The sequence below is a fragment of the Spermophilus citellus genome, assembly GCF_964194105.1.
Source record: "Spermophilus citellus genome assembly, chromosome: 18".
NCBI classification, from domain to species: Eukaryota; Metazoa; Chordata; class Mammalia; order Rodentia; family Sciuridae; genus Spermophilus; species Spermophilus citellus.
The window spans coordinates 20,528,291-20,816,648 of record NC_138200.1 but is presented as its reverse complement, the minus strand read 5'-3'; the positions used below and the strand labels follow the sequence as shown (position 1 = coordinate 20,816,648).

The window sequence follows — 288,358 nt, the reverse complement described above, 5'->3', positions numbered from 1 at the left end:
ACTTGTCAAGCACAAACGAACTTTATTTTTAGAACACACGCCACACCACACCAGCTCTTCAGGAATTCCCTCAGAGCCCAACTGCCACCACCGGCTTCCAGCAAGCCTCTCAACCCCCACTCCTCCCTCTCTTGAGACCAATTGGCTGGGTCTTGTGGGCGGAGCCAAAAGAGTCCCCCAATGAGCAGCTCCATGGTCTGAAAGGGCAGGGAAACAGCCCAATGAGCATCACCGCAGAGGAGCTGCCAGCTGGGGCCACGGTGAGCCAATCAGCTGGAAGTTTTGGGCTGTGGCTCTCAACAAGCCCTTATGCTGGCCCAATGGCCCAAAATTGCTAATCTGCTTACCCATGGTCCCTGTTTACCTGTCCATCTTTAAAAATAAAACAACAAGAGTAGTGACAGTTATGGTGGCTACTACTTGGCCATGACCCTATCATACATATTCCACTGGGAATTTACCATTTTCTCCCTCTCACAGCCCAATGATGCTGATAATTTTTAAAGGAAAGTGAGGAACCAGGAGACAGGTGAGCGAGAAATGAAAGACAGAGACCAGGCAAAGATACACACAAGAGTTTATTTGTCAGAACTGATAAGTAAAGGCACATCTCTCTATAGACGGAGAGAGGCCAAACAGGCTTGGGGATCAGGACTTTTATGGGGTAGGCTCAAGGATTGCAGCTGGGCAGGTCCTAATGCAGGTGGTTAAGGGTGGGGTTGATATGAGGGAGGGGGGAGCCTTTCTCAGACACGCCCTGGGGGGGAAAAGTGAAATTTTTCTTAAAATGGCCGTCCAGATGCTAAGCAAGGAACTTACAATTTTATGATGCTCATTCCACAAGTCTCAGGGAGGAAGAGGAGGCTGGTTGAGGTCACACTGACAGTCAGGACTCCAGGAAGTCATCCTCCCAGAGATCTTCCCCAAAGGAGGTTTAAGTGACTCACACAACACTCCAGATATACCACTCATCGTGGATAATATGTTGTGGTTTGGAGTTTGCTTATGCCTCTCCCTCCATGGGTCACCTTGGAGACAGGTAAAGCATCGGATTCCTTGTTGTGCCCCCAGAAGCCAGTATATGACATGTGGTTGTTTTGGGGGGACTCATGTTGGACTTAAGCCACCAGCCTCCATTAGTTTAAATGGGTTCTGGGATGTCTCTCCTGGCTCCCTGAGGGGTTGAACTGAATCCCATAATCAGAAAGGAATGTTCCCAAACGACATGGAAAGTCCTCCCTCTACCCACTCCTTCCTCCTTCATAAGATTTTCCTTATGCACACCATCAGGGTGCATGCTAGAGATCAATTGTAACCACTGGGTTTCCTTCAAACGCCTTCAGTCTAAGAATAAAGTTTAAAAAAACTGAGTTCACAGAGGTACAACCTGAGTTGGGCTCCCAGGAGTAGCTGCTACAGCAAACAATAAGTATTTTATTCTTATATGTGGAGGGGAGCAGGAGAACCCCATAATATCAAGAAAAGTGAGCAGACAGACCCAGAGCTGAAACAGGACTGATCATAATCAATACCATCCAAGCTAATTCAATTCATTTGCTTTGTATTGAGTATGATCTTAATATACTAGGAGACATCAACTGTTATTAGGGTCTAGGAAATCATCTTTGAAAAGAAGCAAAATGGTATCAAATTCGTAATTTGAAAACATTGTTTTCAACATCTTTCCACTTCATTTAGCATTTTGAGGAATTGAGGCTATATCTTGTAGCTATCAAACTGAATTAATCACCTTCAGACCTGATGGAAGATAACTGGAACTCTAATTTAGGACTGCTTTTATTCTTGGAAGATGGTCTTTTCAGATGGAATATGGGTATTAGTTAGAATTCCTTCCACTATTCATAAACTATTATACTACCAATTTTTAATGGATTAGATCAGTATCATTGAATGTATTAACCACTATCTATGGGTATTGACCACCTGGGATGTGGCTCAATTCAGATTGAGATAAAATTCAAATGGATTTCAAAGATTTAGTTCAAAAAAAAAATGTAGAACACTTCAATAGTTTGGATATTAACGATGTGTTGAGATGACAAAAATTTATATGGGAGAGTAAAAATAAAATACGTGATTCAAATGAATTTCACCTGTTTTATTTTTACTTGTTTACTGAAGCTCCTAGAAAATTTAGAATCCTATATTGACTCTCATTATTTTCCTGTTGAACAATACCAGTCTACCCAATTAAACACTAAGGAGTAATTGAATGATGTTTGCCCAGAGTTTTAAAATGACTCAAAGAATATGAAATGTAATTTTAAGTTTAAAAAATGGGTAAAAATGCATATAGAGGATAATTAAAACCATGTAAACACACCTATGTGTTTTCATGTATACAAACAGAATGAAAGGAAGAGAAGGAACTTAGCTGTGGAAGGAAGTTTATCTCGGACTGTAATATGATTATGATAGTCTCCCTCATCCATTTCTAACTGTTCCTCAAAGAGCATTTGATCAAGTTTATTATTAAATAAAAATAAATGTTATTTTGAAAGGAAATTATTTCCCATAAAAATTAGGATTGTTACATGCAGCTAGCTGTTCTGCTCAGCACCGGCTAAAATAAATAATTTACAAGCACACTTCATCCTTAGTTCCCAGTAACATCTCATCATGGAATAAACTGTTTTCATGAGGAAATCAATCTCATGAAAGTACAGTTTTTAGTTAGATCACACACAAAAGAATTCTTCAAATAAGCATCTATTTAACAACAAATGATGACCCGATTTAAGAAAAAATGGTGGTCACTATTGCAACATTACAGTGGGAAGAGAGAGTCCATTATCAAAGTTGGCTCAGCCAGAATTCATTTCTGGTTGTTAGAAGCAGAAAAGGAAGATGAAGATGAAGATGAAGAAGAAGGAGGAGGAGAAAGAGAAAGGAGAAACCAGGAGGAGGAGGAGGAATGGGAAAATACCTGTGAGCTCCTAATAGCTAGTCTTTTGGGTGGGCTTCTTTTGAATTAAGGATTCTTGAACCTAGAGAAGAGTTATTATCAGAATGGTTCTGGCCTAATTTTTTTGCCAATTTACTTGACTTTCTCAAGGAGCTTTGTTGCAATGGATGAAATTTACTTGGAAATCCTGAACTCCTTTTGGGTAGCACAGTCTTGTTCACCCACTTATCCATCCATACAACCTCCAACCATCCACCCACCAATCTACCCATCTCACCTAACCATCCATCATCCAACCATCACACCCATCCATCCCATACATTCACCTATCCATCCATACATACATTCACCAAATTTTTATAGAGAGTTGACTTTGGCTGTAGCTTCTGGGGACATAACAATGAACAAAACTCTGCTCCCAGGGAGCCTATATTCTAGGAGGAGAAGTCACACAATTTAACAAATTAAAATATCATCACCATGACTTCAGAAAATGACCAATGCTTTGAGGAAAATAAAATAGAATAATGGAAAATAACCAAGATGCACTACTTTGAATAATCTCCTCCATAGGTGAAACTGGAGCTCATGGATCAATGTAAGAAGATGGTTGATTAAATCCAAGGAAGCTATGACTAAACGTGGGGAGAGCATTTCAGGCACAGAGAAGGGCAAGTGCAAGTGTTCTGACGCAGGAAGCTCTTTGGTCTGTTTGAGGAACGAGGAGTCCAGTGTGGCTGGTGTGGGCAATAGATGAGGTTAGAGAAGTAGACAGGGTGACATTATTCTAATGTCAGTGGGAAGACAGGAGAGATTGGGGCATGGGCACTGATACCTAATTTCCATACCTAAAACCACTCTGACTGCTTGTTGTGTGAACAAGGAGTTGCCAAGGGTGAGAGGGAAGCAGGGGAGCCTAGTGGGGAGTCTTCTGCCGTCCTCCAGGTGAGAGACAAGGGAACCTGACGGCTCATCACTCCAAAACAGTCATTTTCCTGGGTTCCACTGGGAGCACACAGGCTTAATTAGGAATGACCTATAGAAAAGGAATGTCAGTTTATAGCTTCCATCCTTCTGAGGGGTGGTATAGGGAGAGCACCCTGCAATGTCAGATCATCTGATGGATTCCTTAAAACATTCAAATGTCCCAAATCACATTCTAAGCAAAAAAATAAAAAATAAAACAGTTCCCTTCCAAGTTCCCAAAGGTTAGATTCCACTCAGTTTCCCGGCTCTTCATTTACCTCAAATGCTTCCAGCTGGAGCAGGAAACAGACTCGTCAACACAGTTCCTGCCCACGAAGGCTTCCCAGCGACCAGGAAGCAGTCGTCAATTGTAATCTCCATAGAAAACCTGCTTCTGTCAGACGCTTGCAAACCCCACGTGGCTGGGCCATCTCTGGGAACTGGTTCCCACTGGCAGTCACAAACAGCAGAGTGCCCCCAGCAGGACGGTCCCCAGAGAGATGGCAAAGTGCCCCAAATTCCCTGGGGTCTCGGGGTGCACTTCCTGCCCTAGGAAACCACCCCTGGGCAGACCCGACCTTCTAGGACCCTCCCACGCAAGCGCCTTTTTGATTAGCTACTTTTCTGGTTTTATCAACTGCTGTGTCTTTTCTGGCTCCCACCCGGACCCATCTGGGTATAACATGGACCCAGTGATCCTGGCATCTGGAAGCATTTGTCTTAAAAGAGCCAATTCCCTCTTGATGCCGATTATCAGTTCAGCTTCCAGCCAACAGGCTGGATATTCCATCCCGTGGCCCAGACCTGCAGGACGCTGCCTGTGGTGTGTATGACACGTCCCTACCACGGGCCACTGTGCTCAGGGCATCCACAGACCTGCTCTTGCCCCTGGCCCTGCATGGGAAATGAGGGGATGCCAACACATCTAGATCATTTGCAACACACACACACACACACACACACACACACACATGCATTTATGGTACATTGGGTAGAATGTGTTGAAACTTGAGGAACAATGTGGGAAGGGGACGTACCAATGTCCTGAGGCCGGAAGCCTCAGTTAATTTAAAGAACTTGCCCTCTGGCAGGTGTGTGGCTGGATCAGAGAGTCTGTTCACTGAGAAGTTTCTATGAGCTCAGCGCAGCTCCGGGGTGCAGGAGTCGGGACACCCAGAAGTAAAGGAAGAATGTCGTGCTCAGCTACCCAGAGCTCAGTGTAGAGTTAGGGAAGCAGTGAGAGAGCACAGGGTCCACAGACCGTGAAAATGAAGTGATAAAGGATGCAATCGTGGGATTTTCCCTGGGTTCTGTCCCTTGATCCTGAACCAATACCTTCCTCTCCCTGAGCTCTGATTTTCCTGTTCTTAGGATGGAAGCCATGCTCAGAAGAGTTCTGGAGCTTCCTAGCTGCCAGTGAGATTGCCTCATGCACATCGAGGAACCAGACCCAGCACAGGGTCAGAGTCATGCTGACTCAGGATTGTCCCCCCCCACCCCCACCCCAGCCCGGGAAAACCACCCAAAGTGCCTGCTGCAGACCTGGTTCCCTGTCTTCAACTCTCTCTGCATAACGTCTTGTCTTGCGTGCAATTCAGAGAGGGCAGATTAGAGTGCATCTGAAACATGGGAATGCATCCTACTATTAAAATCATTCCTTTTTGCCAAACATGTATATTTAACTCACAAATACTCATGCATTGAATATGACCAACGCTATGACATTTCTACACGTCCACCAGGCTAAGCCCTAGAACCTGGTTTCGGAATGATTCAGCTGGAAATTCCCAACAGGAAGTTATTTTCTTGCAAACCCTTTGGAAACCATGAACAGCCATAAAAGTGTTGCTGCCAACCTGTTCACAGTAGCAAAGCCACAAACAAGCCACACACAGAGCCCCAGGATCCCCCACCTTGGCCGGATTCTCTATTTGCTAACCTGAGCATGCGATGGCTTGTTTTCATGAACTTTTCGGCCAGCCTTCTCTGGAAGGCCCTTCTCCAAGGTAGCTTGGGGGTGCAAAGCCCACTTTGGTGGTCCAGGTCACTTTCCCACATAACCCCCATTCCCTATCAGGGTTCCTTTCCCCCAAATCAGCTCCTGAGAGTGCAAGAGCTCTAGAAAGTTCCTCACTCTTACCAGATTTCCCCAAGGCCTTTTCAGCAGAGCTTTCTACTCCAGCCTACTCCCTTCCTGCTCTGGGGCATTCGGACCTGAGGGAATTTTCTAGAGCCCTGCAGAAGCATCCATGATGGGCTAGAGCCTGACCCATCAGGAGAAGCTTCCAGAGAGGGCAAAGTAGATTCAAATGACCTCCAGCTATGTTCTCAGCACAATCATTAGACACCCCTCCACCCCCACCACCACCACCACATGCAGGGTCTCCCCAGGGTGGGAGCAAGGTTTCAGGACCCGCGTCTCCCTCCCCTGCGTGGGCACGGTGACACCTTTGTCTTTGGCAGCCTTCCTGGTGGACTTGGCCTTGAAAGAGGCTCTACTTCCCCTGTGTGTCACTAGGGTGGGTGGAGGGGGCCTCACTCAGGCTACAGGGCCCTTCCCCCGCTGCGAAGGCTCTTAGAGCCCACCCTCCCTCCATAATGGCCTCCCTCTCCCTGCCAAAGCTGTAAAAGCATCTGGGCACAGGTGCGGGCGCTGCCAGCCTCCAGGGCCAATAAGCGGAAACTCGGTGGAGGAAAATGAGTCCGCACAGCCACAAGGCCATTATGATTTCCCAGAACATGCAATGCTCCCAAATAAATGTGTCTCCAACATTATAACACCACAATATTCATACGGCTCATTACGGGTTTTAATTTTGCCTGTTGCTTATTTACTGTCTCCTTCCCCACTTTATTGCCAGGGTGGAAGAGCCCAGAACGGAAGGGCCCTGAAACCCAGTCTCTCCAGAACTGCTGGCCGGGTGCTCTGAGCCCTGCAGGGCAGGGCAGGCTCGGGCCCAAACCCACCCAGCACCAGACGGGTCTCCACATGGCTGGCTCTGCCCTCCTCCACCTCTCTGCCCCATAACTGCTTTTCCTGCCCCATGGGCCCCTTCTCCCTTCTGTTTCCAAAAACTGTGGCCACCTTCTATGACTGACAAGTTGGAGGACATTGACAAAGTCCCTCCCCTAGACAGGCTACTGTCAGAGGTCAGTGGACGGCAGAGGGGCACCTCTGGGCTCAACAGGGAGGACCAGTCAGCCCTCTCCTCCTTGGAGGCCTCTGGGTCCCAGAGCAGAGCCTGTCAGAAGCTGAGGGACAGCAACGCCATCTCTGAACTGCATGGGGAAGTGGGTGTGGATTTTCATCCCTGAAAACACCTCGGAACAAGCAAAAATCCCTATAAACCTTGGAGGAAAAAGCAGGACGAAAAATGACTTCATTATACACTTAAAAAAAATAGAGTGAATTATTTTTAACTTAAATTTGGAAAGTCCAGAATGGAATAAGGAGGCAAATCACTAAACCTCTCTGCTCTTCAGGCACACTTTTAAAAAATAATAATTTGGGGGACTGGGGCTCTGGCTTGGTGGGAGAGCGCTCACCTGGCATGTATGGGGTACATGTATGGGGCACCACATAAAAATAAAATAAAGGTATTGTTTCCCACCTACAACTAAAAAAAAGCATATATATTAAAAAACACTTTTGATACTTTGTATTTTTTTATCTCTTTTATTTGTAAAAGGACATAGACTTCAGAGCCTGATTTTATCCTAGATTCTCCTTTATTAAATCCCTTTTCCAAAACCCCCAAATCACCCTGTGTTCTCTGTAACCAATGTTGAAAACCAGGCACACAAACAACAATAATCTATCCCATTCACTTCTCCACCATTCCACTCCCCCAACATAGTGAAAGCTAAAAGCACACACCTTCCCCTTCCATTCCCATAGGAGGGAAATCAAGGGGAGGAGGAGAAAGGGAGGGAGGAGAGAGAAGGAAGGGAGGTGAGCAGGCAGTAAGAAGGGAGGGAAGGGGCTGGGGATGTGGCTCAAGCGGTAGCCAGCTTGCCTGGAATGCGTGCAGCCCAGGTTCGATCCTCAGCACCACATACCAACAAAGATGTGTCGCTGAGAACTAAGAAATAAATATTAAAAATTCTCTCTCACTCTCTCTCCTCTCTCACTCTCTCTCCTCTCTCACTCTCTCTTTAAAAAAAAAAGGGAGGGAAGAAAGGAAGTTCTATTTAACTTTTGTTAAACAGAAAAGCAAAAGAACAAGGAGAGAAAAAGAAATATATTGCAAAATAGGCTTTTACTCTTATTCACATTTTCATTTCTCAATCTGATTTCTCCCTCCCCTCCCCCTCCCTCTCTCACCCCCTCTCTCTGTGGTTATCCCTCTAGGAAAACAAATACAGGATTCTCCACCCCACCCCCTCCCTCCTTCATCTTACTCTGTATTTCTAACACAATTCTTTCCATCATTCCTCTATTAATGGACATTCAGATTTTTTCTCCCTCTTTTCTTTGAAAACGTGGCTTTTATTTCCATAAGGCAAAGAACTAAAGTGGCATGGCTGGGTCCACAGACATGCACAGTTTTAACAGATACTCTGAGATTATTTTGCCAAAAAAGCTGAATCAAGTCACAAGTTCCCTATGAGGTACTTCCATCCATGCATCTTCACCAGCACTTAATACCATTATTCATACATTTTTGATGTCTGATGCATAACTCATAGTATTTCATTCTACTTCAACTTTTACTTTCCCAATTCCCAGAAATTGAGTATGATCTCGTAAGTTCATGGATCATTTGGATTTCCTCTTCTGCGAATTGTCTATTGATAACCTTTGCCGCAAAGTGTTTGTAACTGGGTCATGTCTTTTTTTTTTTTTTTTTTTTTAAATCAGGAGATACTCTTTGCATATTGCAGGATGATAGTGGTTAATGATAATGAGCTGTTATCTTTCAAAAAGCTAGAAAAAAGGAGTTTATGCTTTAACATAAAGAAATGATAAATGTTTGAAGAAGTAGAGACGTTTAACCCGATTTAAACATAACACAAGGGAGATATATACATATATATATATATATATATATATATAACACCACGAACATACAATTTTTAATGATTTTACATATCAGTTAAAATTTTTAGAATTATATTATATATAATACTTCTTATCAGCCAGGTGTTATATTTTCCTCAATCTGCTTATCATTATATCACACACAATGTCCCTCATCATTTAACCCTCTTTGTATAGATGCCTTTTGCCTGTTGTCTGGGAGTGAGGAGGTACTGACCAACCTCTCCTAACCATTGCTGATGCTCATGTGTTCATCTTGTCTATATTTTGTGGTATTTCTATGTGACAGTGTAGCACAGTTTGAAAATAAGAATTTGATTTTTAAAATAAAATTGTTAAATTGAAAATATGAACATTTTCAACACTGTTGAGATGCACTGTTAGACTGCCTTCTTAACAGAGCCATTTACTCTGTCCCCAAATTTTAATCCATTTTAGCTCACTTTGGAATATGATGCAAATATAACATTTATATGCAAATATAAAGAGACTTTCCGTCTCTTTAGCTGGTGCTGGGAACTGCAGTTCTTACAGATCTCTACCTTTGATGCTTTAATATGGCATCATAGTAAAGTTTAATTGTTATCCCTGCAACCTATTTGGAGATTAATAATCTTTACACTCAGTTGTCTATATTGACTCTTATGAGTCAATTTTTGCACATGTGGTCTTTCTTGTTTTCGTTTTTTTTCTTTTGAAAACTTGATTTATTTTGTGTATATGGATTCTTTATGTAGGTAGGACAAAAACCATTTATTTATTTGTAGAAATTATTTTACACTTATTGGTTCTCTTTATGACTTTATTGATAGACAAGATATTTAAATCTGAGACAGTCAAATCCATTCATTCGCTCTCATTTTCCCCCTTCATGTTTCGTCCTTTTCAAGACAAGAATTATTTCCATACACACCAATGTTCTCTTTCAGTTTCTTGTGATGGGATTTTTGTATTTGAGAGTTCACATTTTAATCCATTTTAGCTCACTTTGGAATATGATGCAAATATAACATCTGCTTCTTTAACCTCTGTTACCATTCCATCTACCCCAGTACCATTTAGAGGATACAGCTCAAATATTAAAGTCTTCTAATGAAGCAGTCTGGGTGCTCTCCAGTCTGATATTCAGATTTGTACACAATCATGCCTCAGTATCCAAGGGAGATCGGTTCCAGGAACCACCCAATACAAACTCCTTGGACGCTCAAATCCCTTATATAAAATGGCACTCTATTTGCATATAACCTACATATATCCTCCCATACGCTCTCATCTCCAGCTTACTTATAATAAATAATACAATGTAAATGCTATGTAAATGGATGTTATGCTGTATTGTTTAGGGAATAACCCAGAAAGAAAGAGTCTGTGCATGTTCGCTACAAACAGGTCATCCAAAGCTCAACTCTGTGCATACTACCCGTCAGCAGCAATGTCTCATTGTCTCCAAGATCTTCCATCCCCAGTCGATTGAATCACACATGCAGAACCCATGGATACAGACAACCAACTGTACTTATTTTAGTGCCAGAAGCACATTTAATAGTTTTTGCTTCCTAATACATTTTATCTAGTAGAACTAGTCCTTCTCCTCCAATTAATTTTTGGTTTCAATTTTTTAACTGGTGCTCACTCAAATAGTTTCTTCTAGGTACATTTTAGCAATATTTTCTGCATGCTCCACCCACTCAAAAAAATCCTTTCAACACTATGATTGGGATTAAAATGAACCCAAATCTAATTTTAAGAGAATTTAGACATTCAGTCTCCTCATTGGGTTGTATGTACAGATTTTCATTTGAAAGTGCTTTTTTTCCCCCTTATTATTACTTTTTAAATTCTATTTTCTTCAAGTAAATTCTATATCATTCTTCTTAAATTTTTTTTTTGGATGTTTATATTCTTGACTTTTTAATTGGCTTTTGCTGTTACCAATAAAAAGGGGATTTTTTTGCAAGTTCGTGAAGAATATAATTATCATCATAAATAATTATGATACTAATAATCATCTGGTAAGAGCAATAATAATATTGATTTCATTGGTATTGAAATAATAGTCAAATTAATAATAAAATTATCGATAATGTTATTAACAATTCAACTGTTACTGATTGCATCTGAAATTCTTCTAAAAACAGCATTCTGCATATTCTTCTAAGATGTCATAGACTTTTGTGGCTATGATTTAAATGGTCTTTTGGTTTCAGTGGCTGCATCTGTTCAGCTAACAAATAGCAGAAGCCTTTGCTAGGACTTTGAAATTAGGAACTACGTTTTGTCTGAGAGAGCAGAACTTTCTAGTAACTTTTAACCATCTCAGAGATTTCTGCACTCATCCCTGATGGAAGTTGCCACTTTGTTCATTTCATTGGTGTTTTGGGGGACAAATGCCACACTCTGCAATGATGGACCCATTCAGCAGAGGTGTTTGGGGACGGTGTGTGCAACAGTCAGGGAAGGCAGAGTGGGGTGGCTGCAGCCAGGCCACAGGTGAGTGGGCTTGGGGAAGAGGCTCTCTCAGCTGAGTCAGGGTGAGGGGTGGGGTTGGGGGGTGGAATAGAGGTCACAGTCAATATCCTTACACAACCAGTTGAGAACTTATGGTAACCAGGTTGTGAGCTAAGGACTTGGTGTGGATCACATCTAATCTCCCCCCCCCCCAGCCTTACTAAGGTATTGTTGGCCCAGCAGAAACTATGTATATTTAAGGTATACAACCTGATGTTTTATGAAAGTCCTCATTTTGAAATAACCCCCACTATCAGGATAATTAGCATATTCATCACCTCCCACAGTGCTTGTTGTTGTTGTTGTGTTGTTTCTTTATTTTTAGAGACAGAGTCTCACTGTGCAGCCCAGCCAGCCTTGAACTCCTGGGTTCAAGCAATTCTCCTGCCTCAGCCTCCTGAGTAGCTGGGAGGTCTCATGTCACCATTCCAGTTCTTCTTTCCTCTTTCCTTTTTTTGGACGGGGGACATCAGAGATTAAACTCAGGGGCACCTGACCACTGAGCCACATCCCCAGCCTTACTTTATATTTTATTTAGAGACAGGGTCTCACTGAGTTGCTTAGTGCCTCACTTTTGCTGAGGCTGGCTTTGAATTCAGGATCCGCCTGCCTCAGCCTCCTGAGCTGCTGGGATTATAGGTGTGAGCCACCACACCTGGCCTCTTTCTTTGTTTCTGTCTTTCTTTCCAAATGTCTTGCATGCCTATATAATTCACAGTAGCCAAATTGGAAATAACTAGATGTTCAAGGATGGCTTAATGAATAATAAATTAGAAATATTTATATATATACATAAATTATATATATATACTTATACACATGTGTGTATATGTATATATTAGCTTTAAAAAATAAAGTGATCCTTCCTTTGCAATAAAATGCATGAACATGCAGAACACTGTGCTGAGGGACGTATGTTAGTCTGAATACTCTGGATGTGTGTATGCAGTATGAATTCACCCACCTTCTGACTCGTTGCTTCTACTCTCCACAGACAGATTTTAACTTAATATAAGAGAAAGAGGGGAAAGTGGAGAATACAGTGCTATTTCAGCAAGTCTCCAAGCCCAGGTTGCAATTTATCTCATAAGGTGATCATTCTTCCACTGTTAACAAATCACGTTCTGCAAAATTTTGGTGAAGGTGTGTTTTTTCTTGATGTACACATTGGAAACTAATAAATAAAACTGCTTGCAGATGACATAATTTTCTAGATGAAAAAGCCTAAGGAGTCTAGACAAAAGCTATTAGAACTATTCAGTGAGTTTAACAGGGTCACAGGATATAATTTCAATAAAGAAACTACCAATTGTATTTATATATGGTAGTGATACATAATTGGAGTTGAAAATTAAACATACCATCTCTGATTGTATTAAAATATCAGATATATATATAGATATATATATATATATATACTCATTTAACAAAATATATACAAGAGCAATAATCAAAAAAAAAAAACTATAAAACATTGCTTAGAAAAATTGAACAAGACCTAACAGAAAGGAGAAATACACCATCTTCATGTCATCATTGATCATAGAATCCTAGTTAGTTCTCTGCTAATTTAATTACAAGTTCAATACAATCTCAACTAAATTCTAGTATACATTTTTAATTGATTGAAAGTGACAAAATGATTCTAAAAGTTAATTGCAAAATCAAAGGGCCTAAAGTCACTAAAACAACCTTATGAAGAAAAAGTTTGCAAGAATCAAAATATCTAATTTCCATCCCTAATGTAAAGTAACAGTGATCATGACAGCATTGCATGGACATAGGAATAAATATATAGACTGATAAAACTAAATCATATACCCATGCATATGTGGTCCAATGATTCTTAACTTTTTTTTTTTTTTTTTTTTTTTTTTGGTGGTGGTAGCTGGGGATTGAACCCAGGGCCTTGGGCATGCAAAGCAAGCACTCTACCAACTGAGCAAGATCCCCAGCCCAGTCCATTGATTCTTGACAAAGGGACAAAGATAATTCATTGAGCAAGAATAGTCCTTTAACAAATCAAAATAAAATAATTGAATATCCATATGGAAAAAGAAAATCATAATCCTTAAAAGAACTTGCAATGGATGTATACCCAATGTAAGAGCTAAAACTAATTCTGGGAACAACAACAACAATAACATCAAAACCAGCTGAAAACCACTGTGAATTTGAGTTAGGTCAAGAACTCTAGGATACAAAAATACAAATCAAAAGTAAATTTTGATAGAAAGCATTTCATCCAGAGTAAGACTTCTGCTTTTTAAAACATGCAGTTAAAAAAAAGTCACAAACAGGGAGAAAATATTTTCAGCATATACTAAAAGACTTATATCCTGAATATATAAAGAGCTCTTAGAACTCAATAAGAAGACAAATGGCACAATAGAAAACTAGGCAAAACATTTGAGCAGATATTTATCAAAAAAGATATGGAATGACTAAGAAGCACAGGGGGGAAACGCTCAGAGGCACTAGCTAACAGAGAAATTAAAACTAAAACCACAATGACTGATAACATCATACACATTAAAATGATTAAAATTTTAAAAGACTAAAGGCAAAAACAATGCACATACTGCACTTCAAAATTCTATGCATGAAAAGCCACAATTGAAGAGTAAAATAGCAATCTACAGAAGAAGAGAAAATATTTATACATCATGTAAGGACTTAGTACCCAGATTACATGGAGAACCCCTAATACTCCGGAAAAAAAAAAAAAAAGAAAGAAAGAAAAGAAAAGAAAAACTGATTCAAAAATAAGCAAAGGACCTGAAAAGACATTTCTCCAAAGATGATAAACAAAAGGTCAATAGACATATAAAAGATGCTCAACGTTGCTAATTATTAGAGAAATGTCAATCAAGACTCCACCTATTACTTACAGTGTCAAGGATGTGGAGAAACTGGAACCCTGTGAGCAGAAATGCAAAATGAACACAGCCCTGGTGGAAAACAGAACAGCAATTCCTCGAAACACTAGACAGAATCGCCACATGATCCAACAACTCCACTTCTAAATACAAAAGAAATAAAATCAATATCATGAATATTTGTACACGGGTTAACTTCAGCATTCTTCACAATATCTGAAATGTGGAAGCAACCCAAATGTCCATTGACAGATATCAGATAAATGGAGGCTGTAAGTAAATACAATAGATGATTGTTCGGCCTTATCAAGCAAGGAAATTCTGACCTATTACAACCTGGATGAACCCTGAAGACACTGGATCCTAAGTGAAATAAGCTGGCCACAAGTGGAAAAACTGCTTCTGATTTTGCTGTGTAAGGAAGAAGAGTCAAAACCATAGAGACAGGAAGTTAAATCGTGGGTACTGAGAACCGAGGGACAGGAAGTTACTGTTTAATACAGACTCGCAGTTTTGCAAAACCCAAAGAGTTCTGGAGATGGATGGCCTTGATGGTGACCCAGAAGCATGAATGTTGACAAGGAGACCAAGGTGATTTGTGGGGGAAGAACAAATGGTGAAGACACAAGTAGATACCAACATGGTTAGAAAATCACAACCCTCAATATCACTGAACCGCATAGCTTCATATCGCTGAACCGTACACTTATCAATGGTTAAGAAGGTGCATTTTTTGTTATATGTTCTTATCACAATAAAAAATGTTAGAAATAAAAAAAATGGGGGGGGGGGGGACAAAAATCCAGGAACAGAGACCAGAGTAAGAAGAGGAGTTTACTACAAATGGCATGAGGCGTTTCTTGCAGTGATGTAAATATTCTTAATTTGATTGTGGTGGTGGTTGCAATGCTTGTGTTGTGGTTTAGATATGAGGTGTAGCGCAAAAGCTCATGGGTGAGAAAATGCAAAAATGTTTAAAGGTAAAATGATTGGGTGATGAGATGTGAAACCTGGTCAATGGATTAATCCACTTGAATGAATGAACTGGTTGGTAACTCTAGGCAGGTTGGGTGTGGCTGGAGGAAGCAGGTCAGGGGGGGTGTGCCTTTGGGGTTATATCTTGTCCCTGGTACCTCACTTTCTCTGTTTTTTAGCCCACCACGAAGTTAGCAGCTTTCCTCAGCCACATTCTTCCTCCATGATGTTCTGCCTCATCCCAGGGTTCAGAGCTGTGGAGCTGGCCAACCATGGACCGAACCTCTGAGACCATGAGCAAAAATAAACTTTTCCTTCTCTAAATTGCTCCTGTCATGTCCTTTGGTCACAGTGACAAAAAGCTGACTAAAACACTGTGTTATAATGGTCAAAAGTCACAGAACTCTTCACCCCCCCCCCCAAAAAAAAGGTGAATTTTATTATACATGAACTACACACAAGAAACTTGAATTTTAAAGAGGAGTCTTAATACGTAAAGAAAACTCAAAGAATTGTTAAGGAAAAATGTAAACATTTGTGTTTCTGGATAGGAAAACAGAACATCTCAAAGCTACCAATTCTTCTCAAACTCATGTACTGGACACAGGCAGATCTGAACAAACTCTTAACATCTTTTGGGAAGGAGAGGTGAAACTTCACAAAATGATTTTTAAATTTAAATGGAAAAATTAACTACTAATAATGATGGAGAACAAAAAGAAAAACAAAGCAGTTAGGTAAACTGTTTGATTTCACACACACACACACACCCCAAGTAGTGATTTTCAAGCTGAAAGATGTGTGTGAGCTTTTGTGTACGTGAGCAGGTGGATCATGCACATTGTGGGCAACAGACGTGGTCTGAAGAAAAGAAAAGGATACTTTACAGAACATCTCAGAAAAGCGGATGCAGTTCAGGTAAAGAGTAATGCTGTCCTAGTCTTAATTTTTTAAAAAAATTATATATTTTAAAAATTACACAGTAAATGATTAAGAGGTTCTTTTATGTATCTGAGAAGAGAATAATGGTATTACATTAGGAAAGAAAATCCCTCCTCTCCCCAAAATAACTGGATTGTGTAATGTAATAAACGTAATTTTTAATTATATTTTTTAAATGTCAGGAAATAATGTAAATAATTACAGGGAATGATGGGAAAATACAATGCCTCTCACTTTTTTTCTTTTGGTTTCTCTGCACATAGCAATGTGCCATGCATTGTGCTCAATATAGGGGGGGGTCTACAATCAAAGAGGCTGTTGTTTAATATATTCCAACTTGCTTTCTATATAGAATAAAAAACATGCAAACTTACAAAGAAAAAAAGTAGGGTGATCTGAAGTCTCACAAGCTTGAAACAACATTCATAATACTTGCAATTAGCTTTTCATTTTATAGATTTTTCATTTTTTTTTAATTCTTTGGTGGACCAAGGATTGAACCTAGGGATACTTAACTATTGAGCCACAACCCCAGTCCTTTTTATTTTTCATTTTTAAAAAAGGTTTGCTAAGTTTCTGAGGCTGGCCTCAAACTTGTGATCCTCTTGCCTCAGTCTCCTGAGTTTCTGGGATTACAGGTGATCACCACAACACCTGATTTACTTATACATTTTCTTTACTCATGGACATGTACATATATATGTCCACACATATTGCATAAATGGAATATTCTCTCACTTGCCCTTCCCTTGAACATCCTTTGAAAAACCATACCCCATGCCTGCTTTGCTAAGAGGAACACATAAATAACGAACATGTTTCTCCACGCCATAGGATTCGATTCTATGTACATCATACATTGAATTCTTTACAATCCTATTTTATATGCATATGTGTGCATATAAAATGGAGTATTTTTTTGTTTGACTTTGCAAAAATGGAGCGTCATACACATTTCTGCATCTTATTTTTCTTCCTCTACAGTACCTCTTAGCAGCTTCTCCAAGTCACTAAATACGGCTTCTTTGTAGTGGCTGTATGATATTCCATGATGAAGTCATGGCTCATTTTCTTTAGCCATTCTGAGTGGCAAAATGTCACACTATTTTCAGTTTTAATAAACATCCTTATACGTTGTCCTTAGGTATTGGTCCTTTTTTTTTTTTTACTTTTTTTTTAATTGGTTGTTCACAACATTACAAAGCTCTTGACATATCATATTTCATACATTAGATTGAAGTGGGTTATGAACCCCCAATTTTACCCCAAATGCAGATTGCAGAATCACTTCGGTTACACATCCACAATTTTACATAATGCCCTATTAGTAATTGTTGTATTCTGCTACCTTTCCTATCCCCTACTATCCCCCCTCCCCTCCCCTCCCATCTTCTCTCTCTACCCCATCTACTGTAATTCATTTCTCTCCTTGTTTATTTTCCCATTCCCCTCACAACCTCTTATATGTAATTTTGTATAGCAATGAGGGTCTCCCTTCATTTCCATGCAATTTCCCCTTTCTCTCCCTTTCCCTCCCATCTCATGTCTCTGTTTAATGTTACTCTTTTCTTCCTACTCTTCCTCCCTGCTCTGTTCACAGTTGCTCTCATTATATCAAAGAAGACATTTGGTATTTGTTTTTTAGGGATTGGCTAGCTTCACTAAGCATAATCTGTTCTAGTGCCATCCATTTCCCTGCAAATTCTATGATTTTGTCATTTTTTAGTGCTGCATAGTACTCCATTGTGTATAGATGCCACATTTTTTTTATCCATTCATCTACTGAAGGGCATCTGGGTTGGTTCCACAGTCTAGCTATTGTGAATTGTGCTGCTATGAACATCAATGTGGCAGTATCCCTGTAGCATGCTCTTTTAAGGTCTTCAGGGAATAGTCTGAGAAGGGCAATAGCAGGGTCAAATGGTGGTTCCATTCCCAGCTTTCCCAGGAATCTCCAAACTGCTTTCCAAATTGGCCACACCAATTTGCAGTCCCACCAGCAATGTACAAGTGTACCCTTTTCTCCACATCCTCGCCAGCACTTGTTGTTGTTTGACTTCATAGTGGCTGCCAATCTTACTGGAGTGAGATGGTATCTTAGGGTGGTTTTGATTTGCATTTCTCTGACTGCTAGAGATGGTGAGCATTTTTTCATGTACTTGTTGATTGATTGTATATCCTCCTCTGAGAAGTGTCTGTTCAGGTCCTTGGCCCATTTGTTGATTGGGTTATTTGTTATCTTATTGTCTAATTTTTTGAGTTCTTTGTATACTCTGGATATTAGGGCTCTATCTGAAGTGTGAGGAGTAAAAATTTGTTCCCAGGATGTAGGCTCCCTATTTACCTCTCTTATTGTTTCTCTTGCTGAGAAAAAACTTTTAAGTTTAATTAAGTCCCATTTGTTGATTCTTGTTATTAACTCTTGTGCTCTGGGTGTCCTATTAAGGAATTTGGAGCCCGACCCCACAATATGTAGATCGGAGCCAGCTATTTCTTCTATCAGACACAGAGTCTCTGATTTGATATCAAGCTCCTTGATCCATTTTGAGTTAACTTTTGTGCATGGCGAGAGAAAGGGATTCAGTTTCATTTTGTTGCATATGGATTTCCAGTTTTCCCAACACCATTTGTTGAAGATGCTATCCTTCCTTCATTGCATGCTTTTAGCCCCTTTATCAAATATAAGATAGTTGTAACTTTGTGGATTAGTCTCTGTGTCCTCTATTCTATACCATTGGTCCACCCGCCTGTTTTGGTACCAGTACCATGCTGTTTTTGTCACTATTGCTCTGTAATATAGTTTGAAATCTGGTATCGCTATACCACCTGATTCACACTTCCTGCTTAGAATTGCTTTTGCTATTCTGGGTCTTTTATTTTTCCATATGAATTTCATGATTGCTTTATCTATTTCTACAAGAAATGCTGTTGGGATTTTGATTGGCATTGCATTAAACCTATAGAGAACTTGTGGTAATATCGCCATTTTGATGATGTTAGTTCTGCCTATCCATGAACAGGGTATATTTTTCCATCTTCTAAGATCTTCTTCTACTTCTCTCTTTAGGGTTCTGTAGTTTTCATTGTATAAATCTTTCACCTCTTTTGTTAGGTTGATTCCCAAGTATTTTTTTTTTTTTGAGGATATTGTGAATGGAGTGTTTTTCCTCATTTCCGTTTCAGAAGTTTTGTCGCTGATATACAGAAATGCCTTTGATTTATGCGTGTTGATTTTATATCCTGCCACTTTGCTGAATTCATTTATTAGTTCTAGTAGTTTCTTTGTAGACCCTTTTGGGTCTTCTAGTTATAGAATCATGTCATCTGCAAATAGTGATAATTTAAGTTCTTCTTTTCCAATTTTTATGCCTTTAATTTCTTTTGTCTGTCTAATTGCTCTGGCCAGTGTTTCGAGAACTATATTGAATAGAAGTGGTGATAGAGGGCATCCCTGTCTTGTTCCGGATTTTAGAGGGAATGCCTTCAACTTTTGTCCATTCAGAATGATGCTAGCCTGAGGCTTAGCATAGATAGCTTTTACAATGTCAAGGTAAGTTCCTGTTATCCCTAGTTTTTCTAATGTTTTGAACATAAAGCAATGCTGTACTTTGTCGAATGCTTTCTCTGCATCAATCGAGATGATCATATGGTTCTTATCTTTAAGTCTATTGATGTGGTGAATAACATTTATTGATTTTCACATATTGAACCATCCTTGCATCCCAGGGATGAATCCTACTTGATCATGGTACACAATTTTTTTGATGTGTTTTTGTATTCGATTTGCCAGAATTTTATTGAGGATTTTTGCATCTAGGTTCATTAGAGATATTGGTCTGTAGTTTTCTTTCTTTGAGGTGTCTTTGTCTGGTTTCGGAATCAGGGTGATGTTGGCCTCATAGAATGAATTTGGAAGAGCTCCCTCTTTTTCTATTTCCTGAAATAACTTGAAAAGTATTGGTATTAATTCTTCTTTAAAGGTTTTGTAAAACTCCGCTGTGTACCCATCCGGTCCTGGGATTTTCTTGGTTGGTAGTCTTTTGATGGCTTCTTCAATTTCATCCATTGATATTGGTCTGTTCAAATTGTGTGTATCCTCCTGACTCAGTCTGGGCAAATCATATGACTTAAGAAATTTATCGATGTCTTCACTATCTTCTATTTTATTGGAATATAGGTTTTCAAAATAATTTCTAATTGTCTTCTGTATTTCTGTAGCATCTGTTGTGATATTGCCTTTTTCATCCTGTATGTTAGTAATTTGAGTTCTCTCTCTTCTCTTCATTAGCATGGCTAAAGGTCTGTCGATCTTATTTATTTTTTCGAAGAACCAACTTTTAGTTGTTAATTTTTTCAATAGTTTCTTTTGTTTCAATTTCATTGATTTCCGCTCTGATTTTAATTATTTCTTGCCTTCTGCTACATTTGCTGTTGTTTTGCTCTTCCTTTTCTAGGGCTTTGAGATGAAGTGTGAGCTCATTTATTTGTTGGTTTTTTCTTTTTTTGAGGAATGACCACCAGGCGATGAATTTTCCTCTTAAAACTGCTTTCATTGTGTCCCATAGATTCCGATATGTTGTGTCTGTATTTTCATTTATCTCTAAGAATTTTTTGATTTCCTCCTTTATGTCTTCTGTAACCCATTGATCATTCAGTAACATATTGTTCATTTTCCATGTGATGTAGGATTTTTCCTTCCTTCTTTTGTCATTGATTTCCAGTTTCATTCCATTATGATCAGATAAAATGCATGGTATTATCTCCACCCCTTTATATTTACTGAGGGTTGCCCTATGGCATAATATATGGTCTATTTTTGAGAAGGATCCATGTGCTGCTGAGAAAAAAGTATATCCATTTGATGATGGTTGATATATTCTATATATGTCAGTTAAGTCTAGGTTATTGATTGTGATATTGAGTTCTATAGTTTCTTTATTCAACTTTTGTTTGGAGGATCTGTCCAATGGTGAGAGAGGTGTGTTGAAGTCACCCATAATTATTGTGTTGTGGTCTATTTGATTCTTGAACTTGAGGAGAATTTGTTTTATGAATGTCGCAGCACCATTATTTGGTGCATAAATATTGATAATTGTTATGTCTTGTTGGTGAATGGTTCCTTTTAACAGTATATAATGACCTTCTTTATCCCTTTTGGTTAACTTAGTCTTGAAGTCGATTTTATTCCATATGAGGATGGCCACCCCTGCTTGCTTACGAGGACCGTGTGCGTGGTATATTTTTTCCCATCCTTTCACCTTCAGCCTGTGTATGTCTTTTCCAATCAGATGTGTCTCCTGGAGGCAGCATATTGTTGGATTTGTTTTTTTAATCCATGATACCAGCCTATGTCGCTTTATTGGAGAGTTTAAGCCATTAAATTCAGAGTTACTATTGATATATGGTTTGTACTTCCATCCATGTTTGATTATTTATCCTTTTTTTAAAAAATTTAGTTTGTTTCTCCATGATTATCTTTCCCCTCGCCCTCTGTCTTTACTGAGGCACTTCCCACTGATGGTTTTGGTTATTGTTTTTCATTTCTTCCTCGTGTAGTGTTTTGCTCAAAATGCTTTGCAATGCTGGTTTTCTGGCTGCAAATTCTTTTAACTTTTGATAATCATGAAAGATTTTTATTTCGTTGTCATACCTGAAGCTTAATTTTGCTGGATACAGAATTCTTGGTTGGCATCCATTGTCTTTCAGTGTTTGAAATACATTGTTCCATGACCTTCTTGCTTTCAGTGTCTGTGATGAAAAATCTGTTGTTAACCTTATTGGTTTACCCCTGAATGTAATCTGTCTCCTTTCTCTTGTAGCTTTTAATATTTTCTCTTTCTTCTGTATATTGGATATCTTCATAACAATGTGTCTTGGCGTTGGTCTACTGTGATTTTGTGTGCTCGGTGTCCTGTATGCATCTTCAATTTGTATATCTGTTTCCTTTTTTATTTCTGGAAAGTTTTCTGTAATTATTTCATTCAGCAGGTTACTCATTCCCTTGGTTTGAATCTCTGTACCTTCTTCTATCCCGATGACTCATAAGTTTGGTTTTTTTATGTTATCCCATAACTCTTGGATGTTTTTCTCGTGATTTTTTACCAGCCTTTCTGAGTTGGCTAGACTCTTTTCAAGATGATATATTTTGTCTTCATTATCTGATGTTCTGGCTTCTACTTGCTCCACTCTGTTAGTGATACTCTCAATTGAGTTTTTAATTTGGTTTATCATTTCCTTCATTTCTAGAATTATTGTTTGATTATTTTTTATAATCTCTATCTCCTGATAAAGCTGCTTAACTTCTTCTTTTATCTGTTTATGTAATTCATTCTCAATGTGTTCTTTCGCTGCTTGAATTTGCTGTCTTGTATCCTCTTTAAGGTTCCATTCCATCTGTCTAAGGTGTTCCTTGAGTTCTTTATATGACCATTTTTCTGATGACTCTAGGTCCTCCTGAATATTTAGGCTGTCCTGCATTGTTTGTACTCCTTTTCTTCCTTGCTTTTTGAAGCTGCTCATGTTACTTCTTGTTCTGTTTGACTGCTGAGTTACTGTTTACTCCTATAAATTTATTAGATGCTTGGGAGGAAAGGTATTAGAAGGGAAGGGAAGAAGTCACTGTAGCCGCAGGTTTCAATGAAGTTATCTCCTCCGCCGCAGTCTGATGATGTCAGTTCTCTGCCATAGTGGTGTCTCTTGCAAATGGCAACAGTTTGATTCCCTTTGCCGGGCGACCAATGCAACAGGTGGGTCCTTACTGTCTCTCCCAAGCCCCGTTTCAAACCTGTGGCCACTACTTATGAAGGCTCGGTAGGCATTTACCTCCGTAGGATGAGAAGGGCTGACCAGTTGTTTCAGCCGGATGGATTAATGCTGAGTCACAGCTGTTTGTCTGCAGTGACTAAACAGGAGCTCATAAGGGTAAACATGGCGATCATATAATGGGATGTCATTTTTATTTCTCCAACAGTGCACATCCAGTCACTGCAGCCTATAGTTCTTCAGGTCACAGACAATCTTTGCAAATCAGAAATGGCCTTAAAACCCCTCTTTGCAATGTTCAAATTGCCTCCTGTGCCAGCCACAAGCTGTTTCCTAAGGAAGCCAAGTAACGGTGATCAACAATGTCTCCAAGGCGGTGTGTCAAGAGGAGATCCACCCGCGGCAAACTGGAGGAAAGCAGAGCAAAGTTTCCCCGCCCAGCACTCGGTGGCTGCGAACTCAGGCAGCTGCTGCGCTGGGGCGCAACTACGCCATCCTGACCCGCCAGGGACTTTCACCTCCTGCAGGGAGCTCCGAGAATTACGCAGGGAAAGTGGCTGGCACGAGAGCCACCGACTTCCCTCCCTCACTCTCTGAGAAGAGGAAAGTGCCGCTTGGCGTCCCCGAAACCCTCGATTACCGGTATTGGTCCTTTTGATTTTATCAGTTTCTCAGGAGGTTTGATGGCAGATATCTTTTAAAATAGTCAAACAATGTTTGTCAAACAGCCTTTTCATAAGATTGTAAAACTCTGCATTTTCACCAGCAAGAAATGAAGGTACTTTTTTTCAATCCTGCAGTATTAGTCAATAACATGTATATTTTTAATTGAATGTAAATACTCATCATTACGTTGCATTTCCTTAACTATTATTGAATTGTGTAAAGTAGCCAAAGAGCAAAATATTTCAATGATTCCAGAATTGCACAGAAATCTCCACTGTGACTATTACTACTCTACATTTTTCTTGAATATTCTAGCACATTATTCTCCACTAGAAATTTGTGCCATGATAGAAATTTTCTCTGTTCAGTGCCATTCAGGATGAGAGCCACTAGCCACTGGTGAATACTGAACATTTACGATGTGACCAGAGTTGAGAAAGGGTCTGAATTTTTATTTTATTTAATTTAAACTCAAGTGTTCAGAAGTGGCAGTGGGATAGTGCAGTTCTAGAAAATGTAAGACACCAAGTTAAAATGATTGCTTCAAATATTGGAAAACACACAATGTCTATTGTGCACTTAAAAAAATCCTCACAACTTTTTATTAAGAAGAAAACTATTAGAAATAATAAGAGACTTTTATCAGATCAGTATATGGACATTAAATATATAAAAATCAATAGCTACTTAGTACTAAGCAGTTGGAATAAAATTAGGTAGAAATCATTCCATTTACAACAGCTACAAAAATGACAAAATATAAAGAATAAATTTAACAGAAAAGCAGGGGTCATACACAACATGAATTTAAAATTGTAATAAAAGAAGTAAAACAAAAACAAATATCTAGAAATGTCTATCATGCTCTTGGATGAGATGATATTATCACATACTCACTTCTCTTCAAATTAATTTGTAATCAATTACCACTAAAATTCCAAAATATTAAAGTGATTCTGGAAAGAAATAAAATAAAATGTTCCTTAAATTTATATGGTTGACAATGAGTAAAACCCGCTCACAAAAAGAAAATGATTGGGGATATGTTTTATGACTCACCAGAATCTTCTCAAAACTGGTTATAATAAGGTCGCATGGTATGGACCTAGGAGTAGACAAACAGATCCATGGAAATGAATTGAGAATCCAGAAATGGTCAGCACAGTGGTGCACACCTGTAATCCCAGCCACTTGGGAGGCTGAGGCAGGAGGATCACAAATTCAAAATCCACCTCAGCAACTTAGCTAGGCCCTTAGCAATTTAGCAGGGTGAGGGGGAGGGAGGGAGAGGGAGAGAGAGAGAAAGGGGAGGGAGAAAATCCAAAATATTAGCTTGACTAATAAGCGAATCAATTTCTGGATTTTCAATCCATTTATTGATGTCAAGCTAATAGTGGGCAAATACCCTCACTCAGTTGTACAAAAAAAAAAAAAAAAAAAAAAAAAGGACCGCTCAATAAGTAATGCTGGCCAAACTGGTTATCCAAGCAAAATAAATTTTTAATATGGACTTTTAACATATAATTATAGGCAAAAATGTTTTAAAATAAATTTTTAATATAGACCTTTAACACATAATTATAGGCAAAAATAGGTTTTGAATAGATAAAGAGCTTAAATAAATGAATCTTATGAGAAAAATTGAAAACTACTCGTGCAATCTAGGGGTTAATGTAGCTTTCCTAAATTAGAATGGTTAACTCAGAATCTAAAAAAAAAAAAAAAGGAAAAGGAACTATATATGGCCCTATACAAATTTGAATCATTTATTTGGAAAATACATAGTAAACAAAGACAATGTACAAATGATATACCCAGAAAGTAATATTTGTAATAAGGTTAATTTTCATAGTGCCCAAAACTCCAGCAAACTAATTAGAAGAAGATAAACAAGACTTTATTTATTTATTTATTTATTTTATTTATTTTTTAAAAAGGAGGCTCATGAACCAAATATCATGGGTCTAACCAGAGCAGTAAGCAAACTCAGAGAAGATGCATGGGTCACCTGTGTGTGCTTGAAATCCTCTGCTCTGCTCCATATCCCCTTTTTTGGTGTCAATTTGCACAGAATCCTTGCCTGGGATGCTCACCCTCAGCACCCCTGACAGGTGCTCTCCCAACCTCCAGTGGGCAGTCAACCTCAATTAACACAAATCACTTTACCCAAAGAAGCTAATGTCTTTTTAATCTATGTATTTGCTTATTTTTATATTAATTGACAGATAAAATGTATACATACATTTAGAAAGTGCAGTGTGAGGTTTTGGCATATTTATATATTATGTATTGATCAACTCAAGATACTTAGTTATCCACTATTTATAGGTTATCTACTATTTCAAATATTTCATCCTTAGGATGAGAACATTCAAAGTCCTCTCTTGTAGCCATTTTGGATGCTAGGATATGCCATGGCTGTGATCACTTACCATTTTGATCTCCAGATGCTGTCCCTTTTGAGGGCTGAAGGATATCCTATTGTGTGTATTCTTCCTGCTCCAGCAGGAAGAAAGCCTGTCTCATTCTGAACCTGCTGTTTCTTTCCTCCAAGTTTTGCACAACAGAGACGGCTTATTCTGTTGGAGTCTTGGAGCTGTTCTGAGCAGTGAGATAAACCCAGCTTTAGCCTCCACCTTGGGCAGAAGGCAGCAACGAGTTTGGGAAGCATTCCAAGACCTCACCTGACCCCCATAAGTGGCCATTCTGGTGTCCCACTCACTCCAAGCAGAGGCTCCTGGACTTGCTAGGTGGCCACACTCATCTAAGATGAGTTAGAAAAATCAACTTCTCAGCCCCAAGCCAGATTCATATCATAGGAATGCCCCAGACTGGGTGCCCAAGCACCAGGGACTTCTGATCACCCCAGGGGATTCTGGCCCTCACCTGGCTTTGAGAAGCCCTAGTTCAGAAAAGCTCAGGCCTGGCATCTTCAGAAAGCTACAGACACACTTGGATTAGGATTGCCAGCTCCAGCCGCTCTCCACTGAGATCACCAAAGCAAACACCTCTGGGTTCTCATGGTTCTTCTTAGATAATAAAACACTTTCTCCATGTCCACATTTGAGCCTCTTTATGGTTCATTAAGGATGCATTTTACCTCCGAAGACAGGGAGTCAGAGTGAACTGAGTATGATACAGAGAAGATGAACTTCATTTGTTGGTAATTCAGTGAGCCTAAATTCTGAGTCAAGAATCAGTTTCAAAGTCAGCCCATCCAGGATTCCACCTCACCCACCCTCCCCAGTCATGGAGAGAGGCGGGGCAGTTTCCAGATGCAATTTTCTCTGTCCATGCACATCTTTGGAGTTTTTCTGTCCCTGGCAGGTGTTCTAGTCCCTTGAGCATCCTGGAGATGCATTCATCTCCCACCGGTTCCCGGCCCCATTCTTATTGCTATAGCACTCAGTGACATCCACTCCCTCACCAGGATCATGAGACCCTCAGGGATCATGAGACCCTGCCACCCACCCTCTGAGTCCTCGGGCCCTGGAGCAGGGCACCTTTGGGGAGGAGCGGCTGATTGCTGCTCCCCTCAGCTGAGGTCGCCTTCTCTTCCTAGACCACTCCACGGAGATCAGCCCAGGTCAGGGTGCGGGGTCCTTCTGGCCTCCCGCCATCCAGTTCCTGCTGGGGAAGGAGGATCCAGGGATCCTCCACTCTCACACCCCAAAATCTCCCTGTAGGAAGTTCTGCCACCTGCTTCCAGAGGTTCACCTCCTTTTTTTTTTTTTTTTGTTTTTAGGCCAAAACATTGGCCACCTGAAGCTTCAAGATTAACAACAACAACAACAATAACTACTTATTATTCTGTTTGAATTCTTGCTCTGGGTGTGTTCCTGGGGGCGAGGGGTAGGGAGTAAAACGAGATGGAAGAGATTTCTGGGACTAAAGATTAATTGAAAGGAAAAAAAAAATTGTTGATGCTTGGCTATAAGATCCCACCATGGAGAAATAACACGAGTTCCTAAGGTCTGAGGGTGAGCGAGTGGCAGAATGTGGACTAGATCTCAGGGATTCTGAGAAGGAGCCAGGAGTCTGCAGGCTGGGTCCTGTCTGCAGGCACTTACTCTGTCTCCAGTCACAGCCCCTCCCCAGAGGCTGCTCCCCCAGGGAGGGCATAGCTGACTTACTCTGTGCATTCAAAGCACCAAAGCATGGTGATCACAAATCTTGCAAGTGGGCAGACCAAGTGAATCCGGAGCAAAGCCACCCTCAAACAAAAGGTATTGCTCTCCTTGATAGCTCAAGCATATTGCAAGGGATTAGGACACCATGGGGTGTGGGGGCCTCCAATGGGGGCTGTTCCCAGCTCCTATGCACAGAGTTGTACTTGTCATCAAAGACTTTCCTCCTCCCCATCAGGGAGACTGACAAGCTTCCCAATACCTCGTGCTGGGCCAGGGGCAAAGGAGTGACAGCTCTGCTCTGAGAGACGATTAATTCTGCACAAGGAGGTGCATGCCCCTGGCTCTGCCACTCACCCGCCACCCAGCACCAGTGTTGACTGACAGCGCACGTTGTTCCTGACCTTACACATCATTGGGTATAATTGCCAGGGGCTTATTAATTATTATCATTACAGGCTCGTGCACGCACACGCGAGTGGCTTTCACACCAACTCACTCATCACAACAAAGGTGGCACCTGTGGGTAGCTACCCAAAGCCTATCCCCCTGGGCCTAGCAGGAATTTCTGAGGCCAGATTGTCAAAGGTCTGGGGCCACCTTTCATACCATGATTGTCTGCAGCGAGGGTACTGATACTTGGCAGGTTTGGGGTGCCCATTCTGCTCTTGAGAACTTAGGGCCTCTGGTTCTGGAGAGTCTGGCCTTTGTGAAAAAATCCCCTCTGCCACCCAGACCCTCCTTCCCATAAGCAGCCCAGATTGAAATGCCAGGTAGTGATAACTCAACCTCTTACATCCTTCAATGTGGACATTCAGGAAACTAAGGCTGGGAGCTACAGAGGCATCCCAGGTCCAAAGCTTTAATTTCTATATGAGGAGACGAAGGCCCAGAGAAGGTGCTGAACCAGCTCAAGGTCACTCAGTAACCAATTAGTGATGTCAGGAAGTCAAAATGGCTTCTTCTCTTCCTGAGCACTGAACTAGAATTTGAAAGTCCCCAGAAGTATTCAGTACACTCAATTTTAAGGTAATAATGGCATTTATTATTAATAATGACATTGAGTGCATGTTATGGGCCAAGAACTATCCTCTCTGATTTTTATTGTTTTCATTATTGTTTTTATTTTTGTTTTCCAAAAATGGCCCTCAAATATTTATTTGATTGTCATTATTGTTATTGCTTGTTAAAAGTGAACAGTTAGTTGCCAGACATGATTTTAAGCACTTTACTTTCTAAAAAAAAAAAAAAAAAAATTCATTACTCCTCCTGATAATGACAATTTCATAAGTTATATACCATTCCCACTCCCTACCATTTTTTTTCCCATGAAGAAATGGAGACACAAAAGTGATACATAACTCAGCCAGGGTTCGTGTGCATTTTCCAAGTTTGCATGCACAGAATGAAATGCAGGTAGCCTGGATACAGAGGCTGCCCTCTTACTGTCTACTCTCTGTGTTAGAACAAGAATTTTTATTAGCTTAATTAGTTAATCATGGTGTGCCTATGTACATTGTCCTCTGCATGTTGGTCGAGGTGTCAGAAACAGAGTGGAGAACAAGATAGACATAGTCTTTGCCCTCCCAGAGCTCAGATTCTGGCAAGAATAGTGAGCATAAAAAACTGAATAAAAATAAACAACTTCAAAGGGTGAAAGAAAATAATTACAGGGTGATATAATTCAGCATGAATTCCTTTAAACAGAGTGATTATGAAAGATGAAGCTGAAGACGTGAGGAGACGGAGACAGACACAGAGAAAGTGTAGAGTATGGCGCTATGGTTTAGACGTGGGGTTCCCCAAAAGCTCCTGTGTGAGACAATGCAAGGTTCGGAGGAGAAATAATTGGGTGATAGCTTTAACCTAATCAGTGAGTTAATCCCTCGTGGTAACTGGAGGCAGACGGGGTGTGGCTAGAGGAAGCGGCTCATTGGGGGCATAACTATGGGGCATATATTTGTATCTGAAGAGTGGAGGCTCTCTGCTCTCTGATCTTCTCGTGAGCTGCTTCCCTCCACCATACTCCTCTGCCCTGTTGTTCTGCTTCACCTCAAGCCCTGAGGAAGGGAGCCTGGTGTCCATGGACTTAACACCATGAGCCCCCCCAAATAAAATTTTCCTCCTCCACAATTGTGCGGCTTGGGTCTTTTAGCCACAGCAGTGAAAAAGCTGACTAAATCAATGATGCTTCTCTCCTGACTCTGAGCCCCACTCTGTTCCTCAGGTGCCCCCGTGTGGTAAGGCACCCTGTCATTGCCACGGACGCAGGGATGCAGTAGGGAGGCCAGGTCGTCCCCTTTCCCATGAGGTTACAACCTGTTGTCACCAGCACCTGCGTTCATGGGGAATCAGCAGCCAAGACAAACACAGGCTGTTCCCCATCTTCCTAATGCCCAGGGAGTGGGGAGGACACAAGAGCCTCTCAAGGAACAGGGGTGCCCCTGGTCCTCATGCTTAAGAGGTTTCCATGAACTTCTGGGGGGTGTCTTCTTATTGAAAGATGTCAGATCAGGTACTTAAAATTCCAAGGGCTTACCCCAGCTCTAACCTGATATCTTTACAGATCATCCCTGGGGAATCACTTAACTCCAGCTGCCAACTGTGCCTCCTGACACCAGCAGGTGGCCAGGCTCAGGTGAGGCACTGGCCACAGGATCCCTTAAGAGAACAAATGTGGGTTTGTCTTTGCTGTTGTAAATTCTTCCAGATTCAAACCGATCAAAAGAGCACTAAACCATTTTAGAAATTTATCTTAAGCCGTCGTGTGTGTGTGTGTGTGTGTGTGTGTGTGTGTGTTTTAGCAATGTTATTTTTAATTATATAGAAATAGGGAAAAAGATCTAAAAATAACAACAGCCTCAATATGTAATACTGAGCAATTGAATAAATTGATAATTTCAGATAATTAAATACTGCAAGATCATTTCAAATGACATATTAGAAAAATATTTGACTAAGGAAGAGGTATATCCATGATTTATTTTTCAATAAAAAAATACCAGATCATAAAATAATATATACAGTATAATCCTATTTTTTTTAAATATGCATCGACTACATAGCATCAAATAAATGCTGGACTGCTCTCCCTGTGGAGAGGGGTAAGAAGTGGTCATTTTCTTTTTCTTCTGGCTTTAAAACACATTTGCAAGGAGCTTATATCTCTCACGATACCGACAACAAGCAGAGTTTTGTTTTTGGTTTTTCGCTCGTTGTAAAAGAGCCCACATCACCCCATGAATTTGGGTGGAGTGTCGGGAATCAGACGTCCAGATGGCAAGAAGCAGCAACTCAGACACTCAGGGCTCCCTCCCAACAAGCTGAAGCTTCAGACCCAAGTCACTCTTCCAGCTCAATTGAGATTCTGCCACCACCCGAGAGGAAAGACTCTGCCCTTTAAGGAAAAAACTCAGGCCCAAAGTTGGAGAAGAATTTCCTAAGCAAGCAATATACTGGCACATTTTCTGATTCCTGCATTTCCCTGTTACGTAAAAAAAAAAAAAAAAAAAAAAAAAAAGTAACACTCACCCAGAGTTGCTGAAGTACGTCAGGAGTGAGGACATGCCCACTGCAGAATGGCAAGAGTCCAGTGTTCCTCTCTCCAACTCCAAGCCCTTTCCTATGGACCATGCTGCCTCTCTCATGGTAGGGGCAACATTATTGTTTAACCAAGAAAGCAGAGATTCCTAAAAATAATAAATAAAAAATTTTAAAAAATAAATGCAGAAGGTAGGAAGGTGGGGGGCATTTCCCCAAACCTCTGGATCAAAGTTCCAAACCATAGTCCTTCAGACAGAGTTGTGGTCAGAACAGACAGCAAGAGAAGAGCCCCAGATGGCCATGCCCAGGGTGGATGGGCTCTCTAGAACCATCCATTGACAGTGACCTGGATCCAATGGTTTCTGGTTTTTCTTTGTTGATTTCATTTTTCTTTTTTTCCAATGGTGAGGACAGTCCCTCACTCACTCCCTATGTCCCGGGGATACTCATAGGGGAACTGTTGGCCTCGGTTATTTATTATCTGCTCTGACCACACAGTCAGTCCTTGGAAGACCTATAAACCAGGTCCTAATGAAAAGAAATTTAACCCAAGATCCCAGTATATCTGAGAAGGAGAAGGGAGGCAGGCTTGACCCATCTGCACTGAACTCCAGCCCAGGTTCCCAAGAGCCAGGTTGCCTCAATCACTTGAGGATCTTGTAGAATCAGAATCTCCAGAGTTCAGAACTAGAAACTATAATTTTTAGGAAGTTCTCTGGGTGATTCTGATGGTTGACCCTGGGAGGAATCAGCTCAAATAATGCAAAGGTTCATGCTTGGGACCTTTAATCCAGATTCACTCAGGTGAAATTGTCCCGATATCATTTAATGCTAGAGTACTAAGGGGAAAAAAATAATAAAAACAACAAGCTGTTTTCAGTGCTTTACCATAGTGAGAGGTTTCAGAGGTCTTAGTCCATAGAAGGCCGGCTCCATTGATCAGGGCTTGAGGTGATGCAGGACACCATTGAAAAGATTGTGGCAGAGGGAAGCAGTCCACATGGTGATCAGAAAGCAGAGAGAGAGACTCTACTTTCCAGGTACAAATATATTCCCCATAGCCATGCCCCCAATGAACCACTTCCTTCAGCCACACCCCACCTACTCCAGTTACCACTCAGTTAATCCCACCAGGGATTAATTCACTGGTTAGGTTAAGGTATGACCCAATCATTTCTCCTCCAAAACGTGCACTGTCTCACATGTGAGCTTTGGGAGGACACCTCACATCCAAACCATCACAGCCATGAAGCATCAGTTAAGGAGATATTCATTGGGTACTTATGGGTCAGGCAGAGGTAGGATCCAAGCCTCTAAGCTCTTGTGCTCTGTGGCTAACAATGTCAGAGAAAAGATGAAGCCATTTTGAAAACCATCTATGCACACACACACACACCCTTCCTCAGGAAGGTGCTGAACTCTTGACATCTTTCTGTATTCAAGCAAGACTGAAGTACCTCCTGGAATCTACAGTGGCGGAGAGTAAATCTGGACATGACAAGGGAGGACGGCAAAGGGGAGAGATATGAGTGCAAAGACTGTACATTACAGAAATCTCTGGCAATTCCAGGATATTGACAAAGGTACATGCTGATAGCCACAGAGCATGTAAGGATTTTAATACCACATTTCCAGTTATGACTAGCGAAGTATAATTACCTACTAAATTATAATGTTAATATTCATTTGAACAAATAAGTACTTGTAGTAGTTATATCGGGGCCCTGTGCGGGCAGCCGAGGGGCTGATGAAATGGACAAACAGTTTCTTTGGAGGAGTTTGATGCTAGATTCGCTAAGGCTGGTTCTCTGAGTCTTCGGAGGTCAGGGCACACACTGTGAATGGTGTTATTCCCCCTATCATAGTTACATGCAAATGATTCAGAATTTAGCAAGTAAATATACAAGTAATTACAAATTGCAATTTGTAATACGTGCAAGAAAGTGGGGAAAAGAGGACCAAGAGGAGGCCTTCAAGAAGCAGATATGTAATGGGGGAGGAAGTCCTGAACTCAGCCCTGTAATTTTTCTAGCAAAAATAAAAGGGTCTTGCTGAGGTCTCGTATTATTGTGGACTTATCTATTTATACCTCCATTTCGTCCAAAAAAGAGTCTGAGGTGGGGCTTACCTGTCATCTGTAAGAAAATTAAAGTCATTTCCTAAAAGGGGCAAAAGGAAATTGAAGTAATGAGGAGGGAGAGAGAGAGACACACACACAAAATGAAAAGAAAGAGACAACATGCGTGCAGCCACACACGGCCACCTTCAGTTCCTTTCTGAAGTCCAAATCTTAAATAGAGCATAATTTTCCTTTTTTCTTTCTCATTTCCACAGGAATTGGTTGTCTTCCTACATACACTTTTTCTTTTGGGCTTCATACAAAGGTAAGGCTCCATATTGAGCCATGCTAATTAGCTGGGGCGATCTCGAGTTTGTAACAAAAGCAAATCTATCACCAGCTGTAGAAAAAAATAATAAAAAAAAGTCCTCAGCTACCCCAAACCCCAAAACACATAAGCTCAGCATTTTAACTGGCTGGGGTAAGAGCCATTATTTTCATTAATGGAGCTCATTTTTATTTTATTGGGCTTTTTTACTATCAGATTAAAAGCATGTTTTTATTGTAGTTTTTTCTAATGCAATCTTGGATGATGTGCTCAGAATGAATGGAATAGTTATTGTTTTAATTATTTTTTCATTTTGTGTTTTTATTTCATTTGTTCCTTTTATTTACTACTTTTAAGTTTGCCATAATAACACGGACTCAGGGAGTTTAGAGGCCTCCAGTCAGCACCTCTGCAGTGATTTGAATCTGCTAAAGACCAAGGAGTGGGAAAATCACTGGTTCCATGATGCTTTCAGAACCCTGTGACAGCCCATCCCGAAAGCCCAGGCTTATTGAAGAAGGCATGTGGAGCAGAGTTCCTAGGACTAAGGGTGGTGATGACGCTCCCATATGCATCAGACACATTTTCAGGCCAGTTCTGTTTCCGTTCCTGCTCCAAACTGTCCTGGCTCAGTAGGCAAGGAAGAGTTAGAAGGAACCTCAAGGTGGAGAAGCAACATGTTGCTTGCCTAAGCCACAACTCACTGATAACACAACCACATAGAGTGCCTATGGGAGCATACGGACTTTGTCATGCAGGTGGACCTGTTCCCTCCTCATGAAGGGGAGAGAAGAAACAGAGCTTCCCTGCAAATCCACATGTCTCAGCAACCCCATGGGCTAAGGAGACCCAGAAACAAGGTCAGGGCAGGATTTTCAGATACTTTGATTAGAGCAAGAATTTGATTGGGTGAGTTGTCTTCCCAGGGATAAGCTCAAAAATTACTGAACACTACAGGCTACTCAGAAGCCCAACCCTTAGGCCTGCCATTTGCAATTGTGTGGATGAACCCAAAAGACGTTATGCTAAATGACATAAACCAGACTTGGAAAGAAAAGTACTACGTGATCTCACTTCTATGTGGAATCTAAAAAATCAAAATGGCTATTACCTGGGGCCAGTCTCTCTAGGTCCAGAATTGCCTTCCAATGCCTTCCAATGGATGAATCAGGGATTTCAGGAGTGAAAATGAAACCCTGACTTGGGTATCTCCTTCCAGTCATCCTCAAACCCATAAAACATTCTTTGCAAAGACCACTGTATTTTGTTTCTTAGCAAAGATAAGGAATATGATACTTTAGAACCTCACAAAGCCCCTTCTGCTTGAGTGTTGAATCACTAGTGCCATTTATCACATTCTTTAATGCACAAGTCTCATTTCATAAGATATATTCTTTCTAAACCAGCATAAGAGTTGCAACAGAATACTGAGCCCAGTTTAACAAGACCCAAGCACTAATTTTTGGAAAAAGATTCTACTTATGGAAAAATGTTGTTCCCTTAAAGGAAGCAAACACTACATCTAAAGAACCATTTTTTTTTCCATAATGGTACTTTGGAAGGGGCTCACCTACCCTTGGAGATAATACCAGATTTAAGTTTCATAAACAAAAGGCATTCATTTATCATGATCCACACTCACAGCAATCAAGTGCCAGGGTTCTGTTGTCTCTGAGCATCCTGAGCATCAGAGATGAATTCACCCACAGCAGGGACTAGGATATCATCCTCACACAATGCACTAGTGAATTCTATAAAATTATATTGTCCCTCAGATTTTTGGAACAGTCTGTAACATTAAAAGTTCTTGATTTAAGTTAGGCAGGCTTTAGTTGGTTACTTTTGCCAAATATTGCTTCCTTTTACAAAGAGTTTCAGGGAATAAAGTTTGGACCATGCCTTTGTAAAAAGAAAACATTCAGCACTCATGCATATTCACGTGTCATTTGGCTGGCAGGATGTGGAATGCAAGTAGGGATCCTCAGTTTAATTCCTGGGTTTAACTGCATACAGGTTTGTGCATTAGTTCACCAGGAATAAAGGACTGCTTATAATTATTATTACATCTAAAATGCATATTATGAAATTGTATAGTTAAATGCTATATCAATATAACTGTAAAGATAATAATGGATAACACTTTCTAGGTGTTGCCTCATTTCCTCCCACAATAGGATGAGGCAGTACAATCATCCCTCCTGTTTCCAGATGAGGAAAATGGGAAAGAGAGAGGGGACTGCTCTTGTAAATGGGGACCAGGCAGGAAGGCAAATCAGTACAGGGAATGGTTGAGGTATAAAGCCACAGGGAAAGTGTTTGGCAAACCCCAGGATCAGCTCTGGCTGCTAGACCTAGATCTCCCAAGGTTTCAAGAAAAACTTACCCCAAATGTGCAAGTTTTAAAAATAAGGCATGCACAAGCAAAACACACCTGCAGATGACAACCACACCAACCCGGACCATTTGACGCTCTCCCGCATCCCCGTCCTGTCTTCTGTGCCACGTCCATGGTTTGTGTTTTGTCTTCCCAGCTAAACTATGCAGGTCTGAAAACCAGAACCCATATATTAGGAAGCTTTATTCTCCTTCCAGGCGATGGGAATACGTGCTGGTGCATGGAGGAGAGTTGGTTTCCCAAATGCTCAGGATTCAAATTCTATCAGGCTCTGTTTTCTCCAACACATAGTCTCACCTGGAGTCTCACCTTCTATTTCTCACTCCTATTCTAATGAAATCTAAGCTGAAGAAACGTATTTGGGTTACTCAATGGAATTAGGGCATGTGTGCCCCTGGGGGCTTAAGTTACAGGTTCAGCCTCAAGGGAAGGTTTGTCCCTGTTGGCCACACACTCAGACACCTACTTCTGAAGACCCTGTAGCAATTCTCCAGGCACCTCTGCAGTCAGATCCTCATTCACCTCACACATTTTTACAAACAGGGTCTCCTTGCTGTCAATCCCATGCCCTGTCCCAATTCGAAGAAAGGATGCAAAGGTGTGCTGGCTCCCATCTGAACACCCAGGACATGAGCATAGGTGTGTTGACATCCATGATGTTAAGTTAAGGTGTCAACTTGGCTGTGGTAAGGGACCCAGCTAGCTGGTAAAGCATTATTTCTGGGTGTGTCCGTGAGGGTGTTTCTGGAAAAGAATGACATTAGAATCCATGGACCAGGTAAAGAAGATCCATCCTCACCCAGTGTGGGCCAGCACCACCACCCTTTGGTTGAGGTCCCTGACAGAACACAAAGGCAGAGGAAAGTCAAAGTAATTTTCTATTTTGGAGCCAATCTAGCCATCTACTTCTGCCCTTGGGCACTGGAACTGCGGCTGTTCCTACCTTTGGACTGCAGAACTCAAAATAGAGTCCCCAGTCCCCAGGATTCTCAGACCTTAGTTATAGTATGAGTCACATACAGGCCCCCCTCATTCTCCAGTGTGACAACAGCAAATGGTGGGAGTTCTCAGTCTCCATGATCATGTTGTCAATTGCTATAATAAATCCCCCCATCTGTCAATCTTCTATCATCTGGTTATGGTCTGGATATGAGGTATCCCCCAATAGCTCCTCTGTTAATGCAGGAGGTGAATTGATCAGATTATGAGAGCTGTGATATAATCAGTCCATCCTAGTTTGAATAGACTAATTGGGTAGTGTAGGCAGGTGGGGCATGGTTAGAGGAGGTAGGTGACCTGTGGCATGCCCTGGAAGGGTTCAGCCTCCTCCCCCTGCCCTCTGTCTGCTTCCTGACCTTCACAAGTAAAATATCATCTTCTGCCAGGATGGTCTACCTCATGTTGGGCCCACAGCAATGGAGTCAGCCAACCATGGACTGAACCTCTGAAACCATGAGCCAAAACAAACGTTTCCTTCTCTAAGTTGCTCTCATTAGGTATTTTAGTCACAGTGATAAAAATCAACTAATGCTTTGTGGATTAGTCTCTGTGTCCTCTATTCTGTACCATTGGTCCACCCGCCTGTTCTGGTACCAGTACCATGCTGTTTTTATTACTATTGCTCTGTAATATAGTTTGAAATCTGGTATCGCTATACCACCTGATTCACACTTCCTGCTTAGAATTGTTTTTGCTATTCTGGGTCTTTTATTTTTCCATATGAATTTCACGATTGCTTTATCTATTTCTACAAGAAATGCCATTGGGATTTTGATTGGCATTGCATTAAACCTATAGAGAACTTTTGGTAATATCGCCATTTTGATGATGTTAGTTCTGCCTATCCATGAACAAGGTATATTTTTCCATCTTCTAAGATCCTCTTCTATTTCTTTCTTTAGGGTTCTGTAGTTTTCATTGTATAGGTCTTTCACCTCTTTTGTTAGGTTGATTCCCAAGTATTTTATTTTTTTTGAGGATATTGTGAATGGAGTGTTTTTCCTCATTTCCATTTCAGAAGTTTTGTCGCTGATATACAGAAATGCCTTTGATTTATGTGTGTTGATTTTATATCCTGCCACTTTGCTGAATTCATTTATTAGTTCTAGTAGTTTTTTTGTAGACCCTTTTGGGTCTTCTAGGTATAGAATCATGTCATCTGCAAATAGTGATAATTTAAGTTCTTCTTTTCCAAACATGCAATGGAGAAAGGATAGCATCTTCAACAAATGGTGTTGGGAAAACTGGAAATCCATATGCAACAAAATGAAACTGAATCCCCTCCTCTCGCCATGCACAAAAGTCAACTCAAAGTGGATAAAGGAGCTAGATATCAAATCAGAGACTCTCCGTCTGATAGAAGAAAAAGTTGGCTCCGATCTACAGATTGTGGGGATGGGCTCAAAATTCCTTAATAGGACACCCATAGCGCAAGAGTTAATAACAAGAATCAACAAATGGGACTTTCTTAAACTGAAAAGTTTTTTCTCAGCAAGAGAAACAATAAGAGAGGTAAATAGGGAGCCTACATCCTGGGAACAAATTTTTACTCCTCACACTTCAGATAGAGCCCTAATATCCAGAGTATACAAAGAACTCAAAAAATTAGACAATAAGAAAACAAACAACCCAATCAACAAATGGGCCAAGGACATGAACAAACACTTCACAGAGGAGGACATACAATCAATCAACAAGTACATGAAAAAATGCTCACCATCTCTAGCAGTCAAGGAAATGCAAATCAAAACCACCCCAAGATACCACCTCACCCCAGTAAGATTGGCAGCCATGATGAAGTCAAACAACAACAAATGCTGGAGAGGATGTGGGGAAAAGGGTACTCTTGTACACTGCTGGTGGGACTGCAAACGGGTGCAGCCAATTTGGAAAGCAGTATGGAGATTCCTGGGAAAGCTGGGAATGGATCCACCATTTGACCCAGCTATTGCCCTTCTCGGACTATCTCCTGAAAACCTTAAAAGAGCACACTACAGGGATACTGCCACATCGATGTTCATAGCAGCACAATTCACAATTGCTAGACTGTGGAATCAACCCAGATGCCCTTCAATAGATGAATGGATAAAAAAAATGTGGCATTTATACACCATGGAGTATTACGCAGCACTAAAAGATGACAAAATCATAGAATTTGCAGGGAAATGGATGGCACTAGAGCAGATTATGCTTAGTGAAGCTAGCCAATCCCTAAAAAACAAATACCAAATGTCTTCTTTGATATAATGAGAACAACTAAGAACAGAACAGGGAGGAAGAGCAGGAAGAAAAGATTAACATTAAACAGAGACATGAGGCGGGAGGGAAAGGGAGGAAAAAAGGGAAATCACATGGAAATGGAGGGAGACCCTCATTGTTATACAAAATTACATATAAGAGGTTATGAGGGGAATGGGATAACAAACATGGAGGGAAATGAATTACAGTTGATGGGGTAGAGAGAGAAGATGGGAGGGGAGGGGAGGGGGGATAGTAGAGGATAGGAAAGGTAGCAGAATACAACAGTCACTAATATGGCAGTATGTAAAAATGTGATGTGTAACCGATGTGATTCTGCAATCTGTATTTGGGGTAAAAATGGGAGTTCATAACCCACTTGATTCTAATGTATGAAATATGATTTGTCAAGAGCTTTGTAATGTTGTGAACATCCAATAAAAAAAAATCAACTAATGCACTATCTATGACCTATCTACCTACCTGCCTCCTATTGCTTATATTTCTCTGGAGATCACTTGTGCTTCAGAACACGTGTGCACGCCCAAAGCATCAGAACAAGTGTGTGCACACCCAGAATATCAGAATATGTGTGTGCAAACCCAGAACATTAGAACAAAAGTGGCCAGTGAACTCATCATACTTCAGAGATGTGTCTTTGAAGAGATTAAGGATTGCTAATTTCACTTTTTTTTCTAGCCCAGTCCCACGGGAAGGGGAAGAGTTATCAAGGGGGGGGGGGTCTCATCCTTTTGGGATAACTAAGAATATGCAGCCTCGACACATAATAAAAGATGACTTGGAAGAGGAGGAGGCTTTAGTGTGGAGAGGAGGTCAAGAAATGGAGTGTGGATGTCCAGGGCCTCCCTGGGCTGGGATTGCCATAAATGCTGGTACCCTGGAAGAGTGGGCTTCACTTGGAGGCTGGTATTTGGTCCTCAATGCTTTGTCCTCGACATTTCTTTATTCTGGCTGGATCTATCCAATCTGACCCATCAGGGGGAAAAAAAGGAGATAAAGACAGCATATTGAGCATCCTAAGTTGTGAGTATGTATCTCAGGCCCATCCAGGCTGCAAGACATCCACCTAGGGACAAGGGGTACCAATAAAAAAGAGCTTCCATTTTTGCCCTCAAGCCCTGAATCTCACATGCCTACTTCATGCACAACTGCCTATGTATCTACACACATATACACATATACTCACACAAGCTGTGAGGTGTCTCTAGCACAAGCCACTCCCCTATGCACACAGTAAGTCCAGGATTTAATGGCTGGGCTTATCTTGTGCAACATTCCCAAGGCTCCATTTTTCATTAGGCAATTTTTAAAGAGTTTTATGACCGCATGAACAATAATTTTTTTTAGTGAAAGCAGACTGAATTGTAAGTGGTGGTAATTACACCGAACTAATTGTAGGCAAAATTAGTAAGAGGTCAGATCCGTTTGGTCGCAAAAGAAAATATATGCTTGGATCACACCTTCAATGATCTCTAGGGAATTAATTCATCATCAGATAAAAGGAATCTTCCTAAATCAATGGGGACTCTGTCCTAAAACATTTGTAGAAAATAAGGTGTCCTCATGGGTTTGGGTTAGATACCAGATGCCATTCTGCACCAGGGCTTCAACAGAACCAAGGCCTGGGGAGTCTATTTCAGTGGAGGGAGGACCCTGCATGGACTTTGTGTTTGTTTGTTTGTTTGTTTGCATTTGTGTTTATTTTTTTTGAGACAGGATGACAAGTCTCACTATGTTGCCCAGGCTGCTCTTGAACTTCTCGGTTCAAGTGGTTCTCCCCATCAGCACACTGCCACACCTAGCTTTATGGACTTTTTTCCATGACAGGGATCCTAACCAAGTCACCTTCTCTAGTTCAGCTCACAGGATCCTTCAGGGCCTGGCTCTGCTCATTTCCTGCAACTTCATCCCCACCACACTCCAGCCACCTGCAATCATCTTTGTGTCTTTGACTTGAACATGAGGTTCCTTCTGGAACTCCCTCTCTGCAGCTTCTCCATTCACCAAAGCATTTTCTCTCATCCTTCCCAACAACTCAACTAATGCAGCCTGGGGGCATTGGAGGGGTTTCTTTTTTTTCCATGTCTCACATGAGCTGGATGTCCCTGCTCCACCCCTTTCAGGACAGAGCATTTGTTCTCAGGAACACTGTTTCACACTGCATTACATAGTGAGGCAGGAGGTCAGACAACAGGTTTCCAGACACACCGCTGTGGGGGTGAGGCTGAGGGTCTGGTCAGGAAGGAGGGGCAGTTGATAAATGTTTATTAAATGAATTAATGGGTTCTCTTACCTCTTAAGTCATACATTTGGCCGTCCTGGGTCATCTTTCTGTTCAAAGATAAGCACCGCTAATGGGAAGACACTACCTAGCATCTCCTCCCTTGTAGAACCTTCCACTCCAGGGTTGAAGCGTTTGATCCCCATTCCAAGCCAAAACATCAGGTCACTATCCAAATTCCAACATCAATGAGGACGAAGAGGGAGGGAAGAGAAGGAAGAGGGGTAAACAGCCAGATGGACACAGAAAGAAACTGACCCTTTTAGCTTAGTTTACCTGAGCTGCCCAGACAGGGAGGCCTGTAGACACCTGGCCACCAGGGAGAAAAGCTCCAACCAGGCCTCCAACCAGGACTTGGTGTAGAAAGGTTCCCAGGAAGAAAGCCCATTCTGGAGAGAGATAATATGGCTGAAAAGACACACTGAAATCTTCAGCTGTGGCTTCAGCCAAGTAGTTACAAGAAGGGCCCTCAGAGATACAAAATCTAAGAAAAATAGTCCTGGCATCTAATTACAACAGTGCAGTTTGCTGCTTTTATCTGTAATTGGACTGTATAGTCTTTCATTCTAATTTACTTTACATCTAAACTGTGATAATCAAGACAAGCAGAACAGAATGGTCTCTAACTGGCTATCTTACTGACACCCGTTAATGCCTAATTATAACAACTAAATTAAAGATGCGACTGTAAAGAGGTGGAATATCAGTTTGAAGCATTTAATTCTGTGGAAAGGAGTAGAGATTTTAAATCCTAAGTAAGAAAATCAATATTATGCCTCATTATATTGGTATTGCTGAACAGATTAATGAAATTAAGTATTTTGTTGTGTTGCTTTTCTGTTTCTCCAATGCTATCCTGATGCAATGATAGTTTGTAATGAAGGAGTACTGCAGGGAAGGAAGTCTAAATTGAGAGCCAATTTATACACCGAAATTGGGAGATAGCTAATCTTGTTGATAGAGCAAGGGCTTTCTTTTGATATGGTTGGATTTTTTAGATAGGTATCATGGATCTAGACTTTTTGCATTCTTGCAGAACAAAAATAAGTTCCACTCAAAGCTAAGGGAAAGTGTCATCTTTCTTCTTGTTCTTCTTTTTCTGTTTTTTTTTCCCCCCTTCTGGGGCTGGGGATCAAACTCAGGGCCTCACACAGGCTACCGCTGAGCCACCACTGAGCCGCCACCACCACCATCAGGCCTGTCTTTCCTCTTCTTATGGACTGATATGTCAACAGGAACTACATTGACAATGTCAGCCAACATCTGCCAACACTCTGGTTTGGGACAAACATCCTTGAAGTTTTCTGTGCCAGTGGCCTCCCGATTTATGCCAAGCTAAACATGGCTCCTATGAAAATGCCTAGGCTATCACAGGGCAGGCTTCTTTTGGGTCTGGAAACACAGAATGAGCTACACTGAGGTCCTGCCCTCCTGGAACTTATCATTTGTGAACAGCTGGGCTACCAAGGCCTCAGCAAGCTGAGGGCCCCATTCAAGGAGGAAAATACAGCTCCAGTGAACTTATCCCAAACTCCCTCATCATAAAAATCAAGAATGAAGACATTTTAATTTCAACTTACATTTAAGTTGTCATTGGGGGGAAAAAGAGAATTTTCTTTTGAATTTTGCCTGAATCATCATCTTTTCCGATTCCTGGGGCCTCTACCAAGCTCTTAAGCACAGGAACGGATACCAAGGCAGGGGCGAGGGTGCCCTGGAGGCAGTGCAGAGGGGCTGAGTGATCACCACAGGCCAGGGAGAGGTCAACAGCCCCCTCGGAAAGGGATCCTGAGGGGCCATACCGAACTCTAACGCCCTGGTTCTGCTGGCTTTTAGAAGGCAAATGCCGATACCTCCCACCAGATACCTCCCAGCTGCACAAACAAAGCCGAATAAAAACTGCTGGCAGCCGCTGGTCCCACTGTGGCAGATGTGACTCCTCTGCACCATCTTGTCTGTTCTTAAGGGTTTTTTTTTTTTTTTTTTTTTTTAATTGCAAACAGACAGATGTAGCTTGTCCCTTCCATTTTGTTTATGATGCTGCAAGAACACCTGTGGAAGAAAGGGTCCCTGCAGAAATCCTTGACTTCCCTTCAGATGGCTTGTGACTGAGCCAGCAAGCTCAGCAATCCTGTTTGCTAATAATTCTGGGTTCCTCTGCCTTGAAGAACCACCCACAGGGGAATCCCAGGCACTTGTGCATCCACATCTCATGTGCACATGATGTTGTAAGCATCTATTCAAACACGTGGAGGACCTACTGTGTAGGCACAGCTTGGCCTTGGTGTCTGTGGGCCGACTCCCCATTGCCCAGGCTGTTTCCCATTACTCACCTACTGACCACTTACTCAGAGGATCCACAGCATTGAGAACACAGCTCCGACCATCATTTTGTTGATTCTCCTGATTTCAGATGAAGTGGTATGAAAAACAGATGTAGAAATCGCTCAAGTGAAAGCTAGACCTGTGGACAGAGAGAAGAAGGGATGCTTGCAAGGTGGGCCCAGGCTTGGGGAATACAGCCTAACCCTGTGCACCTTTTTATAATGCACACCCAACCAGACCATTAGACACTGCTTATCTAGCTCTTACTTTATTTTGTTAGCACAGACAATGAGAGTAAATGACGCTGCTTACAACTTGGCATGCAAGTGTCTCCTTTTCTCAACCCTGGGTTTTATGCTGTGTAACACACAACCCTAAAACTTGGTGGCTTAAAAGTAGCCACTGATTAATAAGTTCAGGCTTCCGCTGGTGGGCCGAGTGATTCAGGCAGCAGGGTGATGGGTGTGTGTGTGTGTGTGTGTGTGTGTGTCCATTTTTACAATCAACCACAGACTTTTTTTCATTTCAAAATTCATTTCCTATGCTTCCCTATGAAATGTTTCAACCATTTATCTTCAGCATGTAGTGTTTATAAATGATACACCAGTTTAGTTTTTATTTCCATTAACACAGGTATATTTAGAAGAGTACTTTTAAATTGCAATTGGGTTAAATTTTTTTGCCTAAACTTTTCTTTCTTTATTCTTTTCTATATTGCAGTCAGATATTTGGCTTGAATTAGTTCTATTCTTTAAGGTTTTAAAATGTGGAGGTAAAAATGGGAGTTCATAACCCACTTGAATCAATCTGTGAAATATGGTATATTAAGAACTATGTAATGTTTTGAACAACCAACAATAAAATAAAAAAAAATAAAAAAAAATGTGGGGGTGTGTGTGCGTGCATGTATATAATTCTTAATATGCTGTGGATATTTAAAAAGTGTCTATTTTTATTGTTTGACACAAATATTATAGAGACAGACATATGCAGATTTAGATTTATATATAGAATTAGCCTTGTCTGTAATGGTTTTAAATTTTTCCTCTTGTTATTATCTGCTAAATCTGTTAATTTCTGAGAGGAGAACGCCATGTTATTGCTATAGATTTTTACTTGATTTATTTTGTGCCATAATCTGCAAAGAATTAAGAATGCATTGTTTATACTATTCTTATATACACATACTTAAAACAATTATAATAATTTTAAATGTTATTAATATTAGTTGAAAAAATAAGATGGAACTATAAATTTAGAGTCTCTGTGAGAAACAGTCTTCAAATAAAAAGACACAGGACATAATATGAATGAGAAAAATCACAAGCTATATTATAATCAGACAAAGAAAACTTCAAGACAAATGATGTTTGTAAAAATAGAGACATTTCTTACAGATAAAGGCCCAATTCATCAAGAACACATAACAATGCAAATGAATGTGCATATGACATAGGTCTTCAGTATACATTAAGAAAATATTTTTTCCACAAAGTTACAACTATCTTATATTTGATAAAGGGGCTAAAAGCATGCAATGGAGGAAGGATAGCATCTTCAACAAATGGTGCTGGGAAAATTGGAAATCCATATGCAACAAAATGAAACTGAATCCCTTTCTCTGGCCATGCACAAAAGTTAACTCAAAATGGATCAAGGAGCTAGATATCAAATCAGAGACACTGCGTCTGATAGAAGAAAAAGTTGGCTCAGATCTACATATTGTGGGGTCGGGCTCCAAATTCCTTAATAGGACGCCCATAGCCCAAGAGTTAATAACAAGAATAAACAAATGGGACTTACTTAAACTAAAAAGTTTTTTTCTCAGCAAGAGAAACAATAAAAGAGGTAAATAGAGAGCCTACATTCTGGGAACAAACTTTTACCCCTCACACCTCAGAGCCCTAATATCCAGAATATACAAAGAACTCAAAAAATTAAACAATAAGATAACAAATAACCCAATCAACAAATGGGCCAAGGACCTGAACAGACACTTCTCAGAGGAGACATACAATCAATCAACAAGTACATGAAAAAATGCTCACCATCTCTAGCAGTCAGAGAAATGCAAATCAAAACTACCCTAAGATACCATCTCACTCCTGAGAGATTGGCAGCCATTATGAAGTCAAACAACAATAAGTGTTGGCGAGGATGTGGGGAAAAGGGTACACTTGTACACTGCTGGTGGGACTGCAAACGGGTGCAGCCAATTTGGAAAGCAGTATGGAGATTCCTGGAAAAGCTGGGAATGGATCCACCATTTGACCCAGCTATCGCCCTTCTCGGACTATTCCCTGAGGACCTTAAAAGAGCGTACTATAGGGATACTGCCACATCAATGATTATAGCGGCACAATTCACAATAGCTAGACTGTGGAACCAACCTAGATGCCCTTCAATAGATGAATGGATTAAAAAATGTGGCATTTATACACAATGGAGTATTATGCAGCACTAAGAAATGACAAAATCATAGAATTTGCAGGGAAATGGATGGCATTAGAGCAGATTATGCTAAGTGAAGCTAGCCAATCCCTAAAAAACAAATGCCAAATGTCTTCTTTGATATAAAGAGAGCAACTAAGAACAGAACAGGAAGGAAGAGCATGAGGGAAAGACTAACAGTAAACAAAGATGAATGGGGAGAGAGAAAGGGAGAGAGAAGGGAAAGCATATGGAAATGGTAGGAGACCTTCAATGATACACAAAATTATAAGAGGTTGTGAGGGGCAAGGGGGAGGGAAAAAAATAAGGGGAGAGAATTGAACAACAGCAGAGGAGGTAGAGAGGGAAGATGGGAGGGGAGGGGAGGGGAGGGGGGATAGTAGGGAATAGGAATGGTAGCAGAATACAACAGTCACTAATATGCCATTTTGTAAAAATGTGAGTGTGTAACTGATGTGATTCTGCAATTTGTATTTGGGGTAAAAATGGGAGTTCAAAACCCAATTGAGTCAAATGTATGAAAGATGATATATCATGAGCTCTGTAATGTTTTGAACAATCAATAAAAAAAAAAAGAAAAAAGAAAATGTTTTTTTAAAAATTAGGGATAAATATGGGGCTGGGGTTATAGCTCAGTGGCAGAGTGCTTGCCTCTCACATGTGAGGTACTAGGTTTGATCCGCAGCACCACATTAAAATAAAGAAAATAAATAAAGTAAAGATATCGAAAAAAATTAGGGATAAATAGACAAATTTACAATTACACCTACAAACTACTCTCTCTCCAATAGATATCAGAACAAGAAGAAAAAAATTGCAATATTATCTGAATACTTGCAACCAATTTAATCTCACTGAGCTGAATAAAAGAAAACATTCAAAAGCTAAGTCCATATTTATTTCAAGTTCACATGAAACAATCACCAAGATAGACCATCTGTAGAGAGATGAAAGAAGACTCAGTAAAAATTATGCATTGAAATCATACAGAATGTTTTCCCTGACTCTTATAGAGTTACATCATTAGATCAATTAGAGAGTGAAAAATATAAAATATGTATTTTTAAACTCCACCACTTTTAGAAATTAAAAAAAATCTAAATATTCAGTTCCAAATAAGGAACCACAACATTAATTATAAAATATTTTGAATGAAATAATAATAAAAATGCAACATTCTAAAATCTAGGGGATATGGCCAAAATTGTCTAGAGGAAATTTTATAATTACCTCTTTTTTTTATTTCAAAATTCATTTTCTATGAATTTTTAAAATTCCATTAGAAAAGCAGAAAGGTTTAAAACTGAAGATATAAGTTTCCAACTCAAAGGGCTAAAAAATATAATTTTTTTAACAAAAAGAATAAATGAAACTAAAAATTAAGAGAAGAAAGTAGCAAATATATTAAAAGCAATCGATTAATAAAATAAAATTTTTTCTTTGAATTGATAAATAAATAAACTCCTAGTGAGACTGATCAAGGAAAAGAGGAAAACACAAATTACCAACATCAGAAATAGAAGTAGAGCTATTACTACAGGTCCTACAGACATTTAGAAGACTAGGTCAGAGATATCACACCAATATATTTGACAATTTTAAGAAAATCGAAAAGTATTTCTTTTAAATCCAGTTATTCAAGTACATCCAAGAAAAAGAAAACATACTTAGTCCTATATCTATTAAAGAAATTAAACTCACCATTAAAACCTTCCCACAAAGAGAAATCCATAACTAGATGGCTTTACTAGCAAGTTCTTTTAGATATTTATAGAATAAATAACAACAATCTTTTACAAACTCAGAAATTAAAGGAGAAAAAGACATTTTTCTGTATAATTTTGTAAAGCAGATATAATCCCTACACCAAAATTTTATGAGACTATACTTGAAAAGAACAGTATAGAATCTTTCATTAACTTCGATGCAAAACATCTATCAAGTACTCAAAAATTTAACCTACCAATGTACAAAAAGTTCAATACATCTCAAAGAATGAAATTATTCCCAAAGTACAGGTCTGAATTGACATTGAAAAACAACTGTAATTCACCACATCAAAAAATAAATCAGAAGTGCCGTATGATCATCTCTACCTCTAGAACAAAATCCTTTGATAAAATTCAACACCACCTTTCCTCAGTATAACAGAAATAGCAGGAAACTTGCTAAATCAGATAATGGTTTTCCATGGAAAACTTACAGATAACAAAATTACTTTATGTTAGACAATAATATCTAAGAGAAATTTGACAATGTTTAAGTAAATAAAAATCCATACCCACTCCATGGATTGAAATTCTTAAAACTTTTAAGATGTTTCTTCCCAAATTGATCTATTGATTTCCAATTAAAATCAGAAAGAGAGAAAGATGTTTGCTCTTATGGTACTGTAATTCCCAGTCATTGTTTATATATGGAGAAAATTATTTAAAAAATCACCAAAAAAGAAAAAAAAATCATACTACTTGAAGTAATAAGTGAATAATGTTACAATATACAAGTTGTATATGCAAAAATAAATCACATTTCCACATATTAGCAGCAAAATTTCAGATTATGCAATTTTAAAACAGTACTTAAAAAAACTTAGAAATAAAGTAAGCCAAAGATGTACAATAAATTCACACTAAAATTTTACATTTAATATCTAAGAGAAATTTGACAATGTTTAAGTAAATAAAAATCCATACCCACTCCATGGATTGTAATTCTTAAAACTTTTAAGATGTTTCTTCCCAAATTGATCTATTGATTCAATTTTATGCCAAATAAACTCAATAAGCCTTTTTTAAAAAAAAAGAAATTAAAAAGCTGAGTCTAAAATTTAAATAAACATACATCTAGTACATCCAATGCCATTTTGAAAAAGAAGGACAAAGTCTTTTGAGGTTTATTATAAAAAATAATAAAAAGATACTATTATTGTTTTGTATAGAAACAAAAAGATCAATGAAATAGAATAAAGAGTACAGAAATAGGTCCACATCTATAGAGTCAAGAGATGTTTGACCAAGACACTAAAGTGATATTGTTTTTAAATAATTGTTTCTAGAATATCTCAATCCATCTGGAAAATAATGGTCTTCAATGTCTCCTTCCCACCACAGACAATAATTCAAAGTATATGATAGACAGAAAACTTAAAGCAAAAACTACAAAGCTCCTAAAAGAAAACAAAGGAGATTATCTTTATGACCTCAAGACAAGAAAAGACTTTTTTGGAGAAAATCCAAAAGCATTATGTATATAAGAAAAATAAACTGAATTCCACCAAAACTGAAAACTTCTATTCATCAAAATATATTTGGGACTGAATTAGAGCAAATTCTATTCCAGGCTGTTATAAATATGTCAAGATGAATCCCAGTGTTATATATAAATGAAAAGAGCCAATAAAAAGATAAAAGAAAAAAAAGATATTGATAAGTTAATGGGAAACCTAAAGACTGGGGAAAATAGATCCAATGCCTTGCATTTAGAATATATAAAGTCCTTTCACTCATTAAGAATGCAGTAAGATCAAGCAAAATAATTTAACGTGAACTTCACAAAGGAAGATAGGCAGTATGCACATGCACACTGTTCAACATCATTATCAGAGACACTCTAAAACCCTGAAGTGAACTTCCACTTCAGACTTTAGAGTGGCTACAGTTAAACGGAATGGATATATTTGGGACTGAATTAGAGCAAATTCTATTCCAGGCTGTTATAAATATGTCAAGATGAATCCCAGTGTTATATATAAATGAAAAGAGCCAATAAAAAGATAAAAGAAAAAAAAGATATTGATAAGTTAATGGGAAACCTAAAGACTGGGGAAAATAGATCCAATGCCTTGCATTTAGAATATATAAAGTCCTTTCACTCATTAAGAATGCAGTAAGATCAAGCAAAATAATTTAACGTGAACTTCACAAAGGAAGATAGGCAGTATGCACATGCACACTGTTCAACATCATTATCAGAGACACTCTAAAACCCTGAAGTGAACTTCCACTTCAGACTTTAGAGTGGCTACAGTTAAACGGAATGGATACCTCAAATGCTGGTAAGGGTGTGGGGGCACCCAGAGAGTAAGATGGTACAGACATTTTGGAAACCAATTTGGTGATTTCTTATAAAATTATACATTGCTAACCCATGATCCAGTGTTTTACTCCTTGATATTTATCTAAGAGCAATTAAAACATATGTCCACAAACTTGCACAAGAATATAAGAACGCTAGTATAGCAACAACAAAATAAAAAAAGAAAGAAAAAAAAAAGAAAGAAACAAATCAGCTCTCCATCAACAATTGAATAGATAAATAAATTAAATAAATTATGGTATTTTCATACAATGGCATTCTATTCAGCAACAATAGAACAAACCGCTAATACATGCAGCAATATGGAAGAATCTGAAAAACATTATTCTCAACAAAAGAAGACAGACAAAAGAAGGGATACTGTATGATTCCATTTACATGAAGTCCCAAAACATGGTGATGTCTTGGCTGGGCACAGAATCACGAGCCACCACACAGCTTTGTAGATTCAAACAGCAATTCTTTATTCCGGAACTCACACCGGCCTCTACACACGTTCTGGGGAAATCCCAGTTCTGCTGCCGCCCAATTCACCTACTCCACGAGGCTTTTTTCCAATACTTTCTGAATCTCACGAGAACTCAGCGGGAACTCAGGCAGCAGGAACGCCCTATTCCCAGCAGCAATAATCTTCAACCTCGAACTTCCCTAAAACCCATATTGTCTTAAACCGGGAACGCCTTAAACCCAAGGAGCGGGATACTTCCTCAAACTGCAGGATACACCCTAATCCTGGATCCACCCTCGTCCTTGAGCAGGGTCACCTTTCTCAAACACACATGCAATGTCACAGCGAATTTCCAAGGCAAGTCCATTTAACATGGGGTACACTGGCAAGGAAATTTCGATGCGTCATTCCTACTTGGCAATGGCCCTCAGCAAAAACAGATAAAAACAAATCTATAGCAATAGAAATCAGAACTCATGGTTGCCTCTGGATGGAGCACAACAGGAAGTGTCTGGCAAGGCCCATGCAAAGATTTCTGGTTTGTGGAAATGCTTTGTATCTAATTCAGAACAAGTCGCTCGGTATATATGCATCCAACACTGATCTAACTGCACATTCAATTTAATATCTATGCACTTCACTATATGTTAATTATGCACCCATAAAAATTCTAAAAATCTCAAGTGATAATCCTATCTCTTTCTGGCAATCTTCTGCTCATTAGTGGAAGTCCTCAAAATGAACCCCCAGACCCCACACAACCACTTTGCACCTGCCAAGAGAATGTAATGGCAAACTCCCATCTGATCAAATTCCACAGGCTATTTTTTTTCTTCCAACTACATTTCCATGCACCTGCCACATTGTACCATATACACTGTAAAAAAAAAAATAGATAAGGAAACCAGATGGAATCTAATCCAAATTTATTACTGACAATCGTCACTGGGTAAATGGAAGTAACACCTCTCTTTTAGAGTTAGGCAGGTGAAAGAGTTAAAACATGTCCTCCTAAGTAGGTTAAATACTTCTCTTGTTCAGAAGTTTATTTATTAAGTTTTCCTTAAATTTTGATATTGCCTTGGCTGTAGGTACTAATTGATTCATGCACTTGAAATGGAATATGTTGACTTGAAATAGTAAAATCACTACATTTAAACAGCAAAGGTCCTTCCTGTTTTCCTCCTAAGCCCAGTCAAAAATCCTCTCTGGAGTCTCCAACTCCATGGCCCTGGGCAGAAAAATCTCAAAATATGAGAGTTCTAAATGCCTCAAGAAACTCATCACTGTTTCGCTGGCAGCAGGCTGCATCCTGCAAGTTCAAGTTCACAGCTTCTTTTCCCATCCCGATCACGAAACCTCAGGGACAATTCCTGGAGTGAAAGGAAGCTCAAAAATCCTATTTGGTTTGGATCACTGACATCAAGGTTTGAGTCTCCTTAAAATCAGTTTTCCATGCTAATTACTAACTTTGAAAGACCAGAAAAGTCAATTTCCAAATTGCAAAACAAGCCAGAAAAATAACATGTTTCGATGATGTTCTGCTTTTGTGTTGGATTTCAGTGAAAATTTCACCCCTTATTCTCAAAAGATGAATGTGTAGGTGGCACCTGTCAGTCTATCTTATTAGGCTCAGAAGTCCCATCACCATCAAACTCTAGCATTAAAGGAATGCAAATTATTAATTTATAGTAAAGGCAATGTGAAGAGATGGTGATAAGAAGAAATCATTATGCTATTTTAGATTAACCCTTTCCACTATTCTATGGTTTGGATAAAGCTTAAGTGTATCCCCTAAATGTTCATGTGTTGGAAGGTTGCCCCCTAGGCAGTGATATTAAGAGACGGTGGGACTTCAAAGAGGTGGGGCCTAGTGGGAGGTCATTACTGGTAACTCCCCTGAATCACTCTGGCTTCTTGTCTTACCTTATGATCTCTCACATGCATCCCACCCATGATGCCATGGACCATGAGGTGGTGCTCCAGGGGGTCCTGATCAGAGCCTATGCAATGCTGTTTGGAGTTTCAGCCTCCAAAACTTGGAGTTAAATAAACTTTTTTCCTTTATAAGTACCTCACCTCAGGTAGTCCATTATAGTAATGAAAAAATGGACTAATACGCATGCTTATAACCAATACCTATCTCTTAATAATTTGTTACTCATCAAGCCTTGCTGCTTTGAAATGAATCAGGATCCAATACTTCAGAGTTTGCCAAAGGGCAAACTCCTAAAGATTGGTAAGTATTTACCTAGCTTTTTCTTTCCCAAATCTCCCTGACCTCAATTCTCTGAGTGAGCTGAAGAAACTAGGTCCCATCAGACACACAATACCATGGTGTGATAAGGAGCCAAGACATCTGCCCACCTGTTCCAACTCTGCCTCTGTAGAACTCCAGGTAACTCTCTCACTTAGTCCTATGCATTTACCTTGTCTGACAATCCTCAGTTTGGTTCAGCTAAGAATTACAGGGGACACTTTGTATAAATATTTTTAAAAACATAATTGGACCACTGGGACCCACCTTAACATTCCACCTAATTGCTTCAACTATATTTGGGAACCCAGATTTCCATATCTTCTAGGATAATGGTTCTTAATCATGGCTGCATATTTGAATCACCTTCTGAGCTTGTAATTTTTAAATAATAAGATTAATGAAAGTGTCCCATGTCCCAGCCTCCTTCCAAACAAGAACTCTGGAGACTAGGAAGAGAGGCTGGCTTATCAACTTTTGTTAAAAGTTCTCTGGTTGTGAAAGCCCAACCAGAATTTAAAAACTGATCTAGAAAAGATCATGCAATCCATTATTGATTTTTTGGGTGCTGATTTCTGTCTGTCAATCATTTAGACACATTATCTCTGACTACAAAAATCCTTCCATAAATTCCCACACCTCTCTAGCTATCCTCCAACTCTCATTTCATAATATATTACCTTTTGGCTTGTTGACTTTGATTAGCTACAAAAAAAAAAAAGAAAGAAAGAAAAGAAAAAAGAAATTTTGCATCTAGTTCATAAGAAATATCAGACTGTAATTTTCTTATATTGTTTGATTTTTATATCAGGGCTATTCTGGTCTTAGTGGGTAAGCTGAGAAATATCCTCTCCTCTTCCAGTTTCTGTAGGAATTTAGCTGGGATTGGCATTATTTATTTCTTAGATGCCTGGTAGATCTCAGCAGTGGAGCTGGATGGATATGGAGTTTTCTTCTCACTTCCTCCAGTCTCCTCCTCGTGGGCCAACAGGAAGCCAGGGGTGGTGCTTAGGAACACAGAGCAGGTAGAGAAGGGAAAGCCCTCCGGGAGGCAGAGAGGTCCAGCATGGTTGATAGGAGTTGCTTACTTTTCCTGTTTCGGGATGCCTTTAATACCACTGGATACATTTTCAAAGTGTATCTTTAATGGTACTAAATCGCCTTGTGAGTAAACATCCAAACCTGCAGGACCACCTGGTCTGCCTCCCAGCCCTGTTCTCAGCCTGGGCAAGGGCCGCCTCCACTGCTGTCTCTTTATCACCATGAGCCACTCTGTGGTCCTGTGCATCCTCCACTCTTTCCTGCCCCCAGGGCCTCCTGCCATGCTGTTCCTTTGGCATGAAATACTTTCCTCTCTCTGTCTTTGCTCAGCCAACCCTTATTTAAGTCTTAGACTCCAGTTTAAATATCTCACTACTAAGAAGACTTCCCTGTTGCCCCAGATTCCTGTGCATCTGGTATACATGTGGACGACTCTCCTTGCTCATGGCACTGTCACAGCATATTTACGACATCACCAGCACTGGGACCATATGCCCAATAGCCATGATGTCTTTGGAGCCTGAAGAAATCCATACAGTGTAAGAAAGCTAGCATTATTCCTCAGGTAGCATCTGTCACCTCCATGAAGATTGACACCATATTCAAGCCTCACTCGGGGAAAATAATGAGGATTTTTGGAAGTCCCAGGATTAAAATATTTTGCCCCAGGTTTCTCACCTTATCATTGCAATTCAAAGGTGTTTTTTGTTTGTTTGTTTGTTTTGTCCCAGGGTCTTAGCTCCTCCTACAATCCATGCCTAACATAAGTGCAATGAACACAGCAAGGAGCTTAGAAAGTCTTACATTACTGAAGTGAAGGGGACTAGCAGAAAATGTGGGTCCCCATCAAAAAGGTGGAGCAGTAATATTTCTGGTGTTTGAGAAGGAATTAGTTAAATTGAAGAATAAACAGGAAAAAAAACCCTACAAAATCAAAAGTCATCATGTTCTGGAGGTCATGTGTGAGCACACAGGGGACAAGTTTGCCATCCTTAACCACAGTTCTGTTTGAGTAATATGTGTTACTAAGTTGATATTAAGTCTGAGCACCAGGCTTCTGCAACTTTAGCCAGTGAATATATTTAGCAGCTTGGAAACCAACTTCCCCCTAGATTTTTATCAGATTTACTTCTGCATCTTTAGATCCTAGCACAGTGCCAGAATCATAACTAGTAACTGATTGATTTACTGAAATACAGAATCTGAAGTTGGGCATCTACCCATGGAAAAATGTCCATAGAATGGAAGACGATCAAGGCAAAGAGATGAATACAACCTCAAGCCCAGGACAAATGGTGAGTCTGAGATCACAAGACAGCTTAAGCTAACTGGAGCGGAGGGAGTGGGGCGGGGGGCTAGGATAGAGAGGAGAACTGAGCCAGAGGCTCCTGAGTCCCCCACCCCAGTGTCTTTGGAGCCAAACTAGTTTGGGGGCTGAGGGGAGGTGGAGGGGCCTAAACTTGATGATGTCCTTTTGGGGTCTTCCAGGCTTCCTCCCCCCTCTGGCTCCCCCCCCATGCTGGGAACACACATGACTGGCATCAGGACGCTGATCCATAGGGGCGGGGGTAGCCACAAGAAGGAGCCACCAGCTTGTGAAATGGTGATTGTCTTCAAAAGCTTCAAGTGCAATCCCCATTCTTGACAGGCAATATAGAAAAGGACAAGGAAGAAAATGCTAGTTACCCACCACACTATACCTCCTAAGTGCTGCTAATACTGGGGGATTTTCTTCTCATATCCATCTTTGTTAAGAATGTGGAGTATTAAGTGTGTGCATGTGTGTGTGTGTGAAATACATGGAGTGTGTGCAATCTGTGTGCACATTACATGTACTCTGCTTTGTATCATGTGCTGTACATTGGTGCTGTAGTATGTAGTTTGGGGTTCTGCAGGGTGTTTAGGTGCACGTGGGTTAGGTATGAGACTGACTGTCTCATGGATATTCAATGTGAGTATGTGTGCATGGTGTGCATGTGGGTTGTGTCACGTGTGATGTGCTTTTCGTATCCTATGTTCTAAGTGTGAGTAGAGTACAGGTGTGTGCTGTGTGTTTGTGTCTTGCATTTATGCATCGTCTGTGTTGTGTATTGTTTGATGTTCGTACATAGTGTGTATTTTATCAGAGTGAATGAGTGGTGAGTATGTGCTATCTCTGGTCAATGTTTTCTACGTGTGAATGTGAGTTTGCGTGAAGCAGAGTAGACCGAGGCAAGTGACATCATTATCCAGCTCAGAATTATCCTCTCTTCATGGCAAATGATAGGGATTTCCAGGTAGTATATTGATTGAATCTTTCTTTTAAAGTGAAAATTTTAAAGGAAGTTCATTTAAATAAAATTCTCACTGGGCACGGTGGTGCACACCTCTAATTCTAGCAACTGGGGACAACAGTTGCTGAGGCAGGGGGATCATAAGTTCAAGGCCAGCCTCATCAACTTAGCAAGACCCTCAGCTACTTAGTGAGCCCCTGTCTTAAAATAAAAAATAAAAATAGACAGGGCTGAGGATGTAGTTCATTGGTAAATCACCCCGGGTTCATTCCCCAGGACCAATTAAAAATAATAACAACAAAAAACTCTACTGAAAAATTGGATACATTTTGTATGGAATATGGCAGAATTCTTTAGGAGAATGTTTGGGAAATGCTGCTAGAGGAATTTTGAATCCTTCCCCATGATCCAAGAACACAAATTCTGATTTTTTCTTTTGGAAAATTAAGATCTATGGCAGCAAATTGCTATAATAGAGGAAGAAAAGAAAAGAAAAGAGAGAAGAAAGGAAAGGAAGAAAGTAAAAACAAAAAAGGAAAAAAGAATCGGAGAAGCCAAGCTTCTTCCTGATCTGCGATGACAGGAGATGGCCCCACCTCCAGGCAGGGAGGAAGTCCTCATGGTCACACTGGGTACAAACCGGCCTCATGTCCGGGGAAACAGCTCACACCCTTGGTCCAGCTACTCTGCTCAATGGCATCCCTTGAGGGCTCCAGGGTCTGTCTTTCTTTGGGTGAGAGACAAAGACACTTGTCCCCTCTTTTGACCACTTCAAAATTTTTCCACCTCCAAATTCAGATTGAATCCAGATCCAGGGCAGTGAGCAAGAACCATCCCGAGTCTGCCCCCCAGTGAGTGCCTGAGGTGCCTCCCCTGTGATGGAGCATCCACTGTCCCTTAGGCTAGGCAACGGTCTCCTGCACTGCCCTTGGACTTTGGGGACTGTCATCTTTAAAACCCCACAACAGTCATTTTATATGGTTTCTGGCAGGTCACATGTTGCTTCTGTTTACATTCATGAATTCCCCCAAACAAACCTAAGCAGGTGATATTATGTTTTTCCCAAAACAGGGGCAAAGTGTGAACCTCGGGACAGTTAATATGGCAGATGCCAGTTCACCTTGAGTTTCTGGTACTTTCTTTAACCAGGTACGTCTCTCCACCAGCATCATATGGCAATTGATAAGCCAAATTGGCATTTAACCCAGGTACCCAGATCCCAAAACTCCCATAGCTTCTGCTGACCCGAGACTGTCCGGAGTGGCTGCATCTTCTGGATGTGGCCCCGGCTCCACCATCCCCACTGCCACCCAACCCTCATCCCCCACATATCCCTGCAGCTAAGAGACCCCCACTCCACACAAATCCCTTCTCCCAAGTGCTTCCTCTGAACCGCTGGGGCTGGCCTCCCCTCTTCAGGAACGGAGCAATTTCTCTCTGAGACAGACACAGAACATAATGAATGAACAAGACCTTAAGGAAAAAAGAGAGTAAACCATATTTTTCTTTTCTTTCCAGATAAAAATAATATGCCAGCACATCAGAATCTCCTGTGACAGAGCTAATGTCCAGGGGCAAAATAGGAAAAAAAAAAAAAAAAAAGCAACCTCTCTTGCTAATGCGAACCTAACAACAGGCCCCTCCAATGACCAGGGAGCCCCAGAAATCCCTCTCAAACGAGGGCACGCCAGGAGACCTATGAGAGTTCTAGAGGAAAAAAAATTCCCTTTGCTTCATTTTATCCCTCTTCATTAAGTATGGCTGGAAAATATCTGTAAAAATTAACCTAAAGCTTAATGGCTTATGTAAGAATGCCTTAATAAAAATATGTTGGCAAGCTTATTGGACTGTACCATTAGACCCCTCCCCCTCGATAGTCTTCAGTCTCATTTCTGTCTAAAGCTTATTCAGCAAACCAAAATGCCAATGCTCTCCTTCAATTTCCACTTCTTTGAACCTGCTAATTTACGAATGAGAAAGGATTTATTTGTGTTATTAGCTACACGTAACCTCTTGTTGAAAAACTAGTTTTAAATACTGAAATCTTGAGATGCTTCAAGATCCACCAGATACCTAAAGGATGACTTTGATTTTTTTTTTTCCCTCTCTGCAAGCTGTGTTTGATTTACATCAATTAGGTCCTCCCCATAAGGTATCATATCACGGGAAGGCTAATAACCCAGAAATAACCTCATTAAAAGAGACAGCATATCGGTCTAAACAGAATGAACTCTAAGCAGAAAAATTAGTGACCTGGAAAGTAGCAGGAAGAGGTAATGGCAGTATCAAGAAAAAATGCATTCCCGTTAGCGAGCCAAAGGAGAAATCACCAGCGATAAAGGAACAACACAATAGAAGCAGAAGCAGAACATTTTTTTAATGTTTTTAATCTGTTCAAATCCTGTAACATGCAATTTATTTTTCCCCAGTCAAAAATAGTCTCTGGAATCATGTATGTGTTTCCATAGACTCAAACACGTAAAGTGCTTCCAATACCAGTCTGGGTCCTATGTCAGTCATGCTGACTGTCTATCTCTAAGGATGGCAATTTCTGGGGCTCTGAATTTTTCCACCCTCATGAACAGTTTTCCAGTGTGTGAGTCTCTCTGACCATTGCCTGCCTGGTCCCAGCTGATACAAAGCCTTTCTTTTTCTCTTTGGCAAAAAGATACACGGTCTGCTCAATGGCATAAACCAACGAAGAAACCAAGTGCCCTTCTGCTACTTCATGTTGATACCTAGCACCCCCTTACCCCCCACCTGCCCACAGCCCCACCCATCCACTTGATTCCATTTTGCAAATGCAAAGTTTGCAGTGCAAAGTTGGCTTCCTTGAAGCCTCATGCATGCCAGTTTGGTTTAAAAAACAACAAAACAAAACAAAAAAAGCCCAAGGAAGAGATTACATCTGAGGGAAGCCATTTCTAACTGCAAAAGGAAACAGGAGGAGGAAATACCTGTAGTGCCCTTGAGCTCCTGCTACCAGGAGAGTCTGGCCTCCCATGGAGATGTCAGAAGTTTGCATCCAAAGGGCATCCAGTTGCTGAGTCAGAAAGAATGATGTTGAAATAAAAATAAATAAAAATAACTAAGCCTTAAATGCGTATAAATGGTTTTACATAGCACACATATAGCTCACATACTTAGGATTGGAATTGTAGTTACATTGGTGAGAACCTCCTAATTAGCTCTCACTGGAATTTTCCATTAACCATTCCTGGGCAGGTAAAGCCACAGATAAAAATCACCTCCCTAGGGTTTCTGGGTTTTAAGCAATTTCCCAGCAGCAGGAAACACAGGAGACTGAATCCTTACTGCACCCAAGAAGAGGGTGGGAAAGATCACCTGTGATCTTGTGAAACATATATATACAGTCTTCATCCCTGTTTTCTGGCATCTAATTCCTAAGATCCTTGGAATTTTCAAAGCAATGTCTTTCTATAGGTCAGTGAATTGACTGATGGCTGACAGCCCCCAGGTCACTTCGGGCTAGGGGCTGCTTTCCTGAAACACCAAGGCAGGATCAGAAGGTTAGGACTTTTGGCCCTGTCCCCCAAATACCAGAGAGGCTGAAAATGAAGTTGATCTTCAGTGGCCAATTATTTAATCATTCATGCCTAATTAATGAACTCTCCATTAAAAAAAAAAAAAAGACAGGGTTCAGAGAGTTTCCAGAAAACTGCACACATGGAAGCCCACCAGTATTGACCTACTCTTCTGGGCAGGACATGGAATTCTGCACCTTTTCCCCACTACCTTGCTGTATTATCTCTTCATCTCTATCTGTCCTTCAGAGTAAACCAGTAAACATATTTCCCTGAATTCTGAGAACCACTCCAACAGATGAATCAAACACAAGGAGAAGGTGGTGGGAACCCTGATTCAGAGCCAGGGTGTCAGAAGCACAGGCCACAAGTTGGGGCTTCCAACTGGCATCTGAAGTGGGGGGTGAGGACCGCTTTGGGGACGGAGCCCTCAACCTGTGGGATCGGATGCTGTCTCTAGGTAGGTAGTGTCAGGATTGAGTTGAATCAGACTGAAGTGAATTGCACTGAAGGACGGTCGGCTGGTGTCGCCTCAGAATCAACCGCCCGGGGTTGATGTGTAGGAAAAGACCTCCACACACTGGGTCCCCGAAGTCTTCTGTGAGGATGTCTGCGTGAGACTAGAGGAGAAACTGAGTTTGATTTTCCTGTTCACCACCATGTACTGCCGGAATCTGGGGCCTGCACAACCTGCGAAAGAAGGCGGAGGTCTCGGCCCCAAATGACCCACACCGACACCACCTCCCGAGGTCTGGGGCCCATCATGCAGTCTCTGGTTCCTCTCCTGTGCCCTCCCTATTCCAGACCAGGGCTCCTGAGTACTGGACTCTGAGTCGTTAGACCTGACACTGGGTTGAGTTATAAGGAGTAGATAAGGAAAAGATGAGGGTAGACCTCTCGGCCTGCGGCACCAAGCTTCCTGCTCCTCCCTGACCCCAGGAAATCACCAGCCCAGATGGGCAGCAGCCATGGGCCTGTGTGGCCTGGGCACTACAGTGCTCCTGATTTTGAGACTGCATCTCCCTCCCCTTCCCAAATGCACTCTCTGATCAGGTCCAGTCTCACCTGCCCACAGGAGCCAAGCTCTTGTCCCTGCCTTCACACACCTGTTCTCATGCCACTCTGAAGTCTCACCCTCCCACCCAGACCCTATGTCATAACCTGTGCCTCCTGCCCAGGAAGGTTCCTGATGGCTTAGGCCAAGGATGCTTAATTACTTAGCCTAACTCTAGAATCATGCAGCCCCCTCCCTTTTTTTTTTTTTTTTTTTTTTTTAATTCTAGGAAGGTGAATCAGCACATGCTGCAGGGACCTCAGACCAGAGCTCTTGCAAGAAGAGGCCAGTACTCAGGGAAGAGGATTTGGTGAGGACCCTGGTCAATGGAAAGGCTAATGGGAGCAATCGTCAAATATTAACTTCAATACTCTTGAAAAAGAAAGAAAAATACTCAAAGTCAGAAACCAGGATTTTTGTGGGAAATTTCCTGGGGTTCACTAATGACTCAATAACAGTTTTTAAAGAATGAATTAGTAAACCGGAGTCTGTTGGTGGCCCACCCAGCCCTTGGCCTGCGGGGCTGCCTGCTCCCTCCCTGGGGATGGTGAACAGTTCTCTAAGGGTGGCCAAGCACCCACTTCTCCCACAACCCACCCGGCGGCAGCCCAGGAGTGGGAAGATGTCACACACCTGAGCGAAGCTGGGGCATTTCCCTCTCCATCTCCCACAAAGAGACAAGCTCCTTCCCCATCCTCCTTCCTGTGCAGGAGGGGCCACGTTGACTTTGCCCACAGCATCATCAAGGCAGAGGAAACCATTGTAAAGTGTGTCACTCCCCTGTGCGAGGATTGCCAGAGAGCTAAGAGCTTCTTAAGCAGATTCATTCCAAGCTATTTGGGCCCCTTCTATAAATAAAGCTTTAGACAATTTCAGAAAAGGGTATTTATTTACCTGGGAGATCATAACGGCCCGTTGGGTGCCTTTGGCCCTGCTGGGTGATCTTCAGGCACTTAGCCCCCTTTCACCTAGTTAGGCCTCTCTCCAGGTAGCAAAAATGGAGTTTCACCCCATGCACAAGCAGGTGCCTGACGTGGCAGTCTTCTACTCTGAGGGCTCGCTCTGATCTGAGCTAGTAACACAGAGGCAGTGGCAGAGGCCAAGGGGAGATTATTCGTAAGCACTGGCCGGATGACTCCAAGCCAGCACAAACATTTCTAAAATGGCTAAAGGCTACAGGAAAGGGGCAGGAAGAAAGGCGGAGGAAACAGTTGTTTTTTCCTCAAAGCATCAGGGAAAGAAAAGAACTAAGAAACAACTACAAAGACACAGGTAACTACCAAGAGAACAATTCTTTCCCTCTCTGGCTCTCACCTGCTGAGATTTGGGGCCCAGGTCTCACATGCTTTTTTGGTTTAAATTGCTTTCTCAGCCCGGACACTATTGATATTCTGGGACCAGGTCATTTTTGCCTTGTCTACCCACTAGATGCCAGTAGCATTCCCCTCTCCCACTGTGACAACCAACAGTGTCTCCAGAGCTTGACAAATGTCCCTCAGGGAACAGAATCATTTCAGAAGGAGAACCACTGGATGAGACATAGAGATGAACTTGAGAATCAGTGCATAAAAATAGCAAACATCAACAGGCCTGAGAGACAGCCGACCTGGATTCAAGTCACAGCTCCATCATCTCCAGGGTGACCTTGACCAAATTTTGTCATGTCTAGAACTCAATTTTCTCACGTATTATCTGGGACTACAGACACTCCTCTAAACAATGGAGCAATGTCCCAAAAAATCACATTATAAATTCAGGATACCATGAATCAAAATGCATTGAATATGCAGAACTTATCAAATGTGACAACTTAGTGACAAGGTACATATTGGTTGTTTTCTCTTGTGATCTTGTAGTTGACTGGGAGCTGTGGCTTACTACCACTGTCGTCCAGCATCTTGAGGGATTATCATATTGTATATCACTAACCCAGAAAAAGACGGAAATTCAAACTTTGAAATACAGTTTCTACTAAATGCATACCATATTTTGGTTGACAAGCCTACTAAAGCTAAACCCAAAGGGGAAAGGGAAATATCCTTTCTAGAAGGAAATTGGAGTATTATTACCCAAAAGTTCAATAAGACATTGGGGGCTGGGTAGACAAAAGCAAAAAACAGTTACCATGCTTCTAGAACGCACCCATCTGCACTCTGCTGGGTCAATAGCCAAGGGTTACTTCAGCACAGAAAGCTGAAATACTCCATCCCATCAGCGGTCTCATCTTATGAACAAGCATGTGTTCCAAGACCCCCATGGATGCCAGAAACCATGCACAGTAGCAAGCTCTGTATATATTTATACATTTGCTGAAGTTTAATTTGTAAGTTAGGCACACTAAGAGATAAATAACTATATCTCGTAATTAAATAAAACAATATTAAATATACTGTAATAAAAGTTATGTGAATGTGATCTCCCTCTCTTTCTCTCTCTCGATCCATCAATGTCTATTGCACACACAGTGTGGCTGTACAGGACAAAGGGATGATTCACGTCCCAGGCAGGATAGAGCAGGATGGCCCAAGATTTCATCACGCCACTCAGAATGGCATGCAATTTAAAACTTAAGAACTGTTTATTTCTGGAATTTTCCATTTAATAATTTCTAGACTACAGGTGGGTACTGAAACCTCAGATCAAAACTGAAGATAAGGAGAGTCTAGTGCCTTCACTTCGAGCTTTATCACGAGCTCTCAAATAAGACTCACATCCTTTAGACTGATCTGACATCTGAATAAAACAAGGCAATCATAGTTAGGGGAGATGCTGGGCCATATTTCTTTTTCTTTCTTTCTTTCTGACTGAGAAAGCTAGGGCACATTGCTCTCTCTCTCCCCAAACAATGCCCCAGTACCATGGCACCTCCTGTACTCTCAGACCTGTGTTCCCCAGTCCTAGCCCCTGTCGTCACTTTACCCCAAAAGGACAAAGCTGGGCCTCTCCACTCATTCTTCCCCTGTTCCCTCCCAAATTGGATTCTCACCTCCAAACAGAAATGTGATCTCGATGAAGACACACCTGGAAACAAGTCCCTGGTACTAATTAATCCAAAGTCTCCTTTACGAAATACACCCACAGAGACGAACAGGCATGAACACAGCCTCTGTGGGGCTGAAGCTCAATGTCGAGCCAACGGAGAGGGATGGCTGGCGGGTCCGGGGCTATTGATTCGTCCATATGTGAAACACAACCTGAGAGTCGTCCCTTCTGCTAAGGTCACCATTTATCCCAGAAGATGCTCTTGGCATAACAGCTTCTCTTAGATGGCAGGATAAGGGAAATTATAGACACGCCGAGAGAGTAACTTGGCACCCGGGATTTATTAATATTTTAAATGTGGAACGCATTCATTCCAAAGCTTACTCATTGCTTGCCGGGGAAGGATCCAGGTAAACAAATTCACAACATCCTTAAAAACAGAAACTTTGCTTTTACATCTTGTTCCTTCGTCTGATAACGATGATAAGCTAATTATTCAGATACATGTAGCATCTTTCAGACAAAAGCATGAAAGGTCCTAACTATGTATCTGTGGTTTCTCCATCAGAATATCCTGGGAGACAGAACTTAAATCATAATTTTATTAATGACACTCAAAGGATTGGATCAATTTTTCCATGGACTCAGAAATTTGGCAAGGAAGAAATCAGCCTGAAAACCCAGGGGGAAAGAAAAAAAAAGTTAACGTGGGACACTGTGTTCCCCACACGGAGCGTTTTCTACTCAGATGAATCTGAAAGAAAAACAAAAATAAAGAAATGATCAGAGGTCATTTTGCGGGCAGATTCCACCGCCAGAATTCTCTGTGATTTAAGAAACTGGCTCCCTTCCATTTGCCCCTTGAGGAGATGACTCCTCCTGCTTTAGTCAGTCCAGGTGATAAGACCAGAAGTCACTTCAAGCCTGACGTGGTGACGCATACCTGTAATCCCAGGGATTCGGGAGGCAGGAGGATCGCAAGTCTGAGGCCAGCCTCAGCAATTTAGCAAGGCCCAAAGCAACTTAGTGAGATCCTGTTTCAAAATTAAAAAAAAAAAATCGAAAGATCCCAGAAACCTAGCTCAGTGGTTAAGTGCTCCTGGGCTCAACTCCAGGTACCAATAAATAAATAAATAACAAGTCAAGCCCCCATCAGTTACTTCCTTCTCGGGATGAACACTGAAGAAATCAGTTATAATATTGATAATTTAAAAAAAAATCCATCAAAACTCAAAGTAGCTCAAAGTAAGGTGTCGCACGTTTGAAATACAATCTTCAGAGGCTCAAAGCTTCTAAATATCGTGCATGATATGAAGAAATGATGGAGGCCATAGGTGGCAGGAGTGGAGCAATGATAGGATTGACACAGGAGCCCTCTCAGTGGGTCTGGGAATGGTGAGAAGGCCACCATTTTTTCCTTCTGGCATGCAGGAAATGCTGAGCAAGCAGACAGAGTGACTACAGGTACAGGCAGGCTGAGGTGGTTCGCTGGGCCAGGACCCCATGTTCACCAAAACTCATTACATCTCGCCGATTTTTTTCTTATCTGCATACAATCTTTTGTCAAATTTCCTTTAAAAAAAAAAGAAAGAAATTGCCTAACTTAAAAATCATTTTAACCTCATCCCAATCCATGAGTTCCTGTGCTAGTCCTATGTCTTCTGACATACATTACAGCTTGAGCATCTCTTATTCAACATGCTTAGAACTAGCAGTGTTTCAGATTTAGAAATTAAAAACAAAATTGGGGAATATCTGCATATACCTAATGAGATATCCTGGATATAGGACCCAAGTTTAAACTTGGAATTCATTTGTGTGTCACATATACTTTATACACAAAGCTAATTTTATACAATGTCTTTATTGTACCTGCATATTTTGGGGGGAGTATTGGGGATTGAATTCAGGGGCACTTGACCACTGAGCCACATCCTCAGCCCTATTTTATATTTTCTTTAGAGACAGAGTCTCACTGAATTGCTTAGCACCTTGCTTTTGCTGAGGCTGGCTTTGAACTCATGATCCTTCTGCCTCAGCCTCCTAAACTCCTGGGATTACAGGCATGGGCCACCACATACAGCATTGTACTGAATTTTGATTGCAACATGTCACATGAGGTCAGGTGTGGAATTTTTTACTTGTAGCATCATATCTGCATTTTTTAATTAGCTACACATGACATTACAATGATCTTGGGAATTCATACATTTGAATCAATTGGGGTATAATTTCTCATTTTTCTGATTGTACAGATTGCAGAATCACACTGGTCATAGAGTCACCTATATACATATAGCAATTATAATGTCTATTCTATTCTGCTGCCCTTCCTATCCATATCTGTATTTTTAAAAGTGTTAGATTTGGGGCATTTCACATTTTGGGTTTTCTGATTAGAGCTGCTAAACTTGTAAAATAAAAACAAAACCAAAGTATATGTTACCACTTAAATTATTTTATATTATTATGTTTGAGATAGAGTCTCACTTTGTTGCCTGGGTTTGGTGTGGAATTTCCAGGTTCAAGGGATCCTCCCACATCACTCTCCAAAGTTCTCAGATTGTTGGTAAGTACTACCTTTCCCATCTACACTTGAAATTACTTAACCCAGTGATCTAGGGATCTATGAGACTCTTTTTTTTTTAAGTCTTTCTTTTGTCCAAAAGGAAGTTTGAGACAAGATCTTTCATTGGAATGAAGCAAAACTTTGAAGATTTCCAGATCTAAGACTCAGAATCCCCTTTAATATTTCATGTCTATATCCCAATGAGTCCAACTTGTATCCTTTCTTCTAATCCATTCTCCCATCTCTCCCTCAACTTCTTCCAACCTTGCTCTACTGATCTGGGGTAGGATGGGCCAATACCACTCCCAGAACTTCAACCTACCAATAGCTGAATCTTGTCTGAAACCAGACTGCTGTATTCAAAAATCAGCTCCACCATGTTACACCTGTGTGATCAGAAGCAAGTTACTTAGCCTCTGTGTGCCTCAGTTTTATTATCTGTAAATGACAATACCATCCATCTGATCGGGTCCTTGCACCCTGTCAGTTAATGCATTTAAACACTTTGAACAGCATTTGGCACATAAAAACATTCAGTTTGTGTGAGCAATGATTATAATTTTCATTGATTATTACATCTAACTAAATGGATCTCTTTCCCAAACACAGTATTCTGCAAAGATTTCAAGTTGGATCAGCTCCTTCTTTCACTCTCCCCCAGCTCTTCTCTCCCTCCTTGGGAAGAGGCCATTTGACTCACTCTCTTTTCCACTCCCATTCTCACTCCTAGATTATCTCCATGCACTTTACCCGGCTCAGAGCACTAGCTTCCAGCAATCTGCACCCCTTAGACAGCGACACTCCCTGACCCCATCAATGCCATGTAGCCTGGTCACCCTTCCCCCCCCCCTTTGGAGTCACCAGTATCTCTCTATTTCCTGGCCACTCAAGGACAAGCTTTCGGACAGGACTCTGAGTCCTGCCATATTCGGCCTCATGCATTCCTGTCACGGGTCTCCCCTGATGTCCCCACAAACAGCGTCCTCCGCTGCTCCCTCGCTGGACATGCGCAGATCACCTCTGTATGTTTCCTACTCCTTCCTGTACTCCCTTCCCAACCCAGTAAAATCCCCACCTCCTCTTGGGGAGATCACTCCCTGACCCCCACTTCAGATTACATGACCCAAAACCCTCTTGAGATGTAAGATATTAATGTCATCGCTGCCCTTAGGACTTAGAGATTTGGCATCCAACTCAGACTTACTCATTCCACAGTCCACAGTCCACAGTCCGAGGGGAGGACCAAGGAGCCGGCTAAGTCAATCTCTGTCCTTAGGAAGGCTACACTGATTGGCCTAAGTGAGCCAGCTGAACCAATCAGATTCCTCCTGGAGGTCACAGGGGTTGGTCACAGGGATTGCTGAGCCAATCAGTCACCTGCAAGGAATTTCTACTACAGCAGTGAGAACAAGCTATTTTTCTCTGAGAAGGCAAGCTCAGAATGAACTGGAAGGAGGTGCTAGCCTTGTGGAAAGGCTGGTGGCTGATCCTCAGTGAAGCAGTTAAGGGAGGTAAAGACAAGAGAGTTCCAGATCTCGCTGCCCTGTGATTTAACATGAAAACAACAACAACAACAAAAAAAAACTTGCCAGAAAATAAGCACCAACCTTTTTGTTAGAGCTACTCAGAGTTGGTTTGCACTTTCAGAAAGTAAAGAAATCTTGCAGGCTGTGCCCACAGTCCAGGCTTGATGAAGTGGGTCAAGTTTTAGCCTTTAGTTGTTCCCTCTCTGGATGGAAGAGGATCCTGTCTCAGCTTCCTCCATGTCTCTCCCTGCACTCCACACAATCTTCGGCACAAAGTAGATGACCACCACTTATGCCTACAGAATATGTTACAATTGATCAGTAAGTCCAACCGTCAACAGGAAAATTCTGGGTCATTTCGAGCCACCTGGAAGAGAACTAGCACAAATGTGCAAGAATTGAGTCACAGAGAATTATGGTTTTCTCAGTAAAGGTTGCTTAAAACAAAAGCCCATTTATCTGCTTGCAGAAGACATTTAATCAATTTACATGAGGGATTTCAAAATTAGTCAGACTGTAATGAACTATGAAATACTGATTAATGCATTTTCGCAATGTTTGATTAGAAACTTAACATGTATGCTAGCACGTTTTTACCATTACAGCATTTATATGTTAATATTTGGTTTCTTACTAATGCCAGAATAGATAATCTGAATTACAGAACAAAAGTGTATTTGTGATTGACAATATGAAAACAGTCTTTCCATGGGGAAGTGTTTCTTGAATCTAAAGAGGTATTTCACTTCTCGGGGGTGGGTAAGGAGTTGTCATGGGGTTCATTCAGTACAGAGCTGGGTATTAGCTATTAAATCATGTGGCCATTCCTCAGAAACCACCAGGAACAGGAGTCAGCCCATATGTTAGTCAGTTTTCCACTACTGTAACAAATGCCTGAGATAAACAACTTATACAGAAGAAAGGTTTACTTTATTTTGACTCACAGTTTTGGATCTTTCAGTCCATGGTTGATTCCATTGCTTTTGGACTTGTGGCAAGGTACACATTATGGTAGGGAGTGGGTGGCAGAGCAATTGCTCATTTAATGGCTGGCAAAGGAAAATGAGAGAGAGGAAGAGACTGTGAGAACTCCCTGTCAGGTGCATGTCATCAGTGATCAGAAGACTTTCCCCTTGGCCCCACCTCTTTAAGGTTCCACCACATCCCAATAGCACCAAGTTGAGGACCACCTCTTCAACACATGGGGTTTTGAGTGATATTTCAGATCCAAACTACCGCAGCCCCTCTGTATTCCACTCTATGTGTCCCCTAAGGCACCTTTAAAAAGAAGAAGCAATCCCATTTGACTAAAGTAGAAGCAGCTGAATTATTTTGGCCAGATTTTTGAAGAGATCCCACAGGCCAACAAAATTGGCTCACTGTTAATTAAAAAGGTTAAAAAAAATCCCCTGGAATATAGACAGGCCACAATTTTAACTTTCTGAGGACACTTCCAAAAGACGTTTACAATCTATGCATTTCATAGAGAAAGAGAAGGCAAGTGAGTTTCTTTTATGTAACCGGAATATCTTTCCTCCTGGCAAGATCAGCAGAATTCAAAACATCAGGTGACGTTGGACTCACCAAAGGAAAAACACGTTGAGCTGCAAGAATCCAATCAACCAGAAGAATGATCTTTCAGTTACTTAAAAACGAATCCCCGTTTGCACACAAGCAAAGGATAAGAAAGAGGCGTGTTAACCAAAAATTAAAAAATAAATAAATAAAAAGTGTTAAAAATTAGCTGAATTCAAAGAATTTGAAGATGAATTCCCACGGGAGATTTGCAAAAGCACAAACATACCAAACAGAGAGAACCCCAGCCGTGAGATTATCTGACAAATGCTGGTTGAGAAAGGTACTCTAGAGGAAATCCCATTGCCACCGAGAACATTAACTCCCAAAGAGAAATATCCAAATCTGTTCACACGGAGAGGATGAGGTCATGTTTTTGACTGTGCACGTGAGTGCGTGTAGAGAAAGAAACATACTTCACAATGATCACAAGTGTAAGCAATTATCTCATATTTAGATTTTAAGCCTCCCTTAGAATTTTAAAAATCATTATTTTGCAGGATCGCCATTATTCTGATTCATTAGCAAGGCATACTTATTAGGGTCTTAAAATAACCAGGATGCTGGACATGTAAAAACATGTTTCTTGCTGTCATGACAACTAAATAACAACAATAATGCTCACATCCGAATGACTACAGGGAGCAAAGTCATTGTGCCTGAATATAGATAAGTTAATTATGGAATCATCAAAAGAACAACAGCTCTGTCAATGCAAAGATGATTCTAAAATAATCAATAACGACAATCTTGTTTGGTAATTGGCTATTTGTTTCCAATATGGGATCTACCTCTGGTCTGCATAGAAATGCAGCGGGGCTCTTCAGCCAGTAGAAGAGGGGGAGGAAAAAAAAAACAGGAAAATCTTTCAGTTTAGGGTTGGTGGTTGTCAGTAGCAACAAATAATGGAAAATTGCCATCTGGCTTCTTTTTTTAAATGAGATTTGAATAATCAATTTAATAATGGATAGAGCACTTGCTTACAGAAATAATCCATTGTCATTGCTTGGAATAAAAAAAAAAAAAAACTTTGACGCAGAAGACAAAGCTGTGCAGTATGGCTATAAGGTAAAGCAAATAAACATCTACGTCCATGCCACAATTTTTATTTTCGCTGCTGACTTCACATAAACTAGAGGATAACTCTTCCTTCTGTATGCTTAGCTTTTCACATTCAGTGTTTAATAATCAGGATGAAAATCCAGGGAGCAGTTGGCTTGCTGCAGGCATTCAATTCCACGGATGGCGAGTGGAGAAGGAGACACACAAATGGTCGATGGTGTTAACACATCTTTTTCCTTATCATCATGTGACATGTTGTGGGACAGACTTGATTTCAGCCGAGCCGAGATCAGAAGGCATCTGGCTATGGTTTGCATGTATGTGTGCACACGTGCATGCACTGTCTATATAACTGTCCCAGAGGAAGACACTACTTAGAAAAAGAGAAGGGTGAAATGAAGGTTCAGGATGTCCCATGGATTTACATGATAAAAATGGAAAACAGCTGGGCCCAGTGTTGTACGCCTGTAAGCCCAGCATCTCAGGAGGCTGAGGCAGGAGAATCCCGAGTTCAAATCCAGCCTCAGCAAAAAGCAAGGCACTAAGCAACTCAGTGAGACCCTGTCTCTAAATAAAATAGAAAATAGGGCTGGGGATGTGGCTCAGTGGTTGAGTGCCCCTGAGTTCAATCCCCAATATCTCCCCCTGCCCCCGCCCCCAAAAGAAAAGGAAATAGCAGGAAAGGGGAGAGATATCCCTAACCCAGACAGAAGCAGGAATGATGACCCCAGAATATGGAACCTATGTCATGTCTTTATGTGCTTTTTAAAAAATGAAATATGCATGTGTAACATCCATTGTCCTCAAAAGATTCTTGAACATTTTACTAAAGAAATTTGCCCTGTGGTTTGAAGGAGAACTAGGGGATGGATTTGGACCCTGCTGATTTTTGGAGAACAGTATTCAGGCTCCAGATGACAATTATCTGGGGTCTCCTGACCTATGGGACTGGGAAGTAGGTTCTTCTTTCCTCCTGGGTTGCTCGAGCATTTGGCTTGTCAAGCCCTTGTCTTAGCTGGGCCCGATCACCTGATCCTCTCAGGGAAAGCTCCCGGTCAACCTGCACCTGCACTGATTTTTCTCCTTGGACGTTGTCTCTCTTCATTCCCTCTCTGAGGATTTAGATTCTTGGCCTCTTCTCTGATGCAAGTCTCATTACTGTTCACCTTTGTCTCCCCCCCCCCCATCCCAATTTACTTCTTCTTCACTCTCCCGAGACCTGCAAGGCCTGGGCCCCTCCCAGGGTCATGGTCCCATTAACTCCCTTCACTCAATAGGAAAATGAAACCTGCTTCACTATCATCTCAGAGACTCCCTCTGGGTCCCAACTTGGCACCGGGTGACCGGCACTGGCTTGACCCCAAGGCACCCTCACCCCATGGCTGCCTCCTGTCTTGCCTGAGGCCACAGAGGTTTTTATACAATCTTAGATCTGGCTGGAGTCCTCTGGACACCTAGGCTGTCAACGCCATTCAGACCCCCTGCCCGCTGGGTCTGGTGAATTCCCAAGCCAGAGCCCCACAGTGACCATACACATTTCCCCTGTACTCCCAAGATCCCTGGAGAAGGCAAAGACATAGGTTTAATGTCTTCCACCTCTTCACCATTATCTGAACCATCACCTGTCGCCAAAGCTCTGTAGAGGTGAGCCACCTTGCTAGGATTTATACTGTGACATGGATGACTTGGGAATATCCCTCTTTTTCTTAAATGTCCTCATCATATTTTAAAGGACAGTCCAAGCAGAAGACCTCAACTTAAAAGAGATGTTTCCACTTTACACAACTAAGCCTCTTACCCTTACTCTTCAACTCCTCTCTCACATCTTCTCCATATCTCCAAATATCTCCCTCACACAGTAGCTGCAGTCCTCCCCCCTGGCTTCTTCTCCCTTGTGCCCAGATTCACCAATCTTTAAAAGGAATAAAATTTTGCATCCTAGATGCAGATCACTGGCTTCTCAGGTGAGGAGTCCAGGAGAGACACCTGTGGTTCATGAGTCTTCCAAAGCCTGGACCCTCAGAAAGCAGGTGTAGCCATCTGCTTAGGTAGCTATAAAAAAAAAAAACCTAGAGATTTTAAACAACAGAAATTTATTTCTCACACTTCTGGAAGTGGACTGGAAGCTCAAGGTCAAGGTGTTAGCAGAGTTGGTCCTTCTCTGCTCCCTACTTGGCTGACAGATTGTCACTTCTTCCCCTTGTCATCTTTGGTCCCCTCTGTGCATGTGCACCCTGGCATCTCTCTGTGTTCTAATTTCCTCTTCCTATAAGGACACCAATCAGAGGGGATTCAGGGCCACCCTAAGGCTTCATTTTAATTCAGCCATCCTTCTAAAGGCCCTGTCTCCAAACACAGCCACATTCTGAAGTTTAGGGGTTAGGGCTTCAGTAGGGGAGGGTGGTCGCCATTCAGCTCATAACAGCAGGTGAGAATATCCAAAGGATGTGCATCCAGTAAGGGTAAAGGACAGTAGGTCTACTTCCTGGGGAACCCAGGGGTTCAGAGGCAGGAAGGGAAGAGAGTGGATTCCAAAGGCAAAGAGGAGAGAGTCTCCAGCAGAAGAAACCAATCCACAGAGACCAGTGCGCCAGTCGGCCTGAGCCAGAGACCCAGAAAGCTGCAGGTCCTGGTGCCTTTATACAATTAAGTCAAGCAGAGCTAGGCACAGACACCAGACTACCGTGGCCCTACACGCACCCAGGAGCTAGGAACACAGCACCCAGGAGCTAGGAACACAGCACTTGCTAAAAATCAAAAGGTCTGACTAAGCTCTGTGTTAGTCACCTTTCCATTACTGTAATAAACACCTAAGAAAAGGTTTATTTAGCTCACAGTTCAGAGGTTTCTGTCATGGGCAGTTGGACCCATTGCTTTTAGGCCTCTGATGCCAAGAGGTTGTAGGGATAGCACGTCTTGATGGGACTGTGTGACTTGGTTCTCCCAGGGCACTATCAGTGTGCTCTTAGGTCTCCCAAAGTTTGGTTCATGCCTAGGAAGCAAAAAAGAGAGAGAGAGAGGGAGGGGCTGGGTCCCATTATCCCCTTCCAGGACGCAGCCCTAGTGACCAGAAGATTTCCCATAGACCTGACCTCTTAAAGTTTCTGCCACCTCCTCGAAGTGCCAAACTGAGGACTAAGACCTCAGCACGTGGGCCTCTGGGGAGCGTTTCACATGCAGACTATAGCACTGGGTGGTGAACAAGAAAGAGGCCAAAGGAGAGGATACCAACAGGTGGGGCAAGAAGAATAAGAAGACACAAAGAACAATCAAAATCAAAAATCACAACCCGCCGGCCACGGTGGCACACACCTGTAATCTCAGGGACTTGGGAAGCTGAAGCAGGAAGATCGTGAGTTCAAAGCCAGCCTCAGCAATTTAGCAAAGCCCTAAGCAACTCAGCGAGACCCTATCTCTAATAAAATACAAAAAGGGGCTGGGGATGCGGCTCAGTGGTTAAGTGCCCCTGGGTTCAATTCCCAGTTCCAAAAAAAAAAAAAAAAAACTAATATTATTTATTCAGTTTGTATACCCTATGACTAAGAAGCAAAAAAATATTAGTATACAGAAAAGCATTTAGAAGCTGAAATCAGGCTTAGAAGAACGATCCCTATCATCATAATAATTATTATTTATGTGCTTTTATCAGAGACCCTTTGAACGTGTCACACAGTTGCCATTTCATGAAAGCACCATCTCTGCCTGGATTTCTGCTGTGAAGTGGGAAATGGGAAAACTCCGAACATATTTTTACATCCACATCATCACAAATGGATTTGGTTCAAGCCACAGCTCCCACTTAGCTAATGACTCAGCAGGAAACGGAAATGCAAGCAGCTCCCTGCTCTTCCAGTGAGCTCTCAGTGCTGCCCCAATTCAAGCTGGTTTCCCTGGTCACTCCCTGTCATGTGAATTCAAGGGGCTGCTACATCACATTCCCCCTGAGCACCCAGGGTGCCATTAATCTTGGTGGCCATGGATTCAGGCTAGGAATCTGAACCCGGATGTCAATTACTAATGCATCTGAGAAATTAATTAATCTTCCATAAAAATATAAGTTTTCCAAGCAATAAAAAATAATAATAAATTGGTTCATTGTATATAAGGACAGTGTGTTTGTACTCTGTTCACCTCAGACAAGAAACTCATCATTAAAAGAAGAAGAGGCTTTTGTTAGCGTTGCTGATATTTTCCTGATCTTTAAGAAAAGGGTTTTCTCTGCCTGGAGACCTTCACACGGTAGAAGGTGCATAAATAATGGTAGCACCATTAAGATTGTCCTAATGAACAGAATGATAGGGCTTTGCTGGGGATGAGAGTCAGGACACTATTCATATGGGGTGGTTTCCATAATGAGTTGTCAACCTGAAATCCTTGGCTTCCTCCTCTTTGTTGGAAGTCTCCTCTACCTGAGTCAGGAAAGGCATTCCTTAGGGTGGAGAGTTGACAGCACTAGTTCACAAACAACAACATACAGACTTGTGAGAGAAAGCAAACCATGAGTCGGCAAGGAGAGGGTAATTGACTCAAGATGGGGTGATAAAGATCAATTGTGGTGGCTTGGAGTTATGACACCAACAAAGTTACAATGACATTAGCACAAAGAGAAAGACACAAATCCATTACCAAGATACAATCAAATATTCAAAAAAGCCTGGCATGCTCATTACTTATTCATGCTAATACAAGTATATTAAGAAATCTAAACAGTGTTAGCGCTCAATCACTCACAAACCAAATGAGGTTTTGCATTTATCAGAGCCCAGCCATCAGAGCCCAGTATAGCTGTACAAAGGTGGTAATGTGACATAACTGGAGATATTTATATCAGGCTACATGGACTGAGAGATACACCAGGATTTATTAAACTGAGTAATGCCACCACATTCACAGAGCAATAAAAGAAATAACTGTGCAGAAGTCATTTCCCCAGACAATAAGATTTACCTTTGCAATCTCTTAAAGATGTTGTATCTGTTTTCAAAGGGTCGCTGGCAGCATTTCCAACCTTAATAAACTATTTACAGATTAATTTCTTTTTTCCACAAAGGATGAGGCGCCCAAAAATGGGTTTCCTCCTTGAGACTCAGCCAAAGACTCTCTGCTGGTCTGTCCTTAATGACTCCAAGCGTAGCCAAGCATATTCCATTTTCGCAGGGACTTCTGTCTTTGATGAAGTGACATGTCCTCAATTTCCAATAAAAAGAAGTCCATTCAGGATACTGGAAAGCGATCCCAGTAGTGTTCAAGTTCATGAATTTGAGGCATCTGAGAGGATAGTTAATAAAATCCACAAATTTTACAGGGAGGAGTGCAGCATATTACACCAACCACAGACTATTCTCCTCTTCATCACCACCAGGTTATTTTGTGTTTTATTTATTTTGTATTTTATTTTCTTATTGGTGCCTATAATTATATAAAACAGTGGGATTCATTTTGATACATTGGTATATACACATAGCATGGTTTTCCGTTTCTTAAAAAGAGACCAAGATGCCCCATGAGAGTGGCATCACGAATTTGTTCTTCTCTGTCTTCTAGATAATTTCTGCTCCTGTGGCTTCTGAGATGTTCCTCTTTCTTTCCATCCCATCTTCCTCTTTAGATGGCTCCTCCCAAGTTCTTCCTGCTGACCTGTATTTCTCTTCTTGTTTCAGTGTCTTCACTTGCCTCAGCTGATGCCATTCAGACCCACAGCTTTCTGGGCACTGAGGCCCTGGTGGTGATCAAAATTGCAATGGCCCAGGTCTCTCCCTAGAATCTCAGAGCCTCCCATTCAGCTGTTCCCCCACAGCCTCACCATCCAGGAGCCTCAGAATCTCTTTTGCATCTTGGTTACTGATAACAGATAATGAGTCACCTGCAAAGTAGCCCCATCCCCTCTATTCCCTGGAAATGCCTTTGTAGGGGTCTTCCATCTCCTTCTTATCCACTGGCACAATCCCATCCCCTCTTTCCCTTCCAGAGTAAGTGTTTGGAAACATATCTTGGGACTTGTCACTGTTCTGCTTAAATGACCATGAATGGTCCACAGAGGAAAGTCCAGACATTTCCCAGGGCCCACACTGAAGCGATTCCAAGGGATGTGAAAGTTGGCGTGTACCAGCATATGCCAGTCAAAGGTCACTTACTGGAGTAAAGGATTGAGAGATGTGGGTTCAAGTCTAGTTTCATCAAGGAGCACCCTCGACCTCTGGCCTTATCATCCTCACCTGAACGTGCCACCAGTTGGGGACACAGCGTTGATACCATAGGTGTTATTAGAAGGTAAAGCCCATGTAGGCTGCACCTTGTCTCTCCCACTCACTCACTGGTGTATCCTCACCCCCTGGCGCTCAGTTGGCACTCAGAGAATGCTTGTGAAGTAGGAGAAAATGAAGGAAGAAAGGGAGGGAGGAGGGGGGGGGAAAGAGGCAGTGGTCTACCTCTTTCTTGGTTTCTCCTTGGTTTTGATGGAGCACATCTTCCTGATATGTTAGAAGATAAATTAATTGAGAATCGCATGTCTGAAAATGTCTTTTTGCTATCCTCAGTTTTAATTGATAGCTGGCTGGGTAGAGACTTCAAGACGGACAGCCTTTTCTTTCCAAATTTTGAAAGCCTTGTAGCTTCCAGTGTTGCTGGGGAAATGAATGAAGTCATTTCACCATTTCTCTCTCCCTCCCTCTCCCCCCTCTCTCTCTCTCTCACTCCTCCTCCTCCTCCTCCTCCTCATCATCATCATCATATGCATGCACATGCAAAATGAACCTGTGTATGTCTGTCATTTAGATTTGTCTGTTTTCTTTATTGGTAAGTTTTGCAGGGATGGGTTGAGGTATGGACCCACGTCCTCACCCTAGGAGCCGGGTTTTCAAGGTGAAAGCTGTGATGCTGCAGTCATTAGCCATTTGCTTGAATTATTTTCTCCATACTCCCTCCTTTCCATTTTCTCTATTCATTCTTTCTGGAACTCCTATAATACAGATCTTTGATTTCTCCTATTTTCCACATTTGTCTTTCTGCTCTACTTTCTGGGTGATTTCTTCAAGGCTATCTTCTAGCTGTGTGGGGTAGGGAGGAATCAGATATTAACATTTTTTTTAAGCAGACTGTGGACCATCCCTGGGCCATTGGGATCTTCCCCTAAGCTTTCCCCCTGCCTTCGATTATCCTTGACTCCTCCAAGTACTTTCCTATTCATCCACCTGCTTTTTACCCTCCAAAACTTTACTTCTTCTATTTCATCGCTAAGTCTCTTCTCTTTGCCTGCAAAATTACTCTTTTTGATTTTTTTTTTTCAGTGAGATAACAGAGAGCAAAACAAGGCTACAGATATTTTTCTTCCAGTCCAACATTTGCCTTTTTCCTCTGTTTGTGGTACATTTCCAGATGGGTTTTTTCTCTTGGTTTATATGTAGGAAAAATCTGCTGAGTTTGAAGCCTTGCAAGAGAAGACCTTAGTTAGCGGTGCTTCCTAGTCACTGTTCTTTAGGTCTTTTAGGTACCCTCTGGCCAGCGCTTGTTCTAAATAAAGAAAACAGAACTCAGAGAGTTCATCCCACCAGGCCGTGGTGCATCCCTTGACATCCTTGGGACTTCCAGTTGCACTTTGAGATTCTCTCTCTACAGTTAGAAATTCAAGCTCCACGTCCTTTCAAGCCCTCCTGATGAGTGCACCATCCCCAAATCACTACATGTTCCGATTTCTTGGGTCAAAATCCCCAGTGCACCTCCTTCACCCCAGGGTGCTCCTGAGCTGTGTCATTCAAGGCCCTGTACCCACCGGGTGCAGCTCTGCACTTAGCAAAGCCGACTTCAGACACGCTCAGACAGGGCCCGGCTTGATGCCATTTGTAAGCAGTGACTGATAAATCCAGAGCTTTGGATCAGATAAAACTTTGATAAATGGCTTCTTAGTGTGCTGGTAGCAATACCGACTCCCGTCCACTCCGAGCCACCTGCTACAATCAGCTCCGTTTTGTTTAATCAACAGCACAGGCTACAATGCTGGAGAGCCATCCTGCCGCTGAGAGATGGTGGAGATAGTTCCCCTGCCCTGAAGGGGACTGTGAGGCAGAAAAGTACAAAAACTCACATCCTCATTCTGAAACCCCAGTTTCCTGGGATGACACAGTTCATCTTCCTTTATTTGGGGTGTTTACCTGGGAACAAAGGTAGCATCACACAATAGATCATAGAGGTTCCTGGGCCTGGGCACAAATGCTGAGTATCTCCCAGAGCAGTCCCTTAGCAAGGTAGGGCCCACCACCTTTGGCCCACCTGTACCTGGAGCAAGTGACCCATCAGCCCCAGCTACTTCTCAAAAAGAGGTAGATGCCTCCCTCAACCTCATGTTCATGAAAGCACAGTCTGTCTTTGACTTACCCATGGGGTGAGGCTCCCCAGCCCCACTCAACAGATACTGTGAATCAGAATCACCCAGAAAAGAAAAAGTTACCTGGGTGTATTACCCAGGTAGAGGCACAATTCATTCTTATTCTTCAGGGAAAAACACTTTAAAAACAAAGGTGGGCTGGGACTGTGGCCCAGCAGTAGTGCACTCGCCTGGCATGTGTGAGGTACTGGTTCGATTCTCAGCACCACGTATAAATAAATAAAATAAAGACCTATCAACAACTAAGAATTTTTTTTTTTTTAAAGGAGGTTTTCTGAATATGCAAGTGCCTGATTCAGTCCTATGTAAGCCCCTCAACTGCACAGGGGTGATTTGACTCCACTAGTTATCACCAGAATTCATCACTTTGGCCCTTGATGCAAAAATAAATAAATAAATAAATGTTTTTCAAGAGGGAAGCTGTGTGCAGGGAGGAGATATCCAGAGTCACTCACCTTTGTCTGGCCCCATGACAAAAATGAACATATACAGACTCAACACAACCGAGGCCCAAACATCTCTGGTTTGGAAATTCTCAGAATCTATTTCTCCCTTTGTAACAGGAAGGTATGAACCAGGACTGGAAGACAGTGAAATCTGATTTTAAAGTTTTTCTCTGCCACTGACTTTCTGGGCAACTCAGGCAAGTTCATCTATGTCTCTGAGCTTGGTTCTCAATTTATAAAATGGGGGATTTGCATCCCAAGGTGTATTCATTCACTCAGTCATTTAGAAAAAAATTGACCTGACTTGCACTAAGCCCCAGGTACTGTTCCAGGTCTGGCAGAAGTGGTGAACATTTGAGCTGCACATGAACTCCATAGGTGCAGCCCAGCCCATAGATGCTAAGTGAAGAATGTCTGCTATTATTCTTAACATTGCTAATGAGTTTTGTCATAAGGAGCGACTGGATTTAAAGTATATTCGTGTATTTTATAAATATAAAGCTCTCTGCAGACATGAGCTAATATTATTATTTTATGGGTCAAAATCTAAAAGAAGGCCAGTTGGTTGCCCTCAGCCTCTTTTGGTGTCTCAAGACTGCTGCCCCCAGATATTGGTACATCTCCCATCTAAAGACACATAGCCACCTTAAAATCCACACCCTGCAGAGGCAGTGGGGACCGTGGTTTTTTCTCCCTGCAAGTTCAAAGGTGGGCTTCTGTGTAAACACCAGGTGTTTTAATTTAACAAGTTGTGGTTTTTGCATAGCCATCCTTGGTATCTTGGGGTTACAGGGTGGTTCCAAGAATCCTGCAGATATCAAAATCCATGGATGCCTAAGTTTCTTATATACAATGGCATAGTATTTGCATAGTACCTACGTACATCCCCCATGCACTTTAAATAATCTCCAGATTATACAACTTACTACCAAGTAAACATAAGAAAAAAGTTGATATGCTGTATTATTTGGGTAATAATGAAAGGGAAAAATGTCTGTGCATATTCAATACAGATGTAATTTTTAAAAATATTTTTGTTTTGTTGGTTAAACCTGGGGATGTGGAACACACACATACATAGGCCTCGTTGTATGTTTACGCTTGTCTTAAAAAATATCAAGGATACAAGCAACAATAAATGTTGGCAAGGATGTGGGGGAAAAGGTCCACTCACACATTGCTGGTGGGACTGCAAATTAGGGCAACCATTATGGAAAGTGGTGTGGAGATTCCTCAGAAAACTTGGAATGGAACCACCCTTGAACCCAATTATCCCACTCCTCGGGATATACCCAAAGGACTTAAAATCAACATATTACAGTGACGCAGCCACACCAATGTTTATAGCAGCTCAACTCACTAATAGCTAAACTATGGAACCAACCTAGGTGCCCTTCAACAGATGAATGGATAAAGAAAACGTGTGTGTACCTAGGAATATACATATATACACAAACATTGGAATATTTCTAAGGCTTAAAGAAGAATGAAATTATGGCATTTGCCAGTAAATGATGGAGCTAGAAGATATCATGCTAAGTGAAATAAATCAATCCCCCAAAAAACAAGGGCCAAATGTTTGCTCTGATATGTGGATGCTAATTCACAATAAGTGGGTGGCTAGGGAAGAATAGAGTTACCTTAGATTAGGTAGAAGAGAGAGGGGGGAGGGGAGGGGGCATGGGGGTAGGAAGGACCATAGAATGAATTAGATGTTATCACTCTATATACATGTATACCTATATGACGGGTAGGATTCTACATCTTGTACAACCAGAAGAATGAGAAATTATACTCCATCTACGTACAATTTATCAAAGTGCATTCTACTGTCGTGTATAACTAATTAGAACAAATAAAATAGGGATAATTGCCTTCAATCAATTAAAAACATTGACAAAAAATAAGACCATAAATAGACCACAAGTCAATATTTCTATTTTACTAATCCTTTATTTCAAACATTAAATTAACCCAACTGAAATAAATCATCTTCAAGAGCAAAAGTACATATGGGCCAAATATATTTGCAGGGATGGATGGATAGTTGGGTAGATATGTAGAGACACTGATATGTCAGAAAGATAGAGGCAGATCTAAGGTCACCTTCCTAAAATAACAGCTTTTACAGGAAGTTCCCAGGGAATAGGTGCCTTACAAAACTCAGCTTGACCAGTCCTGACCCTGAAGGAGGTCATGGAGAGGAGGGAGGGGGGAAGGGAAGGCCACTTGGTTCTGTTGTTTCCACCCCAGCAAGCCATCGAGCCGCATTAGTCCAACCTGGGTAGGAAGAGCCCTGGCAAAATGAAGACGAGTCCAGGGTTGTTGCTGAATGGCTCAGGGGTCAAGTTTCTTAAGTGGTCAATTCTCTGCTTGGAGAGACAAGCCCTGCTGATGGGCCTCTGAATGCATGATGAAGGGTTAGGACCTGAAAGGCACGGTCTTTCGGGTCCTAACAAAAAGGACCAGAGGAGGAGGAGAAAGTGAGCCTTAGTTCCTGTGAAAGGTCAGAGGTCAAGTGCATGCCAGACCTTGGGGCACGGGCAAAGCTCCCCGCTGCTCATTCCTGTTACAGTGATGTTGAGTGCCCTCCTGTCCTGATAACATGGTTCTCTGGGCCCTTTTCAATGCACACAAATAAGACGGCATCAGACTTCTCTGGGAACCTTCCCGTGAGAGCAGGCTCCCTGGAAGTGGCAGGGAGAAGCCAAGCCTTACCCCACCCCCAATCACAAAGGTAAAATCAGGATGGAAACCCAAAGACCCATTTTTGTACTTAATTTCCATTGATTAAAAAAATATGTAAATGCAAAGATGTTGACACGATTAAGCCATTATGGTCTATTGTGCAATTATTTCTTTGATAGTTCATGACGGCTCAATTGGAGGCATAATGGACTATTATGCAATGACATCTTTGCTGAGTTTTTTTTTTTTTTTGCTTGTTTTCCTCTTTTCCTTAATTTTCTTTCCTTCATCTTTCCTCCTTTAAAAAAAAATAGAGAGAATTTTTCATTTGCAGATCATTGACTTTTTAATGTCAGATTATTTACTCAATAGTCAATAACGATGCCTTTGGATTCATTATGGGCTATCGTGTAAACAGCTAATTGCATTAATTACAGCCTTTTTACAAATGTTTAGTTTGCAGCTCATCACACCCATGGACTGTGTAATTGCTGCTATCGGGCTGATGGGCAGGCGCAGACAGCCCTGGGTGTCTGCTTGGTGACAGCGAGATGTGTGTTGCCTTTGTTCCAACCCGGCCAAGTTCTAACCACTAACCCCATCTGCACGTGCATATGTGTGTGTGCATGTGTGAGCGTACATGTGTCGAGGGGAGCTGTGGGTATATACATTTGTCAATTTCATATTTATAAAGATGAGGAGTAACAATTCCTATACCAATTGAAAATTTTGCTTAAAAAAAAAAACAACATTTAAAAGAGAGAAAAAGTCCATGATTTGGAAAGATTAACATGTCAAGACACAGTGGAGTGTCTCATGAGGCGTTTTTCCTTTTGTGAATTTATAACCAGTGACCTCGGGGATGGAGTCAAAGCCTAGAGCTTGTACAGAAGAAATCTCCTGGGGACTGGCCCACATAGTCAGGAGGCTCATTGTCTCCTGTAAACAGGGCTTTGTATTTATGAGCTGGGATTCGTGTGGGTAGAGAATCTTTCTGAAGCTATCTTAATATTTTCCCAGTGGTGCATTTTGCAGGAACATTTGAAGTTAACTGGAGACATGAGATGGGCAAGGGCTGCCCAGCTTCAGACAGGTTCACTTGTATGAGGGTGTGTGGATTCTTTCATCAGAAACTATTCTCTGCTCTTAGTATTTGCTCTTTTCTGAGCTCTCTTGCCTACCTGCTCTCTAGGCCCCAGATCCACCATCGCATCTTCCTTCAAGCACCATTATTGCTTCCCCGCACCATCTTCTTGTACTCTGCCCCAGCAACACTTCAGACTTTTCACTGCTTGGACTAGACAATCCCTGACCCAGATGTCAATCAAGATGGATTGCCTTGCATGTCAGGAGTTCAGCATTACATTCAGAATTGGGGTGGGGGAGTCAGGATTTGGGGTCACTGTTCTAGACAAATCAGGACAACCTGCCAGTCATCAGATTGAGGTTGGTATCCTGAGTCAAGAGACAAACCACAGCACCAGGCTCCTGGGCAAATCGCCTGTCTTCTCATCCTCACTGCACTGTATGGAACCAACAAAGCAACTGTGACCCATGTGCATAAAGGTTCTGATGCCAGGACGGCACACATCAATCCTCAGGCCCTTGTAGCTCCTACCAAGTTTAATGTTTATCTAACAAAATCTACAAAAAGTAGTTGAAAATGAAACTTCCTGAACATTCCAAAGAAAAATAGGCATGCTTTCCACATTTAAAAAAAGAAAATAGCAGGGATTAGGGATTAGTATAAAAAGACAATTTCAACTTCTGGATTAGGTACAAAAGGCCAATGGTGTTCTTTTCATTTTTCTTCTCCTTCTAGTTCTAGATCCATTTTTCTTTGACAATAACATCTAGTTTTCCAATTCTGAGTGACAACCTGACCCACAGACACACAATTCTCATGTGGATTCTACTGTGCAACCAGAAGGAAAGCAAATGCAGACGTGAGTTGTTTTTTTTTTTATTTCCTAAATTCAAAATCAGAAATTCAAAAGTTTGGGGGATTTATCCTTTAAATAACTAGAATTTTAATTGCTCAAAAGACCCGAGTCCCAGATATCTGGGGAGCAAAACTTTTACAGGGATGCAAGAAAAATGCCGCAGATGTTCCCAAAAGGGAGACACATGGCCTGTTTGTTGACTGTTGCTATAACAACATGCCTGATACCAGAGAATTTATTTCTGGAAAAAATAATTTAGTTGACTTGTGGTTCTGAAGGCTGAGAAGTTCAAGATTGTGGTGCTACCATCGGTTCATCATCTGGTGAGTCTTCTTGCTGCACCATGGGGCAGGGGACAGACATCACATGGTGAGAAACAGCAAGTGTGCTAGCTCAGGTCTCCCTTCATCTCCTTATTCAGGGACTCATGCCATCAGAGAGGTCCCATCCTCATGACCTCATCTAATACTAACTCCCTCCCAGAGACCCCACTCCAAATACCATTCACATAGGAATTTGGAGTCTCAGTTTCCAACCCATGAATTCTGGGGTACAAACATGTAAACCATAGACTGGACCCTGAGTGTTCCATGTAGAAGCGACCCCTTCCACTTGCTCAGTGGTGACAAAGTGTGAAGGCCCTAAGGCCTCTGCATCTTAAGCTTTTGGAACTTGTACTCTGTGGGCTGGTGGCCTTCAGGGACCCATACACATCATCCCCCATATTCATAAGGTTTTCCCCTGCTAATAACTTTTCAAATGTCAATAGTCAGTAATTATTTTAAATATTTTGAAGGACAGAAGAAAATAAATATATACAACCTAGGACACAAGAGAAAATATGCAAGGGATTGGTTTAGATGAGATTATGACATGAATCATTCAACTAAAAAGCACCCTGAAACTGTAAGAAGGGCTTTACACATTATAAGGTCCTCTTCTTTTTTTCTTGTCTTAAGGGATAGAGACCACATTTCTTATGTCCAGCAACTTTAGGTTCTTACATCTATTCAGATGGTTCCATTAAAACTGGGAGATTTGAAGAAAAATGAGAGGATATTTGCCAACCGGAAGCGTTCATTGCATTTCCGAGGGTTTGTTGCAAATTTCAGAAACCAACTGGGACAAAGTAGTTTCAGTTAAAAATTGGATTTGTCAAGAACCTCCTATGGATACCTCATAAAAGCAAGTCCAGGAGTGGCCTGGGTCTCAGTAGTCCTGTCAGGCATTTGGGCCTCTCATCCTTTCCTATCATTGGTTTTATCTCCCTCTCTCTGTCAGAGTGGGCATCATGGCTACCAACTACCTCAAAGAGAGAACGTACTCGTCTCTCTGGGTCCCAAATCAAACATTCCCAATTGTCAAGAACCCATTCCTGATCCTATCAATGGTTCCCCAGAGATCATAAGCCTCAAAGACAGTCACCCAGAACCATATGAATGTAATTTGGAGGTGGAGCTGGAGTAGATTCTAACAACAGAGAATGAGTGGATAAGTAGAAGAAAATGAAGACTGTTGGAACATTCAGGCAGGACTTGTACAGGCAGTGACCACCACCGTCTTTCAGCTATCCGGACTGGGTTGGTCAGCAGCAATACCAAAAACCTAGACTAGGGTTTCAAACAGTCAGCAAGAGTTTGCCAAAGCCTTACAACTCGGGCTAGAAGGAAGGAGAAGTAAAACAAGAAATGTGAAGTCTCAGGGTTAGAGAGGAAAGAGACTGGATTTAATTGGCAGAATCCATGGCGTCAATGGAGAATAACTGAGAGTTGTTAGGCGGTGACATAATAGCAGATGACATGAAAAGGCATCTGCATCTTCTGCTCTCAGAGCAAGACCACAGGGGACAAGTTGTTCTTGCCCATAGTCATCTGGAGTTTTTGGTGTATCAGATGGACCCACCCCCAGGGATGAGATCTCTCTTCCAGCAAGTGTAAATAATTTCACCTTCCTCAAGACATAGGATGGTTTCTCATGAAACCTCCCAAGAAGTTGGTCAGATCTGGTCTTGGAATTCCAGGAAGCTGAGAGAGTCAATATTCTTATCAAAGGTAGAGCCTGGGGACTCCAGGACTCTGCCCTAAAATATTTAGATCACCGTCTCTGAAATCCCTATATTTGACACCAGTGCAAATCCCCAGCTGAACATTAGGAAAACGACATGGTCATTTTGTGGAAATCATTCTCCTTGTATGCCCCTTCCCCTTGGTCTTTGGAGATACCCACAGACCTCACTGGAGGAAAACCCAACACGGATCAACTGGTGGCAAGTGAGCAATATTCCCATATTATGGTGACTGACACTATAAATAATTCACTTTAGAGTTCTCTTCAGTATTGATTCCTTACAGTTTTTAAAAATAAAAGCCAATTGCCAAACTTCTGCTTCCCACACAATTTCAGGAACGTGAAACACCATATAATTAGAATATTGAGAACTCTAGGAAGATTGAAGCTGCAAGTGGCCATAGGAATATTCCAGCCCAGGGATTTTTAAATTCAGTTTATGTAGAAGTATCTCCCATGACACCTACCAGCAAAAAAAAAAAAAAAAAAAAAAAACACCCCAAGTAGCCTTTCCCAGACCTGCACAGATCTAGCTGGGTCTACAGGGGTCTCACTTTGCCAAACGCCCTGTCAACTGCTTAGGAAAAGGGGAGAATTTGAGTGATTCCTGAAATCACATGAAGGTCTAGCATTCGGGTTCCAAACAGGACTAGAACCCAGGGATCTGATGCCAAACACCATCTAAGGGTCCAGTAGCTGCTTCCTATGGTGCCTGGGTGGCTAATGACTTCAACAACCAGAATATTTGATCTCTAATTCGGATAAGCAACAATTATTTCCCAGAGGGTGGGACCAACAGAATATAATGCAGAAGATAAGGTTGTTCTATAAATTGAAAGGAAAGCTTTCAGTCCTGTATGAATCCCCATGACTTTGCTCCGCACTAAAGACAATTGCATTTAGTTTGGGTTTTTGTTTTTTTGTTGTTGTTGTTGTTAGTTTTTTTTTTTTTTTTGCTTTGACACTGTAAACCAAAAGCTTATGACACAGATGAAAATCAAATGAATGCCCAAGTCATGTTCAAAAAAAAAAAAAAAAAGAAAGAAAGAAAAGGAAACAGAAGAAGAAGAAAAAGAAAAAAAAAGAATATTGAACAAACTTTTAATGCAGATGATCCTGGAACCATTTAATAGCTAAGTGGTCTATGATTTTTCTTAACATACATCCTCATTAAAAAAGAGAAAACCATGGGGGGAGAGAAGAAAGAAGCTAAGAAATATCGGAAAGCCGATGGATCCCGTGCCACTTCTTTTTCTTTTACTTAATTTTCCAGGTATCTCAGCATGATCTGAATAAATTATGCTGACAATCCCATAATACACATGATAAATCATCAACACAATTTTAGTGATCTATTGCATGAAATGTAAATAATAACCAGGACCGCTAATTGGCTTGCTTCTTAGGAACAAAGCTATGACCGGGTGGCTCTGCCAGTCTTGACTCAGTCATTAAGCATTTCCGCCGCTGAGCTCTTTCTGCTGAATTGGAAGGAAAATGCAGCCTCATGGACAAACCTCTGTGTAGAAGTTTTTCTGGCAAGATCCCGGGCCTGGGAGAAACCCTGGTGAGTCACAAGCAGTATTTCTTTGTCCCTCCGGAGTGCCAGTGGGCTGCCACCTGGCTTTGCTTTCGGGGAGAGAAATCCATGTCCCCAGGAAGAAGCCGCAAGACTGAGTCAAGGAAATCCCCACTTTGAGTCCGTGAAGTTGCTAAATCTTTCCAAAAAAAAAACCTCTTCTGACTCATTTTGATTTTTTTTTGCTTTGATAATGATTTGATTACAACTTCATTTGACCAGAAACATAAGCTGTTTCTATGTGCTTCTTATTTTGAAAATACCTTGTTAGCATTCATCATATGTTTATGGAGCTTAAAAATATATTTTTGTTTCATTTTTCCCAAACAAATCCTTCTGCTTTCTGACAGGGTGGAGCTTCTTATCTACAGTGTTCCTGCTGTGTCAAACAATGTCTTGGGGGGAAAAAAATAACCTGGGGTCCAGTGGGTGTGTTCATTCATTCACTACAAATGTAAGAAGAGGGTCTGAATCTCTTGGGGGACACAGGCTGAATGTCCTGGACCAGATTTTTCACTCCCAGGATCTAGTGGAGACAGGCAGAGAATGAAGAAACATAGACATGCACAAACTGATTTGAGGTGGTGTTGCATAAAACAATACCAAAAGGAGTCAGCCCTGTGAAGATCTAAGGAAAGTGTATTCCAGACTGGGACAGCATGTTCAAAGGCCCTGGGGTTAGAGTACCGTGAGGAAGGGAAAATGGGTAATCAGGGAGATAGCCCCTGAGAAACTGGTTTTCCAGCGCAGGCACAATTCCTCCCTGGTGGGCCATTTGGTAGTAAGTGAGTTGTCCCTCTGCCACATCTGGGGTCTCTGCATAACCCTTCATCCCACAGTTCACACCTCACCTGCACCCTCCATGAGCCAGGCTATGGCTTCAGGACCATCACCAACATAGTCACCACACCCCATCTCCCCATAGCTCTGGGTGCTGGGCCATTTGAGTTTGCTCCTGTCATGAATTCTCATAATGTTTTGGTCTCTTGACACTCATTTTGAATACTAGTTGAATTTTCTCATACTAGAAGCAAGGCACAGTCACCCTTGACATGGTTTTCAGTTTTCCACCATAAATGAATACCTCAAGCTTATGACCAGAGATAAGAATTTAAAGACATCTCTAAAATCTTAGCCTTGCAAACTGGGCTCCTCACTTTCCCACTGCTTCCCTGAATGAACCACTGGATGCTTGAAGTGACCTACACCCTAACCCTTTATACATACTGCTAGGTTCCACGCTCTCTTTTTACCTAATTCTTCAATCCTGCCTTGTGTGACCCAGGGGCACAGGACTGCCCTCTCATTCATTACTCTTTCCTTGCTCAGTAAAGAAAAGTCTTTGAACTTGTTTCTTAATGTGTTGGTCAGTTTTTATTACTGTGACAAAATGCCTGAGAAAAGCAACTTAGTGGAGGAAAGATTTGTTGTTGTTTTTTTTAATTTTTGCATGTTCTTTTTAGTTATACATGACAAAACAATGTATTTTGACATATCATACATACATGGAGTACAACTTCCCAGTTTTATAGTTGTACGTGATATGGAATTACACTGGTCGCATATTCATATGAACACAGGAAATTTATGTCCAATTTATTCTACTGACTTTCCGATTCCCATCTCCCATCTCTCCCCCTCATTCCCCTTGGTCTAATCCAGTAAACTTCTATCACCCCTGCTTATTGTGGGTTAGCCTCTGCACATCAGAGAGAATATTCAGACTTTAGTTTTTAGAGGATTGGTTATTTCACTTAGCATGATAGTAGAAGGAAAGATTTATTTTGCTCAGATTCCAGAGGTTTCCACCCATGGTCAGCTGGCTCCATTCTTCTAGACCTGTGGCCAGGCAGAAATATGACCAGAGCCTGGGCGGGAGGGAAGCAGCTCATGGCATGGTAGCCAGGAAGCAGAGAGGAAGTGAGGAAGGGTCCAGGGCCAAGACACAGACCCCGGGAGATGCTCCTGAGGACCCGCTCCCTTCAACTAGGCCCCACTTCCCGCAGTTTCCACCATCTCCCGAGAGTCCATTCAGCTATGAATCCATCAATAGATGAGCCCATGGATGAGGTTGAAGACCTCATGACCCAGCCACTTCTTAGAAGCTCCGCCTCTGAACCTGCCACACTGGGGACCGAGCCTTCAGCACACGAGCTTTTGGGGGCACTTTTTGGTCCATTCGGTTAGGGTGGGGTATTGAACCCCTGCCTTCTGTCTGAAGAATGCAGGGCTACCCGGGTCGGGTTTCTACCTGGGATGCCAGGGAGAACCAAAAGTCAGATTCCCAGAGCGAGAGCCATGGTCAGGCAGGCATACACCGGACATGGGCCAGACAAGAGCCACCAGGACAGCTGCTGACATCAGGCCATCCATCCCAGGGGAGGAGGATCCTGTGAAACACAGGTTCCCCTTCATTTCCTTTTGGGGGACGGATGTCAGCACTCTGGTACCAGAATCCTAATTTAACTGAGGGCTCCCCAGGAGCAGGTCCACTCTAGCTAACCCTCCATCAATGTCATCTAACTCCATGGTGGGTCCTGGGTGCTCCTGCCTGAGACGGTGCCTGCAGGGCGTGGCCACTCTGGAATACGGGCACCAAGAGTCCTAACCGAGAGCCTTATCGGTCAGTGTGTGGCTCCCAACCATGCAGAAGCAGGGGCCTGCATGGAGACACCATGAAGGCTTGGGACAGAGTGAGTGAGTTAGACAAAAGGTCTCCTTCACAGAGGTGTGGGTCCATCCAGACAGTGATGATGCAGACCAGCCAGTGAAGGCCGGCAGGGAGCCAAAAGGCGGCCTTACAAAATGTCCGCGTTAGATGCAGGGTCAGAAGGTTCTAGTGGGAAGTGAGAGAGGAGAAAGAGGGACTTACGGAAGTTCAGAGCAGTTCTTCCATTCGGATTCCCAAAGCTTTCTCATGGAATAGAAAGACACGGGCATTGCCTTACAAGTCAAAGGGTGGTCATTTTTTTTATTTAATTTTAGTGTTAAAAACATCCGCCAGACTTCCAATTCAGGAACAGGATGGCACATACTTACCGTTCCCTGCCTTTGCCCTCAAGATACAACTAAATACTCTGAAGAATTTATCAACAGACAATCATAAAAGGACTCTGAAAATCAGAAAGAATAGTATTGGATCTCCAAGGAAACTCAGAGCGTGAATGACAATGTGGTGGATTCCCCAGGGTCTCAGGACCACCAGGGTCTTGAAAGAAGGCCCAGTCTGTCCAGCCTCAGGGGCAGCAGCAAAATCTCAGAACCTTCCAGACTCCATTCCACAAGCATCAGTGGACCAATCTGTGAACAGCAGCAATTAACAATATCAACAGCAAAGCTGTGTGTCTCCCTGCCCTGCAGGGCCCAAGGGAAACCAAAGCCCACTGGCCCAGGGAAACACCTTTGGTCCTCATCCATGAAGCTGCTGGTAACTGCACAGGAGCCTGGTGCGGTTTAGATGTGAGGCATCCCCCAAAGCTCAGGTGTGAGTCGATGTAAGGGTCAGCAGAGGTGGAATGACGGGGTTAGGAGGGGTTTGGCCTCATTAGGGGATTAACTGGGGAGTCAGTACAGGAGGCAGGTGTGGTTGGAAGAAGGACATCCCTGGCTGCGGGCCTCTGGTGAGCAGAGCTCTCTCTCTGCTCCCAGGTTCCATGTCCTGAGCTGCTTTCCTCCAACATGCCCTTCAGCCACGGTGGTCCACCTCACCTGGGGCCCAGAGCTACGGAGTCGGCCAACCATGGTCTGAAACTGAAATCATAAGCCAGAACAAATCCTTCCACCTTGACGTTATTCTTATCAAGTCTTTTGGTCACCGTGATTAAAAAGCTGATGGAGACAAAGCCCTGGCAACACCTGGAGAATGACTCAAACTGGAAGAGCATCTCAAGATTCAGAAATCTAAACCCCTGCTGGAAGAGTAGCCCCTAAAGGCAGACCAACAGCTGCACACCGAACCTCACCAGAGAGGCGTAAAGAAGATCCGGAGCCCCAAACCTAATAGAAGACACAATCAAACTTCACTCCTTACACCAGAAACTCATAACCTGAATGAGGGAAGGTAATTGATGGCAAAACCAAGATGAGTCATAGGTTGAATTTATCTGATAGGGATCTTAGGGCAACCATCACAGAAACAGTTCAGGAAGCAGTCAACAATTCTCATGAAATGAATTAAAAGAGTAGAGAAGAAAAAAAAAAAGAAAAGTTATTAAAAAGAACAAGGAAATTATGGGACTAAAAAATCAATAACCCAAATTAAAAAAATAAAAACAATCCACAATACCAAAAAAACCTAACTTTTCTATCCTCAGAGGTATAGGTAAAAGAAAGACTATATATTCCCACTGAAAATATAGTCAAAGATATAGTCAAAGCTGTGATCAGCTTAAAACTTTCAAAAGTTGGTGAGGGAAAAAAAGGTACTAAAGTGAAAGAGACCCCGAAGAAATTCACACCAAGACAAATCACCATGAAGCTACAAATGATCTCTGGTAATGGTTCAATAGTTTGACCTATGAGTTTTCAAATTTATGATGGTGTGAAATTGTACCCAAACCTTTTTCTTTTTTTGGTGTGTGTGTGTGTGTGTGTGTGTGTGTGTGTGTGTGTATGTGTTTTCTTTTTTTGATTTCAGTACAGTACACAGTATTCAATAAATTACATGAGGTACAAGATACTCCACTCTTTATTAGGCTTTCCATGAGTTGGTTTTGCCCAACTGCAGGTTAATGTGTTTTGAGCATGTTTAAGGTAGACTAGGTTAAGCTATGATATTTAAAAGTGCAGTTTTGACTTATGATATTTTCAACTTAAAAAGTGTTTATTGAGAGGTAGCCTTGTTGTAAGTGGAGAAGCATCTATACTACAAACTAAATTAAAAAAACCCACAAAATTAAAAACAGTCAAAGAAAAACAATATAGAGTGTGATTTGGATCTTAAATATCCTTCAAAGGCCTGGGTATACAAGTCTTAGTTCTGAGGTTGGTGCTGGTGGGAAGTGAATTTAAGAGGTGGGGATTCGAGGGACATCTTCTTATCATGGACACAGGCTTTTGGAGGGGATATTGGGACCCCAGACCCTTCTTTTCCTTGCTCTTTGTTTCCCACCTGCCACAGGGGAACAGTTTGAGTGGCCACGTGCTCCCCACCAGGACTGCCTTGCCACAGGCCCAAAGCCGTGGGGTCAACAGACGTGGACTGAAATCTTCCAAACCCGTGAGTCAAAATACCCCGTTCCTCATTTTAATTTTATTTTTCAGGTCACAGTGATAAAAGGCTGGTAAGTTTTTGTTCAGTAATGGAAAGGTGATTAGCACAATGCATCACCTATAATGCCATCATTTTGAATGACCATGACAATTCCTCATCTGGCACTACGGAGGCCAGAAGGAAACAGGTCCCATATTTTTCAAGTACTGGAAGAAGAGAACTGTCAATGATCTTATATCTGCCAAACTTCTCCTCAGTACTAAGGGAGACATGAAGATGTTTGGGGACAAGTGATAGCTAAGTTCATTTGTAGCTAGTATACCTACGCTTGGAGAATGGGTAAAGGAGATCACCCAACAAAAAGAAAAATTATATGAGTAGGAAGGATGAGACTCTCACCTTCGAAAGAAAGGCAACAGAAAGCATTAAAAAGAAGTAAACATGCTAGACGACCCTTCAACTCATGTGTTTCTGTATGGTTAAAGCAAAGCTTATAAAGCAAAACCATCCGATGTGGTGATTCCTATATAGAGAAGAAATGTTTTTACGCAATTATATTTAAAAGGGAATAAAGTGGAGAGACCTAAGTGGAAGTCAGGATAATACACGTCACTTGGAGTGATAAAACCGTATGCATATGGTAAAATTTATAGTAACCCCACCAAGAAAAATATACAAACTGTCCTACTCAAAAGCAATATAAACAAATCAAATGCAGCTCCAACAATGTTTAATTGACCCATAGAAAAACAAAAAAAATATATAGCAAAAGTGAAACCAAATAGAAACAATTAGAATATAAATAGTAAAAGGGCAGACTTAAATCTTAATGTAATTAATTTTAGTGTAAATGGCCTAAATTCAATAACTAAATGACCCAACTAAATGCAATCTACAAAAAAATTCACTTTAAATGTGATAATGAGGTAATTGAATATAAAAAGCATATTACAAAAATTTACTTTAAAAAAGTCATTTGTATTTCTTTTTTTCTTTTTTTTCTTTCTTTCTTTTCTTTTCTTTTTTTTTTTTAAGAAGAGTCTGTTCAGATTTACCTGTTTGGTAACTATATTTTTTTTTGTTTTTTGGGTTTTCAAGTTGAGTTCCATATATATATCATAAGGATAATATATATTATCACTGGCATATATATATATATATATATATATATATATATATATATATATAAAATATCTCACTGGATATTAATCACTTGTCAGATGAAGAGCTTCAAATCAAAACTACAATGATTTGTCATCATACCCAAGCTAGAATGGCTATTATTGAAAAGTCAGTGACAAATTCTAGTGAGAAGGTGGAGTAAAATAAGCTTTTGCAAACTGTTGTTGGGGTGTAAATTAGCACAACATCACAAAAAGTAGTATCAGAAATCTTAAAAAAAAGACTAAAGGTAGATCTACCTGCATATGATCCAGCTATTCAACTTCTGGGTTTTTACTCAAAGGAAATGAAATCAGCAAACCAATGACATACCTGCACACTCTGGTTTCTTATAGCATTCCTCACAAGAGCTGAATTATAGAATCAGTGTAAGTGCCCATCAGTGAATGAATGTATAAATAAAATAAGTTATCTACACAATGGAATATTATTCACCTATAAAGAGGACTCAAATCCTGCCATTTGCATCAAAATGAATGAAACTGTAGGACATCATATTAAAATAAACAGCAAACAGGAAAATGAGTACTATATGTTCTTTCTCATTTTGGGCAGTTAAAAAAAGTTGACCTGAATGTAAAATATTGATTACTAAAAGTTGAATAGGTAGAAAGAGGGAGGAGGATAGAAGGAGGATAGTTGAAACATCACATCAATCCCCACTGATATGTATACTTAATAAATGTAATAAAAATAAAAAGCAAGATACTAAAATATCAAGGTATGTGATACTAAAATCAGGTATAGTCAACTTTGGAGCAAAGAAAATTATTTAGGTTAAAGCCAGCCTCAGCAATTTAGTGAGGCACTTAGCAACTTGGTAAGATCCTGTCCCGAAATAGAATATATAAAAGGGCCAAGGATGTGACTCGGTGGTTAAGCATCCCTGGGTTCAATCCTCAGTACCAAAAAAAAAAAATTATTTAGGGCAAAGAAGAACATTATAAGATAAAATGGAACAATCTACCAGAAGATATAGCAATCCTAAATGTGCATGCATGAAACAACAGAGGATCCAAATACAGTCATTTACCATGTAACATTTCAGTGAGTGACAGGCCACCTTTATGATGGTGGTTCCATCATATAGTGACATCCTAGCCATCTTAGTGCATATGAGTACACTATAAGTATACTGTGATGTTTGCACAATGATGAAATTGCCTAAGGGCACATTGCTTTAAGCATATCCCCATCATTAAGCAGGACATGGCTGTACATGAAGCAAAATCTGAGCTATTTGAAAGGAAAAATAAAGAAATCCACAATTATAGTTGGAGCTTCAACACATCACTCTTGGCAGCGATACAACTACTAGATAAAAATCTAACAAAGATGTAAAAGAACTGAACATCATCAGCCAACAAGATCTAGTTGGCATTTACAAAACACTCCCCCAACAAGAGCAGAACATACCAAGGAAGACTCTATCCTGAGTCATAACACGAACATCAATAAACTTAAAATAATTTAAATTATAAAGACTTTGTTCTTTTGCCATGATAGAAAAGACAGAATGAAAAGTCTCATACTCAAAAAAATCCAAATGACACATTTTTAAATAAGTCTGAGTCAAAATATGTCTCATTGGAAATAAAATAAATAGAAAATGATGAAAATAAAAACAGAACATATCAAAATTTGTGGGATGAAGCTGAAGGTAGTGAGGAGAGGAAAATTTATATTAGTAAATGCTTATAATAGACAAGATAAAATGATCTCAAGTCAACAATCAAAATCTCTATCTTAAGAAACTAGAAAAAAAGAACAAAAAGAATCTAAAGCAAGCATAGAAAAGAAATAATAAAATTAAAAACAGAAGTAAATGAAATGAAAATAAGAAAATGAGGAAGCTAAATGAAGCAAAAAGCAGGTTCTTTGAAAAAAAAATCAGTGTAATTTATAAAATTGTATCCTGGCTAACCAAGGGAGGAAGAAAGAGTTAAACACAAATTGCCAATATCAGATGTGATATCAGGGTTCATCACTACTGATCTTAGGAACATTGAAAGGATAATTAAGAAATACTGTAAACCACTCTATGCCAACAATTTGTCAACCAAGATGAAATGGACCAATTCTTCAAAGACACAAATTACCAAAATACATACAAGAAGAAATAGACCTGTATCTAATTTTAAAAAAGTGAATTAGTAAGTAGCAAACTTCCAAAAAACAACGCCCCAGGCACAGATGGAATTACTAGTGAATTCTACCAGATACTTAAGGTAAAAATTGTGCCACTTCACTATAGTCACTTCTGGAAATTCTAAGCATGAGGAATACTCCCTAACTTTTCTATGACATAAACATAGCATTCAAGAAAATCCAACTTATATTCATAACAAAAACTATTGACAAGCTAGGACTTCCTCAGTATTAAGTATTGATATATACAACATCTCCAGAAACTAATAGCTAGCACCATACTTAATGATGAACAATTTCTTCTTAAGGTCAGGAACAAAGTGGGGATATTCTTTCTCACCATTCCTATTCAGCAACAAACTGAAATCCTATCTACTGCAATAAGAAGAGAAATAGAAATAAAATGTTTGAAAATATAAAAGAAGAAATAAAACTTTTCTTATTCATAGATGACATCATTATCTATGTAGAAAACTTCAAAGAATTAACCCAAAGCATAACAAAACAAACCTCCTAAAATTAATGTGGGTATAAAAGGTCACAAGATGCTAGATTAATATACAAAAGTCAATTACTTTACTATTATTGACAATGAACGATTGAAATCTGAAATAAAACACTGAAACGAAACACTGCCACTTAATAGCACCCAAATGGGGAAGTACTAGAAATCCCTAGAGAACAAAATTTAAAAAATAAATATAGAGCTATTCCAGGTCAATGGAAAAGAAGATTTGATATACCAATGTGTCAGTTCTTCCCTCCTTGATCTATTAATTCAATCCAAACCCATCAAAATTCCAAACAGTCATTTTGATAAATACCAGTGAACTGATTAAAATGTGTGTATGGATCGGCAAAAGATCCAGAACAACCCACATGATATTGAACAAGGATGAAGTTGGAAGAGTGATTCTATCCAACTTTAAAACTTACTCTCTAGTATACAAGGAAATGTGGTATTCACGAAAGAATAGATGAATAGACCAATGGAAAAAAATAGACAGCCCAGAAATAAACCCCAAAATATATAGGAACTGATCTTTCATAAAGGAGCCAAGGTAAGGCCATGGGCAACAGTGTTTAGAACCAATGATGCAGGAACAACTGGACACACACACACACACACACACACACACACACACATATATATATATATATATATATATATCATGAGACAATGAAATTTCTAGAAGACAACATAGGAGAAAATCTAGATGATACAGAGTTTGGTGATGACTTTTTAGATCTAATGCAAGAGAAACACTCCATGAGAGGAAGAACTGATAAACTGAACTTGAACAAAACTGAAAATTTGTGTTCTGTGAACAACATTGCCAAGAAAGTGAAAAAGAGAAGCCACAGACTGGAAGAAAATATTTGAAAAACATGTGTCTGAAAAGAACTGCTACACAAAGAATACAAAGAAAAAATAAAAACTGAACAACATAAGAACAAATAACCCATTTTTATAATGGCCCAGAGACCTTAACAAACACTTCACCAAAGAAGCAATAAAAAAACAACAAATAAGCATATTTCAAAGATGCTCTGTATTGTATGTCATCAGGGAAATGCAAATTAAAACAATGAGCTACCACTACGCATCTATTAATATATCCAAAATCCAAAACACTGACAACATTAAGTCAAGGATGTGGAGCCAAAGAAACTCATTCATTGCCCACAAGATTCTAAAAATGGTACAACCACTTCAAAAGATAATTTTGGTAATTTTTTTTTTATAAAACTAAACACACTTTTGCCATAATACCCAGCACAATTATCACTCAAAAGAACTGAAAGCTTATGTACACACACACAATCAATCAATCAATCAATCAATCAATAAAAAACTTACCCACAGATGCTTACATCAACTTTACTCATAATTGCCAAAAATCCTTCAGCAGGCAAATGCATGAATAAACTGTGGTACATCATACAGTGATACACATACAGTGACAGGATACTAGTGCTAAAAAAGAAATGAGTCTCCAGTCTTGAAAAGACTCAAAGAAATCTTAAATCCATATTATTAAATGAATAAAGCCAATCTGAAAAGTCTTATTTTTTGGTGAGATTGCAACTCTACAACATTCTACAAAAGGCAAAACTATGGAGACAGTAAGAAGATCAATGATTGTCAAGAATTTGGGGAAAGGAGAGATGAATAAATAGAACACAGAGGGGTTTTAGGGGCATGAAGCTATTCCGTATGATACTAGAATGGTGATTGTATGCTATGTAAACTTTCCCAAACCCATATGATGAACAACACCATCAGCAAATCCTAATGTAAACAATAGAAATTGGATGAAAATGATGGGTACATACATATAGGTTCATCAATTGAAACAAATGTGGCAATTTGGAATGTAATATTGATAATGGGTAAAACTGCATATGTGGAGACAGGACCATATGGGACATAGGTAGGTCCGTACTTCGAACTCAATTTTGCTGTGAACCTAAAGGTGCTCTAAAAAATAAAATGGTGTATATATATATATATATATATATATATATATATATATATATATATGACTTTGGAACCTAGTCTTAAATAATCTTTATTTAAATGCCTGTATTTTCAGTGTACTATTATGTCCTCAACAAACGGAAACTACTCCATACAGAGAACTTGTTGATACTTACAAATGTCAATGTAGGTTTGATGAGTTATTAAAAGTAACACTTGTGCTTTGTTATCATTTGGCACCCCCTCTCAGACCAAGGACCATTGCAAAGTTAATCTTTTAATTCACAGGAGAATCATGTAGCCAAATGGAATATTCCACTTGAACACCTGTGTTTCATGAAGGGAAGAAGGCCTTTCTCAGCAACACTAAGGATAAGATTAATGTTTTCCACATGAAGATAATCACCCAAAGTGTCTACAATTTGTTAAAGCACTATATATACCATAAAATTAAGATATTAAAACACACACACACACACACACACACACACACATACACACACACACACACACACACACACACATATATATATATATATACTTGATATATACAAATATGTATAGATTTATACAAATATATACATATATACAAACACACACACAAATACATGCATTATCTTAAAAATAGCACCAGTGGGAGTGACAGCTGACTACTCCCCATAAATGATGAAAGTCTGGATAAAATAGAAAGCTATGAAAAACCAATAGATCAAAAAATAAATTTTTAAATAAATTTTAAAATATATTTATACAAAAGAAAATGGAAGCACAACATACCAAAACTCATGGAATGAAGCAAAAACAGTTGTTAAGAGAGAAGTTTATAGCAGCAAACACCTGCATCAAAAATAATGATAATAATCTCAAACAACCTAATGTTACATCTTGTGGAACTAGAAAAATATGAACAATATAAGCCTGAAGTTAGTAGATAGAAAGAAATAACAAGGTCAGAGGAGAGATAAATGAAATCAAGTCTATAAAAAAACAGAAAGTAACAATAGAATTAAAGTTGATTTTCTGAAAAGATAAAATTAATGAAACTAGTTAGGAAAAAAAGAATAAAGACTCAAGTAAATGAAGTCAAAGTTAAAAAGAATATTGAAACTGATGCCACAGAAATATAAAGACCATCATAGATTACTGGAAATATTTAAGTGACAACAAATTAGATGGTTTCAAAGAAATGGATAAATTCCTAGAATTATACAAACTACCAAGATGAGCTCATTAAGGAAATACGAACAGATCAACAATGGCTAAGATGATTAAACCAATAATAAGATGTCTTCCAAAAAGAAAAGTCCAGAACCTGATGGTGCCACTGCTGAATTCTACAGAATATTTTTAAGAAAACTAACACCAATTCCTCTCAAAGTCTACCAAAAAAAAAAAAAATTAAAAAGGGAGGAATACTTCCAAACTTTAAAAAAAACTGCATTACTCAAAGACCAAAGTCAGATATTGATACAAGAAATGAAATTAAAAGACAATATCCCTGAGAAACAGAGATGCAAAAAGAAACTTCAACAAAGAGTAACAAACTGAATTCAACAGCACGTTAAACAGTAGAATTTATTCCTAGGATATGTGGATGATTCAACATACACAAAACAGTAAATGTGATACACTACATTAAAAAAATAAAGGACAAATGCATGTCATCATCCCAATGGATGCAGAAAAGGCTTCCAAGAAAATTCAATATCCTTTCATGGTAAAAAAAAAAAAAAACCCTCAAGAAATCAAGTTTAGGAGGAATGAAACTTAACATAATAAAGGCCACAGATAAGCCCACAGATTGACTGTGAAAATTACTGAGAGTAGATATTAAGCGTTCTCACAGAAAAAAATTAAGTATGTGAGGTAACGTATGTATTAATTACTTGCTATAGCCATTTCACAATGTATGCATAGTTCAAAACATTATGTTATACATCATAGATAACCATAATTTTGTTAATTAAAAATTAAAGAATGGGTAATGACTAATATTTAATATTTGATTTGACTTTGAATTATAATAAAACATCAGTAAAAGGAAAATTAAATGGAAGTATGTATTTAAATGTCAGAAAGAAAATACTTCTTCGAGTCATATAATTACTAAAAATGCTTTTTTAAGAGTGAAGGTAGCATTCACTTAGGAGATGATGATGATGTAATAGGAAATGAATTTACTTTTATTTGGCCTTAAAATGAAAACACTGGAAATTTTTTATTTAATAATGGATTTTAGACACTGAACAGTGTAAGACATTAATCCCCAAGTGAGTAAAATCAAATGAAGTAAACTCTATAATAACTTGAAAGTAATTTTTGGAGAGTTTCCAGGCCATGGTGCAAGAAAGTGAAATTCAGACCAAGTTTCGTAAGTATCATGAGTTAAGGAGAAATATTTTAATTTAAGACTGCCAAACAGGCCAGAGTTAACAGAGAAGAATATAGGAGAAAATATATCTGCACATAGCATCCTACAAAACAGGAGAGGGTTCTCCTGAAACCTTCAGCTTAGAACCTATTGACACATTTCATACCACCAAAAGCACAATACAGATTTAATGCAATTCTTTTCAATAGCCCAAACAATCCTTAGTGAGAAAAGTGATGCAAGAAGCATCACAATACCAGACCTTGAATTATACTACAGAGCTATAGTAAAACAACAACAATGACAAAATAAAAATAAAAAGAATTGTATTGGCACAAAGATGGACATAAAGACCAATGGAACAGAACAGAAGACACAGAAACATACCCACATAACACAGTTATTTCATACCAAAGTGACATAAACATTCATTGGAGAAAAGATAGCCTCTTCAAATAATGGAGAGGGGGAACTGGGGTTGTGACTCAGTGGTAGAGCGCTTGCCTAGCATGTGTGAGGTACTGGGTGCGATTCTCAGCATCATATAAATAAATAAAATAAATGTTCATTGACAACTAAAACAATATTTTAAAAACAATGGTGCTGGGAAAACCAGAAATCCATATGTAGTTAAAAAAAAATTGAACCCCCTGCACCCTGCACAAAACTCAACTCAAAGTGTATCAAGGACCTAGGCAATAGAAACAGAGACTCTACACCTTCTCAAAGAAAAAGTAGTTCAGGCTCTCCATCACGTCTGCTCAGGAACTGACTTCCTTAATAAGACTCCTCAAGTGCAAGAAGTAAAATCAAGAATCAATAAATGGAATGCTATAAAACTAAAAAAGCTTCTTCATAGCAAAGGAAACAATAAAAAATGTGAACAGAGAACCTACGGAAAAGAAGAAAATCATTACCACCTGCACTTCAGATAGAGCATTAATATCCAGGATATACAAAGAAATTAACACCAAAAAACCAAATAACCTAATAAATACTGAACAGGCACTTCAAAGAAGAAGAAGAAATACAAGCAATAAACAAATATATGAAAACATGTTCAATATATCTAGCAACTAGAGAAATGTAAATTAAAACTACACTAAAATGTCATCTCACTTCAGTCAGAATGGAATTATCAAGAATACAAGTAACAATAAATGTTGACGAGGATGTATGGGAAAATGTTCACTCATATATTGCTGATGGGACTTCCAATTGGTGTAATCACTATGGAAAGCAGTATGGAGATTCCTTAAAAAACTTGGACTGAAACCACCATTTGACCCAGTTATCCCAATCCTTGGTTTATACCCAAAAGACTTAAAATCAGGACCTGAAATCATATTATAGTCAGGCAGCCACATCAGTGTTTATAGCAACTCAATTCATAATAGCTAAAATATGGAACCAACCTAGGTGCCTTTTGACAGATGAATGGATAAAGAAAATATGGTGTGTGTGTGTGTGTGTGTGTGTGTGTGGGTGGGTATGAATATTACTCAGCCATAAAGAATGAAATTATGGCATTTGCTTGTAAATAGATGGAACTGGAGAATATCATGCTAAGTGAAGTAAGCCAGCCCTCTCTCCTTAAAAAAAAAAAAAAGGCTGAATGTTCTCTCTAATATGTAGAAGCTAACCCACAACAAGAGAGGGTGGGGAGGAGAAGAATAGAAGTTCATTATTAGACAAAGGGGAATGAAGAATGAAGTAAGGGGAGGGGAGACATAATTTTCCTTTGCTCATATATGAATATATGACCAATGTAACCCCACCCCTTGTACAACCACAAGAATGGGATCCTAATTGGAATGGGTTGTACTCCATGTATGTATAATATGTCAAAATACACTCTACTGTCATGTATATCTAAAAACAAACAAACAAAAGGAACTTATTGGCACATTTTTTTTTTAATGAGGAAATCACCCCAGACCAAAGAAACACCAGAAAAGAGCTTGGGTAAAGAGTAGTCAAAGGTCAGAGATGACTAAACATAATTCACCTTCATCAGAGCCACAGCAGAGAAGCTTCATAATACACAGAACATTAGACAGAGTACTCAGTGCTGTACTGCCTCCGTATTGTAGGTGTAGTAAGTGAGAGTAGTGTTAGAATGAAGGCTACTCATCTAACAAAGTTGAAGTGCAAGGATATTAAAATATTATATACTTTATATGTTCAAGAACATAAAGTAATGGACAAGTATGTTAAGGACAGACATGAAAGATATTTTTCAAGAGACACACATTGAAGATTTAAAGATGAAAAGCACAATGCATGAGGTGGAAAATACACAAGATGTGATTAACAGAAGGAGAAAAATAAGAACATTATTCCCAATGAAACACTGACAAATAAAAAGAATTAAAGATTAACATCGAAATGTAGGAAAACTCTAGGTGCATTAATATTGTGGTTTCAGAGTAGGGAAGGCAGGAAAATACTTAAAGACACTACAGCTATAATTTCCCATGGAAAATTATAAACTCACACGTTAAACAAATTCATTAAAACCCAAGTTGAAGTAGCATGAGGGAAACTACAGGAAAAAATGAAATCACATTTCTCAAACCAGCAATAAAGATATAATCTTAAAATCAACTGAAGAACATAAGACATATTGTGTATAGAAAAAATATATAGAATGATAGCAGAGTCATACTCAAAATCCATGCAAAATTAAAATACAGTGTGCGTGTGTGTGTGTGTGTGTGTGTGTGCATATGCCAGTCAGAAGATCAAAAGATAGCAGAACATCTTACAACGAAAGGAATATATAACCTAAGTTTCTATACCTAGCAAAACCATCTTTGAAAAACAAAGGAGAAGTAAAGGCCTTTCAGATATAAAATTAATGAGAGAATACATAACCAGCTGATCAGTATTACAAGAAATGTTAAAGATGCACTTTTCAGGAGAAAGTAAAATGATACCAAATACAAATTGAAATCCACATAAAAGAATGAAAATGGTCATGAAAAATTTTTCTAAATTTAACATGAAGATATTTTTCTTATTTGTAAATCTTTTTAGAAAACCATTGTATAAAGCAAAATAATAAAAAACGTTATTATGACAATAGCAAAAGAGATTAAAAGGGAGAAATGATGTGGTCATAAGGTTCCTTGTCATATTAAAAGTGGCACAATATTAAAGATAGACTGTGCTAAGTTAGACATAAATACTATAAAGCCCTAAGGCAGCCATTAAAGTAACAACAAAGAGTTATAGCTAAAAAGCTAACAAAAGAGATGAAATGGAATCATAAAACATATTTAATTACTATAAATAAAGACAGAGAAAGATAAGAAAGTGAAGAAAGAACAGATGGTACTAATAAAAAATAATTACCAAGATGGTAAATTTAAACATGTCTATATTAATAAATGTATTAATCATAAATGGCCTAAACACTCCAACTAGAAGGCAGAGGTTTTAAGAGTGGATTTTTAAATACATAACTTTACTGGGTCTCAAGAAATCAAGTATGACTGCTGTCATTTTATACCACCATCATAACTGTTCTGGGTTACAAAGAATCATATTTTATATTTAGAGACACAAATGTGTTAAACTATGACTATGAAATGCTAGAAAATATTTCAAGCTGAATGAAAAGGGAAATATATTGAACTGAATAAATAACATTGAAATTTGTGGGTTCCAACTAAAGCATGATCAGGGTGATTAAATGTTCATACAGAAATAAGATGGGAATCAAGTTAATAATCTGAATTTCCACCCTAAGAAACTAGAACAAAAATAGCATAGTAAACTGAAGTTAAACAGGAGGAATGGTTAAGTGTAGACATCCATGAAATAGAAATGTTGTTCTCTAAATAAATTAATAGAACAAGACCTGGTTTTTGAAGATATCAATAAAATTGTACCCAGATGTATTAAGGAGAAAAAGAGAAAGGGAAACCAAAGGAAAGAGATAAACACAGGAAGAGAAAGAGACAGTGACCCAGAATCCTTATATCAAGAATGATAATAATCCCAGCGGCTCGGGAGGCTGAGACAGGAGGATCACAAGTTAAACGCCAACCTCAGCAATGACAAGGAGCTAAGCAACTTAGTAAGACCCTGTCTCTAAATAAAATACAAATTAGGGCTGTGGATGTGGCTCAGTGACTGAGTGCCCCTGAGTTCAATCCCTACTATCCCATCCCCAAAATAAAAAAGAATGAGAGGGCACACATCACTACAGAGCCTGCAGACATTAAAAAAAGTCTGAGAATCACTTATGGCTGAATCCACAGAGAGCCTGTCACCAGTTAAAATTCCCAGATCTCACCCCAATCACAGTGAATAAGAATCTCAAAGCTGATGGGAAACAGGGGACATAATAAGGTTTTGATTTTTGCTAGCATTTCAGATAACTGATGCAAAGTGGAATCCCCGTGCACTGCCTGAGAGGAGGGTCAGCTGGTCTCCAAGATTCATGACTAGGAAACATAGAGAGATCCTACTCTGCTGATTTGTGTGAGATGTCCAGAATCTGTACTCTTTGGAAATAATTTTTCAGGAACTTTGTAATGCGGAAACTAATGTGAAGCTAATGTGAAGGAAAATAACACATCTGTGTTCCTTCCATTTTTTTCTTTTTTTTTCATAATAAAATCTTATATTTTATTACTGTAAAAGAACAAGTTGAATGGATCTTACTTTTCCCTCTTTCTTGTAAACACTTAGAAGCAAAACAGCATGAAAACAAAACAATAATAAATGAGATATAAGATTTTCTTGATATCAGAGTTATTCATAACATACATTGGGCTATATACGTTTTAGGTAATTTTTTTCATTTATTTATGACAGCATAATGCATTACAATTCATTTTTTTTCTTTACAAGGAATATATGTTAAAGGTGAAGATCAAACAAGTGACACCATCCCATGTGCCTATTCCAAGGAGGGAAATGCCTAACATCATCTGCCATAATAAAATACCTCAATGATACATTCTGGTGCCTGTCCACAGGACCTTCATTGGGTTCCGCTTGGTTTCTAGGTTTCTAACTATGTTTCCAACCGTTCTCCGTTGACCCAGAAAACAATCAAAAGTAATGTCATGACTGGGCCATATGTCATATATTATAATATCTTTTAAGTAAATCACTTAAAATGTATCTATTTTTCTCTTGTTGGTGATAGATGGTTGACAAACAAGATGCAGGTGCTGGCTGTGAGAGCATCTTCGTAGCCACACAGCAGCCAGAGGTCACCCCCTGTGTTGTAGAGAGAAGGACATTGTCTGATCATAGCCTGCTTCTCGAGCTCCAGGGTTTACCAGTGGCCCAGGCAGGCCAGGCTACTGGCAGGATACAGCCTATTACATACTGTTTAAATAAAGATTTGAAAAGAAAATAAATTCATGGCAACACTCATTATTGATCATTCTCAAAACTGTCTGGAGAATTCCCCTAGAGGGCTTAAAAAAGAAATTAAACATGGTTTTCCTGCGTTGTTTCCTGCTGTTTTTCCAGTTCATTGGTTTTGCTTCCATAATTGTGTGGGTTCTCATAGCCACATGATGTTGTAATATGGCTGAGTTATTTCATACAACTTTTGGATCGTGTGTCAACAGTTTGGGTGTGAATAACTGAAATAACAATGTTAATAATAATTGTGATACGCCATCCTTACTGTCGCCTCTTTACCACTCTCTCTTAACTCTTTCATTTCTTTTCGTCTGTCCTAAACCTGCTCCACTACAATCTGCAAATAGTCAATCCCACATCTCTTTCTCATTTCTCATCTCCCTTGACCACCATGGACCACTGCATGCAGCCCTCCCCCGCTGTTGATTTCCTCCTGTTGCTCTCCTTCGCTGTTCTAGTTCTCCTAGTTCTCAGATCTCATAGGTCTGTGCCCCATTTTACTGAATTCAGAAAGCTAGATAACTTTCAGTATTCTAATCAGAATTTTCACATCTCACTCCAAGTAATCTCTTGAAATTCTCACCCAACAACTGAACTTCTGAACTTGTTACTTATTACAATGATAACTTCAAGTGTCATCAATCTACACACAGAGAACTGACATCTTTTTTGCAGGATTCAAAGTGTTATGTCCCCATATCGCCGTTCATTTTTACAGTGTTGCCTCCTGCTGTTCTCACATCAGCTAAATGTTAACCAACGACTCTGCTGGTGGTTTAGTCAATATTCCAGATGATTCTTATCCCACCTAGTTTTTCCTTTCTAGCCTGCCTGCCTGAAATGTTTCAGTATGTCATACTCAGCAATATATCAAAAATAGTGAATAACCTATTACCAAGTCTGTATTATTCAAGGACAGGAAAAATGATTCAACAATAGAAAATATAAAAATACAATTTAGGATATCAACTATGGCAAGAGAAACATAATATTATCTATGGGTAGGGAAAATCATCAGTAAGTCCAAATTTGTTAAATGCACAGAATACTAAGAATAAAATGTTAAGTATCTTCATGATTAAAAAAAAAAAAACTGTCTCAAACCAATCATTACTCATTACACCTAGTAATAAATTATTTGCATAATTCTCTTAAAAGAAAAATGTTTGCAAGGCTGTTCGTCATCACCATTATTATTTAACATTTTTTTCTAAAAGTTCTATCCAAAGCAATGAGACAAGAAAAAAATATATATGCAAATATAAGTTCAGCAAAGAAGTGAAAAGGGTCATTATTCACATATTTTATAGTTTACTTAATAAAATTGTATGAAAAACCCATTAAAAATGGTAACAGAATTTATTGAAGTGTCCAAATAATAAATATTAAAAATTAATCATTTTCCTGAAGTAAATCAATGATCTGTTAGTAAATAGAATCAACCATGTACACAGAATGACCTAGATCATTTAGTGTAAAAAGAAAATGTGAGACACACTCACACACACACCATGATTCTTTCTCTGTTCATCTAAATCATCACTGTGAAATTATTTAAAAGTGTAATAAAAACAAGAAATTTCATCTTTATGTACAACTATAATACACTAATAAAAATGTGGGAAAAAAGTGTCATAAAAAGTAAAGGAATTTCACAAATAGTCTTGGAATAGCTTGGTTCATTCTATGAGAACCATAACAGCTTTAAGCTGAATGTCAGGTTGAAGAACAATCGATTATACATTTGAAAAAGGGTGAATTTACGTTGCCCTCGTTATATTTCAATAAATACATGTCAAGCTTCTGAAGAGGTGATGACTCATCCTCATGTCGGATTATGTTCACCCACATATCGGATTATGTTCACCCACATATGTGGAAACACAAGCTCAGGCACAGTCACACAGGAACTGAACAACAGAGCTTCCAAACTTAGGACAGGTAATAATGAGATCTGCAACCTGCATCCAACTTCCCTAGAGTATCTGGTGGAACTCCACTTTATAACTTCATATAGGAAGATCACCTCACAACTTCTGCTTGACATCACACACATCCTTTGGATGTGAAAGTGTGTACAGTACTACTAATTCTTATCCCTGGCAGCACATGATCTATGCCTCTCCTGTCCTGTTTTGCACATGAGGAAACAAGGGTTCTGAGAACATAACGGGCTTGCCCGCTAGACATGAGAATTGAACCCAAGTCTCTAGGAGGCATGCTGAGCCTCAGAACATGTGCTTCTGCTCTTCTTCAGACAGGAAGGCCAGCCAGGCAAGCTTCTAGGATATGGCCCTGGAGAAATGGTGACAACGGTACCAATCTGTCAAGGACTATTGCACGCATTCCAGTGGTGTCCACCAAAGATGCTCCAATGATGAGAATCTGCTGGAGAATGCTGAGACTCCTCACCAGGCCTGCTGAACAGGAGCCCTGAGAGCAGGAAGGGGAACCTAGATTTGGAAGCCAACCTCAGACACTTCTTTTTTTTTATTCACTTTTTTATTTGTTCTTGTTAGATATACATACTAATAGAGTATATTTTGACATATTATACATGCATGGAGCATAATTTATTCTAATTAGAATACCATTCTTGTGGTTGTACATCTCCCTTAGAATCTATGACTGCAAAATCTCATGAAGATCTCTGTAACAGAGAAATTAAATTTCCAGTGATTATTTGTGAAGGTTGTAAGAACCTGAAACATACCCTAGGAGTCCAGTAGTGAAAACCGCAAGATTCTGAACAGGTATCAGCCTCATTAACAAACAAAGACAAGCAAACACGAACAGGGTAACTCTTACAGGCATCCCTTAGTAGCAAAGATCTAAAATAATAACCTGGATTGGTCTTAGCAAGAGGATACTCCGAAGGGCAAGAAAAATTCAGGCAAGCTTTCTGTGGTAATCCCATCATTCTCCTGGGACTGTGACCTTAGACGTAGTCACAGGTGTGCAGTCATAAATTATCTGGCCTGGGTAGTGTTGCAGTACTTACAAGTGCAGAAAGCTACACACAATCTAGGTGTCCAACAGCAGGGGATGGGGTGACTGAACTAATGGGTGAATCAATAAAAGAAAACACTGTAACTATTTAGAAACAAAATGTGGATCTGTTTTCGTGGACTTGAAAAAACATCCAAAATTTAAAATTAATTGAGAAAAGAAGACTGCAAAGAAAATAAGTATGGGCCCATATTTGTGTTCATAGTAATTGCACATACAACATATACACAGATATTACATATCATGATTTATACACACACACACACACATTCTTCATGGAAACAAAGATTTCAATGAATGAATACAAAATTACTAAAACTATCTCTGAGTTTTGCTTTTTCTCTTCTTCCTTTTCTTTATTCTTTGCTTTTCTGAGTTAGTTCTGGATGTTTCGTTTCATTTTTCATTTCTCCATATATCCTAGTATTCCTATACAATTATTTCTGTATTTTAATACAAATATATGTATGTCCCATGAGCTGTCCAGAACCTTCCACAGCAGTCACAAAGGAGCATGCTGACCAGCAGCTGGCGAGGCTGAAAAGCGAGGGCTCAGAGCATCTCTGAGAGCCGGCCTGGGATGCTGCTGGTCTCCTCCCCAGCTTCCTGCTCACAGAGAGGCGAGGCTGGCTCAGGCCCCGACGGTGACGCCGACAACAGCGTCAGGGAGGTGTGCGAAGCCGGGCGCGAGCTGTGCCAGCTCTCGCTAATCCTCTGCAGTATGGTTCGCTGCTAATTTGTCATGGCACATATTTGCCTTATGTCTAATTAGCATCAAATTGCAAACTGCTATTTGCTAACAATTTGTTGCATCAATCTGCTTGAAAATCTATAGTTTAGAATTGGATTGCAAGTTATCCTGTCTATCAAAATGCTGGTTCACACATACACAAAATAACTTCCCCTTCCCGCCAAAAATGTCGTAATGTTTTCAGTGTCACAAAAGGAGAGTGATATGGGTTTTCTTTTTGTTGTTGTTGTTGTTGTTTTGTTTAGTTCCCCCACCACCACCCAAAAGAAGAACTATGGAGTGTCTCATTTTTGAATGTCTTGGCTTTGATTTTCCTTGGCCTGGGAGGATGTCTGAGAGTGATCCCACACAGACAGAATGCTGGTTCTGCCCTTTCTCAAGGGCTTTCCAAGAAAGTCACAACACACACACACAAAAAAAAGAACTGCAGTCCTTGAGTTGTAAAAATAAGACCCACAGGTCACGTTGTGCAAATAATAAAGGTTCTCTTAGTCCCGTGCCTCCCAATCCGTCTTGCTAAGGGAAGTGGCCTAACTGAACTTTTTGCATACATTGGCCCCTATGATGTTAGCAACCACATAAAGAAGCAGGGTCTAATTTTTTCCTAATTTACAAATGGCAAAATGGAGCCTGAGGTAGAATCAGCCAAGTCTTATGTGTAGCAAGTCACAGAAGAGGGATTGAAGCCCAGCCAGTAACATTTCATTGACAAGTTGATCCTCTAAATATTAAAAGTAGATAAAAATCATTTTAATGATAAAATCATGAAATAATAGATTAATAAAAATAATGAAAAAGTAATGCAATAAAAAGAAATAATGTGTGACCACCGGGTCTCACGTGATAGTCTGACTTTGTAGCAACTACACCTGGCTGGATGTTTAACTCTCTGGTTTAACAGTGTGTCCCAGGTGCAGACTGAAGACTCCTGGTCTTCAGCCTTCTGTTGCCTCCACATGGTCTCAAAAGCTACCTCCTGTGGTCTGTTAGAATAAAGAACTGATATAACTTCTCTAGCAGGAGAAATAATTTCTGTGAAGTCCAAGGAGAATCAAGAGGTAACAGTGGAAATATAACATTCTTTTATATATATATATATATATATATATATATATATATATATATATATATATATATATATATATATCTCCATCTGCTTGGTGGGTAGAGAGAAGTGAACATAGGTATGCTACTTGTGACACCCCCTCAGTCCAATAGGTGTTTGGTTGAAAGTGTGCCAAGAGTTAAAACTCATCCACCTCACATGTGGCTGGAGGACAAAGGTCTGCCACAGTGTGCCATTCAGTTCACCTTAGTATCCCCAAAATACCATATCAGTTCAGAAAAAGAAAAATCCTTGTTCACATTTGAAATAATAATAACTACTCTTATGTTTATTATAAATGTTCAAAATTTCCTCTTTGATAGGCTCTCCTTAGAATTCCTTGGGGTGAAGATAAAGATTATCCAAGAGGATTGTTAAAGACGGAGCTGAAGAAATTGCAAGGATCCCTGGACAGTTAAAAAAGAGTTCTCCCCATAGTGAACACAGTTGAAAGTACGGTCCTCCTTCCGCCTCCCAGGGGATGGGTTTCAGGACCCCTGAGGACAGACCACCATCTAACCAACTAAGCACACTCAGCTCCCTTACATAAATGGTTAGTATTTGCATATAACCTATGCACTTCCTCCCATATACTTTAGATTATCTTCAGAACACTTATGATACCTAATACAATGTAAATGCTATGTAAATAGTTGTTTTACTGTATCATTTGGGGAATAATAACAAGGAAAAAAAAAGTTCAGTTACATAGTTCAGTTACACAGGCAACGTCATGGGCCTCACTATATTTTGCATCGGTGGTTGGCAGAATCCACAGATGTGGAACCCGTGGAGATGAAGGGCGGACCGTGGTTAGTTTGATAGAGAGGACTGATGTGTCTTCAACAGATGGTCATGGAGCACCTTCCAAGTTTCATCCCCTGAGATAGGTGCTGGAGATACAGAAGGGAGCAAGGGGCTCCAAGTCATCAGAGAGCACAAGGGTGCAGAGGCACAAGGAAACTCAAGACAATGAGGCAAGTCCCCACTAAGGATAAAAGTAAGTGAATAAATGTACATATGTCTGGGAATGGACAAACGGAGAAAGCTTCGGACAGAAAAAAAAAAGAAAAAAAATATCCTGAGCTGAAACATGGGAATAGGTGAGAGGGACAAGAGGATCCTTTCAGGCAGAGGGAGAAGTGGGTGCAAAGGCCCAGAGATGAGTGTGGGCATGATGCTACCAAGGGGCTGGAGCATCTCTGAGTGGCAGAGGCCAGCCCCTGGATCATGCCCATGCCAAGAGTGAGCCCAGAGTTCTTGCTTCCTTCTGCCATTTAAGGAAGCCCTCCAATAAGCAAAATCTGAATATGCCTACCCAGGACATCCCTTTCCTCTCTTCCTCGAGTATAAAGCAATTTTTAGCCATTTCTCTTCTGAGCTCACTGGAGGAACCTGGCAAAGGGAAGAAAGATTCTGAGCTGATCCACTCAGACACAGGAAGCAGAAGAAGAAGCTCTCTCCACATTTGTTCTTGGAATAACACTTGCACTTAATAGAACATTATATGATTGTTTGCCCCATGCAGGGATTCAAACCAAAATGATGCTACCAGCTACCTTTCAAATGTACAGTCTCTATATTTAGACTGGAAGGAGGCCAGATGTTGCACAGATCTGCAACTGACGCAGAAGTACACTGGGGGAGAAAACTAAAAGGTGTCTTGGGAAAAAAAAGGTGTCCCTTGAGGGATTGGTTCCAAGACCCCCTCCATGGGCACCAAAATCTAAAGGATGCTCAAGTCCCTTATAGAAATTGGCATACTATTTGTGTATCATCTATGCACCTCCTCCTGCTGACTTTCATTCAGCTCTATTTATAAGGCCTAATACAATGTAAGTGCTAAATACATAGTTACACCGTATGGTTTAGGGAATAATGGAAACAGAAATGTGTCTATAGATTCAGTACAAATGTTGGTTCCCACCCTTCCTCCCCTGCAAACATTTCCCACCTGCATTTGGTTGAATCCATCAAAGGGGTACCCTCTGATACAGAGGACTGTAAACCTCAAACCATCTCCTCTGAGTTGGGAGAAGAATAGCCACACTGAAAGACTAGCTTGGGGATTGTGTCCAAGTGCATTCATGAGTCACATAAGCCTTTAAGTTCCTCCACCACACACGCATGAGCAGCTCAGGTGAGAGCAGGCAGGGAACATGAGACAGCCAGGAACTGGACACCAGCATCACCCTCCCTCAGAGCCCACTGTGAGGTAGCACCAGCCCTCCACCAAGCCTAAGACACGGCCCCACCAATATGGGTGGCATCCCAGAACAAAGCCACCATGTGCTTTAATCAAAGCCTCTAAATCTCTTTGGATCTCATTTAAATCACATGTCAAAAAGAGCACTCCTTGGGACTCAGAGGGTTCAGTCCCCTACTGGCTCATCCATAGAATCCAAGGTACATCCTGGAAGAGGACTGAGAAGTCGATAATCTCCCCATTCCTACGTGTTCTGTTTCTGGTGATCAAAGACCAAGTGTATAGCAATAGCTGAGCCCATGCCACATATTGTCCTTGGAAGACTTGTGGCAATACATGGAAGGGACAAGTTGAATCTAGGACAAGAAGTGAGAAGGTCCTAGAACCTTCTCTACTGTAGACTGTGTGAGAGGCAGCTCAAGATCTCTGCATCCCACCACACGCAGCTCTGCAGGGCCACCTCTGCCTCTCCCTCCTGCCTGCACAGCACATTGATCTTTAACCTTTTCAGCAGCTCCCAGACATCTCTGGGACCTCCTCACAGCTCCTGTCAAAATGTCGGGCAGCTAACTATAAACTTTATTTTGATGTCTTGCTTTTCGGGAATAATTACTCTGCACCTAAAATGTTAGCCTACTTACTGCTTGTGCAAAAAGATGACAATAAAATCAATGTTGCACAATTCCCCAAAGTCCATCAAAGTCTTTTGCAATGTTAATGGACCAGTGGATCTAAGAGGTGTGAGCTCATGCTGGCATGAGTGGGTGTCTGGCCTCAGTGAGGGAATGTTCTTTCTCTCATCAGTTTGCTGGCCCCTGTCTGCCAAATTTATTCATTCTAAAATGTTGGCTCAGACCCTGGGGTAAGAGAATGTGCAGAGGGGGAAGGGGGCAGCCTGAGAGCAGATTGACAAGTACGTGCAATCACAACTGTGAGCTGAAAAGCACTGGTATGGACTGAATGATCCAACTCCATCACCTAGAGATGGAGAAACAGACCCCGAGTCAGGGGTTGGGGGGGGGGGTAGGGGGCCAGTTTCCCCCAGGGTCACAAAGCAAATGAGTAGAGAATTAGAACTAGAACTCATTTTTTCTTAGTCCTGATCTAAAATATCCTCCACTCTGCTCTTTTTTTTTTTTTTTTTTTTTTTTTGCATTTGAATGACTTTTTCTTTCTTTCTTTCTCTTTTGGCATTCCCTTCTAGAACACAAAGTGACACCTTTATCCAGGCCAGGCTAAACAGTGTCTCCTAGTCATGCAGCAATTGCAGACGCCAAGAAAGTCCTCCACATTCAAAGAAGTTTGGGGAAGGTGTCATGAAAATTTGCACCCCATGAAGTCACAGCAAATGTGGGCACATTAAAGGTTCTAAGAAGTCTGACAATAAGCCGTGGATTTAGCTTTGTCTACTTAAAATGTCTCCATCCAAGTATATTTCGGGGGGGGGGGGGAGAGGTACAGAGCATTGGTTGGGGATTTGTTGCGGCAAAGACAAGCGTCAACATTCACCAGCATCATGGTGAGATGTTGATGGCCCTAGGAAGGCAGGTCCCAAAGGAGCACTCATGGAAAAGGCTCTGTGGAACAGGGCCGGGTGATGGCAAGTGAGGCCCTGTGTGGGCCAGAGCAGCTGGGGCCGTCTTCACATCCAGGCATGGATGTAGGGCATGGGCAGGGGGACGAGAAACCAACAGAGGGGGAAACGATAGAGTCTGGAAATTTTCCAGAAATAACTGTGGCACAGCCTCCCCCTAACCCATCCAGTCTAAGATGACACCTGACTGATAGGACATCGAGGACAGGGAAGATACAGGATGAGGAAAGGCCATTTGGAAGGCATCCGTGCAATGGTGCGTTGACAGATCTGTGCCATCCCTCAGGCCAGCTCTGGGATGTCGTTGTTAGGTGCAGAGAACTGAACTACCGCGGGTGTGACAGCCGTCGTTTCTGGGGCTCCATCAGCTGGTCCGTCTGCAGCAGGCTAAGTGCAAACCCCTGTGCCCTCTCCAGGTACTGAATTCAAACAGAGGCCGATCCCTCAAGAGGATGGGCATGCTGCGTGTGTTTCCAAGGTGGTAAGCTTTTGTTTTCTAGCCATTTGTGACTTCCTGTGTCTGCATGGGGAAATAAGCTGGGGACTTTAGGAAACAGCTTCTTTTTGGGACAAGTCCTTCCAATTGCCCTTAGTTCCACTCCTCTATGTTTGCCTCCTTCACACTGGTTTTGGGGGATTTTCCTACAGCCTTTCCCATAAGCTCATCAGGACACTCCCTGGGGAAACACAATTCTCCATCTAAGAAATACCCCTGCCTTGTGTTTTCTGTCTCCCAAACAAATGCATGTGAATGGGAATGTCCCCCAGTGCTGTTGTTTTTAATAACTTAGAAGGGAAACCTTCTGAAATCTACCATGGTACCTGCTTGCTGGATTCCCCTTTCTTTTACTCAAGGAGGGGAAAAAAAACTCAATTGAATGAGGGAGACATGATTCCCTGTTAGAGAAATCATTTTTCCTTTTCTCTGGTGGGTTAGACTTGCTTAGGTGTTCACTGGTCCTGCACTTGATTAATCACCCTTGCTGCCTTCTCTCAGCTCACCGATCGGGGCCATGAAACTCACTGGGCTCCAGCAGAGCATTAGGGTCCTCCAGTGCATAGGCCATGTGGAGACCAGCTGTACCTCTGGGCCAACAGGCCATCATTTTCCATCTGGGTGTCTTGGGTGCTCCTGGGAAGTGTGAACTCACCCCTCTTATTGGTTGTGGACTCAGCTGTAAATATACCCACCCCAGCCTGCACACTTGGCCAGACTGGAACCAGTCATTCTAACCCTGCCTTCCTCCAACAGGAGTTGGGTGAGATAGACTCTTTGGGGGAAAAGCAAAGAGGGAGAGACCACAAAACACAATAGGAAGAGGTGAGAAAACTGAGTGAGAATCAGATTCAGGATGGTGGGGATGAGTGGGAAGAAGGAAGGAAATGCACATGGAGAAAAAGAGAGAGGGAGAGCATCTCTCCATGGCTCCTCCAGCAGGTCCCAGACCTGGGTATCCATCACAGGTGCATGATGGAGGGACTCTGTCCCCTTTCCTCTGACCAGCGGCGATGTTTTCTCAGCGATTCCACAGGAGTCAAAAACCCAACAAAGCGCATCGCGGGCGCTGTAAAGGGAGCATGCTGCTCGTGTCTGTGACCACTGTATGCAAAGCTTGGCATTAGTCACAGCCAGGCCGGCTGTGACAGGCCTGAAGTGAGGGAGATTAATGCGAGGCTGGGGCACTTTATTATTGTCATTCTGTTCTTTCAGACTCTGCCTCTGACTTTCAATTTTGCTCCAGAATTAATTGTCTGCTCCCTGCAGTATGACTGATGGAGAAGGATACGCGTGGCCCAGGCACCTGGCTCTGGCCTTGACAGTCTCGGGCTCAGCTCGGGATGTATTGTGTGCGGTCAGAGCAGGGGACAGACGGGCATCCCTCAAAGAAATCGGCGGTGCCACATCTGACTTCAATCAGATGGGATGGGAGATTATGCTTTGGTGAGAACCCTTTGGGCTTGTGCAGTTCCTGCAGTGCCCAGGCCCTATCAGGGTCTCTCCTTGGTACCCACCTCTATGTCTATTGGTGAAGTCCTTCCTAGCCTTTCAGGTCTCTGCTTTTCTTTCATTCTGTGGTTCCAGGCAATAAATTAGTAGCACAGCATCCTAGGTTCCAGCCTTCACAGAAGGAAGCACTTTTTTGAGCACGTTATCTACCACATCTCTGAGAAGAGATGGAAGGCTAGCTCGATTCTTCAGTTGATGTTGAATATCCACTTCCCTTGTTGTTTACTCCTGCCTCATCTTCTCCCATTTCAAAAAAAAAAGAGAAAAATGACATATTTAGATTGGAAATCCTCCCTTAATATAAAATTCCTGAAAGAAGCTTCTAATGAAGTAGCAATTTCTCTGCTTTAGAAAAAGCTGGATATTTAAGAAATGGCTGTTCAATGAAGAAATGAATGGGTGACTGCACAAAGGATAAATTAACAGATTCAAGAGTAAACAGATTCCTGAAAAGAATAAAACACAAAGAGGTATATTTTGGTTTTGTTTTTATAAATAAAGTCTTTTCAGCCATGTTTTCTTTTTTGTAAGTTTTTAATTTTTTTCTTTTTTAGATATACATGACAGTAGAGTGTATTTTGACATATTTTACACACATGGAGTATCTTTTCAAGCCAAATTCCTACACTATCCATTATTCTAAACCTCAATCAATCCCATTCCCAATGTAGATGTGGCCATGAAAATTTGTGTGTAATTCTTTTTTTTTTAAATGAAATTCCATTTTCAATATTTCAGAATTTAGAAAAGGAGAGAGAAAATATTGGAAAAATACATTTAAAATGTGATTTGTGTGTGTGGGGGGGGGTGTGGGGTGGGAATAAGGTACTGGGAATCAAACCAAAGGCCTAGGGTAGCTATGCAGGAGTTCCACCACTGAGCTATATCCCCAGCCTTTTTTGTTTTATTTCTTGTTAAATTGCACAAGCTGACCTTGAATTTGGGATCTTCTTGCCTCAATTCCACAGTAGCTAGGATTACAGGCATGGACAAACCTTCTCATTTTACAACGTTCATTTTTATGCTCTGGTCTAGGTGTGTATAGTTCAACTTGAGGTCTAGAACTACAATTTCAATGCATGAGATATACAAATACACCTAGCTTTTCCCAAACCAAGTTTCATTAAAGGAAAAACTCAGGTTTGCCAGGTTCTTCTCCTTGAAACTGGTAAGATTGACACTTGAGATGAGGAAAAAACAACCAATCATGGAAAGGGCAAATGTTGATAAGTTGAGAACCATTTAAAGGCTGGTTTTCTGTAGAACTTTCAGGAGTTCCTTCTAAATACTCTGCCTGACTGTAACCTGCAATAAATTATTACAGCTTTAACTCATCCGGTACTTTCATACGATTACGGTATTATGTTAAAGGGTACAGAAATATATAATATGCTCAACTGTCTCTGTAGTTGATACCAGAGGGAAAATTACCACCACTCAGGGAAGACGATCCAACCTCATTACATTAATGATTTATCACAATGGAAAAATGTGAAAAGTAACTAGTTGCTTTTATGAAAAGAAGCAGCATTTCCCACTGGCAACTCCTGCAGGCTCTTGCAAGAAGAATTCAGAAAGGGCTCCAGACGGTGACACTCTCTCCCATCCCCTTTCCAAAACTCCCACTGCAACTTTAAGAAGAAGGTGTGTAGGCAAATGTTGGAATATCCTTCAAACTTGACATTAAGTATTCAAATGTTACTTAAGCAAAGTGTGAGCAATTAAATTAATCAATCTTCCCAGCCATGTACAGAACAGATGTTCAATAAATCCTCTTTGCTTACAGTGAGGGGAGAAGGGTCCACTTTTAACTGTCCTTCAGCGGTGACACTGCTCAGGCGTTCTCTGCCGGCCTCCTGGGCCACCGTCAGGTGCTGCTGCTGTGCTTTCCTTTATTATAAATAACAACAGGCCACCTGGACTACCTGTGCTACCTGGGAGCCTCAAGTTTAATGATCCTTCAGACGCAGGGCTCTGCTCTCTGCTGATCCCCGGTAATGGGGCTGATGGGAATGGTGATAGAATGACGGCTGGCAGTGAGGGATGACTCCGGGCCACCTTGCGCTGCTGACAAGTGGTGAATGTGGGCCAGTGTTGTAGAAAGGTCAGGATAAAAGTATTTGCTTGACTTTCAAAGTTTCTCTTGGAAAAAAAACAAGACGAAGAACCCAAACCGCCCACATCTCCCACAAGGGCAGCTATGCACCAGGATCGCTGGCTTGTGACTGGTTCGTTCTCAGTTCTAGACACGAAAGCAGTGTCCGTCGGAGGCCGCCATGGGTTAGATGAGGAAAATTGGTTGAGAAGGAGCTGGAGTCTCGTTGTCCTTGAATGAAGGGTTCCTGGTGAGTAATTTGACCTCTGAGCTGGCAGGGACAGAGAGGAACTGCACATGCAATTCATCCCCCACTTCAAGATGATCACAGAGGCTCCAAGTCTCCCTGTCACACCACCCAGACCTTGTTAGGGTCCTTTTTGGCCAACATCCTGCTGCAAAAGAAGCCAATCTCCAAACTAAAAAAAAAAAAAAAAAAAAAAAAAAGATTAAATCCACAAATGTACGAGTTTGCCAAAGGTGTCAGGATTTGACCCATCCAGCGTGACTTCTGTAACTAAATCTATTACCCTAAAAGGGAGAGCTAGGGATTTCCAAAGCATGGGAAGACACTCAACCCCCAAACCACAGTTCCACCCCCCCTCAATGAGGACAGTCCCCAGCCGGTGCCTCTGACCACCACCTACTATAACCCACAAGGCCACTGACATTCAGAAGTGGCGTTTACAATTCTTGCCCTACAGATATATAACTTCAACCTTTTGAAGGCTGCCTTTCCATATATGGACTTTATCCACATTTTAATGAGGCTTTAAAATCCCCAAGATTAAGCTGGTATTTTATGTAGAACTGCCTGCTTTTTATGATATCCTGACATGTTGTACAACATTTGGTGACTATATTGATCCTTATAAATTCAGCATCTATATATATTCATGAAAAGTACCTTTTCTCCCCATTCGGGCCACAAGATGATCCTGACACACATTTTCCTGAGTGGAGACAATAAAACTGCAATTGTCATGGTTTTGAGCGAACGCGACGTTTCAGTGTTTTCAAATTAAACCCCTTTTGCCATCTGCTTGAAAACTCCAGTGTGAGGAAATGACAGTGAATTTCCAGGTATCTGATGGTATAAGTGCCCCCGTTTCTCCTTCAGGTGAGTCTGTTATCAATCCCAGGGGGGCTTCTTCCCGCCTGAGACATTATACATCTTCATACCCTCTTGTTTTCTTAGCCATAAGAGACCAACCTTCCAGTGTTTCTTTGTGCCATTTCTCGCTTTTAATCTGAAACAAATGATTGCAGGGGATGAAGGGGGGGTGGGTGGGAGAAAAAGTATTATCACCTTGGCAAAACATCAGGAGAATTAAAAAAAAAAAAAAGAAGGAGAAGGAAAAGAAGAAGAAGAAAGAGACTATGGGCAAATTCATCTTCAGCTGCTACAATCAATCTCTCAACTAAAGAAATACACAATAACTAGGCGGGAAAGAGCTAAGATTTATGACTTAGAAACATCTACACTGACCAGCATATACCTAGTCTTCTTGGCTCCCTCCCTACCCGAATGGCTCTCTCTAACAGTTACAATGATAAACTGTCTCTCCCTACTGTTTTACAAGTACATTAGCTTTATTTAATGAGAGCTCAGAGTAATTTAACAGATGTATATAGAACATAAGACTAGGAAAACTCTTGCTACTTGGATACTTCTGCCAAGGTATTCCAGGACAGCTCATCTGAGGTATAGCTTTCGATGCTTTGACAAAGCATGATTTGAAAATTTTGGAAGGCTCTTAAAAATGATTTTAATAGAAATATGATATTATAATCAAGGAGGAGTGAGAGAGACAGACGCTTTCACATTCACTGGTATTATTCAGCCCATCAAAAGCCAGGATACACGGGCTTTCTAAAGTCACGGGGACTCACTTACATATTGAATTGTCACAAAGAATGTCACTGTCAGAAATTAATAAATTTGTACCAAAAAAAATTTTTTTTAAAAGTCTTCCATTCGGCAACCTTCTCTGAGAAGGAGGAGGAAGATGATTGAATGTGAGGAAAGAGAGAGGGGAAGCAAAGGGAGACAGAGACAGAAGTGGGAATCTCTCTTCTCATCAGTGTCACACTTTGGGGGTGGGGTGGGCTGGGTGTCCTCTCTCCCTCTGTGCCTCTGGTGCCTGGCCTCTTCTGTCGGGGACCACTCCTTCCTGGCCAACTTCTTTCCTTCCTTGATATCCAATTTAACACTTGCTTCTCTGAAAACTGTAATGGAGAAATGACAATGATATTAACTTTTTAAAAATTGCTTTAATAAACTGCCAATTAATAAGAGAGAAGACGAAGCCACCACCGGAAATTACCTGGTCATGCTTAAAATAAAATTAAAAGGAGAAAGGAATTTCTCCCCACCAATATCAATATCCCCCTCCCCTCCCCTCCCCTCCCTCCCTCCCTCCCTCTCTCTCTCTCTCTCTCTCTCTCTCTCTCTCTCTCTCTCTCTCTCTCTCTTTCTCTCTCCTCCCCACCTCCTGTCTCTCTCCTTCTCTCTTTCTTTCTTCATTTCTTCTAAAATACATGAATTGTCCCTTTAACACACCAGGTTATCAGGTTGTGGTTTTCAGAAACAAACCTTCCTACGTTAAGACAAAAATCTAAACTGAATACACCCCATGATCACCTTGGATACAATTACCTCATTTCCAATTGGAGCCAGTGATTGCAAGAAAGCAACATTGGAAAAAACAAAACAGCAACAAAATCAGCAACTCAAAATTTCACCCAGTGGTGACACCAATTCTAATGATGCTGGTGATTTTTTTTTTCCTGGTCTTATTAAACTATGCATTGCTTTTTTGTTGAAACGTTTTTGTTTTTTTTTAAATCCTTTAAATAGTGTGTAGCAGACTCCAACTGATGTTTAAAATTCCACAAAATCGTTCCATATCCCTCTGTTCTGAGGCTGTTTCCATCCCTCAAAGATGGAGCCCTTTGCAGAGTACCACGAAGTCACCTCTAAAAGCCCAAAACGCTATAGCGCGTATTTGACAGCAGGTGGGTGTGGATTTAAAAGCATACCACATGTGTATCTTCTCAAGGTAAACATATTCAACAGCATTCTACAAGCTATATACTATTTTACAGAGTGCTAATGTCTCCTTGTGAATAATTTAGGGGATCCAATGCAGTCCTTTTAAAATAGAACGTTCCCAGCGAGCATAAAAATTCAGTCAAAGGAGAGGTTATGAAATTAGCGGTGACCGTATGAAACTGCAATAAGAAATCACAAGGGACCAGCCCCCTTTGGGAGTGAGGGGCTCAGAAAGAGAGAGGGAGAGATGGAGGGATACGGAAAGGGGCAGAGCACACTAGTGGGACAAGAGCAAATCTACTACGTAGAATTTCATTTCTTGAGAGCTATACATCAAGTCGTATTTGTTTAATGAGGTTGGCACCAGAAAGATGTATAGAACATGTCAGACACCCAGTACCAATACGTGGTGAGGGAAAGATAACATCTCAGTCTCTGACCACTCACTTACTCTTCCAGCCAGCTTCTCTATCTGTTGGTTCTTTGGCGAATAATAAATGAGAGGGCAGAAGGAACAAGAAGCCAAATAATGAAACACACACACACACACACACACACACACAAAAGAAAAATTATAACATTGGAAAGCAAAGCAGAGCCAGATTTACTGACCTCACCACTCCGTAAGCAAGAGAAGGTTATCACTGAAGAAACTTTTGCGAAGCGAAATGATCTTAAATAACAAGGAGTCCTGCGAAATTTACAGCACTTTTAAGATATGCAAATTGAATGCAAGGTATAGACATAAGGGTAATTAATTGTAAATCTAAGAATAATGTTTCTTTGTCAGGCTGTCTCCATGTTGTGGAATACATTCTAATGTGCCTTAACTTGGAATATTTTTTAAAGGCTGGTCTAATTATAAGATGTTCAGAATTTCAAAATACTGGTTATTCTTATCATTTAATTTAGCTGCTGTAACATTTAATAAAAGAATTTACTGATTGCATGGAAATATTTTAATCTTTCAAGGTTAAAGCCATCATTTTTAAGTCTGGGCAGTCAGGATTTGTGTGGATAGAGAGAGACTCTCAGGAAAAACCATGGCCCACAGGTCTGGCTGGGTGCTGGGTGTGGAGGGGTGGGGCTGTCTGTCACTGTTACTTGGTTGCCTAAGTTGATCAGTTAGCACTGTTCTGGGTCTTAGAGTGGTTTCCTTATGATGCTGGGAAGAACGTAACTGCTTGGGTCACTTGATGTTTGGTTTTCTTGTGCCTGCCCATGAAGGCTGCTGGCATCTTCTAAATGAAAGCGGTCGCCATATTCTGTAGATGATGAATTCTCCAGAAGTTTTCAGAGGAAGGGAATCTGACACGTGGCTCTCATGGAGAAAGCTTGGCATCAAGAGGGACCTGAGGAAAGAACTGGGAAGGGAGGAACAGAGACAGGCCACCGCAAAGCCAGGAGGAGCTTGGGTCGGAGGGACAGCGGCTCAGTCTTCCATTCATTCTTGAGGTCCAGTTCAGGGAAGGAGCTGCCGAGGGGTGGAATGCTGATTTGGTGTTTCCTCTAAGGTTGAAAACAAATGAAGCCTCTGGAGTCCTATCCCATATTTCTCAGAAAGCATTTGCCCAAGAACGAACCAGGCAAGTGCAGAAGGTGGGTGTCTGGCAATAGGAATGTGGGTGTGGGGCGGATCCAAGCAGAGCATCAGGAAAAACCGAGCCCCTTCTTGGGCTCACGACCTGTGGACAGGTGACCCAGGCCAGCATTCTCTGAGCACTTGCCGTTGTTTGTGGGCCTCTTTAGCTGATGTGGAAACGCCTGTCCCTGGGTCTCCTCCTGCTCCCTGGCTGCTCTTGTCGGCCTCTTTCACTTTCCATGTGTGTTCAAAATAAATAAATACAAACAAAATCCACCTGTTCCCAGGGCTCTGTCTGGGGCCCACCCCTCTTTCCTTCTCCACGTGCAACCTGGGATCTCATCCAGTCCCAGAAGGCTAAATGCCAGCTCTGTGTTAGCAACACTGAAATCTCCAGATCAGACCTCCCAGAGGTACACAGCTCCCAGCTTCTACGGTGGGTGGGTATTTCTAACCTACAGCACCCCAGATGGAGTCCCCTGTGCTTGGTACACTCTGCTCCCACCTGAATCAACTCCCAGGCTTCAGGTCATGCTCAGATGCTGCTCTTCTCTGATCATCCTACTTTATGTAGGGAACCTTCTCATTTCTCTCGGTCATATCCCACTAGGGGAATATACACAATTTATATTCATATTCATTTTTTTGATAGAGGGGATTGAACTCAGGGGTGCTTTACCACAGAGGTACATATCCAGTCCTTTTTATTGTTTTATTTTAAGACAGAGTCTCATTAAGTTGCTGAGGCTGGCCTCCAACTTGGGATCCTCTTATCTCAGCCTCCTGTGTCCCTGGGACTACAGGTATGTGCCACCATGCCTGACTGTATTCATTTCAATCGCATGTTTGTTTTATATCACCTGTATGATTCACTAAAATAGAAGTTGGGGTGGAGTGGGGCAGGAGAAAGGACATCTGAGTGACCACTGCTCAGCCTGCTGCCTCTGACCTTTAGTGCTACCAAGAGAGGTGTTCAATATATATCACTTGCAGATGCAGTCATTTAGTGGCCAGTTCAGAAAGTGAGTGAGGTCCGGGCCTCCCTCTGAGGCCTCACCGCAACCCTGCAGTATCAGCCTGGGCACAGTGTCACCAGATGTAAACAGGGTATCCCAGTGTGCTGTGCTCATCTCTGAGCACCTCAGCTGAGAGGCCAGAGCTAGACCGGAGCAGGACGCTGAGGAGAGCTAAAGTGCAGAAAGTGAGCCGCCACCGAGGCTGAGCTGTCAGAGACCAGGAACACTGGGGGGGGGGGGGGAGGATGACGTAATGGTATTATGGCAATCATCTGTAAAATACCCTGGAGGGAGAGGGAGGCCATTGCCCAGTATAGCTGTGGAGAGCTCACTTAGGGTGCAGGACGGGAGAGGGGAGGCAATGCTCAGTCCCACAGCAAAGAGTCGTGAACTGTCTCAGCTCCACCACGGTCTACTGGGTGGGCTTCTGGGCACCTTGTCCATTGGCTCTGCCTCAGCTCATTTCCCTGATGAGAGGGTGTAGAGCAATGTTTTTAAAGCACCAAATGCCTTTAATTTGTAAGAAATAGTCAAAGTCCCTTGAGATGAATCACCAAATACCTCAACTGTGAGTCCTTCACCACCTCATGTAGCGCCTCCAGAAAACGTTAGTATCCTCTGTCCTCCCCCATCCTCTTAAATATATGTAAGGTTCACCAAAGGTCACCTAGGGTCATTCTTCCACATTCTGATACATCATCAGCTGGCTTCTGCTGGCCTTGGTCACTTTTGAGTCAAGTTGGCATCAGGCCTCAGTTCCAATGGTGACCACCCCAGAAATGCATCCTCAATTCCTGAAGTCCTCAGACCTCAACATTTATGCTATAGGAACAGTTCTTACAAATTCAGTAAGCAAGGTGTTTTTTTTTTCCTCCCCAGCCAAAAAAAAAAAAAAGTTAAAAATTTATTTTATTTTTTTTATTTTTTTTATTTTTTTTGAATTTCATTAAACTAATGATTGAACCTTTATTTTTTTTTTATTGATTATTTAAAGCATTACATAGCTCTTGATATATCATCTTTCATACATTAGACTCAAATTGTGTTTTGAACTCCCATTTTCACCCCAAATATAGATTGCAGAATCACATCTGTTACATATTCACATTTTTACATAATGCCATATTAGTGTCTGTTGTATTCTTTTAAATAAGAAAAGTAAATAGGAAAACAAAACCTGAGAGAAAATATGTATGTATATTGTATGTTTGTATGTATGTATTTGACCTGATTCCCTAATATGTAAAGAATCTGTACAAATAAATAATAATAAAGAAAAAACTCAAGATACAATGAGCATAAGGCTTGAATGGACACTTCACATACACTTATATTGATAGACAAATAGACAATATATGCATGAAAAATGTTCAACATCATCAATCACCCGTAAAATGCAAATTAAAACCACAGTGAGATGCCATTCTATGCCTAGAGGAGTGGCCAAAATGGAAATATTGACAGCCCCAAAGGCTCACAAGGATATGGAGCAACTAGAGATCTTACACATTTGCTGGTAGAAGGGCAACTATAATAGGTAAACAAGCACCTGCCGTTTGACCTGGAAAATTTTACTTCCAGCTCTTTCAAAAGGAGGAGGAGGAGGAGGAGAAAGAGAAGAAGACTTTCATTTACAAGAAGATTTGACAAAAATATTCATGTCATCCTTATCCCTGAGATGAACGAAAACTGACCCGAACCAGCATCCACCAGCTGAGGAGTGAGTAGGTAAACAAGTTCTTCTACAGTAACATCATGAAATGCTATTTATAAATAACAATGAAAAAAAAACCCTACTGATATATGCTACAGCAGGGGACGATCTCAAAATATCACCCAGGTCCAGGCACAAATATGTTCCGTCAGATCCCTTTTTATAAAGCCCTCAAATGGGCAAAAGTCAGCTCTGCATACAGAATCAGATCAGGGACCAGAGAAGTGCTGGGGACTTTATAGGGTGCAAACTTTGTCAAAATTCACAAAATTGAACATAAAAAATTATGCACTTGATTGTTTGTAAATGTGTTTTTTGTTTTTGTTTTTGTTTTGTTTTGCTTCTTGCTGGGGATCATGGAGGCCAGGGCCTCACACATGCTAGGCAAGCACTCTATCACTAAGCCACGCCTGCCCCCCAATGTATTTTTTAAAAATAAAATTACTTTTTAAAGTAAAAAGGACAGAATGAACAACAAAATCCTTCCTGTTTAGATTATGCTCAGTTGGGACAGTGTGTCCCATGCAGCCTGGGCCCAGAGTGTTAAAAGCTCAATGAAGAATCTCTCAAATCAAGCCTGTTGTCTCCTCTGTCCCTGGTTACACACAGGCCACCAAGTGGTCAAGCCTACTCTCAGTTTACCAACACCCCGCTGCCCCTCAAAAAATCAGTCGATATAAATGCAGGGCACAAAGGGAGGACTTTGCAATACCTTCAAAAGGACAGCAATCAGCATCCTCCATGGTGAGTCCTCCATTTCCTGGCCTTGAGGCTGAGCACTGGTTACCCTGCCGATGAATTTGGAGAGTCTGGATATTTCCATGCACTCCCCAAAATGTGCTTTCTGAACAAAGCAATAGTTTCATTTCCTATCCCAGGAGGTGTCTTAGAGGAATATCAGGAAATAAGAAGCAATGCCCCACCACCACACTGTCTGGAAACCTGGCTAGCAGGTCAGACAGACATGCTGCAAGTCCTGGCTCTATCACCTCACTCCCTGTGTGACCTTGAGCAGTATCTTAAGTTCTCTGTGCCAGAATTAATTCACGTCCCTCATGGGCATAGTCAACCTTACTCTCTCCTGGTTCTTGTTAAATACAAATGAGATCATAGAAGTACAGGGCTTAGAACTTAACCACATTTAAGTGTTTGGTACAACACTCCAACATTAACCGTTATCATTCTGTGCATATACAGAGAAAGAAGCCAGAGAGTCAGAAGGAAATGGAGGGAAAGGGAGAATAAGAGAGACAGAGACAATAAGTCTGAGAAAAGGAGCCTCAGACTGAAAGTGGAATCAAAGTATGAGAAAAAAAAAAAAGCAGAAACAGAAGAAAAATGAACCCAAATTTTCCTTCTGTGTTTCAGGCTTGCCCACGCATTTCCCACAGCTTGCCCAGCATAATTTGGACTTGGTTATTTAAAGGGCTGTGGGATAATACAGTGGGAAGACAGGTCTGCCTGTAACTCACACAATTTATCACACAGGGAAGAGCCACTAATCTTTTTAGGAAACAAGGTATTCACAGTTATTTAAGGCTAATATTTATGTATCGCCACACATGGTGAGCACAGCCCCTTCTCCGTCCTCACATGGCGGCCGGGATCTGGGAAGGTCTTTAGCAGCGACATTTCATATTTTAAGCCCCTTAGAGGAGTCTGGCCTGGTGGACTGAGCCAGCCCTGTTATTAACTGCATCCGTGCACCAGATAGATTCACGCACACCGCTAATTAAAAGAGCAGATTTTCCCGAGGTGGGTGCATGCTAAGCCCAGTCGGAAGGCTACGGTCTTGCGTGAATGTCTTACAGGCCAAAGCCACGGTGCTGCTTCCCAAAGCGCAATCAATTATTCAAAGTCAGAACCTTCAGGATGTGCATAAATATAGTCCCCACCACAGTCCAGCTGGTCCATTTCAAGAATCTACTCCCTACGAGGTACAGAGAACAGAAGGATGGCAGCAGCAAGGCAGGGACCCCAGGGACAACTAGCAAGATCCCTGTCCCCACCAGAGGACAGGATCTTGTTCTTATCAGGGACCCTTTTTTCTAGTCATTACCAAGGCTGCGTCCATGCCCCCTTGGAAGACCCTTTTCATAGCGTCCCCCTCTTCCCTTCCCCGAGGGACCCAGCCTCATCCTGCCCCTAGCTGATCTTGCCTTTGCCTTTTGACAGCTCATTGGCATATACCAGATGTCATGTTAAGCCCTTTCATTAGGATCATGGACGCTCATCTTCCTTAATCCTGGGTTCTCAGACTGGACTGTGTATGGGACAAAAAAAACTTCTTTCTGCTTCATGGACATCTCTGCTTGTTGAGTAACCTCAATTTGGTCTCATCCCCAAGGATCTCTGTGTTAGTCAGGTTTCCAGACTTGTAACAAAATACCTGAGAAAATGAACTTAAAGAAGAAAAGGTTTATTTTGGCTCACAGTTGCAGAGGTTTTGGTCTACAAGGGCCTGGCACCATTGCTGTGGGCGTGTGGTGAGGCAGAATGTCATGGTGGAAGTGAATGGTCAAGTAAAACTGCTCACTTCAAGGAAGCCAGTAAGAAGGGAAAGAGAGAGAGAGAGAGAGAGAGAGAGAGAGAGAGAATGTAAAGGGGCTGGGGACAAGATAAAACCCTTCAGGGCATGTCCCCAATGACCCACTTTCTCCAAGTAGGCCTCACCTCATAAACTTTCCACCACTTTCCAATAGCACCACCAGCTAGGGACCAAGTCTTCAACGTGTGAGCCTTTGGAGGACATTCCAGATCCAGACCCTAACAACCTCCTCTTCCCTAGGGAGACAAGAAGAAAAAGTCTGACGAAACAAAGGGTGAACAGAACAGAGAAACAGGCCCATCACATCTATTCAAGCCGGAATTTCAAAAGTAACGGCAAATCCTGAATGTGCTCCACACTCTTGCCTGGCTACTTATTTCTCAGGAAGTTCAGAGGACAAGAGGACCCGCCATCCTTTCTAGATGGAATTAGAGATGCTCACATGGGTCCATGGCCCAATGGTCAGACTGCCTCGACCCATCCCTTGGTTCCCCCTTAGGTGTCCCCGATGACCCACCCTCTGGTTTTCTGATCATCCATTCTTCGGTTTTATGCCCGGAAGCATTTGCAGGCAAGGTGTTCCTTAGAGTCACTCTTGCCACATCTGCCACATAGAAAGGAGCTTACAGTGGGGACTTGCTATGAATTTGGGCAGAAGGAAGTGAGAAGGATGCACTGGTGCAGTTTGAGTTCCTGGGGAACAGGGGGCTCCCAGCTGGAGTTGAGTATGTCAGAGGTATAGTAGGGACTTCTCTGGGAATTAATGCTCAGGAAAGGGAGGAGACAGACATAGGAACAGACAGTGGGAGAAGTTCATGAACAATACAGGGCCTAACAATGACCTTGGCGACCTCTTTGCAGAATTCAGCAACTAGAAAGGTCCTTCAGAGAAGTCCCAAGTTGGCTGGGCCTTTACACTCCTGAATCAGTCTTTCAAACTAGGCCGCCATCTTGGTTGAGTTGCCATATGCAACTGAGGCTCTCCTGGGAAGAGTGACAGCTATAGTCAGCCTGCCAACTGGACTGTCTGGAGAAGGGGGGACATGTTATCCTTGGAGAGGGGATAACAGCAGTATATCACAGTATCTAACAGAGCCCAGACAACGCTGAGATGGTAAATCTTCCCCTGGTCTGCTGGTCCTTTGACACAAAGAACCCAAAATGTTCAGGTGACAACCATGGCCTATTCCTGCTCTGTCTGTTGGCAGAAGTATTTCCTCTTTGGGACCCAGGATCTGTAAATCTATAGAACTGAGAAGCACACCTTCCTCCAGTGGGTTAAAGGGAGAGATAATGAGGACACTCTTGTTTCCACCCCTTGATTCCTAAGTGCAGAGATTTCTAATCTATTGGGTAAACACGATTAACTGTAGGTGCAAGGTGTCAAACAAAAAAATCTTTAAGTCAAGGAGTATTTTGCATCCTGGAAGATGGATGGCACCTCATTCTTAGGAATCATCATCTCTGAGCTGGTGTTCCAGCTGTGCTTTATAGGCCATTTCAATTTAGATAGTCAACTTGAGATGGTGCAGTAGATAACATGTGATCCCTGGAGCCCATGAATGGAGGCCCAATCCCATACTTTCTTTGATGCAAAGTGAGTCTCCTGCTCCAATGTGATCTAATCCCAGTGGATGAAGCACCCTAAGCCTTCAGATAATGGCTGCTAACTGAGGCTTTGTGGACAGACAGCGAGGCAACTCACACATGGAATGTAAACCCATTTCTGCCTGAATGGGATAAGGACCCTCACCAAAATGCAATTAATTTAACAAGCATCAAGGTAGTTTTGTTGAAGGACAGTGCCATGTCAGGAATTTAGCATTAGTGCTCATTGCTGGCATTTGGAACAGTAAATGACAGATTTACCCTGGTAAGTGTGAGCCCGTGCTGTTGAGCCCATGAGCAAGACCACCAAGCCAGTCACTATGATGACCTTGCTCATGTTCCCATCACTGGTGGGTGTTTGATCGTTTGGTGCTGCTTTGTGTTTGAATATATTCCTTGGTCATCAATATATGATACCAAGATCTTCACCTTCTGTGCCTATTCCAACATGCCCATCTATATGACTCTACCATGGACCTCCCAGTCCCAAGTTTCCACCTTGCTGCTTCTAAGCCCTGACCAGTCAACCAAATTGTTCACTATCCCACCCATGAGGCCCTATAACCCTGGAGATCTTCTCTTTTTACACAAAGTGGAGGACTAGAATTGTCTGAACTTTGCTTTTAGGGAGGATATTCCTGCATTTAATCTGTTTTTCTGTTACTATAATGGAATACCACATCCTGGATGATTTGGAAAGAATAGAGGCTAATTAATGCACAGTTGTCAAGGATGGCAATTCCAAGAGCGTGGTGCTGACATCTGATGAGGGCTTTCTTTCTGCATCATAATATGGCAGAGGGCATCCCAAGGAGAGAGAGAGCAAGTTAGCCAGAGCCAGCTCACTTTTATTACAAAACCACTTTCCTAATAACCCATTAATCCACAAATTGATTAATCCCATCACCTTCTAAAGGTTCCACTTCCAAATACTTTATTAACATGTAAATTTGGGGTTTAAGTTTCCAATGCATGAAATTCAGATGAAACATTGTAACTGTAGCATTTCCTCATATTATCTTTAAGACCATCCCTGAAAGGGCCTCTAGGGAGCTACCATGCATTCCCTAACCCATATCCTTCCCTGTGCAGAGCCAACCTCCCCATACACCAATCTCAGACCTGTTTCTCCTCTATCGGTGGGTCACGTGGAATTCCTTAGACAGCCAGCAGAGACACGTGAGGAAAAGATATGGGACTGGCAGAGAAGGACGTGCAGGGCTGGACTACCTGCTCGGGTGTGCCGGCTAGTCCTGTTCATACTGGATACCAGGTATACCACGTCCACCTATGATGGATGGTTTGCTTCTGAACTTGACTAGCTTCATGAGTTGGTGAGTCTGAGAGATGAGTTGTAATTGACTGCTCTGGCCACATGGTCACCTGGTGCCCTGTGTCCTAGTGCTCCATCTCTACCAGGGCCGTACGTAGCAAAAACAGGAGTTGTTTTTCAATTGTTGTATGATCCTTCCTAGCAGATGGTACGACCTTGATCCAGAACCTTAGCATATTGCTTGTGACTCTCTTATTGGAACTTTCCATAAACTCCACACACCACATTTTCCTGAGACCATTGGAACTCTTGGGTTTAATTAGCCAGGTGGCATAGCTGTACCTACCATAGGACAGGGTCCTTCCTTGTTCTATGCCCTCCTGAAATGTGACAGCCTTTCATATCACCTTGCATGTCAAATAACTATTCCCAGGTGTGGGGTTTTTTCTGCCTCCAGAACCCAGAGTTCACACATATCGCACATCCTTGTTCTTGGTGGAAGATGTAAGAAGTAATGATTACTCATTTACTTTGGATAAAATATTGTGACATTTCTCTGATCCCTAAACCCCTAATTTTTTTTTTACTGATGTGGTAGTCTCCTCAATCTTCATTCAGTTTATCTCCCTACCTCTGGACAACATATGTGTCGCCCACACCTCCACCATGCTGTGTGTAGCAGGCTCATCTGGTACAGTTAGCTTATTTACATAATGGCTCTTTGGGATGTTCTTACCTGATGTCCACATGGGATAGATTACTTTGGATCATATTGTAACAGAGGGTAGGAAAGTTAACATACCCCTGGGGGAAAGCTATAAATGTAGATTGGTATCTGTTCCATATGAATGCAAACTATTTCCCATCATTTCTGTTGTGCATGGAAAAGGATACACTTGCCCTGTCAGTTCTGCATACCATGAACTTGACGCCATGCTAATCCACTCCAGCTAAGATACCATACCTGCCATGGCAGCTGTAACCAGGGTTAATACAAAACTGGGTTCGTGGTAGTCACCGTTAGCTTTCAAGATCCATCTGGTTTAAACAGGCACTCTACTGAATTGATGGAGATAGGATACAAACGCCATCCCTGAAATACACTTTAGATCATTTTGATCTAAAAAGATCATCTCCTTTCCACTGGAACAGTACAACTTTTACCATCTTGGAAGCAACTGGGTGAGGGGCAGTTTATGAATCTTCCCTTTCTCTGGTTTGATGGCTCTTATTCTACAGTCTAGTAGCCCAGCACGGGAGCAGCACCAACTACCAAGTACATCTATTATTATTATTATTATTATTATTATTATTATTATTATTATTATTCATCACCACCACCACCTCAGGGATTAGGGAAATTACCAATGGATGAGCAGAACAAACTCCAGGGCTCCATTTATCACCTAGTCACAGCATACCCCTGTTCACATAGTAGGGCCATGATGACACTTTCAGCCTCCAAGTATCAATGACCCCTCTGATCCTATGTTTAACAGTCCTTAAAATGTTTGGCCATTCCCCTTACCCCAGTATGCAGTCATCAGGTATGGATAAAGATCTCTTCAGAGATAAACGAGGAACTCATAACCACGTCTTCTTGTCATGATGGTACCGGGTCCTTTCTCCTGAGTGTATATAGTCTTCTCTTCAGTTTAAGGGTTTCTGTTTGGGAAAAAAAAAAGTTCAGAACCAAGAACTGGACACAATATTGTGCAATTTTATAAAAGATGATTTCATTTACCCTTAATAACTCTAGATTTATTTTGAAATCAAGAAAAACAATGAGCAGTACTAGTTGAGTAGGACCCTTGCTGACTGCCCCTAGGGACAGCTCTGTTCTATTAACCATTTCTGGATCTCTCTGTGGGGCAGGCCAACCTAGCTTGCCCATCACCATGGCTACCGTTAAGATAACTTCATCTGCCAGGTGTGGAGGCACAAGCCAATAATCCCAGAGGCTCGGAAGGCTGAGGCTAGAGGATCTCAAGTTCAAAGCCAGCCTCAGCAACTTAGTGAGGTACTAAGTAACTCAGTGAGAAATAGTTTGCATTCATATGGAACAGATATTAAAAAGAGCTGGGACATGGGTCAGTAGTTAAGCACCCCTTAGTTCAATTCCTGGTACTAAAATAAATAAATAGACAGATAGATAACTTTATTTACCTGGTTGCTGATGGCTAAGTGGCACCATCTGGCCTCTATTGTTTTGAGGGAACATAACATCCCCACTGCTATCAATGAGCTAGTTCTGAGATGCTTCTCCTAAAATCAGCCCTGGCCTGCATTAATCTTTCAATGTTCTATTGTCCACATAAATATAAAAGGTACCTCTGGGTGTCTCTGGGATATGTCTGAACCTGTTCAAGTGGTTTTCAAATAAGTTTTTAAAACATTCTGCTTCCATCCTCTTCCTCACCGAGAAGCTTTCTTCTTTAAAGAAAACTCTCCAACCAGTCCATAGGGAGAAGAAAAGGACTTCATTACTTAGGAGTAACCCAGCTTCTCTGGGGACCGTGCCAAAAAATGCATGGTTTTCAACTTTTAACTAAAAGTCTAGGAGTCCCGATCCCCAATACATAAAATGATGTTGCTATAGTTTGGATCTTAAGTTTCTCCCAATGGCCCAGGTGTTGGGGCACTGTCACAGGTGGTGGAGCCTCTAGGAAACGGAGTCTGATGGGAGGTTTTAAGTCACTGGGGACATGCCCTTGAAGCGGATTGTGGGACCCCGCTCCCTTCCCAGCCCACTTCTGCTTTCTGGCCTTGAGGCGAGCAGCTTTCCTCTGGCACATGCTCTCACCATAATGTAGCACAAGGCCACATGATCATGGACTGGAACCTCTACAACCATGGGCCCAAATCAACCTCCTCCGCTTACAAGTTGCTTATCTCAGGTATTTGTTATAGTGATGGAAAGCTAACCTGGTTCTCATGTGTAAAGGGAATGGAAGTCATAGAAATAAGAATGTGCTCATTGCTCATGTACCCCGCCTGTAAGATGCTCACCTCAAGGGGCTGCTGTGAGGAACTAAGTGGATCATGACACCAGTCACTTTCTTCATCAGAAAGCCCTTCTGCAAAATAAAGAAGAAAGAAAGAAAGAAAGAAAGAAAGAAAGAAAGAAAGAAAGAAAGAAAGAAAGAAAGAAAGAAAGAAAGAAAGAAAGAAAGAGAAAGCAAGCACCTTCTGCAGGTTAAAGCTGGCCACTAAGGAAAGCTCAGATTGTACTTCCAAATACATATCTATCTAGAACAGGAAAGAAGACATTTGATAGTTAAGGAACGTATAAAGTAAAAAGTGAGCTGAGACCCAAATAAGGACAAATAGAAGAGACCCAGGGGAAGAGTTTAAGTACCGAGACTTGAGGAATGATCAATATGTGCATATTCTAGATATAAAATGCTGTCTGGGGGAAAGGGTGGAAGCTAGATTGGGACTGGTTCAAGGATGCTGTAAAGTTTGGATGTTAGCTCATAGAGTGGTTTCTCCTGAACTTCAGTTCTTTATACACTATCCTATTATTTTTTTTCCAAATGTATTCCCTATTTTTAAAATTTTTAATCCATACATCATAATTGTGCGTGTTTGTGAGACACAAATGTGATGTTTGTATACACTGGATGAATGGATAAAGAAAATTTGTGTCTACACACACACACACACACAAAATGAAATACTATTTGTACTTCAAAAAGGATGAAATCCAATCATTTGTGACAACATGGATGAACTTGAAGGACCTAATGTTAAGCGAAATAAGCCAGGTACAGAAAGACAAAAATATCACATTATCTCACTCATTGTATAATCTTATGTAAAAGTTAATCTTGTATAAATTCAGAGTAGAATATGTAGACAGGTTGAGGAAGGAGAATGGGGAGGATTTGGTCAGTGGATACAATGTTAGAGTTAGATAGGAGAAATAAGTTCTGGTGTTCTATTGCAAGGTAGGGTGGCTATGGTCAACAACATATTATCTATTTCAAAAGAGCTAGAAGATTTTGAATGTTCTCACCACAAGGACATGTGCCCCCTGTTATATTATCAACTTAATAGTATCCTATAAATATTAATGTTCACTCACTTTTACTTTCAGTCATATCCTAAGCAATAATATCTGTTAATGAACAAGTTTAACAAGCTAGGTAAACACTTTTCTAATACACATGAAAATTAATTTATAACTATAAAAATTATAACTCTAAAAACTATAAAAATTTATTTACAACCATAATTCGTAACTTAAAAATAAATTTATGCATCCTTCCTAAAATCCTTTGTGTATGACCATGGTAAATGGGCCCCACAGGGCAAATGGTGCTACTGTGAAGGGTTTGAAGGGAAATGGGACATAATTAGAATGGCCTCTTTTCTGGTAGTCCAGGAAAAATACCATTTGGGAGGTTATTTCAATTGTCCAGAGGTCCCTCCTAACTTGGGGACAGAGGAGAAGGTGGACTTTTGGAACAACACGCCACAGACACTCAGGGCTGTATGCCTGGCAGGATGTGGGGGGACCCTGAGGAGGAGGCACCCAAGAGAACATCAGTGTCTTGAAACCCAGATGCTCAAACTCTTTGAATACACAGAAAATTCCTTCAGTTCACATTGATTAACTGAAAAGCAGAACTTAGCATAAATTCACTCAACCTGAAGTTAACATAAATTCTAGGTCAATTCTTTGGAGAAATAGAAGAAAATTAATAGGGTGATTTACATATATAGGTTTAAAAAGTCTCTGAGGAAAATTGGGTTTTGAGAGACCATGTGTTTTCACTCATCAAAGACCCATTTAGGGACATCACCGCATCAGGAAATAATTTGTGTGAAACATGAAGATATCAAAGATAAATGGCCTAAGAACAGGACAAACAAGTTACAAAAGAGGCCGTACAACTGGCCAAGAAAATATGAAGAAATGCTAAGTCTTACCAAGAAAAATAGTGTCAAGGAAAGCAACAACGTGTTACTATTTTCAACTATCAAACGAACAGCTTTTATGGCTGTGCTTGTTAGTCATTAGGGGCCTTCACCAGAGAATTCTCTCTCCCTTAAAAGCCCAGGAAGGAGTCCACTTCCTGTCTCTGTGTGGTGGGTGGGGCCATGTGACCAGTTCTAGCCAATGAATTAAGAGCAGAAGTGATATTTATGACTTCTGGGCTAGATGGCTTAGCTGCCAGTTGGAGACACCCAGAGCTTTCTTTCTGTTTGCAAGTGTCCAAGCCACATTCCAGATGGTGGCTGCTCAGTCAGTGGTCCCCAAGCGAGGACACCTGGAGAGGAGCCCAGCTGACATAGGATGGACATGGAGCACAAGCAAGAAGTAAAATGGGATCCTCACCAGCCATTAAGAACCAGGGGGCGGGAGTGGGAGGCTGTTAATAATCCTACCACTTGATTCAGTGATAAGACTCTGTGTGGCAGGGGAAAAATAAACCAGGAATAGAATATACACTCCTCTAACTCAGTTTAAAAACCGTTAACCCCCTTTGATCTAGAAAATCCATGTATGGAATCCCAAAAATTCAAAATAGAAACATAACATGGAAAAATCTTTATAGTCAAAGTTATCAACTAAGGGTCAAGAGCATGAACTTGGTCAAAATATTATTAGTTTGAATTGAGGCCACCCCCTGCCAGCTGTGTGACCTTAACAGATTTATTTAACTGTTGAAAACTTGGTTTCTGTATCTGCAAGATGGGGGAGTTATTTCTTTAGCTCAAAGGGTTATTCCAAGAACAAATTTCACACTGCACTAACAAACTTTAACAAAAGGCTACTCGTATGCTGTTTTAAACACACACACACACACACACACACACACACACACACACATCCCACAATACCACTTTGTTAGTTTGGCCAGGGAAAATTTGGATGCAACCCAATTAGTAAGAAAAGGCAGTGGTAAAGGATAATGAACCACAAGATGGAAAATGTTTATGTGATGATGTTAATTTTAAAAGCATAAGACAAAATTGATCATATAATCTAATCATAATTATGGAAAAAAATGAATAGAAAAATAATGAATAGAAATATTTCAAGATCATAAGTAGTTGGAAAGTGAAATGATTGGTGATTTGTTTTTCTCCTTTTTTTTTTTTTTTGTTTTAAAAATCCCTAAAATGAGGCATGAATGTACAACCTGAAAGAAGGCTTCTCCAGTTTTGAATCTAGGCCCCCCACTGAACAAGTTATATAACCTCTCTGGGTTGGCAGGTAGAGTTCCTTACCTGCCAAGTGGGAAATTGTGTGTCTACCTTGTGGTGTTATTTTGAGTGATAAATTAGATAATCCTTGCACAGTTATGAGCATAATGCCTAAAACATAGTAAACAGCCAATACATGTTATCTATTTATATCACAATTATCACGGTATATTTATTTTACAATAGTGGACAGAACATTGTTTCAAAATCTAAAATAAAGCTCTTAAGAGCAGGAGACTGTGCCCCTTTCCCTAGGGAAGTTCATCGTCCAGGGTAGATACAAGGCAGAAGACAAGCGGGTCAAGGCCACCGAACAGAACAGAAAGCAGTTACCCCCCGGGTTAAGAGAAAAGAGATGGCCCAAATGCTGTCCCAAGTAAGACACTTGGCTTGGAGCTGCCACCTCCCCAAGGTCAGGGCCAGCGTGTTGGGAGCCTGCAGAGCCCTCTCTCTGACAGCCGCCCCTGCAGCAGCTGGCCTTCCCCCATGATGGATGGGAATTACAGCCGTTTTCAAGAGACCAACAGAAGGCAGCCTGTGTCCTGATAAGCTATAACAACAGTAGTAAAGTTCTAAGGAGACCGGAGGGTCCCCACAACCACACACTTCCCGCGGCCATGGCTGCGTAATTATAGCAGCGACAGCTGGGCAGCCCAGGGACATGACTGGAATAGACTAAGGCGTGGGCATATGGTGCTGCTGGTGGGCAAGGCCAGCGCCTCCCTCCCCCGCTGCCCAAGTTCAGCTGCATCTTCAGGCCTGTCTGTCAGGAGGCCATGAAAGAGACTGCTTGTGCACAGAAGGGGACAGGTGCCAGGGAGGGGAGCCCCAAAGGCTCACTGGTGCCCAAGGCCGGGCACACAGTAGGAGCACTGCAATTGCCTGCTCAGCGGTCTGCATGTCGGAGACATATTCCATATTCTTGATGGGTATCTGTTTTGACTCCAAGGCCTTCCACACAGGCCTGGGCTAGCAGAATACTCTCCAGCCATCTCTTTGGACCTGCTCACTGGAAACCACCTAGAATCACCTGTTCTCAGGCAGAATGACCGGATCGGCTGCCCTCTCCTCTGGCTGTCCCCTCAATGTCCGCCGCTTCAAGACCATCTCTTGCATGCACATTCACAAGCCTGTCTCTTCCACAAGCTCTTTGCAAAGAGAGGTTGTGCCTTCATCCTTTTTTAGTTCATCCATTTGTTCAGTTTATTTATTCAATCATTTCCATCATTTGTCAAACACACTAAGTGTCTGTGATAGGCCATGAGCCATGCCAGACACTAACCAAGACAGACATGCACCGTGCCACACCAAGAATGGATTAAGAGAAAAAGTCAACTAAAGGGGAAATTACAAAGCAAAACCTTTGGGGTTTAGGTCATGATAAGGTGCTATAACCTGTGGCAAGGAGACCTAATAAGTCCTAATCAAGAAATCAAGGCAGACTTTCAGAGGGAAGAATGGCAGGTGTTCAGGAAGTTAATAAAAACTAGGGTTGGGGCGTGGCTTGGTGGTAGAGTGCAGGCTTAGCATGCCTGAGGCCCTGGGTTCAATCCCCAGCACCAAAAAAAAAAAAAAAGTTAATGAGAATGAATTATCTGGAGGGAGGGGGAGACGATGGGGGAGGAACTAAGGAGCTGCAGGAGACAGCCTGGGTGGATGATGGCGAATTCTGCAGCACTTTCATTTTATAGGCAATGGGAAGTCACTGGGGGTCTTAAACCAGAGAAGGGCATGATCAGGTCCACATTTATTAAAATCACTCTGGTGTCCTCTGGAGGGAAGAGATGGGCACAGAGCAAGAAAAGAGTCAGGGCTCAAGGGTTAGGGGTGCCCCTTCTGAGGACAGACCCAGAACATACCTGCAGCTCTCTGCTCACTGAGCTCAAGGAGGAGCAAGTAAATGGGCAGGTGCCTAGGTTTTGCTCCCCTGTTATCCAACATGCACGTGGAAGCCATGGAAGGGAATCCATTTTCTTTGATATCTCCATGAATCTTCATAGAACTCCACTTGCAGAGAGGGATGGGCTGGGCTGACTCCCTGGCTTCTGTCTGGAAGCAGATCACTGGGATAGCAGGGCACATGGGTCTGACTGCCATGGAGGGTCATTCATGCACAGGTGTGGGAGGTAGATAGGATGCTCTCCCAGAAAGTCCACCAACTCCAGTCTGTAGGTCTAATTCCTGATCTATCGGCTAAGCATTTAGGGTACTGCCATTCAAACCCTCTGTGTATACCACTAAATGCCTCTGCTCCTATTGACATGATGTCAATAAAGAGGGATGCATTATAAAGAGGGATGCATTGGGCTCCTCCACCAAGAAGCCTGTATTGTGTCCCAGATTGATTAAGCCTCCAGACCCTCTTCCACACCAGCCAGCTACAGGGCTCCTGCCACTCTGCCCTGCTGGTTGCTCTCCTCCTCTGATATTAATGATCCCTAAATCCTTGCCCCCAGATTCCTAGCTTCCAAATTCCCAGCAGCCTTTAAAAACTGAAAGGTAGTATGGTTGCTCTCTTTTTGCTTACAAAATTGCTACGCACTCTTTGCAGAAAGTGTTGAAACAAATACACTCACCAACATACACAGAAAAATCAACATCATCCACATTCCAGCTTTCAGATGTAGACACCGATAACTTTGCATTCATTTTCTCATTTCTTCCATGCCTACAGATATGTGTTTAGCCATGGTATTTATTTTACTTGATACACTGGGATTGAGTTCATGTCAGCAAATAGTTTTCTGCAACGTCATTGCTAATCACCACAGAAATTTCCTGCCATGTGGATGTTCTGTACTTCATCCAGTCTTTTATTACACCCAATTTTTATGGTAACTACTGTAATCAATACCGTAATGAACATCCTGGGAATAAATCCTTAAAGAGGAGTTCATTGGATTTCATTAGAATAAATACATGAATGAGAGTAACATATCAAAAGAAATTTGCTCTTCTAACACATTTGGCCATGCTTTGTAAAAATCACCTGTTAGAAATGTGTCCATTCATCCTTCGACCAACAGAATAATCCCTGAATCACTATTCCGCACACCATTTTCATTGGAAGGAAGTATCATTGTCATAATTATCATGTTCCGACTGAGTTAACAGTTATCTACAACTTTCTATGTTCCCTGCATTGAGCTAAATGCATCGAATATATTATTCCTTTTAATTGTAACTCCTTAACCTCTAGTGAGGTTGAACTTTTCTTCTTACATCATTGACTGCTGTGATTTTTTTGTTATACAATTTCCTGCTTATACTTTTTGCCTATTTTCTCTTGCATGATTGCCACATAATTACTGGTTTGTAAGCATTCATTATATTAAAAGGATATTAAACAAGTTTGTTGCAAAACATGTTTATCCTCAGTCTGTGGTCTAATATTCAGCTTTGTTTAGAATCATTTTGACATAGAGAATTTCCTTATTTTGGAGTCATTTAATCGACTAGTCCTTTATTTTATGGATTAAGTTTTCACGCGCACTCTTCCAAAGTACTCCCGCACCATGGCCTCAGATAAATATTCATATCTTTTTTCTTAAAATCTTCCTATGGTTTTAAATTTCACATTTAAATATTTTATCAATCTGGAATTTGTTAGTGCATGTTATGCTGCAAAGATCTATTTTTCTTTTCCCGCATGGTCAGCAAATTGACCCAATTTGACTTATGGAATTCTTCACCTTTTCCCCACTGATTTGAAATGCCACATTCATCTTATATGAAATTCATATTTACGTGTGCCTGCTTCAGCTCTCCTTGTACTGTTCCATTGATTTATCTGTCTATTTCTGCAATTAAACCAGACTGCTTAAATATACACAAAACTGCAAGTACATCATTGCACACTGCTTACCCAGGAGAGTGCCAGTTCCTCTCCTCTTTCCACGTTTTTCCAAAATGTTCTTGGCAATTCTAAAGTAACAGATGAATTTCAGAACAATCTTATAAAGCACCACCTCCTCCAAAGTCCCATGGGTATTTTTATATGGCTCCCATTAAACTTCTAGATCCTGTAGAGAGAATTGATAACTATATTGTTTGTAAACATTTTAGTTCAACAGCAGAGCACATTCTTCCACTTATAGTTCCTATTTTTTTCCATCACATTTCTTGTTGAACTTCATGTGAGGTACATTATGTTTCTGTTCCTATCATAGATGGTACTTTTACAAATCATTATAGAAAAACCATAACTTTTTTATTATGTTCTTATTTGGACCAAGCTTTATTTCTGAACTCACTTAGCAGAGTAGTCATTTTTCAGGTCTTTTCCGTGAATTCTCCAGAGAGAAAATTCTATCACACATAACCGACAATACCTGGGTTATCTACTTTTAGATCCTCTTTTTTTTTTTTTAATTCTTGTTTTACTCAATTGGCCAGAATTTTAATATTGTGTTAACTTCCGGGTATATAGACAAAAGAAATGAAATCCACTTACCAAACAGATGCCTGAATGCCCAGGTTTTTTCCCATACAGCTAAGATGGAATCAGCCTGGGTGCCCATCAATGAATGAATCGATAAAGAACATGTGCTATGTATATAAAATGGTGTATTGTTCAACTATAAAAAGGAATGAAATCCTGTGATTTGCAGCAAAATGAATGGAACTAGAGGACATTGTGTTAAATGAAATAAGCCAGACACAGAAAGATAAGTACTTCATGGTCTCTCTTATATGTTGAAGCTAAAAAATACCAACCTGAAAGTAGAATTGATATGATGAGACATTGGGAAGGATGTGGAGGGTAAAAACAGAGATTGTATGGAAATGTCACACTGAACTCCATCAATATGTACAACTGATATCTGTCAATAAAATTATTTTTAAAACTGTTAAGTTTGGCAGATATTGTGGGAATCCTTTTATATTTAAATAGAAATGTCTCTAGTTTTTCATTCTGAAGTATGATTCAGCCGTTCATTTGGGAGTTAGAATCTTTGTTAATAAAGAAGGCCTAATTTCTATCACACTAACAGCCATTAGCTTTTGGATTTTGTTTCTTGGGAATGAATGTTAAATTTTATTACAAACCATTTCAATAGAAGATGAGTGTAAATTTTCTCTCCTGATATTTTAAATATATTAATATATTTTCTAATATTAAATTATCCTTAAATTACTTCATGGAAGAAAAAAGTCAGAAGACATCATTCTTTTGTTCTACTGTCATTTTTTTTCCATCATATTTTACTTATTATTTTCACATTTTGTTCAAAAATGAGTTTCCCATTTTTGAACTGTCTCTGTCCAGCTGTAGCATCAGAGTTACCACTTCATAAAATGAATTAAGTAGCATTTTTAGAGGTAACTGTGCTCTGAAACTGTTTATATTTTTTAAAATATGTTTCTCATGAAAGCATCTTGTGTTTGCTTTTTTTGTTGGAAGTAAACTGTTGGTAACTGGAAACAGTTCTTATTTATTAGTTCAATAGTTCTATAGTCTTGGATTGTTTTTATGTAATACATGTTTTCTTCTTAAACACAACCAATTCATATATATATATATATATATATATATATATATATATATATATATTCTATTTATTAAAATGTCACCCATTTTCTTATATTTTTATTTTAATTATTCATTTTTTATTTGTTTATAATTGTGTGTGTGTGTGTGTGTGTGTGTGTGTGTGTGTGGTATTGGGGAATGAACACAGGGAAAGCTAGGAAAATGCTTTACTACTCAACTGCAACTCCAGCCCCATTTTTTTTTTAATTATTGAGGGAGAATTTTATATTCATTTTCTTGCTAAATATATCAGAAATTTACCTGCAGTTTTAAGGACCAGGCTTAAGTTGACCTATCAATTTTTCTACTTCCTTATTTTTGCTCTTAAAGATAATTTATTTTACTGTGGTGAATTTAAGTAAATATATTTTTTATATATATAATATGCAATATTAAGAACATACATGTGCATGTTGTCACATAAAATGTTTCAATTCAACATATATTAAATATTGACTCTACATACTAAATCACATTAAAATTAAATATTAATGTGTTTTATTTTTATTATTTCCTTTCCTTTTTTACTCTTGACTTAGAGCTTCTTTTCTAATATCTTGCATTTAGTACTTAGTTTCTTTATATCATCAATTTTTAATTTAATAATGGAAGTATATGGACTAGGAATTTTCCTAATTTCAACTTCGAGCATCCCATGAGTTTGGCTTCTCAGTGGTCCCAATCATTGTTTTCTGTTTATTGTAATTGTGATACATTGTTTTTAAAAAAGAAAACTTTAAACCAAAAATCACATAATTTTGTCTTATTTTAATTTTTCATTTAATTCATTTAAATAAAAATAAATGAATACATGTCACAAATAAATTTAGTGTAGAAAATGCATAGAATTAAAATTAGCTGATCTCAAAATAAATAAATTCAGCCATATAAAAATTAAAGTTTCTTTTTCTGCAACTCACACCATCAACTTAACAACCTATGAAGAGTTTAAAACAATCAATCAATGAGAAAATATAATTTACTGGAATATAGGAAAATAAGTACAGAATATAAATAGACCACCAGTCAATATTATTAATCCTGTGCATTTAAGCATTTAATTAACCAAAGCAAATAATGGAAAGGAGAAATTGAAGATGACTCAATTCATACCTTTTATCCAACTTTGAATTTGTGTTATTTTCTTATTCATTAAAAAAATTCTTATATAACGATTATAAATTCATCATTGTTTATTTTGAAAATATTTTTCTAATTTGGAAATTACTTCCTGATTTTAAGTGCAATTTCCTGTATATTTCTAAAAACACTTAGGTAGTCAAATCCTAAAATCAGTCTTATCTATAGCAAACATTATCTAAGTTTTTCCATAAACATACAGCATTGGTTCAGTATAGTTTTTAATCAATTATTAGAGCAAAGAAGCACTCAGACTTCAGTGGTTTCTTGACAATTCTGACTTTTCACCAACACAACAGTTTCCTTTCTATGAGAATCATCACAATTCCCTCAGCAATTATTTTCTTAGAATTTTAAAATGAATTTTGTAATTTCTACATGTATTTTTAAAAATTCATCACATTTTTTACCTTAAAACATTACATAGTAATATCTGAAAAATTACATGTTTTTTGGAGATTGTTTTGTGTTTTTTTGGGGGGTGGGGTGGGGGGTGCAGTGCAGGTGCAGGAGGGTGCAGGTAACCATGGATTTGACTTAGGGATTGCTTACCCTTTGAGCTACATGGCCAGTCCTTTTTATTTTGAAACAGTGTCTCACTAAATTGCTGAGAGTGGCCTCAAACTCTCAATCCTCCTTTCTCAGCCTTCCAAGTCACTGGGATTACAGGCCTGCAAAGAGGTGGGCCTCTTCAAAATGTTGCTCACACCCACCTTAAATGTGTACTAAATTCAAAGAGTTCCATGTGGCTCGTTCAAGGGTTTGATCACTGGATGAATTGAATGCAGTAAGATACATGAAATTCCCAGTCCAAATTGGAAAGAAATATGCAAGTAAATAAAATGTATTAATATATATTGCCATTTTTAGTTCTGCTGAAATGGTATAGAATATACACCTCCTCAGCTAGGACAGCCGCGTTTCTTATACTCTCCGCTGGTTTATAAACTTTGTGCTTATACTCAGTTTTCATAAATCTCATTATATTCACAGAGACAGTACCACACCATTTTGGTATTTGTCATTTAATAATATCATTTGCAAAATATCTCAATGGAATACATTTCCTTCCCTTCCTACCTACCCACATAACTCTCTGCAAACTTTTGGCTCCTTCCTTCCAATTTTGTTTTTTTTCTAGACTGTGCTAGTCAGCTTTTTGTTGCTGTGAGCAAAATGCCTGACAAAAACAATTTAGAGGGGGGAAAAAAAGTTTCTTTTGACTCATGGTTTCAGTTTCAGTTCATGGTCAACCAACTGCATGGCACTGGGCCCAAGGTGATGTAGCGCCCCCTGGTGGAGGAAAGCTGCTCCCTTCATAGGAAGCAGAGAGTAGGGAAAGGTCTTCGGGGAAGAGGAACCCTTCCATGAAATGCTCCCATGACCCACCTCCTCTAGCCACACCCAACCTGCCTAAGGTCACCACCCATTCCATCCATTCAAACCAGGATGGCCTGATTAGGCTGCAACTCTCATAATCTAATCCTTCACCTCTGGATATTCCTGCATTTGGAGCAAGAGCCTTGAGGGCATATCTCATGTCCAAACACAACACGGTAAACTTCATGATTATTTTATCCATTTCAAAAAGAAAGTGGGGAAGGGAGAGATGAAGGAAGGTTGGAATTCCTTCAGAATTTTGATTAGCATTTTGTTAAGGCTGAATGGAATTTAGGGCAGCAGCTTCCCCTCCTTACCCATGTCAGCATCTCCATCTTTCTCCGTGCTGTTGGGTGGTTTTTCTTGGTGGCCTTTGTTGCCCGACATCCCATTACACACTTGCTGGTTTGTCTATGCTACTTTCCATTTCCCCCCTGGGTCATCCTCTCTAGGAGGGTAGGGGCTCCACCCTGCTCATCGCTATGTCTCCAGTGCTACACACAACTATGTGCTCAACTATCTTCCTCAACCAAGGCTTCCAAGAGCACAGTTTTATAAATGGATTGCCTTATTTTTAATGTACATCATCATATCGTTCCACAGTATCTTTTTCCTGATTACATTGTTTCACAATTCCTGAATCCTGTTAGATACTATAACAGATCAACAAAGTCATGTTACAGATTCTAAAGAGTGTTTTTACTGTCTCCATTGGTGCTGTGGTTTGAGAGAGACCTACTTTTGTTAATCATTTTAGGAAAGGAGACTTGTACACCTATTGTACTGAGAAAAATCAGGAAGAACTTGCTAAATGTTAAGTAATTGTGATTGCAGATGCCCAGATCTTCTTACTCTATTATACATGTCCAAGGTCAGCTTTGTTTTTGAAAGATGTACTTTTTTTTCTTGTTGTGGTGCTGGGGCTCAAACCCAAAGCCTCACACATGCTAGGCAAGTGCTCTACCCCTGACCTACAAGCTTGAGCCCTTGAAAGATGTTTTGAAGTCTTAGAGGAAAGGGAAATGTGTGGCCCTACAACTATTTGACAGTGGTTCTTTAACAAAATTTTTCCATTTTAAAACAGTTGTCTATTCTGCTTTTTTCTTTCTTTAATCAAGGTTTAATCTTCATATTTACCTGTAAAATTATCCATTTTACCACAAAGTCAAAGATTTTACATCAGAATTTTATGAAGTGGTCTATTTGTTGACTCAACTTTTTTGTTTGTTTTTCTTTCTCCTTATAAATATTGCATTTTTTTCTTATCTACCTTGACTTTATAATATTTTAAGCCAGTTCTTTGTCTTATTTTATAACTCTGTTGTTTTTCTGGCTCATAATCACTGAATTTAAGCTTTAATACCAACAGTGATTTTTTTTTTCTGTTTTGTTTAGGCTTACTTTTTTCTTTTTAACCAATTTTGAATTTGAATCTATAATTTATTTGCTATCTTTTGGGTTTCATTTGATTCTCAAAGGATAAAGGACAATATTTTAAATTTGCCACTTTTGTTTTATGTTCATTCCAAGGGTTTGCTTTTGTTCTTTTTGAAGACAAGTATCGTTGTTTTAATTTCTAAGCGGTTAGGACAGCAAAGCCATGTTCTCTATTGCTGATGCTATTCTTAAATTGATCAAAGATCACAACTTATAGTAGTATATCTATTTTGGTTTCATCTGCAGACATTTTGATGGGCTCATAAGGACGGGCACCCCTTGTAGAAGTCAAGGGGCTGAAATGAATCCATCGCTTAGACTTCCCTAGTTTGACTGGTGAGTCAAGATCTGAGCTGGGTGGGGTGCACATGCCTGTAATCCCAGTGGCTCAGGAGGTTGAGACAGGAGTTCAAAGCCAGCCTCAGCATAAGCAAGGCACTAAGCAACTCAGTGAGACCCTGTCTCCAAATAAAATACAAAATCAGGCTGGGGATGTGGCTCAGTGGTGGAGTGCCCCTGAGTTCAATCCCCAGTACCAAAAAAAAAAAAAAAAAAGATCTGAGAGATGTGCACTAGGCTCCAATATTACAACCGTGCTTCTTGTTTTGGTTTCTTTTGTTTTTTGCATTTCTCCTTATTCTTTTACATAAGCTTTGAAATTTTGTGTAAAACCATCTGTGACAGTTGTGACAGTCATTTATTTATTTTGAATTGTTACTTACATTACTCTGAGACCCTCCCCTTAGATCTAATTTTTAAAAACTTTATGTAACCAACCTTTATATAGAGCTAACTATTCCAAGCATCTTACAAATATTATCATTTAATCACCACAGCAACCTAGCTGGTAGGTATTTTTATTCCCATTATATAGATAGGCAACGGAGACCTGTCTATATAGGAAATACCACAGATGGTCACTAACATTCTCTAGGCCACACAGACCATAAATAATCCTATCATATTCTTTCAACTCAGGTTCCAGAATCTCTGTTCTTTTTTTATTCTTTTTTTGAGATGTAATTCACTTAACATAAAATTCAACACCTAACTGTGTACAAATCAGAGTTTTGGCACATTCACTCTATTACACAGGTATCACTACTATCTAATTCCAGGATATTTCCATCACACCCCAACCCCCACGAAGAAACCCTGTACTCATCAACAGCCAGTATTAATCCCACCCACCCTCTCCCCTCAGCCCCTGGCAACCACTAATCTACTTTCAGTCTTTATATACTTTCCTATTATACTCCACGGATTTGCATTTGATATAAATGGAATCATACAACATGTGGCCTTTTCTGTCTGGCGTCTTCCACCTAGCATAAAGCTTTTAGGGTTCACCCATGTTTCCACGTGTATCTTTACATGCATTCATTCCTTTTGATCGCTGAATAATATTCCATTGTATAAGGATACCACATCTTATATGTCCATTCATGGGTTGATGGGCATTTGGACGGTTTCCACCTGGGGATATCATAAATAATACCTCTCAGAACGTTCATTCGTGTACACATTTTTGTGTGAGCATATGTTTTTAATTCTCTTGGATACATACTCTGGAGTAAAACTACTGGGTCATATGGTAAATCTATGTTTAACTTTGGGAAGAACTGCCAAACTGTTTCCCACAGTGACTACACTATTTTATATTTCCACTAGCAATGTGTAAGGCAGAATCTGTTTGTAAGGGCTGTAATTTATCAATAATCAGCATTTGATGTGCACAGAACTTATTGAGTGGCCCCTGCTTTGTCTCTGTTCCCATCTCTATGGTATTTCCAAAATTTTACCTCCAGAGACTGGGTCATTCCATGTTAAGAGACTCTCTTTAATACAACTCATGGAAACCCTGTGGGTTTTAGAAAAACATGAATATTTATCTATTAGACTGAGTATTTATAATAGAGCCAATATATTTCCTCTTATTTTTCCATATTGAAAAATTTTGCATTTCTCTTTTTAATATTCTTTTCTCTCTTTCTTCCCCTCTTTTTCTATATCTAGGGTCTATTTTTTCCCCCATCTGGTAATTGGAATGTAGTACACTTAGATTATATTTCTAGTGGCAGCTACGCTTTAAATTTAAATAAAACCCTTAAACTTGTATTATCATCAATTCTCAATTCCAGCTATAAAGCAAGCTTTCTGAATATCTTCTCCTAAAGACAAAGATTCAGCGTGGTATCATTGATCTCTGAATCTGGCTTCATTTCTTACTCTTCTCCAAGCCCGTATGCTCGGATTTTTTTTTTAATTCCCTTTTAATTTTGGTTATTTAATTCCTGCACGTGTTTGTTTTTTTATGATTTTATTAGTTCATTAAGTTATACATAATCTTGGGGTTAATTTTGATACAATCATACATGCACGGAATATGATTTGCTCTACTTCTTTTAAAAAAAAAAAAAACAAACTTAGTGCTTTGTAGATACACATAAAGGTGAATTCACTGTGGTTGGGTCACCTATGCACCAAGCATAATTTGGTCAATTTCATCCCCTGGCTCCCCTCTTCTTCCTATTCCTCTCCCTCCCACTCAGTCCCCTTCTACTCCACTGATCTCCCGTCCACTGAAGAATGGATTGGTGGCCTTTGCTGGTACATGGATGGAACTGGAGAACATGGTGCTAAGTGAAATAAGCCAGACTCAGAAAGTCGAGGTCGAATGTTTCCTCTCCTATGCAGAAGCAGCCGCACCAAAATGAGGGGCAAACCACGGAGGGGACAGAACACATGCTCTGATATTTTCAACCTACTAATTTTAGCAAAATGTGTCTATATTGTGTCATTCTTCTCCCACCAACAAGAATTCGTGGACGCTGTCTTGTCCTATCCCCTCTCCGCGCTATTTGGCTCGGGATCTGTGATCAGTCCTTTCAGAAAACACTTTCTTAGATTCCTTGTGGCTCTTCATTGGGTTGTCCAGATAAAAGGCAAACGAGTGACATGGCATCTGGGTCCTCTCATATTTAAGATCTGTAGATTTTTTTTTTTTTTTACAAAAAGGATGAGATTACATAGAGTGTTTTAAGGTCACATGTTTTCGATTTTTTTTTCCATCAAAAATCTTGACCTGTTTTCTCAGATTTTCGGGGATCTGATGTTGCTGAGGAAATTCCACCTAAGCCCCAATTGTTCATTTGCTTTTTGATTTCCTTTTCAGACAGAAGTGTTCCTATGATTCATCCTTGGTTTTTAGTGGTTTCACCAGGCAGTTTTGCACATATTCTCTATGAGACAGTTAACCGGGTCATCTTTCTCAATTGAGTCCTTTCTTCATTTCAGGATTTCTTGGTTGTTTGATGGCCTGTTATTTGGGTTTTCATCTCTTACATCCTCCAGGTCAGACGGCCCACCAGTTGCTCTGGTGAGCCTGCACTGCTAGCCCTCCTCTCTGTCCTTAGTCTCACTACCATCTTCTGTTTTTCTCTTTTCCTCTGCATCCTCTAAGATTATCTGAAGTCCGTCCCTTCTCCCAGCTCTCTGACTGAGGTCTCTACGGTACCAATTCTCTACTTTGCTATTTCAATTTTTTACACTCAGTAGCAGTATTACTTTTTTCTTCAGTTTCTCATCCTTGACCTGCTCAGGGTCTTATCTTCTGTCTATTCTTTGACCAAGGTTCTGGCAGGCCTGCAGCTGACCAGTTGAATGATGCTAGATATAAATCTCCAAATGTAGCTGACATTTAGATCCTCTTCCTATTCCCTTCCCATATTTGATGATTATGATTCTGTTGGTTTTCCATGGGTTTCCTTTAGAAGCTTAAATAAACGGCTACATCTTCTATTTCTATTGTATCAGCTCTGGATGGTGCCTCTTCACTCCACACTTTGTAGAGTTGGGATATCTGTTTCTTTGCTCTTCTTCCACACTTCCTTGCACACCACCCATCACCACCATCACAATCACCTTCAGCTACATTGTAGCTATTACATTATCAAGACAGTTGATATTTTTATTCTGATCTGACGAGTAGTCAAGTCTTAAGTACTTTGTCCTTAGGGTGATTCTAAAACCTGAAAATCATTAATCAAAAGGATTATCACAGTGTAAATATTTCCTAAGCCCCCAAAAAATGTGTTAGAATTCTATTTCCTTCTTAGAACATCAATGTCAAGGTCCCTGGATCATTCAGAGAACAGCATGTCTAGCACTAAAGTCAAGTGGAATCTCATTTATTTGCATCAATTGTTTAAAATGATGGGGAAGTTTCACTGGCTTCGTGTTGAATATAGGTTGTTCTTATAGTTTTCACTTTTGCTGTTTTTTTAAAAAATCTTGTTTTTTATTTTTTCCTGGAGTTTACAATTGCATTCGTTTTTCTTTTTCAAGACACTTTTTGTTTGTTTGTTTGTTTGTTACTGGGGATTGAACCGAGGGGCACTTAAACACTAAGTCACATCCCCAGCCTTTTTTAATATTTTATTTAGGGACAGAGTCTCACTGAGTTGTGTAGGGACTTGCTAAGTTGGTGAGCCTGGCTTTGAACTTACGATCCTCCTGCCTCGGCTTCCTGAGCCACAGGGATTATAAGCATGTGCCACCAAGCCCATTGAGACACTTTTTACTCTTACCATGCTTATTTTTAGAAAACTCTTGATTGTAGTCTTTATCCTATGACATCCTAATATTTCCCTCCCAAATCCCTCTGTCTACCCCTATAATAAAACACTTGCCTACCTGAGTGACTGCACAGTTTCCCCCATGGGACCTCAGGTCAGTGCCGTGTCCTCTTGTCCCCTAGATCCATGTCTTCTTCTTCTTCTTGATTTAGTTTCTTATGTTCCAAGAAAACATACAGATACATTTTTAGGAATGAGAATATGCTTAAACATTACAATATTACAAGAAAACTATGGGCTAATTTTCCTTAAAAATGTGATAATTGCTTTAGCAAATAGAATCTAATAATGTGTACATATGTGTGTATTTTATGCACAGTCACACACATGATCATGATCAGTGGGCTACATCCTAAAAATGCAAGATTGGTTGTCAATCAACTTAATTCACAGTATTAACAAACAAAATAATAAAAACCATAATATTTTCAATAAATGCAAAACATGCAGATTCCAATACCTATTTATGGTAAAAACAAACAAATAGCAAAAATCAATAACAATAAAATTTTATTCTCAAAGAAGAACAGAGGAAGTATCTTTAACCTCTCAATGATGAAACACTGAACATTTTTATGCTAAGAGAAATTAAAAGACAAGGCACAGAATACCAGCACATTGTTCAACATTGGTTCTACTCAGTGAGATACAGCATGAAAAAAAAAAAGAAAAAGGTCCTACCTATCGGAAAGAAGAAACAGAACTGTCTATTTTGTAGATTAAACAATCATCTATGTAGAAAATTGTAAGAAGTTTATAGGAAATATGCTAAAATTCATAGATGAAACTAGCAGTCACAATATGCAAGCTCAACATATAAAATCAACTAAATTTCTATGCTCTTGCAGTAAACAATTAGTGAAATTTTAAAGAATATCAAGCACAATGGCATCAAAAATGTGAAATACAAAGGAGGGAATTTAACAAGATATGTGTGCTAAAAACTACAAAATAAGCTATCAGAAGGTAAATAAAATTCTACATGGGAATGAATTCCAAGTTCATGGATCAAAGACCCAAAAGTGCTGTCAATTCTCTCCAAACAAATCTGTAGATTCAATGCAATGTTAATCGTATTTGGGGGGAAATTAGCAAATCTCTTGTATTTATGTATATGCATATATATATATATATATATATATATATATATATATATATATCTTAATTTATATGGAAATGCAATGATCTAGATTAACTAGAATGATTTTGAAAAAGAAGAACAAAGTCAAACTCCAAATCACTCAAATTATGTGATTTCAAGGTTTGATAAAACCCCAGCAGTCAAGGCAATGAGTATCAGTTAAAGAATAAACTTCTGCTGAACAGAATGGAGTAGTTCAGAACTACATTCACATGATCACACTCAATAGATTTTTGACAGAAGTACCCAGAAAAATCCAATGAAGAAAGGATGGTTTCATTAACAAATGTGCTGGGAAAATTGAGCCTGTATATGGAAAATTTATTGACCTTGTGCTAGACACAACATTGACTCAAAATGAATTATAGAACTGAAGGTAAGAACAAAGTCTGTGTATTCTAGAATAAAATATAAAAGAAAGTTATTGTGATGCTAGGTTAGACAAAGATTTCTTAGATGAACTGAAGACCCAAAAAGGTATAAGTCATAATTCATTAAAGTTAAAAATTTTGGTGCTTCAACAGGCACCATTATTAAAATGAATAAATAAGGCAAGACTGGGACAACTTTTTTTAAATTGGTATCTAATATAGGACTTATACTCACAATATAGAAGGAACCCATTCAATGGAAAAATAAATATGAGGCCGGACGCATGCCTATAATCCCAGTTGCTTGGGAAGCGGAGGCAAGAGGATCATGAGTTCAAAGCCAGCCTCAGCAACTTAGCAAGACTTTGTCTCTAAATAAAATATTTAAAAGGGCTGCAGATGTGGCTCAGTGATAGAGTACTTCTGGGTTAAATCCCTAGTACCAAAATAAATAAATAAATATGAGCAAATCTTTAAATAGCCATTTCACCAAAGAAAATATACAGATGGCAAACTGACATCTGAAAAGATGTTCAAAATTATTAGTTATTTGGGAAATGCAAATTAAAACCACATCCAGAACCATGGCATACCTATTAGGATGGCTCTAAAACAAAATGCCAAGTCTTTCCAAAAATGGGAAGCAACTAGGATCCCCAGAAATTGCTAATGTTGATCCAAAATGTATCAAACCCTTTGGAAAATAATGTGATAATTCCTTATAAGCATACATTTACTGTGTGACCCAGCCATTCCCCTTCCAGGTGTGACTTACAAGAAATGAAACTTTCATTCACACAAAGATCAGCATACAACTGATCAGAGTAATTTCATTCATATCATCCAAAAACTGAAAACATCCCAAATGATCCTCTCCTGGTGATCAGAGAGACACATTGTTCTATATTCTTACAATAGAATATTACACAGCAATGAAAAGGAAATGAACTACTCCTACACTAAACAGTATGAATAAATAAATCCCAAAGCATCATTCCAAAGGAAAGAGGCACCAAAGGACGACAAGTGTCATGATTCATGATGCCATTTGTGTGAAAATTTGGAAACAAAAAAAGGAGTAGCAGGTGCAACTCTCAAGGAGGCAGGAGATCCTTTTGGGGCACTGGAACTAATCTGTATCATGATTGAGTCTGTGTTAAAATAAATCAGCTTCTAAGGTGAAATATGGAAATTGATTGTATGCAAATGTTACTTTTAAAGAGCTGATTTTTGCATAGAAGGTGTCGCAGGTAAGATTTCTGAGTCTCTGCCCTTTTACCAACTGTGTATGGAAGTTCAGATCAAGTTATTTTCCCTCTTCTAGGTATTGAAAACATTGTTTTTTAGAATCTGGGCGTTCCTTATGAAATCTCAAGTTGCAGTCTGATTCCCTTTCCTATGAGACGGCTCTTTCCTTTCTTTAATTTTTTTATGGTAATGACATTAACAAACCCTGACTGAGAGTCTGCAGAGTTTGCAATCCTTGTTCTCACCTCCTGTTCCCAGTGCCCTGGATCCTCTCAGTGATAATCCTGGCTGCAGTGTCTTTCTCACGACTCTTGTGAGAACCCCAAGAACTGTTCCGATGTCAAGACGACTGTCATTTGGGGGACATTTCTTCTATTGTTTCCTGGCCATGATTTTTTTTTTTTCTATCAACTCCCAAGTGGTCTGATCCCTATTTTGAGGAGTGTAACCAGAAGAACACGGAGGATGCTCCTTCATTTCTCCTCTCTCGTATCATCTCTCCTCTTTCCACGGGTTTTCATTGCTGCTTTTCTATGGGAGACCCTGTTTTTAATCTCTAGGACATTTCTTGCTCTCTGAGTGGTCCTTCTTCCCGAGGCTCCAGTTCTTTGAATGAGGCATCTTCTTTGAAGGTCACTGAATGCGCTTTTAGAATGTTATGTTTGATCCTGCTTCTTATATTGGTATTTCTCATTTATCTGCTACACACACACACACACACACACACACACACACACACACACCCCTGATGAGCCTTGGTTTTCCAGTTTCTATGGAAGAAGGATGGGGTAGAGGGTTGGGTTTCTCTAATTGGATCCCCAAAGCCAGTTCTCCCTGGCCTCATTCCTGAGTGAAGATTCTGGCTGAGAGAATTCTTTGGGAGGCAGGAAATGGCAGGGAAGTTGAAGTGGATTAGGGGAGGCAGCTAGTGGAAGGAGATGGGTAAGCCCCACTGGGGCAAGAGGAAGACACCGAATTCCAACTGAAATGAGAATTTACCCAGTCTCATACATTCTCATTCAAAAGGAAAAACTTTGAATTTCCAAGATAACGTGTTCCATTTACTTGTGTTTTAGTGTAACCCACTTCACCTTAATCCTAGAAATAAATTCCAGCCACCCAAACTCTGCCCAGCATGTGCAAGGAAGAAAGAGATTATATGATGTCAGCTGGTGTACTAGAGAGTCTGCGTTGATGTCCAACTAATCCACCTGCTTTGGACCAATCGCACTGCCCCGTCCTCTGGCAGAAAGGCCATCTCTGAGTCAGGAACCTCTTAGCATCCAGCCCCACCTCCTCACCTCAGTGTGCTTTTGTGTACGTTCAGGTCTGTGCTCTGTTTTGAACAAAGTCATCCACAAGCACAGTCCTACCTACCTTTAATTCAGTCACCCTAATTGAAGACCTGCCCCCACCCCGTTCCTTTCGATTTCACTTGCTTCAAGAGTTTTGTGGACACCTGCATTGGCTCACACCTATCAACCCAGCGACTCCTGAGGCTGAGGCAGGAGGATTGTAAGTTCGAGGCCAGCCTCAACAACTTAGTGAGGCCCTGAGCAACTTAGCAAGACCCTGTGTCACAATAAAATATGAAAAGGGCTGGGGATGTGGCTCCATGGTTAAGCACCACTGGATTCCATCCCTGGTGCAAAAAAAAAAAAAAAAAAAAGTGGGTTTTCCTTATTTGTTTTTCATTGGAGTTTTGTTTGCTCGTCTGTTTGTCCTCCTCTCTGTTCATCACTGGATCTAAGAAACAGAGATCACAAACAACCCCATGCCTCCACTCCTGGAAAATGGAAGTCCTCTTCTCTTTCATCTTTTGCTCAGTGAAGCTGCTGCTGCTGCAAATGGAAACCCCTGTACACACCTGCAAAGGTCATTGTGATGAAATGTGCTTTACATGCCGTGTGACCATTTTAAGGTCATTAAAACGATTTGTGTATCCTGTGCCTTGGTCAAATGAATCAAGATTAATTTTTACAAAAAAACAAAGATGAATTCCAACACCAATTTTCCTATATCCCTCTTCATTTGCTTCTTGATGTGTCCAGGACCGAATGGTTCCTGTGAACTGTCCACCACAACTTGAGTTTTCCCACAGCAACTTTTAAAATTGCTTTATAGATTCGGATGCTCTTATCTGGGGGATAAAATTTCATGACAGCTCGGGCTTCATAGTAAATTGAATCTTTTTTCAAGATAGGATAATTACAGTCGATTAGATGACTCCATCTTGAGTTACACTTTTTCATATACAGTTTCTCTTGGTTTATATCTTTTGAACATACACCTTGGGCTCTCTCTTTATCCTTATCTTTTTCTGACAATTTGCTTTGTTGTTCCTCCTAAGCAGTAAAGTCTCTATTTCAATTTATGTTTTGATCCGTGACTAAGTTTGATCCCCATTCATCCACTCAACGGATATTTATTGAGAAGCTACTATGTGTTTGATCTGATATTCAGCAGTCCAAGTAGCTATCACAACCTGTCGTTATAATCTATTTTTGCATCTTATTTTCTTTACTTAAAAACATGAATCTTTTGACTTTTAGTTTACGCTGCAAGTTATTATCTTCGGATTAAAAAAGGGGAAATATAAGAATTCAAAATTTGTTCACTACTAAAAATGATTGGCGAACTAGAACTGGAAGAGACCTTCCCTAATCTGACAAATAGCATTACCCTGAAAACATGCCTATAATAAACACAGACTTACTTGGTAAGATTTGGGATTTTTCTCTTTGAAATCATAGATGAGAAAAGGGATGCCCGGTTTTATAACTTTACTCAACTACGTTACTAGAGATTCTGGCCAGTGCAATGACACAAGAAAAGGAAATGAAGACACAAAGATTGGAAAGGGGGAGAATGATCATTATTTACAAATGGTAGGGTTGTATGCAAAGACAATCTAAAATAATCCATAGGCAATTAGAGTGAATGAAGAATGTAGCAAAGGTGCTAGATAGAAATCAGTTTTAGTTCTATCTACCAGCAACAAATACATTGTCAAAAATTATCAGCATTTACATTAGCATCCAAGAACAATAGATGCCTAGAAATAAATCTTAAAAATGTACAAAACTTCTACACTGAAAATTATAACATACTATTGAGAGAAATTAAAGAAAATCTAAATAAGTAAAAGGATATATATATATATATATATATATATATATATATATATATTCACATATATATGTATATAGTCACCAATCTTCCAAAATTGCTCTACTGCTCTATAGATTTGCTGTAGTCCCAATTAAAGCACAAGCAGGTCATCCATGTGACAGTGATTGGGACTAGGGGGGCCCCCTTGGCTGCTGTTGAGCAGCCAAAGAAAGATAGGATGAATACCCGGGTGCTCCTTCACCAAGAAGCCCTCAGACAAAAAACTCACTCTCAACAGTGCTGCCACTGCCAAAGGCAGGGTCCTCACGGTGGAGAACCACTGCTGCCAAGGTGGCATAGTCCAGGCAGTGTCCACCGCAGTAGTGGGAGAGCCTGGAATCACTGTCACCCACCTGGCTGTTGGCCAAGTATCAAGAAGCAGGAAGTTGGCTGAGCTGCTGAAGATGTTTGGTGCTGACAAGGATGTCCCTGCCCAGCTGTGGGGGCCTCGTGGTCAAGGTCTGGGGAGGGTCTGGAGTGTCCACTGGGAGTTCCACACATTCCTGAAAGAGTCCAGCAAAGGTACTGAAAAAGAATGCACTGAGAGGAGAGGTAAATGTGTTTAGAGGAAAAAAAAAAAACCAAGCAGGTTGTGTGTGTGTGTGTGTGTGTGTGTGTGTGTGTGAAAATTTACAAGATGGTTCTTAAATTTCTATGAAAATTCAAAGGACATAAAACTGCAAAGAAAATTATAAGAAGGAGAAATAAATTTGAAGCACTCATACTACCATGTATGAAAACTTTTTATAAAGCTATGATAAATAGATCCATGTTATATTTGTGCAAGGATGGACCAAGAAACCCAATGGAATTAAGAGAGAGAGAGAGAGAGAGAGAGAGAGAGAGAGAGACCAGAAACAAACCCCACATAAATATTCAGTCACCTAGTTTATAAAAAGTGAACTATGTAGTATAACCTTTTCTGTAAACGGTGCTGGGCCAATTGGCTACCCAGATGAGAAAAATTAATTCAGACCCCTATTTCACATAAAAATTAATCATAAATGGACTGAAGTTCTAAATGTAAAATTTTAAACAATAAAACTCCAAGAGTAAAATGTCTTATAAATGTGGAACGCACTAAGAATTCTTAAACAAGAGACAAGAGAGAGAGTTTTAAAAAATAAAAAGTTGTCAAAAAGCCAATCAAGGAAATCCCAGAACCAGACGGACTGTCAGTCGGGTTCTACAAGACCTTCAAAGAAGGGTTAACAGCAGTGCTCCTCAAAATATTCCATGAAATAAAGAGGAGGGATCCCTTCTAAACTCCTTCTATGAGGCTAATATCACCCCGATATCAAAACCAGACAAAGAAACATCGAAGAAAGAAAACTTCAGAACAATATCCCGATGAACATAGACACAGAAATTTTCAATAAAATTCTGGCAAATTGCATATAAAAACATATTAAAAAAAAATAGTGTGCCACTATCGACTGGGGTTTATCCCAGGGATGCAGGGCTGGTTCGACATATGGAAATTAAAAAACTTAATTCATCACATCAATAGACTTAAAATCAAGAATCCTAGTATCATCTCAATAGATGCAAAAAAGCATCTGACAAAATACAGCACACCTTCAATTCAAAACACAGAAAAAATAGGGATAGTAGGACTACACCTCAACATCGTACAAGCTATCTATACTAAACCCAAGGCCAACATCATTCTAAATGGACAAAAATTGAAAGCATTCCCTCTACAAACTGGAACAAGACCAGGATGACCTCTTCTACCACTTCTACTCAACATTGTCCTTGAAATTCTAGCCAGAGCGATAGGACAGGAGAAAAAAATTAAAGGGATACAAATAGGAAAAGAAGAACTCAAACTATCACTATTTGCCAATGACATGATTCTATATTTAGAAGAGCCAAACAATTCCACCATAAAACTTATAAAATTCATAAATGAATTCAGTAAAGTATCAGGATACGAAATCAACACCCATAAATCAAATGCATCCCTATACTTCAGTGGACGAATCTAATGAAAGAGAAAACTACCCCACTTATAAGAGCTTCAAAAAATAAAATACTTGGGTAGCAAACTAACAAAAAAAGGTAAGAGACCTCTACAATGAAAATTACAGAACCCTAAAGAAATTGAAGAAAAATTTAGAAGATGAAAAGACCTCCTATGTTGCTGGATAGGCAGAATTAATATTGTCAAAATGGCCATAGTATCAAAAGCATTATACAGATTTAATATAATTCCAATTAAAATCTCAATGACATTCTTCATAGAACTAGAAAAAGCAATTATGAAAGTCACTTGGAAAAATAAAAAACCCAGAATAGCCAAAGCAACCCTTAGCAAGAAGAGTGAAACAGGAGGTATCAAAATACCAGACCTTGACCAATCATATTTCATACATTAGAATCTAGTGGGTTATGAACTCCCATTTTTACCCCAAATACAGATTGCAGAATCAAGAGCTTTGTAATGTTGTGAACATCCAATAAAAAAAAAATATATATATATATATAAATAAAAATACCAGACCTTAAACTATACTACAGAGCCATAGTAACAAAAAAAATGTCATGGCATTGGGACCGAAACAGACACATAGGCCAACGGTATATTATAGAAGACACAGAGACAAACCCACATAAATACAGTTATCTCATACTAGACAAAGGCACCCAAAACATTCACTGGAAAAGATAGCCTATTCCATAAATGATGCTGGGAAAATTGGAAATTCACATGTAACAAAATGAAATTAAACCTCTATCTCTCAACCTGCACAAAACTCAACTCAAAGTGGATCAGTGACTTAGGCACTAGGACAAAGACCCTGTGCCTAATAGAAGAAAAAGTAGGCCCAAATCTTCACCATGTTGGCTTAGGATCTGACTCCCTTAACAAGACTCTTAAAGAACAAAAAGTAAAATCAAGGATCAATAAATGGGATGGATTCAAACTTAAAAGCTTCTTCTCAGCAAAGGAAACAATCAATAATGTGAAGAGAGATCTTACAGAATGGGAGAAAATCTTTGCCACATGCACCTCAGATAGAGCATTAATGTCCAGGATATACAAAAAACTTAACACCAAAACCACAAATAACCCAGTCAATAAATGGGTTAAGGAACCGAACAGACACTTCACAGAAGAAGCAATACAATCAATTCAACAAATATATTTTAAACAGTTCAACCTCTTTAGCAATTAGAGAAATGCAAATCAAAAATACTCTAAGATTTTCTCTCACCCCAGTCAGAATAGCAATTATCAAGAATACAAACAACAACAAATGTTGGAAAGGATGTGGGGAAAAAGGTACACTCATACATTGCTGGTGAGAATGCAAATTGGTTCAACCATTATGGAGATTCCTCAGAAAAACTTGGACTGGAACCACCATTTGACCCAGCTATCCCACTTCTTGGTTTATACCCAAAGGACTTAAAATTGGCATATTACAGAGTTGCAGCCACATCAATGCTTGTAGCAGCTCAATTCACAATAACTAAACTATGGAATAAAACTAGATGCTCTTCAACAGATGAATGAATTCTTAAAAAATGTGATATATATATATATATATATATATATATATATATATATATATATATATCTTCAGGATAGAGTGTTAAATATATATGTGGTGTTAAATATATATATATATATATATATATACACACACACACATACACACACACACACACACACATACTAGGCTTAAAGAATAATGAAATCATGGCATTTGCTGTTAAATGGGTGGAGCTGAAGAATATCCCCAAAAAACAAAAGCCAAATTTTTTCTCTGATATGAGGATGTTAATTCATAATGGGTAGGGGGAACCTAAGTAAGAATAGAGTTACTTTAGATTAGGTAGAGGGGAGTGAAGGGAGGGGAGGGGTATGGGGTTAGGAATAATAGTAGAATGGATCAGATATTATTATTCTGTGTACTTATAAACTATAAGACTTGTGTGATTCTATATCATGTACAATCAGAAAAATGAGAAATTATATTCCATTATATATGATGTATCAAAGTGCATTCTAATGTCATGTATATCTAATTAATACAAATTTTTAAAAATTACCAAAAAAAAGAAGCCCAGGATCTTATGGATTCACAGCTGAATTTTACCAGATATTTAAAGAGCTAATACCAATAGTCCTCAAATTATTCTATAAAACTGAAAGGGAGGGGATGTTCCCAGTCTCATTCTACAAAACCTGTATCACCCTGACACTAAAATCAGATAAATATACTTCAAGGAAAGAATACTATAGACCAATATTAATGAACATAGATGAAAAAATCCTCAATAAAATATTAGCAAATTGAATTCAGCTTCACATTTAAAAGATTATTCATCCCAGGGATACAATCCTAAGCAAAAAGGTCTATGTTGAAGTCATTATAATACCAGAGCACAAACCAGACTTTACTGTGTTTTAGTAGTAACTAAAACCATATGGTACTGACATAAAAAAAATAGACATGCATCTCAATGGAACACAATAGAAAACACAGAGACAAACCTACACAACTACAATCATGTGATTCTTGACAAAGGCATCAAAAATGTACATTGGAGAAAAGACTGTCTCTTTATCAAGTGGTGCTGGGAAAAGTGGATATTCATATGAGAAGAATGTAACCACATCCCTCTTTCTCACCCTTTACAAAAATAAACTCACAATGGACCAAAGATTCACCTATCCTGACCAGAAGATTTGCAACCATTCAAAGAAAAAAATAAGGGAAACACTTAACGTGTAGATGGAGGCAGACTCCCTGAATAAGACCCCTCTAGCTCAAGAAATAGGAAGAAGAATCGGTAAATGGAAGAGCATCAAAATAGAAAGTTCTGCACAGCAATGAACACAGATTGAAGAGACAAACAACAGAATGGGAGAAAATGATTGCCCGATACTCCTCCAACATAGAACTGATATCCAGAATGTATGAAGAACTCGAAATCTCAATATTCAAAACCAAATAACCGAATTAATAAATCAGCAAATAAACTGACACTTCTCAGGAGTACAAATGCCCAACAATATATGAAAAAACATTCAACAACTTTCACCATCAAGGTAATGCAGATCAAAATTACACTGAGATTCCATCTCACAACAGTTGAAATCAGAGGCATGGAAAATACAAATATTAATTAAACAAACTCTTATACATGATTGGTTGAAATGTAAATTAGTATAGCCATTATATATATACTTATATATATATATTTTATATATAATATATATTACATATATATTATATATATGTAATATATATGTATTTATGTAATATATATATATATATATATATATATTTCTTCAGTGTTCCATAACTTTAATTGTAGAAGTTTTTAATCTCCTTGGTTAGGTTTATTATTAGGTTTTTTATTTGTTTTTTTTTAAGCTATTGTGAAAGGATTGTTTTCCTGATATATATATATATATATATATATATATATATATATATATAAAAATCAATCTCCATTATATGTAACATCATATATATATGTATATGTAAAAATATATGTATATAATGTATGTGTGTGTGTGTGTGTGTGTGTGTGTGTGTGTGTGTATAGTGGAGTTTTATTTATCTCTAAAGAAGAATGAAAATATGTCATTTGCAGGAAAGTGGATGGAACTGGAGATCATAATTTCAAGCAAAATAAGTCAGTCTCAAAGAGTTAATTTGGAAGCTAGAAGGAAAAAATAAAGGAAGGACTGTGAAATTAGAAGGGAGATCGATAGAGTAAAGGAAGAGGACCAGGGAAAGGAAGGGGTGGGAAGAGGTACTATGGAGTGAAATTGATCAAATTATGTTTTTATGTATGCACGAATATGCCCCCATAAAATTTGCCATTCTGTATGATTTATATGCATTAATAAAATTAGCAAAAAAATTTTTAAATTTTCTACCATGGCACGGTAGAAGACTTATACCTACACACATAATATACAAATACACTCACCAACATATGCACAATCTCCAGCAAAGGGCTCTTATCAAAATATGCATATGGGACTCTTACTAGTTAATAACAAAAAGAATTTTAAAAATAGAAAAAAAAGTAGGCCAAATATATAAACAGATACTTTGCAAAAGAAAGTCTCTAAATGACCAATAAAACACATGAAGAGATATCTCACAGTAATTAATGTAAATTTTAAATGTCATCAAAGAATCGTCAATTAAAACTAAAGTACAATGCACTAACCATCAGAATGGCTAAAATGGGAAAGACAGAAAATACCAGTGTACACAGAACAAGTGCTTCTCTCATGTACCTCTTCTGGTGGTGAAATTGCTACACTCTCAAAGACTACACAGCAGTACCTACTAAACCCACACACATGTGTATCTCTGAGCCAGAAATTCTACTCCCAAACCATATTCAACCAAAATGCACTTATATCGTTAATGGAAAACCTGCCTTAGAATATTCACACCAGTGTCATTGATATTAATCAAAAGCTGGGAAGTCCTCAAAAGACCACCAACAGCAGAATGTACGAGCAAATTGAGATGTAGTCACACAATGGAATGCCATCAAGTAAAGATAGCAGACAATCTACAAGACATTTTTTGAAATAATCTTAGAAACATATGAGAAAAGCGAGAAGAAAGAATGCATACTACATGACTCAATTTATGTTAAGCAAAAGTCAGGACAGAGATTCCCCTGGAGGGCAGCTGCTGCAGGAAGTAAGAGGTACTCCCTGGGACCTAGTGGTACTCTTCATGTTGATGCCCATGTTTGTCCACAGCTGTGCTCCATTTGTGAAGATCCATGGAGCAGAACACACAGCCCTTTTCTGGATGTCAAACTTGGATAAACTTAACAAGAATAAAAAAATGAATGACAGCATACCCACCTTCATTTTTATAATGGATGGTATCATACATACACTGTTGAGGGTCGATTCTCTTTTTGTAACGTGGAAATATTCATATTATTCTCCCACCACATTTCTAGACTTATTAATGCATTCATAAATAGGTAGACCCAAACTATTCATGCAGGTTTTCATTTTTTTTAGTAGTCAATGGACCTTTGTTTTATTCATTTGTATGCAATGCTGAGAATTGAACCCAGTGCCTCACACATGCTAGGCAAGCACTCTACCACTGAGCCACAACCCCAGCCCCTTCATGCAGTTTTAACAACTGTTAAACTATTTTATGTTTTGCACAGTATTTTTCATTTTATTTTATAGCTGCACTTAGCCCAATTATATAGACAAATCTTCAACTGTGTTTTGATTATATGTTAGACTTTAGATATCTCACATTCTCCATTCCAAAAATACAGATTTGATTCACCTTTCATTTAACTGGGAAACAACTTTTATGAGATTTTTCTAGAAAGAATAACCCCTTCACAATTTTCATCCTATCTAATATTATTGGTCTTTCTTTTGTTACCTTAACATTTTTATTTCTGATTATTTTCTATGTTTTCTATCTTGAGTTTGTAGACATAGTCATTTTTTTCTCTCTCTCTCTTTTTTTAAGTCACTATTGATAGTGAAATAAACATCTTATTGTTATACCCACAACTTTGGCCTGAAATTGTCTTTGAATTTCTTTTTTCTCTATTAATCAACATTAGAAATGCATATTCTCTCTCTCTACTCCCCCGCTTTGAAAAATAATAGGTTCTCTCTCCTTTTCTTCATGCCATCCTGTCTTGTATCTCCCAATCCTAGTTGATATATGTGGAATTTAAATATTTCCATTAAATAACTTGTTTTCTCCTTGCCATAAACTTTATAATCATATTTAGTACAATTACTCTGGATAAATGTTGTTTCCTTTCTAGTGCTTCGTGCCATTTCATTTACATTACATCTTCCCATTTCTTGAGTTCTTTATTATTTATATGCCCTTCATTCAGCTGGAGCAAATCTTGGAGCATTTTTTTAATGGAGGGCACATGGGTGGTATACTTTCTAAGCACTTTCATATTTCAAAATCTGCAAGGTTGTCTCGGGAACGATAGTTGGAGAGAATGTAGAACTGTTTTCAATTAAAAATAACCTTTTATTATTACAAAGGCAGCCAATGCACACAGTAGAAAATTAGAAAACAAAGATAAGTAAAAGAAAACAAAATCATTATATTTCTAATACTTAGAGATGACTACGGTTAAAATCCTGAACTCTATCTTCTCAGATCTATTTCTATATACATTTGCATATATACTTGTATCAAAGTAAGATCATACTGTACAAATTATTTGGTAATGTGGGTTTTTTTTAAAAAAAATGTTTAGTTGTAGGTGGACACAATATCTTTATTTTATTTATTTATATGTGGTGCTAAGGATTGAACCCAGTGCCTCTTGCATGCTAGCTGAGCACTCTACTGCTGAGCCACAACCCCACTGCAAGTAATGTGTTTTTAGGTTATAAATAAATACCTACCTTGATATAGGATTTTTCCCAAGCACGTGGATACTAAGTGGTCAGGATTTCAACCATTATAATGCCAAATGCCCAAAGTGTACTCAAATTTCCTCAGTTGTCCTTTACAGTTTATCCCACATACATACAATCCAGCTAACTACTCTTTTGAATTACTCCTAATCTAGAATAGGCCTTTTTAATGATGGTATTTGTGGGCTAGACTGGAACAAATTCCCCATTTTCTGGATTTTTCTGCTTGCCTCCTTCTGAGTCATTATAGGTTGAGGATCCCTTATCTGAAATGCTTGGCACCAGAAATGTTTTAAATTTTGGATTTTTCCTTTCAATTTTTAAATATTTGCATCTACCCTAATGAGATCCAGATATAAACAGGAAATTCATTTTTGTTTCACATACACTTTGGACACAGAGTCTGAAGGTAATTTTATGACTTGTCACATGAGGTCAGGCATGGAATTTTCCCCTTGTAGTGAAATGTTAGTGCTCAAAAAGTTTGGATTTTGAAACATTTCTGATTTTGGATTTTCAAATTGAAACTGTTCTTCCTGCATTGAGGAACAACTATCTTCCTCCAAATCTCTCCAAACACTTCCAATCTAGATCATTTAGCATTGCAGAAGGAAATTCAAGTAATAATTTGATTTCCTTCCCTCGGATACCTCAAAGGGAAATCTCATGTTAAATACACATTCAGACAGTTTTTTTTTTCTTTTAATTTCTTCTCTCTTCTACTAAGAAATGTGTGCACTCCAATTACTTCACCTTCTTGCCCCAAAATGTCCTGTGCCTTCACAACTCACAGTAAGTAAAACTTCTCCACGTGGAGGTCAATCCAAGCACAACTTTCAGGCCATTCAAGCCGATCATGACCTTGCTATCTTATTCCCTATCACTCCCGTTTACCTTCTTTTTTTATATATATATATATATATTTTATTGATTGTTCAAAACATTACAGAGCTCATGATATATCATTTTTCATACATTAGACCCTGCAATGCTCTCTTTGTGTTGTAGCCCCACAACTTACCACCTTACTGCCTTCTTCAAAAGAAAGACCCTTTCCCTCATCCCTGAATTGCAAATCCTTATCAACCATCTGTGGAAACTCAAATGCTAACTGACCCTTAGACACCCAGGCCCTCTCCTTCCTCAGATATCTCATAGGCCCTTTACCTCCATCTTCCTGGTGTCTGCTCTCAGTCAGGGTTCCCACAGAAAACAGAAGAGTTTACCAACAGAGGGACAAATTCCTAAGTGGCAAATTCAAAGGTCAGTGTAAGAAACAGTAGTCGGACCTTAAGGAACGAGACAGGGCTCCCTCTGTGGCCTGGAAGGACAGATTCCTGCATTGCCTTAAGATAGGCTGAGACTCCTCAGGACAGAAGGGTGACTAACTCAAGGCCACAACTGAGACAGGAACCCGCAGATTAAATACTCCAACCTCAGCGTCTTTCTTCCTCTTTCCAATCTCTTGCCAGGGTTTCCCTTGGTCAGAAACCAACCATGAGCCAGTTGGCCCAAGAACCCTCGGTATAATCCATTAGAGTTCAGCCTCTTACAGTAGAGGAAGGGGAAGAGCAATTGTGGATGGGCAGACTCCCCTTCCCACGGTTCCCAGTAACCCTCTGGGTCTGAGCTTTCCCACCAGCTCAGGAAGCTGGGCCCCCCTGCATTTCTGTGCCCCTCTGTTTGTGCTGTGAAGTTGTGTTGGATGACAAAGCAGTACCCACATGACTCACTCGGTTTGTTATTCTAAAGGTGAGACAGGTTACCCTGGGTCACCTTCAGTCCCTCTTAGTGGATGGAGGGATTCTGATGGGGTCATAGAGAGATGCTTTGCAACGTGCATATTAGTCCCCCCGGGTATTAAGCCCTGACACTGGTGTCATCTGTGCTGCAGTCTGAGTGGGCTAGGCAACCCAGTCTCCGACCTCCTTACCAAGCACGAGGGGACCCCAGCAACAAGCAACCAACTTATTGTTCTCATGTTCAATCATCAATTCATGTCCTGATTCATTTGTTAAGCACTTATTAAGCACCTACTTATACAGCAAAGGTTTCAAACCCATACACCTACAAAAGCCAGGCTGTGAAGGTAAATGGAGGTAGTCCTAGTATAAGGTCATAGGGAGCCACAGCATGATGGGCAGAACATTCCCTATAAAAGAGGGCAACCCCAATTGTGGTGGCTGATGGCCATTCTGCAGAAATTCTGGCCTACGGTGGCCATCCCTTCTTTTTTTTACTTTTCCCAAAGAAGATGGATTCCCAGGTTGATGTGAAATTTCTGTTTCAAACATAAGCAATTTGTTCCATTAAAAATAACAATAATTACTTACATGCACAAATCCCCCCCACCCCCACACACACCCCAACACACATAACAATAAGAATTTGGTTGCAGGTTGAAATTGACCCGTGGAACGTGAGTTTGCAGTCTGTGCCCTCTGATTTGAGAGAACTAAGACCCAGATGCCCCGTGAAAGGAATAACCCTACTCCTTACGGGTAACATCAAGGCCAAGTGGGAAGGGAACATGGAAAGATAACTCATGATGGTCCGTCTGTTCTTTGCTCAGCTGGTAACCAACCTGGCACACCACCCAGACATTGTAGTGCTTATCTGAGGGTGACGAAATGGAAGAAGAAAGGGAAGGGACACACCTAAGGGCGCACAGCTAATCAGCAGCAACATGCCACACAGAGGGACAACTCAGGGCACAAGGAAGAGCCGATTCTGTTTGCATCCAAGAGAACTTTTTGACAGAGGGAAGCCCTCCTCTGGGGACTCAGCACTCTTCTGGTGTCTTTTGGTTTAGATGCATCCCCTGAAAGATTGGATAAGCTCACTGGCCCTTCTCCAGTGTACAATGTGGCCACAGAAAGTGACCCAGTGGCAGCGAAATTGCTTGCTCAGCTGAGGAAGGACATCCAAGCAGAGAGAAGAAGCATCCCCATGGCCAACCCTCCCACACAGCCACAGCCCAACTGTGTCCCTCTTGGAAACCTGACTTTGGCAAGGCAACACGTGAGACTCTGTGATTTTGATTAGAATGACATCAATATGGGACCCTTACGTTTTTTTCCAAAGCAAAAAAAAAAAGAAAAAAAAAATACTCCAAACAAAGAACAAAAGAGAACCATTGTTTACTTTTGTTCCGTTCTTAATTTCTGATATCCTTTTAGGCTACTGCCAAGTCCAAGTGGAAACAGTCTTCTGATGTAATGACCGGTGACTTTGATCTGATGCTCATCAAGACATTCTGAAGAATTCCGAGTGGAACCACTTGAGTAATGGTCCTGCAGGGGATGTGAGCTTTGACTTCTTCTTCTTTCTAACTTCACCAATAAATTGGTCTCAAGAGTTGAAAAAAATAAACTCTTCCCAAGAAGTAAACACTCGTCATATACACTTGGAGTGACACTTCTTCTACCACATCCCTTTTTTCCTTAGGATGAACAGGTATGTCACACCTGGGAGCAAGGCTTCACTGTTGCTACCCTTTGAACAAGCGGCCAGTTAAGGCCTTAGCTTTCTACTCATGACCTTCGGATGGACTCTCTGCCCTCACTAACTCCAGGCCTATAAACTGAGTAGGACTTCCAAGTCTCCCAGGGTCAGCCATGTCTATAAAGATTGTTGCCTAGCGTGGCCCTCCAGTTTATCAGTTACCATCCGGGCCACTCTGCAGATGGAAAAGGCATTGTTATACCAGGAACAACGTAAACATTGACCTTGGCTGGTCTGCTCCATCGGATACATGGTTAACCTACCTTTAAAAAAAAATGGCGGAGTTTTTCCTCCCAAACTGACAGAGACCTTTGCTCAGGGTCCCCATGTAGGAAAAGGGGAAGGGACTGGCTGGTTAGTCATAGGTGGAACAGCAGTGGCCTCAAGTACCCCCATTTCAGGGAAATCAGAGTAATTACAGAGCCACATCATAGCACCCAGGGTCCCTAACATGCGACAAAGCTCTCTTCAGAGTCCCTGGCTTTCTTCTCTAGGCCAGTTTCCCTCACACTGACCTGAAATCCTGAAATTCACTTTGAAATTGTCTATGAGCTCTCATGCACTCTCTCTCTCTCTTGTTCTCTCTCGCTCTCTCTCGCTCTCTCTCACTCTCCCCCCCTTTCTCAATCCCCCTACATGCAAGTGCCTACTCACTCTTTGAGATCAATTAATTGAAGTATAAATTATACCTAGTTTTTCTAGAAGTGTCCATGCAACTAATAATCTGCACAAAGACATGGCTGGAGGACTCTGAACCTGCTAAGAAAATGAAAGATCACCATCTGGACCATAGTCCTGGGGCCCTTGCTGGAAGTGACAGTTTCCACTTTGCATAGCTCCTACTGGTCCTCAGTTGTCTGCAATGCTCAAATGTGTCTAAAAGAGTCATTCTGTTATTCACATTACAATGAATGCTAATGACACTAGTTATGATGTGTGAGGTGTCCATTCTGGGCCAAGCATGGTACTAGGCTCTTACAACACTCTCTAATCCTTGTAATACTTATAAAGAAGATAGATATATCTGCATCCTACAGACAAGGACACACAGGTTCAGAGAGGTAAATTGTCTTGCTCAAGGTCACACAGCTGAACAGTGCTAGCATCTTCTTCTTCCCTTCTCCTTCTCCTTCTTATTCTTCTTCTTCTTACAAGGAAAAGTTTATTTAGAAGGCTCACAGTTTCAGAGGTCTCAATCCATAGGAGGCTGTTCCATTTTTCGGGGCTCAAGGACAAGCCAATCATCCCAGCAGAAGAGTGTGGCTCAAGTGACAATGAGGAAATAGAGAGAAACACCACTCCCCAGATCCAAAATATATATGCCAAATGACCCACCTTCTCTAGCCACACCCTACCCACCTTCAGTTTCCACTCAGTTAATCTGGGCTAAAGCTTTCATAACCCAATCATTTCTCCTCTGAAGCTTCTTGCATTGTTTCACACATGAGCTTTTGGGGGATGCCTTCTGACAGAATCTACCAAAAGGTGATAAATTCCAAGCTACCATCTTTGCCTTCGAAAATAAGTCTGTCCCAAGCGGTCTTGCAAATCACCGTTACGGGTGGTCAAAAATTTTGTGAGACACTACTAAAGGGAGTTATGTTATTCTTTCTCCCTGAGCATTGAGGAACACCGTGGCAAAAAGGAGCAGACCCTAAAGAGAATAGCATTTTTATTCTGACATCACATCAATGTGCTCTTTCAGATGTCCCATTTATTCGCCAACCTACTGCTAGATGTTTTATAAATGCAAAAAAAAAAAAAGAAAAAAGAAAATATAGCTCAGGAAACCATGTAATGTTTTGAGCTCATTTAAATCAGAAGGATAATGAGAATCCATGGCATGTTCTGGCATGTTTGCAAGATGTGGGTGCCCGGCTCATACCCCTCTGCTGTGGCTGCATACCTGAGAGCTAGTCACATTTCAATCAGTTACTGAGCCCCCTCCCAAAGCAAGGCTTCCCGGGCACCAGCAGCTGTGTCTGTGACATCCTTAGCAGAATTGTCTGAGGTTCTCTATTTCCTTTCCTCTCCTCCCCAGCCCCCACCCCCCACTATGCACTGAACAGGGAGCCAGGACTTCAGGCTGACACTCTCCACCCAATGTGCCCCTGCAGCTCAGAAACAGGACACTGTGGCTTGAAAGATCAGGGAAAATAAACAGAGGGCCAGATTGAGTGATTCCTGGTGTGAGTCAACGTGGACGCTCCATCCTTCCGTTCTGAGCACACAAAGGGTGCTTAAAACTTTAATGAATTGAACTCTATGAGTAAGGGATGTTAATCATTTTAATTACCCAGCAGCTTGAAATCAGATATAACAGTCCAATAATGTATCTTTAAACGAATACAACCCTGCCCTATAAAAAAATCCCTTCCAAACCCATTCTAATAATTTCTATTTATCTTTTCTGACGTTAACTGTTATCCGGCCCAGCCGGCCAACGGACAGCCTTCCCCTCGCGTTGGGTTTAAATGCGATGCCGTCTAGTTTTTCAATATCATTAGCGTCCCCCTGGTGGGCAGAGAGCAAGGCAGTGGCCCCGGTCACACTTCACTGCTTTATCTCATATGACAAAGAGAGATGGTGCGCTTCAATCCGGGCAGGCCTGGGAGAGGGGAAGGTGGCCGCAGAGAACTCCCCCTGCTGCTGAGGAGCACCAAAGGGCCGCTCCATGTGACTTGCTAACAGCATGAAGGGGCAGACAAATAGATTTTCCTCTATATTTATAACCAGCATCATTCTTCCTTTCAGGGCGTTCAGTGCAGGTAGCTGTTTTATATGAAATGAACAATCTTTATAGACGTACCAGAGCCATAACAAGCCTGATTTTCAGCGAAGCTGAGGTATATAACTCTTACCGAATTGTCAGGCTACTTGCTCAACAAATCAAGCCTAACTTATGATGTTTGCCGTGTAATTTTTATTCCTGTTTGACTAGCCAACTACCCGGTGGTAATAGGATGTTAGGAAAGGGCAGTGGCGATGTTTGTGCATGCCGTGATTGATAGGCCGACTCCGCATTTTTCATTTATATCTCCCGATTCCAAATCAGTTAAGTTTAGGAAAAATGAAACAAAGTGGCAAGAAAAATGTTTGCAGATTGCAGACCCGGCGCTCCCGCGGATCTGAGTTCAGCCCACATCTGCCGGGATTGTCTGGAAACATTAAGATATCTAAATGAAAATCAATACTATATGTGCCAGGCATTTACTACCAGGAACAAGCATCAAGAGACCTGAGCTAATCAGACTTCCAGCTTGCTCCTCAGCCATAGACTGAACCCCAGGGGTGTCCTAATTGCCCAGACTAATCATAGAAGAGTTAAATTTATAACCAAGAAAGACATCCTGTTTTTCTTACCAGTCATCATTCAGGAGCGGAAAGGTTCACCTGCGAGGTGGGTGCCAGATGTACAGTGGGGCCCCCCATTCAGGGGAGGACAGCTCCTCACCTGTCAGAGAAGAGGAAAGACGAATTTACCGTCAGCCGTAAAACCAGTGAGGCTCATTGAAGCTCTGGGTGGGAGAGAGTGCCCACAGCTCACACAGGAACTGTAGACCTCCTCATTTAAGCCTCGCCACTTAACCCTCGTGTTCTGGAACATGAAAGCCCCCTGCACATGTTGATCCCCGGTCTGGATTTTATTTAAAGGAAATAGCTCAGAAAAGCCAATTGCACCAGTGATGTTAAAAAAATATATGTATCTGTTTTCTTCCTGAGATCCACTCTAGGCTTTTGTCCCTTTGAGCCTCCAGAGGAGTTAATATCACTTGGCAACATGTATCTCCCTAATATACTGTACAAACAAGTCACTGATATTATTCACACTCCAACAAACTACAAAGTCACACAATAGCTATTGGACGAGACCATACTATACTGCTTGAAAAACCATAATGTATCAGGGGATTGGATTCCTAATATTTGCATTCAAGATGCCAACTGTGAATATTATTTTGTACTATTTTCAACAAATTACACCAAAATATGCAAAATGTTTATAAGGCTCTATCTTCTATTTTTGGCTCCGGTATATTTGCAACTTAATAGTCCTTCAGAGATTTGTTTGTCTCCTCGGGAGAACTAGGAAAGTGGGAAATGCAAAAGAGAGAGAGAGAGAGGAGAAGGAAAGAGAAACGAAGATGCTTTGTTCATGCAACAAGTCAAGTTCAGCAAGTTTTTTCGTTAAGGAGCGGAGCCAGCTGTCCCACGGGACCTTCTTCAACAAGAAATTTAATAACATTATTTGGATTCTTTGTGCCCTGGATTTCAGATGTATTTTTAATGCGGGTGTCTTAAAACAAAACAACCGTTGTCAAATGCTATATTCTCTTCTCATCAGTTTAAATGGTTTCCTAGACAGTACGATTCTGGGAGCATCACAAGGGTTGTGATCAATGAGAGACTGTGCCTTGTGCTCCGTGGCATCCCCAGGATGCTCAGCCCTTACTGGAGAAGGTCTGTCAGTTCTCTTCCCGGGAAAGGTGTCACTGGTCTCTGTGATGTTAACAGTGACAGCCTCTTGCCTTCCACGCCACCATATTTGCCTCTGTGTTCACACAACTCTGTGTAAGGGCACAAGCTGCCACATCTCCCTTCTCGTCTTTCACCCCGCGACACCACCATCCCTGACCCCACCATGTCTGGGTATGATTAGGGCCAATATGCAGAGCAGAATCCGGGATGAAGGAGTTTAAAATGAATCTGGGTTGCAGAGGGGGACCCTTTTCCAGCTTCTGGGTATCAAGAACAAATCAAAAAACTTTTCAATCCAACATGTTCTTTGGCAAAGCTGTTAAAGCTAAAAAATTTAAATAAATTATTTTCTAATATTCATCCTAATAAAACTAACCTAGGAATTGGGACTCACATCCTTGTTCTGTAACTGGACGAATCTTCCCTAACAAGACTGAAGCTTCAGCCAAATTCATTACTTTCCCAGAATGAATAAGGTCAGGGGAAGAGATACTAAATGAACGCATCCATGTTCTTGGCCAGTTTCCACCCAGGAAAAGTGGAAGAAAGCATCGTGCCCCCTCAGTCTTTGCATACACGATGGCCCTTCAGAATGCATTCAGGGTGAGATAAGCCCAGTGTTCCGTGCTTGCTGAACTGAAAGTCAATTGCATGGGGCAGACCCAAGAAGAGAGTAAGAACATCAAATGGATGGAGCAAGACAGAAATGAGTCTGACACTACATCAGATGCTGCCCAATGGGTATCCTCTTAGAATTCAGTGCTGCCCGCCACCCACCCCCCCACACACACACATCAAGCCCTGAATCAGAGGCAGCCAAATCCTAGACAAAGGCCAACAGCTCCCAATCCCCCAGGGCAGAACTCCAGACTCATCCTTCATCCAGATGGGGCTTATTTTAAAAGCAGGCTGGATGAGACAAGGTATGGCTCATACTGCGGGGAGGTTAGGACTTCACAGACCCTACCTCCCACCTCCTTGGTCCTCCTGTAACATGCTTCTGTGACGGGGGTCTTGCATACATAGGGGCTGCATGAAACAGCCTGCATGGTTGACAAAACTCCTTGGGTCTCAGCAAAAGGAGACATACAAGAGGACCATGAGGACAAAAAAAAAAAAAAAAATCCAGTGGAGTTAGAGAGAGTTCAAGCAGACCCTAAGAGCAACAGAGCTCCTGTTTTCTATGGGTTTACCAGTACTGCTCCTCGCATGTGTGTTCACTGAATAATCCTCATGGTGACCCTATGAGGTGGGTCCCACTATCATCCCACAGGATTTGGCCAAGTCACCAAGTTGCTGAGGGACAGAATGGGGTTGCACCTGTGTAATCAGACCTGGGGTCCATGCCGTGAAACCTTTTGCTCTCTTGTTAGAGGAGATATTGGGGACCTCGGGGACGAAGGCCAACTATGAGTAGGTGAGATGATAGAGTAGACCCAAAATAGGAATCAGACCAACCAAATAAATTACTAAAATAAACCCATGCCCAACAAAAAGCTTCAACATTCTGCCAAGCCAGAGCCCTGCTTCATTAAATTGAGCTTCATCGAAGAGGGAAGCCAAAACAGAAATGCAATTAAAATGGTTTACAAGGTGAACATTTGGGGACACTCAGCGCTGTGACTCACTGGGCTTTGTCGCCCACTCAGGCACTGGTGAAAATGACTGGATTCAAGTATCCATGGTTTGGCCTTCATTTCTCCAGTACGCAGAGCTCTGTGGTCTCATTACCATCTTGCAATTAGAAAACCAGAAGAACGGACACTCAGAGAGCCTGCCTGTCCAGTGCCCTGGCTCTTCTTGAGGACCAGCTGTGCCCATAAGCCAATATCACCTGCCCCAACAGAGTGATGTTTCATTTGTAAAGTGACCCTTCTCTTGTCTTGGCTCTGGAGGAAAGGGGCAAGAGAGTAAAGGGACAGAAGGAATATTCACCCTGTGGATTGATTCAGGAGGAGGATGTGACTTGTTTAATCCTAATAAATCAGAGCATCCCCAGGAGGTGGAAGCAACAGGGGATGTGAATGAGCCTCACAGCACACTGACCCCAGGCGGAGCTCCTGGAGGAGGGATGTCCTCTTAAGCAGACTCCTGGAGAGATGGCCTGTGTTTCTTCTGACAAATTAGAAGTGCCCTTTTTATGCAACCATTCCTCAGAAAACAGGCCTGATTTAGCAATATGCAAACTGCCATTATCTCGCTGCAAAAAAGGACATTTAATTAGGGAAGGCTCTCAAATACTGTGCTGGAGGCAGCATTGCTGAAAACCCCCTGGACTGCCAACTCAGCTGGTCACTCTCTAGGTATAAACCATTTGCAACCTAACAGACAGGGTAGGCTTTAATCAAAGGAAAGGTATCATTTTGCCTCTGGTCACCAGGTGAGCACCCCTGTGGGCCTCAGACCCTCACCTCACCTCACCTCTGATGGTGGAGCCACGTTGGAACTACCTGCTGCTCCATCCACCAGCTCCATCCCATCCAAAGTGTCTTGACCTGTTCCTGGCAACCGAAGCCCTAACCATCCCCACTGAATACCAGGACAATTACGAAACAGAACTGGTGACAATAATACCCCAAAGATGAGATGATTCATTTGTACAAAGAGTTCATGTTTAAAAACTTTACACGCAAAGATTACAACCTGTCATTATCTTCCCCAGAGATGTACTACCTTCTTAAAAAGTGTCTCTAATGAGATCTACAAATCTATGTCGAAGACAGCTTACTTTATTGTGTTTGTAAAGATAAAAATATTTTAAATAGGTTATGGCTCCTGGGACTGATAGTCCCACCATGAGGGGAAGGTCATTTTGAAATGTTAATAAAAGTTTTCATAAAATATGACAGCGCTCCAAGAGTAATGTTTGCATGTAAAACTAACTATAAAAGTATAATTTCTATCAGGGTAACATGAAATTTTTCTGCATCAAGATATTTGCCCAATCCCTCATTGAGCAGGGGTTGCAGTGTTCCAGCTGTTTTGACAGCTATGCTGGGATCGGATCCTGATTAGTCAGGGCTGCAACCCTCTTTCCCAGTTATATTACAAACTTCCCTGTGAAGTGGAGTCTGACTGTTAGGCGAATACACAAGCACTCAAAGTATTCAGCCTCCTGTAGGCCAAGCTATTCTCAGGCCAAAGGAGAAGCTGGCCTAAAAGAGCAAACAAGGAAATGTGTCCTGAGGCCTGAGCCCCAGTGGCTAGAGGTTCGTGGGCTAGTCAGGGGGAAAAAAACAACAAATCGAAAACATCCGGGTGTTTCCTATCCAGTGAGCTCCTTCATGTTTGAAGTTAACCAGCCCAAAGCCAATATCTCAGAAGCATTTTCTAGGTGATAAGATAACTAATGAGACCAATCTATCCACTCTGTTTGCCAGATCTTATTGGCTCAAATCACCCTCGATGTTTCTATTAGGGCACTTGGGATTTGTGGGAACCCAGAGATGAGAACAAAACTCCCTACAGATGTTCAGGGCAGAAATGAAGGGAGAGATAATACACACTGGAATCTGGGATCATGGATTTGGGGAAAGGAAGAGATAGGACCCCAGTCCTTCCTACAAAACATACTGGCTAAAACTGTCAACAAGAACCGTCTACCCTCAGCATTATCCGCCATTGTACCGGACATTAAGGGGCATGTCTGTGTTAGTCAGCTTCAGGTTACTATAGCAACATAGCTAAGATAATTATCTTATTTTATAAGAAGGTTTATTTAGCTCTGGCTTTGGAAGCTCCAATCCATGATCAATTGGCCCCATTGTTTTGGGCTTCTGGTAAGGGTGCCGGATGGAATGGCAGGGAGAGTAGGATGGACCAAACCATTCTATCCAATGAACAGGAAGCAAAGAGGAAGAGGACCAGATCTTCGTCCCATAGTCTCTTCAAGGGCACACCCCCAGTGACCCAGAGATCTCCCATGAGGCCCCAACTTCTAAATGTTCTACCACCTCTCACCCTGGCGGATCAAGTCTTTAACACATGGACCTTTGTGGGGCGTTGAAGATCCAAACTATAACAAGACCCCAACCCAGTTCATCCCCTCCCTTCTCTTTCAAACATCCCATGGAATGTTCATCCAGGACCCTGGGAGTTGCCTGCCTTTTCCCTCCTCCCATATCTACTATTTGCCTCCTCCGAGCTCTTCAGGGCCATTATTCCAAACTCCTGACTAACATAACTCAAAGCTCTTTGTCGTGAGTCTATTTTGAAACCACGGATAGTAATGCCTTGAGTATGTTCTCTTGAAACCTCCTCTTGAAGTACGATGGGGGATGCCAAAGCCCTGAGCTCGAAGGAGATCCAACTGGTGAGGGGGTCAGGAGAGGAAGAGCATTTGAGGAAATAAGGGATGGAAACATGCCTTGCTTTGTGTCTCGGGATTTTATGCCACTCTTCTCTGATCCTAGATGGCATCACACTGATGCCAGCCTCCCCCTGCTTGGTTCAATTCCACCCTCCCCAGAGACGGCTTCCTGACCATCTCATATACAACAGCCCCATCATTCTCGGCCATTCCCCCTTATTCTGCTTTATTTTTCTTCTTGGTGCCCATTTCTCTGAGCTGTTACAATATGGATTTATCTGTCTATTAATTCTCACCCAACCACCAGCATTTAAATAGACACTCTATGAGGAAAAGGACTTTGCCTTGTCCATTGTCGACTCTCAATGCCAAGCCCTTAGCAGTGATTTAATAAATATAGTTGCCCCTCAATATCCATGTGGGACTGGATAAGGACTCCCCAAGGACACCAAAATCTTGGGATGTTCAAGTCCCTTATACAAAATGGTAGCATATTTTCATACAACCTATGCACATCCTACTTAAAATCACCTCTAGACTATTTGTCATATTAAATAAAATGTAAATATAATGTAAACAGTTTTTATACTATATCTTTAGGGGATAATGAGAAGGGGGAAAGTTTTCATTTTCAGAACAGGTGCAATTTTTTTTTTATTTGAAGTATTTTCAATTTGCAAATGGTTGAATCAATGCACGTGGAATCTGACGATATAGAAGGCTGACCATTTTTGTCAATAAATGAATTAACGGACGGATAGACCATGTGAATAGTACACTGCATTTTCCCAGCTATCGGCTAAACCAACTTGTATCTGCTTATCACCAGAAAGATACCTCCTGCATCCTGTGTCTGGTGAGGAAAATGCTAATTCAAACTCAGAACCTACTGGCAAACACAGCAATATTTGGGACATGGCCTTGTAGAGCCAATCAAAAGTCCTATTGAAGCAGTCTGGAGCTGTGTTCATTCCATAAAACTTCTGATCCAAACCTCATGAGAAAAACAATCTACAGAGATGTTGTAGGGAATGGATAACAGAACTTCCTCAGAGCAAACAGCTCAGAGAAGCAGTAAACTCACTATGACCAGGTGTTCCATCTGAGGCTTGAATCTGTTAGGAACGACTCAGAAGAGATTGCAAAATGAGTGGGAGCTCAGAGTTCAGAATCTAAGATTCCTTATGACTTTGATATGTTAAGATCTGTGGCAGGCAGTAGAATGACCTTCAAAAAGGTCCACACCTTAAGCCTGAACTCATAAATATGTTAGCTTACATAGCAAAAGAGACTTTGCAAATGTGATTAAGGGTATGAAGGCTTGATATGGAAAGATTATCTTGGATCATCCAGGTAGGCCCAAATTAATCATGTGGATTCCTTAAACAGGAGAACTTCCCCTGGCTTCAAACAAAAAGAAGAAGTGAAGACAAAAGAACAGATACACAATGATGTTGGGTTTGAAGATGGAGGAATAGAGCCCAGGAGCCAAAGCATGAGGGCAGTCTCTAGAACCTGGAACAGCCAGGAAATGAATTCTCTCCTAGGAACTCCAAATGGAACACAGTCCTGCCCACACCTGGACTTGAGCCCAGTGGGAACTGTGTGGGAATCTGGATTGACAGAATTGTAAGTTAATAAATTTGTGTCGTTGAAGCTATTGAGTTGTGATATTTGTTACAGCAGCAATGGAAAACTAATACATGGTCTCACGATTTCTCGCCCAAAACAAAGAAAAACTATTGATCACACAACTCTGAATCCCAATATTATTCCACTTTTATGAATCTTATAATTGAATTTCAGTGCTGGGGTATGCTTAACCTATGCTGAGCAAAGTAACTGAGAATACCAGGGCATAATATGTCAAGTTTTAGAAAGGGCACTTTGACCCAAGAAAGTTCAATATTTAGTAAACTTAAATCCTAAAAAGCATTTTGTAGTACACACAAATTAACTTGTAGAACCAGAAGTTAGTAGGGCTTTACACTTTCCTCCTGTACATATTGGTGAGGTTTGGGTGACCTGTCTGAGTTCAGAGCCCACACAGTCACCTGTGTAAAGACCTCAAAGGTAGAGTCATCATATCCAAGGTGGGAACGAAGCTGGAGAAATAGGCTTAGAAGGAAAAGCTCATTAGTTTCTCTGCAAGGAACTGTTCTTTTGATAGTTCTTACATCAAGACAAGGGAATAATGCCAAATTCAGATTTTTGAGGAAGGCAATACTATCAAGATCAGCCAATTTCTAGGCCGTACTTGCAGGGGAAATTTATTTATATCCCAACTCCCACCCAAGAGGTCCTACCTGCCCCTTTTAGAACCACAGCAAATATTTAAACAGGTTGACTTTCTATTGCCACAATCGCTTTCCCAACTTGTAACTCCCTATAAGTTTATATGTAAATACTATTTACTACTGTCTGCACATTCCACACAATGCGGAACCTCAGGTTACTACATGGAATCCTCTGCAGCTTCTTCAGACTGGGACACAAAGAGGATGATTTCTGCCCAGGACTCACCCTCCTCTGCTTCCTAGAAAACATGTCCTGAGGGAACACACACACACAGGCAAGGAAAAAAAAGAAAAGAAAAAAGAAATAGGATCTTGCCCCAGATCCAGCTCAGAAGATGTCCAGTTGGTGGTGATTTCCAAGTCCCCAAAATATGTCATTCAAATGGCCAGACTTGGAACTTGGGTTCCTTGGGCCTTTGGGTCAGAAATCTCATAGTACTGAATCCCAAGTGGAAGTCCTGGAAATTGCTTCCATACCCATTGGAATGGTCAATATGTATAGAAATGGGAAGGCGGTGGCTCCAGTCATATCCTATTGAATTCACCCATCTGATCCCTACAAAAATGAGACAGATCCTGAAGGATGATGGTGGTCAACCTTGGTATAAGATGCCTGCATTCCAACGAGTGGGAGAGAAACCCTAAGAAGACCCAGACACCCACCACATCGATGTTTTCAAGGGTCCAATTGTCAAAGACATGCCAAGGCATCCCACCCAAAAGAAAGGCCAAATTATGGCATCTCACATTTCTGACAAATAAAATAAAAACACTGGGTCAGCTAGGCCCCCACGGGTTCTGAAGGCAGCTATTCCTCATTTCAGAATATTGCTCCAATTCATTTACTGAGTGACAAGAATGTCTTCCAGCCTTGAAAGGGACACTGATCAGGAACAGATTCTGCAACGAGACCAGAATCCAGGCCATCCCTCATGACCCAGCAGACACAAAGACCACATGGAGGGGTGGCAGTCTACTTATGCAGTAAGGAAATAAATACCATAGAGGAATAAACAAAAAGAACAGCCCCTGGTGTATTCATGGGCTGTGGTATAGACAAATTGCCTGCCCACTGGATGTTAGATTACCATGTGGTCAGAGATATCTATCATGAACTGGGTTTTGTCACAGCCATCAAACCATGAAGTCAGGTAGATCAATAAGTTATCCAGAAATCGTAAGATGAAAGGATTTAATCTAGGATTGGGGCCACGAGGCACAAGTAAGACGTATGAGCTGGTAAGCCAGACTTCCATGTCTCCTGCTGTTGAATCAGCCCCTGAGTCCTTAGACAACAACGATGAAACCATAGAGACCCTTATGACAACCTGATGCGAAAGGTTGTGGGGGAAAGGCTAAGCTTGGGTCTTAGCTCAGAATGTACATATAAATTGCAAATATAACAATACTCCATCATAACCCCACATAGTCCTGACCTTGAAAGGCTGCAGTGAGGGAAAAATTCTAACCAATAGCCTAAGCTTCAGGTGGTGAAGCTGAATTCATTTTGTGCAGAAAAAGAAGCAGCCTGACATAAAGAATATTTATAGAACCAGAGGCAGTAGCAAACGGCACAGCTAGGTTGATCAAGAGTTCTGGAAGGAGAACATTTAGGAGACCACAGACAAAGAGGTCTAGGAAAGAAGATTTTTGGATGGATCTAGGAGAGGGCCAAAACTAGGATGATCATGATATTGCAGGCTAATTCCCATTTTAGGGTGCATTGACCTTGGAGGGAGCCCTAAAAATATCAAGTAGGAAAAAAAAATGGCCGTTGGTATGAGCTAGACTCTGTCATGATGCCAGAACAGTGGCCTAATGAATGGAGCAGAGACATGATAGCACAAATCTTATGCATGCATCCAATGTCATGGACTCCTATTCTCTGAGACTGACCACCGTCAAACATCCAACCCGCCAGCAACCAAGACCAATGCTGTGTCTTTGTTGACCCAGCTTGGCTTCATTCCTCAAGAAAGCTAACCATCCATGTGGGGGCAACTTGATTACATTAGACCCCTTCCACATCGGTAAAGGGAGTGATCCAACTTGACTGGAAATGACACATACTCTGAATATGGGTTTACCTTTCCTGCCCACAGGGATTTAGCTAGCTAGCACTGCTCACCAAGGATTTCCACTAAAACTAGACATCACATAATGTTGTACTGAACCACGTTTCCTGTGTATGACCACGGGAATATGACCACAAAATCCACTGGTCCTATCACCTCCCACACCACAAAGGAAGCTGTCAGCTTGATAGAGCAATTGAAAGACCCCTTGAGATTCGGCTCAGGCACCAAACTGGAGATGATACCCTGAAACGATAGGACATCCTTCTCCAGGACTCAGAACACCCTCTGAAGCAATTAAAATTATATGATTCTGTATCCCCAAGGAGTAGGATTTCCTGATTTCATGGATTCAGGAAGTAAAAGGTAGGAGAAGAGGCCCCACTTACCATCCTTCCCAGTGATCTATGAAGCATTTGTATTTCCTATCCCTGTGGCTCCAGTCTTTGTGAATCTAAAGGTCCTAATTCCCAGAATAGGAACTGTTCCACCAGGGAACTTGGCAAGAGAGTCCCATTACATTTTTATCTACAACTAAAACCTGTTCACTTGGGGTTCTTATGCTAAGAGTCTAGCAAGAAAGAAGGGAGGACATGGAGCTCTTATTACATAATGGAGGCAGCCTGCTGGTCCCTAAGGCATCCCTTGTTACCAGTGTCCTATCTTGAAAATAAATGAATGACTACAGCAGTCATGACTGGAGGACATGGTGACCAAAGGACCAGAACTTTAAGAGCTGAGGGCCTGGTCACTGAACCAAGTGGGCAACCTAGATCAATTGAAGTGTTGGCCAACGATGAGGAGAATTGTGGGTAACAAAAGATGTGGATGATGAAGGACAGAGATGGCCCAGAGATCAGGTGCAGGGGTGAGGATTGAAGTTTGTCCACTAATGCTCCTCCCAGTAGTCTCCCCTGGAAAAGAAACCAAACAGGCTCCTGGAAGAGTCATGCACAAAAATTATTAGTGAAACAATGAGTGGTTGACTGCATGTGCTACTCATTCCAACTTCTCAAACTATGGGTGGCTGACAGCTGTCAGCTGAATGCTTCATTGGAAGTTGTTCTTAGTTGAAGAAAGAAGGCTTATCCAAGATCAGGCTTCCTCCCTAGAGGCAGCCCACATCCAGATTGGATGATGCAGTAGGAAGCAGCAATATGAAGCCCCAAACTCAAATGTCTTCCCTCAATGCGGGACTTTTTGCAGAGCCTTTCCTGTTCAGCATGCTCTGTGACATTTCCTGGGGTATCTGCTGCAACTTCATCACAGTGCAACGTCTCCTTCTGCTCCATCTTGCTTTCCTTACTCTTCACAGGAGATGTTCCTAAGAGCATTCCCCAACGAATATCCTACATACACATCCTGAGTTTCAGAATCTGATTATTGGAAAACTTGACTTAGGGTAAATGCTTGCCTTAAAAAAACAAACAAACAAACACGGATCTGTTTGTCAGGGTGTGAGCACACACACATGCCACAACTCTTCTCAGTTCCTCTTCCTCTGAGGACAAAGATCACAAAGCTCTTAACCTGAATGATGAGGACCTATTTGGTCTGGAACCCACCAATTAATTCATCTCTGCACCTCCTCTTCACATGATCCTCCATTTTGCACACTCTATTCCAGCTGCCTTGACATTTCTTGAGTTCCTTCCTCCTGCCCCAGAGCTTTTGCATGTTCTGATTTCTCTGCATAGAAAGTTCTGGCATTTTCTATTCATCCTTCAACCTTCAAACTAAATGTCCTCTTCATAGAAGTCTTGGAGCTCCCCCAGATTCTATCAGAGTCCTGTTATATCTGCTTATAACACTGTACCCTTCCTTCATAACCCTTATTAGCTTGGATGATATATTTGTGTCACCATTTGATTGATGTCTATTTTGCTCATAATTATAGCTCCACCACCCAGGACGATGCCTAACACCAAGCTGACAATACATATCTGCTAAATTAGTGAATAAGATGATAACTTCTCTAACTAGATCCATACTTCTCATTACTGCTGTCTTCTGTGATATTTTTCTTGTCCCATGACTTAAAATGTAGTCACCAGGTCTCGTATCTAGGGGAACTCAGCAAGGAATACCTAATCTTGGGTAATTAATCTGTGTTTACTCCTTAGACTGAGTTCTTCAAGAGGATGTTCGCTCTCATCTGAATCCCAAGTAAGGAGCTTGGTTAGCATTTATTGAATTAAATCCTCAGGAAGTGCGAACAGGAACACCTGGCTATGTTCAAATGTGTAGCTGCTTCGGTTTTTATTTTTTTCCAGACAGTTTGTATCACACGCTGAGAACACAGGGTGTTCAAGGGCACAAAGTGATGATCGGTTCATACTCACTGATTGGATTCTGCACACAGTAGGACTAAGGAAAGCTTAACTCTAAGGGAAATGGACCCCTGGCATTCAGTACACTGCTAAATTAACAAAAAAGTATCTGGTAGGTCTCAGGACAGGAAACGGTCAGTTGGTGGCTGCAGTGTGCTGAAGACAGAGCCTATAAGCTCAAGTGCAAGGGATTGCCCTCCAGGTCAATGCCGCACTCGGGACATGCCTCCAGCATTGCTGGGTGTTCCAATTTGTCAAAAGGGTGTAGAACCGGGTTGCTGTGGAACTCTACCCATTTTATATTTGTCCTCAATTAGAAAGAAAAAGAAACCAACCAAACAAAAAAGACATTGTGATTTCCAAACAAAATACAATTGACTCAGTATCCATCGGTTAGAGGGTACCTGTAGATACCAGACTCCAAGGATTCTCAAGTCCCTTGTGTAAAATGGCCTAGAATTTGCATATAACCTATACACATCTCTTCTATGCACTAAATCATCTCTAGATGGTTTATAATTCTTAATACCATAAAAATGTTATATAAATAGTCATTATGGTTGACAACAAAAAAAATGGTCTGTACATGTTCAATATGGATGCAATTTTTCCTAAATATTTTCTATCCACAGATGGTTGACTCCAAGGACACAGACCGCAAGGATATAGAAAGCCAAACCCTACACCCAAACCAGAGCCCATTCTGGGCTCTGGGAAGCTTTGGGCTGAAAGCCAAATACAGAGTCTCTTCAAACTCACCGGGAGGCCAGACAGAGCCCTAGGAATGATTGTTCTTCAGTTTCCCATCTGTCTGTCAAATGAATCGGGTGGGCCAGGTACTCCAGTACCCACAGTCTAGCCATCCTTTTAATCCTGCTTTCTACCTAGTGATGCTCTTACCCCCAAAACAAATCATTTCCATTTACAATGCAAAGCCAGCGACTAGAAAGGTATTTTGCTAGGATTTCCATTTCTTTCAAGGGCTAATTACAAAAGACAGGGAGGGGAAGCGTGCACCATGCTCTCTTTCACATCTCATTACATTTATTCAGCTTTATTACTAATTCTTTGTTCATATAATTTTCACCCTGGGATCTACATTTTTGTCTAGTTACCCAGAGTCGGGAAACCCACCTTAAATGGAGAGGTCTTCATCGCCTCACCCGATGTTCGCAGGATTTTAAAGTAACAGCCTTTATGCTCAGACAAGGTTTCTAAGCAGAGACTTCTCTAAGGAGCATGCTGTCCCAGTCAAGGACCAGGCTGCAGCCTAAGGCATTCATTCTCAGGAGAGCCCAGGGAAATTGCTCCCATGATCACAGATGTCTCTATTCACCAAAATGCACCAACACTTATGGGGAGACCAGTCCTATCTGGATTAGGTGCTATTGGTTTCTGGTGAAAACATTCAGCCCCTTCCTTAGATCTTCACTCTCCCTCCCCAGAGCGCAGGGCATGCCACCCACAGCCACCTCCACTTGTTAGCAAGCGAAGCCAAGGTTCTGGCTGTGGAACCTCATCTTCAGTTCCTTTACACGAGATTTAAGAAACAGGTCCCCAAAGAAGCAAAGGGAAAAAACTACAGGAAATGTGCACACATTTCCCCATGAAATACCAACCCAAAGGACAAACTCCGTAATCCCACCAATGATGTTCCAAACCTGTGATGGCTAGCAGCCGACAAATACCCACAGACCTCAATCCATTTTTATTGTATTCAGGCTGCAGTGTTGTATTTCCTGCCTCCCCTTAGCACCACACATACAGTGTACTTGAAAACAAAAATCTATAATATTGATCCCGCAATGTCACCACAATTATTCTTTTGAAACAGCCATTGAAAACAAATTACATCTGCACTGCCTTTTCATCCGCCTGCTGCGAGTGAGCAATGCTCACTGTGGCCTCCAGCGCTGTGGCGTTAGCACTGTGTCACCGCCGACAGGACAGCCCAGGGAAAAGCAGGTGGGGGAGGGGGCAGCAAAGACCAAACCCAGATCAAAGGGCCATTTTTAGGAGGGCACAGGGTGGGCCTGGCCGGGTATCTGTCTGGGAGGGGTCTGGATCCAATGCAGATACAAGCTGGGCAAATCCCAGGAAATAAAGGTCTACATTTGCCGCTGCTGCTGGGGTGCGGGACACCCCCCCACACACACAACTGGGTCAGCCAAATGGACTGATTACATTGACAGATTTAGCCAAGCCCTCATTCTTGGATACTCGGTTTAAAATCTAATAGTGATGAGTCTTATTTGCATTTTATATGGTATTCACCTGATGACAGATAAATCTACTGACAAATTGGAGTCTCCTAAAACAGAGCAGTTAAAGTAGGAGAGATATTGCCCACAGTCCCCCACTTCCCCATACCCCCAACTCCAGCTCCAACGGAAAAGGCCAGGTTGATCTCTTTAACAGTAAGCTGCATTCCCCAAAGGACCCAGAAGTAGCAGAGACCCACCAGGAAGCTCCACATCCTGCCTCAGAGCCAAAGCCCTGCTACAAAACATGGTGGTCTGGCCCCCCACAAAATCCCCCATCCCCTCTCCCACATGCCAGCCAGGAATGGCTACCGATGGGGGCTTGTCTGTTTGTTTTAGATTGTCATACTTGGAAAAATTCTCTCTGAGTAATAATTAAATTCCATGCTCCCGAGCAGTGGGCAGAAGGAAATTCTTTTGTTAAGGTTTGACCACACAAGTCACAGTGGTGAATCTAGCAGCCGGGAAGTGATAACTTTGGAGCATTAAAAAAACCAATAGCCTTGTTGACATGGACATGGGAACCTAACCCCTGAAGCCTCCTGGTATGACACATTGATTTTCCTGTCCGTGTACAGTTCTAAAGCCATCCATTCTGTATGGTCAGGACTCAAAGGGCCAGAGAGAGGGAAAAAAATCTGTTCTTGCTGCTGTACCTCCAGGCAAAGTTGAGAAATAAATTCTACGTTTTTGAGAGATGATTTGTTCAAGCCATGTTTAAGAGAATATGATTGCATTAAAAAGGAGGAAAAAAATATTTTGTGGCCCTGACCCCCATAACCTGTAGTCACTGATCTTCATGCAAAATCCTGGTGCTATAGACATGGCTTAGAAGGGTATGGGGAGCACAGAGGCTGGAGTAGGGGCAAGGAGAGCCTGGGGAATCAGGAAGCTTACATATTATTCTCTAAATAATATCGCCAGGCTGCCCAATAATTTCTCAAATAATCCTCTCGTGTCCACCTGTCATTTCTTAGATCCTCCTGCAACTTGTTATTTTGCAAAAGCTGCTGTTCCTAGCTGGGAATGGAACCACCATTTGACCCAGCTATTCCCCTTCTCGGTCTATTCCCTAAAGACCTAAAAAGAGCATGCTACAGGGACACTGCTACATCGATATTCATAGCAGCACAATTCACAATAGCAAGACTGTGGAAGCAACCTAGATGCCCTTCAGTAGACGAATGGATAAAAAAAAAATGTGGCATTTATACACAATGGAGTATTACTCTGCATTAAAAAATGACAAAATCATAGAATTTGGAGGGAAATGGATGGCATTAGAGCAGATTATGCTAAGTGAAGCTAGCCAATCCCTAAAAAACAAACGCCAAATGTCTTCTTTGATATAAGGAGAGTAACTAAGAACAGAGTAGGGACGAAGAGCATGAGAAGAAGATTAACATTAAACAGGGATGAGAGGTGGGAGGGAAAGGGAGAGAGAAGGGAAATTGCATGGAAATGGAAGGAGACCCTCAGGGTTATACAAAATTACATACAAGAGGAAGTGAGGGGAAAGGGAAAAATAATACAAGGGGGAGAAATGAATTACAGTAGAGGGGGTAGAGAGAGAAGAGGGGAGGGGAGGGGAGGGGAGGGGAGGGGGATAGTAGAGGATAGGAAAGGCAGCAGAATACAACAGACACTAATATGGCAATATGTAAATCAATGGAAGTGTAACTGATGTGATTCTGCAATCTGTATATGGGGTAAAAATGGGAGTTCATAACCCACTTGAATCAAAGTGTGAAATATGATATATCAAGAACTATGTAATGTTTTGAACAACCAATAATAAAAAGAAAAAAGAAAAAAAAGCTGCTGTTCCTTGTTTGAGGGTCTTTGAGAAATTGTGGCTCCCTGTTTGCTTTCTGAACCCTCTTTTCTATAGCAAAATCAAGCCAGGCTGACCCACTCTTTAGAGTCTGGGCATCTCACACCCACTATCCCCAGGTCCAAAGGCAGCCAGACAAGACAGGGCTTCCCAGTGAGCCACCCTCTCTCCGGGGCACCCTGAGATCTCATTCTAAACACCCCACTGTAACCAAAAACCCTCCCTGTTCTTGGCCTTGACAGAGAGGGCTGTTGGGTGAAGGAGAGAGCGAGCCCAGGCTTTGGGGAAATTTGCTGAGGCACCGCAGGGGATTCCGTGTGCAGCCGGTTTCACATGTTCAGGACTTTTTGAGTGTTTAGCTATTTTAGTTCTAAATAAAGAAAGCTTCAGTGCCGGTCAGGAGGTAGAGCTCACAGAAGTGGAAGACTAGTGTTTAAGCTGCAAATTTGCAGTGCCGTTCTACAAAGTATTACATACATCATTTCCTGGTGCAGAGGAATATTGAGCTATTTCAGTGAAGGCAAAAAGGAAAGATCAAAATCATGCAATTTTCCTGACCTAGACAGAACTACAGACTGAATACAGAAATAGAAAATGCTAAAACGAACGTTCTTACAAGATTTGACTATATATACACACAGCATCCACATATCCCAAGTGTATACAATGTGAACTCGGTATCAGCATGCATGCACACTAGTTAAAGTCATAAACCCAGTCACACAAAACATTCCTACCAGATGATTCCATCTTGCTAGACCTATAGAAGTATTCTTAAATTAGGTTGGTGTGAATGTGTTTGTATATTTATTATTAAAATACTTACTGTTCTGCCTTTTGAAGTAGATGGACAAATGATTTAGGAGTGGAAATAGACTAGAAACAAAATTAATGCAAATAATGTGTTGATTTTTTTTTAGCTTGATTAGCCAAGCCAATGGAAAATTCTAGAAAACGTATACAATTATTTTAACTGTCACAGGCTGGCAATTGTAATTGACATGATTTGTACGAGATGCAGTGTAATAACTGAATATATTAAAAAAAAATCTCATGCCTTGATTACCAGGAGAACATTACTAGTGCCACAATATTATTAACAACACAATTATCCTGGCATCCCTAGGATACGCTCTTAGCACTTCAATGCATTAGTGAACCTTTGCTAACGAAGAAAAAATTAAAGTACAGCAAATTTCAAAGCACCAGTTGTACCCAATATCATTAAAAATTTATAAAACTTCCCCTGAACATGACAAGTGTTTGGTTTAAATGAAGATCAGCCACAAGGAGAGAGCAGAAATCTTGTTACTCTTTGTCTCCTTCCTCACCCTCCCTCTCTCCCTCTCTTTCTCCCAGACCTCCCCCAACCGGCACCACCTCAATCCAGCTGAAATATGTAACCATTACAGAGTGACAGCTTGACACACAATGACCCGTCAGAACATTCATCTCGCAATGTTTTATTTTAGTGAGGAGCCAAACTGCAGAAAAAATAAGCAAGTTGTTTCAAGGCTTGGAAGGAGATCAAACATTTCTGGCATCCCCACTTACCAGACCTTTGATTTACAATGGACTTGTCAGAGCCCGATTAGACAGTGTGTGCTTAAAAACCTACAGAGGCTCCTCCACCTCCCCAGCCCACCACCATTTCCCCCACGGACAGTATCCCTTTGTTCCCCGGAACTAGCAAGCCAGGCTTCAGCATAGAACCTCGCACCCTTGCAAGAGGACCCAAGAACCTAGGAAAAGCAATCTAGCTGCAATTACATCCCTTTTGCCAAGGTGAAGAGAGAGAGGGGGAGAGAGAAAGGATGCAAAGCCGAGTTCCTTCTGCCAATTTCTTTACCTCTTCCTTCCAAGTCAAAAGTTATAATCTTCCCCAGGAAAAACATACCCTGCGATTGCTACCGCGGGTGAGCTTTCTCAACCTCATTCAAATGGAAACAGCTTTAAAAAAAATGAATTGGACCAAAAGCGCAGGTGTTTAAAATATGTTCGAAGTATTACGATTTTTGCTAGTAATTACAACTATGAAAATGGCTGGAAATATATTGTTTCAATTTGTATGGAGAACAATTGCAGAGAGAGAGAGAGAGAGAGAGAGAGAGAGAGAGAGAGAGAGAGAGAGAGAGAGAGAGAGAGCGCACCACATGATCCCGGCCTAGCACTGGAATGTGTAATTCCTTAACCCTATATGGCGGCACAGGGCTCACTGGAGCAAATTATGAATACATGTGTTTGCAGAGTTTGAGTAGTAAATTTGGGTTCTGTGCATCCGTAACAATGCAATCTGACATGTGTGATTTATGGAATATTAAGTTAATACAGTATTATGAAATTAGCTTAATGTACTAAAGCTGTAATTTTAAAGTGAAAAACAACGCGACCAGACGTAAACAATATCAACATTAGCATTTTGTGAAAGCTGAAACCAATTCACTCAAAATGTGTCTGGAGAGTCACAGATTTACCTCACCTAGTCAGGCCCAAGTCTCAGGAAAGTTACAGACCTCAGGACGATATCCACCCCTCCCACCTCCAAAAGCCAAACTACTCAACCTGTAGCCAAAATGGAATGTGCCAGTCAGAGGCACCGACCTGGGAGCCCACACCAGTCCCACCCCTCGGGGAAGTCCCCAGAAATTATCCTGAGCCCTTTAGAATTCAAGAACTGGGTGACAACTCTGCAGTTAGAGGTCACAGGGCCTCCTTGTACTGTTGTTCCCCACGACCCCTTACAGTAACCCTTGGGATGGACTCTGGGAGGAGTAGCTGGGGTGCCAGATATAGTCCTGGAAACTTGGAGTTCAGGGTCTAGAATGAATGGGACTCTGAGGTTGAGCCAATTTTGCTGATTTGAAGAAGAAAATCTAGCAGTGTAATCTAAGGGCTCCGTAGAGGGAAATCCTACCAAAGCAACAGACTTGTGATGTGAAAGGACCAGAAATCTTTGGGTTATATTGGGATAAGTATACCCTTGTATACTCCTAGGGCCCAGCCTGAGACCCATGGGAAGTGGTGAGCAGGCAAGCAGTGGGCTCCCCTTGAATCTGTCCATTAGTGCTAACATTGGTTGAGTGGGTGGATTGGGGTTGGATAAAGTGTCTCCTTACCACCATCTTGTCTTCTTGCCTGAGGGCTCACTGGGACTGAGGAATAGTTACTCCAAACCAGACCAGGGTCTGAAACATCAAGTTCTGAGACGGAGGGAAGAGAAAACAGAGCAGCATTTGAAGAGGCCGCAGAAAATGTTACCATGGACTTCTTTGCTTTACACTGAGATTGCTAAAAACCTCATAAGCATAAATGAGTGAATTATGTCTAGAATCTAAATGTAGCCTCTTGGTGCCATTTTGCTTTCCTGGCCCTAGCATGTTAGCCCTTGGTGAGCATCGAGGTGGTAACCCAAACACAAGTTTAAACTCCTTTGATGAAGCACAGGATTCCAGGAATCCATGTGCAGATCATGTACAATAGAAGCCTATCTTTTAAGTCCCTTATGGATGTCCTTGGCAGAGGTAAGATGCCAATCCCAAGCCATGGTAAGCTCTTCTGTGCCAAAGCCCCAGCCCATGTGCATGCTTATAAACTCTGATATGAGAGCAAGTGTATACCTGTTAGATTATTTATGGCACTTTCTTTCTTAATATTCCCTGTATAGGGCTTTAATGTGATAATCAGGATTATTTCATTTATCTAGCATGCCACTGTATCTTCACATATCCATAGTAAAAATAAAATAAATGAAAAGTGTATGTCAAAGTTAAGAGATTAAACAGTCACTGGAGTCCACACCGGGGAAAATCAATTCTCAAATCTTGCAGCAAGGTTTTCTGCCTCCTCTACCTTGCAGAAGAGCCCGGCTGCTTGCTGTTGGTTTGTTGGCTTTTGTTTCCAAGATGCCTTGCATTTATTATAGAAGCTAGAGAACCAAGAGCTGAAAGCCAATACTAATGTTTTAATTCCATCAAGTATGTTTCAATTCCCATTTTGCATTTTGCATTAGGAACCCAGACTCAGTCAATACTTCACAGCACCGTTGCTTGCGGTCGGGCACAGGGGCTTCACCTAAGCTGACAAATGATTATGCTTCACAACATGAGGATAAACGGGACTCGGAGTCAGGAACTTGCTCATTGCTCTTTCCTGCTGCAAAGAGCAAATACATTGTCTAGTTGCAATATGTTTATAGAAAGAGACCACCTAGATGGTTGCTCCTTAATGTGTGTTCCTTTGGAGAAAGGCAACTTTTTTTTCCTCCAAAATTATTAATCTCCATAAATAACATAACCCTCAACAGGAGAGAGAGGTGTCCCATCCCAAATGTTATAGTCAAGCAAACTAGGATGGGGACATTGAGTGCTCGCCCCTTTCCACATGCATGCACTCCCCTCAGTAGAGAGGAGGGACGAGGTGGGCAACTTTCTTGATTCTGAAAGCTAAAGATGTCACAAATAAAAATGAAAGAAGAATATGCCTCCCCCAAGCTCAAATTGTTATTTTTGGTAAGTTCCTTCAGCCAGGGAATGTCCATTATCTCAGCCTCTGGGATTTTTCTCTGCATTATAAATCAAAATATTTTCACTAGCAAAAAGAGGGGAGTAGTAACTGAACCCGACCCGAAGGGTCACAGTTCAAGTCGTCCTAAATTCAAAATCGTGGAACATCTAAAACAATTACAAAAATAAATGCAATCAAAACTACACACACTATATGAATTTAAAAAGTGGGGGGATAGGTGTATGAAACAGATGTTATTTCCAAATTCTTTTTGTTCTAATAAAACTTTCAAAATCAAGTGCAAATATATGTCTTGCTCTTTCAAAAGCTGTTTTCAGTAAACTTTTTTGAAACTAGTCCTCACCTTCCTCCTTTGGTCACGCCGTCTCAAGAGCCCTGGCTAATTCCTCTGGAGGAGGTGACAATTCAACTCCAGAGCTGGCTGCTGAATAGAAGGAGATTTTTGCTTACAGTCGATCCTTTATTGCAATAACAGAAATATGTGATTTTTACCCATTGTAATAACAGCGTGGCAAGATCTGTAGCTCAGAAGAGAGACGCAAGGAAAGAAAAATACCCTAAGACAAGATACATGTGTCCCTGAACCTCACCTCTCAGGCCTTTCACGTCCAGTAGGTAAGTGGTCCTCATTCTCACCCCACTTAGCAAATTATATATAAACAAATTACCTTGCTGGGCTGGTTCCCTCTGAATTACTCCTTGGTCTCTGAGTGGTTTTCCATTAGGACGAACCTTTTCCTTTCCCTTATGCACCAGCAAACATACTGATACAATTTAAAGGTCATGTTCTTTTCAAACTGACAGAGCACTCCAAAGTTTTGACGAGAGGCCCTCCAAGCCTCACACCCTACAGGCGGAGAGGAATTAAGTAAAGCATCACTTGGTGGGAGCTCAATCATGTGAACTGATTAGAAAACGCATCCGTGGAGAGGGGGCCTTTGCAAGGTGACGGGCAGCTCATCCCGAAAGGAGATGTCACACGGTGAGGCAGAGAGCTCCCACCACTGGGGGGTGGGGTGGTGGGGGGACCATGTAAGGGTCAATGGAGATATAATTACCTTCCCACGAGAAATCTCTTTATTTCCAAATCCCCAATGAATGCCACTTAATTAGCCTCACCTTTTGATTTGTAGATAGTCCAACTTTACCCCAAACCCCAAGACTGAATTAGCAGTGTTATTTCTTAAGCTCAAAAGGACATTTTCTTGGTAACTAAAGAATCGCCAAGAGTATGGATTCTGCATAAATATGCATTGTGTGTGGACATTGATATATTTATTTACAGGTGCATTTGTATTATCGGGAGGATAGGCAGTTCCTGAATTTTTTTTTTTTTTTTTTTTGCTTGTCTCTGGAACAAAAAAAGGGAACAACTGGGATGGTACCGGGTCGTGATGGCATGAGCAGACGCAGTCCTTAGGAATCCAGTCAAGGCACTGGGCATTCTTCTGGTATTAGTATTATTATTATTTGATGGTTTTGTTTGATCGCTTTGTTCTTAACTAAAATCAGCTCAGGATCATCTGAGAGGTGACACTACTTGATATCCAAGAAGTTCTGTCCTAAGTCGGTCCCATGTGATGCCATCAGCTGTCATAGTGAAGGTGACCTTAAGGAAAACCCCAGAGAGGGACGCACCGGGTGGCATCCATGTGCCCCATAATTTAGCCGTGGCACTCCATCCAAGGCCATGCCAACCCTCCAAGGAAGGCCTTTCCTTCCTTCCTGGCCCATCCTAATTCACCTGAGTCTCCCCCTCTTCAAGAGAGGCTCTCTGCGATGATAAGGTGTCTCTTTAGAAACAAAACTGTCCTAAATCCACACACATCTGCACCAAGATCTGGAATTATTTACCCTTGGGGGATGGGGTCTTGTGTTGTTGTGACTTCACATACATCCCCTAAGTCGACCCAGAGCTGGCAGAGCTTGTTAAATTTTTTACTAGAATGGTTTTCCTTTGAAGCTTCCCGCATCCAGATTTAATTGACTGAAGCACAAAAGTCCACAGCCTTGGTCGTAGGAGTGAGGGGTCCAGGAGGCTGGGGCTTTCATCCTGGAATTGAGTCATCAAACAGATTTTCCTTGTCACTCTTCCTCCATGGACTTCGCCTCACCCTGCACCGTATCATTTTTCTTTCCAAAATGAAGAGTCCCCCCTTCCCTCTCTCTGCCACAGTCACATGCTGTTCCCACCCTTGACCTCTCCTCCGGCTCCTTCCACCTCTCTTTCCAGACCTGCCCTGGGGACCCTGGACAAAGTTTTATAGTGGTTCATACCTACCTTCCCACTGAGTCTCCCTCCTCCCTATGCCCCCATAGCTGTCATGGCCCCAGGCCTGTGTGTACTGTTGGCTACATGTCCAACCTGTGGGACACAGAATTTCCCCCAGCAGTGGCCAGTGGGTTCAAAATCTAGTCTAAGGCATGGATAGCAATGCGATCATCATGGGAAGCTTGTTTAGAAACCATGAGAAAAGAATACTGGTATTCTCACAAAGACTTATGCTTTGTGTATTTAAAACTTGACCATCAGAACATTTCCTATCCTACCTTTGCATGTCTGGTGTGGGGCTGGAAGGAGAGTGGTCAATGAAATGTGGATCTAATATTCAATCAGATCTATTGAGCATCTTTTATTACCAAGCTCTCAAGATATTAGTGGGAGATGCAAAACAAAGATCCATCCAGCTTCAAGGATTCTCCATGTGCCCCTAAAAAAAAAAAGTTAATTGTATGGTTACCAGGGACATTCATACTGCAGGTTAACAGAAACTGAAAAAGACCCCCGGGGATCCTTACAAAGGTGGCAGAGATTTAGGTCCCCATAGTTTACTTCGGTCTCCTTCCTAAATGATTTGCCCCCCTGGTCGTACATCCAGTAGGACATTGTGACATAGGGTAGGACAAACATTCCTGATGCTCAGATCCTTCTCTGCTTTCCAGTTAGGACAAGGAGCTTTACCTTAAAGCAGGATTGAAGGTGCATCACAAGTGGGCTCTTTGCAAACCTGCTAAATCAGTCTTCCTCCATTTCTGGAGGAAAAAATTTGCACAGCTGCTCCCCAATGCCAGAAAGGGAATGAATCCAAGACCTTGAAATAGCGGAGACTCTTTTTCCTCATTTAGAACTTTTTCTCCCAGGAGAAGTTTAGAAATGTTTTAAATTTCTCCTTCAAAGGTGCAGCTCCTCCCTCCTCTGGGGAGTTGACCCTTCTGTTCTTTCGGCAGATGTCAGACCAGACTTGTGACCTGTAGGTAAAGAGGGGCCAGCTAGGACCCCTCACTCCTACACCCAGGAAAGGGACTGTCAGTGGAGGTGAGGGAGAGCTCCTCTCGCCCCTCCGGGACTTTATAGATGACAAACCCAGATAAGGGGAGTTTAGTTTCAAACCTTTTACTGAACTTTTACTTATTGTCAAGAGCTGTCTTTTAAGGTACTTTTCATGGGACTTTTATTTAGCTCATTTCACAACAGGCAAACCCACTGTGCTACAGCTGAGCTCAATCTAAGCCGTTTGAGGGAAAATGTTCTCTGTGGTATCTGTGGAGAAATGATGAGATGATGACCCGATCTTTTTAGTACAACTAGTTTTCTGACCAAGACTGATAGCCTCCATTCCTCGAATGCCTCCTATGTACAAGGCCCATGTAAGTCAGGAAGAAGGAACTCAACAGGTGTAGACCTGGCCGTGAAAGTGGCTTCCTTGAGCGAGGCCACACTGGGGACATGTCTGTACCTTGGAAGACTGTTGGCTCTGGATCCCACACCTGGAATGTTTCCCATGACTAAGCAAAGTGCTTCAGGGGGTCTACCCCACCTGCAGGCAGATGTTCCGCTGCCCAGACACCACCCCAAGAGTCTGAGCACGCTCCCCAACCGTCCACGTCTGGAGGTCGGCAGGGGCCAGCCATCAGAAACACATTGTTCTGATGCTTTGGGTTAAACCCTGCCTCTTTCTTCAAGGATACAGCGTCGTTGAGCCAGATGATATTTTCCTCTCCTGTGCAAAAGCAATAAAAGCGGACGGCCTGGGCTGTGTATCCTGCCTGTGCTGCTAACAAGACACATTCCTTTCTGTTCATGGCAAGTAGTGTAAGTTTCTGTCTTATGTCACAATTTCTGACAAGCGCTCGAGTACAAAAACAGTATCTTGGCACCAAGAAAATGACCATCACTTAAAAAGACGAAACTCCCAAGGACACCAAAAGGGTAAGATTTCATGGGAGATAAGCAATAGAAAAGCCAGCCCCTCCCATGTCCCAAAGACCATCCAGACAAATCATGTCAGAATTGCTCTGCGCTCATCAAACTTCAAGGCAGGCGTTACAAAACCTCCCGGTTTCAAACCTGCTCGGCTGAGGGTTCATGCTTCATACACACAGCTCAGGAGTTAAATCACTGGGAAAACCTGATTCACATTCCTTTTTCCACCTTTTATAATTGTTCTAATTCCCCACTATTTGTTTAATTCTTCTGGATCCCTAAGAAGAGTTGAAGCCTCAGTTCACCATTCACCTTCTCTCAGTCGGTAACACAAAAGCCTTAATCAAAAAGTTTGAGCTGGACATGGTGGCACACACCTGTAATCCTGGCAGCTTGGGAGGCTGAAGCAGGAGGATCGTGAGTTCAAAGCCAGCCTCAGCAACTTGGCAAGGCCCTAAGCAATTTAGTGAAACTCTGTCTCTAAATAAATAAATAAATAGAAAGAAAGGACTAGGTATGTGGCTCGGTGGTTAACTGACCCTGATACCAAAAAAAAAAAAAAAAAAAAAAAAAAGTTATAAAAGAATGTTTAAGGAGATGGAAATGCTAACTTCCATGATTTGCTCAGGAGACATTATATACACAAATTGAATTATAGCACCATATCCCATAAATATGAACAACATAAACGAATAATGAAACAAAAAATAAAATAATTTTTTACAAAGCTTATGCCTCTCCAGAGAGGGCATTGTGATGGGGAAAATATGATGACTGTGAATGTCGTGTCATCAACTTCCTCCTCAAAAACAACACGGCAGGGTCAAAGTGACTCCCATCTGTAAAGTACAGCCACTCAGGAGGCTAAGGCAGGGGGATGGCAAGTTCAAAGCCAGCCTGGGCAACTTAGTGAGACCCTGTCTCAAAATAAAAAACATAAAGGATTAGGGATGTAGCCCAGTAGTAGAGTGCCCCATGGCTTAAAAATTTCCAGCACCTGAAAATTATATGTAGGTATGTATGTGTGTGTGTGTGTGTGTGTGTGTGTGTGTGTGTGTGCGCGCATGTGTGTGTGTGTGTGTGTGTGTGTAACAGGGCAGTTTAACAAATTGTGGCATCTGAGGAAATAAGAATAAGAAAAAGTAATGTTAACTGAAAATTATGGCTTATTTATATATTTCAGCCTTGATATTGGAGTGGATGCTGGTGACTTGGCAGTCTAAAATCCATTTCTAGTTTATCATCGTTCCCGTGAGAGTACAAGGGGAAACAATAGCTAAACCTATAAGCAAAATCATAACTCCAATACTTGACCCAGAAAAAGCTTAAGTTTGGCGGAGGGGGAGTTGAGCATAAAAGGGTCACAGAGTTCACCTGAGACCCTCTTGCTTCCCCATCACCTCCCTTGGTCTTTCTGAGAGAGCCCCACCTCGGAGGCTTTCAAGGTGAAAGTCCCCTGGGAATTCAAGGTCCTCTTTGCAGAGGAACTGACATTCTCAGGTAAAGTTCAGATTTTATATGCTCAGTGTTGGTGATGTTGTGTGTCGACTCCTGGTTACACTGTCTTTAACATCTCCACTTTATAAATTTCCAAGAACCAGTAAAGTTCAGATGGGAACATGCTCTGCTTCTGCTCAATAGGACCCAGGTCGGGTAAAGTCCAAGCCAAGCTTCCTCTTCAGAGACTGGTGAAGTGTAAGCAGCATTGGAGAGGGGCTTCCCAACCATGGCTGATCAGCAGGAGCCAGAGGTCCACCCAGCCCCACCTCCCAGATCCACAGCAACACCTAACCCTGGACAGACAGACAACTCAACTCAGCAAAAGCCACACTCTTGTTCCCAACCTCTTCAAAAGTCACACTTTTGTTCCCAACCTCAGAGCTAGACGAAATGGGACACAATGGGGCTCATGGGGCTGGGCCTTCACCCTGCATTGCCCCTGAGCCTTTGCCCTACATTTAGAAGTCCCATATCCCTGGAAGAATATGCTCTGTCTTCCAGCTCACCTTCCGGGGCTTCTGCCAATTTATACACCCCCCCCTCTTTGGTCTTTTTGAGGGCATGAAATCCAAGTTGGGGTGCAACAAGAGCCACTCTTGCCCATTCTTCCCCTGAAGTGTCCCTGACAAGCAGCCACATGACTCCCAGCCCAGGACATATTCTGAGACTTTTACAGAATGGAGATGATACTCTCATACATAAGGAAAGGGACTCCGGCTGTCCCCAGGGAGCTAGAGCCAGTGACCTCAATGATAATCTAGGTACCCAGCTGGCATTCCTCAAGAGACAGAGGAACAGAAGCCTGCCTAAGTGATTCTTCCAAGGAAAGCTAGGAAAAGGAGGGAGAAGGGCTTATTTGGAATTGGAAGAAGAATATTCCCAAGGAGCTGCAGACATGAGGAAGGGCAGGTGATGGGTGTATGTGTGTCTGTGTCTTTCAGCCAGGCAGTTCAATCTCAGGTTATTTTATTTGACAAATAAAACTAAACTGCATATTTATGGACTAATGATGTGAGATATTGCTCTTTTATTCATACCCACTGCTGTTTAAAGACCAACTGTAAATATTCTCAGGAGTTTTTGCAAGTTGGTGTGACACAGCGAGGCAGTCCAGAGTGTGGTCTTGCAGTTCTGTTGACAACAGAGCAGCCTCAAGGTCAAGGTCGTGATTTTACCTCCCTTAGAAAAATCAGCTACTCCTTCAGAGAATCTCTCAGAAGCCACAGAATTGAGTCCTGTGTCTTTGCAGCAGTTCCTCATACCAGGCTGCATGCTGGGCTCTGTGTTTTGGAACTGGCTGGAGCACACTGGACCCAGTCCTGATGGTCAACCCACATGGGGAGTCAGGCACCAGGAGAGAGAGAAGACATAGCGCCATCACCCTCCTCCTCCTCCTGGAACTGAGATGACTCCCCACTCCCCCACCTTATCCTGGGCTGATGGGCACCCTGAAGGGACACCTTGAAGAACGGTGTGTTAGATGCTGATTGAAGCTGAGTTCAGGGCCTATGGTTGCAACCACAATATGTTCTGTCATTTGATTTAACCCTTCTCCTGCCAGGAAAAAATAGGAGAGTGGGAAGGAAGCCAAAGTCACCTTGCCTTTCAAGGGAGAAATGAACTCTGGACAGTAGTAAGACAAGTTAGCAGGAGGGTTCCTGTTGACACATCCATCCTGACCAGAGGACACTGACTCAATGCGTGGAAGTGCACAGGGGAGAAGGCTGACCCTCACAGCCAGCAGAGGCAGGTAGATACCAGAAGGACGCAGTAATCTCAGAAACCAAGAGTTGCTGAGCTGGCTGCCTTGTGATTCTCAGCAGGCTGGGGTAGTCAGAGCAGGCCACATGCTCAAGTGGTTCGGGTAGAATAAATGCCACAATGGTGAGACCATGTGCCACAGGCCAGAATCTGCTCCAAGGATCGGGTGTGTGTTGGTGAGGACAGAGGGCTCCATACAGCATTAATTTGTAAGATGCTGTGTTCACCAGCAACTCCTGCTCCAGGGGATGAATCCATTTCTATTGCCCATGGGGATAAAGATGCACCTCATCGTGGGCTCTTCTTATGAAGATTTTATACCACAGCCCTGATCGGGTTAGTCTTCAAAGATGCTGTGTCCACAGCTAGGGATAATGTTCCTGTCTCCAGTGTTCTCTCGCCAGTCTGAGCCATCCCTTACCCTGCAGTTCACCCAAAGCTAAAAATAAGTGGGATAGACACCTAACTGCTTCCATTGGGGTCCCTAACACAGGGCTCTTCCAAAGGCCTGCAAGGGCTTTAGGAAGCCTCCTCGCTCTCGCCTCTGTCTCCTGCGGGTACCCTCCTAACCTCATTCCTGAACCAGGTGCCTGCTGGCTGGGAGGAGGACTCCTGAGCACAGACCATGCAGCAGGAACTGTGCAACTACAAAGAGAAATACCACATGGCCCTGGGGCCCAGGAACACCATGCAAAACCATGGAGATGTGCCATCAGGACGCTATGTCCGATGAGACGCATGGGAGACAGAAGGAGCCCTTGCTGGGAAGATTGAGAAGACTTCATGGAAGAGGGGACATTTCAGATGAGCAAAATATCAAGAGGCAAAGAAGAGGGAGAAGCACTCCAGGCAACAGAGCAGCACAGGCCTGCGTAGGACAAGAGAAAGCGGCTGTCTTTGGGCTTCCGTGAGCGATGAGGCTGAGAGTGAAATCGGACAAGGAGCTCCAGGTACCAGGGCCTGCACACCCAGCTCTCCAGGCCTCCCCAGCTCATCTGCAACCACAAGCTTCTGGGTTCTCAAAGTGTCCATCATGCCTGCTCCTCTCTGCACAGGGCCTCTGCAGAATCCCCCCGTGTTGGAAATGCTCCTTCTTTGGCCTTCCCTCCATTGGTTCCCTTGGACTTGCACTTTGGACTCAAAGACCTACATAGAGTTGATGTTCCCCTTAAGGGATTTTCACTGCAGCACTTCCTGCTCCCTGAAACGATCTTATGTATTTGTGCACATGTGCATCATCCGCTCTCCTAAATTATATCACCTCCGTGAAAACCAATGCTTTAGCTATTTTGTTCAGCATCTACCAATGCTGGGACCACGTCTGCTCCCAGGAAACCCTCAACAGCTAACTACTACCTGGTTTGTAAGTGAGTGTCAGAAGACATGGCAATGCCCTCCAAGGGCAAGGAGGGAAAGGAGAGAGAAGGGGGGCACACTTGGCCTCTGTGTGGACTGGGCACAGGTCACCAGAATGCATGGCTCCACAGCCTCTCAAGGAGTTTCTGAAGCAGCCTGAGAAATGTAGCTCAGATTGCTGGAAATCGGCCAGGGCAAAGCTGATGAACTCTGCGAGAAATCTCTGGTCATTTTCCACTTTGAGATGGTGAGCTGCAATCAAGGTCTCCAGACTCGCACCCAGCTGGGTCGCTGAGACACCAGGACCGGGCAGTTGATGGAAGGGATGACAGGAAATTTGTAGTCACTCTGTCAGAAGTGCTGAAGTAGGCTCTGCCCCAGCCTCGCAGGAGAGGTCTTGCATCCAGGGATCCAGAGATTGGATCCTTTTTAGAAAATGAGTTTTGGAAAGAGGCCATCAGATTTCCTAAAGAGAGCCTCCGCACTCATCAGTCAGGGCCGACGTGTGCTCCCCAGCCACTGCCTCAGCCCTACTCCATGTAGGAAATGCCAGCCCTCCGCGGCCCGCTTCAGTCTCATAACCTCATCAGAACCGGCCTACTCCCCAATCCCGGTGAGCGCTAAGGGCTGGATTTCCAGTGCACACAGAGGGTTCAGCATGACTCAAACATCTAGGTCCTATAAAGAAGGGAGGGGGTCCCGGAGTCAGAGAGGCACACAATAAGAGAAGCCACCTTTTAACCAAGACCCAGGAGGCAGAGACAGGGGTCACCCTGTGGCTTAGGAGTAGAAGTTTCTGGGTTACCTGTGGGTGAGCTCACAGGGAGACCTTTTGAGTGAAGAGTCTGTGAACCACTTTTCAGCTGCTCTGTAAAAGTTTCAAACACAGGTCTTGGAGCTCCCACCAGCTTTGCGGAGGTTGGACATACAGTGACATACTGTATCTTTTGACTCTCATTCCCTCTGTTCCCCTTTACCCCATGATCCTCCTCCCTCTTCTTCTTGGCCTGTTTCTTCCTCATTCCAGAAGGGTGGATGTCAGAGCCTTGCAAAGTTTGCATTATGAGAAGCTGATACTCAGGCCAATAAGAGATTTGGGTCCCATCACCACACAGAAAATTCCCATTCACCAGGTTTCCTGAAAGGAATTCCTAAAAAGGAATTTGCAAAGGGAAGTTGGCCCTAAAAGGAACATTCTAGAATGGCAATTGCCAAAAACCTCCTTTGGCCAAAGGGAGCAGGAAGGGGCAGGAAGAAAAAGCCCTCTGCAGAGCCCTTTGGATTTGCAAAGAAAGAGACAGGCAGGCAGACAGGCCTTCCAGCATCTTCCCGGCCAGGGACAGGCTGGGACTCGGGGAAGTTGGGTGTTTCCCCGAGGAAGCAAAAGATGAAGCGTTTGTGTTTTGTTGGGATTGATAATGATGTCAGTTTCAGTTATGGGCTCATTACAACAAACCTGGGACGTATTAACGGCTCTTTAATTGAATTTGGAAATAAGAAGGGGGGTTTTGAAATGGCCTTGTAAATTGTGGATGCACACAACTCCTCAGCATCTTCCTTCCGTGTTCAACGGAAAGAACACAGTTTTGCCAAGGCTAGCCCCCGCCGACCCTCCACCAAGTCCCCCGGTGCCCACTGCAAGGCTGTCTTCATCATTCCCAAGCTCCTGGGTGAGAAGAAGAAAGTTAGACCGAGAGGAATTCCCCAGAGAGTAAAAACCAGGCCTGTGAGAAGCAACCCTTTAGGTTTTTACTCTAAACCAGTGACACGGGAAGACCACTGATTGTCCAGCAGAGATGCCCTTTGCCAGCCCTGAGCCCCACAGGCCCCCAGCAGCCCCCACGAGGAGACGCCCTGCAGTGACCTGCTTGTCTGTCAGCCTTCCCCACTGGAAGGGGAACTCCCGAGAGCCAGGGCCCCCAGCCACATCTCCCCGGGATCCTTCACACCCAACCCTGACACAGGAAATCTGGAAAAATTTTTTTGTGGAGTCAACAAGGGAATAAGTGACCTGCCAAGGGTGGACTTCTCCTTTTGTTTTTTGTTGTTGTTGTTTTTTTTTTTTGGTTTTCTTCTTCCTCCCCCTCATTCCACCTGCTTCCTCCACCCACACAATCTATCAATCCCTATACAGCCTCTTCCAGCAAATCTTCTTCTAATTATCTGGGATGCCTCCTTTATTTTCTCCCTGCCTCACTAACCACGTACAAATACGTGTATATCCACACAGACACATGTATACATCACGTGCACAGAATATTGAACACTTGGGGAAAGGGAAAGAGGTGCCAGATATCAGAAGTAAAAATACAGGGCATCCAGTTGAATTTGAATTTCAGATAAACAACAAATGATTTTTCAAACTTATTTTTAGATTATTTCTTCTTTGTCTGAAATTCAAATTCAATTCATTGAGTATTCTGTATTAGATCTGGCAACCCCGGTGGAAGGTGGTTTTATTCTTTTGCAATACCTGCTCACAGCATTCACACACTTTTCTTCCCTAGGATCTCACAGATATCTCTCCAAGTCAAAAGGTACAGGCCAGTAGGTTCTTTTTAATGGATGTATAATATTCCAGAGTGCAGTGTTCCTCAATTGCTGGGCAATGACCTCCACATTGTGTAACTGTCACTGCATCGTGGCTTAGCAAATTCCCACCCTCAACAAAAGGAGCGGAAGGCCATATGATTGGCTCTGTCCTGCATCCTTAAATTAGCTGTCATGGCAAAGTCAGCTATTGTCGCTGTAAGAGAACACATCCATCAGAACAGCCAGCCCTGTGAGACCCTTGGCTACATCCGGGGCCCTGGGTGAGGAAGGGGAAATGACAAAAAGAACCGAGGAATGCCTCTTTCCAACAGGAACTTAACAATGGAGAGAGATGGAAACATCTCAGACTTCAGGCTTGAAATACGTTCAAATGTAGAAATTCAGATCCAACTCCTTTTGCCAAAACCCCACACCAGCATAATTATTCTGCACCTTCGCCCCCTCCCCTTCTTTCACCAGTCACATCTTTGACTTCATCCTCGTTGCTGAAAACACAAAAGTAAAAAATACATAGCAGCTCCGCTGACATTACAGCAACAGCATAAGCCTCATTTTACCAACCATTTAACTCCCTCTAAGGACCCCGTTCAGAGACACGGGCACGTTGATAGGAACTGTACAAAGGTCAGTGATTTGGAGGCTCTTTCCGACAATTTGCCAGGATTTTGGCATTTGTAAGCATCCATAGGACAGCTCTCTAGCAAGCTGACCTTGACAGCGAATGGGATAAATAAACCTTCAATTTACCCCCTCCAGCTCTCCGCGAGCCGGGCTGGTCCCCACGGAGCCTTCACCTGTCCATATCGTTCAACTGCCTGCAACTTCCAACTGACGAACATCCACAGCTCCGCGGCCCAGTGACAAACACCATCTAACAGATAAGGCTTCTGAAAAGTCAAAGCCAATACTGCTTCCATTGAAAATTTAATGCCGGCTCCATCTTTGCCCATCATTCTTCCGACTGTTGCACGTGTCCCAAGAGGCCCTTGAAGCTAAAGCACTGCTCTATAACAGGTAATGACGTGGCATTTAATGATACTGTCCAAAGTGATCCCAGGCTTTGGGAAGTAATGTGCACTCATGTACCAGATAAGCACCGCCAAACGTACTGAGCTGCCGTATCTTTCACAGCCCTGTCACCAGATACAATGTGACACATCCCCGGCCATCGTACCTGCTACTCCTTCGACCCCCGCCATCAGACACAACGCGCATTTTCAGAATAGAGCTCCAAAGCGTTAAGGGAATTCAAGCAAAGGTAGAACGGCAACATATCCGTAATTAAGTATTCACAGCCTCTTTAATACTTCAGTGCTCTTGGATTCACTACTAAAATCTGTGAATTATACCTCATTGAAAAATGTCCTTAATCGACTCTGACATGTTTTATTGGAGGCAGAAAAAATGTTTCAGTATGATAGATAAGGTTAAAAATGTTACCACTCTGATCATTTACTCTAGTGCCTGGCTTTAAAAAGAGAGAGAGAGAGAGAGAGAGAGAGAGAGAGAGAGAGAGAGAAACTCCAAAGCCAAAAACCATTTACATCATTCATCGGATGCGATTGGAGGAGGAAAAAAAAAAAAAGCCTTATCTGACAGCCCATTTTAGCTGATGGGACAAAGTGCACATTTTCAATTTTCTGACAAAGTTATGTTGTTTATGTAGATAAGGTGGGAAAAACAACTGGAACAGTTCTAAAGCGTGCCACAAGGCCTAGGAATGTGACAACTGTGAAGCTCCCCAAGCCACACAGAGCATCATACAACCAACCAGGCTTCAGACTAAATCCCGCAGGCATGAGCATCTCTGTCCCCTAGAGCAGCCAGAGGTTTTCAAAAAGCTGCAGGGCTCTGCCGGGATGTGTCATGTGACTACAAGTACAAAGTTTGTCCCTGGCCTTGGCCCCAAGAAATCACAATAGGAAACAGAAACCAACTGATAGGGATGACTCTAGAGGCTAGTTGTTTGTGGAAACAGAGTTTGGTGTTTTTCTCTGCCCTTTGGTTGATCCTGTTGACCCCAAAGACAGAAATCCAAATTTCTGGAACTCCACCTGGGTATCATGCCGTTAAACCTGGGAGCAACAGAGACAAAAACTTAGAAATCCCTTAAATCCTCTACTTTCCCCCAAATGACACTCACATGTTCTCCTGGGAGGATCCATTACTGCCTCTTAGCAACAGCAAACATCCCCACTGTAGCAAGAGACAGGAATGCAGGGTCCTAACCCAGATGCTTGGGGACAGAGATTGCTACATGCTCTTGAGCAAGTGATTTAATCTCCCTGTGTTTCTGTGTCCTGATCTGTAAAAGGGACAGCAGGACAATGGTTGAAAGATCTGCCAAGGTCACGTTCCTAACACCTTTGTGACAGGGGGCTGGTGTGCTGGACATGTTCGTGCCAACTCTTGCCAGGAAGAGCCGACTGTCTGCTTTGAAAACTTGTCACTAACATTTCGTGGATATTTTCCTTTCTTAAATCCAGGGTCTTTTATTTGTTTTATGATTTTTTTTTTAATTTGTTCTTTTTAGCTATACAGGACTAGAGAGTCAATTTTGACGTATTTATGCAAACAGGGAGTATATCTTCTTCTAATTAAGTTCCCGGCCTTGTGAATAGATATGACGTGGAGGTTCTCTGTGGTGTCTTCACATATATACATAGGAAAGATATGTCAAGTAAGTCAGTTGTAGACAGGATCGTTTTCCAAATAGACTCCTGCCCTTTGGGATTGAAGTTCATTGCAAACCTGGTAGACACTTGCTCAGTCCAAGTGTCTGGGGGAAAGAATCTCTGCAGAGTTTTCCTGATCAAGGGTTATCAGGTCAGATAAAGCCGGCAACTCCGTGGGAAAAGGTTACAGATCAAGCAATGTGATTAAACAGTAAATAGTAGTGGATCAAAACAAAAGTACACAAAAACGAATGGTTGGCTTCTTTTCAAATGCACTGTCCAGTAGAATACTTGCCTAGCATGAACAAGGAAGACCCTGGGTTCCATTCCCAGCACCGCATGGTGGAGGGAGTTGATCTAACCAAATGCATTGTCTTAAATGTCTAATGGCCCCACAGGGCCCAAAGTCACATGGCTGGGCAGGGCTCACAGATGGGTTTGGTCTGACACACATAGAGTATATGTTTTTTAAAATATTTTCGTTGTCATTACAAAGCCTTTATTGACCAACCTCCGTGTGGGTGGCATCCTATACCCTTGATGTAAAATAGCATCTCCCAGATGTTATGTGGGATGATGCAGTGCTACCCAGGAGTATCTGACAATCATATTGTGTGTCCCTTACCCAAAATGCTTACAACCAGATGTGTTTGGGGCCTCAGATTCTTTTTTTGAATTTTGGAATATTTGCATATAAATAAAGAGACATTTGGGGGATAATACCCAAGTCTAAACACAAAGTGTTTGTGTTTCCTATACACAGTAGGCACATGGCCTAAAGGCAACTTTTAAAAATAAGATTAAAAGTTTTCATCATGCGGAATTTTCCACATGTGATGTCATGATGCATTCAAAAGGTTTTGGATTTGGGACCCTTTCAGATTTCAGATTTTTGGATTAGGGATGCTCAGCCTGCAGGAGATAATGTGTAAAAATAAGAAAATTCAACACAAGCATACACTGCCTTTTGGGAAAAAATATCCGATTGTTCTAGGTTTACTTCCTGATTTTATCAAACATAACTTGAAAAACACAAGAAACCATCACAGACCAGGGCAGTCTCAGGAGTGATGATGTCTACAATTGGTGTGGTGTCTTGAACTAGATTCTGGGACAAAACAAGGGCATTCATGGAAAAACAGATGATGAAGTCAGAAGTTGAGTAACAATAATATGTAAATGTGGTTTCTTAGTTTTGATAAATGTATCCTGGCAATGGGAGTGGCCCATATTAGGGAAACTAGGTCAGGGGTACCTGGCAACATTCAGTATTATCTTTGCAACTTTTATGTAGCTCTCAAAGAATTCCAGCCAGGCACAGTGGCACACACCTATAATCCCGATGACTCAGGGAGAATTCTCAAGTTCAAGGCCAGCCTTAACAAATTGCTATGGCTTAGACATAAAGTGTCCCCCCAAAACTCATGTTTGAGAAAATGAAAGAAAGTTTAGAGGTGAGATGGCTGGTTTATGAGAAGTTGGACATAGTTAGTGTATTAATCCACTGATTGGGATTAACCAGATGGGACTCTAGGCAGGTAGGGTGTGGCCAAAGGAGGTGGGTGTCTCTCTCTCTCTCTCTCTCTCTCTCTCTCTCTCTCTCTCTCTCCTGGAATATCCTGTGCTATTTTCCTCCACCACACCCCTCTACCATCACCTCAGGCCCAGAGCTATGCAGTTCACCATCTATGGACTGAGACCTCCGTAACCATAACCCCCCTAGAGAACTTTTTCTTCCTTAAGATCGTTCTTGTCAGGTCTTTTTGTCACAGCAACAGAAAAGCTGACTAAAACTTAGAGAGGCCCTAAGCAACTTAGTAAGATCCTGTCTCAAATTAAATAAATAAAAAGCACTGAGGATGTGGTTCAGTGGTTAAGGCCTTTGGGTTCAATCCCCAGTATCAAAAAAAAAAAAAAATTTAAGAATTCCACTTTTAATTTGGAGCTCCCCACTCACCCCTGCAAGATAAATGTCTTCAGCACCCTAAATGACTAAGCAGCTATACTCTCTGGTGACAGGGGGGATCTCTGACCACCACAATCAAGCCTGACTCTTTTCCTTGGCTTGGGATCTCTGTGACAGGAGAAAGAAAGGAACAAGACAGAGAGTGTCCTATTTTCTTGCGCTCATTTCCCACACTGGCCACTGACCAGAGCCAAGGAAATTGAGCATCACATTTGCTCAGTGGCAGTGTTATCGACCCTGCGACAGCTCTCGAATTGACCCACAGCCACTTGCCAGGCCGTTGTGCAATTGACACTCCCCCCCCCCATGGCTGCCCAGCTGCAGAGCCCCCACCCCCACCCCCACCCCCACCCCCACCCCCCCCACCCCCCACCCACCCCCCCCCCCCGCACAGCAAGCCTCTTCCACCTGCCCCTGCCTGGAGCCAAACTGCCAGTGCAGACAGAAGAGGGCGCTGCAGACAGCTGGGAGAGGGCGGAGGGCAATTTGGGATTCTAGTTGGTTGATGATTTTCAAATTGTCACCTGGAGGGCTTGTTAAAGCCTCACCCCTAGAGTGCCCCATTCAGTAGATTTTGGGGTGAAGTCTAAGAATTTGCATTTCTCATGGCTTCCAAGTGATGCTGAGTTAAGGACCTAGGATGGCACTTATGGATTCACTGCTGTAGGCCAAGGAAGCTATATTAATCAGGGTTCTCCAGGGACAGAACAAACAGGGTAAGATGGTGATAGGTACGTAGGTAGGCAGGTAGACGAGTGGATAGACAGGTGGGTGGGTGGGTGGATGGATGGATAGATAGATAGATAGATGAGTGGATTTACTAGGAAAATTGGTTTATACAACTTTGGAGGCTTAGAAGTTCCACAATAGGCTGCCTGTAGTCTGGAGACCCAAGTTTGCTGGTAGCATGGCTCAGTCCAAATCCAAAAGCCTCAGAAGCAGAGAAACCAATGATGTCACCCCTAGTCCAAGGCTGAAGACTGGAGAACGTGGAATTCTAATGGCCAAGGGCAGGATTAGAAGGGTATCCCAGATCCAGGACAGAGAGAGCAAATCTGCCCTTCTTTTGCCTTTTTTGTTCTGTCTGGACCACCAGTCAGCTAAATGGTGCCACACACACTGAGGGTAGGCCTTCCCCTCTCTGTTCACCAACTCACATGACAATCTTCTCCAAAGACATACTCAGAAATAGCCCTTTACCAGCTATCTAGGTACCTCTCCATCCGATCCAATTTGACACCTTCAATTAACCTTCAAAAGAGCCCTCCCCATCATATCCACTGTGTTTTCTTGCTGGTCATAAGCAGCCCCTAGATAAAGCAAAAAGAGTTAACAAAGGCTGAGGACTCACGGTGGGGAACAGTGTGACCTGTTCCAAGTGGGCAGCGGCACTGTCGGTACACCAGTGGTCCAGCGGGTAAGGAGAGCAGATTAGGAATCACCCAGACCCCAGTCTGATTCCTAACATCACTGCAGGTTACTTAACATCGCTGGGGTTTGGTTTCCTCATCTGCTGAATGCAAATAATATATCACTCCTTGCAAGGTATGACCAACCTATGTGTTGAGGATCTCTAAACTTGACTTTAGCCCAGAGCAGTCCTCCAGCAGCCGATTCTGACCCCTCACCAAAGTGACAGGCATCGAACACTTGAATCTCTAAAGTTTAATTCCTACCACCTCCCACCCCCACGGTCTTCCTCGTCTCGGTGTGGACAAGTCTTCCTGAGATCACTCATTCCACTAGCCAGGCTGAGCTCTGTGGCCTCAGTGCTCAAGGGCCTCCTGTCGTCTCAACCAAGGGTCCCCTCATGGTTCCAGCTCACTTACTATCAGCCCTTGAAGGCTTTCTGCTGAGCTGGAGATGGCCACACCCTGTAGGCCCATGCATTCCCCTGTAAGAGAATCAGCCATATCTGCCCTAGAAGAAGCATACAAGTTCCTTCCAGCACCTCTCCCCAAAGGAGAGACTACTGCAGCCCGATATCTACAAACACCCCCTGATGCTCATCTGAGCCCAGGAAGACCCAGAGTCCAATTTTCCAGGGACCAGCACCAAGGCTCTCCCACCTCCTCTTCCCTGTGACTTCCATGCTCTGGAAGCCTCTGGTTTTGGTTTCTCTTGCTCATGTTGATGGTCTTCTTCTTCCATCAGAAGTGTTGGTGCAGATAGTTCTCCCTCTGAGGAGGGGGATGATGACTTACTTAATCCCTGGCTTGGATCTTAAGTATCATCCAAAGGCCTGGAAGCTTTTTCTCTATAGAGTGATACTACCTGATGAGGGAGTGGAAATTTTAAGAGGTCTTCTAGTCATTGAGGGGTGTGGCTTTGTAGTCGTCAGCTTTTTTGCAGCTGTGACTAAAGGACCCAACCAGCACAACTGTAGAGGAGAAAAGGTTTATTCAGGGACTCACAGTTTCAGAGGTTTTAGTCCATAGAAGGCTGGCTCCATTCCGCAGGGCTTGAGGTGAGGCTGAACATCTTGGCAGGAGAGGGTGGTGGAAGGGAGCAGCTCACATAATGATCAGGAAGCAGGGAGAGAGACTCCACCCTCCAGATACAAAATAGATACCTCATAGCCACGCCCCCAATAAACCACTTCTTCCAGCCACACCCCACCTGCCTCCAATTACCACTCAGTTAATCCATCTGAGAGTAATTCACTGATTAGGTTAAGGCCATAACCCAATTATTTCTCCTTCAAACCTCACATTGTCTCACACATGAACTTTTTGGGGGACACCTCGCATCCAAACCATAACAGTCTTTAAAGGGAATGTGGGACCCTGATCTTTGCATCTTTCCCTTTCTCACTTCCCATCCATGATGTGAACACTTTGCTCAACCATGTGCTGCTGCCCCTGTGTGCTGCACCCCTGCCAGAGGCCTAAGTCATAGGTCCCCCCAGTTGTGGACTGCAATATCGAATACAGTGAGCCAAAATAAGCCCCCCCCCTCTCTTTAATAGTAAAAACAGCCTTCATTGGCCGCAACAGTGAATGGAAGAGAAGGCAGAGAGCAGCTCTCCCTCCTGGGGTGGCATTCGCAGACTGGGCAATTGCTCTCCAAAAAGCCACCTTTTCTCTTTCTAAGTTGATTATCTCAGATATATGCTATGGAAATGGAAAGCCAGCTGATACCCCCAAAGTTCTCCCTTACAGATAAGCACAGGATCTCAACTCTGAGGGCTTTTTCTAAATGATAAGTCTGCACTGGCCTGGCCTGAGGGCTTCCCCCCACCACACACTCAACCAGCTTACTAGTTACCCCGAGTGTGTGCACACGCCATCGGCAAGCAAAGGCAGCAGTGTGTCCAGGGTGTGCAACTATGTCCCATGTGACAGGAGCAGCAGTTTCCCACTTACCTCCCCAAGAGGACGCAGGGTTATGGAAGCACACGAACAGCACTGGAAGGCCAAGGTGTTCCTCAAGCACCTGCTAGCCGGAGGAGGGCATCCCTGGACACATCCCTGAGAACAAGCATCTTGGAGTCACATTTCCATAAATCATGTCATTGTCCTATGACGGTCACCGTTATCCTGTGCATTTGAAGTAGCCATTTTTAAAAGACAATCATCTCAACTATACTGCAAAGTTTTAATGCCATGTTGAGATTTCCCTGGTTTCTAATTATTATTTAAGTTCATGTGAAGCCTCTGCCCCTAACCCAGTAGATGGTCACCTCTCATCAGAGCCCAAAGGCTTGGATTTGGGGCTCAGCTCTCTCCAGCCTGCTGACACCAGACCCCCTTCATGCTTCACTGTTTTCATTGGGTTGTTGTTGGATTCAAATGAATCGAGACAGATACGTTGCTGCTCAAAGACGTGGTATATAGCGGACACTTGTGAATGTCAGTGAGGTGGCCTAGGCAGAGGATGGACCTGAGACATGTTGGCAGAAACCAGCAGTGGAGAGTCGTGGCCAAGGGGTGGCTGGACATGCAGGAAGTCATGAGCTTCAGGAACCTTCTAAGCAACAGCAAACTTGTGGGCCCTCATTCCACCTTCCCTGGAAGGTGGGATTGAGCCACAGTGGTACCAAGGTCTGGTTGTACCTGGGAAGGCTCAGCTCAGGCAATTTTTCAGACTAGATCCCCCCTGTGAGGCCAGTGACGGAGCCATTCATGAAAAACCAGTAAGGTGGGTGTCCACGTCCAGCCCCAACCCCAGGAATCAGCCCACACCCTGCCTCGCTGGCCCCTGAAGGCCTTTCCGCCCCCCTCCCCCCCACCACCCTTGCTGGTCTTTTCCACATTTCTGCCACATAGACCTGGTTTTTATGAAGCCTGTACTTTGTTTTGCTTCAGAAATATTATAATAAAATGAGTGTATCTTTCTGGTTATTAATTTTGACCCTTTTTTGCATATTTATCTAAATGGAAGATGTTTTCTTTCCCAACCAGCTGCTATTATGAAGTACGAGGAGAGAATTAAAATCCAGCTCTGTGTGTGGCCGAAATCCTATCAGTTGAGGTTGAAAGAAACATCCTTTCCCCTTGCTGGGGAAAGACAGAAAGAGAGAGAGAGAATGAGGGACAGAAAGACGGAGGGAGGGAAATAGATCTGTTTGATTATGCTGTGTTTATTGATATATATCCCTCAGGTACACTTGGTACTCTGCCTCTGAAAGTTTTGCATCCGTAAAGTCAACCAAACTCAGACCAAAAATGCTGTATTCAAAGAAAAGAGTTGCATCTGCACTGAACACACACAGCCTTTTTTTTTCTTGTCACTATTCCCTAAGCAATAACGTATAATAACTACTCATGTAGCATTTATATTGTAAAAGGTATTATAAGTAATCTAGAAATTACTTAACGTATACAGGAAGACTGTGTACGTTATATGCAAATAATGCACCATTATATATAAGGGACTTGAACATCCACAGATTGGGTACCTGTGGGGGGTCCTGGAACCAATCCCCCAAGGATACTGAGGAATGACGGTAATTAGTTTCTTGAGTCAGACGGTCAAGCTGGACCCCAAGCTCGTTCCTTTCCCTGTGTTTGTGAGGTTCAGCTAGTACACAGTGTTTGGCTCCCACTGCAGAGCTGCAGATGGGAGCCAGACCTAAGTGGGGTGGGAAGAGGTACAGCCCAGGACTTGGTCAAGGTCAGGAGAGTTTTGCTTTTGGACCTGAGAAGGGAAATCCATCAGAGTTTGCAGAGCAACTGTCTTCAGGATCAGAACTGATCTTCAACTTATGATCCCTCACCCAGACCAAGGTATAGACCAGGTTTGATCCACCTGAACAGAGTAGAGATTTACAAACACCCCTCTGAAGCAGCTACCACCGCTCACCAAGTCAGGCGAGGGCTGTTTTAGAAAAATGGATGTCATTTAATAGACCTCACCACCTTCATCTCATGACAGGGATGAGGCCATAGAACTCAGTCAAAGAAAAAAACCCACCCAGGAGCAGTGGTGCATGCATAGAATACCAGCAACACGGGAGCCTGAGGAAGGAGGAGGGCAAGTTCAAGGTCAGCCTCTGCAACTTAGTGAAATCTTGTCTCAGAATAAAAGGTCTGGGGATGCAGCTCCATGGTAAATTATCTGGGTTCAATCCCCAGTACAGAAAGAAAGAAGGAAAGAAGGAAAAACTCAGTGGCCATCCAGAGAAAACTCTTCACCTGTCTAATTCCTGCTCTAAACAGCGTTGCAATCGTTAATTTTAAGTGCCAATTTGACTGGGCCACAGGGTGCCCAGATAGTTGGTTAAGCATTATTCTGGGTGTGCCTATGAGGGTGTTTCTGGGTAAGAGGAACATATATTAGTAGATTGAGTAAAGCAGACCACCCTCCCTAATGTGGGAGGGCCTAATCCCATCAGTCGGAGGCCTGAATAGAACAAAAGGTTGACTATTCTCTGGGTGAGAGAATTCTCCTGTCACAGCCTTCAGGCTAGAGCATCAGCTCCTCCTGGCTCAAACTGAGACATGGACTCGGCAGGTTTTGGACTCGTCAGCCCCCATAATCACACGAGCCACTTCCACATACATTTGATTCTGTTTTTTCTGGAGCTCTGACCAATACAACCACTCTCCTGAAAAGTCACAGGCACAGCCTTAGTCCAGGGCTGCTGCAAACCTTGATGGAGGGAGGCTCAGGTCCAATCCTAGGTCATCTTGTGACCCCATGCCCTCGGTAGTCTCACACTGGAGGACTCTCTCCTATGGGGGCTGAGGGGGGTTCTAGAGCCAGGAGAGGAGCACAGGATAAAGCCACGGGGTGAAAGGGGCATGTCTGTCTAGAATTCAGTTTGTACTATACGAGACTCAAACATTAACTTTTACAGCAAAGCTGATGCCCATGTTGATAACGATGTAAATTTGGCACGACTTTTTTTTAAAACTGGGGCACAAGATGATAAAGCAGCTTACCAGTTGTAGTAGGTGACTAGAGACTCTGCCTCCAAAATGCCCTTTCCCTGCCTGACCCGAGAAGAGGAGCCCAAGGCAACCAGGGAGCGGTGTCTCTGGAACTCCCCAGTTGCCATAAGGGTTCACAAGGCCACCTTCACGTGTGCTGGCCATCTCTGTTCAGACCTGGTTCTTATCCCCATTTTTGCTTGTCTTGCTGTGACTGCTGACTCTTTTCCCACTATCATGACAGGAAGGCTCTTGGGGACAAGGAAAAAGGTTAAGACCGAAGCCAAGAGACCTAGACTCTGCTCTTCCTCTGCCAATTCAGAGGGGTCACACGCCCTCCCCCTGGACTCTGGTCTCCATGGTGTTTCAGCAGTGTTGACACTGGCTGCCCTGGGCCCTTTGTCACTGTGAGACTGAAGATGACTGGGGTTCACTGCATTCTCTGCGACAAAACGCACACCGGATCATCATGGAGGTCCTGCGGCTCTTTGGACTCTGAGATTCATTCACCTCATTGCCTCTTCTACGTTATCCCTCATATCACAGGGGCTAAGAACCTGGAAATGACACTTTCTAGAACCTCTTGGAATATACCAAGGAGAGGACCTTTCCCAGCAGATGGAAGACAGAAGCCTCTGAGGAGGTGAAGCCATGTGCTACAGAAGGGATTTTTTTGCAGCAGCCTTTAAAGTTCCCAGCCATGATCTGGAGGCAACTGTAGTTATTACGGTGGTTTCAGCCAAGTCCCATGTCCCTGAAAGCCAGTGAGTGCCTGAGAACCACAGCCATATCCCTGACCTTCATACTCTGATGGTTTTGGGAGAGTCACATCACTTCTGTTAACAGGCTTCCTATTTGATGTATCCAGAGTGACCCTATTTTCCTCTCTGATACATCTGATTATGAAAAATATCAAATATCACTCATATATTTAATTCAATATCTAAAATGTTGAGCCCTATGGGAATATCCAAGAACATGGCCACAAAACAAAGTGTCTGCCACTTGGCATGGTTATCAGTAGCGTAAGTCCCAAGTTTTTCCTGAAACATGTTTCATTGTTGTTCCATTTCATCCGTTATATCCCAAAGCTCTTGAAAGCCAGGAGTAATACCATTTCTTTTTGTACAAATTAAATCTCTTTGTAATGAATTCTAAATGACTAGCCAAATCATTGGTTGTCCTATAACTTTATGGTATCAAAATTGTTGGCAAACACATTTAAACTCTGAAGAGCCTGAGACTCTCTGCTAGAGTTTTGTTTTGAGGTTTTGGGGGGTTTGTTTGTTTGGTTGGTTTTTGTTTTGTTTTGTTTTGTTTTGGTTTTTGGTTTTGTCTGTTTGTCTGGTACCAGGGATTGACCTCAGAGGTGCTTAACCATTTACCCATATCTCCATCCCTTTTTATAGTTTACTTAGGGTCCTGCTATGTTGCTGACGGCCTTGCTAAGTTGCTGAGGCTGTCTTTGAACTTGGGATCCTCCCAACCTGCTGGGATTACAGGTGTGCACCAACATGCCCAGCTTAAAGCGTTCATTTTATCTTATGGAGCCACTGTGGGGGGGGGTCTCAGCTAGTTTCCCCACAGCTTCTTACCGTGTCATGAACAGGGACTCAGTAGGGACGGCCCCCAGTGACCTTGGGAACATAGAACTCCACCTGCTCTCTGGCTTGTGGCTAACTATGTCATGCTCTCTCTTTCATCTCCTCTGAAATCAAGGACAGAGGACATTTTTTTGTTTGTTTTTAAACAGAGGCTGAGGGTGTGGCTCACTGGTAGAGAGCAAGCTTAGCTTAGCATATACAAGACCGCAAGTTCAATCCCCAGCACCAAAAAGAATCAATGAATAAACACAAAGAGGATTCTATCTTTGAGATCATCAAGAATAAACCAAGTAGTTTGGATGCTGAGAAATAAAGGACCGAAAGAAAAAAAAAAAAAAACAGCTTCGTCCCATAGGGAGGCATTTGAGACCCAGAACATGCCCTGCACATGGTGCTGAGATGTTGGGTACACAGCAAGGAGCAAGACGGGCTCAAGTTCAAGTTCCAGCAGCTGACAGAGATCATGAGGATGCAACCACACAAGGCAGATTGCCTCAGCTGGTGATAATTGTCCCAAAAGAGACAAAACAGGTGACCGCAGGGAGAGGTCCCTGGTGAGTGGGCTTAGGCCTTCTTCAGACCCACAAGACAGAGATGGTCTCTCTAAGGAGGTGAAGGTGCAAAAGGCCTCTATATCCATGAGAAGAGCTGGAGGGAAGAGGGGGGAGCTGGGCCAGTGGGCGCCAGAGCTGCAGGAGAGAAGGGGCCACCTGCAAAAAATGAAGTCAAAACCAAGGGCCGGGTCTCAGGCCTGTGGAAGGGTTTGGACTCCATCCAAAGGTACTGAGAAGCCACTGCGGGGTTTGAAGTGTCTCCCAAAAGAATCGGGATCTTTATCTTCTCTCCATACACAAGACTCCTAGGAAACTCTCCCCACCAAGCCTGGTGCCATTCTTCTGTGTCTCCAGATCGAGCTCTGAGCTGAACTGAATGGAATGGAATGGAATGGAATGGAATGGAATGGAATGGAATGGAAGGGGCAGAACATCTTGAGATGTGTCCCCAAGGCAGCCAGGTGTGCCTCTCTTAAGTCATAGAGCAAACTTGATGCACCACTATGAGCTCACGCTCCTCAGCCTTCCTCCTGCTGAACAGAGGCAAATGCAACACTGTTTGTAAGGAATCCCAACGAACCGAGCCTCCCTCTGAGCTGAAGACAGCTAGGACCCTGTGGCTTTTCAGGGCACAGGTTAAAAAAAAAAAACACTTCTTTATTTATCCATCATTTGTCCATTCATCTTCTCACTGAACATTTATTGAACACTTACCAGGGACGAGACCCTGTGCTGCCACTGAGATGCACGAAAGAACACCCAGGCGAGGTCTCTGCTTATGCGAGTTGCCTGGTGCTGCATAAAAAGTTACCAAGCTCTTAGTGGCTTCATACACCCCCGACGTATGCCTCATAGTGGGTCAGGAGTCTGAGCCTGGGTCCTCTGCTCAGGGGCTCACCAGGCTATAATCCAGTCATCAGCAAGGATGTGACGTCACCTGAGGCCAGACTTCTCAGATGGGTGTTGGCAGAATCGGAACCCTGGGGCCCTCAGCTCCTAAAACGCACCACGGTTTCCCACCCCATGGCCCTCTCCACAATGTGGCAGTTTGCGTCTTCAAGACCAATAGGAGACTATCTCTATTGTCAACTCCCTGACCTCTAGATGCTACTCTAAAAGGCTCACCTGGTTAGGTCAGGCCCACCAAGAGCAATCTCTAGCTAGGTTAACTCAAAATCAACTGTTTTGGGATGTGAACGATGTCTTCAGAACCCCTTTTGCTTTTGCTGGGCTTCACAGAGCATTCCCAGGTCTTACCCACACTCGAGGGGAGGGGCTCGTGTCGGGTGCATACACCATGGAGCAAGAGTCTTGGGGAACAATTCCCAAAGCTACCCTGAAGGACCTTCTGGGCCAGCCAGCTCGTTCACCCTGTGAGCAGGAAGGTAGCCAGCCTGGGACCTGGGACCGGAGGGGGTGCCGGTTCCTTTCCCAGCTGCAGGAAAGCCTGGTCCAGGGCCACCATCCCCCACCCCCAGCACCCTCCACCCTGAAGCACAGTTCAGCCTCCTCTCCACTCACACATGCTCCTCACACATCTCGTGACAACTGGCAGTGGCTTTGTTCATCATTTCAGATTGCAACTCTCTGGCTTCTCAGACACCCACTTTAATACCCTGACATGTCTGTCCAGCCCATAACGTTCTGTCAATTGTCTGCGTCTCCCCGTGGCGCTGATCGCCTTTTCTGCTGCAGTCCTGGCCCGTACTGGCCCTGGTGTGCTCTGGGTACCAAGAGGCTCCACGTCACCCCCCTCACCGTCCACGCCACCGGATTCCCAATGAAGGGCTCCGCATCCCACGTCAATCACCTCCTGAGGCGCTCACACTTGCCTTCTCTTCTCAGGACAGACGCAGCCCGAAGAAAAGCCGCCCCGGGCGGGTTTTGCTTATCCACTCAAACCTAAGCAGACCCGAGCTCACCAGAACCTGCAGGTAGACTGAATGACCCACCCCTTCACCTGCCTTCCCCTCTGCCCCATGTCTAGCTCATCAGCAGGACCTTGGTCTAGAGGTCCACCACCTCTCTCCTCCCTCCTGTAGTGGCTCTTCCTGCATGAGTGTGACACCACCACACAAGCTTGCCCTGCTGCCCTGTGGGCATCCCTTAAGGGCTTCCCTCTGCACCATTAACGTAACTTCCTTTCATGCTCTAAAGACCCTGCATGATCTGTCCCCAGCCCACCCCCCTGGCCCTTCTCAAGACCTTGCACATGTCATGTCAGGCCACGCAGAGTGCCTTTCAGACCCTCGGGTTCTGTTCCACGGCAGGCAGGGTGTGGGCAGGCACTGCTGTGGGAAAATGATAAATCCTACCATACACAGCGTAGGGACAGAGGAAGAAGCATTTGGGGACAGCGATAACAATGAAAAATTGTTGTGGTGGTAGCATTTCCAGCCGTGGTGGGGGAAAGAGATCGACAACCCTTCTCCCCATAAAACTGGTCTAAGATGGCACAAAATTGTCAACAATAAACCTCCAGGGCTCTAGGAGATGGCAGCCTTAGTCTGTTCAGGGTCCTTTAACAAAGTGCCATCGACGGAGTGACTTATGAAATAACAGAAATCTGCACCTCACTGTTCTGGACTCTGGAAGCCTGAGAACAGGATGCTGCCAGCGTGGTCAGGGTGCAGGAGCGGCGCCCGTCCAGGTGGCAGACTGGCAGTGCCTCGCTGTGTCCTCTCGCAGTGGAAAGAGGGCTCTCTGATCTCTCTTTTCCTAAGGGCACTCATTCCACTTGTGAAGCCTTCATCCTCGTGACATAATGACCTCCCGGAAGGCCCCACCTCCAAGTAACATCCTCTTGGGATTAGGCTTTGAACATAGGTGAATTTTGAGGGGACCGAGACGTTCAGCCCATTACAGCCTCCAAAAGCAATAAAAAAAAAAAAAAACACAGAAGTGTTGATTTTTGAAAAGCTGCTAGAACTTTGAGTCAAAACGGTGGGAGACAGTGGCCTTCTTGCCTGGGGCTGCCCCCTCCCCTTCTCCAAGCTCAGTTGCACACAAGGCTCGCTCTAAGGAATGCATCTTGACTGCCAAAGGAGGCTGACTTGTTCTGGAGTGGAGGGAAAGCACGCACCTCGTGGTGCTGTCGGGAGACATTGCAAACTCACAAGAAAAATTAACAGGAAAAGCCCAGGGTTCTGCTAATGGGAAGGAGCAGTCCCAGTTGGGGTGAGTGGTGGAAGGACCAGAATTTAATGGGGGCACCAGAGACGGGGTTAATATGCCATCTGCATATCCTGGCAGCCCGGAGAATCTCTGCCATGTGCAGGGAAGGCTCAAGACCACCCAAAAGCCAGGCACAGTGGTGCATGCCCGTAATCCCAGCAGCTCAGGAGGCTGAGGCAGGAGGATTGTAAGTTCAAAAGCAGCCTCAACAATTTAGCAAAGCTCTAAGCAACTTAGTGAGACCCTGTCTTCGAATAAAAATAAATAAATAAAAAGTTCCAGGAATGGGACTCAGTGGTTAGACACCTCTGGGTTCATCTCTGGTACAGAGGAGAAGAGAGAGAGAGAGAGAGAGAGAGAGAGAGAGACCCCAAAGACACTAAATCTAGAAAACCACATGAACACTCTGCAACCCACATGCAAATCCATCTGCAGAGAGTGATACCTTCATGAGCCAAATTTGCTTGAGCATAATAACTTCCAAGTCACTGTCCAACTACCAATCTATGCAAATACATTAAAAAAAAAACTTTAGCAAGCCAGGCTGAAAATTAAAAAAAAAATAAGAATTTTAAAAACTAAGCAGACATATCAACAAGCATACATGCTTAGAAGACAGATTTTACAGATTAAGTCCAGATTAAGTTATTAAAAAGAAATGCTCAGGGGATATGCCACAATGCAGAATTGTTACAATGTATGTATTAGAGCTCTCCAGAAAGAGGAACTAGTAAGATATTTCTCTCTCTCTCTCTCTCTCTCTCTCTCTATATATATATATATATATATATATATATATATCATATAGATCATATATATACACACACACATATATATGCACACACACATACACAGGCCTACCTTATTTTATTGTGCTTCACTTTCATGTGCTCTGCAGATAGTGCATTATTTACAAATTGAAGGTCTGCAGAATTTTGTGTGGAACAAGTCTATTGGTGCCATTTTCCAAACAGCTCAGATGAACGTTAGCATTTTTTAGCAATAGGGTATTGTTAATTAAGATGTGTACATTGTTATTTTAGATATAATGTTGTTGTGCACTTATTAGACTTCAGGATAATATAAATATAATTTTTGTCTGCACTGGGGAACCAAGAAATTCATGTTATTCACTTTATTGTGATACTTGCTTTATTGCAGTGGTCTGGAACCAAACCCACGGTATCTCTGAGGTTTGTCTATAGATATCTGACAGAGTGTTCATTAGCAGAATTGGCTCACGTGATGATGGCAGCTGAGAAGTCCCACCACAGCTCACCGGCAAGCTGGAGACCCGGGGATGCCAGTCTCCTGGATGAGTTCAAGACTGAAGTCCTCAGAACCAGGAAACTAATGGGGTAACTATCTGAAGCCAAAATCCAAAGAGCCCAGGGCGCTGCTGGTACATGACCATGCATGTATGTGTATCTGCATAAATATCAGTTTTAAATTATTTCAGTTTAAATTATATATATATGGAAATTGAAGTTGCTGGGTATTATGGTAATTCCATGTTTAGTGTTTTGAGGGAATACCAAACTATTTTGCATGATGTCTGCACCCTCTTGCTTTCTCACCAGGAATGAAAATGTAATTTGATGCAGACCCTGTGAAAGAGTAAGTCCTGGGCTCCAAAGCTAGAGAGGCTGGTGTCTTGCTGTCAAAGCGACAACACAGGAGTCTGTCCCAGTCTCCAAGGAGAGGGGCGTCTTCTCCTTCTGTGTTTGTTCTTTCCGGGACCCCAGTCAATTGGGCGGTGCCTGTCCACACTGAGGGCAGATCTTCCCTGACTTAGTTCTCTCCGAATCACATGTTAATCTCTTCTGGAATCACCGGCACTCCAGTCCTTCCTTAATCCAGTCCATTTGACGCCTAAAACTATCCAATGCAGTTAACCGTTCAGTTTTCAATCCAAAAAAAAAAAAAAAAATGACAAAACACACAAATAAAGGAACAAGTATGAACCAGACACAAGGAAAAAAAACTGAATCAATAACAAATGGTGTGGAGTGGGCCCAGATGTTGGGTTTGGATTCCTCAGACAGAAACGTCAAAGTAGCTATTATAAATATGATTAAAGAATTAAAGAACACAATGTTAAAAATTAAAGAAAAATCTGTGTCACATCACATATAAAAATTGAACTTAGAGTGGATCAGCAATACAAGAACTAAAACCATAAAACCCCTAGAAGAGATCATAGAGGCGAATCTTTATAACCTTGGATTTGGCAACTGGTATTTTAGATAGGACATCAAAAGCATGAGCAACAAAAGAAAAAAAACAGAGGAATCATACTTCATCAAAATCAAAAACTTTTGAGCACTAAGGAGAATATCAAGAAAAAGCTTACAGAATGTGAGAAAATATTTGCAAATCACATAACTCATAAGATTCTGTCATATAAAGACTCTTAGACATCCACCTGAAAAATGGGTCAAGTACTTGAATATAGGTCTTTCCTCAAAGAATGGATACTAATGGCCAAAGTCACATAAAGATGCTCGTCATTAGGGAAATGCAAACCAAAGTCACTATGAGATAACACTTCACTCTTCATATAGAAAATAATACAAGAATGCAAAAAATTCAGAACCCTCCTGCCTTGCATGGGGAAATGCAATATGGTGCAGACACCATGAACCACAGTTTGACTTTCCCTTAAAAGACTAAACAACCCCAGCAGTTCTACTTGTACATACATACCTAAAACATAATTGAACAGGTACTCAGAAAATACATGTACATTCATGGCAATAGTAACACTATTTCAAAAAGAAAATAGGTGGAAATAACCTAATATCCACCAACAGATAAATGAATAGGCAGGCAAATTCTGCTATATAAAAATAAAATGAAATATTATCCAACCATAAAAATAAAGTTTCAATACATGGTATAATGTAGATACATGAACCTCAAAAATACATTCAGGGGCTGGGGCTAGGGCTCAGTGTTAGAGCGCTTGCCTAGCATGTGTGAGGCACTGGGTTCAATTCTCACCACCACACAAAATAAATAAATAAAATAAAGATATTGTGTCCATCTACAGCTAAAAATATTTTTTAAAAAACACATTCAGTGTAAGAAGCCAAATAAAAAATATGTCATATTGTATCAGTATATCTATGTGAAATATTCAAAATAGATAAAGACAGAACACAGATTGGTAGTTGCTAGGGGCTAGGTGAAGGAGGGAATACAGAGTAACTATTTAATGGGTACAAGGTTTCCCTTTGGAGTGATGAAAACGTTTTGGCAGGCTGGGGTTGTGGCTCAGTGGTGGAGTGCTTGCCTAGCATGTGTGAGGCACTGGGTTCGATCCTCAGCACCACATATAAATAAATAAATAAAATAAAGTTCTATCAATAACTGAAAAAAAATTTTTTTAAATGTTTTGTCATTACCCTTGTAATTCAAAATTTTAAATGTACTAAATGATACTTAATAATACACTTTAAAATAGATAACTTTGGGATGGGGTTGTGGCTCAGTGGTAGAGCGCTCGCCTAGCACATGTGAGGCCTTGGTTCGATCCTCAGCACCACATAAAAATAAATAAATAAAGGTATCACGTCCAACTACAACTAAAAAATAAATATTTTTTAAAAATAAAATAGTTAACTTTATGTTATGTGAATTTCACCTCAATTTTTAAATTAAAGTTAGGAAAAACATAATAGCACAGACTCAAAAAGCTAAAAATCAAAATAAAGAAATACAAACTGTAAAATGAACAAAATGAAAATTCTAGATGAAAAACATAGTAAAAGTACAAGATGAAAATTCATTAGATGGGCTCAATAGATTTGAGATGGCAGAATTTAGAGTCAGTGAGCTTAAAGAATGAAAAATGCAAAACATCAAAAAGAAAGGACACTTTAAAATAAACAGCAATACCAAGACTTGTGAGAAAGCATGAAATATGCCAACACACATATAGTGAGAGTCCCAGAACTAAAGAAAAGAGAGAAAGGTGAAGAAAAAAAGATTATTCAAAGGATTAATAGCCAAAAAGTTTCTGAATATAATGAGAAACAGATATAGATCCATGAAGCTCAAACCAAATGTAGAATAAACAAATTGTAGTTACCCTTGTGAAGAATAAAGACAAATAGAAAAAATCTTAAAAGAAGCAAGAGTAAGATTGTTTATCATGTACAGGAGAATAACAACATGATTAATAGCAGAATTTGCATAAAAAGCATTGAAGCCCCAAAGACAGTGGAATGATATATTTCAAGTGCTTAACCAGGAAAGGGAAAGTTAGAAGGCACCTAGGCCATAAAACAAGCCTCAATTAATTAAAATGATTTAAGTCATTTAAAGTATATTCTGTAGTAACAGTGAAATTAGAGATTAAAAACCAAAGAAATTTGGAAAACTAGAAAATTTAAGAAAAATTTGTAAATAATTAATAGCTCAAAGAATCACAAGGATAATGCCAACATATTTTGAAAAGAATTAAGAATGAAAACACGATAGAATTAGTGCAGAAAGGAAGAGGAAGTAAAAGAATTTCAGAGAATTACAAAGGACATGAAGAAAGTTATGGAGGTGATGAAAGTGTATTATGTTGAATGCGATTTTTTGGAGGGTGTGGGTGTGAAGACTTATGAAACTATATATGTTAAATATGTGTAGTTTGTAATATAATGATTATATTTCAATAAAGCTATGAAAATGTAATGATAAATTGATTAGCAGTAAATGATAAATTGTATAGCAGTAAATGCTCATATTAGAAAAATCACAATTAAATACTGTAAGCTTCTACTTTTAAATTATGGGAAAAGAAGAGCAAATTAAACCCAAATGGAAGAAAATAATAAATATCAGTACAGGAATCAATGAAAATAGAGGGGGAAAATAAAAAATAAAGCAAAAAATCTAGTTTTTTGAAAAACTTAATAAAACTGACAGACTTTTAGCTCTACAGTCTAACCAAAAAAGAGAGAATGCACCCATGAACAAAACCAGGAATGGGGGAGGTGTCATAATTACCAACCCCATTGTAGCCATTCAAGCAGAAACTATGAGCAACTTTATGCCAACAAAGTTAGACAACTTAAGATAAAATGAACAAGTTCCTAAAACAAACACAAATTTCCCAAACTGATTCAAGAAAATAGAGAAAAATCTAAATAGAACTAAAACAAACAAATAAATTGAATTAATAACTTATAATCTTCTCACAAGAAAAGCCCAAACCAGATGGCTGCACTAATGAATTCTATCAATATTACAGATATGATACTAATCCTACACAGAATCTTTCAGAAAATAGAGGAGGAGGAAAAATTTCCCAAGTCATTATATAAAACCAGTACTACCAAAGTCAGAAAAAGACACCCCAAGAAAGGCAAAACTACAGGTTAATATTCCTTAATGAAGATAGAAAAACATCCTTAATAAAATAGTAGAAAATTGAACTCCATACATAAAAATACCATTATATAACATTACAAATGATATTTATCCATGTAACATATATTGGTTTAACACCTAAAAATCAAGTAATATAATACACAATATTAATAGATAAAGGACCAAAATCCCACACCAAAATCAATTAATTAATTTTCTTAATTTGAAAAAAATCAATATCTATATGGTAAGAACTCTCAGAAAATTAGGAGGAATAGAAGGGAACTTCCTCAGCCACATAAAAATCATCTATGAAAAACCTACAACTGTCATAATGAATGATGAAAAACTGCATGATTACCTCATAAGATCACCATTGCAGTAGAGGACTTAGCCAATGCAATAAAGCAAGAAAAAAAATAAATCAAAAACATGTAGATTGCAAAATAAGTGAATCTCTATTTCTAGAGAACATAAAAAAAACAAGAACTAATATAATTCCCCAAAGTCATAGAACAGAAGGTCAATATACAAAAACCAATCACGTGCCAATATAAAAACATAGAAAAACCAAAATACACTTAAGGTAAACCTTTCATTCACAAAATAAATACTTCTAAATAAACAAAAGTTTTGTATACTGAAACTACAAAGTTTTAACTACAAATTTGTACACTAAAAATGACAAATCATTGCATAAACCTTCACAGATGTACCTCAATATATTATACTAAGAATAATATATGAATATATATATAATATATATGTACGTATATACTTATAAGTATAATTTTATGTATATTATATTAAGTGAAAAAACACCAGAGACAAAAAAAGTATAGACTTTGTGATTTTTCTAGAAAATTTTTCAGAAAGTCATTGGTACTGATAGCAGATCAGTGGCTGCCTAGGATTGAGAGCTGTCAATGAGGACTGACTACAAATAGTTAAGAGTGAACTTTTAGGGGTGATAGATTGTGATCATTGTTGCACAAACTCTACACTCACTAAAACCCATGTGCAATTACTATTGTGTATAAATTTACCTCAAAAAACCTGCTGAAGGTATTTTTATGGCACATCCACTTTGAATAATGGTGCACGTCCACTTTTGACAAATGTCAAAAATCATTTAAACAATCATCCCCACTCCATGATGACTAGAAAAGCTAGATAACATTAAAAATGAAAATTAAAGGCTCTAATTAAACACAAAGATAACAAAATCCTGAAGAATTACTCTCTTAGTCCTTTTTCTGCCTTTATAACAGAACAACGCAGACTAGGTAATTTATAAAGAACAGAGATTTATTTGGCTCATGGCTCTGGAGGCTGGGAAGTCCAAGAGCATGACACTGACATCTGGCAAGAGCCCTCATGCTGCATCATTCATGGTAGAAGGCAGAAGAGCAAGAGAGGACAAGAGTGAGAGAATAAGACAGGACCCAACTCACAGCAAGTCCACTCTCACAATAGCTAACCCACTTCTGCAATGATGATGTTCATATGTTCATGAGGCAGAGCCCTTAATAAAAAAAAATTAAAAAAAAAACTTAAACACATTTAAATATTAAAAGAATTTATTTGAGCATTCAATGACTCATGAATCATAGCACCAGGCCAAAAAGGGCTAGCACTCTGAAGGGGTGCAAGGGGAAACTTATTAAAGCATTTGCAGAAACAAGACTAAAGTTAGAAGTTCCTAATCAGAGGTTAGCTGAGTGAACTTTTAGGGGTGATAGATTGTGATCATTGTTGCACAAACTATAAACTCACTAAAACTCACATATTTTAATTTCAATGTATTGTTTATATTGGGCTTTGGATTTTTTTTCACATAGAAATTTAAAATTTAAATACCAGCAACAAACGTAAGACAAAATTAATACACACCATTTACAATGGACATCAAATAAAATTACGTTTCAAAAATGTTCATGGATTAGAAACTTGATTTTGTAAAAATTTTCAATTTTCCTCAAAATTATCTACTCTGTACAGTTCCAGTAAAAAAAAAATTCAAAAGTTTTCTTATTTTATTTTAGGAGATTGGCAGGATGATTGTGGTGGATGTTTTGGTTCTTGTTTTGTTTTTTGTTTGTTTTCCTATTACCACCAAACCAATTACCACAAAGAGCAGCTTTAGAAAATACATTTTCTCTGGGTCAGGAGTCAAGGCAGGCTTGGGCCCAGCTGGGTCTTTGCTCAGAGTCTCACAAAGCTGCAGTCAAGGTGTTGGTCAGGAAGCATTCTCATCTGGAGGTTGGAGTCCTTTCCTACCCATCAGACTGCTGGAGGATTTAAATGCTGGTGGCTGTAGGACTGAGCCCTCTGCTCCTACAGGCTGCCCACAGTTCCCTCCCATGAGGCCTTCTCCTTAGACAGTTTATATCATATAGCAGCTCACCTCTTCAAGGCAAGTAGAACCAGATAATAGCAAGACCGAGTGCCCATACATGGGTATGCAATAGGCACATATATAAACCTGTATTTATAACACAGTGTTAGCAATATACCCAAAAGAAATACACATGTATATTCAATAAGAGGCACATGCAAGAATATTCACATTATCCATTGCTCCAAAAACGGGAAATTGCTCAAATGTACAATGACAGAATCCAAGAAAAATACACTGTGGTATAGTCATAAAAAGGAAAACTACAGAACAACCAAAAGGGAGCCACAGTTACAGGCAGCAAACACAGAAGAACACAGGGTATGATATGGTCTCAATCACATGAAGTTTGAAAAACCAACAAATCTATACCATAGTGCTTAGGGATCCAAGCTTACAGGAAATACTATAAAGCAAAGCAAGAAATCACATGCCATAAAAGCTGGCCTCATGTTTTGTTTTAGTTTGGTTTTTGTTTTGGAAGAAAAAAATTAGTGGTTTGTGATTAGGAAGGAACATAAGTGAGAAATCAGGCTGCTGGATTGGAAGGTAGTCGTGTGAGTGTCCGTAGTGAACTTATGACTTGGCTATACGCTTTTGTTTTGTGCACTTTTCTGTATTTGTACATTTCATAATAAAAAGGATTTAATAATGAATAAAAAATTATTAGAACATATGATAAAAAAAATTGTACCTTTAATAGAGAATCTGCTTATACAAATCAAAGGTGCCAATTATTGTCAAATACAAAAAGAGAAAAATTCAAAAACTAGAAATGTAACTGTCCAATAAACAATCTAAAGTAGTCAATCTTGGAAATCAAAGAAAGTTCCTTCAATTATACAATGGAAATGTTTCACATTAAGTAAATTCTCCTGCAAGAGGCATAAAAGTGATGTTAATAGACAATACTTGTGACTTGGTATCATAGCCCTGACATGGTAAGTGAATAATACAGGTTATAAAACGATTTGAATACTGAATGTCCATCATGACTTCTTTTCTTGTTTTACATTACTACGTGCTGCGAATTGAATCCAGGACTACACCTGCTAGGAAAGCACTCTACCACTGAGCTACATCCCAGTCCCAGAGACCCATTTTTTTTTAAAGTTGATATGTGAATATGCATTTATGTATATGCATTAGGAAGTGATAGGAAAATATATTTCAAAAAGTTGTTACCATCCTGAGTCCTGAGATTACAGATGATTTTAATTTTATAAGTTTCATGGTATGTGTTTTAAATTTTTCACAGTGAATACGAAAAAGAAGGCTATTCTTTTTAAGTGATTGGCCAAGGATCATCAGCATAGTGACACTATTGAGAACTGGGCATGTGGGGTGGGAGCAGGGAAGATACCTTCTCCTGCCCCTCCTCATCCTCTGCCCATTTACTCTAAAGGTGAGTAAGGATGATTATCTTATGTGAATAAACAAAATGGACCAACACCTAATCTGGCAGCAAAAGCCATTCTTAATCTAAATCTGTACTCAGACAATAGCAAAGCCAAGTGTGGTGGCACAGTCCTGTAATCCCAGCGACTCAGAAGGCTGAGGCAGGAGGATGGCATATTTGAGGACAGCCTCAGCCATTTAGCAAGGCCCTAAGCAACTTAGCAAGATGCTATCTCAAAATAAATAGATAGCTAGATAGACAGATAGATAAAATGAAATAAACTTTTTAAAAAAGAGCTGAGGATGTAGCTTAGTGGGTTAAAAAAAAAAAAAGTACTAGTAAACATGAAAATCTTAGATGGAGCCTGCCACTCAATGGGGCAGAAACTTGGAATGAAGATTTCCATACATGGAAATGTGTGCTCACCTCTGAGGGTCCAGTAAACACGATATTTAAACATCATCAAAGATAGTGTGGAGGCCCCTCATTTCAGATCCATAACATTTCTAGGTATATTGCTGATGCTGTTGCCTTTTTGCCATTGGTCAGATCATTTTTCATTTTAATTCCTTGTCACTGTTTACACCAGGATGCCCACAAAGTCTGCTCTCAAAGCCACTGAAAGGTGCAAGAACACAGCTAAAGTCTTCAGCAAATGACCATACCTCCCAAGCATGGAGGATGACACCTCTGCACACCCACCTGGCTGTCTCTCCCAGGGTTGATAAAGGCCCTCAGTTAATTCCTTCACAAAGCCAGGGTGCCCTGTAGAGGGGTGCCTTTGGTAATTATTACACCCATAAAGTGCGTCAAGATTACCAGTATCTATACCTATAATCACCCATCAGCAACCTCCTCTCCCTCTCTTTCTCCATCCCTCTTTGCTGCTGGGAAGCATGAGAAGTCCACTTGTGCCCTGGGACTCCTAGCAAACAGAAGGTAAGAGGAGGAGAGGCCCCAGAGGAGAGCAGAGGAAATGGAGGGCTACAGGTCTTTTCCAGGGTCAGAGTCACACCAGAAAAGAAAGAGCTCTGGAAAGATGATCTTAAAGACTGCAGAACTCCGGCTCTCTCACCAACAATGCATAGTCTAAAATTTTATTAGGAAACATAAATTAAGTTCAAGAAACTTCCAGAGAGACCTGACTTATTCCCATGATGACTGCCCTGATTTTTAACCTTCCAAATCTGGTTTTCTTATTTGGTACCCTGCTTTGAAGACACACTATCCTGGCATCACCAATAACTAGGTAATTTTCTATTCCTTTTCTGGAGCGTCTATTAACATCCTAATTGTACCATGTAACAGAGTTTGGGCAATGGTAGTTTAACTTCACATAGAAGTTATGTAACTCATGGTAACATTAGATGATTCCTAAAAGGTGCTAGGTAAGGGAGTCCAGACACCACCACCATAGTATTGTATTCCTAGAGCATTCCAAGACACAAGCTGAAGAGCTCATCAGCTGGAAGGAGGCTATGTCCAGAAATCTAGTTGCTTTCACTGCTGTTGTTGTTATTGTTTTCTTTTTCTTCTAGACTTTGAATCCACACTTTTTCTTGGGGAGTAGGGGGAGTACCAGGGATTGAACCCAGGGGCACTCGACCACTGAGCCATATCCCCAGCCCTATTTTGTATTTTATTTAGAGGCAGATTTTCATGCAATTGCTTAGCACCTCATTTTTGCTGAGGCTGTCTTTGAACTCATGATCCTTCTGCCTCAGCCTCCAGAGCCACTGGGATTACCGGAGTGTGCCACTGCACCCGGCTCGAATCCACATTTTTAAAGTACAAAACAATTTTGGATGCCTGGGCTTTTCCAAACCAGATTTTAGAGAAAGGATGGTGATGGAACTCACTTGTTCAAAACGTGTGTCATGAAAGAAAAAGATGTTCGGAACTCGGGGACAGCTGGGTATCTGCAGAGGGTAAATGCTCAGGATGACAACCCAGTCATTGACAAGGGATCTGATCAAGATCACTGTGTAGGCAAACACCCCTTCAACAACACGTGTCTCAGTCCAAGCATCAGCGATGTCTTGCCTTCACCCTGCCTGAGCCAGTGTAGACCCAGCCCTGAGGCTGACAGTCATTCTTTTAATTCGACTGCAGTGAAGTGCTCCTGCAGCCCTGACAATATTCTCTTGTGCACCAAAGGAAGTGAATAATAATTAAAGGGCCCTTTGGACAATATCCTTCTATCTGAGGAATCATATACTCAAATAATCTAATTTGTAAAACCTCTTCACTACCTTACTGCCTGGCTTCCATTTTCTTTTGCATATATTTCCACCACTCAACTAATGATGGATAGAGGGAATTAAGACATGGTTGATTGCATCTCATAAAGGCACTTGGAGGCATTTAAGATCGCTAGCATCTTTTTTCTTTCCAGCACCTTCTAATGTAATGTGTTCTCTGAACACACGTGTAAGACACACACATTGATATTAAAAGCTGTATTCTACACCGCCTCATAAAAAGGATGCCATATCAAAACCCAGAGTGAACATCGAATGTGCACTATAATCGTTTAAGGGATGAGAGTAAAGGAACTGGTAGGGTGGATGCCACCAAACTGCCTCTGCTCACTACCTCCATCTGTAAGGGCAAAGCTGAACAGCCACAGAGAGATGGCAGGGCCGCAGTGCCAAGATGATGCCAAGGCCACTCGGGGGGCACATTCAGTCACCACTCATCCCCAGCTATTCCTGGAGACAGGAACCAATGCACGCCATGACATAGACACTCTGTATGTTTTGCGTGTCCTCTAGAAACAAAGCCCTATCAGGGACATATTGTAATATATTTCCTCAATCAATCATTCAACATTGTGATGCCAGCCTGTGAAACAGAACTTAGAGTTGGCAGGCGATTGATGTCACAGTGAGCCAGGACCACCCACTGGGGGAAGGAGACAGTGGAGGCTAAAAGCTTCAGCTCAGCCGTAGACTTCTGAGACCCACTCCTTTGCTGGGTCACCCTGGGCAAGTTACTCAATTACTCCTAGTCTCATTTTCCTCCTTGTGACATGGGGATTCAATAGCAGCCCCTGCTTGTCAGGATCTTTGTGAGGTTTAAAGGAGTCAGTGCATGCAAGTTAACACATTCCCCCCACCTCTCTCTTGGTCCTTTTTAGTTATATATGACAATTGAGCCCATCAGAAGTAAATGGAGGGACAAATGTTAACCAATATCATGAGAGAGAAAAAAAATTCTGTGTGAACTACTGTTTCCCAAACTCTTTTCCATGGAACAATAAGGGTGTTAAAAGTGCTCCACAAAAGGAATCAAAAATGACCTGGTCCATTAAGGGGGGGACAAGTTGGGGATAAATGAAATTAGCCTGGTCTCTGCTTCTCTCACTAGGCTTTTGTGAACTCGATTTGGAAACGATGAGCCAAACAAACCTACAAATGAAAATGTCTAGCACATTCGAGAAGCTTCCGAGGATGGACTTTTGTCAAGAGCTTTGGCATGAGGCTGAAACACAAGTGGGAAAATATCCAAGACAGCAATGACACCACCTCCCAACTCCAAGGGAATGGTGGGGGGAAGCACAGAGTTCTGCTTAGAAGGAGAAACAGACCCCAAAGGGAAGTTTGAGTCCAAGGGAAATACCTCCAAATACCACTAAGGATGTCAGGTGGGGAATGGAGACAGCAAATCCTTGACATCTGTTTTCATCTCTCATAGGGAAATGGAAGGCAGGGGTGATATTTTTTTTTTCTTTTTAAAGCTGTGGGTTTTCCAAGATGGCTCTGAAACAAAGCTCCACCTCCTACGAGAATCTTCACGATGATTCCCCAGGCCCAGGAGATCTTCCGCAAAATTCTAAATGGAGTAAGGATGTCCATCTCGTTCCACCATCCTTCCTCCCCCATGCCCTCTCCTTTCCCCTCCCTCGCCTTTGCCCTATCCAAAGTTCCTCCATTCCTCCCATGCTCCCCTCCAAACCCCATTATGGATCAGCATCCACATATCAGTGAAAACATTTGTCCTTTGGCTTTTGGGGATTGGCTTACTTCACTTAGCATGATACTCTCCAACTCCATCCATTTACCTGCAAATGCCATGATTTTATTCTCTTTTAAATGCTGAGTAATATTCCATTGTGTGTATATACCACATTTCCGTTATCCATTCATCTATTGAAGGGCATCTAGGTCAGTTCTGCAGTTCAGCTATTGTGAACTGTGCTGCTATAGACATTGATGTGGCTGCATCACTTTGGTAAGTACACATAGGAAGACACGAATGGTGTGACTCTACTTTGTGTACAACCAAAGAAATGAAAAATTGTGCTCTATATGTATACTATAGATTGAAATGCATTCTCTAATGTATAACAAATTAGAATAAACAAATAAGTTTTTAATATGCTTATTTATTCATTTATTTATTGTAGTGCTAGGGATTGAACCCAAGGGCCCTTATTTTATATGGTTCTGAGGATCGAACCCAGCTGGGGTTATGGCTCAGCAGTGGAGCACTCGCCTAGCACATGTGAGGCCTGGGTTCAATCCTCAGCACCACATATAAATAAATAAATAAATAAATATTTTAATTCTAAATGGAGATCCCAATGACTAGGTCTTAGCTCAATAGTTAAGTCTCTTCCTCCACCCTCAGGGCTCAAACATCAGCCATTTTTTCCCATGTCAAAATCCTAGAACCCTTTTCCATTTCTGGGAAGGACAAAGGAAAAGCGCTTCTGCCCACAGTCTCCCACGTCACTTCGCTGGGAAACTATTTCTCACCCAAAGTGACCATCAGTGGGAGAGGGACTCAGGATGATTTCTGGCCATTCCAAAACCCACTTGATACCTTCCAAGAATGAAAACCTACCAGGTAAAAAGCAAGCCTGTTCCTAAAGGCGGAACACAGAGGACAGAGTCTAAAATGGCTTCTGGCGATAATAGCTTCATTTTAAGAAGTACAGGGAGACGAGGACTATTTCAGGAGGACACGTCTTCATCGACTGGTTTTAAAGCGTCAGTCTTGTCATGTCACAAAACCAACCGCATGGAGTCCTAAATGGGATACACCACGCTGTCTCATTAATTTCTCTCAAACAGCCTCGGTTTCTTTTCAAATTATATTGGAAAGTAAAAACTAGTATAGGGAAACAGATCTTCCATCAAAGAATCCCGGTGCATTCTCTGTGGGCACCTCCAAGCGCACCTAAATCAGAGTCAAAGGTACGCCTGGAAGGAGCTGGTTTTTAAGTCAGCCCCCCTTGCCCTCCAAGAAGCTCAGACAGTCGCACAACATCGAAGTTTTAAGTAATGAGAAGGGCAAATCCCGATGAGCGGGAAAGGTGACACCCCCAACTTCCAGTGTTTCCCCAGATGAGGCCGATAAGAGTCGAAGGAGGCCTTTTCTTTGCAAAGAAACGTGTCTTCCTGAAGAGGGAACCGCGCAGCGATTAAGACATCCCCAAGCATCTGCTAACCTACTTACAGGCATCATTGCTCCCCTGGGCCTTGGGACCCCTCCACCTTCCTGAACGGAGTAGCTGAATAGGTAAATGGGTTATATCAGGCCAGGAAATCAATGTGTATACTGTGTTCTCAGCCACCGATGAGCATGTCGAAGCCATTTTATTATAGCTCTAGGAGCTGTATTGATCCAGCCGTAACTACTCGGAGGTGGCCGGCAATCCAATGGGGCTGCATCCTTCTGTCCATCCAGCCGCCTCTTCCCCCCCACCCCCCCACCCCCACCCCCCATAGTGCTTAGAGAGTAAGCGTTTGCAGATTGGATTAATTTAATGTTTGCTTAATCAAAACTGACAACCCTGGAACTTAAATGCTATTAATTACTAAGAGAATCCAGAACTAATCCTCTAACACTGTGAGGCCAGGGAGGAGCCCGCAGCAATGCAGAGAAAGGGGGCACTCGCAAGGAGATTCTGTTTTGTCTTTCTCTCCAGATGTTCGGTTTGTTTCCTTTCTCCACGTCTGTGGCCACCCACTTTCCCCTCCCCCGCCCACAGCCTTCTAAAATAACACTTGCTGCTTTTGTTTTTGCTCTTTGTAGCCGATATGCTGAGTGCATTCGAATGTGCTGTCTGGGAATAAAACTGAGCCTTGGCCCCTGATGCCCTGGCAGAATGCTCTAGACAGTCTGCTCTGGTCAAATAGCACCCTGCTTTAGCCTAGTTTAATCTATAGATGGCTATTTTTTTTTTCCTAGAATGCTGAGAACTCCTTAAGAACAAGGGCTGTGACTTATCCCAAATCTGCATTGCCCCCAGCATCTCTAGCTCTGAGCCTGGCACATAGATGGCATCAGCAAGAGTTTGCCGGATTGAATTTGGGGAAGAGACAACAGCCCCCCACCCCCAGGGCTCCATGTTTACAAAGCTCTCTGCTGTCCTGACACCCCTCCAGGGACAGCGTCTCCTGGGCATCAGTTCAACTGCCATCTCCATCAAATCCGCCACCTTCCCTGTCCTTGGAAAAACAGAAGACTGTTCTTAGAACCAAGATCCAAATGCCTATCTTGCTTATGGATTAAATGCCACCGCGGGAGAGACACGAGAGGGTGTATCTGCCTCCAAATCTATTGTTTAGCCAAAGGGTCACCTAGGACTACAAAATGACATGCAGTTTGGTCAGGAGGCTACTGGGAGTCAGGAGGGATACTGCTAAAGTCTCAAGTGTGTGCTTTGTCCGGGCAATGCCTGGGGTTTAGGAAAATGTCCACACCTCTGAGGTTTGGCCAGGAGCACATGCCGCGTCTTTTGAACTCCTCTCCAGTGGCAGTGAGTGGTTCCCGTCCCCACCACAACTGTGTGTTGTGCACAAGAAGCCTTCAAAGGACTTCCTGTGGGCATCAGGCCCCCGGGGTGTACACTCATTAGGGCAGAGTCCTTCTGAACTGCTAATCTGTCCCCACCAACCACTGGGGGACCTGAAGCCATTACTACAGGAATCACAGCAGACAGATCAAATGACCAAGCCAAGGAAGGTGTGTCATTGGGGAGGGGTGAGGACCACAGGCAATCAGGGAGCCTGATTGCATGACATGGCCCTGATGTGACATGTTGGCAGTCAGCTCAATCTTCAGAACATATATGCGTCACTCAAATAAGGTCTGTAGTTTAGTCAATAGTATTATCCCAGGGTCAGTTTTCTGGTTTCAATGGTATGCAGAGATGGTCGGTCATGGAGGTATTGTCACCGGGGAGGGGGAGCGGGCTGGGGAAGAAACACATGGGTGGTTTTGATGCTATGCTTGCAACTTTTTGTGAGTCTTAAATTACTTCGAAGTGAAAAGTTAAACGTTCACATGCACAAGTGCGTGCACGCCCACACACACACACGCACGCACGCACGCACGCACGCACGCAGGACAATGTGAACTATAGACCTGGCAAGCCAGAGATAGCCTCCTCTGTCTGTTGACATCCCTTGCTACATTCATCCAAATGGGCTAGTCACAGCTATGCCTCCCTGTCCAAGTGGGACAAGGACCTCAAGACCTGACCCAAGACCCTTCACATACATCCGGCCAAACTCACCTGTTGACCCTTTTATGGAATCTGTCCCCTGGAGGTGACACATGGAACCAATTGAGTTTACTGAACTCCTGCCTTTTCCAAATTTCTGAAATCAAATCGCCATAGAACCACACAACACCTATTAATTCCTACGCGTTTTGCACCCATAACTCTCACTTGATGAATAGAGCGCCAGACTTACAATTCAGCCATGGTGTGGTAAATTACACTGGCCAGATTAACTGTGTAAAGAACACGTCTCAAAACAATGATTTCACTTCAAGCTAAGGAGGAACAAGTGCCCTTTCTTTCATTTCTAAATTCCATTTTCAATCATAAATATTGAAAATTACATTTCTGATCACCGCTGTCACCTTGTGAGTAGTGGCACAAGAGCCTCACAGACGCACGGGTTTTTACAAAAGGAAAGCCAGGGCCATTAGAAGACCCAAACCACTTTGAGTTTTAAAGGGCTGGTTCCCCCAGCCTACAGATTATAAAGATGGCACCCTTCGGAGTTTGTGGTGGCAGGGAGTGGCAGCCCCGTTGGCATGTGGGTTGTTAAGCGTGAAATTATTGCTCTGGGTGCATTACACCACCTTTATGTATGAGCTGTTCCAAGTGCTTACAGGCAGGAGAGGAACAGCCACTGTCCCAGAGACGTAGAGATCTGCCTGGTAGAGAGCCCTGAGACCCCCTTAGATTTTAACTTTATGCAAATGAATCCTTCCATGTCAAAAGTGGGCCACAAGCTCACCTTCCTCTCAGATGATAACAAACGTCAAAGCTATAGGCCTTGAAAGGAAAAAAGAATGGGATATTCTAACAGGGGCAGAGCAGGAAAGCATCAACGCTGGGCCCACTGTCCTGCCTAGGAGCAAGGAAGGATGGAGGAATCTGTAGAAGTGTGTGCCTGGAAGGCAGAGTCAGTCTGGAGGACTTAGATGTGGCCCCAGAGCCTCCAATATGACCCACACTAGGGATAACTCCTCTCTGGACGTCCACATACTGTATTCATCTCTCCATCTACCCACTCACATCAAAGATGCACTGACCTCTCTACCATGCCAAGCCAAGGCAAAACCAAGCCGTGGCAAAGTCACACATGGAATATCCCATATTGTCAAGACAAAGCTCATAATATGTTCTGGCAAATCTGCATGGCACAACCTTACGGTTTCCAATGACAAAACTGTGTTGTTGTTGTTTTCCTTAAGCAAAGAGTCTTGCGGACCCTAACATGGAAGAGTTTTATGTCACCACCATGCCCTGCCCATACCCCCTCAGCACTCCTGTTCAAGTGAATGCACCGAGGGCCTTCCTCCTGCAAGAATGCACCAGAGAGTCAGCGCCCCCACACCCCCACACACACCCTGGGCAGCCCTCCACCAACGGCAGATAGGAGCTGGCGGCTTAACGCCAGGCATCTCCTTCAGTCGGAATGATTCAGTCTGGAACTTCTCTCTCCCTAAGTCCCCAGCCACTCCACAGAAACCTATATCAGCTTCTTTCTCTTCCCTTCCCAGACCAGATGGGACAGGGTCAGAAAGACTGCGGGGATGAGCCAGAGTTCTCCAGAGAAACAGAACAAATAGGCTGTACCTATAGAGAGAAAAAAAAAAATGTTTTTCTGAAGGAACGGGTCCACTTGATTACGGAGGCTGGCAAGTCCAAAATTCACAGGGTGCACCTGCAGGGCTGGAGACCCGGGGAAGAGTCACTGTGTCTGAGTTAGCTTTTGCATCACGGTGACCACAAGGCCCAGAAAGAACCACAGAGAGGAGGATGAGTTTAGTCTGGCTCACAGTTCCACAGGTTCAGTCCATGGTTGGCCGGCTCCACAGCTCTAGGCCTGAGGTGAGGCAGTTGAAGAGCATGGCAGAGCGAAACAGCACAAGACAAGGCAACCAGGAGGCCGAGACAAAGTGAACTCTGCTTAGCAGGGACAAAATCAAACCCAAAGACATATACCCAGTGACCTACAATCAATGATGACCAACCAGTTAATCCATTTCAGTGGCTTGGCCACTAATGGGTTCAGCTCTCATGATCTAATTGTTTCACCTCAGAATATTCATGTCTGACACATGAGTTTTGAGGGCCACCTCATATCTACCATACTGTCACAGTCAAAGGGTAGAGGCTGTCTGCTGGCAGAATTACCCCTTGCTTGGGAGAGATCCATCCCTTGTACTTTCAAGCCTTCAACTGATTGGACAAGGCCCACCTACATTAGTGAGGGTAATCTGCTTCACTCAAAGTTCATCAATCTAAATGTTAATCTCATCCAAAAACAGGCAACCAGCAAACTCAAAGAAACATCCAGAATGATTTGGACCAAATATCTGGGGACCGTAGCCCAGGCAAGGTGACACAAATAAAATTAACTATCATTCCTCCCTCCACCATCCCCTACCAGTGTGTCCTGAGATCACCACTCCAAGAAACAACCTGCTCTCCATTCCTGTAACAGGATCTGATCCTGGGGAAACCTAACTTAAGGACATTGTATTTTTAGGATAGTTATGATTTGGAAAATAAATGCAGACATATAAGTTGTCATTTGTCTTTCAAAAGCCCAGTGGCCCGAGAAAGAATTTGGCCCAGAGTTTGGGAACCGCTCTATCACAGGTGCTGGTGTTTAATGCCTGGAAAAGCCCACACCGTCTCTGAGGCAGTGTAAACACAGATGTTTCCAAAGTCATCAATCATGATTTCAGAAAGACCACAGCATTCCTAAAATGACACAGATCTGGGGACCCTGCTGCCAAAGAAATCCCTTTTCTTTCCTGCACACATCCTACCCTGAAAGTTACAACTATCCTGGGTAGATAAAGACTCTTCTCTGAAACCCATCAGGGTACCCAAAGCAGCAACAATTCCATCTTAAAACCACACCTTTATCCAAGGGCTTAGAAGATGTTCCCAAAAGAAAACACTGTTTTTTCTGACATCCCTAAGAATACAGGGTCAGATCCTATGTGGCAAGACGGAACCAAGGGACTCATGGAAGTCACAAAGACAATTTCCATCTCGGAATGCAAATTGCCAAAAGACTCGCGTTGGGTTGCGTCTCAAGAATCCCCCGCAGTCATTTGTCGCATCACAAGAACCAACCTTCTGAAGTTGAAGATCATCGCCTCCTCCTCTTTTGATTTCATTAGCAGAGATCGGGTTAATAAAAAAGTTTAAAAGTTGACCGGCTCCCCCTGGAGATTTATTAGGCCTCCTCCGTGAGGCTGAGCTGGGAATGGCAGCCGACACTCTCCTCTCTCCAGAGCTCCCTCTGTCATCTCCCTCTGTGGTCCCTGAAGTCTGCCAATTAAAAACCTCCTGGATGACATTCTGCTGCTCCAGTTATGCACACATAAATCACTGTTATAAGAGAAGATTGTTATGTTAACCTTCGCTGTACAGCCCTTTTCCTTTTGTGAGAAATATGAAAAAACATTCATTTGTCTGGCACCAAAGAAGCCATTTCCCAGCAGATGCCTGGGAGGCCCCCGGGGTGTCGCCCCTTCCTTACGGTGACGTCGGCGGTGCCTCGTGCACCGGGAGGCATTACTCAACCCGAAACGGCGCAGCGACCAGGCCATAAACCAGGCAGCATGACGTCAGAGACAGGATGCTCTGAAATAAATGGGGAGCTGGTTCGATCTAGAGGAACATTTTTCCATGTTTAACCAAGCAAAACTAGACACATTACTGAGCCCACAGTCTCAAAGGTCAGTTCGTAAGGAGACCAGCGCTGGGGAGGGGGAGACCTGGCACGTTCAACGGCTCTGGAAGGAACCCCCCAGGTGGCTGCAGATTCACTGTCAGGACGAGGAGCTGGTGTGCAGCAACTGTGACTTCGACTTGGACGTGAAAGATTACCTCCTCGGGCTGAGCCCCTGCGAGCAGGCCACCGCTGTAGATGAGGGTCAAGGTGGCAACCTGGGTGTGGTCACTCATCTCTCTGCAAATCTTCATGCACCAGTCACAAAATTCCCTGGAGATGTATCTGTCGTGTGCCCCAAAGCAAACAAAAACAGAAAGGGAAATATCAACCACAGAATAAATATTAACAATGTGTTAATTTCTTATATCTACGTGTTAACTTTAGAATAAAGATGATGTATATTCGTTGAAAGACTTTAAAACATCTGGGTATGCAATTGGGCGGCTTCTCATTATATTCAATCACATGGGATTAGCTAAACTAAGAGTAAAGTACCCCCAGCTGAGGGCTGGGGTGACCTGCCATTTGGAGGCAACCAGAAACCAGTTGTCATGGAATGTCCAAGTGGTGTCACCAGCCTTGGTTAAAAAAAAAAAAAATCTGACATTCAGAGCTGCAACTCAAAGACACCCAACTTTGTGGGCCAAACTAAATTAATTAAAAACACAATCCTGGTGATTTCCTGTCACATCACATGGATCTAAAGGAATTAAATATTTCCCCCAAAAAATGAAATAATGGATTGAAGGAGTTGGTGGAGAGGGGACAGAACACAAATTTCACTTATTTCACAGTCAAAATGAAATTTTAGTCTAGTTCCCTCCAGAGCAATCCACTTGCCCTTGGAATATCGATATGTCCTGTAAAGAATGTTCTGAAATAACAAACCGCACCTGTTCCTCTGAACTCTCGGCACAGAGTCATTTTTTACATCTCGTCCTCTTGTTTCCTGTTTTTATCCCCCTTCAAAAGATGAAGGCGTGAGATGCCTTTCTCGTTAAACTTGGATGACCCGCCCCCCCGTGCCCCCCCGCCCCCCCGTGCCCCCCCGCCCCCCCGTGCCCCCCCCCGCCCCGCCCCGCCCCGCGTGCTTGGGACATGGAACTTTCAGTGCTGAAACCTGTGATGTCCCAGGCAAAGGGAGAGCTGGGTCGCTTCCTTTAAGCAAACATTGAAATTTTAGTTTGAGCTGCCAAAACATGATCTCTCCACCCAGTTGCACTGTTTTGCAGGGGCAGACATGAGAGCGTGTTCTGCAGGCAGCGGGAAGCAGTCCTGGCACAGGCAACCTGAGCACTGCCTTAGTGTGGTCCCTTTATTCTTTGGTTAAAATATGTAGGAAGAATTAAGAGTTTAGGACCAATATATCTCAATGCACTCTTCATAAGAAAAAAAAAATGCAAGTTTAGGATTTTGTGAGCTCTATAGCACAAAGAATCAATAGTGTGCCATCTTTTAAATACCTGGAATGCAATGAGCATCTGCCCACAAATCCAGTAGGTCTCACACGTCGAAACACCATGGTGTGACCCACATCCCTCATTCACCCTCTGGGGTTTCAAAGGGAGATTTTGATAAGGCTCCATGGGGGCATCACCATTAAATCATCGTTCTTTTTTTTTTTTCTTTATACTTTAAGTTGATAATAACTGAATCCCTGAATTTTTCACTAATCTCTGATCCAAATTAGACTTTTCATTCTGAAAACATTTGGTCGGAGGATAGAGAAAAACAATGAGGAGAAGGAGGAGAAACCAATACTGAATGCCTGCCATGTACCAGGCATTACACTAAATGCCCTGTGCCCTATGACAAGGTCTTCTGTGGGTGCAATTTTGTTGTCACCTAGTACTTCGTCTCCCATCATTCTCCCAGCAAGTGCACCCATTCTGTCATTGCCCTCTTCCCACATGGGTACCCTGAGGTGCTAGGAGAGCCTCGTTCAAGAATATGCCAGAGCCCAGCTTGCCCCAGGTCTGATTCCAGAGACTGTTTTCTCAACTACTCCCCCTCCAGTGACACTTGAGGTCACAATTCCTTGACCCTTTTTTGTTCTCCCTACCCTTCCCCAAACCACGGGCTGCTGCTAATGGCAGAAGACAAGCAAACAGGATGGAGAAGATGGTACCATGCAGATAACCACACACCCACAAGAGGACAGCATGGACCGACCACCTGGGATAGTGGTGCCCTGTCCACGCTGAGATGGGAAACTGGAGCTTATTGAACATGAGCACCTGGGACATTCTGCGCAGAGCCAGGCAGAGCTCCTCGGGGAAACACTTGTCCCATGAAAGCATCCACACAGATGAAGCCTGGGGAGGATGTGCCATAGCCTCCTTATCTCTCTTTCCTTCCAGGCAGCCATGGCTGACCACCCCAGCAGGGAGAAGCCCATGAGCCCTTTCACTGAGAAAATCCTGATGCCCATGGCCATCTTGCCGCAGCAGGGTGGGCCAGCACGCACTCGGTCTTCTCCTTGCACTTGTTTATTTAACAGTTTGGACCTTGCCTGTTCAACCTTGAAAATATCTCAACTATGTATATACTGTGTTCTGAAGTGCTTCCTCGGACACTATTTATTAAGTCACTTTGATCTAATTCATCACACACAAAAATCTCCAGCAAGTACCCAGCGTCCTTTTGGTGGTGGGTTGGGGGGGGGGGATGCGGATCACGTGAAGGTAAGAAAAGGAAGCATAAGCCCCCATTTCCCGTGGTGGCTCGAGCCGTTGGTGCCACGGGTTCAAAAATGTAATTAAAAGAAGACTGTCGATTTCACCGTTGTCAAAACGCCACGTCACCCCCTGAAGGAGAGGCGCGCTTTCGTCAATTTCCCCAACCTTGCCAAAGTTTCGGAGAGACCCTTCACTTTATAAATCAACTCACAGCTTAGAACATCCTGGCAGCCCCTTCAAGGAACCGATGGGAATGACAGGGAAAGAGAGGATAACCATCATAGCTTGACTGGATACAGGTGTTTGCGTTTACAGACGAACCACAAACGCCTGGATCTTTGACAGGCGTTGATGCTATCAGTGAATCGCAGCTATTATTGGCTCCGGTCGCCAAGGGCTGGGGGGCCCTTCCCTTAGCAACATCTCCGAGGCTGATAACATTTGGCTGAACTTTTCAGATCGTAACCTCCCTTCTGACTTTCCGCAGTCAAACCCGCCTAAACTGATCAGAAGAAGAGACACGCAGTGAGAAGACAAGTAAAATATTATTGACTGCACTGTTTCATGTCTATTAGGAAGAAAGAGCAAAGAAGGGAGGGAGAACCTTACAGCTTGACAGGCTTCAAGATAATCAGGGGAGGAATCAAGGCTGCACAGTAACCCTCAGTGAGGCTGGAAAACCACTGGCTTACAAGAGGTCATTGTGCTGTGCCAGGAACAAACAGGGCGCCGGGCACACAGGGCGAAATTGCATTTCTCCACGGGATCCCTGCTCCTCTTGGCTCTTCCTGCAGCAAAGTAGGGGGTAGGAGACAAAAACGGGGAGCCACGTGGTCCAAGGAAGAGGAAGGTCTTCCTCATCCTCACCCCCAAAGGCTTTGGTTTCTGGATGCAGCAACACATCCTGGCCTCTCTGTGCACCCAGTGCCTCTTTGTGCAGGGCAGAGGTGGGACCTTTAAGGTCAGGCAATGCTGCCGTTGAAGAATTTGGCTTTGGCCATCAGTACTTTCGATTTGCATTTTATTTCCATGCTCCTTGTCCTGCTGCACCAGAACCGACCTTCTTCCTTCCTCAAGGGCACGTCCTGGGTATGTGCACACAGGCTACAGTGTGTGTTGGAGGGATGGTAACCAGGAGGGGTCCGTTGGCCCTGAATGACCCTGAGATCAATTGCCAATATCTCCCGGGATTCCACAAATGAGACATTTGGTAGAAGACACGCTTCCCAGTGTCCCAAGCCCACTGGGGGAGACAATACACCCTGCATGAAAACCAAGTTGCAAGATAAAGGTCACCATCTGGGGCAGAGGTCAAGGTCTCAGACCCTGACTCAGAAAACCAAAGAGTGAGGCCATGCTTAGCACTGGCCATTTGTCCTTGCCCAGTCCCACACCCATTTATACTCAGCCTCTGGTTTCTTTGTAAGAGCACTAACAGATACTGCTCAAGGAGGTCCCAGGAAATCCACACAACCTTCGCCATCACCCTGTGGGTATAATGCTCCTCAGGGCTCTCTCTTTGGAGGCAGAGCCTATTTTTTTCCCCCCTCCAACATGCTTCTGCTCTGTACTTCAGCAGCCTTGATATAGGAAACACTTCTCTAGTGGTTGTCCACAAAGCATCATCCTTTAGGGAAAAGCCTAAAGGGAAAGCCCTGATGTCCCTGGAATCATGTGGCCTTGTCAACTGGAGCTTCCTAGCCTGAAGGAAGAATGGGTGGAATGGGATTTCCCCAAAACACCAGGAGAGAGGGACCTAGAATCAGAAGACAGCAGTATTGGGAGGAAGCAAGTCATCATTTCTTATTCTTTATTCCACAGACGGGGAAACTGAGGCACGGGGCAAGGAAGTAAAAAAGAACACTTGGGTTTACACGGTCAAGGTAAATGCCCCTGTGGCCCATCCTGCCTCACCACTGCCTCACGTTGTGCATTGATGTATGCACCTGTCCATGCTCCAGACATCCCGAGAACAGGGTCCCAGCCAGCAGAAGCACTCACCAACTGCCTAAGACCTGGCCAGGCTCTACCAGCTGGACCTGGGTCAGAAACTCTGGGCCAAAGAATCTGCACCCCTGTATCACACAGGGTAAACAGGACCTGCGGTTCTCTTCCTCGTACCCTGACCCCTAACCCGCTCCCATTCCCATGCTCTTACCACCCTGCACTTCCTCATTCCTAATTTCTCCCCTGCTCATCACCCTTCCAATCCTTACCAAAGAGCCTTCTGTAACCCAGGTTCCGTGGCATCAAGCAGTGATAATGGGGAGGATCATAATCATTTATTCAGCATCGCCCTGCATAAGGTTCCACTTGGATCATCCAATCCCTAACACTCTGCTTTGCCCGATGGTACTAGTCACCCTGTCGTGGAAGCAACATCATTACTCCCGTTTTAAGGGGAAACCCAGAAATCATACTCAAGTTCACCCAAGAGAGTCAGGATTCGGACTAGACTATTCCTCTAGTTCAACCCCTGCCTATAACTGCCCCAGGATGGTGTTGCTCTATCACTCCAGGGGTAGCTGGTCTCTGAATTCTTACATCCCATGGCCACCTGTCTGTCTACAGCAGCCTCTCCTCCCAATCTCCAGTCATCCACCTTCCTGAGTCCCCTCTTGAGCCCCTCTTCTCTGCTCCCCTATTCCACTTAGCCCAGGATCCACATCGATGCCTCTGAACTCACTACTGCCCATTGGACACTCAGTTCTCTGGCCTCCTCCATCCTTTCCCAATCCTTAATATACAAATATTAACCCTGCTCACTCCTCCATCTCCCATTTTAATCCATAAGATGATGGTGTCTCTTGGCAAAAGATACAGCAAGGGGCCCTGTCCCTTTTGGGGTCCCCATCTCAGCTGTACCCTTAGTCCCCTCCATCAGGGCTCTCTTGAGCTCCCTCATTCATTCCTCCCAGTGGCTCTTCCCTGCCCCATCTTTACACCTACAAAGTCAGCACCATTCCCAGCAACACCTCCTTCCCCCTGGTCTCACCCACAGTCATGTTGAAGACCTACCTTCCCACCCTGCTCTCTCCAGACACCCACAGTTTTCTCTTTCCTCCACTTCAGTATCTCCATCACCACTGACCCAAAGCTCTCCACTCGAAGACCAAGTACCCTTGACACACAACCTCTCCCCTGTTCCTCTCCCCTGCTTGAATCATCATGACCATCCCCTCGCCAGACCTAATGGATTCTTCTCAGTCATCCTGGCTGGACATCTCTGCTACAGTTACCACCTGTGACCATTCCCACCATCTTGAAACTGTCCACCTCCTGGGCCTCTCTGGTTTTCTTCTTACCTCCCTCGGTTCCATCCATTTCTTCCTCATTTTCCACCTGCCCCATGATGAGGGTGGCCCTCCAGGCTTCCACCGACAACCCACCCTGTTTTCCCTCCACACACTCCTCCCTACTCACAATGTTAACTGCCACCCCAGGCGCCAGCCCAAACTCTTCCTACAGACTCCAGGCTTCCATCCAAATGGGTTGGACATCTCCAGTTGCCTTCAGCCAAAAAATGTGTCATGATAAGGACCCAGTGTCTAGGATTTTCTTCATGGTGATTTGATAATGGGGTTTCAGATTACAGCCTGGCTTCCTAGGGTGAGTGACCATGAGGATAAAGTGTGCTGTAAATGCCAACGGGTGCATTTCCAGGTCAAGGTCATTACATTTCTCAGAGCAAATTAATAGGTCATTCCCCCCAGCAACTGCAGGTGATGAGAGTCTGTCTCTGCTCTGATAACCCAGGTCCTACCAAGGATGTGACCTTGGGATTTTGAGGGAAGAAAAAAGCCATCTCCTCTCCTGTGGTACCATGTGGTTGTTTCCATCTGTCCATTGCTCTAAGCTGATTTCCCCTTGTGCCCATTCTCACTGTGAACCCTCGATTTAGAGGAGTAGAGGGTGGATGAAGGGCCAGAACCAGCCTCCAGCTTTTCTGGCCTCCGCATTTCCAGTGTACTTAGAGGCACATGTGAGCCAGTCCACTTATGGTGCAGGGCTTTCATTTGCATAGACTCCACGGGGAATGGGGTGACCACCAGCTCCTGTTGTAGAATGCCATTGCTCTGGACTCAAGGTGAGAACATCATGGAGGAAAGGCATGATGGAGGATCTTTGCTCACCTTGGAGAGTGGTGATAGGTGGCCACTGAAGGGACACCTCCTTAACCGGTTAGATGCTACTCAGATCTCACTAACATGGAAACAACACAGACATTGCTACTCATGCTGAACCTCTTGGAAGCTCCATGTGGCCTGGAAACACAGAGGGCCATGGAAGGAAGGACAACCAGAGTGCATTCAGAAGTGCCCTCTGTCACTCACTGGCTGGGTGACTTTGGGAAAGTTTGTCTGAACCTCAGAATCGTTATCTAAAAAATATTTTATCACAATCCCACCCTGCATCTCACTGGGTTGATTCAAGCCTCTAATGTGCTTATCCTCTGAGGGACAGATGATGTAGGCTGCAGGGATGGAGTCTTCCCAACCCTTCCCTCAGCTGTCCTGACAGGATTCCCTGTGCTGGTCACTCATCCATTACCCGCTCTTTCTCATCCTCCAGACTTGAGCTCTTGAGTCTCCTCCTCAGAAAGGACATCCGCCACCCACTCTAGGTAGCTGCTGTTACCTTCTCAATAATTGCTCCATTTTATTTCCTAAAGAAAATATGAATAGCAATTTATCAACAACTGGAATTTTAAAATTTATTTATTATATTTCTTACTTGTTTATCAGCTGATAGTTCAAGGTCATTTTAGCCACTAAAGTAGAAGTTCACTGGCTCATAGTAAGTTCGCAATAAACATTCAATGAATTGCTAATGAAGGGAATGATTGAGTCCACTTTCTCTGCCTGAGGCTAGGTGTCATGGCTGTAGAACCTGATTCCTGGTTTGAGGTTCTGCTTCTTGTCACCTTCTTCCCAGTCACTAAGGAGCCAAGTGCCTTGGCTGCATGCATTTCCATTTATTTCAGGGAACCCAAGACAGCTTCAGTCCTTCTCTAGGCTCTTAGTGCCTTCAGGAGAGTCAGACCTGAGTACAGTCCCGGAAGACCCCACTGTCAGTCTGTCCCCTATAGACAGTGATAAGTCCTCCATTGCAGATATGAACACACCTTGTCTCTGAAGGAAGTTTCTTCATTGCCTTCTTGAAACAGTGGACTCACCACCAAACAGAGCTGAGAGTTCTGTCTCCTAAAGCCAAGTCCAGGAGCAGAAACAGGCACTCATCCCTTCACATAGCCTTTTTCCTCCCCAAAATGGTGAGGAAACAGTTATATGGTTTAGATGAGGTGTTGCCCCCCCATGAAAAGTTCCTGTGTCCATGAGGAATGTTCCAGAGGCGAAATGATTAGATTATGAGAGTGATTAAGCTTATCAGTGGATTCATCCATTTTGATGAATTAGTAATTTGAACAATTACTGAGTTGGGTGGTAACTCTAGGCAGGTGGGACACGGCTGGAGGAAGTAAGTCTCTGAGTTGGTGCCCTTGGGGATTATATCTTGTCCCCCTAGCTCTTCTCTGTGTGTTTCCGGGAGCAAATGTCCTCCACCATGCCTTTCCACCATGATGTTCTGTCCCACCTTCTCTCCAGAAAAATGGAGTCAGCAGACCATGGACTTTACCTCTGAAGCCGTGAGCCCAAAGTAAACTTTTCCTCCCATAAGTTGTTCTTGTCAGGTGTTTTGGTCACAGCAGTGAAGAGCTGACCAACACAACAGGATCCGACACGTTCTTTGACATGTGCAACAAATGCGATTCGTGCCCGTGTCATTGCTCCCATCTTTAAACACTGCGTGGAAGTTATGCCCAAACTCCTGGCTGGATAGAACCCTAGACCATCCATTCGGTGCCCTGGTCACCCTTTCTCTCTTTCTGGACTGTGAGCTCTCAGGGGCTTAAGTTTGGGGCAGCTCTTTCAGCACCTTGGGCACAGCTCGCTTGCAGCCAGTAGACCAATGAGCCACTTTATTTGGCTAAAATATATATTTATTCTGCAACTTGGCCATCTAGAGGAAGGAAGAAAGAAGAGAGACCGAGAAAGACACAAGAGATAGACAAAAATGGAAGGAAGGAGACACACACACCCAGGAATGGAGAAAAGGCATGAGAAAAAGAAAAATGGAAAGTTAGTTTAAGAGAAACACCATCCCCAGGGCTGCATCCTCGTTCCCTTGGCTTGTAACTGCCCTGTCACAGCCCTGAGATGCAGAGGGGGTAAACATGGGGACCGTCCAGATACCAGTAGGCTTCGGGAGCAAAGGATGGGATTTGAACTCTGGTGTGGTCCAGGGAGAGAGCAGTGGACCCTTGGAGGCTCATCCTGCTGTCCCCACACACTTCTGAGTGATGAGAAGAGTGGACAGGCCACCCTTGAGGCTTGAATCAACCAGGTGAGATGCAGGGTGGGATTCTGATAAAAGCCCCATAGATAAGGATTCTGAGAGCCAGACAAACTTTCCCCAGCTACTGAGTGTCAAAGGGGGCGTCTGAATGGAGGCTTCCTTGTTACTCTTCCTCCCACGACCCTCTGTGTTTTCAGGCCAGGATGGAGCTTCTGAGAAGTGCAATAGTGAGAAGCTGTGGCCATGCATCATCTGCATGTTCATGACATACACCAAAGGCAGCGATGTTGAGAGCTGTGCCAAAAAGAGTCATACATAGAAGCAGAGGAAGATTAAGGGAGAGAATTCGCCAAGATCTTTCCAGAAGGGTTATTTTTTCACATGAGGGAGGGAGGGGATATGAACGGAAGGTTAAATGGTACTGTCCAATTGGTCCAAAGGGTCTAAAGCCTTAAACAGCATCCTGCCATCTGCCATCTGCATTGCTCTGTGCTATCAACTATACGAAGCTTCATTCTACTCTGAAGACCCAGAAGCACAGAAGTAGAAAAATTGTCCTCGGATGCAATGACAGTCATCAGAGTAATGTCACCCCGAATCTTGAAGAAACTCAGGTTTGCCTAGAAGAAACTTGGACTGTCCTAGTCCTTGGTCAGAGATTTACCAAGCTATCAGAGGAGTTACCCTTGTCAGGAATCAGAACAAAGCTCTCCTGGTCCTTTGAATAGACCCCACTCCACCCTGACCTCCAGAGAAGCCAGTGACTCCCAGTCCCAGGGAGAAGCCCCATGATTCCCACCTGATGGGTGGGCACAGGAGTTCTCCGATTTCCTCCACTTCACATCCCTCAGAAATCTAAGGAAGGATGAGTGTGAGACTTCAAGTTTCCACTGCCATCTAGGTGGACCACACCAGAGTTCAAATCCAGACATTTGCTCCAAAAGCTCTCCCCATGTTTGTCCCCTCTGTACCAAAAGCCAGCGTGTTTTTTAAAGGGATTTTTCATAAACACAGACTCCTTCAACAGCAAGTCTGAATTTATAAACAGTTACTCTTATTCAGAAAAGCAGCAAGGAGCAGTTTTATATAAAAGTTACATCTCCATTTAAGAAAGAATATATAATTCCACATTCCACTGTCCCTCGAACTTTATTCCCGTTTATGTAGATCTTAATACAGTTATATAGTCGCGGGGCTAACGTCCCCTCCGGATGGTAATGAGGTCCTCTCGAACCCTTTAGCTGCTATAAAGTATGCAGAAGTTAAATGCACAGATGGAAAAAAATTTGTCTCAATTTTATACTTCTGCAAAATGGTAATTTTGTACTTAAAATGTACAAGATGGATGTTCAGAAATATAGGCTGATAGCCTAAATTATATTTGGTCATAATTTATGTAGTACAGTCCCAAAGAGATACAAAAAGGCAGAGCATAATTTATCTGCTGGAATCAGTGATAGCTTTGCTAAAACTCCCATTTATTCCATCCCCCATAGTTTTAAGCAGCCTCTGTCCTCAGGGCTCACTCTATTTAAGTTCCCCATACTGCTGTTTGATCACATATTGTAGTCTATAATTTGCCTATCATCCGAAGCAAATTTAGGTCCCAGAAGTTATGATCTCTACATAGCAACCACTTTATTTGGTAAATGCAAAATATTTATAGCAATATAAAAACCAGATGAAAATAAAATTTCTATAATCATTGGAACATACACACTTTATCATTGGAGCTCATAAGACTATTAGTGTAGGACTAGCATGTTGCCTAACACAATTACCTTTGGACACTCGCTTGAATTTGCTGATGCTTAGGAACCAGAGAAACTTTTTCTCCAGCATCCCTTCCATCTTGTCAATAGGAGGAAACATCCAGGCACAGGCTCCAGATGTGTTGCCCTAAGGAAGATCAGAAGACAATGACCAGGTGAGCCACCCTTGTGCCTCAGGTGTGGGAAGGAGTTTTCAAGGAGAGAGAAACCACTTGGTGAGGGCACTTCCCTGGACCGTTTTACTCCTTAGCTCCCAAAGAGGTGGAGCAGACCAAGGAACACCTACTATCATGCCACCTTTGAGCCAGTCAATGAATTCCTGCATTTATCAGATGCTGTGGCTCCTTCTTTGAGCTTCCCTCCACTGCTTGGCTTTCATACCTCCAAAATATATCTCCAAAATGTTCCTCGCAGTCACTCAGGCTGTTGTGGGATGCAGTCCATCAACAGCTCCTCTATAAAGCAACTTGTTCTTCAAAAAAATGTGGGGAGAGGCTTAAAAGAGGTGGAGATGAGCAAGCCCCCAACTGAAATGAGCAGTTGAAAACCAGAGTGGGTGGACCCCCTGCAGGGTAGAGCTCATCATTCCTACATGATCCACATCCAAAAGAGGAAACTGACCGTCCAAGAGGTCACCCAGCAGAGTAAGTGGTACAGATGAGACTAACACCCCAGGACAAGACCCTATCCAAGCCAGCAGTCTCCCCTATTGTATTTTGCAAGGAGGGAATGCAGGACTCTCGAGTTTTTCAAGGCATCTCTGGGGAGATATTGCTTCTTTATCCTCAGACCTCTCTCCACCCACCTCGGCCCCCTTCCATCCAGCCCTCAAGGCTGCCTTCAGCTCAGTGAAGATGAAATAAAGCCTCAGATACATCTCTCTGATAAAAACTTCAACTGAAGCCTCATATATTTTGTAGATACTAAAGATCTCATGGCTCTTTGAAGACGAGTGTTAGTATTAATCATCGTGGTTGTTCAGATTATTTTCTCATTTTTAACATTGTCCAAACCCTCCTACCAAGGAGCCACCATCTCTGTGTCGTAGGCAGCCAGACCCTGTGCGATGCCCGACATGTCTTTAGTCCCTTCCTTCTTTGCAACTGAGTTCCAGCTCCAACTCCCAAAGATTTTTTTTTCCATTTCAAAAAAAATTGTCCCCAAATATGGCTTAACCAGAAATCACCTGAGCACTTATTTGAACAGAATCCTGCTGAAATCCAAATATTATTCTACAATGTCTTCTTTGAACATTGCTTTTTAGGAATCACACTGGAAGGAGAGAGAAAGAGACAGACAGAGATGGGGACAGAGAAATAATATGATGACCCCAAATGAGAGAAAGACATTTAGGCAAGTCTATGGAGAGGAATGTTGGTTTCATTTGCCTGTGGCCTATCAATCAACATAGCTCCCCATACTTGGGTGGACAGAGCAAGGATCCCCGGCCTGTACACCCATTTGGTAAAACAAATCCAAGAGGACAGAAGGGCAGAGGAAATACCTGGGTCTTAATTTTCTCCTGATTCTATGATTATTTCAAAACCAGTTATAGGCTCATAAAGTAACAGAGTGGAAAGGAAACCCAGTGCACAAGAACTGTTCATTTTACAAGGAGGGAAACTGAGGAATAAAAAATAGAAATAATATAACAGTAAGGAGAATAGGAAGGTCTTTGTTTGGGTCTCTGTTGTAACGTGTAAGCAAGGTGTATGACACCCAAAGGCACTAAGTATTGCAATCAGTTGGGATTTCAAAGCTATCTGACATGGAGAACCATCATGACTGGTCCCCAGTCCTCCTCTGGCCTAGGAGAGAAAGACATTTAGGCAAGTCTATGGAGAGGAATGTCAGTTTCATTTGCCTGTGGCCTATCAATCAACGTAGCTCCCCATACTTGAGTGGACAGAGCAAGGATCCCTGGCCTGTACACCCACACTGGACACTTGGTTTGCACTTAGCCTCAGACAACCCTGTGAGTGGCTCCACTGAGATTAAAAGTAAAGGCCAGTTACTTTCCCAAGGACACACACAACCCAACAGAGAACTCTAATATATAATGTTCCCGATGACTTTAGAGGGAGGAATTTCTAATGATACCTGGGGGAGTAGAAGACAACGTTCCTGTTGAATCTTGCAGCATGAGATGGTATTTGCATGCAGCAGACAGTTTCCAAAGACTCCAATAAATATTTGCACAAAGACCATAGTCCAAGGAAGGGACAGATGTGCACAGGCCCAAAGGAGAGAGGCTTTAAAATCCACAGGAAGCTCCTCTCCAAGTGTTCAGCAAAGGGGAATAGCGGTTCATTGCTTTCTCAGGACACATGCAAACCAGCCCTGCCTCCCAGCCACCCCACAGCAAAGAGCTTTTGATGGGCAATATTACAGAGTGCTGGAGTGAAAGGCACCACATAAAATCAAATTCTCTTCTATTTTAAGTTGAGTGGTGCACCAGTTCAGCTTTAAAACCTAATTTCTTAAAAGTTTCAGAGGGGGGGAAAAAAATGTTCCTTTGCAATTGGAATCGAGTCCACATAAATTAACAAGCCAGCTCTACGTATCCATCTTTCAGAACTTTCCTTGATTGTTCATTTTAATCAAGCGGCCCACATTCTTTGACTTTTCATCCTTCACTGCCCAGAATGATGCACTGCGGCTACTGATGACACACAAATGTTAATTTTGTTCAAGTTCAAATATCAGCCAAAAAAGGGCCTATTTTAAAGACTGGTTGGCAAACACCGGCTGAAAATGAGGACGGACTGAATCAAACACCACCAAAGAAATTCAGGGGAGGGAAAGCCGCGGCCTTACACTCGGAAACTCGCAAGGTTTCATCTCTAGGTCCTCAATCTCTCCAAGGCCAAGAGTAGAATCATTGATTTCTACAGCTGGAAGGGAACTCAGACATCATCTCAGCCCTGCCCAAGGTCATTCAGCCTGGTGGTGGAAGAACTAGTTAATCCACATGACCATCAGTAACGGAGGTTTCATAAAACGTAAAACAACACATCTTGAGTCTTTCTGTCATGTAACGTGTTTCAGGCATAGCAGGGCATTTATCTCACACACACGTGCATACAATGCACGTGCACACACAATTTTAACTAAAGGGCTTATTTTCAAACCCTGGCCCACTGCTTCACCAACCACCCACCACCCCCACCCTGCCTTCTACAGCATAAGACATCATGATTACCCTGTGAGGGCACAGGAGTGACAGGAAGTGGGGTTCCAACAGGAATTGTGCACTTGAGTGAAGAGAAACCATCCAAGTTCGCATGTCTTCATAGTTACAATTAACTGAAACTTGTCATCTGTTTGTTTATTTGTTTGCCTTCCCACTAAGGAAAACTTTATCCAAAAAAAGGACCTCATCTGTGTTAATCACTGCTGCATCCCCAGATCTACAACAGCACCTGTGTGACCAGTAAGCACACAAAGAATATTTTTGTATGAATGAAGAAATAAAAAGAATTCTGGCCAGTTACTGTGGCACACAACTGTAATCCCAGCATCTCAGAGACTGAGGCAGGAGGATCATGAGTTCAAAACCAGATCAGCAACTTAGCAAGGCCCTAAGCAACTCAGAATGACCCTGTCTCTAATAAAATATAAAAGAGGGCTGGGGAGGTGGCTCAGTGGTTAAGCGCCCATGGGTTCAATCCCTGGAACAACAACAACAAAATAGAATTTAAGCAGGTCTGTAGAGAGGAATATGGGTTTCATTTGCCTGTGGCCTATTAATCAACGTGGCTCCCCATACCTGGGTGGACAGAGCAAGGATCCCTAGCCTGTACATCCATGTTGGACACTTGGTTTGCACTTAGCCTCAGACAACCCTGTGAGTGGCTCTACAGGATTTTCCAAAGCAGGTTTGAACTATGTAAAGTCTCTGAGCAAAGAGGTCAGGAGCCTGAGGGTCTCCAAAACTTTAAGAACCATCTCACAGCAATATGGCCCCAGAGAATAAATCCACCTGAAGATGGTTCCAGGAATCTCAGTGGCTTTGCCCCTACAACACCAACATCATGTAAACAAGCCATCAGCAATGACGATTACCAGTTTCTGGAGCCCATCAGACTAAACCATTCACAGTGGCAGCCCATCTTTGGGAAGAACAGATGACTTCAAAAAAAATACGACTGTAGCTATTCCCTGAGCGATATCTCTCGATCTTGAAAAGCAGAACATGTTTCATTTGACTTATAATAATTGCATTCTGTCTTTTAACCCTCAACATGTTAAGTATCATCATTTCCTCTGGGGATGAAAAGATCTGGGGTTAACAACTTTCTCTTTTAAAAATTCATAAAGGTGCAAACAAACAGCCTTACAATCCAGTGGCTACACATTGCAAGAAGCCAAGGGAGAAAGAAGGGAAGGAAAAAAAAAAAAGAAAAAAGCTACAACAACAACATTACCCCCCACAGGATAGTTGGCAATTAACTCCAGCTATGTCAGCAATTTTTTGAAAAATTTCCTAAACATGGAGAAGGCTCATCTCACCATATGAAAAACAAAGCTACTGCAGTGACTCTCCCATGCATTACAATGTGTGTGTCTTACTTCTTAACCAAGCCGCTAATCACGCAAATTATTGCAACTAATTACATCTGAAGGTCTAATTAATTCTTTCAGTACCACATCATTTAGTACGCATTCACAACACAGCACCTGTTTTGAAAATCCTTGCAGTTAATTTGTTTATAAACAAACACTATTTGCATAAAATGTTTAATGAATGGTTTAACCGTTAGTACAATACTCCAGTTTTGTCTTAGTAGATTTGAGGTCATCAAAGGCCACGATAAATTAATTTTAAACTATACAAATTAATTTAAATAGAATGTGTGAATTTCTCATTAATAAAGAAAACATTTCCAACATGTTAATTAATATCTCTGTAACAGGCTAATTACTCCCTGCACAACAAGTACATCTTGTAAGCAAACCTTAAAGATTTGGGGGGCAAAGGAGTGGGACTATTTTTATGCTGGGGGAAAAAAAAGTGCAATTCAGAAAAAACACACACACACAAGGCCCAATGACAGCAGAGAATTCACCCTTTAGGACCGGGAAAGGAAGTAGTTCCCTTATTTTAAGGATACAACACATTACAGTCATCCAGAATGGAAGAGTTGAAAAACATTTCTTTCACAGGTGCAGTATTCTGCAAAAATGGTTACAGGATGCCTGCCTTCTGGTAGAAACACACAATTAATGAAAATATTAGTTCTTCTGAAAGTAAAGATCCCTCCTATGAATTTAGGGCATATTAGCTGTATTTGTGTTCCAATGGTAAATATGGATTTCATTAAACAAATCTGCATCTTAACACCAGAGTCTGAGACTCAGCCGTTATCATTCTCCCTGTGGCAGACCATGGAAAGACACCTCACACGGAAAGTAAAGAGGAACAACGTTATTGCTTCAGCAGTGAACACAGCCCCTGCAAAAGCCATCACTGAAATATGTTCCCAGCCCTAAAGTTTGTTTCTGATTTGCAAGCATTTTCACATTTGATAAGCACCTGTTGTAAATTTACATCCACTCAGGAAGTATTCTTATGATAGGGAGCCGAGCGCTGTAAAGCATATTTATATTCTTACCCTTGTGTGGCGTTGCCCCTTAATGCACAGGCTGATGAAGTGACTCGCTACCCGGGACCCAGGGGGACCTCTACACCACCTGCTTCTCTAGGAATCCGCCCCTGAGGAGCCACTAGTCCCCTCCTCATGGAGAGGGTTTTGTCAGCATTGATCAGGAAGCACTTGGTTTCATTTTAAGTCTGTTCATTTGGAGAGAGAGAGAGAGAGAGAGAGAGAGAGGAGAGAGAGGGAGTAGGGTGCAGGGTAGAACAACGGAGAAACAAAGAAGCACAAATACAGACTTCATGACACTTCCCTGGGACTGTCGATATATTCCCAATAAAACAATGGGGAAAAACTAAGTAAAAGTCCCATCCAAACAGCACTAGGGCAAAACAGGAACTTGCCCTGCCTCCGATTGGACCCAGATTTGCAGGGTGGCACTGCAGTCCTCTGAGGAATACACTGACCATCTTGTCTCTAGGTCCTGATACCTCTTTTGGAGGGGCTACAGAATGAAACTGTCCTAAGCAGTCGCCCTGGTGAGCTCAGTGGACTAGGAAAAGCTTTTAGCTTTGCTCTTTTGACCGATAAACATCAGGCGGCGTCCTTGTTCCCGAGAGCCTGGGGTGGGAGGGTGGGGAGGGTTCGGCACACCTGGGTCCCCCTGGCCCTTGGCTCTACCACCAGGCCAAACATTTCCTATAACCCTCCAGCTCCACAGGAGACTCTCGGAATGTTAGACTTCAGAAAGGGCAGGCGCTTCCCACTCTTTTAAAATTCTTTTTATTCTTTCCAAGTTTCCCACCAACAGCTCTGCTGTAAAAATTCAGTGCTTAAGGGACAAACATTTCATGAGTACAGTCTGTGATGAGGAGAAATAAGCCATTGAACCTCTGTCAAGACACAGATGCATGCCTCTTTACCCCGAAAATGTGTAAAAAATAAATAGATAGATGGGTAAATGGCTGTTGGCACCCGGCTTCAGAACACAGGCCCATTTCCACATTGACTTATTTGGGGGGAGGTAGCTAGGAGAACTGTGAGAGGACCTACTCCAGGTGCCAGCCCCATAGATAAGACGTGGAGTGCAGGGTGTCACCCTGGAGCAGGCACAGGGTGGGGGTGGGAGTGGGGGGTGGCTGTAGAAAAAAATCTTCCATCTCAGAACAAGCAGAGAGAGGCACACCACTCTGAAGTACCGGGGTCAGAAAACCCTGCAGCCTGGCTGAAACTCGGGAAAACCGCCCCACCGAGCCGCTGCTGGCACAGAGGCCTTGTTTACACCCAACTTGGTCCCTCACTGGTTCCTGAAGTCGGTGGGGGCGCCCCACCAAAAGCATCCAGATGACAAGCTCCCCGCCACCCCTCTCACACGAAATCATTCCCAGATCCGGGGAGCCTGGCTTTCTCTCTCCCTATTAAAAATCACCAGCATTTGGCAAATAAAGGCGATCACCCTGTGAAAAATTATCTTTTAAAATGGAGTTTAATTTGCATATAAGGGACGAGAGATTTATGACGAGCAACATCGTCCAGTACTGCATCTGCCTAGTATCAGTCGTAATTTAGATTGTTTGTGACTGATCTTAAATTCTAAAGCTGGGAGAAGATGAAGTGTTCTGTTGCTGTATTATTGTCAGGAGTCTAAGACTTACCAGAGATTTATTAGTAATCTTATCACAAACATGTCTCAAGTTTTTGCTTTTAATATGTGCCAAGCTCCTCTGAGGAATTGTCCTACCGCAATTATACTCCTCAATGCATGCATTCCAAAGCTTAGTTGATTTCCTTCCCAAAATAAAGCGACCTATCATTACACCACACCAGCTCTTGTACATTTTTCCTCTGCTACTTAATAATCAATGTATTCATCATTAAAATCTGAGCCCTGAAGCAATGGTTTTTAGCATATTCTAATGACTAGCAACTTGCAAATTACAATGACCTTTCATGTACATTCTGTAAGCACCTTGTTCTAATGTGTACTGTATTTATAGTTTGCCAATACAAACTAGCCAAAGATTGGATAATTACTGTAATCTATTAGCTCGATTGCTTTCCCTGCTCATTTATAGCATGTGTCACGCAGGCCATTTTCAAAAGCTGGCCTATCTTTCATCTCCCGCAAGCTCAGAAAGTAAGAGATAGTACATCTTCACAATATACACACTTAGGAATGTCTTCAAGAGCAGCCCGTCTCAGCTCAAGGAGGTTTCAAAAATAAAGAATCATCCTTCCTATTAGTGTCATAATGCTATTTGTGACTGACAAAAACCACCACTCCGAGAGTGTAAACTTTCGTTGAAGAATGTCAAGGCCAGTCCCATTTTCTGCCCATGACTCTGACCTCCCAATAGCATTTAATAAGATCGGCTTGTTTCTTTGCTTTGAGAGAGAGAGAGGAAAAAAAAAAAAGATCAAGGCATTTCTCTTAAACAAGAAATCTTTTTTTTTTTCTAAGTAAATGTTTCAAGTAAAGCATTAAACTTTTTTCCTTTTTTTTTTCTTTTTCTTCCTCTTTTTTTTTTTTTTTTTTTTTTTAGACTGTTCCTGTGTGACTCGGGAACAGATAAGAGCTATCTGTGGAAGTATAAGCTCAGGTCGCCTCCTGACCCTCTGTGACGGTCTATTTCAGGCAGTTATGGATAGATAACATTACAGACACTGGTAATTAAAACAACACTAATTTTGTCTCCGTGGCCACGCTTTGTTGTTAGAAGCCATCTATCATGGCCTTCACGCATCACACAATGAGAAGACATTTGTCCACGTACATTGTGCTTGGTCAACGGTTTTGCAGCTCTCCCCATGTACCTGGACACCAAGGCACTTAAAGACGTAGAGCTTTTCATTTTTTACTCGCTTGCTCTGATTAATAAAACATTTTGCCTGCTTAGTCAAAACACGCAGCAATATTTTCACTCCATAGATTCATGGGGGAGAAAAACAATTGCTAATTCCTTTCCTTTTGGAAAGAAAATAACAACAACAAAAGAGAAAGAAAGAAAGAAATTCTCTTTTGGATCGAAAGAAAAGAATCAAATATGGAAATATTTGCCTTCTCTGTAAAACAGAAAGCAGCCTAATGCAAAACATAATATTAAAGCACACACATAATACAAAGCAGCCCCTTTAAGACTATGTATGTTTTTAACTATGCGTATTGTTGACTCTTTCGAGTGTGTCCATTTGTTTGATTTATGGACACTCGATTTCACTTCACCTTCTGCTCCAAGAGCCACGGTTACATTAAGAGTGATAGCAAGTCAAATGTTTTTATATTTGGGTAATAAAAAAAGAAAAGATCCATTCCATAGGCCCTTCTAGGAAATTAGGGGTAGCCTAAATACAAGATGACGAGTTTAGTTGTGTTGTAATAAACTAAAAGGAAACTGTAATGGTGCATTTCAAGGGAACTTTAACAAGTGACACAAACAAGAAAAGAAGCAGACAGGACCATTTAACTTCAAACTCCACCGAAGAGAGCTGAAATCGCAGGCTTCCCACCGTAAGCCCGCTAGCTGTTATGTGGCAATCTTCTTCATTTCTCAGTGGAAATGCCACCCCCTTGAGACTCCCCAGACACCCCCAACTGCATTTTTTATCAAGTGTCTAAAAGGTGGGAGCTGTTAGAATTCTTTTCTCTATTCACAGATGATCACAGCCCTTTTTCCCCCTTTAGCTGCAGACACACATGTAGTTTCAAATATTAGCTAGAACTCCAGCCCTTACCAGTCCCTAATTGCTCTCTCAGGGAAGGTATCATAAACGCAGGTATGGGTGACACGGATGTAACTTCAACTTTATGCAGGCAGGAGTGCTACATCAAAGCTATTTGCAAAGTGACATAACTAGTTATTAAAAAGTACATTTTTATTATATTCTTTGGAATTTGCATTCTTCCAGAAACCACGTGTGTTTTTTAATGTAGTCACAGAAATGTTGGGGTAATAGACCATTAATGGTATCTTGCAAAGGAAAGGAGCCTAAATATTTTTAAAGCCCGTTTAATAAATCTGAGGGTTTCTTTCACTGCAAGTAGCTCGATCATTTCAATAAGTTAATATTAGCATGTCTCTTCTGCCGGCCGCTAGGAACAGTCCAGCTGCTGTCATTAAGCAAAAAGGCCAAGACAATGTGAGTTTATCTGGTCCAACCTGCATTTCTACTCCTGATTCTAGTGAAACAAATGGGAAAGAAAAACTTACTGACTTTTGGCAAACTACAAAGGTTAACTCTATTCATCATGGAGGAACCCATGCTAAGTGCTTTCTATCTGTCCATATATTTTAAAGATTTAGAAGCACCTGGTAGTGTTCTTAGGAGGAGGAAGGCAGGAGCTTTGGTCTCTGGCATGGATGCAGAGTAGCTCTGGTAGTTTCCTCTTTGTATAGGCTGGTACTTTGGAAATCCTTCTTCGACTATAGAATTTGGGAAACAAGGTTATTTTTCAATGAGATAAAAAGCCAAAGCGTTTCCTCCCTGAGACCTTTCCTGAATCTTTTAAGGTTAGTGGCAAGGTCTGAAGCTACTGTTAACCCTTGGAGAAGTAGCTCCATCGTTTCAATGGGAGGAGAATGCAATTCTCATCACCCATATTGTAATAGAAGACTGCCTCTCCCAATGCCCATAAAGCCTACCCTGAGATTTCCAGAGATCATCCGAAGCTAATGAAAGGTAAATCCACAGGAAACACCAGGTGAAAACAACCAGGCGACCTGGTTCTTAAATCTTAAAGCAACAGCTCCAAAGTTTGAGAGCCCTGACTGCAATCTACAGCCCAGCCTGACAGGGGAAGGGGCCAGGAAGTTAAGAATCTGACAACTGCCAAAACAACCCCAGTATTTCCCAGCATCGTCGCCCAGCGCACCGCACCAAACAAATCTTTTCCCTTTCCATAACTCATTTGCATGAATTTACTTTTTTGCCTTAAGAGGTTGTTGTAATGTGTGTTAAAACACGCAGTGCAATTTTATCTCCATAATATCACAAAAGAAATATTATGTTAGTATAAAGTTAAAAATGAAGAAGAAAGAAAGAAAGAAAAAAAGAATGCGGCGAGATCTGCAGCGCGGCTGGCGGCAAAGCGTTGCTCAAAAGCGCCACCCAAAGGTGAAAGCGGGTAAAGGCACTCGGGGAGTGATAGTTTTTTGTTAATTTCAGCAATCGGAATGTAAAAAATGACAGCGCCACGCAAGTTGACGGAGGCTTTTGATTGAATTGACTGATTGCCTCAGCTGCACCTGCGGAAAATTGATGGCAATGCTGTCTAAACCATTCATTAGGATTTGGAACTTTCGCAGATGAATGCTGGATTCATAAATTTGCTAGACATGTGTTGTAGATAATTTGACAAAGCACTGTTTTCAAATGAACATTTCTTTGACCTAATTTTATCAAAATCATGCAAAGGAATGAAAGAACATTTGTGTGCCTGAACTCTTTGGAAACAGCTGCAAGTGAGGTCTCTCTCTCTCTCTCTCTCTCTCTCTCTCTCTCTCTCTCTCTCTCTCTCTCTCTCTCTCTTTCTCCCCCTCCCTTGCTTCACCCCCGCCCTTCCCTCCTCATTTTGTCTTTCAAATACATTTAAGTGAAATACGTTATTTGGAATTCCTCTGCTGGTTTGATGTGAAATATTTGTTAGAATGATAATGCATTTATTTTTTTTTTACTTATTACAATGTTACTCTCTGCCAGATGAAGGAAAATTATTTTGAGGTTTCCCAGGCCCCACATTTGCTAAATTGAACACAAGTGGAAAATAGATTTTAAAAATAATAATAAAATAACGTCCTCTCCACAGACATCTTGGGAGGAACCATTTCTGTACCAACTGGCCATGCATTTCTGTGAGAATTAGACAGCCTGCAGGCTTTGAAGGGAAATGAAATCCCTTTAAAATATTGACTCTTCTGGTCAAAAACGGTAGAACCAGAGGAAAAAAAATGACATCTATACACATTTTATATAAGATTCCTGACTTGCTCTTGATTTTAATGTATCAAAGCACAATCAATATTGAATGAAGCTTTTTCTGTGTGTCCAGAAAAAAACAGGAAAAAAAAAGATAGCTGAGAGTACCGTTTTTATACCTGGCTTTGCTTAGCTGTACGGGGGAAGAAGCGGCTGGGGCTGAATCTGTCTCTTGGAGCAGCTATCACACTGGAGGTTTGAATTGTTAGGAAAGAGTTACATTTTTAGAAAAGAATACCTGGTACTTAAGAATTCGAGATTCTTGCTATAGAAATAGATCGTACTTCTCCAAGAAGGACTCTCTGCCTAGTACTTGGACTCTCCCCCAAAAAACCAAAATGAATATTTATTAACGTAAGAAGAACCTGGCGCAGGTTTGTCCGTGCTTCCCAATCTGCCAAAATGCTTCCAGATCTCTTCCCTGGCATTTAAAAGAAATCTATTTTTATACATCCACATGCATTTGGGTTTTACTACCAATAAGGTAATTTCTGATTAGGCATCTTGGGTTTTTTTTCTCTTTTTTTTTTTTTCTTAAGAAACCCTACAAATACCTGAGGTGCTTGTGTTAACCCCGCACCTGGATGGAGAGAAAATGCAGGTGTGAACTAGGCTAATAGATACGATTTTTGCCAAGCATTTAAAAAAAAAAAAAACTGTTCTAGTAGTTACTGGAAAACATTATCCAGACAGATCCAAGCAAAGCTCTTTAAGGATGCTATGCCCAAGCAGCACAGTTAGAAAATTACCAAGTAGATATGTGAAAACCCCTAAATGCAGAATAATCCTGGTTGTCTTCTAATTGCCATGTTTCATGATCTAATGGGGAAAATGGGCAAAACAAATAACTGGGTATCAGGAGCTCTGAGCAATAAAACCAGGACATTCTTGCATTTCTGTAAATCACATAACTCTACAGCCAGATTTGGAAAGCCTCAAGCTCCAACCACCCCTAGCTTTTTTGGATCCAATGTTTGCTTCAAATTCAGGGCGATGTGTTTAAAGAAAGTTCCTAGTTTGTTTTAGATGGCATTTGCAATGAGGATCCCAGGCCCATAAAACTACTGAAGTCAAATATTCATTGACCTCCGCAGCCCACCAACAAAGAAAGATATGGGTACTGGATGAGCCGCACACTCCTAGGTATTGTGGGGGAACCATGAGATTCAGCCTCCTCCTGTAAGATGTTACAGTCTGATGTGTGTGTGTGTGTGTGTGTGTGTGTGTGTGTGTGTGTGTGTATGTCTACCCTTCTAGCTCCTCTGTAGGTGTTCAGCCAGGAGAGACAAGGAGAGTCACCCAAAGGCCACCCATCCTGTAGGGCTCACCCATGCAAGTCCCCTGCCTGGTCTGGGTAAAATCACATAAGCTGGTGACCCTTGATGGAGTATACCCTCTTTCTTTTCTGAAGAAAAGGTTTATAAGAAGCCTTTAGTCTCTTCAAGGAGAAAAAGGATTTCCTTTCTCCAAGATCTTCAGCTACGAATCATTTTACGCAGCCTATGCATTCTGGTCATTCCCTGTATTCCAATTCCATGTTTTCAGAAGCCACACAGTGTGGGTATGTTTAAAGAATCTATGCTTTTACCTAAAGCCCCTCAACCAGAGGAGTTTTTGTTCCCTTGTCCCAAATGCTCAATTACAATCTATTTCCCCTTTGAACAGAAACTAGAACTTTTGAATATGAATCCCCAGGAAAATGGAGCCCAGGGTGGGTCAGGGACCCATCTCATGTGTCTACCATCCTAGCAAACGCTTGCCAACTGTGGACTTTTACGCTGTTGTTCTGAAGTCCATCCTATAGAGGAACTTCAGACTCAGCCAGGAGCAAGGTCCCAGCACCATCAATGCCTGCAACATCAGGTAGGGATACTTCATAGAGAATGCAGGAAAAGAAGGGTATGCATCCCACTTCAAGATGGCAAGTTCTCCCTGAAAATGAAGTTTTGCAGAGCTAACTGCCTACTAATAGGCATATTATGGTCCCTCCATCTCAGAGCAGTCAAGGTCTAAAGGAGGCCCTAAAGAAAACTGTGTTCCAAAAATAAATAAATAAATGCTGTGCTCCTGGGACCAGTCTGGCAGGTGTGTGGAGCACACAACACAGGTGGTGGGGAAAGAGTAAAGGAATTAAGAAATCCACCTTGGGCTGGGGATGTGGCTCAAGCGGTAGCGTGCTCGCCTGGCATGCGTGCGGCCCCGGTTCGATTCTCAGCACCACATACAAACAAGGATGTGTGTCCGCCAATAACTAAAAAATAAATATTAAAATTCTCTCTCTCTTTCTCTCTCTCCCTCTCTCACTCTCTCTTTAAAAAAAAAAAAAGAAAGAAAGAAAGAAAAGAAATCCACCTTGAAAATCTGGCCCAACCTCCTTAGAGAAGGAGATGGCTGAGAAGCAGTAAAGATCAAGTCTAGTATCTGGGACCCATGGGCCTTCTTGGTACATCTCCTCCTCCAGGCTAGACTGCTTCTCAAACTATGTGACAGATGTGCTCCACTGCAATAGCCATGGGAGTTTATCAATTTTCTATTCCAGGTGCATGGAGAGGACAGAACCAGTTCTCCATGAATCTGTGGTCTAGGCATTTAGTTAGCACCAGTTACTGGGTTTGTACTGGAAATATGAAGATAAAAATGTGACAGAGCTCCTGTCCTCAAGGAGCACACCCTGTTCCACAGAGGAGAGTGATAGTGAACAGGCCCTTGGAGATGTCTGTGTGTCGGCAATGGGAATGGCCTTGCACAGAACCACGCTCTTGCAGCCTCTCCCTTCGTGCCAAACAAGAAGGCATTTACAGAGACCCCCACCTGGGCTTTCTTGGCCTAGGGATACATCGTGTGAGATCACATGCATATAGACACATGCACACACATTTCTTCCCACTACTGAAAGAAAAGAAAAATAAATCACTGGGAACAACAGCATCATGAGGCCCCAAACCCTAACAAGTCCCATTTGCAGAGGCTTTCAGCGTCTCTGAATGTCACAGGAATGCACTCCTAGCTGAAGCAGGTGCATGGATCTAACTTTCCACTCCAGCTGTCGCAGATCGAGAGGGAGCTACGCAGTAAGCCCTTTACACATCAACCTCCAGGGACCGGGTTTTTTTGCACCTGGTGGTCCTTCCAGAAGGCTGGAAGGATCGTGTGCTCAGGAGCACGGCTGCATCCATGCTGAAAGAACAAGGCCCCGCGGGTAATACAAAAGATCCCCCCTCTGAGTATCATGGCTGACATTCTGTAGCCCAGTTGTCACTTGTAACAACCCCCAGCTGGCCACTCTGTGAGGGGTGGCAAGGCTGCCCAAGGCCATGGCCAAAACAGCCCAGGAAACAGGGAACATAGTCCCCAAGCAGACAGCAGTGTTGTGTCGACCCCAGCAGTGGCAGGAGGTATTTGTAACGTCAGATGTGTACCAGGCCAGGCAGAGAGCCCAGGGTGGAAAGGGCTGCCAGTGGCCCCGGGGCTGTGGAGGCCCGGGGAGGTCTGCACCATCTAAAGAGATCCATCGTCCCACAGGGACCTGGGACCCGTCCTCCCAGCACTTCCAATAATCCAAACAAACTCAGAAACCCAGATAATTATGTGAACTCTCCGATTATTAAACCTTAGCCACAAATTCATATTCCTTGGAAATAATCAGAGAACCAAGCAAAGCACATTTAATAAATACAAAGAAATATATATACCTATTACGGTTCCTCCAGCTATATAAAATATACATATTTACGTATGTTTTATACGGGAGGTTGGGCGTCTCCCTCCCAGACACCCATTCTGTGACTCTGGTAGAACCAGATCCTGAAAGATCCTCCCCTTTACCCCAAGCCAGAGACCACCACGGTGAGCAGATGGAACTATGGAGCCAGGGAAAGGTCCTGAGCAGGGCAAGGCTCGGACGTCTTCAGAAGGATGCTTGCCCACAAGCCATGGGACTTGTCAGCAGGACCAGGTCATTTTTGTCAAAGTGCAAAGGTTTCTTGGTGGAAGGGACCCTCTGGGCCTCTGACATCCAGGGCCTATCTTCTATTCCTGTAGGGTGGTCAGATGCGCCTAGCTCCCATGATGTGACAGCCTCTCAGGACAAAAGGGCCTACCAGAGGTTCCCTTAGATGCCCCTGATTTCTGCTCACTGTTTCTCTGTGGACAGAGGAAGGTTTAGCGCTTTTCACAGCAGCCTCTAACGGTAAGACCTGAGCTATGCGAGCTTCAGTCTCTGACAACATTAGCTTTCATCATATTGTCTTTACTATGTACTTACTTACTGATGTGTATAAGTAAATATCAAATTAAATATATCAGGCATTTTGGTATATATATATATATATATATATATATATATATATTGTTCTGTATCTATATTATGAATGTATTCATACACAGATATGCAATAGATACAAATACATTTATATATTAAATATATATTGTTCTTTAATTTATTATGTATTCATTTATATTGTTACATAAATATTCAATAGATATAAATATAAACACACTCAGATAGATGTATTTAAGTATCTATTATTCTTATGATTATGTATTTATAGATATTTATATAGAGATATGAAATAGATATAAATATTAAAGTATATGTATTTAAGAACATATTGCTATTTTATATATTATATATTTATTTATACTTATATAGATATTAAATAGATACAATATAAATGTATTTAAATTCATGCATTTAAGCATATGTATGTCTTTTCTATATTATACATTTGATTATGTGCATATGTAGATATTAAATAGATATGAATATAAATATATTTAAGTATATGCATTTCTATATGTTATTTAAATATACTTTTTTTTTTTGGTCTCTTGTATCTTCTTGTTAACATCTACAGATTTAGCCCAACATACTAACTAAAATAATGCATTTCTTTAAATGGATTTTTATGGATTGAAATATGATCACTAGAGCTTCGAGGGAATCCGTGTGCTCGTGACTTGCCTGATTCGGATCTCAGTGAGGAAAGCAGGGGGCTGCAGACACCGTACCTCCAAATCTTTCACAAAAGGAGGAACACTGAACAAATTCTTTTTTTATTCTCTGGCAAGTATCTGTTAGCGTGCACATCCATGAGTGCCTGGCATCTCATGTATGTGCAAATCCTGTTTGAGAATGCCAAGGTCCAGGTAGCGTCATTAAAAGAAATGAGTGTAACCCTTCGGCCATCGAGGTGAGAGTATTTTGTCGTTTTTTTTTTTTTTTTTCAAATTGCTATTGCCATATATAAACGTAACATATAGCAATAACCATAGAAAGATACTGTGCCCTTGTGTATGGATAATTAAAATAGGAACATCTCCGGACTAAATTAAAATGTGTAAAAACCAAATCCTTATAGCATCCATGAAATTGCAGAAGCTACAAGTGAATCACTAGCCCAGAGAGGAAGCATTCCTCTCATTACTTCATGAACCTCTTCCGTGATCACAGTTTTACATTTTCACAAATCTACATGGTTCTTTTTATGTCACCAAATATCTCAGCTCACTTTTTACTGCCCTTCTTATATATGGATACTGGTTGGTAACAGCATGCAAAACCATCCCCAATCAGTTAAGAGAAACCAACGCTTCCAGTATTTTTGATGATGCTTATGACTACAAATTATGAACTAAAAAAAAAATCTGAAGAGGATATAAAGAGATAAATTATACCTTGGTGAACAGAAAGATATAAAGGGTCTGTTTTCCAGTATCAGAAAAACCACAACCCACAGATCACAATCTGCGAATTAAGAAGACCCGAATACCAGAAAGCCTGTACACAGATTTTTGCCTTAACCCATGACCTGCACAGTTGTGTGATTTCCCTCCACAGAGAGCTCCGATATGCCCTTTTCTCCTCTGTACTTTGAGCGTAAGAGGTGTTATTACCCATAACTTTTTATTTAAAGGAATTGTGCAGCTGGGAAAATGAATGAATTTAATTATCAATGCAGTGTGAAAAAAATCATTAGAGCAAAAGCCTGGAACGCCACATATTAAAAATAAACAAAGGCTATTAAAAAACAGTTCCAAAAAAGAATGTCAGTTTTTCTTCAATTCTTAAAATGTAAATACCAAAAAGAAAACCATATGTAAACATCCATAGTTACAGAAGAAATTACTCTTTAAGAAAATGTTAAATGACTGACTGGATCATTTAACTTTAAATCTATACTTTATGTGGCAGTATAGGAAGGTCATTTGATTGCTATGCATAGAAAAATGAGAATTCTAATATGTTCTCAAAGTTTCACCTTCATAAGACAAAATTTTCATTATAAAATTTTATTTAATGGTGAGCACAAAGAACTTCTTCCTCGACTGTACAGAATGGCCCCTCCATATCCCGACAGGAAGCTTGTCTTTGATTTTTGACAGATGGCAGAACTATGATGTCTTCTAACTAATTTTTTTAAATAATAACTATATTAATATTCCCTCCATGACTAGTTAGTAGAAACACTGATTTAGCCAGAGTAGAGGGGATAAATACTCAGCACAGGTGCCTTCTGGGTTGGTGATGGCTGTGACAAAGCAGGATCTCTAAGCAAACAGGAGTATTATTTGAGGATCAGGATTTTCTTGTTGGGGACCAAACTGGACCTGTAGCTGCAAAAAGAAATCCAATGGGGTATTGACAGCAGGGCCATTTGCAAAGTTCAACCTGGAGGAACCCAGGCAGGTTGGATGGGGGCTTCGCTGCTTTGCACCAAGAGAAGCAATGGAAAGACAGATCCATCCAGGACAGACTGTGTGGTTCAGCAGTAGCCTGTCTCCGGCAAAGCAGAGAGCAGGAGGCAAATCCCATAGATTCGAGCTCATGGAAGCCAGAATGATTCCACTGGGAGGGCGGGAAGAGCAGGGTGCCTTCTTCCCCACCAATTCAAGGTAGCCCCACTTTCTGACCATTGTCACAAGAATGAGACACTAAAGAGAAGCAAAGATGTTGAATGGTGTGTGAAGACGCCCACTGTTGCATAAACAAGGTTATTTCTGGACAGTGAAGAATCCCCTTTGTAGCCAATGAGAGAATGACCAGAAGATGCCACATGTCCATCCATCCTCAACTACACTTTAGCCCTTTGAGGACCACGGCCACTATTTTGTGGCTGGAAAAGAGACGTGCAGGCTGAAACCCATATCAGACATGGTCCCTGGCCAGCGTCACAAAGTTGCGCTTGCTTTTGTCAAAAGCTTTGGTCTGTAGACGCTCACATCTCTGCTCTCTGCTGGGCTTCCCAACGCCCCTCTAGATATCAGGTTCCAAAACAAGTGTCCGATGGGACTTAGTTGTGTCTCCCAGCCTCTTTCTACTTGGTTGCCTGGCTGAATCACTGTCAGAACTGTGCACAGAACCTGCTCATTCCCTCTCTGAGCTTCCATAGACCCATCTGTAAAACCAGGACACTGGACCTGTGGTGCATGGGGTTCTGGGTCCTGTAAATGAGATTTTAACTCCTGATAGATGACAGCCCTTTGGGAATTCAATGAAAGCTATGGATTTTTCTTCTCTAGGGAAAAAAAAATGCAATGTTGCTTATACTTTTAAGAGGTTTGTAGACCACCCAGAGCTCACTCCTGGACCCCAGGCTAAGAGCCTCTGAACTGTCCCACCCATGAGTTTTCTATCAAGGAAACTGAGACCCAGAGGAGAAGACAGAGTTTTCCAAAACCACCCTGAAGGTTAATGTGCAAACTGGGGTGAGAGCTGATTTCCTACCTCCCCAGGGCCTCTACCTGGGCTCTGCTGCTTTTTGTACCCCTGCCTCCAGAGTGGACAGTTTCCGCATTCCCCAGGTATGGCCACCTTTCTGACTCCCCAGGTGGGAGTTTGCTATCTAGCTCTGCAGGTCATTCCCATTCCAGAGCTCACCTCCCCAGGATGGCCCAGATGCAGGAAAGAAAGGTGGACTACGGAGCCATAAAAGGTGCCCCGGGTCATTCCCCAAACACAGGTACCATCAGGTAATCCCTAGGCGGCCACATCTGGGAAAGGGGAGCCAATGAGCCATGATGGGCAGAAAGGGTCCACCTGTCCCACCCACACAGAAAAAGTGGCCCTAAACTGTTGTTTCAAAATATACATTCTCTGTCTTTAAAAAAAAAAAATTAAAAAAAAAGTGGAGGAGGAGGAGGAGGAAGAGGGGCGGGGGGAAAGGATGCTCAGGCTAGATAAATTCAGAATGATTTGAATACATTACTGTAGTTAAGTTTAGTACATAAAGTACCGGGATGGCTCTGCCGTGCATTTCAATGAAGCCCAAAATAATGAGGCTCTAGCTGGGCCGTTGCAGCTTCGTCAGAGCGATTCTGCCCTAATAAGTGGGAAGGAGGTGTCCACGGCTCCCTGCCTATGAATTGTCCTCATGAGATTTGGTCCAGCCTCCGAAGGGAAGGCGGACTTTGAAGAGGAGAAAAGCAGGGCAAATCCAGATGAGAGGTTTGCACACACCTGTAGGGAAGGATGAGCTATGTAGGTCATTTCCTGTCTGAACCAGCCATGGAGTCCCCTTGAGGTGCAGCCAGAATCTGTCCCCTCCCGGTCTTCCAGAGCAGGGGCTGGTGTGGACAGAGTCCAAACAGCAGGAGAGCAGCCTCTGACCTGCTTCTCCCAGCTCTCTCCCCTTTCTCCTCCCCAGACCACCTTCCCACCCCAGCCAGGGTCCCAGGGAACACATAACAGCGAAATTAACAAAGGGACTCAGAGAGCTCCAGTTAATTCCTTCCAGGACCCAGGAGAGGAAGGAGATTCAGGAGAGAAGGCAGGAAGCAGTGAGAAGAAAAGGGTAAGGAGGGATGGAGAAAGGACAAGGGAGGAGAGAGCAGAAGAGAAAGAGCCACCAAGTCTCCCAGCTGTGGCCACCCAGGCGCCCTGAATAGAAAGCTGGGATGTGTGTGGCTATCTCCAGCATTTCCGGGACCCAAATGGCTAAATCTGCAAGAGCTAGGTGAGAAAAGACTGACTCAACAGCTACTGCATGAGTCATGTGTTCCAGAAAACATCCCCAGAGTCGACATCCAGGTTGTAAGGACAGACGTGTCTCAAAAAAAGGAATGTTGGGAAAAAAAAAAATGGTGCCATCTGTGAAGACTCCTCGTAGCCACCCAGTCCCTAACTCCATGAGCATCTGACACCCAGAAAGCTGGAACAGAAAGAGCCATGAGTCCTGACCTGATCCCTAACCAGTGACAGAGTCAGGTTTTCCCTGTCCAATCTGTCCCCATTCAGGGGAGCGTGGATCTTCTCTCGAGTGAGCCCAGCAGATGTTATTGAGCTTGCAAACAAAGGGCAAGAGTTCCTAGCTCCCGTGTAGAGGGAAACCCATAGGCTGGGGGCCAACCTCTCACCGAGAAAAATAAAAATAGTTCAATCCATAGAATCAGCCTCCTTTTCTGTTCTCTGGATATAACTTGCTCCTGGACTTCTGTGAATAGTTAACTGAAAAGCTGTTGGAGTGGACATCTGTTGTTTTTGCCTGCCCAGCCGCTTTCCTCCTTTTTACTGGAAATAGCATCCCAATTTTCCTTGAGGAATCACTCCTCCCCCATGCTCCATCCATGTGGTCCTGGGTGGAGCTGAACCCACCCCCAGCTCCAGGGATAGGCAAGTGACCCAGACCAGGACAATGAGGACATCACATCCCACTGACTTGACTCTGGGTGGAGATGGGACCTAAATCAGGAACAGCCTGACTCCATAACAGGTCTTTGTGTAAAGACAGAATCATTTCACTTAGAGTTTCTGAGAAGATAGATGAGTGTTTGGAGCTGCTGGCAGCCATCTTGCTACCACAAAGACAAGAGTCCAAACTGCCTGGAAATGAAATCAAGGCAGAGGACACTGAAGCTAAATCCTGCTGACACCCCTCTTGTCCCTGGATCTAACCATTCCTGAAGCTCTCTACACTCTGACATTTTAGTGACAAGAGCTAAAACAATCTGTAATTTGATAAGTCCATCTGATTTGAGCATCGGTACAAGGACCTTGACTGAGATTGTTGCTTACCGAGAGACTGAAAGACATATAATGCAACTTAGTCCATTTGTGCTGCTATAACAAAATATCCAAGACTGGGAAATTTATAAAGAACAGAATTTTTTTTTCTCACAGTTCTGGAGCTTGGGAAGTCCAAGGTCAAGTCTTCGGCAGATCTGATTGGTAAGGGCTGCTCTCTGCTTCCCAGATGGGTGCCATGTTGCTGCATCCTAAGGAGTAAAGGAAGATCCAGTCTTCACAAGGTGGAAGGAACAAGGGCTGAGGAGCTAAATACCATGTGAAGTATTTTTTTTATGAGAACCTTAATTGCATTCCCAAGGGAGGAACCCTGGAGGCACAATCACCCCTTAAAGGTCCCACCTGTTAATGGTATCTCACTGGCTGTTCAGTTTTACTACCTAAAGAGGGGACACTTTCAAACCCCAGCATAATGATTCCTATGAAGTCGCAGGACCAATGTGATGCAGAAGAGTCCCCTCGACCAGGTTCCCAGGGTCTCCAAAAAAGAAGTGTGCCGCTGGCTCAATTGCATTTGGGGATGCACCGTGACTGAAGGACTCTTTCCCCAGGATTCTTCTATCAAGCTGTGAAGTATTCACAGTTTTAAAATTACTCATCAAGAGCTGGATTTTTTTTTTCTCCTCTGCTACCTTAGTTACTGATTATTTCCAGATCCATCAGATACACAAACTCTTGTTTTTAAAATGCAATCAGCACACCCACGCGCCCATCTATAGATAGTAAAGAATAGGTAGCTGAAGCCCCTGGAAGGTAAATGCTATCACACAGAATGAAATGGAGAGCATTTCAAATGTACACTCAGCAGGGAAATACTATTTAGCTGGTAATTCAAGCTGGGGATGAATAATCAGCTCATTTTGAATAATGAACCAGGAAAGCACTGCCATTTGGGAAACTTGGGGTCCATTCCTGTCTTCAAAAGCCTGGTGTGATGCACAAGGTCACCACTCCTTGCAGAGAGCCCAGGCCCCTGTCTCCAGTCAGCCAGCTGCAACCAATTGGAGATCATCCAGGCAGACTCCCTGTAGTCCAGTGGCTCCTCTGGCTCCAGCAGTTTGGGGACCCACACTCAGATCTCTCATTTCTCCAAATGCTGGCTCTGCAAAAGGGCAGGAAAGTGCACAGCTCTGTCTGGGGTCTCTGGCTGGGTTTAAAAGTCCCATGTGTTGATTTTCTCTCTTCTCCTCTGTGCATTGGGTCCCATCACTGGGCTGCTCATGACCAGGAACTACGAGACCCTTCTAATTTGTCCTGGCATGGCTCCAGAAAATGCTGGAGTTGGATTGTGGACAATGTAAAAGACCTGTAGCCAGCTACTTAAAGCATATACCGGGGCTCCATGAGTACAGGAAAACATCTCAGAAGAGAAAGGCATGCAGGACCCGGTCATAGCTGCTCCTAACCTATTGGGAAGAAAATCACCCCTTTGTAGGTATGAAAGCCATCTGTTGTGTGTGGTATACCTTGACCTGTTGTTGTTGTTGTTGTTGTTACTAGGATTGCACCCAGAGATGCTTAACCTCTGAGCCACATCCCCAGCCCCTTTTTGTATTTCAAGACAGGGTCTCACTGAGTTGCTTAGGGCCTCGCTAAGTTACTGAGACTGGCTTTGAACTTGAGATCCTCCTGCCTCAGCCTCCCTAGCTGCTGGGATTCAAGCGTGTGCCATCTCGCCCAGCTTACCTTGACTCCTTGTTTAGGCATGCATGGATGAAGATGTACTACAGACTTAGCATCACCCTGACTCTCCTGCCCGACTAGCTGAGTCACCAGCCTCTTCAGGCACAGGACCTGTAACCGTCTCATGGCTGTTGACTCTCTTGAGCCAGAAGCATTCCCCAGACCTAATGTCTGCCTGACCCAGGAGCACAAAAAATTCCAAGCATCTGGGGCTACGACCCTGGGCTGAAGCCATGCCCGTCCAAGAGCAAGAATCTCAGCCTCCAAGGGAAGCTTTGGAAGTGTATTCCCATGAAGCCCTGACCTAATCTTTGCATGGAGACTGCTATTTACATTAAAATTGGTCACATAATGAAAAAAAAAAGTAGTTCATTAATATGCTAAGAAGTGCTAATTTGAACATTGCTGAAAAGCAATTGCAAATTCCATTTTGCAACTTGCAAATGTGATGCAGTGCAAATTAGGGCTGATGGACCCATCTTCAGATATTCAGACTTCATCTGGATGCTCCTGAGCTCCCCAAAGCTTCCGTCGCAGAGATCGGCTTTAAGATCTGTGGGGTGATTTGTCCTTCATAGGGAAGAAAGCCCCTGCCTCCCAGTAATGGGCGGCCAACTACTGACCACTGCATGCAGACATCGGGGAGTGAGGGGAAAGCCATCACAAGGGGGTTGTGGAAATAACCCCAAAGGAAAGAACAGGAAGGACTCCAAACTGTCCCCACTTGTCTACTGGAAGGTGCAGCTGGATCAGATCCACACCGTCCATCCAAGACAACCCACTCCCAGTCCCCTGCCTCAACCTCACTTCCAGGGGTGACCCCCAACGTTCTAGGGGCACAAGTTGGCCTGAGGTGCAGCCTGAGCCACCCTGTCTCAGTGGGACTCAGAGGCAGCTTTGGCAGGGCTTGGCCATTATCCTCCCAGGGGCAGCTCTTTGGATGGAAAACGGAGCCATGGGGTTGTGCCGGGCTCACCTGTCCCTCCCGTCATCCCACAGACTTCCCTTGGCCTGCACACAACTCGTGTGAGGATAGGCCCTAATGTCAACACACACCAAGAAGTTGGTGCTGGAATAAAAACAGAAAATACCCTTGGAAGTCCTTCAGTCCAGCACAGCATTGGAGACCAACTTATCTTCTCTTGGTGAGAGCATACGGTCAGCTCTTCTTCCATCTTTGGTTGGCCCTTCTTTCTTGAGTTGAGTACTCGATGGAGCTGGCCTGTCTGTGGGACCGTACTGTTGTGTATCTAAGAATCCATGACCCACAGCAAGATGCTCCACCTCCAAGAGGCACCAGCCAGAGGGGCCAGTAGCCACTGCCAAGGTCGTCCAGCTGCTACGCCAACCAAGCAGCAGCAGCCCCAGGTCTTCACACAGCCTTCACAGCACTCCAGGCTGCTCTCCTGGTGACCAGCTTCAGGGCAGGAATGCCCCACCATGACCATGACCATGACTGACTGACTTCCTTCCTTCCTTCCTTCCTTCCTTCCTTCCTTCCTTCCCACCTTCTTCTCAAAAAAAAAAAAAAAAAAAAGCAACAAGTAAACAGACAGTGGACGCTGGTTAATGTTTCCCATAGGAATAGCAACTCCAGCGCCAGCAATAAGGTCCACTCATAGTCACACGGTCATACAGTGTCCCAATATGTTATGGTTTCAATATGAGACATCCCCCCAAAGCTCACGTGTGAGACGATGCACAACAGTTCAGAGGAGAAAAGATTGAATTATAAGAGATGTGACCTGATGGGTGGTTTGATCCCCCGATGGATTAACTGGGTGGTAATTGAAGGGGGTAGGGGTGGCTGCAGGAAGTAGGTCACTGGGGGGTGACTGGCGGGCACACCCTTCCCTATCTCCTGACCATATCCTGAGCTTCCTTCCTGTGCCAGGACCTTCACCATGATGCTCTGTGTCACCTTGGGCCCAGAGCTATGGAGCTGACTGACCGTGGACTGGACCTCTGAAACCCTGAGCAAAGTCAACTCTCCTCCTCCAGGTTCTTCTTTTCAGGCCTTTTGATCAGAGCAAAAAAAAAAAAAAAAAAAAAAAAAAAGCTAACAAAACACACTGAGAACCTGGCCCCCAGCTTCCCGGGGGCCAACACAAAGAGGAAAACAAAACACATTAAGAAGGACTTTTCCATAAAGCTGAAAAGGCCACCCACCATCTGCTTTTCCTGCAGCTGCGGAGTAAGAGAACTGTCTCTGGTGGGTCCCCTCCAGGGGAATGACCATCCTCACCCTCGACTACCAGAGGCTGAAGATAAAGCATTTGTCAGACGGGCGTCTTGAAGTGTCACTTTGCAGAAGCCAGAAACAATATGAAAAGGAAGTTCCATGAGGCAGCTCCCTGCCCCGGGCAGGGCCTCACCTGGACTCAGCCCCCTGCCCCGGGGAAGGCCTCACCTGGACTCAGCCCCCTGCCCCAGGAGGGCCTCACCTGGACTCAGCCCCCTGTCCCCAGGGGAAGGCCTCACCTGACTCAGCTCCCTGCCCCAGGGGAAGGCCTCACCTGGACTCAGCCCCCTGTCTCCAGGGGAAGGCCTCACCTGGACTCAGCCCCCTGCCCCTGGGAAGGCCTCACCTGGACTCAGCCCCCTGTCCCCAGGGGAAGGCCTCACCTGGACTCAGCCCCCTGTCCCCAGGGGAAGGCCTCACCTGGACTCAGCCCCCTGCCCCTGGGAAGGCCTCACCTGGACTCAGCCCCCTGTCCCCAGGGGAAGGCCTCACCTGGACTCAGCCCCCTGTCCCCAGGGGAAGGCCTCACCTGGACTCAGCCCCCTGTCCCCAGGGGAAGGCCTCACCTGGACTCAGCCCCCTGCCCCAGGGGAAGGCCTCACCTGGACTCAGCCCCCTGTCCCCAGGGGAAGGCCTCACCTGGACTCAGCCCCCTGTCCCCAGGGGAAGGCCTCACCTGGACTCAGCCCCCTGCCCCAGGGGAAGGCCTCACCTGACTCAGCTCCCTGCCCCCAGGGAAGGCCTCACCTGACTCAGCTCCCTGCCCCAGGGGAAGGCCTCACCTGACTCAGCTCCCTGCCCCAGGCAGGGCCTCACCTGGACCCAGCTCCCTCAAGTGCCTGTTGGCTGGGGATCTTTCTACTCAATGCTAAGATGGAAGGCACCCCCACGCCGGCCTGCAGTGGCCTCCCGGACTCCACGTGTCTCTGCAGCACTGTTCACGGAGACCTCCGTCCCCAGCAAGGCTTTAGCACATGGATCACTCTTTTGAATCTCTCGGGCCTCTTCTCCTTACAGCACCTGGCGAGGAGACTTTCTGCGACTCTGACTAATGTCACTCGTTTCTTCACCGTGTTTATAATGACCTGAAATCACCTTTTCTTGCGGTTCTACATAGAACAAAAACTTCATGTGGGCGAGCACTGAATACCGGGTGCTAAGAATTTTGCAGGACCCATGACAGGTTTTTTTTTCATATATTTTTTTAGATGTTGATAGACCTTTACTTTATTCATTTATTTATAAGTGGTGCTGAGAATCAAACCCAGTGCCTCAAACATGCTAGGCAAGCACTCTACCACTGAGCCACAACCCTAGCCCCACCCAATTGATTTTTAATAAATATTTGTGGAAGAAATGAATCGGCAACAACCCCTGTCATGGCATGTCTTATGGGTCAACGGCTTCCAAGCACTGTGAAAACATTAATCCTTATTTAATCCTCAGAGCAGCCCTTGTATGTAAACTCCATCACTAACGCATTTCACAGGTGAGGAAACAGAGGCACAGAGAGGCTAAGTGATTTGCCTGAAGTCACACAGCTAGTGAGTCAAAGGAACAAGAGGTCTGGGTACAGAGTCAGACCTCTTGATCACCACGACTGATGTCTGACTAAGGTAGGTGGCCCAGTGCCTGGTGAGCAAAGTTCTCATCTCTTTCCTGAGCCCATAAATCTATACCCTAGGTTCCTCTCATGATTGCTGAACACATTGTCTGATTCTGGAGATAAGTAGTTTAATTCATTTAAATTCTTTCTCTAACATTGTTGATTTTAGCTGAAATTCGAAGTGCAGTGCCGAGGAGCCCACACAGCCTCGCTGGAGAGTCTGGGATTAGTTCATTAATGGGTTCAGCAGCTGCCCATGAGGGAGCCTAGCACTAGGAGCTAACTGCTTCCGGCCACGCACCACTTAGAACCATGCATTTACAAACCAGCCCAACATGCATGTCACCATGAGAGATGGCAGGGCGAAAGAAATGCATTTTTCATTTATGTATTAGTAATACCTAAAACTGAATACCATCAGTGTAAACAATGCAAAAAAATAACAGCATTTCTCATTTGGGTTCTCACCCAGCCAACCTACCCCAAGATCGGCTTTGCTCTGAAGCCGGCTTCTCGCTGAGGGCACCTCATGGAAACAGATATGCCTGGCTGGTGCGGCCCGGCCTCCTTCAGCCTTCCCAGAGCCCACGCATGCCCAAGTCCAGTGCAGGGACTATTGAAAACTTCTGCAGTCCACCAAGAACCCCTCAGAACGGAATGCAGACCCTGGGGCAGGCCCCGTGTGAGGTCTCCAAAGCAGTCCAATTGTCCCCTAAGACACGTGCTCTGCTGTGATTGTTTTGAGTCTGTCATTGAACGAACTCTCCAGAATGATGTCCAAGATGCCGTGTCCCTGACATATTAGCAAATAGAACTCGAAGGCAAGGGGTAGAGAAACAGGTACCCTGGAGCCCAGTGTCTGCCGCTCTGTACGTCAGCTCTGGCCTCTGAGACTCCCTCTCTCTCTGCAAAGCTACCTGGAGCTTTCTCTGCCTGCCGGATTCTGCTTCTTCCAAGGGATCAGAAACGACCCACTTAGGAGGAGAGTAGGTAGAAAATGCTGTTGTAAGAAAATATCTTGGCCTGAGAAAAGTTAGCTCGTGCCAATCCCAGCAGTCCCATGTTCTGTCTCACCATTCCATAGCAGGACCGTCCCCTAACCTTGACTAAGGTGAGTTCACGACGAAAAGAAAGATCCACTTTCATCATCTCAGGATAAAATCCAGTTTCTAGATTTAGAAGCTTGAGAATCAAAATTCAAGTGGTTCTCATAACAAATGCCACCTTATAGAGATAGCCCCTGGGAAGTACCCTCCTTCACCACCATCCTCAGGAAGGTCCATTCTGCCACACCCCACAGCAACGCTTCTCGACCCTAGCTGCACAATGGAATCAGCCGGGTCTCACCCCACGTATTCCTATCTAATTGGTCTGGGGTGCCATCTGGGTGCCAGGGATTTCTGATGCTCCTCAGGTGTTTGAGCTGTGCAGCCAAGGTCGAGAACCACAGGGCAGAGCTTGGAAGTCCTCCATCTAAATCATGGCCCCGGGGTAGAGAGGAAAAGCGACTCACAAGGGCTGATCAGAGGCCTGTGGAGACAGGAGATTGACTTCCACCAGGGAATCCCCCTCAGTCCTGCTCCACCACTTCCTCTCTCAGTCCAACCCCAGGATGGCACCTCCTCATAAGTCAGGCACCTGTGTCAGCTACCAAGAATAACTGCTTGCCCTCGCCCAAGTTCCTAACTGCCTGGATGCCAGTTGGAGCCTGTAATTAGAATTCACTGCAACTCCGGGAACGCACAGCCCATCCACAGCCAGGACTCGGGCGGCCTCGGCGTGAGCCCGGTGATTTAAAACCTCGGTGGACAGATTCGCCCCACCTGACATGCATCTCCTGGTGGGTTGCCCCCTCTGATGTCCACTGGGGAGGAAATGAATTACAGCCTCAGATGCAAGACTGAGAAGTTGCAGGAGGAAGTCACAATTATGCACCGACCTGGATGGGCAATTTGAGAAGAAGGTGACAAGGGAAGCTAAATCTGTCTCCCTTTCGTCCTTCAAGTCTCCTTCCGTAAACCTCTCCCAGCACCCACCCAGGCCCCCTTGCAGCCGGCAGTGCTGGTGGCAGAACAAGGCGGGACAGGCTTACTCACAGCCCTCTCTCAGAACGCCGGGATGGAGACAGCGTAATTAGTCTTCACTTTCGCAAGTAATAAATACACACAAATTAAAAATACATTTGTACCACTCATTTTACCCACACATAGATCATAACATGTAAATACACATTCCACTTGTCTTTCGCTAATCATTTACTTTATATTCTCATTTTGGCCAATAGGGCACACAGCCACCTTCCTATGTGTCTTAATATCATGAAGAGCCTCCAAAACTTCAAAGTTCTCATTTAAGTTTGAACAGGGGGCGGTGATTGCAGGAGACAGTGGAAACCATTGGAAAATCTGTGGATCCCATGCCTGGTGTGCTCTTACTTGCCAAGTTCAATGTTGAAGGAAGTTTCTCATCATGAACAACCAAGAGTTTTTACAAAGCTGAATCATCCCAGGAGGAGAACTGGACAAATGAGAACCAAACTGGGAATCGGAAGACTGGTTTGAGTCCCGGCTGGTGCACCAAACTCCACTGTGACTGGGGCCATCCATCAGGGTCTCCCTGAGTTTGGTTTCCTCTAGGAACCGGGAAGACTGTGACGTCACCTGTTGTTACTACTAGGGATATTCTTGGGTACCCTACTAGGCGGAAGAGGCTTGGTTGAGGGAAAAAAAACTGAGGGACAGGGAAGAAGCAGTGTTCCCTGAATGGGATGAGCCCAGGACCCCCCTGACAAGAGCTGACAGGCCCTGCTGACACACAGCCCTGAAAAAAAGAAGGGAGCTTAAGACAGCACACCCACCTCCCTTCCCGATTTCTTTTGGGGACTTCCCTGTGGCCACTTCTACCTGGAAGAGGCCATCAAGGGCAGCTGGCTGGTCAGCCTCCTGGGACATGGGGAAGGCAGGGAAGTGGGAGGAGGGGGGACAGTGGCCAGCACAGAGGCCTCTGTGGAGCTAAAATCCCCCATGCTACCCCAGGAAGGGGAGATGTGCCTCTTCCCTGCAAGGAATCTTCAGAATCCTTGGAAGTTCCACCACCACTGAGCGAACAAGGGGAGCCCCTGATGCTAAGTGAGAAGGGAAGTGCAGATTTCAGGAAAACAGCAGTGAAGAAACCCCACCTTGAGACAGTTCCGTGTCCAAGAAAGCAAAGTTCCACGTTAGATGACAGAAGGGTTATTTGCCTTCCAAGGGTTCTCCATGCCTTTGCACAAGGATACCTGCCAGGGCTCATGGAGAAATCCCTGCCTCATCTCCCCGCCCCACACACACACACTGAGGTCGATACTGGCATGGGCTGGAGGAGAGCAAGGCCACAAGGCAACAGGAGAGGGAGAGGCTTGCCTGGAGGCCTGCACAGCTGTCTCCAGGCCTCCAGGGGGCGCTAGAGCAGAACCTCTAATGGTGCCAGGAGCCACTCCCTTTCACAAGGCCCCTCAGTATTTTCTTGCTTCTCCTTACCCTTGCTTCTACGACCCTCAGTGCCAGAGTCTTGGTTTGGTCTCTGAGGAAGGAATATGACACCAGGGGCAGGTTTGCAACACCACTAGAAGCAACTAGGACACACTGGAATGCTTGTCTGGCCCCAAAGCCCTGAGTAAATGCCCCTGGCATATTCTACATTTCATTTCAGGAGGACATCTGATCTGGCTCCTGGGTGGATCTTGGAGATTGATCCATTCCCAGCCTCTAGTTGACAGATAAGGAAATTGAGACTCAAGGAGAGTGTGTGACTTGCTCAAGACCACAGAGATCAAGGCCCAGGACTCTTGACCCTCCAGCTAAACAGGGTCCATGGGAAATACATGGGGACGAGGTCTTTGTCATAAAGTAGGCTGAGAGCACAGGCATGGAACCAGACGGCTTGAGTTCGACCCCTGTTCCACCAGTTCTGGGAATTTGAGCACAATTTTTATTTCATCACCTAAGCCTTAGTTTCCTTCATCTGTAAAATGGATCCCCAATTTCTATTTTTTTAACCTATCTCCAAGAGTCATTAAAAGATTGACATAGAGCTCAGGACAGACATTTCTGGTTTTTTGTCAATTCATCAGAATATCACTAATTAGAATAGCTCTGTGTTTTTTCAGCCAGACTGAGCATCCATCCCTTGCTAGGACATGGGATCCAACTGGGTGAGAAAATTCACTGCAGTCAGCTCAGAGCAGATTTCCTACCATGATTTCATGAAGAGTGAAAATACCTTCTGTTGCCGTCTTGCAGATGAGGGGACCCCTACACATGGAGGCAGGACAGAATGAGAAGCATGAATGGTCTCAACCCGGGCAAATCTGTGAAACTGGTACATCCACAAGTCCCTGGCATCCAGGAGTCTGAAATGGGGGAACATTTATTTTAAATACCAAACTACAATGACCTCTGCAGAGCACCCCCAGTTATCCCTAGGAGTCCTCCATGGGAGCTTTTCAGGCACTCACAAATGTCTCCATGAACCTACAACAGACCCCACACAGTAGTCACCATGTTGGCCCCTCACTTCTGCTCCCCTGGTCCTAGGGCTGTTTCCATGGAAACTATAAGGGATGCCCTGCATCACCTGGAGGAGCTGTCTCCAGACCTCCAGGGGGCGCTAGAGCAGAACCTCTAATGGTGCGGAGGAGCCACTCCCTTTCACATTCCCCTCAGTACTTTCTTGCTTCTCCTTACCCTTCAACACTCTCCAGTTCATCCCCAACCCTTCCTGCCCTGCCCCAAATGGGGTAGAGGCCCTCCACTATCCAGCTCCACTTTGGGATCAATTCCTACCCAGGACCATAGTCAAACAGGGCTCAGCTGCCTGGAGCTGATGAATCGTCTTGGATTCGGGCGCTCCAGTATCCACCGAGGCCAGGGCTAGTGAGCCCCACTGGCCAGAGGACACAGACTTAAAAAATTAAAGAAAAAAAATAAAATTGCTATTGCTTCTGGATGAAATATCCTGATAATCACGCAAGGAGAGCTTGAAACCATAATCATAATCATCTTTGGTCTTTGCCTGTGTAGACCTGGCCTAGGGCTTAAATTTAAACCCATGGCGACTCTAAAAGCTGCATGAATAGTTCATTTCCCAACAAAACTGCCAAACAGGGAGACAAATAATTTAAGTAGGGACAATGCTTCACCAGTATGCACATATTACAAGTTTAAAAATCACAACCCAGGGAGAGAAAAAAGAAAAAACAAAACTTTCGCTTCATTTCTTCTCTCTGGAAAGTTTGCTCCATTCTGAAGCTGTCCACAGACCCCCCAGGGAGGAGTCCTGTTTTCCCTCCAAGAGATGGGGGAGGGGGCACCTGCCACAGATGAAGTGTCCAGGTGGGAGCCCCCCCTCGAGGGGCAGAGGGGGAAGTTGAGAGGAGAGAGACCCAGCCACAGATTCACAACTGGAAATTTACTTTACAGTGGATGTGTTTGTCCTCCGGAAAAACAATCAGATGCTTATTTACATCCCCATCCTGTGCCTGAGGTCTAATTTCCAACCCTAGGAGCACTTCAGCATTTGCACGTGCTCACATTAAATTTTCTGAGTGTGTCACCAAACGTTTCCCCAGCCCAAAGATCAATGTATGGATTATGGATTATTGATCACTCAGGACCCAGACCACAGTCTCTCTTTCAATGTCAGAATGAGAGCCATCGTTCCCCTTCCCAGGCTTTTAACCATGAGTCACCATACATTTTGAGACAGAGAGCCATTATTCACCGTCAAGTTATCCCACCCAAGCTTATCAAGAATTTAAACTGGAAAATATGTATATGAGCCCTCCTGGGACAGCACTGTAGATACATGAAGATAGTCTGAAAAAAAATGTTATTGGTCCAAGAAAGAACTCAGAACCTTTGCTTTCAGTTCTCTTTCTAATACACAGCCATTCCAATGAGATTAATATTGCCATTCTGTGAACCTGCCAGCAGATAGAAGTTACCACATTATTGTGGTCTGTTTCCGAGGACAAATAAAGTATGTTGCTGCTCTCCAGTGTTCTGCAGAGCATGCCACGCTATAGACAGAAGTGTTTCAAGTCAACACAATATGAAAAAATTCAAAATAAAATGAAAAGTGTCTGAAAACAAACCAACATAAATATACAGCAGTCCTGTTAATTATGATTATTTATGATCATAAGAACTGGCATCATTACTGTGGTTTCCTTTCCAAAATCTCACAAACTTGTTACTATACAGCAGTTTCGGAGTCCTATAGGCTTAAAAAGGTGGCATGCTCAAGGAAAAAGTCATTTTTTGGCAGGGACGACGCAGACCCCGGGTGCGAGGGCTCGCTTGCACACGCGGACACACGTGTGTGATGCAAAAACACACAATAAAACCTGCTTGGACCTTCCAGTATCCCACAGCATTAATCCACTGCTAATGTATTACAGATGTCTCTGATGAGCACCACCAATCTATTAAACAAAGTGCTCTAGTCGCCGGCGAGGGGCCTGAAGAATGATCTAGAAACCCATCCCTGTGGGGGAAACAGCCTATGGAACATCACCGACAACACTGAATATTTCATCAGGGATGACAAGACTTTCCTCTCCCCAGTCCACCCCCCCCCTCCTCCACCGCCCTGCCTGCCACTTCCTCCCTCCCCTTCCAGATCTTTCCTCCACTCACTTGACAACTAGTCACGGCCACATCACTGCCATCCCGCTGTCCTTGCGAGCTGACCTCTGTAGTGCACGGTGCCCAGTGGTCATGCTGTCCTCGTCTCTCGCCAACCACATCTGACAGGAGACGCGGAGCACACGGCACCTGAGACGCCCTGGGACTACACAGGTAAACCAGGGGAGTCTGTGTTGTCTCCGGACTAACAACGGAGGGAAAGACATGACATCTCCAGCCAGGAGCCCACGTCCGAATATTCAAAAGGTTCATCATGCGGGTGATGAAGGTGGCAGCCCTCTCAGCCTTCCTAGATGAGGCCTGCAGGAGGCAGGAGTGGGGGTTGGGAGGAGCACCTGTCCCTGGCTTCCATCAGGGGAGAAGATCACAGGTGGAACACAGCAGCCAGGGCACCTCTGGGTACCGGGGCAGAGAACTGTCTTCTCCCCTGCTCCGGGAGCCCCTCCCAGGCAGACTCCAAGACCCCCAAGACAAGGGTACCCCTGAGCATTCAGCCTGGAGGCCACACCCACCCACTGGCTGCACCCAGGACCTGAGGAAGGTTTATTAATCGAGAAAAGGAAATAGATTGTTTTTTTTTTTTAAAGAGAGAGAGAGGGGAGAGAGGGGAGAGAGAGAGAATTTTTAATATTTATTTTTTAGTTCTCGGCGGACACAACATCTTTGTTGGTATGTGGTGCTGAGGATCGAACCCGGGCAGCACGCATGCCAGGCGAGCGCGCTACTGCTTGAGCCACATCCCCAGCCCCTAGATTGTTTTTTTTTTAAAAATCACGTGGTAGTTTTGAGTTGCTATATTCTTTTACAACTCCTTTTTAGTGAAGTGTCGGAGTGGAGAAAAACATGAAGTATTTTGACTGAAATAAATGCTTTCATGGAAAACAGAGAGCCCCAGAGAGTATTCTAAGACTTGAAGAACGTCATACTATTTTAAGCAGGTGACAGTAATGTCACTGTCTGAGGGGTTAGGGTATTTTTTTTCCCTAGACTTACAAGAGGAAAAAAA

The 288,358-nt window shown here is 42.1% G+C and overlaps 1 protein-coding gene across 19 annotated transcripts; it reads right to left on the bottom strand.

Moving 5' to 3' along the window:
• Positions 1-121,612: 121,612 nt before the first annotated feature.
• LOC308637471 (uncharacterized protein) lies at positions 121,613-282,392 on the bottom strand. Of its 19 annotated transcripts, XR_014019606.1 has the most exons (9): positions 281,148-282,357; positions 275,230-275,326; positions 242,893-243,019; positions 214,005-214,109; positions 213,054-213,120; positions 197,175-197,335; positions 173,879-173,969; positions 152,714-152,810; positions 148,597-152,049 (listed from the first exon to the last, which is right to left on the bottom strand). XR_014019606.1 is itself a non-coding variant. In XM_081273838.1 (5 exons), exons 1-4 carry the CDS (start codon positions 281,417-281,419, stop codon positions 173,889-173,891), a joined length of 585 nt encoding a protein of 194 aa, XP_081129964.1. In that variant the 5' UTR covers positions 281,420-282,339; the 3' UTR covers positions 121,613-121,745; positions 173,879-173,888. The 19 variants fall into 19 exon arrangements, 2 of the variants coding, with proteins under 2 accessions (XP_081129964.1, XP_081129965.1); XR_014019604.1 differs by lacking the exon at positions 275,230-275,326 and having other exon boundaries at positions 282,180-282,392; XR_014019605.1 differs by lacking the exon at positions 242,893-243,019 and having other exon boundaries at positions 213,054-213,190; positions 281,148-282,358.
• Between the last annotated feature and the right edge of the window lie 5,966 nt (positions 282,393-288,358).

Excerpts from the sequence above, each read along its gene's own strand:
- LOC308637471 (XM_081273838.1), bottom strand. The coding sequence starts at position 281,419 with ATGACAGACTCAAAACAATCACAGCAGAGCACGTGTCTTAGGGGACAA. Across the intron at positions 243,020-281,147 it reads AGAGCAAAGCCGATCTTGGG|ATACATCTCCAGGGAATTTT; the intron begins GTAGGTTGGCTG and ends GGCACACGACAG. Across the intron at positions 214,110-242,892 it reads CAGGGGCTCAGCCCGAGGAG|GGATGTGTCCAGGGATGCCC; the intron begins GTAATCTTTCAC and ends GCTTGTTCTCAG.